Source organism: Lissotriton helveticus, chromosome 8, assembly GCF_964261635.1.
Source record: "Lissotriton helveticus chromosome 8, aLisHel1.1, whole genome shotgun sequence".
Taxonomy (NCBI): domain Eukaryota; kingdom Metazoa; phylum Chordata; class Amphibia; order Caudata; family Salamandridae; genus Lissotriton; species Lissotriton helveticus.
In genome coordinates, this window is record NC_136069.1 from 513,488,296 (window position 1) to 513,776,653 (window position 288,358).

The window sequence follows — 288,358 nt, forward strand, 5'->3', positions numbered from 1 at the left end:
TTTCCTCATAAATGCAGGTTTATGCTTGTCACTTAAGCTTTTCAATGTTTGCATTACAAACGCCTTGGTGAAATTTAAGCAAAACTATAATATACATTTGATGAAGGTCATTACACACTGAAGAACAATGTCTACTTAAGATTACTTCAAAACTGCAACCAAAGGAAAAAGGCTGCTCCCAGTGGTAGAATAAGAGTTAATAGTAGGCCTCAAAATTCTATTCATACCAGGAAGATTGGAGAAGGAGCAGAGTATATTTTTCTGTAACAGAAGTATGTGGGTTTATGTACAGCAGTTTACCTAGCTGAGTACATGACGATCCCTCTGTCCATCCTCCTCTAAAAGCAAAGCAGAATATATGACATTGCACTGCATGTGTTTACAACGCATACCTTTACAATGCGGTCAGTACAACAACCGCATTGTTACCACGCTTACCATTACAACGCAAGTCATTACAACACATTGATGTAGGGGCACTGGAGTTTGGAATAGTAATAGTAATAGTAATAATTTTATTTTGCATAGTTACTTAAAACCATTGCAATGCATAAATAGGTTAAGAACAGAGAATAATAAAAGTACAATTCTAATAGAAGAGAGTAAAACATTCACATTTCCTTAGTTTAAATGTGCACGCTGCAACTTCGTAAGCAATAAAGTTTTTTTTAAAGTTCAGCTTTATGATTGTAACATATTTCTACTTTCCCGATGTCCTCATAGGCTCTTTGAGTCAGTAATGTTGTTCGACAAAGCAATATTAGATCAATAGTACAGGGACCATTATGGATTAATTTCAGAAATCTTTTTTTCCACTGCCTTCATGAATTTTACGAAGCTACAGCTCAAGCGTGGATCATGGGTAGAAAAGCAAGCCAGAACTACCTTCCTTCGTGTGCGAATTCCTTGCCGGTTGAAGTGGTCTTTCAACAAGTGTTTCCGTTCGTCGAGTAATTTCTCGCAAGAGCATATCAAATGCAGCATGTCCTCTTGCCCCAAGCCACATAGCCGACAAAGGGGATCAGCTTTTATTTTAATCCAGCCTGGGAGATTTTGAGTACAGGGTAGCAGGCCCAGCCTGTGCTTTAAAAAGCAAATTTTTATATTTGGAGTATCCCTCGCCAAAGTAGTTCTGTGGTGCCTTAGTAGTTAACGAGTTTAGGGTCATCCAACCATGGGTTCTTTTGGAAAGGGCTGCCTTATCTTGGACCCATGATAGCTGTTTGATCGATTTCTTGACCAATTTTTTGAAAGTTATATGATAAAGCCCTATGAAGACTAAACCTTGTGTGGACACTCCTTGACTTACAACACTGGGGTATTCCAGAGCTGCTCTAGTCCCGTGTTTGTCCAGCTGTCCAGTAGGAACTTGGATGCTGCTGAGGACGGATGTTGTACTAACTCTCTCCACAGATATTCATTTAATGTACCCTGTTTTGATTTCCTCACTTTGTCCCAGGCTATCATGAAGGCTCCCTGCCTTGCTAGGAGCTGTTGATCGATGCCAAATTCTAGCCTGATTTGAGCTGGTGAGGTTTGTTTGGGCAGGCTGAAGATGATTCTGTAAGCAGCTGTTACTGTTTTATCAAGGATCTGGGCATCCCTTCCTCTAAGTGCCTCAATCCCATAGGTAATTGTTGGGAGAAGTTTAGCGCGGATTACTTGTTTCAAGGGCAGAAGAGAGGGGCCAGAAAGTTTACGGTTTAGAGACTTCAGCGAAATTGCCAAAGATAGTCCTTTCCCTCGTATACTCGTTCTCTGGGCGTAGAACTGCCCACCGTTGTCAATCTTCACTCCTAAGTATTTATATATTGGGGTATCTCCAATTCTTGTCTCGTTCCAGTACCATGATGTTAGTTTCCTTTTTTTCCTGCTGATGGTCATTGTCTGGGTTTTCTCAAGATTTATTGGAAGCTCATTTTTATCTGAGTAGCATTGTGTTGCAGTCCGGAGGTGTTGAAGTCCTACCTTGGTGTGACTTATAAGGACGATATCATCAGCATATAGTAGACAAGGTAGCTGCAGTCCTCCTAGCTTCGGAGCGTGGGAGTTACAACCATTTAAAATGGGGACAAGGTCGCTTAAGAACAAGTTAAATAGGGCAGGGGCCAGGACGCAGCCTTGTTTCAGGCCCTTGTTGGTCTGTATGCGCCTGGACAAAACGGATCCATCCCCCACCTTTATCTGTACCCAGGTCTCTGTGTGGAGGTTGATTAGCAGGTCCAAAAGGGGTCTCGATATCCCCCAGTTATTCAGTTTAGACCATAAGAGGTTCCGGTTTATGTGGTCGAACGCGGCCTTATAGTCAATGAAGCAGAAATGAATGGCCATTTTGTTAAATTCTGCCTTATCTATGAGCATGCCCATGCTCAGAATATTAGTCATTGTGCCTACTGATTTAGAAAAGCCTGTCTGGTTGGCCGGGATTAAGGATCTCTCTGTTGCCCAGGCCATCAGCTCTTCTAGAAGGATGCCTGCAAAATATTTTGCCTCGTTGTCGATTAAAGCCACCAATCGATAGTTTTGAGGGGAAGCCTTATCTCCTGCCTTATAAATTGGGGAGATAATTGAGCCCTTCCAGGAGCTTGGCAGGATGTTGGAATGTCTTATCTCTAAAAAAGGGGTTCCAGGGCTGCTGCCCAGCCTGCCACATCTTGTTTGTAGAGAATTGGCGGGATTCCATTCAGCCCTGGTGCTCCCTCTCTGCTTCCCTTCTTGATATGGTGCTTAATGTTGTTTTGTAAGTTCGGCAAAATCCCTATTTCGCTCGGAATGTGCCTTTCTGTGGAGCTTATGTCATTGCTTGTTGGAAGTTTTTTGTAAATAGCAAGCTGATGGTCCCGGTTGTTTCCCTCGGCCTGGTTAAAATGGGTGCCAAGATAGTTTGCCCATGTGTCCTCCGAGATGTTGGATGAGATCCCATGGTGCGTTGGTCTTATAAATGAGTTTATTGATTTCCAGAACCTTGCCCCATCATTCCGTTTAATGTCAGAGTGAAGTCTCGCCCATAAATTGTCCTCAGCAGATTTGTTTGCTTCCCATTTAGATTTTTTCAGTGTTGATTTTAATTTCTGTAATTGGTCCTGCTTTGCTGAGTCCGTAGGTTTCTGTTGAAGCTCCCTCATTGTGTGATAGATTGAGGTTTTTATGCCTCTAATTTTTCCTTTATCTTCTTGAAAGAATTTGCCCGGTCTTTCGTTGCCTGTTTGTAACTGTGGCTTAGATCTTGTGGCATATGTAGACATAATATTTGTAAATTGTTCCCATTTTGTGGTTTCGCTGGATCCAGAGCAACTCCCAAGATGCTGTTTTGCCCTTTCCACCAGAGTTTCCTCTATTGCTGCTGAATATTTAATTTTTTTTAAATTGACGGTTTGGATTGACTCTTTTGGTTCTTTAGATAGCTCAAAGTAGGACTTTTCGATCTCAAAGATGGTTTCTTGGGGGCAGTGATCGCTATCTCCGCTGCGGCCTATCTGGTATGATTTTAAGAGCTGAAATAGTAGTAATGAGATAAAGGTATAGTCTAGGATGCTGCTTGTTCTTGTAGAATGAAAAGTTGCGGCAGAGGGGTTGTCTCCAGAGGTCCTTCCATTTAGAGCCCTGATGTTGAAGTATTCCAGATCTTTAAAAATCTTATTACCTAGCTTTGTTTGCTTGGAGATTTGTGGAGTCACTTGTGATGGAATGTCCCAAATTGCATTTTGGATTAGTGGCTCGTCTTCTTGCGTGGTACCCATGAGGTTAAGGTTGAAGTCCCCGGTAAGGACGACATTTGTTATGGGTCTTTCCCTTATGCAAGTCTCCATAAAGCTGCAAAGGTCATTGGCTGCTTTTCTTTTCCTTCTAGGGTGAATGTAGACGTTGATTAAGGTAAAGTCGGTGTCAACGGTACCTGTTTTAAGTTGCGACAGGTAAATATTAACAGCCAGCGAGGCTGTAGAAGTTGGGCCGACTTCTTTAGCCGGCAAGGCACTTGTGGCCGATATATAAGTTGCTAGGCCACCTTGAGGGTGCCCATATTTAGCTGTCCTTTTTGCAGCAGAGTAAAAGCGTAAGTAGCCGTGAAAGTGTGGGGGATCTGCAAGCCATGTTTCTTGAAATACCACAACATCAAAGTTTCTAATATAGGTCATAAACTCTGGGTCAGTTATTTTAGGCGCCAAGCCATTAATGTTCCAAGAACATATTCTCAGTAAGTCATGAGCACCCTCCTTTGGCTTGAGGCTAATCGGTCATTCAATATTATTTAAAGTTCTGGCTGCCCATCTTGAGTCGGGCAGTCCTGGTGGTTGTATGTATTCATCTGCAATACGTCGGGCGCTCTCGTTATATTGCTCCACGTTATTGCCCCCTGGCCCTATCGCTCCTCTAAGGACCGAGTTTCTGAGACTTTTGTACTGCCTCATTTTCCGCCGGGACAAGAATATCAGGATATTTTGGCTTTGTATATGGTTTTATTGTGATCCCCCAGTTTTTAAAGGTTTCAGCTTCGGCATATATTTTTTGTGAAATTGCCAAGGATGTCCAAGTTGTTTTTGTTTTTTCTCTGCCTGTGACCTCGTCGGCTATAAATTCAATGGATACTAATTCCGAGCTTTTTACTTCTGCCAAAGAGGGAATATGGGATAGCAGCCGTAAGATGTTGCCTCTGTTCAGTGTGTCATGTCTTCCTTGCGAGGTGTAGTCCGGGTTGAACCAAACGAAGCCTGTTGCGTTACTTTGTTCACTTGTCAGCCCATTCTCTATTTTCGGTTGGCTAGATCGCATTTCCTCTACTAGTCTTGTAGCAGTTGTTTTCGTTTGGTTAAAATTAGGTGCGGTGACTCTTAACTCTCGGCCTGGTATTTGCTGATTACGTGCGGACGACTCAGTGTTTCTTTGTTCGTTTGACCGCCCTCCCTCTATTTTGGGAAGGCTGGGTCGCATATCCTCTAATAGACGTGTAACAGTTGTTTTAACCTGGTTTCTATTGAGTGCAGTTACTCTTAGCTCTCGGCCGATGGTGTGCTGATTCCATGCTGGCTGCCCGGCCGGGTGATAATTATCTCCAGGCCTGGAGATAAAGCATATATGATCCGCTGTCGCTGTAGTGGATGATTCTTCTTCTCTCTTTATGGGCGGTGTTCCTTGGGTAATTATAGGTAAATCGCTTTCTGGGAGCCCTTTACCTGTCTCTGCGTTATCTGGTTCTGGATTGTTCCCAGGCTTCGCACCCTGAGTGGGCTGCCTGCTGCTTTTTTGTGCCTGTTCTGCGCTTGGTTCAAGGGTTATATTGCTGGCTTCACCGATTTGGGGGAATAGATTTTGTGTTCCTGTTTCGGGCGCTTTTTGTATACAGATCTCATATGTTTCCAAGGTTTTTGTTTTAGTTTTACTGTTGCACCCCAACCCATTAATGGGTGTTACCTCGGTAAGAGTCTCACGTATATTGATGACTTCCTCGCATTCCGATAGACACGTGGCACCCTCGAGTTGAGCTACGCTTTGTTCCATAGTAGGGATATTCCCAAAGAGGTGCAAAAAGCCTTTGCGTTGAGAGTCAATTTTGTATTTCCTGCCTTTGCGTTTCTTTGCTCGTCTTTGCTTGGCATTCATTTTAAAGTTTGCTTTTAATTCTTCCGCATTTACAAAGAGTGGAGGTTCTGTTGTTCTGGTTTCGCTCACCCCTTTGCTTGTTGGTGTTATAGGTGGAGGGGCCCTTGATTTAGAGTTGCCTTGTCTATTACTCACCGGTGCTTCTTTGGTCCTCGAGTTGTCTATGGCCGCCTTGAAGGAGCTATCGCAGGGATTGCTTTGTTTGCACTTGGATGGCCCTCTGAGCTGTATGCACAGGTTGCTCAGTATTGTTGGTAACGTTGCCAGTTTATCGATGATTGGGCCGCATCCGCATTCTTCTCTATAATTCCCAAATCTTTGGTTCGGTTGAGTCAGTTTGTTTTGAAGAAGCGTATTTAGCGTGCCCAACTTCCCATCAATGGCAACTACAAATACAGCCAGTGTGTCAAGTAGCGTCAATTGGGTGTCCATTTTATCCGACTGATAGTTGAGGGCTTCTACCAGGAGTTGTGTTGTTTTGAGTAAACTGCACCAGGCGCTTTCATACTTTGTGTGCTTTGGGGTTTTGTCGTGATTTTCTGCGGTTATGGGGCTTTTTGGCCCACCTCTGAAGCCCCCATATCCTTCATTGGATATTCATGAGAGGCGTCGCTTATTGTAATGGGCGTATTCGGCACTTTCCCAAAATTGAGTCGTTCTTTTCCCAGCGCTCCTTTTCAGTATTTACATTTACTTCATTATAGTCGCTGAGATGCTTTGTTTGTTCTTGGCTTATTGCAATACAGTTCATAGATCCGTCGGCTTCGCCTCCCTTACCGAGTGTGTTGCCCTCACAAGATTTTTCATTAGCAATAGAGCCAGGGCCTATGAGGCTTTTGTGGAGTATGTTTGTAGGCTGGCTTTCTATATTGTTTTTTGCCCTGTGCACTTGAATAAGGTTTGCTTCTAAGGCAAATTTCATTCCTGGCCTTATCTCATCGTTTATGACTGTCCTTGTGATGCAGCTTTTGTTGTGCTGAGGGGTTGATGTCACTTGTAGTGATCCCCTAGCCGTAGGGCTCGGGCTTCCCTTGCTGTTGATTGCTGGCAGTAAGCCAGTGTACTGCACAGGCTGAGAAAGCTGAGATGGTTCAATGGGTTGCTGTAAGCATAAAGACTCATTGATGTTTGAGAGTAATGTGTCCCCTGCATTTCTTAAAAAATGAAACTTTGTATACATTTTTGGTTGAAGTATTGCGAGGCTGGTTTTTGTTTTGCTGCTCTTTTCTGCTTTTGTCGGTTGCTCACTACTCAGGCAATTGTGGTCGGATTTGTCGCTTGTTATGTCGGTTGTGTAATACAGCTGGATACCGTGCGTTTTCATCCAGGAATAAAGGGCCATGAACATTTAAAAAAGATTCGGTTGATAGAACTTGTGCGTTACTGAAATGTCTTACGAAATGAGATAACAATTATTTTATATTCGAGAATATATAAGGTTGAAAGCTCTTTTGGTGCTCCATAAATGCATTTCTATCTTGCGACATTCAAGCATGTAATTCTGTTGACAGAGATGGATTATATGACTGCTGGTCCAAAAGGTGTGTAAACTGTGGGTGAAAAATGTCTGTTTATAGTTTAAGTTAACAGATCGCGCTGTATCTTTATAGCCCTAAAACAATTCAAGTGAAAGCCAGTAGGGATTAGTTAGAGATAAAGTGGCAATCGAGCGTGAAAAGAACACTACAGATTCAGTCACGTTTTTCTTTCTTTTTAAAGAATTGTAGAAGATTACGCCGCACTGCATATGTGAGATAGGAAAAATAGCAAATCTATGCGGTGAGGGAATTGGACGAGTGTGCCTCGTGACACTGTGGTTTGTACAGATTATTAGTGGCGAGTAGTTTCATACACCGGATGCCATAATTAAGAGTGCACCTCAGAAACCCATATTTGAAATCAGGCCCTCTGCTGACTCCCCATGTCTGTACTTGACAAGGTTGAGAATAGATATATGTGCAACACGTGTTCACACTCCAAAAACATTCCAGTTGCATACGAGCTGCTGCATTCTGCACTACACACATATCCTTCATAAATTCAAATGTGGATATATGCACAGTGAATGCCTTATATCTGCCATTCTGTAGGGTTACTAAATGGCTAAATTTGATGAGAACACGTGGTTTCCAGGCCTAGGTTTTCATTTATACTCCCCCTTCCTTAAGAAACTCTCAGCAGACCAAAAGCCACTGGCTGACTACCGCCCAATCCTATCTGTTATTGTTTGCAGATCATTGCCATGAAAATTTTGTGGACAGTCCTGCTTGTATGATGGGTTAGATGTGTTTAAGCTATGTTGTGCTCGTGTTTCACAGCGTCACTGGTGATGGAAAATGTATGCTGTGGTGTAATAGATTGCTTGGCCTGTTTACTCACTGTAATCTAAAGTCAGGCACTGTCATGAAAAGTATGTTCACGCTTGGTTTTGTAATGGGTGTGGTAAGGTGGGATAACAGTAATGACTGGAATAAGGAAAATTCATGTATCGGTAATTACCGTCGGGCTCGCTCGCTCGCATACGTTGATTCATTCTGCACATGCCACGCCAGTTTCAAATTCCGCCAGCCGTCACTGATTTATGTATTCTTCTACATATGTAGATTATGTTGTGCTCACAAGCGTGAGACCTAGTTCAAGCAGATAATGTCTTGCATGAATTGTGAAACTGATATGTGGATTGGCTGCAAGTGGTGTTTTGGCAATAGTTGCCATAGGACTGTAGAAACTGCATGATCAATACATGGAGTCTTTATCTTGAATACATATTTAACACAAGGGTATTCCTTGCAAGTTTGTCCACTCTCAGTTCTCATCAACACAAATTGATATATAAAGACTTCCAATTACTGATGTTGGAATCTTCAGCTCTGGTTTCTCAATGAATTGCACAAATGCATCATATCTGTACAGCACCAAACAAAATGCAGCAATAAGCTCCCCCATAAATTAGCAGACATAGTGTTTCTAATTGTCAAAACTGGCTGGTTTATGCGTGCCAACCCCAATAATATCTAGTGAGGTCACACTATTTGTTTTACAGCTTGTCATGGCTTCAAATCTGGAGCAGATTAAGTGACACTACAAGATTGCACCAGGGATGACCTCTCCAATGAAAATGTTTTTTTAGAGAATAATTCTAAGCAAGATGACTCTATTGGCTGTCATTGCATATTACTGGGATCAATAAAGCTTTGCCTAGGGAGTAGAACTTAGGGCCATATGTATCAAGGCTAAATGGGTTCGCAAACGCCGAAATTCGGCGTTTGCGAACCCATTTTCGGTAAATGGTATGTATGAAACCATTTGGGAGCAAAATAAGGAATCGCAAAATTTGCCATTCCTTATTTTGCGATTGCATTTAAGGAATCGCAGTTTGCGATTCCTTAAATGCAATGTATCAAGGAAAAATAAATTCCAAAATGCCCATAAGGATTCGCAAATTACCACCAACTTCTAGTTGGTGGTAAGTTGCGAATTCTTTTAAAAAAGCATTTTTTTAAAAATCCAAAGGTGCCATGTGGCGCTTAGGGCATGTATGTGCGCCATATGCCCACACATGTCGTTTTCTGTGGTGCAGCAGGGTGTTCTTGAGACACCCCTGCACCCTTGAACATATCCTCAATTTGCGATTCGCAAATTGCGAATCGCAAATTGAAAATCATTTCACATTCATTTCTATGGGCCTCCTGGCCCATAGAAATGAATGGCAAATTATTCCTTAATTGCAATTAGCAATTTGCTAATCGCAATTAAGGAATTTTAAGGAATCGCTAAAAAATAGCGTATTTCTTCATACATACCAGTTTGTGATTTCTAAATAGCGATTCCTCAAAATTCACTATTTAGGAATCGCAAAAGGGTATGTTGATACATATGGCCCTAAGTTACCTATGTGCTAGTTTTTTGTATGTCAAAGGAAAGATCAAACCTTCATACTTTCTCAAAGGTGTTCCAGCCAGGCCTCATCAGTGATTTAAAGACCACTTACCCCACTCTATCCCCATTTAAAGGGCAAGTGCATGTCATTGAGGGAGTACAACAGCAGCTTTGTCAAATGTGGTTGGCCACGTTTCACAAAGGAGTTAGCCTAACGGCTAGGGCGCTCAACCTCGGACCTCGGGACCTGGGTTCGAGTCTCGGTAATAACACTAAAACATCCTGTGATTCTGGGCAAATCACTTAATCTCCCCGTGCCTAACAAAAATGAATGTGTGTCCTCATGTAACGTTACTGGTGCTATGTAAAGCGCTCTGATAACCGATACGGGTTCGCGCTATATAAAACTCTGCAAAAAAAAAATACATATCTGGGAGCTGTTTGATAAAATATACCATACACTTTATCGAGAACATTTCTCAATCATTTTCAACTTTAACTAGAGGAAGAAGTTTCAATCTAATAGTTCCTTTAAGTAAATGCCTGTACACATGAAATACCAACTTTTGTAGATTTCAAAATAAATGTGTATCTATGAATGGGACTCTTGGGTACCAGAACCAACAACTTATATCTATACAGGAGCCTTGGCCTGTCACACGTACATTCTGCAACACATGCTACATGTACCAACGCTTAAAGTGAGTAAAGTGGTGAGATGAAAAAAATAGCTCCAACAAGTTAGCTCTTTGTACCTCTTTCCTCATAAATGTAGGTTTATGCTTGTCACTTAAGCTTTTCAATATTTGCATTATAAACGCCTTGGTGAAATTTCAGCAAAACTATAATATACATTTGATGAAGGTCATTACACAGTGAAGAACAATGTCTACTTAAGATTACTTCAAAACTGCATCCAAAGGAAAAAGGCTGCTCCCAGTGGTAGAATGAGAGTTAATAGTAGGCCTCAAAATTCTATTCATACCAGGAAGATTGGAGAAGGACCAGAGTATATTTTTCTGTAACAGAAGTGTGTGGGTTTATGTACAGCAGTTTACCTAGCTGAGTACATGACGATCCCTCTGTCCATCCTCCTCTAAAAGCAAAGCAGAATATATGACATTGCACTGAATGTGTTTACGACGCATGCCTTTACAATGCGGTCAGTACAACAACCGCATTGTTACCACGCTTACCATTACAACGCAAGTCATTACAACACATTGATGTAGGGGCACTGGAGTTTGGAATAGTATAATTTACTATTCAAACTCCAGTCTGTGCAACAGTAGAGAACGTGTTGGATTGCAAATCCAACACCTAAAGTGCACTACAGCAAGTTGTTGTAATGACTTGCATTGTAATGGTATGCGTGGTAATAACGCGATCATTATACTGACCGCGTTGTAATGGCATGCATTATACCAACAGCGTTGTAAATGCTGTTTCCCCTAAAAGCCTCACCGTAGTGGTCAGCCTACTGGAGCATTTCAGCCCTACTGCTTTCTAGTTAGATGCAATGAATATGGAACTTACGTAATTTTTTCCTGAAACATTGCAAAACTTTTCAGTCCTTCATACAACTCTACAGAGAGCCCTTATACGCTTGACAGTAACATATATTCTCCGCGAAAAATATATTAACCTTATACACTGTTTTTTTTGTATGAAAAGTGACAGAAATCTGTGCAAAATATTTAATTTGAATTTACTTTCCAGTCAAAGCGTATTTTGTGTTGGAAAGTTTTCCATGGGTGGTGCATGGGCATTCCCATGCAACTACTTATGTTTTTTATGCAAAACTCAATTTTTTAGCAACAGTAGACAAGGTTTACAGCAGAAAATAAGGCCTCTTTGAGGGTGGAATAAAAAGGAGAAATTGTTTTTATTTCCCTCAACTTTTCTGACTTTGTACATGTTGCACTGTACAGCACACATCCAGAATGGGAACAGCTTTGAAGCGTGTCTAAGCATAGTATTTTGTACTAGAATGTTACCCTTCAAGTACAAAACGGAAGCTTGAAATAATGCAGACACCTTTTCACTGTGTTGCAAATGTTTGTGTGTGGCTCTAGGCAGTCAAAATATGCACCCACACTAGGGAGAGAGCAGGACAGTGCTATAGTGTCATATCTTTGCCAAAATGAAAACTTTCCTGCTCAATCCCTCTCACACAATGGAGCACATTATCTTTGGGTGCTACACTGCCTTGTGTGAGGACTGTAAATCTGGGTCTCAGAGTCTTATATTCAGTGCCTGGATATATATGGCTCCATCAGGTTCTCCCTAAGCGTTTATGTTAAAACTCTACTATATCAACAGGGTAGGAGGTCTTAAATGCCCTACTAGAATTCAGGAGCTACTAAAACACAAATTCTATCCCAAAAATACAATCAAGGAAACACTGAGTGAAAATGAGATAAAGACAGTTCCTGTCGGAGAGGAATCTCAGATTTAAGGAAGATATGAAGGGATCCGGAGTTAAAACAGCTGTCATAGAAAACAGTAGTCAAGAAGTTGAGTGGACAGAATAGTAAAAAATTCACATCCTCCAGTATGTACTTTTGTGATATGTTAACCACAAAATGCAGTATTTTTATTCCAATTGTTTTCTGAAATGCACACGGTTATGCACCTATTTTTTTTTTAACTGCTTTAATGTTTTATACGATTTACGTGTTTTAAAAAAAACTGGGCATAGCTATTTGTACAACTGTTACGTTCACCAATATCGAATTACTTTTGATGCATGTTTGTACCATGTACCTTTTCTATGAAAATGACATTTTGGAAGTATGATATAAAATATTAAATAAAAATGAATTTTCTAAAAAGTAATAATTCTGGATTTCCCACAGGTCAACACGTTTGGATTCTATATATATATTTTACTTGCAGACTCGCAAAAGTCAGCTCAGTCAAGTAATGAATTTCACATGAATCTATAATTGGGAGGAGTATGGAGAAACGAGAGCTTGAGAAACGTAAGATTGCCTAATATTGCTAAGTATAAGGGAGAGGTCAAAAATACCTTTCCACACACCTTTATGGAACATGTTCATGAGAACAACCCACTCCCTTCCAACTACCCAACCACAAATGTAGTTTGTAAATAAAGTCTCTCAGTGCATAACCTGCACTGGATGAATCACAACCGTAGACGGACGTCTGCACAAAGCACTAACGGCCAGATGTAGATTGACTTGAGTTTACGATTCCCTAATAGCGAATTTTCCGAAATTACATACAGTTATGTACAAAAGTGTGTTTTACACTGTTTACTATTTCCAATGGGTCACAAGGAACCTCACCCATTTATATTCATGTGGCAGGTCACAATTTGCGACAATTTGGAATGGCTAGCAATCACATGGATGTTGGCCTGCTGGGGTCAGCAGACCACTATGCATGTGACTGCTATTTAAAAAGAGCTTTTTTTTTATTCTGAAATACACCACGTTTCCTTAAAGGAAGACAGAATGCATTTAAAAAAGAACAATGAAAAGCCTCCTTTTAATTTTTTAAGAGCAGGCAGTGGTCAATGGGGCCATTGCCTTCGCGTAACAAATGTTGGCATCCCCATTCACAAAGGGTAAGGGGTCCCTTGGGCCCCCCTTGCCGTTTGCTAATGGGTTACCACCTCCTTCACTTAGTCGGTAAACTATGAATGTTTTACGATCGCATTCCAGTCGCAAAACATTTATATATGCCCTGAGACTCAGTAGAAAAACCGAAGTACACACACACAGTACATGACTGAAGTACATGCTCAATATAATGATATTCTCTTTTAAAAATTGTAGTGTTAAAGGCTGCCTATTGGTAAAGAAGAATGTACTTCTACTGAACCGCTACATGTCTTTGCAGGGAATAAAGCACCTTTAGCACTACAATTCTGAAACAAGAAGATTATTATATTGAACGTTTACTTCAATCATGGACTGTGTGTGTGTGTGTGTGTGTGTGTGTGTGTGTGTGCTTCAGTTTTGCTACTGAACATTGCCAACCAGGATTCCTGTGTTCTAGTCAACACACCCCAGGGGGCGGGGTCTATTACTGAATAATATCCAAGTAAAGTAATGCTTCTGTGTTCTAACCAACAACACTGCCATTACATTACTGTGCTAGTATATGTGCTGGATTGGATGGCATAGCCACCGTTGTTTCTTTATGTCAATGCCCCTTCGGCTCATCATTAGGAAGGGATGCCATTGGCATGCCCCTTCCTAATAGCGACTCGCAAACCCAATTTGCGATTCAGTAATAGCTTACTGAATCGCAAATAGGGCTTTCTATATTTAAAAAAGATTTTTCAGGTCGCAAACGGTCTGTTTGCGAGCTGAAAAAAGAGTTGTACATCTGGCGCCAGGAGGCTAACTAATTTGGAAATGATGTGCTACATATATATCCAGAATCATAACATAACATTACATAACATACCATAACAAAACAACATAACTGCTGAAAGTTGACTACTACTACAGCTGTATGGTTGTAGCAAATTAATATCTTACTCGAAAGGATAGTTTCATCCCAAATACCACATACTGAATGTTCATGAAGCAACATTTGAAAGTCATACAGGCAACTTTGAAAATTGGACTTTTGTACATTTTTCAAAGTTTCATGTTGCGCACACACATGCTCTTGGTACATGTGTGTGTGCAACATATGTGCACAGATCAATTTCAGGGGTGGAACAGGGTGTCCTTTTGACACCCTGGCACCCATGAAATTGCATTCGCAATTGGCGATTCTCTAATTGAGAATCGCAAATTGATAATGTCTTCCCATTCATTCCTATGCGAGTCGCAGTTAAGGAATGTTTAGAAATTGCTATTTTTTAAGCGATTTCTACATACATAGGCTTTTGCGATTCCTTAATTGCGATTCCTTAAAAATCGCAACTAAGGAATTGCAAAAGCCAACATTGATGCATGTGCCTGTATGATCTTTACAGATTGCACAAGCAGTTAAGTGATCATGAATGATCACAAACATGTTTCTGCAATCGAGGGGGGCGAGCTAACAAATTGCCTCTAATAGCCCTTGCACAAGCCCAGTCTTGAAAATATTTGTAATGTAAATCATGCACCAAACATTATTGTAGAATATGGTGCCTTCCAAATTAAAGATAATGTATTTCTCTTACATGCAGAAGCAATTACTTTTAGTACATCAGATTAATTGAGAATTATTTGCTAAAAGAGAGTTTTTGAGTATGAACTGAAAAACATATCTGGCCCGCCCTGATGACAATGATATTATTAATCTAAGAGGCAGGTCAATTTTATCCTATAAGTGGTCAAGATTCTTATTACAAATGGAACAACATTATAGGCTATTAAATAAAACGTGAGTGGTACAGCACACGTACCTCATCGCAAGGTAATTTATCTCATGCATAATTATTTAAAACATTGAATGTGTATGTTTACAAATAAGCAATTTAAAAAAATGATACAGCCTAAAACCACAAAAATTGCATCTGAATAAAAAGATAGTAGAAGCAGATGAAACGCCATACGTAAAATCTGCATTTACCAAACAGACTGCATTGATTTTTTAAATAGAGCCATGTACTTGACAAAACAAATGTTAAAGAACAGACTTTTGGGTTTAAGGAGTCAATTGAAGCTTACCTTCATGACGGTATGCCAAGTTGATTAAACGAGTTACACAGCAGAGTTCTTCACTCTGTTAGAAGGCCAAGGCAGATACAAGTGATGTGGATTACAGTTCCTCTCTGCCACTGGTCTTGCTCATTTCAGAAGAAACTCAAATTCAGAGAGGGCTCCAGAGCAGTATGGTATGAATTTGGCTTATAAGATCTTGGAGTAACAAGATGGCTTGTATAATTGCATTCTTATATTGGAATAGGAGTTAATTACCAGCCATGCATAGGAGGTACAGACTAGAGTGCTTGTGTCTTCAAGTGTTTATATCTTACACATTGATTTGGGCAATTTTGTTCTGTATTTATCTGTATTCATGTGCAGTCACAAAATATTCACATGTCACCACCTACTTCAAGTAGGTAGTAAAACATTCACAAATCCCTTCGCCTTTGGGAATGGTAAAAAAAACATTTTTTCAGAGCAAGCAGTGGTCCCATGGACCACTGCCTGCTCTTAAAAAATACAAATAAAACTTTTCATTTTTCTTTTGTAAATGCAAGAAAACGAGCAGCATAAAAAAATTCTTTTGTCTAAAAGCAATCCTGGACATGGTGGTCTGCTGACCCCAGTAGGCCACCATCCACGTGATTTTACTGATTTGTAATGGGGCGGTAATTGCGACCTACCTTATTAATATTCATGAGGTAGTTCTATTTGCAACCTACTAGGAATCGCTAAATAAAACTCATGGAGTCAATTACTTTAGGAATAGCGATTACCTAATTGTAATTCGCAGAGAATCGCAATTAGGTCATTGCTATCTCTAATAATTATACATTTGGCCCTAAGCTCCTTAGCTGGCCTAATACTCGAAGACACATTATTAAATAAATAAATACATAATATTTAAAATGTTTCATAAAGTGTTTACTGAACAATTTTATCAGCGTATACGTTTCATATTCAAGGTTCCATTCATTGTTTTAATACAAATTTAAAATCTTGCAATTTATTAAAATATTGCAATCATGAATGCTTCCTACCACTGAAACACATCTAATATGTTAAAAACATTCTTATATACTTGAAACCAAGAATATGGCAGTGACACATCTCGTGATTCATCAGTCTCCAAAAATAAAAATAAAGAACATGCTAATAAATTCTCTAAACTTTATTTCACACCTAAATGTCAGCATGGTTTTGTTACTGTGCCTACAATAATTAAAACATGTTTACCTCCAAGCTTAGCAATTGTGTTTGAGAGAGAAGAAATTATGAAAAAAGAAAATCATGTAAGTGATGCAAAAATCCTTTTCATAAACTGCAGATCCATAAAATATAGGTGTGTATTTATCAAAGGTTCACACAATCCAGGGCAGCAAGCAAAGTTCCAGAATTGTACTGCGCCAATGGGAGGGAGATGAAAAGTGCCATATCAACCAAGATATTATTATTATTATTATTGAGTGTTTGTATAGCGCATGGCTAGCCAACAGGTTTTCCCATCACTTCGGGTGTGGGTAGGTCAGTCTGAGGGCTAGAAAAACAAGGGGCCATAATATCAAGAAAAGGCGATACATTATCACCGCATTTATCGGCAGGAAACTGCCGCTAAAGCGGCTCTAATGGGCTTGATAATATGCACTTGTAAATTCCCATAGAAGCCCAGGTTCTGGTGTTAACCGGGGCTTCTATGGGAATTTACAAGGGCATAATATCAAGCCCATTATCGCCGCTTTAGCGGCAGTTTCCTGCTGATAAAAGCGGCGATAATGTATAGACGTTTCTTGATAATATGGCCCTAGATCTTTAATGCTTTGTGAAAGCTAAAAAGGGAGGTGCAGCATCTCAAGGATTTAGGAAGAGAGTTCCATAGTTTAGAACCAAGGTAGGAGAAGGATAGTCCTCCCATTCAGGCTACTTCCACTCTTGGAACTACAAATAGTGATTGGTTGCTGGAGCGTAGAGTGTGAACATGATGATACATGCACACTAGGTTTTGCAAGTATTGCGGTGCTGAACAGGTGTGGATTTTGTACATATAGCAGAGAGCTTTGAAGTTTATTCCCTTATCCACTGGAAGCAAGTGTAGTTGGCAGAGGAGCTCAGATGCGGAGAAATGTTTAGGGAGGAGAAACAGAAGCCTTGTGGTGTAATTATGAACCACCCGTAGACATCTTAATGATGCATTATCACATCCTAGGTACAAGATGTTGCCATAGTCAAGTCTGGGTATGATCATGGACTGGATAACGGTTCTCTGGTCAGAAAAGGGGAGTATGCAAAAAATCTTCTTAAGCCATTTCATAATGGTAAAACATGTTGAGGCTACTCCTGCCACTTGTGATGTCATAGACAAGGTGGAAATGAGCCAGATGCCAAGGTTTTTAACTTGATAGTTGGGAGTAGGTGGCATACCCAGCATGGCAGGACAATGCTGAGGGCCCCAGAGCTGGGGGTTCCTACCTAATACCATAACCTCGGTCTTGTTGCCATTCAATTTCAAGGAGTGGTGTTAATCCAAGATGAGGTAGGAATTGAGAAACTCAGAGTAAACTTCCCACCCAGGTGACAGCGAGAAAATGGTCTGAGTATCATGTGTAAGAGTACAGGGCGCTTCCACTGGATTCGCTAAAGGGCTGACGTAGACGATGAAGAGCATCGGGCTGAGGTGGAGCCTTATGGAATTCCTGAAGTAAGTGGGAGGGATTCAGACACCATATTTGATGAAAAGACCTAAAATGTATGATCCATGAGGAAAGAAGAGTTCCAGTGTCATGCCTTGAAGGCCCAGCTGCATCACTGTGTCAGTGAGAGGATTGAGTAATACAGTGTCGAAAGCCACACTAGGATCCGAGTCTAGGAGTTGCCTTAGGTGCTCAGTCACTCCTAGCTGGGCATTTCAGTGCTAAGCCCAGTTCTGAAACCCTGCTGAAAAACGTGAAGGGCACCTTGTGATTCCACCAAGGAGGAGAGTTGGGCATTGACATGTTTTTCCAATATCTTGGAGAAAATGGGTAGTAAAGAAATCGGTCAAAAATTGGACAAAATATTATAGTCAAGATGAGTCTTTTTTAATAGGAGTAGGACTACTGCATGTTTCCAAGCTTTAGGAAGATGTCCCTTGTGCAGGGAGGAGTTCGGGAGCTCAAGCACCTGCTGCATATGCTGTGGGCTTAAGGTGCTCAATTTGGCAGAAGGAAGAAGGTCTAGGGTGGATCCTGACTTGTTTGAATGCAGTAGGTTCATCAGTTCAAAGGAGTCCAACAGAGGTAGACACTGTAATCAAGCTAACACCTTATGTGTCACAGAAGGGACTTCACTCCCGATAGTGCACTCTTCAGCTCCCTGTGCTGGTGCACTTGTGGCTGCCTGCTTTATAGGCAGGATTGTTTTTGTGCAGGAAGGTACGCCTTCCTGCTGAAAAACAATCCAAAGAGGCCTATTCCTTTTCTCTGTGTTATGTAGAATGCACACATTGAAAGGGGATGTAACTAGGAGAAATACACATATTTCCCTTTGTTACACCACTCTGTGGTAGTTGTGCCGATTTCATGCAATCCCTGCTTTACAAATCTTAGTAAATCTGGAATTGCATGAAATACATATGTGGATGTGCAGGAATGTCCATTATTCACCCATGGAGCACCTACCACTAAGAAATGCAACACAACGCAGTTCAAGCTGCTGCATTGCTTTATATTTCTTTACAAAGCCACACAAGGTCCAACAAATCAGGCTTTATGTGCCCTTGTAAACCTAAATACTACTTTGTGTTGCCCTGCATCACCCTGAGCAATGCAAAAGCTTAGTAAATCTGGGCTATAGTGTTTATTTTCAGTACAACATCTCTTTACAGAGATAATGTGCATCAACAACTCATCTTTAAATGAGAAATCACCAAAACAATCCAAAACAAATGAGCTCCGAAAGAGGTTGTGATCTACAGCAGAGTGCAATGGATATTGAAACCTCATTGAAAATGGGAGTTATGGACATAGATGGGGAGAAGGAGCACTTGATTAAAATAGGAGTTGCGAAGTGCAAGTGAGAGACAAAGTCAGGAGGCAGGGTCTTTAGAGCATCAATAGGGCAAGGGCATACATTTGGATAAGTGGTCTGACAGTCAATTGCCTACACTGCTGAAAATTCTACTTTAAGAAAACGGATGCAAGTGCAGGCCTTTGAGGCAGGGGGGGCATAGACTGGTGTCTCTTCTTCTATTTCCTGCATGGTTTCCTGCTTTGAGTTGTTGCTACTATGTCTCTTGTTTGTATGTCTTGAGGTCTTAGTCTTGGACGATAGCTATGGTGGGGTGCCTGAACTGAATAGATTGCCTAATTTGAGCAATTGATTGTCTGTGATGTGCAGTAGAACCTGATTCTGGACAGTGAAAACTTAAATCAACATGACAGTGTGCTAGGATTCAGCCAACAACATGGTGACATTGGCTTGATCTCTATATGTTAGTACAGCCACTAATTAGTTACTATTGGCACCGGCTTCCAAGTGGTCAACAGAACATGTGCAATAACTTGCAGAATGGCCAGAGACAGTGGCTTGAGAATCAGCACGTTGAGGGGAACATGACCATTCTGTCTCACAGGAGGAAGCTGTGTGCCAGTACATGCTCATGGAGCATGAAGCTGCCTAGCAGGAGCTGCTGAGGGACAACCTAGAGCACAACATTATGTTGCTGCAACTAAACAAGGAGAGAGGCAGTGTTTGCTGCTATTTACCGGGGGTTACAGGGTGGGGAGAAGGGGATAGGGTTCTACATGAAATGAAACCCACTTATCTTTAGGCCAGCCACCGCCTCTCGGTCCACTCGTTGCCACCTCTCGCTCCTGGAAGGAGGAACAGAAAGCACCAACACTCCTGACTCCCAGAGCCTGTGATTGGCATGATAACCGTGGATAGACACTCAGGCAGGGAATGGGAGCCTGGGGCATGTTCGGCACCCAGGCTGCAATGCAGCCTGGGTGCAGAACATTCAAGGTGCGCATGACAGTTTGGCAGGCCCGAGAGGGCAGGTCAAAATGTCATTGCGCACCTTGAAGTGGGCAAACCACTCCTCCCCTGCCCTACTCTGGCAGCCCAGCCCTGCGCTGCGCCGCCCCACACGAAAAGGGAAAGGAAAACTGAAATATTAATAATGCTAGGTATTAACATTTTAGTTTTCTTTAACTAATACTCCCAGAGCAGTGGGGTGACGCTTAGCAGAGGAGCCACCACTGGAGAGAGGCAGAGTGGGGCAGCAGCTTCAGCAACAGCCATGTCAGTGGTCTCACCAACTTCAACAGATGCTCCCAACTAGGGAAAGCAAACGCGCTCCATCAGAATCAGAAATATCATAGAGGAAGAAGCTATGTGTCATCTTGCTAAAAGAAATTTCAAGTGTATGTCCATAGTGGCTTTCACATTCAATTGGAATCTGTCTCTCGTATGCTGTATTCTTCTGTTCAGCAAGTTTCCTGACTTTGTTGGTCACAACAATGATGTGATAAAATTTAGCAATTGTAGCAATTGGCCTTGATCAATAAAACAAGCATGGTTTTAGGCATAAAAGCCCACTGTTTTGCAACTCTTCAGTCCACTGTTTCATGCAGCCGGGATTATTCAAGATTGACAAGGTTTAACATTCTTGGTACCAGGGTATTGTCATTTAGGTCAACCAATCATTCCCATAATATCTGAATCTTAATACAAATCTGTAAACAATAGTACTCTGGTGTAATTAAGCATCAATTCAAGATTCAAAACTACCATTTGCAAATATTTTAATTTAACAATGATTGGGCCAATGCAAAAAGGCATTTATGATTACATGAAATATTACTTCAAGTGTTATCATATTCATAGTTGCCTTTTTGAAGTGCCCATATCATAGTCAAATTAATATATATGACCTGAATCATCACCCTATTCACAGTAGGACCCCTAAAACAGACATCCTTATCAAATATGTATTCAGTTCAGGTGAGTGATATACAAATGCAGAATCTCAGAATGTCTGCATACCCCTTCTATGAGTTAAGAATCAACCTGACAGATAAGGTAAGGATCATTGAAAAAAAGGCAACTGCATAGCACAGATAACTAAAACACAACACAACAAATAGCCATTTTCCTTAAAAACAAACTACTTGGGAAATTGGATCTTAGTCCTTTTTTCTCATGAACTAAATATGATGAGATCAAATGCATTTTCTTAAAATAATAATAATAAGAACACATTTTATATAATGCTTCAAACAGCAACACATTTGGCACCTGTAAATAATTAAAACATATATTGGTCCAATTTCTTATTTTTTATGCAAACATTTGTATTTGTATTTCCATAACAAACAATCAACCAGTCGCTTGGTCTTAACACAAAATCAGCACTTTAGAGTTCACAAGACTCCCCCCCAAAACCCTTCTACACTTCCATAGCTATCAAAGCACTTGCTGTACTCCTACAACCTAGTGCATGGTAAGACCAGGAATTCTTCCAAACCTTCTCATATTTACGGGGACACCCTCTGGCCGTACACCAGTCAATGACACGTGTCCATTCTGTTATCAATGGAGCTACAGGAGACAACAATTGCTTAGCTATATCACGTTTAGCCACCAACATGCCCAATTCCACCAGTATCCTGTCCCCTTCAGGACCTCTAAGATCCCCTAAGATGTATATTTCAATATGCGTCCCCACTACCTGGGACAAAGGGGATATGACACTGTTCCAGTAGACCTGGTGACTGGACATGACCATACCATATGGAAGAAGTCATCTCTGGGTTTGTGACACATACCACAGTCTCGAAAGGCATGATCTTCCGCCATCCACAACCAACGGGGCATCAAGTAGGCCTGCAGAAGAACTTTATATTGAAGGAGTCGGAGCCTCTCCAAGATCACCTATATGCAGGGGCCATGCATGCATCCCTCCAATCGGCTTTGTCCAAGGCCCTCACCCACATCTCCCACTTCTCCAGGAGTGGGCCCCTCAAGTCCAGGGAGCGCAACACCAGGCATTTATAAATTATGGTGATGCCACCTTTCCCAACGGGCCCAAAAAAAGTTGGCCCTCGAGTGGACAATATTCGGTGACATCAGTCAGCTCTCATTTGTATTCCAAGAACAAATGTCAAAATTGTAGATAGCCAAAAAACTGTGAAGCGGGCATGTGGAAGTCCACTTGAAGGTCATGAAAGGACCTTCGGTGATCACGCTCTCAAACATCTCCCAGGCGAGAGATACCTATTTCGTCCCACCCTTGGAACCGCTCCAGAGATGCTACCTGTGCAAGTCAATGGCCCTTTCACAAGGGAGTCTCAGGTGTGGGGTTCTAAAGATGGTCCCACCCCATCCACTTCAGTGCAGCCCTCCATGCCCGGAAGACCACTAGAGTCATTTCTGGAATGGAAGTCAAGATGGGTGCTGCATAAGTTATCCTCACCACACATTTTAGGTCAAGGAGAGACAGTTCTGCCTGGTATGTGGAATCTCCCCACAAGGGTCGCAGAGTAATAGAGGTGGACATCAGCCATTGCCTACCAACCCTCTTAAACAGAGTGGATGTACCTCCCAAAAGTCACTCTCTGAGGTTTTATTGTCTAAATGAATATGCATATCATGGCTGCCAGGGATACAAACCAGTTCTGTGGAATCGGGAGGGGGTAATTCCCAAGGACATGGATCAACCTTGGGAGGATCATCATTTTAAAAAGGAGCTATTCTGCCATTATATTTTCCAGGAGTTTGTCCCAATGAGACATGTCATGCTGGGGCATATTACCAAGGGTGGCAATATGGAATTATCGCCACTTTAGCGGCCGTTTTCGGCCGCTAAGCGGCGATTATTCCATCGCCCTTTTACCAAGCTGTCGCTAACACCAGTTAGCGACAGCTTGTAGGCGATAGCGAGCGGTTTGGGGCCCGCTTTGCATGTCAGCGATATTTATCGCTAATGACATGCAAAGTGGGCGTACCCAACCGGTTAGCGACTGAAAGCAGCCGCTAACCTCGCTATCGCCTATTACCAAGAAAGGCGTTAGTCTGAGTGGATCAATTGGAATGTTAAAGCACACAAGATGATGGACAGAATGTTGCACATGGCAAAACATTCACCCCCAGTCACAGATCTGGGTTTAATCCATCATTATTTTGCTCACCAATCCAGCCCAGTTCAGTCATGACCATATGCAAATCAGTCTTGACCCTGTGCCTCATGGGAACAGTCCAGACCGAACTGCCAAGCCATGTCTTCCCTGGACCGGAATCAAGCATCCTAGGACCGGTTTCTGGCTATCAGCCGTCTTCAGTCAGGATAGCTTGACTCCAGTGGCTTAGTGAGCACAGGACCCACGTCTGGGCATACCCTTCCCACAAAGGGTGAACAGAAAAACACACAAGATGATGGACGAAATGTTGCACAATGGCAAAACATTCACCCCCAGTCACAGATCTGGGTTTAATCCATCGTTATTTTGCTCACCAAGCCACCCCAGTTCAGACATGGCCATATGCAAATCATTCTTGACCCTGTGCCTCATGGGAACAGTCCAGATCGAACTGCCAAGCCATGTCTTCCCTGGACCTGAATCAAGCATCCTAGGACCGGTTTCTGGCTATCCACCATCTTCAGCCAGGATAGCTTGACTCCAGTGGCTTAGTGAGCACGGGACCCACGTCTGGGCATACCCTTCCCACATAGGGTGAACAGCAAAACACACAAGATGATGGACGGAATGTTGCACAATGGCAAAACATCCACCCCCAGTCACAGATCTGGGTTTAATCCATCGTTATTTTGCTCACCTAGTCCCCCCAGTTCAGGTATGGCCATATGCAAATCAGTCTTGACCCTGTGCCTCATGGGAACAGTCCAGACCGAACTGCCAAGCTATGTCTTCCCTGGACTGGAATCAAGCATCCTAGGACCGGTTTCTGGCTATCAGCCATCTTCAGCCAGGATAGCTTGACTCCAGTGGCTTAGTGAGCACGGGACCCACGCCTGGGCATTCCCTTCCCACATAGGGTGAACAGTAAAACACACAAGATGATGGACGGAATGTTGCACAATGGCAAAACATTCACCCCCAGTCACAGATCTGGGTTTAATCCATCGATATTTTGCTTACCAAGCCACCCCAGTTCAGACAGAGCCATATGCAAATCTGTCTTGACCCAGTGCCTCATGGGAACAGTCCAGACCAAACTGCCAAGCCATGTCTTCCCTGGACCGGAATCAAGCATCCTAGGACCGGTTTCTGGCTATCAGCCATCTTCAGCCAGGATAGCTTGACTCCAGTGGCTTAGTGAGCACGGGACCCACGTCTGGGCATACCCTTCCTATATAGGGTGAACAGCAAAACACACAAGATGATGGACGGAATGTTGCACAATGGCAATGGTAATTGCATTTGGCCATGTCTGAACTGGGGTGGCTTGGTGAGCAAAATAACGATGGATTAAACCCAGATCTGTGACTGGAGGTGACTGTTTTGCCATTGTGCAACATTCTGTCCATCATCTTGTGTCAATTGGAGTAGTACTTGTAAGAGGTGGCTGGCAAGGTGTATTGCATACAGGCCACAGGAGGCACAGAAGGACTGTAGTCATTCCAGTTTTATTTAGTGACTTTAGTAGTTCACCCTGACAATAATTGTGATTATTATGTGAGGTGAATATTTACCCCCTCAACTAATACTCCTAAAATTTTACAGCTCATAATCACAATCATATACATATTCAAACTGAATTTGAATCTGAAAACGTATTACAATCCTTAATGTCTTCATACTAATCATTACTGAATTTGTTCCCTTATCATGAGTGGCTATACATTTTACACATGTAGCACATGGTCTTTACTGTAACTGTACTAATAAACATAAATTCACAAATTATTAGAGTAACTCAAAATAGACTTAATCAAAATCCTGTTTACGGTCTCACAGATTTGAAACACTAAATGCTTTATTCAAGGAAACACTTCTCTTTTGAGTTATAAGGACTCTCCAATATGATTTTTTCCTTGAATCCAGGTTTTGATAAAATAACTTATGTGAAAACAAACACAAATGAACAAATATCATGACAACCAAATATGGGCATATGCCAACTATAATGCGCTTTTTATTAGCATTATTCGGGAAAGGGTATTATAACCACACCAAAGCTTCACCCCTTGTGACTCAACAATGTTGATATACAGCATATTACAATCGGCGTATATACCATTTTGTGACTTCTACTTTATTCTCTTCTCCTCTTGTGTGGGTCTAAATGATGAAACTTGACATGTTGAAAAATATACATTAACGCTTTATTTAGAACTTTTTTTGCGGATTCGTTGAACAACACCAACCTATATAAGGAAAGTAAAAATTGGCTTTCTGTGGAGTGGCAAACTTAACATGTTTGGGGTATTTTATTGAACTAAGGGTCTCTTTGACTAAGCATGTTATGGGTCACAAATGCTCCCATTCAGTGTTTACATCGTATAAAATGTTTTTTCTTATGTACCAATTCTTTTTTAGGAGTTGGAAAAGTTTTGATGACTCCTGACATGGGACTGCAAATGGATAGGAATTCAATATTTGGTAGCAATAATTTATAGGTATCCCTTACAGATACAAATTGGTATCTAATGAGTCAATGTTTTGTGACCGAAATCCAATCACAATCCAATGATGTTTTGTTGACAGCTCAAAAGAAGAGTTAATATAATCGTAAAAGGGAAGGGGCCCATCTGGGACCCATTCCCATTTATTATTGTAAAAAGAACATGTTGTTGAAGTTCCAGGTTACAGCTAATAACTCTTGAATAAATAAAAAAAGAAAATTTTTAGTTACACAGTCCTAATTCTTTAAAGGAAAGCAGGCTGCATTTAAATAAAAATAGTTTACTTTATTGAAAGGTAATCACAGATATGGTGGTCTGCTGGCCCGAGCAGGCCACCATCCCTGTGATGGTGTCTGAACGCAGTAAGTTGCAATTCACGACATGTCTCATTATATACGAGACAGGTCAGATTGCAACCCACTACGATTTTGATTAATAATAACCCACTCATTAATTTTTTAAATACAAGCTAGAGGTGCGCCACAATCAATATTAACATGAATAAAGAAGTCTCAATTTGAAATCCAAATTACTGTCAATTCCTCTTTTTTTTCTTTCTTAAGCCTATCAACATTACAGCGAAGAAAGCCAACGTTTTTCGTCCATAGCAATGGACTTCTTCATGGCTGTAATGCATTAATACATACAATAGATACATACATAGTGACACAATGCATGCTGTTGCACACACTCAAATTCAGAAACAATGAATACAAAAGAACAAATAAATGACAAATAGTCAGCCTCAAATTAACAAGCATTTACAATGCAATGGTTTCGCCTTTGGAAAAGTTAGAGCTATTGGCATTGTAAATGACAAAATTTGTATTTATGTGTTGGTTTTGAAAATAGATAAATAAATGGCATTGTCATTTACATTGCCATTAGCTTAATCTCTGCAGTCACTCTGCACTCCCTAGCACTCTGCACTCCCTACTCTGCACTCCCTACTCTGCACTCCCTACTCTGCACTCCCTACTCTGCACTCCCTACTCTGCACTCCCTACTCTGCACACTCACTTTGCACTCTGCACTCACTAGTCTGCACTCACTAGTCTGCACACTCACTACTGTACACTCACTACTCTGCACACTCACTACTCTGCACACTCACTACTCTGCACTCTGCAGTCCCTACTCTGCACTCTGCAGTCCCTACTCTGCACTCTGCAGTCCCTACTCTGCACTCTGCACTCACTACTCTGCACTCTGCACTCACTACTCTGCACACTCACTCTACACACTCACTCTGCACTCTGCCTTGCATCGCCTTGTGCAACGTACAGACAACGCAACACCTTTTATAAATCCGGGCCTCGGTATTCAATTTTACACAGAAATCAACTCAGCAAACACATTCTGCAAAGTCTGCCTTCCATCCAACATAAACAGCTCCACGCCGACTGCTGCCCCACAGCATGCAAATTAAAAGGTCCACTGGATTGTGGAATAAGTGATTGACTCTGGACAGTCACCGAGGGCAAAGGAACTCAGCCACGCTGTCTTGTGACCAGCACAACACCGGGGATGCAAAATCAGCAGAGCAATACTTCCGCGAAAAGAAAGCCGTTCAATTCCTGCCCGATTGTAGGAAGGTGCCCGATTTCATACGCTATCCCTTTTCCCTGATGCGGCGGATATGTAAGAGTGCTATTTGCGTTATATTGAAAAACAAATATTAATAGCGTGTTCTTCACTGAGGGGTCTGGAGCTTCACTGTGCTCGACTCCAGAAGCCCCAAACTGATCCGCCGAATGCACAATCCTTATAATATTTCAACCACACAGTCGAAAACGCTCTCTGAAACTCACGACCGAGATAACACAACCTCAATAAAAACAAGAAAAGTGAAATGGCGCAGCCCACCCCTGCTCGGAGTAGGGAGCGGGTTGGGTCTGCGTCCTGACAGGGAGAGCGAGCAGGCTGGTGTGACGAAGGATGCCGGCCTGGAAAAAAAAAATTACATCCGCCCACCGCCGCATGACGTGGTGGAAAGTCTAAAAATCTCAGGAACGCCCATGAATCTGCTCGCAGAATGACGAGCAGATCTCTGTTCCAATGGCTAGCCTCCGTTTATGGAGCTAGCCAATGGAACAGAGGGGCGGGACTATACACACATACTATAGACAAAAGATTTCGCCTGCGCGAAACGCTGCTTGCGCAGCTTTCGACAGGCGAAACCTAAAAATAAGGGGTCACATCCAGAAAACTAGAATAAACCACGACTTCCCTGCTTAACTCGTGTGATCTTGGGCTACATGGCCAAAAGATATTAACATAACAAAGCCAATAGCTCTCCCATCAGTGAGACCTAGTATTGGCTTTGCCAATGCGCTTTAATTGTAAGAATAGCATATTGTTAATACTTGCTGCCATCCCTCCTCCCCCCCCCACACACACATTCAGCTGGTATTTTTCTAGGCAACACGAATACACGTCATCAACATAAAAAGACTGGGGAAAGGCTGAGTCAGCCTGCTGGGATTCGAACGCGTGCACTGCAGGTTGCACACTCATCTCGTGAAAGGCACAAACACCTGAATGCTGTATCTCGCTAGCAATGAAAGAAGCACAGAAGAGCAGAGGAATACATCACTTTTTCAGATCCAGGCTTTCTGGAGCGGTGGATGTAGGTCAGCGGTGCCATTTGAAGCCCTGGTTTCAGGGCGGATAATGCTCTCCACGCCCACATAATCCCGTGGAAGGAGCTGGTCCGATTAAAGACATTATTCCACTTGGGCCTGAGCGAGGGTACACGCAGCAGAGACGGGGTGGGGGGGTTGTAAAGAACGCCTGAGAGTGCGTCACAGAGCCAGGCTCGTGCCACGGAAACTGACGCTTGCTGGGCGCTAGCACAGTCGCACAACACCTTCCGGTTAATCAGATCTGTCTGTACCTGGCATCATCCTCGATTCTAAGTATTCGATGCAATAAATTGTATATTTTATGCAACTACTAGAAAAAAATGCACTGTGACGGCATGCCAGGTTCTGGATAATCGTGCCTCTGCAAGGCTGATAGTTCTAGGACGAAGTCAGTCACATGCAGCGTTCGAGGGAGTGTGCAGGTTTCGAGACAGCTTGCAACTCCTGAAAGAGGGTACGATTGAGGCGCAGCCAGTCATGTGTCCGGCTGGAAATCTGGACATTACGCGACAGTTCCCTTCTGAATGGCTTCTAGGGCTGGGGCCGAGCCATTCATATGTCCAAGTCACGGAGCTCTGAAGATATTGAGTCAGCCACTACCTGTGAATGGCTGATGGTTGGTCGCCCGTGGTAGTCTGAAAATTGTGTAATAGGCAACTGCCTGTGCAGGACAGGGAGGGCCCGAGGACGTATCTATCACTCGTCCACCTTGGGAACGCTGGAGATTCTGTGACAGGCTGCCGGCTGGTAGGGCTGGGGTAGAGTCCTTCACATGGCAGGCTCACCAGGCTGTGGTGGTAACTCCTGCGCTCCCTATAGGTAAGCCAGGTATAGTGCACTGTCTGGCACCACCGTGAATGCAGGGACCTAATTCTGTGCAGGGAGCCCTACGTATGCAGCTCTGTATATGCAAGCGGAGGAAGGGTGGGGGAGGGCAGATTCTGGAGTACAGGGCTAATGGAGCAGCAGATGGCCCACTCTGTCAGCCTCCCATCCCCCGGCCACACCGCGGGCAGAGGCGGCCAACCTGCTTTAAAATGGGGGGTTTGTGACGACCTCAAGGGAGGGTCGGTGGTCATCTGCAATGCGATTGACCCCTCCGCTTCGAAGGGCAACCCCCCGGAGGAGGGGTACACGCGTCCAGTCCACGATGACTTATTCGAGAGACTTAATTGGTTACTATAGCGCCACATTCTGCGTTCCTGCAGCTTCCGAGCGCTTTGATGCAGCACAGTACATACACAGAGGCATCGTGCGTGTACCGGAAGGAAGATGAACAGACAAGGGGTAATTCGGGACAAAGCAGAATTGCATATACCAATAGCCCATGACAATATATACAACGCAAGAGCATTCAAGTGTCTCATGAAGGATGTGGTGTAGCTAGGCCTTAAGCCGCCCTTGGCACCCCTCCGCATTGCTGCGGTGGCCGGATCTAAAAGCGGGGGAGTTCTGGCGATTCCTGTGGTCACAGGTAGGAGTCGGGGGCGGTCTTAACCCCTTGCTACACTCCTGATCCGGCTCTTTTCACACTTCCTCAGCAGTTTACGTATGTGTGCATACCTATTACATACTTTGTCCTCTGATTCTTTTAGCTTGCTATGGGAAACCTCCACCTCTCTTACTAGCTTTGAAGATTGAATATTCATCGTGTTTACATCATTCTCAATCCACAACAATCTCCTCTTTAACTTACCAAGCCCAACCCCTCCCTTACTACTTTCAGATTGTTAGGAAAGTTGTTATTTGTCCCCAAATTATTTCAAACATTCTAGGTCCACCAAGGTATCAGCAACAGCCCTAGGTTCAATGCAGCTTCTGCCATAGCCTGAGACTCCTCATTCTAAAGGCCACAAACCACTTGCCTCCCCTTTGCAACGCTGTCCATAATAGTGTCTGCCGATTTGGGGGGACATTAAAGCAGGCTGTGGGTCTCACCCCTTGCCAGCACAAGTGGTCATAACTTAAGGTACAGTCAATCTAGATGCCTCGTAAGGGCTGACATGTTACATCCACAGATCACTAGAAATATCTTCTTAGAAATTGCACTTACACACATGCCAACGATTTTGATAAGTTAGGGTGGTGCACTGGCTCTTCCCTTCCCAAACCAGACATTTATTATCTGGCTTGCCCGTCTCTCTAGCAGAAAGCAATGATGTGAAAGACTGCAAACTTTTTCTCCGACCAGAGCTGCAGTTCCTTCTGTCCCCATTAGGATATTTGACACGAGTTGAAGTCCAAGTAGGCGCGCGAAAAAGGTAAAACCGTGTTCTTTCTCTTCCGGACGGTGATGGAATTTTCTTTCTGACATAGTGCACTCTTTACGGATCTTTAAATAAGAAATAATTTAAATAAAAAAAGCCCCTCGTAATATGACCTGTAGAGCACCAATCACAATAGCCTCGCTTCCCCATTGGCTCCTCTTCCGGTGCATCACTGACCCACGAGACTGCAGCCCTCCCTGATAAAATACAATGCATACAATGCAGTGGCAGCGCAGCTATGTGACCTCAGGGTTGACCATCCATCACTGACAGTAGAAGCACCCTTCCTAGACGGCCCCTCCCCCACTACCTATTTTATTTTAGGAGTTTTATATAGCGCTAGCTGGACCCGAGGGTATCAGAGCGCTTTATATCAAGTAAATTATGTCCAAATAGGCAGTACATAATATATTCAAACACGGGGGTCGCTACTAAACCAGAGGGTCGTGTCCCCCTCTCTACAGCTACAAACCTGTTGAAAACAGACGTTTTTTATTCAGGCTGAGACCCTAACTCTCAGCTGGCTATTCCTGAGTAAGTTTACACCGGATGGAAGCCACACTGGAGGCTCGCACCGCTCACCACGCGCCCCTGGAAGTGGAAAGACAGACACTGCCATGCACAAGTAGCGCCCACGGGCCGGTGCACGCACAAAAGTTGCGCGAACAGCTGCGAGCGCCTTACCATCTTGTTAATATCCATGGTGGGAAAATGCGCCGGAGTGAAGCGCGGTGACTGAAGCTGCACAGATGTGCTGTCCCAGCAGAGCGGCTCCTTCTCCCCAGCAGCCTGGTCTTTATCCCATCTGTTGAGCCCAGAGGCCCCGGAGCGCGCCTCGAAGCATCAGATGCGGGACGAGGGCGCGGGATGCCTGTCCCCTCCTCGCGTGGGTACCGACAAGCGGCACCGACTCCCAGAGACACTGGGGTGTATTCAAGCGCCTCCTGCGAGGGGCTGCAGCTCTAGCCACTCGGGCCCTCTTCTTTCCTCTGTGTGGGTCGGTCCCTATGCCATCTGTGGAGAGGGCAGACCCCAGCGACGGCCAGCAGGCTGCTCCGTGCCAGCCTCAGATGCGGTGCCCCTCAGCACCGCGGCTCTCCTCTCCTCTCTGCCCACCGAGGGGGGCCCAGTTGGCATCTCACCCGCTGAACCGAAGGAGGCCGCCGAGGGTCCAAGCGTGGCCCCCTTGCACTGCCCCCGAGAGGGACCCGCTCACACGCCCATTGTCATGAACTAGCGGATGAGCCCCGACAGATCCCAAGATGCGGAGCATGCAACGATCCCTCCGCTCCTCAGGGCGCCACGGATGACTGGCGCCTAGAAACCGCTCCCGGCGCTGCCGAGGAGCACACTGCGTGTCTGTGCGATGAGCCACAAGTGTCAGTCGCCTGGCTACCCGAGCCCTGTCTGAGCGGTTCATAATTTAAAACTGTTCACTTTTTGCTTGAAGTCAGAAGACTTTGATCCACTAAATAGCTAAACATTGTTGCTATGCAAACAGAACGTTTAACATCTGCAAGATGTATAGGCACTTTTATTTACATTTAAATTAAAACTGAAATGCATTTGTATTATGTTTCTGAAAGGTGTGCGCTACATCTGCGGAGGGCTATTGTTTATTCATGCTGCAAAGCCTTTGAAATGTGCTAAAATGCTTCACACTCATTATAAAGATCCGCCACCCATGGATTAGGACTTTGATGTCACCAATCCTGCTTCAAAGGCTTCTTTCACTGCTATTAATCACAGGACAATTGTGTTGCAATTTGCACCATCGCTCGCACGGAAGTTAAAATTAATAGTAAGTACTACATGCTGTTGGAAAGCCTCTCACAAGGAGCCTTCTACATTTTTTGGGGGTGAGTGGATTCAGAAAAAAACCCTAACTATTCACACGTTCTTGTGTTTTCAAAAAGCTATTAGGTTTAAGAAGTTTGGGAGAAAGTTTTGTGAGCATATACAAACAAGTCAGGTCCCGGGCCGGCCAGCCAATCACAGCGCGGCCCGGGAATGACGTCACGGGGGTGTCCCGGGCCGGCAGCCAATCGCAGCGCGGCCCGGGACAAAGGGGCGGGGCTTAAAAAAAGCACCAGAAACGCCCCCGAATCGCGTTTTCGAGAGAAAGCGCGATTGACAGCCTCTGCCTCCCAATGGCTAGCCTCCATTTATGGAGCTAGCCAATGATAGGCAGAGGCGGGTCATCACCCCAGATAGAAATCAAGAGGTTTTGCTAGCGCATGCGTACTTCGTACGCATGGCTAAGGCAAAACCTAAAAACAAAAATATAAATACCATAATTTTCCAAGAACAGAAACCCCCTAATAACATTGAATAATGACCAAGAATAAGACAAACATTACATGCAACATCTATTAAAAACGAAGTGAACATCAGAAAATGCGTTAATCTTCATTGTAACTAAGTATGGGCGGATCTAGCGGATCTCGGGTACGCGAATTTGCGTATTTACGGATTCGCAATACGCAAGATCCGCGAACTCTCGCGGATTTGCGGATTTTTACGTTTTTTGTGTTGGCGAGCGTTTGCGAGGATTTGTGGACCATTTCGCAATTGCGAACTTACTTTTCGGCTCGCAACGGCCGCGACTATGTTGTTTCTACGTCTGGTTTATGATCACAGGTTCACAGCACCCTCTGTTTCACCACTGCCAAACTCTGGTACACCCATGCCACCCTCTGGTACATCCTCACTGCCACCCATTAGGTTTGTTTATCACTGTAGATTATGGGGGTGAAAAAAAGCAAGCACACCTGCCCTGCTTCAACTGCCATGAATTAATTTGGGGTTGATTAATGTGTCAGTGATTTTGAAAATTCCAGTCTGGCTGGCACCTGCTTCCTTCCTTATCTGTAATTTGCTTTCTGTTGCAGTGAAAGCAAGCACACCTGCCCTTCTTCAACTGCCATGAATTAATTTGGGGGTGATTAATGTGTCAGTAATTTTGAAACTTCCAGTCTGGCTGGCACCTGCTTCCTTCCTTATCTGTAATTTGCTTTCTGTTGCAGTGCAATTTTTTTTCACAGGACCTTTATGGTCTACTTGTAGCTATTCTATGAGCCTGCTGTTTGGGTCATAGCAGGGTCATGGAATAGTTGCAAATAGGCAACTGAACTCTGGAGGGGCCCCTCAGGAAGCACTAGAGTGAATGGTTACTAATGTTAAGTTTGAACTTTTGCACCTGCTGATTGCTTTCAGTTTAGCAAAAATCGTTTTTCTGCAATTTCGCGCGATTTGTGGGGCGCGAATCCGTGCGAGATCGATTTCGGAAGCCGCGAATGCGTGCGAATACAATTTTTTTTTTGCGGCGTGTATGTTTGCGTGATTTTTTGCGTGTTCGCAAGGCGCTTGTAGCTATACGTTGCGAAGATACCCTAGCGGTCGTACACGGGCACGGCCATCTTGTTTGCGTGACGTAATTCCGTTTCCGGCCGCTATGTGTAATCTCGCAAAGTGTGCTGCTCGCTAGTACAATTTCGCGCGTGATCGCGAGGAAAATCTCGCGCGAACTTACCCACGCGGTCGTGAATGGGGGTGGCCATTTAGTTTCTCATTCATTGCTATGGTTCTGGCATGCTTTCTGTAGCCTCTCTGAATCTCTGCCATCCTTTGCTTTTTTTGAACTTTATTTGATCTATTTTACTTATTATCTATCCCTCTATTTTTCTAGCTCTATATTTTTGTGTTTTCTGCTACTTTTTGTTAATTTTAAACTACTTTTTTAAACTTCTTTCTTTTCTTCTTCCCTATTCTATTTCTTCTTTATTATTTAACTCATTTCTGCCCAGACCATGGTAAAGGGAGCCGGGAAGCACCCTGAGAAGGGGAAGGGTCCCGCACCCCGTGCCCGGCTCCCGTGCGGGCGTTTGAGGGGGGAGCAAGTGATGCCACGGGAGATCTTTAGCGCAGAGGAGGTGGCCGCACTCATCTTCCACGTCCAGCGCCGCCTCCCCAAGACGATCCTGGGAGGCGGCAAGATCGCAACCGGCTATGGAAGCGGTGGGAAAAGGTGTGCCGGGCCATGTTTAAGCTCTCCGGGGTCCGGCGCACCTATAACCAGGCCACCCACCGCTGGACGGATGTCATGGACCGGGAACGGGACTTGCTGGATGTGCTCGGCGTAGAGGTCCCCGGGCTTGGTGAGTAGTAGTAGCCATTTCTAGCTATTTCATCACTAATCTGTTTTATCCGGCTCTGTTATTTGCAAATCTTTTTTCTTTACCAAGAGCAATAATGCTGCCGATTACATTAGGTAAATTATATTTCAAAATCATCTATGCATTTCAGGTGCACTGCTCTCCTTCTCAGTAGCCTTGCTTGCTACTATGCCTATTTGTTTTGTATTTTGTGTTCATTTCATTGGCCTGAGAAATTATGTATGAGTGTAGTGTAAAGAACTGCGTAATGCTAGACACTAAGGGTCATATTTTCAATTACCGGCGCATCCCTGCAAAGTAGCAGGGATGCGGCAGTAATTGTGCGCCATGCCACCACCACCCATTGGCCCAAAACGTCACAGAAGCCTTACGCATCTGTGGCGTAAAGGCGGCGCATTGCTGGAGTTGCGTGTCAATGATGGCGCAACTCCAGCAATGCTCTGGGGTGCCCTATCTCCCCAATGCTGCATCAAGCCGTACGTCGGCTTCAAGCAGGCGCAGGGTTTGAGTCACGGATCATTGTCCTAAAAGTGACTGATTGACATCTTGTAGATTTCTCTCACCCACTTTTAGGATTCGTTCCTGCGCAGGAACGCCCTCCCTTGCGCCGGAACGCCCCCTGATGGTGCAGGGCTTTACAACGTGATGCATCTCCCATATGCGTTTTTTTTAATATATACGTCGCACCATGGCGACTCTTTTGTTCTGTCGCTGCGTCACAAAAGTCACTCAACAATGGAGGAAAATGAGCCGCAAGGGACTTCTAAATCAGCCCCAACAGACTGAAGTCCAGTCCTTCCTTTAGACACATGGCTATAAGAAGAAATAGTGGTGGTGGTCGGTGGATTGATTGTTTGAGTATTCACTGATCTGCAAGCAGGATGGACTTTGTCTGTCACTTTGCGTGCTGCGGACTGCTGCCTGCCAGGCCTAGGCAAACCTTTTTAGTAGTCTGTTTATTGAGTTACATAGGAACTTTGAAAGTCAACGGTCCGCAAATCAGGCAATACGAATAACGTAGTATACCACATGAGATAGGTCAATATATCCCGTGGAATAGTTGTCTATCTATTTGCTATTTCTCAAAAATATTTTGTTATAGTTCTTTTGAAATGTTTAATTTTTGTTGACAAATCTCATCCATGTTTTCTGGTCTTTCTTTCTTTCATGTTGTACATCAGCTCCCCCCAAGGGCAAGAGGACACAGGAGGAGGGTGCTGTTCAGGACGATGCAGGCCAGGATCGGGCAGGCGAAAGATCCTTTGCTGGCCCCAGTAAGTTTTAATTTTAATAAAGAGTACCTATTTTTTCCTAGCGTTCCTCATTCGATTTTTTCTAAATCGTCTTTGATCTTCTTGTAGACTGGATCTAAATTCTTATCCTGCCTCGACTATGACTCCCTGTGGTATTACTAGATTATTCTTATTAGTCTGTGTGTGTAGCTAACTAAGATTGCACATTTGGCAATTCCATTGGACTCCCATTCTAGTCAGCAATAGCTCTATGCACTGAGTGCAGTCCTCTGGGATTGTCCATAATGTCTTTTCAAGTCTTCTAAATGTTTATGCTTTGACAATTGCCAACAATAAAAAGGTGAATGACCACCAAGAAAGAGTAAGATACTACTTTACTTTTGTTTTGGATAGGAGGACAATCCATGCTACTACTGTTGCAGGGACAAATCTGCACAAACCGAACTATGAACACTAAATAGTGCATTGTTTATCAATTATAATAGGCACAGGTAGACTTTCTTTCCACATACCTCAGTGATATCAGACTTTGGAGAACCCCCAATCTCCTTACTGACTAGATAGTGTGGCAGAGTCATTTAGCTCCCTAAGTCACCGATGATTGATCCCCAATGATCATTATATTATCCTACGCAGGGCAAGAGTACGGAGTCACAGTCAAGAAGTGTCAGAGGCACTCATGCTTGCAAAAATTCCAAAACCTTTAGCTCATCCACTCTAGTCTGGAGGACCAAAAACCACAGAGTCTATTTAAGTTTAAAAGCTTTATTAAAACTAAACACATTTATTAAAATCAACTTTGTCATAAAAGTAACCGTTTAACTGAAAATGGAAAAGTGCTTAGTGCTAACGATTAATTGGACACATTTCTTGTGGTCGAGCTGAGCTCTCACCTGGTTTGAACTTGAGTTTGACCCTGATCGTGTTCTTAGAAGTCAAGCTTCTGTTAGGAGAAAAAGTGTTGTGTGTTAAAAATAAAAAGCAAGCATTCATCAGTTGTGCCAAAAAGTGCAGCAAGACAACAGCCTTCCCTGGAAAAAGGGACATTTTTACTGTAGAGTATACAGTTACAAATTATTACATTGTATTTCGTTTTTTTTAACTTTCTTTATTCCTCCTAGACCAAATATTATATAGTAGTGAGTGGTGTATTCTAACATTCTTAAATGTACTTTGTAGGTGGAACATCTGGTGGCGGGGCCAGCGCGGAGGTGGTGGATGAGGAGGACAACACTTCTGGGGAGGAGGCGGTGCGAGTGCCGGACGACACCAATGTGCCTGTGAGGGTTGACACGGTGGTGGCGGGCACAGGTAAGCTATATATTCAAAAAGCGAAAGAAGGGTGTAAGTAAGTGTGGAAGGACGAGAAATGTTATGATGGCTGGCAAAGAAGAATGATATGTGTTTGCTTGGCCCCCGAGGTGGCTGGGAAGGAAAGAATATGGTAATGGTGCATGGCTGGGTCAATGATGAAGCAAGGATGGGTGGAAGGACAACAGCCTGGGTGGATGAAACATAAACTGTATGTGTGCATATACTTTGAATGGATGGATGCCTGGAGCATGGTATTATCTGACTCTTAGATAGCACATGTGTATCTAGAGAGAGTAGATGGTCACTGGATGAACTAAGTGTTACATTGAAGAGCATGTAACACCGCACCCGCACGTCCGTTCCAGTGTAGGGAAGGCAAGGAAAAGAAATTGTAAATTTGTCCAATACTACCATGAATAGTAGCAATAGTAGCAATAGTTTGTATTGCAACTGCAAGCACAGCATATATCCGGTTATTACGGTGGACACTCCGTACCTCTCTTAATAACTTTAGTTTAGTAGTAGTACGTCATTCATGTGTGGGTGTATCACTGTTCACTCAATAATAAGCAAAGCACCTAAAGTCATCCCATATGTCATCAAATACATCCCATGTGAAGTGATAGATAATCTAATTATTTAGCTTCTTCATTTTCCTTTTCTAGTACTCATTTGCACTGTAGGGTGAAAGGTAAATTAATTAAGCAGTAGCCCTTGTAACAGAGTATTCTCAGTGCCACCCGTAATAGAAAAGTAATAGCTTCACCACCTGCATGTACAGTAACGCAAGTCTGTCTCACTCATCATGGTGTGCGTCTGTTTTTCTCGGGTGCAAGTTCACTGCGCTGGCATTCTGCCGGCTTGCATAAGATAACGTACCAATTTTCCGAAACAAGAGAGAAGAAGAAGAATAAGACTGGTGTACTGTCATAGTCGACTGTAATGGAAGTCCATAGTGGTCGTAGAATTTGTTCATTAAACTACCACTAATGTTAGAGCAAGGATGCAGAAGTGGGAGGTTAGATAGATACTGTCCTCAATAGTTATGTACTGTGCTTTCAATTTGCTACTTGTACTGTGACACAACTTTCGGCTCAATCACTTTGTGTTATTAATGTTAAGGAGCATAGGTTACAGACTATGTCTTTCTTTCTTCATATAGTTGCTCTTTCCAAATCGACATCACGGAGGGAGCAGGCTCGAATGGCCCGGCAACGGAGGCTGGATGCCACTGTCGCGGAATATCGGCGGCTGGTGGCCCTGGAGGAGTCGGAGGACACGCAGTCGACCGGTGCAACCACAACATCCTCGACTGGGACAGCTGCATCCTCCTCCGTGACCCCACGGGCTGCCAGCCAGCGCAGTGCTCCAGCGGTACGGAGCCGGGCTAACAAAGCCAACCGCCACCGCCAAGCAGCAAAAAGACCAGCTGCCCCCCACAGGAGCTGCAAGGCACGCCAGCGCCGCCTAGGAGTGAGAATGTCCTACCTGGAGCAGGAGGTCCATAGGTACAAGAACTTGGTGGAGGGCCTCCGCTTCGAGCATGCCACCCTCCGCAAGGAGTATGATGCCCTGGCCGCAAAATTCACCAGCACCCTCCAGTAGTGGAGTGTCCCTTGCCCTTTTATTAGAGACTTTTGGGGGGTGGGATTTGGGAGTTGGGTGCTTTTTGGGACTTTTCAAAGACAATCGTTGGGGTTAGGGAGGGTCTTGAGGGAGATTATTTTGTTAGGGCTACATATATATACTTTTTTAAACTTTATCTGACCATAACTGTTTTTTACTGCTTTTCAGTCTGGTGGGTGGGGGTGTAACAGTAAGTTTGTTTTCCTGAAGAATCCTAGGACTTTAGTAGTACTACCGTCAATCTCTCGTCTAGTCCTAATACTCCATTATACTACCTCCCACCAAACGCTTATCTTACCTGTAATTTGTGTTAGAAATTAGGGCTAGGCCCAGGGCTGGCTCCACGTGAAATGGGGATTAAGGTTGGCAATCCTGGGCGGATGAAATTTCCTCATTGCGGTGGTACTAGTGGTGTGACACAGTGGCAGTTGCATGCCTATGGAAAAAAAGAAAACGAAACCTGGTTTGTCCTTACTGTAGCATTACAACGGTTACGGTACGCTCGAGAATATAGCAGGTGACAGTACACTAGAACAGTGCCACAATGTAGCCTAACAAATGGTAAAGTATTGCAAGTATAACTAGTACTTGCGTTGAATTTATTTGACATTGGCTCCTACTACTACAAGAAATAGTACTGAAGCTGAGTAAGTCTAGAATATATCCTCGTATTCCTTCACCAGCCTGTTGCTATGACCTTATCCTCCCCAGCAAGTGTGTGGAATTATTGATGTCAGACATCTAGCAAAACCACACAGCCTGGGGGAAGAGGGTTAGGGTTTGGAAAATGGATGGGAATGGGGGTTTCTTTTTGGGTAGGTTTTGTTGAGAGAAGAAAAAAAAAGCACAGCATGGACAAACAATAATTGAAGATAAAGAAATCTTTGGGTACAAACTAAAGCTAACCACATGCAGTCACACTCATAGAAGAAAACAATGGATACTGTATCTGTATTCTGTATGTTGTTGGAGTTGTCCTGTTGAATTTGGTAAGTAAGTTGCATGCAGCAAACAATTCCTCTTATTAGCGGCACTCCTCCATTCCAGCTGACGCTTCATCCATCAATGTTGGTGACCACTGACAGAAGACACCCTGTCCACTGCCTGCCTGGCGGATGTTGACTGAAACCCGGCCTGTAATTATTGAATGGAAAACAGGAAGTGCTATTACAATACCACTGATAAATAAATATAAGGTATGTACGCTGTGTGGTGCAAAAAGTCACACTTTGATTTCCCTAATAGACAGTACAATATTTTTGAAATTGCGTACTCTGTCTGAGTCACCTTTTTAAGGATAAATAAGTATGGCCAAAATTTTATAGCGGATCTTTCCCCTCAAGGTAGGTGTACTGTAAACTGTGTTTTAAAACAAAATTTGACCTTCCCAGCAATGCTCCCACCAAGACCCTTACTAAAGCCAGTCGCAAATGTAGAAGACCCCCAATCAGATCTCAAAAAACGAGGCCTAGCAGAAAAATGGTGACAAAACGTACTTTAAAAGTAAAAGTAGGCCCAAATACACCCTTACCCACCGTGGATTGTATTCAAACCACTTGCAAGCAAGCAAAAGTATCCATAGCCAGCATCGCTCCAAGAGTGCTCTAAAACCCCAGAACTGAGTTGCAATAGAACACCCCGAAACACATGCAATCCTGCTGCTAGGGCTAACCCTAACGAACCCTAAGTTACAAAAAGTGCCAAAAGGTTTTGCCTTATGGATTTTGTCCAAAACACTTCTATCCGGTATTAGACCTTCCCAGGAATGCCCCAAGACCCGCCAACCCACCCGTAAAAAAGCACGCGACAACACCCCCAAACAGCAAAAAAGCAAAATCTCATACTTACAATATCTCTCGGCCTTCGGTCCAAATGCGCTGTGCAGCTAGGTCATCATCATAACTCCTGTTTTCCACCACGGATTTCCTGAAAAGCAAATGCAATCAAGATTAGACTGTCGCAGCAGTGCTTCGACAGAGACCCCGCAACCCACCCACAAACACCAGGAAGCCCCCCAAAACGCTACATTGAGCAAGATGTCAGAAGAAATAGCAAAAAAAAGGCTTTTCCTTATGGATTTTGTCCAAAACACTTCTATCCGGTATTAGACCTTTCCAGGAATGCCCCAAGACCCGCTAACCCACCCGCAAAAAAGCACGCGACAACACCCCCAAACAGCAAAAAAGCAAAATCTCATACTTACAATATCTCTCGGCCTTCGGTCCAAACGCGCTGTGCAGCTAGGTCATCATCATAACTCCTGTTTTCCACCACGGATTTCCTGAAAAGCAAATGCAATCAAGATTAGACTGTCGCAGCAGTGCTTCGACAGAGACCCCGCAACCCACCCACAAACACCAGGAAGCCCCCCAAAATGCTACATTGAGCAAGATGTCAGAAGAAATAGAAAAAAAAGGCTTTTCCTTATGGATTTTGTCCAAAACACTTCTATCCGGTATTAGACCTTCCCAGGAATGCCCCAAGACCCGCCAACCCACCCGCAAAAAAGCACGCGACAACACCCCCAAACAGCAAAAAAGCAAAATCTCATACTTACAATATCTCTCGGCCTTCGGTCCAAACGCGCTGTGCAGCTAGGTCATCATCATAACTCCTGTTTTCCACCACGGATTTCCTGAAAAGCAAATGCAATCAAGATTAGACTGTCGCAGCAGTGCTTCGACAGAGACCCCGCAACCCACCCACACACACCAGGAAGCCCCCCAAAACGCTACATTGAGCAAGATGTCAGAAGAAATAGCAAAAAAAAGGCTTTTCCTTATGGATTTTGTCCAAAACACTTCTATCCGGTATTAGACCTTCCCAGGAATGCCCCAAGACCCGCCAACCCACCCGCAAAAAAGCACGCGACAACACCCCCAAACAGCAAAAAAGCAAAATCTCATACTTACAATATCTCTCGGCCTTCGGTCCAAACGCGCTGTGCAGCTAGGTCATCATCATAACTCCTGTTTTCCACCATGGATTTCCTGAAAAGCAAATGCAATCAACATTAGACTGTTGCAGCAGTGCTCCCAGACCCCAAAACTCACCCACAAACACCCGGAACCCCGCCAAAGAGCACCTCAAAGGCAAGCAAGTCAGCAAAAACGGCAAGAAATTTCCGCCTCATATTTGGTCCAAAACACTTTTATCCGTTATTAGAGCTTCACAGCAATGGGCCCAGAGCCGTCAACTCACCCGCAAAGAAGTAGAACACCCCCACAAGTGCTGAGTTTTTCTTCATTGGGCGTACACCAGCCCTCTGCTTTGAGGGAAATCGGAGTCTGGAGGAGGAGGATAGAGGAGCATGTTCTTGTGAACATGAGGAATGTAGACTGCGGCACCTTCAAATCAATAAGCAAACAAGTGAAGACAGTTCTGCTGATGGGCTTGTTTTTGGGATTAGGTGATTAAAGTTTGAATTAAATTAACTGTGCAAAACAAAGAAAGACAGACACACAGGAATAAAAGTGAATAAGGACGAAAAAGAAAGTTATTGATTCATTGTCTCATTTTCAGGGCTCGGTGTCAGGGAATAAGAAGAAGATTTCGTCATCATACTCTGCAAATTCAGGCAGGATGAGGTCAGTGTCACCGAACAGAGAACAAATCCCCTCATCTACGTTGTTGTCCTCCTCGTCTTCTTGCGGCGTGCTTTCTCGTACTTTGTAATCTGGTGGTATGAGGTGCTGATTCATCTTGATCATTGTCAGCCGCTCCACATTTTTGGGCGAGAGGCGGCTCCGTTTGGGAGTTACAATGCCACCAGCAGCACTGAAAACACGTTCAGAAGACACACTTGCGAGTGGGCAAGACAAATAGTTTATAGCCAGGTTGGAGAGCTGTGGCCACAATTGTTTTTTCCCATGCCAATACTGCAATGGCTCATCATTAAGAAAGACCTCTGTTGAGTCATTCAGATAGTCCTGCACCATCGACTCAAGGTCCTCAACGGTTCCTCCACTTTGCTTACTTTTTGCTGTGCCTGTGACATTTTTTCGAGAACCATACCCAAGCAAAGTTAGCCAATCCTCTACAGCAGCCACTGTTACTGTTGTGTGTGGTGCAGATGATCCGGTTGCCGGGGTCTTTAACGGCTGAGAGGTCACTTGTGCCACAGCCACAGGTGCAGAAGTGGATTTTTTTGACTGGGGATGGCCTGCTGATGCTGATGCTGATGTACTGCCTTCTCCTTCAATATCCTGCCGTTCTTTTTCAAACCTCTTGGCTGACCAGGCTAGCCAATGTTTGTACTTTTTAACATCTTCATCAGCAAAAGGAAAGAATGCTTGGCCTGCCAGCGCCTTTTTGTAGCGTGGATCCAGAATAGTAGCACAAATGTAATGCTGTTCTGAGTTGATCTTTTTAAGACGTTCATCACCACGTAGGCGCTCTAATAATTTCTAAGACAAAATAAAAGGGTCTTTTTTTTCTCATCTTTTTCAAACTCAGAAGACACCGCCTTCAGTTGGTGCTCCAGCATGCACAACAATGGGATAGCTTTTCCCAAATTACAGTCCTCCTGGCTGACTGCACGCGTGAAGAACTCAAAAGGATGAAGCATGTCTGTCAGGCTTTTAACTATGTCCCATTGCGCCGCACCCATCCGCAGGTCCTTCTGAGCTGTACCCTCTGTTAAGAAATAGTGATCGAGTACCGTATACTGCTCATACAGACGCTCAAGCATGTAGAAGGTTGAGTTCCAACGTGTTGCCACCTCCTGGATGAGTGCTTTCACTGGCATTCGACGTTCAAGTAGCAGGCTCCTCAGATGCTTCCGGGCCTTAACCACTTGGATGCTAAGGCTGATGCTGCTCCTCAATGTATTTTCCATTGAAATCAATGGAAACTCCATGTCATGAGCGTCGAAGGGGTTAAAAGAATGGCTGAAATGGTTGCACATTTTGCAGCAGGTGGCCATTACCTCGAACGCTGTACTGTCTCTATCACTCAAGAATTTTTGAACTACCAGGTTGATACAGTGCGCCAAACACGGCACTCTGAACTATGCACCCAGCGCCATGGCCTTAACTACATTGGCGCCATTATCCGTGGAAACATAACCAATCTGGCGTTTTTTGGGGACAGCCAGTGAAAGACCTTTTTGTTAAACTCGTCCAAAATGTTTTCTGCTGTGTGACTTTTCTCCAAGCCAAACATGGCTAGTGTTGCATGTTTCCGAGCAGCTTTAAAAACTTGGTCCGGGTCAACACCTGCGTTTAGCTTTGCTTTAACATCTGAAAAAGAGACCCAGTGTGCAGTGATGCACATGTAATCAGCGCCTGCGCCACTGGTCCACATGTCTGTTGTCAGATGTATAGTGTGAACAGCACTCTTCTGCAAAGCTGCCCAAATCGCCTCCAGCACATCTTCATGTAGTGCTGGAACCGCAACTCGGGCAAAATAGAACCGGCTAGGAACCTTCCATTTAGGGCAGAGCGCTGCCACTAATTCTAGAAAACCTACCGCTTCTACAAAAGAAAAAGGGAGAAGGTCCACAGCTAGCATTTTAGCCAGCTTAGTGTTATACAGACGCGTCAGTGGGTGGTTGCGTTCATATGGCGCGTCTGAAGAAAACATGGTTCTAATGTTGCCCTGGACCAAGCATTTACGGGATGATAATGACTTCGTTGACCCAATTATGCTCGCTGGTGAACTTTTTCGCGTTGGTGTCTCACTCGCTCCAACACTCTTAGTGTGCCTCACATGGGGTGTGCTGCTGACAGGGGTACTGGGTGTAAGTGAAGTGTTTGACACGTCTTCTTCCTCCTCATCATCCTCAGATGAAACATCAACGTTTTCTTGACTTCCAATTCGGGCTTCCTTGATCGCCTTTAGGTGCGCAAACCATTGGACAGTGTGCTGTCTCCTAAGATGACCTCTCTGGCCTCCGGTACCATAGTTGGTACCAAACTTACCACGACTAACTGCTTGCTTACAAATGGTACAAACGGCGAACTTTTCCCTTTGTGGGCAAACAGTAAAGAAGTCGCAAACTGGGGACTTGAAGTGTCTGTGGGGGCCGGAGGAGGCGGCGATACTGGTGGTGGTGGTCATGCTGCTAATGCCAGATGAAGTGGAGGATCTGGATTGCCCAACTTTTGTACGTTGTGCACTTTCACCGCCACTAATTAAGGTCGAGGTGGATGGAGGTCCCTTCTTGTGAGAAAGAAATATGGAAGCGGTACGAGTTGGTGTACTACTTAACTCCAATGATTGTGGTGTTTCCACTGCCTCCTCGTCGACAACATCATCATCATCACGCTCAGCAGCTTTTCGGGCTAGGGTCAAAATGTCTGTTTGCTGCATGCCCGCTGGGGCTGCAGTGACCTTTATGATGACTGGGTCGTCGTTGTCAGAGTCTTCATCAGCAGCAGTATCCGCCACTTCTTGCTGAGCCTCATCATCACACTCCATAAGTCTGAGACTTTGGACGAGCTTCCTTTTACGCTTAACTACCTTTGTCAGATCATGGTGTGCCTCACTCTCAGACGGCAGTGGTGCTGGTTCCCAATTTTGATCCGTATCATCAGAAGGAGGTGTGCTTGAAGAAGATGTAGACACCACCCTTGATCTCTTCCTTGCTAGGGGTGTGGAAGACAATGAATGATCATCAGGAGGAGTGTCTTCCTCAAATGATACCTCGCCTTGATTGTCGATTTCCTGATGTGCCCCTACTTCGGGAGGAACAACTATTGTGGGCACTTGTGACCCTCCATGCACCTCTGCTTGCGCATCTCCTTGCGCTGCCTCTCCTTCCACATGTACTTGGGCTTGTACTTGCACATGTGATAGTTGTTGCGGCTGTGGTTGTTCAACACTCGTCAGATGAGCTACAACAACCTGTGTTGATTGAGGGACATTGCTGCTGCTTTCTTGCGATGAGCCAACATCACTGGTCGATGGTGATTGAACAACTATACTGGCTGCCTCTGCAGCACTCATGGGCTTGGACTTAAGTTGGCGTGGTGGTGGTGGTGGCACTGAGCCCAATGGAGCGGGGGTGCTGCTCCCAGCTTGGTCCCCAGCAGATCCCGCTGCTGCTGCAGGCATACTTTTTTTTTACTCCCAAAAAAAGGGGCGGCCGGCACACCAGTCTCCTTGGTAACTTGCTTCTTCTGCTCCTTACTGGCACCTTTCTTGCTAGAGGAGCTACGGGTAACTTTTTTTGGGGCCATCTTCTTCAGAGCAGGTCAGAACAGCAGGCAGCAGTTGCACGAGTTGCAGAGTCGTCTGTGTCCAGACGTGACGTCGCGTGACGTTATGCTGCACACACACACCGCTGCAGGACTTCTTCCTGGCACTGGTGGTTCTCTTGAGTCTTGTGCACCTAAAAGCAATGGAAGACAGAGGAACATCAGTTCAGTTATACACCCCAAAAAATCGACAAAACACAGAAAAATCAGCACAATCCCATGCCATCCATGATGTTTACATTGAAGACACCCCACAGAAAGACTAGGGCCATGCAAGTATGCAAGACTCACTACCCCTGGGCATAATGGATGAAAAGTAGGCAAAATAAGTGCAGGCCTCAGACACTGCCTCTCTTCAAAAGGGCCCCTTACACCCCAAGCCAGTCCACATCAACAGTACACCCCAAAAAAACTGAAAAACAGCCAAAAATCACCACAATCCAATGCCATCCAGGATGTTTACATTAAAGAGAGTGAGACCACACTACAGGCACACTCAGTCCATGCACCACTACCCCTAGGCAAAAGGCCACACCAGCAGCCCCAAAACAACGACAAAAACAACAAAAAACAGCACAATCCCAGCCCATCCATGGCCTCAATGGTGTTTAAATTCAAGAGGACACCCCACAGAAAGACTAGGCCCATGCAACACTCACCACCCCTGGGCAAAGGGCCCCACCAGCAGCCCCAAAAAACCGACAAAAAACAATAAAATCAGCACAATCCCAGCCCATCCATGGCCTCAATGGTGTTTAAATTCAAGAAGACACCCCTCAGAAACACTAGGCTCATGCAACACTCACTACCCCTGGGCATAATGGATGAAAAGTAGGCAAAATAAGTGCAGGCCTCAGACACTGCCTCTCTTCAAAATGGCCCCTTGCACCCCAAGGACATGTTGCCTGTACCAGCCAGCACTCAAGATGGCCACCACCACCACCCACATGGCCAGTCCACATCAACAGTACACCCCCAAAAAACAGAAAAACAGCCAGAAATCACCACAATCCAATGCCATCCATGATGTTTACATTAAAGAGAGTGAGACCACACCACAGGCACACTCAGTCCATGCACCACCACCCCTGGGCAAAAGGCCACACCAGCAGCCCACAAAAAACAATAAAATAAGCACAATCCCAGCCCATCCATGGCCTCAATGATGTTTAAATTCAAGAAGACACCCCACAGAAAGACTAGGCCCATGCAACACTCACCACCCCTGTGCAAAGGGCCCCACCAGCAGCCCCAAAAAAACGACAAAAACAACAAAAATCAGCACAATCCCAGCCCATCTATGGCCTCAATGGTGTTTAAATTCAACTAAACAGTTGTATCATGCACCCATAACCAACCCTGGTCCTACTGGATACTGTGGCTACCCACAATGTAATTTATTTAATGTTCTGAAAAAGTTCCAAAATTGTAGTTGCAGCAACTGTAATGCCCCAAACAAACTTACTTGTGAAAGTTGATTTCTAATCCAAAAGTGATCCAAAGAAAGTTAAAAAGGCCTCAAATCCAAATATCCAGCAGCACCCACAAAAAGTAATCCTTCCAGCTCCAGATCCAAATGAAAGTGACCAGGAGATGGACAAAGCACTGGGAGGAGCCTGCTGGACAGGAACAGGAAGTTTTAGACTGTGGGGCACTTCCTTCCCTCCCCCCCCAAAAAATGGACTCCTTGCAAAAAAAAGGCCATGCAAATGTCAACCTGAGGAGTGATTCTGATAAAAATCATCATTTTCTGAAGGTTTATCCTGTTTGCTGGTGGATTTCTTGTGCAGAATTGCAAAATCTCTATTTCGCGAGTGCGAGATTGTTCCTTTCCGCCGCAACTACGTGTTCGCAATTGCGAACTCTCGCGAGGTGTGCTGTGCAAGGTGGCAAGCTGCGATTACGTATTCGCGGGCGCCAAACTCCCGCGGGATCACGCAGCAAGATCCACAATGGCGCGGCACTCGCAAAATATGATCGAGAAAAACAACTCGGCAAATGCTTAATGGCGGAAAGTGAACGCCGTGCACCACGCCGCGCGCCGCAACCAAGCAAAAAATCCGCCGCGAGCGGATTCACGGATTTTCGACAAATTCGCGAGAGTTCACGGATTGCGAATTTGCCGAAAATCCGAAAAATACGCGAGCGGAGCGGATTTTACGCCCATGCCTAATTGTAACCTCATACTTGGCAAATGGCCTTATGAACATGGAGAGTTATGAAACACATTGCGCAAACGTTATAAATCACCAAATATTACATGAGTCATAAAACATGAACATTATTCCTTTCCTTTATTGTTAAAACACAATAATCGTATACAGTAAAAAGAGGAAGTAAACCAGATTACATCCACTTAATTTCTAGTTCATTGTAGCTTATGTAATTAGTATGCAGTACCCAAATTGTATTAATAATCTAAATCAATATTGTGACAAGATAACAGAGAAGAAGAGAGAAAGGAGGGGAACACCTTGAAACAATGAAACCAAATGGAAACAATTGAAAAAAGCCGCAAATACATTCTCTTCATGTATCCTTCATAATGTTTGGATCCATAGCAGTAGTGTGTTGATAACCTAGAGTGGACAATCCTGGCGGAACAACCCCACTGCCCTCAACCGGGACCAACTCAAAGCAGCTCGCAAAACCTACCTTAATCAAATCAAGAACAAAAAGTCATCCTTATTCTGCTTTGCTCTAGACGAAGCTAAAAACCGCCCCAAAGAACTCTTCAATATCATCAGGAACCAAACCTCCATACCTATGACAGACAGCTTAACAGCGTCCAAATCCCAGTGCGACGAGTTTTCTAACTTCTTCAACGAAAAAATTGCCTCAATGGACCGATCTTGCAGTGATCTTTCCGCCCTCACAGAGTTGCGCCCCACTGCTTCTACCCACTCAAGACCAACAACTGCAGCCACTTGCTGGTCCTCCTTCCAACCCATCCAAACTGAAGCGATAAGCGATCTCATTGCCATCGCTAATCCCTCGTCTCACTCCCTTGATCAGCTACCCTCGAGACTGACCAAAGACCTGTAACTTACTCTAGCGCCTATCTGGGCCAAGATCATCAACAGCTCTTTGAGCGATGGCTCCATTCCTGACTGCCTTAAACTAGGTCAAGTCACGCCACTCCTAAAAAAACCTGGCCTCGACCCTACGGTCTTGAACAACTTCAGACCAGTGTCGAACCTTCCGCTGCTATCGAAATTTTTTGAAAAATGTGTGCTGTCTCAGCTAACCCATCACCTAGAGATCTTGAATCTTCTTGACCCACACCAATCTGGGTTCAGAAAGGGCTCCAGCACAGAAACCGCAATCCTCAAACTGATGGATGACCTACACATGTCTCTCGACTCCAACCAATGTAGCCTCCTCATCCTCTTAGACCTCTCGGCAGCGTTCGACACGGTGGATCACAACCTACTACTCAATGTCCTACAGAAGAGAGCGGGTCTGGAAAAAACAGTTCTCAAATGGTTCGCCTCCTTTCTCAACAACCGCGCACAAATTATCAAAATTAAAAGCTTCAAATCGGACCCCCTCCTGATTACTAGAGGAGTCCCACAGGGGTCAGTACTCTCTCCACAGCTTTTAAACATCTATATGGAGCCCCTCACTACAATTCTAAGGTACTCCAACATCCCTTTTCACCTCTATGCGGACGACACACAACTCTACCTGGAACCACTTTGATCGCAGACATCCACAGACTAAATGACACACTCACAGAGGTCCAACACTGGCTCTCATCCAACCACCTCAAACTTATTGAAGAAAAGACAGAAGTGCTCCTCATCTCAAACAAAAGTAAAAATCCCCAAATACTCGAATGGCTCAAAGCCTTAAACGCCCTCAATGTTCCTCTTGTTCCTACAACCTCCATCAAATCACTGGGGATCACTCTGGACCCAAAACTGGACATGAAAGAACACATCTCTAAAACTGCCAAAAGTGCTTTCCTTAACTTGAAACTTCTCTACAAACTAAAACCCTTCTCCCCTTGAAAGACCTGAAACAGGCCACTCAGGCACTGGTACTCTCCAGGGTGAACTATGGCATTGCTACTCTGACTGGAACAGCCAAATCTCATCTAGGTCCTTTGACTGCTACCCTTAATGCAGCAGCTAGAATGGTCATGGGAACTAAGAAATATGAGCACATCACCCCGGCTCTCAAGGACCTGAAATGGGTTTCTATTAACCTACGAGCCAACTTCCGCACAGCTTGCCTCACACACAAAGCCCTGCATACAGGAAAACCGGAATATCTGGCCAATAAACTCAATAGAGCCGGTCAGTCTAGGAACCTCAGAAGCTCCAACACGCTACTACTCATACCTCTGAAATCACAGAAACTTAAAAGATCTAACAGGTCCTTTGTGGGAAAGGATATGGAACTCCACCCCCCCCACATCAGGATGACCGCCTCCTTCCTGAAATTCAAGATACTACTCAAAGCCTTCTTTCTTGAGCGGGCTGGATCGTAACGAGAATCCCTCGTCTGACTTTGATAGTTCACTATCTTTATGGTCCTAGAGAGAACCTGATGACTTTCCCTTGATCTCCGCCATGTCACCCTCATGCTGATATTGTATAGACTTTTACTTGCTACCATGTTTACCCATACTCTCCCTATCTTGCTTCGACCTACCTGTTTTGTTGATGCGTATTTGTATCCGATGTGAAGCGCACTGATACCTTCGGTTCTAGCTAGCGTTATACAAAACTTAAATAAATAAACAAACAAGCCAAGACCTCAATGCCACATGGGGTCATATGGTCATATCAATGCCACATGGGGCACATGGTCAAATTAATGTCACATGGGGCACATGCGCATTCATTAAAGTTTCCATGCCCCAGTGCTAGCCAAAGCAGACCCACATGCTAATGGGCTAAATATACATTTCAGCATGCTTAGAAGTGAAGTAAATTAATTCTAAAAACCAATACATAACACATTAGTTTGAATTGTCACAACATTCCACTAACAGCATATCCTTCATTCCCAACTCTCATCAGTATTAAATTTGCTATACAGGCTAGTTCGGCCAATCTGCACTGTATTGTGTATCTAGTGACACAAAATAATAACATTTGCCATAAAGATCAACCAATGGATTTAAACCTGGATCTGAAGGGACATTGATGCAGATCCTGCTGGAAACTGAAACATCTGGGAGGACAGTGATGAACACAAAAAACCTATACATACACAATTCTATTATATTTTTCAATCTTCCAAAAAAGGGTGGATCACTCACCACCTGTAGACCACCATGTGAAGTTTACTTTAAAGGTGGTTTGGGCTGAATTGTCCTGAGATGGCACATAATGACACAGAGTAATAGTGACCATAAGAAAACAAAATTAGATATTTGTATAGTACTTATTGTATAACATGACCCTTCACTGAATCAAATGATACTGTGGAAAGGGTGTAAAGAGAATCGGATAGTAATGCAATAGGAGCAAAAGGTGTGACACATACTAAGTTACTGAAATGTACAGGGTTAACTGTGTCACTCTCCAGTGGTCATCTTGCATCCAAAGGTAGGATCACGCAATAACACCCTTCCCCAAGGTATATAAACATATGGTGAAAGCAACAAATCCCTGACAGATGCAGGTACATAAAAAACAGGCATTTTAATATGCCTTTCGAAACAGTGGTTTTAAAGCGTCTCTTTCTAGTGTAAATACTGAACCCATGACTGACAAGGCATTCTAATCCAGGGCCCACACGTAAGAGCCCCAAAAAAATAATCAATAAAGGACCTCTCCAAGATGAGCAGCCCTTGACCACCTTGTCTTATTCACCTCTCCCTGCTGCAGTCCCCGTAGCACAGAGGCACTGTCCCGGCACTCCAGCTACCCAGTACCACAATTCGAGCACTGCCCCCCCTTAGCTTTTGCCCTTAAAAAGTTGTGATTTCATTGTTTTTGTATGTGCTGCTGTATTGCAGATTATATTGTTTTTCATTGTTTTGCTGCATTGTTTGCCTGACTGTACACTGTATTTTTCTCCATTTTGCCTGTTATTCTCTTCTCTTTTTCTGATCTGTTTCTTATCTGGTTTACTCCAGTTTCACACCCACACCTCCACAGTCTTTTACCACCACTCAAGCACCCATGCCCTCCTGCCTCCCCAACAGCGCCTCCCAGCTCCCAGTGCTACTTAATGGAGGCTGCTGTGTGGCTCCAGTGAGTAGCCCTCTACCTTCTGGCTTTGCTCACCACTCCCCGCTGTAGTTATCGTAGCACATAGGCAAAATCCCAGCCCTCCAGCTACCCAGCTATCCAGTACCACAGTTCCTGTCCTGGTCCCCCTCTTGTTTTTTCCCCATAAAAATCTGTGATTGCATTGTTTTACACTGTGCTGCTGTATTGCTGATTATATTGTTTTTCATTGTTTTGCTGTTCTGTTTGCCTGACTGTACGCACTGCTTTCCCCATTTTTGCCTGGAATTGTTTTCTTTTTCTCTGGTCTATTTCTTATCTGGTTTCTCCCCAAGCCATCTTTTACTGCCACCCAAGTCCCCTGTCCTTCCGCCTCCCCAACAGCCCCTCCTACCTCCCCGGGCTACTTAATGGAGGCCACAGCACAGCCGCACAGCGGAGGTGCCTAGACGCACAGCAGATGTGCCCAGATGGTGCGCTGCCAGTGCACACCAAAGGCAAGCACCAGGAACCCTGACCCACCGCACTCCCACAGGTACTCAGCCAGAGAGGTTCACATCCTACACCTCACACACAATAATAACTGCTGCCTCACATCACCACTCTCCACTGCAGAAGCCTTCACCTGAATCCACTGCTGAGTCAGCACCACCCCATCAGACATCACCACCTAATCGAACAATGCCATGCAAACCACAGATGCCGACACCCCACTGGAACAACACACCTGCCTCTTGATCAATAAGACATCCCTCTGCATACACGCCACTGAAATCTGGGATATCATCAACCCCATCACCCCTGATGTGACCTTCATCATGGAGACCTGGATCACCCCCACATCAGCCCGAGACATCGCTACTGCAACTCCCAGCAGCTACACAGTTAAACAAAAGACGGTGCCAACAGAAATTATGGGGGCATCAGCATCAAACACAAGGAATCAATCACTTGTACCATCACCAACAACGACACCATGCAGACCATGGAACACATTATTTTCAGCTCCATGTTGATTCTAGGACTACCATCAGAGGCACCCTCACATACAGACCACCAGGATCCTGAAACTGCCTCAGAGACGTCATCACCAAATTCATCACACCGCTCACCTTTGAATTCGAACACTACTTCTTCCAGGGCGACCACAACTTCCACCTGGACAACACCGCCACCATGAACGCAACTGACCTCTTGGAAAGGCTACACAACATCGGCCTCAAGCACATTTTCACTGACCCCACACACAAAGCAGGACACACGCTAGACCCAATTTTCACGTCTAGCAACAGAATCTTATACAGCCACACCACAGAACTTACTTGGACTGACAAATCCATCATACACTTCGCCCTCACCCGTCTGCAGCACAACCCCCATAAAACACAGTGCTCCCTTTCTAAAGCTGGAAGAAGGTAACTCAGCAGCAACGGATCGACCCCCTCAAAACCTCTCAGCCCAACATCACCACCAACCGGAATGAGACAGTAAAGAATTTCAGCGCCTGGATCACCAGCACTGCCAACCAAGTTTCCCCAATCAAATTAACCAAAACATGCAGACCCAGCAAATGAGCCAGCTGGTGCACGCCAGAACTCAGCACATCAAAACGCAGCTGTAAACAACTGGAAAGAAGATGGTAAATCAGCAAAATGACACCCATGACCCTTGAGAGCTCAGCTCCAGACTTGCCTCTTAGGGGGTGGCGGCAAAGGGGCTGCCTCATAGGAGGGGTGTAAGGAGGACAGGTGAGAGGTCACTCCACCGTAAGTGGTGATCAAGTGCCGGCACCTCCCAGTTTATTTATAGACTGTAAAACCCCCACACAGTCTGCTTCAGGCGGGAGCACAGGAAGAGTGGGTGGCTTAAGTGTCCTCCAACATGGACGGGCATGTGACATGCAGGAGATGTGTGCTAAAGTGTGTTACTGAACGCAGTTTGTGCACTTTACATGTACAGGCGGCGGGGGGCAGTCTCTACTGGCATGGGACTCTGGTGACACTAAACACCCCTCAAGCCCGCAAGGGAAGTGCCCAGCTCCCCTAGGCTCCCCATCCCCTCCCGCCCTGCACTCCTGTCCCAGGGCAGGGATAATTCAATCAGTGGCATGGATTATCGCTGCAGAGGTATGATCGACTCTTAAATGAACTGAAGGCGTCCGGTGCCATGCTGCAAAAAGAGACCACAATCGTCAGCCATTCACATAGAATTCATGATGATTACTAACCTGATGTTGATTTTAATAGAACATTAATAATCAATTAACCTTTAGCTACGAGGCTGAGCCTGCAAGTTATGTATAACAGTGGACTGGAAGGAGTTGAGCTGACTGTACTGTCAGTACCTGGAAAACCTTGTAATTATAATGTGTATGGTTACTCTCGGCCTCCAGAACCCGTTTTTCATTGCATGAGTAATCAATTTGTTGCTAAGCAACACTCGTTTTGGAGCGCTTTTTAAAATAACATTGTTAACTAGGTGGAAATCGGTGGTCAAACAGTTACTGGCCCACCGTTGGATTTCCTTCAATTGTAACAGACTGAGTAGACCATACCCGCTGGACACTAAATATTCAGGGGTTATGGTTGTCTGCTATAAAATAAGTGATGTTTGAGTTTGTGTGTTTAAGATTCCTTTATTTTTTATTTATTTTTTAATAGCTGAGGGTCTCTCCCCTAACTATCGCCTTGAAAGCATCCCAAACTATCTTATTTGTTGCCGTTTTATTATTAAATTTAAAAAACTCCTGAATTACTTTAGTCATGTGCTGGCAATACTCTTCCTCCAGTAATAAATTTCGTTCAAAAGACCATGTCCAATTCTTCTCAGCTGTATATGGATCCAAAGTCAACTCAAGTATTAAAGGATTATGGTCAGATATAGGTTTAGGAAGAATCTTTAAATTAAGCTTTCCTGTCAATTGCTGCGAGGCGAAAAAATAATCTAAGCGAACATATTTTTTGTGTGGTGCTGAAAAAAACGTATACCCAGGATCTTCTACATAAAGCAGATTCCACACATCATTAAGCCCATGTTCTACAAATAAAACCCGTAGAGCCTTAAAAGTGTGAGGTTTCCTACCAATATACTTCAAATTTTTCCTAATATCAAAATTAGCCTCCAAATGTATGATCAAGTCACCATAGACGATCACTAGTTGAGGCCATTGAGCTAATTCGGTATTAATAAAGTTCATAAGCTCAGAATCATCCAAATTTGGGCCATATAACGTGCAAACGTAAATCTGTTCTGATTAATCTTAAATTTCCCAATTACCCACCGCCCCATTTGTCTTCCAAAATCTTAGAGCACATCCCCAAGCCCCTTTTTATAAGAATAGCGACCCCCCTCTTAATCCCAGTTTGCTTTGAGCATGCCACTAATTCTAATCCTAAATTCTTCAAACATGTCCTTATTGCCCAAGCAATATGTGTTTCTTGTAAACATAATATATCCATTTGTGATAATTGAACAATTTTAGCCAGAACGTCTCTTTTCTTTGGGTCATTAAGCCCACTAATATTAAGCATACAAATCCTTAATTTCCTATCCATTTCCAAAAGAAAACAGGAGCACAAGGTATTTTGCATGACATAAACATATCTGATTACACCTTTTATATAAGACGTTTCCCCAAAAATATAAATTCAAAAAAACAAATCTGTTTCACCAAAGACCATAGCTGCTGCTGACTTTTCACCCCCCTCCACCACCCCGCCTCCACCTTCACCACACCCCCCTCCCACTCCTCCACACACCCCACCCTACCCACCCATCCCACGATATGAGGCACAAGGACCATCGGTCCCTGAAAATGTGGAGTGCCGCCCCCCACCCCCTTTGCTAGGTTGGAATAGAGACTATCTTTAATTATTACCCATGACTTGAAATTCCTTAAGCATGAAACTCGCACAGAACAATGACAACTCCATTATTGGGACTAACCACATCATATAGACAATAGATATTCTTTAGCCTCGATTTCAGAAAAAAAGAACTTAGTTTGTCCCTTTACAATAGTCTTTAACTTGGCAGCATTTTGGAGAAAGACCGTCGCTCCTTTTTCCTGGAACCCCGGAATAAGCTGCCTCAAATGCCAACGTTTAGCTACTGTAGCCTGACAGAAATCAGGACGAACAAAAAAATTACAACCATTTCCCAGTCTTTTTCTGTCAGGCCTAGCTAACCCAAAAACCACTTCTCGTGCTAAAAAGTTACTAATTCGAACAAGAATGGCTCTAGGGCGATCTTCCTACCCTTGCCTTCCTTTTTTGATGGTAAACGGAAACCTGTGCGCCCTTTGTATCTCCATGGACCAGTCCCACGAGGTCAGCTCTGGAAATGCCTCAGCAAATAGTTCGCAGACAAATTTACGAACATCTGATTCCTCTTTTTTCTCTGGAATACCTAAAATTCATAAATTATTCCTACGGGCTTGGTTCTCCAACTCAGAAAGCTTAAAACTAATATCATCCTGTTGAGCTCTGATAGAGTTAATTTCAGCTTTCTGTACTACCAACTCGTCTTCCAGAGTTGAAATTCTTGTTTCTGCTTCTGTTACTCTGAGCGAAGTATATGAACATATTTTAATCACACGCCGTACTGCATTCTGAACTTTACAGCATGTTGCCTGGGTGCGAGTTTTCTCCGACTTTATTTCCGCTCGATGTTCCATCATAGTGTGATAAATCGTCAACAGAGTAATCTCCTGAACAGGGCTCTGCTCCACTGCCCTAAATGCTTCATCACACACCGGAGATTCTTCTAAAAGGGGTCCCGATGTCAAATTCTCTGAAAGGGCCTCATCCATTTCAAGAGATTTGTTCTTAGAATTCGCATTCCGAGTTTTTCTAGTTTTTAGATTTTTTACTGTAGTAATTGCTGAACTTGGAGAGGTCTCATTTGATTTAAGCTCGTCATCCATACTGCTACTCTCTTCCTGGTAATCCGCCCAATCTTTGCTTACGTTTGTGCTTTCATCTGAAGAATGATCGGACATCGAGTAGAAATTGTTGAGAATATCTTGTGACCCAGTCAGATCCTGTGCAGAAACACCCTCATTTAATGCCAGCGAGTCTACCTCCGAAACAAGGATAACCAAGCTGTCAGGAATGCCTGCCGAGAGAGAATTCTCAGGGACTCCATCTTCCAGAATGCCCCCCCGGGATTGTTTCCTTACAGATTTCTTTCTCTTTCTCATTACCAGAAAATGATACATTTGTTACAACAACTGAGGGAACCATTGTTTCAATGTCCCGAACAGCACAAAAAGTATCTACAACTTTAGCCTCGCTACTTTGTAATTGTAATTGGGCATTCTTCGATATTTGCTTTTCAAATAAAACTGGAAGAGTTTGTGTCCCTTGCTTTGTGGAGCACGCAGCAACGCTAGACTTCAAGGACCTCTCTCCTCCTTTCTTTTGGTTTTTACCTGAGGGGGTCTGCGCTGCTGTCTTCTCTCCCTCACCCGGCTCTATGGGCTCTCCGACATTGCCGTTTTCAATGCCTTCCTTTGAAGCAATCTGTACTTTCGTTTTCACGCTTCGCGTATTAACTTTCGAAGCCATTCTGTTTCGCGCTCCTCCACGTCCATAAACCACTCGCCGGTGTAATCCTGGAAACAGCCAAACCGGAGCTCCACTCAGTCGAAAAAGCAAAAGCCTGGAAACCATCCGGAACGCCGTAATAGGACTGCAGTTTACTGGCGCTTACCAAAAATGGCAACTCCTCCCCAGATACCGGTAAGTCAGGCACAAACGCTGATTTTTTAAATCCGAGGGTAATACAGAGGGTCTTTTTTTTTTAAATCCCACTAGAATCGAACAGCATCAGAAATAAATCCCTTTCTTTTGCAGAGCTGTACGAGTGAGATGCTTCATATTCTTCCTCCTTTCCAACCCAGAGCGGGGACCGAGCTGCTCACACAGCCTTCCCAGCGGCCACCATCTTGCCTCGACTCCTCTGACATGTGTTTAAGATTTCCTGATGCCAAAAGTAGGAAGTACAGAAACACGCCTTTGCTCCAAACTGTCTGCTTTGCGTGCAATAGACAGCAAGCATTTTTGTCATTAGGGGCCAGATGTAGGTAATTTTCATTTACCGATTCTTAAATACTGATTCAGAATCGGAAAATGAGATGTAGATAAAAATTCGGTAAAATTTACCGAATCGGAATCACTCGGTAACTGAAATCGGTATTTACTAAGCATGGGCGGCAAATCCATTACGTCCGCGGATTTTTCGGATTTTTGGTGAATACGCAATCCGTGTATTTTACGTATTTTCCACAAAATCCGAAAAAATCCGCGGATGTAACGGGTTCATAAGTTGAACCCCCACCCACTCATGTAATGGCGCCAGCAAGCTGCCAGCGCCGTTATAAAATAGTTACAAAGTTAGCTTGCACAGGAACCACTAGATAAAACGAAGCAGGTGCTGCTTTATTTTATCTAAGTGCTACCTGTGCAAGCTAACTTTGTAACTATTTTACAACGGCGCTGGCAGCTTGCTGGCGCCAATGTAAACACACACATGGTCACTGGAACTAGTTGAAGCTCAAAGGCAGTGACTCATTCATCAGCCCAGAAACAATCGAGAGCGTCGTCGAGGCTGGGCAATGTGCCTTCTTTATCGAAAGTCAGCTGTGATGCTGGATAGAGGCCTTTGCATCCTTGACTTTCACGAGCACAATCCCTGTGCTGTTCCTGTGACCTGGAGTCTCTGTATCTTCATCTGCTGCTCTGAGCGGCCTCTGACCTTTTATACACACAAGAGGCATGTGCAGCACAATCCCTGTGCTGTTCCTGTGACCAGGAGTCTCTGTATCTTCATCTGCTGCTCTGATCGGCCTCTGACCCTTTATACACACAAGAGGCATGTGCAGCACAATCCCTGTGCTGTTCCTGTGACCAGGAGTCTCTGTATCTTCATCTGCTGCTCTGATCGGCCTCTGACCTTTTATACACACAAGAGGCATGTGCACTCGCATGGAAGCCCCGTCCGTTTGGCCATGAGTAGGCACATTGTGTTCGCACGGGTTTCTGCACGTTCGCGAGCGTTTTGTACAATAAAACCCTCGCGAACTTGCGGAAACCCGTGCGAACACGCAAAAAAAAAAAATACGCTAGGATCCGCGGATTTTGCGTATTGTCGCAATCCGCAAATACGCAAATCCGCAGATCCGCGGATTGCCAATACGCAAAATCCGCTCATGCTTAGTATTTACCGAATCGGTACATACCGACTCGGTAAAATCCGATTCGGTAAAACCCATACATTCCAACGGGCCCATGGCCCATAGGAATGAATGGGTATTACCGAATCGGTAAATACCGATTCGGTAAATACAGATTCGGTAAATACCGAGTCGGATATTTGAAACTGACAAACATGTGAGCCTGTGAACCAATCAGCAACTCCAACCACACCCAATCCCAAAGGTACTGGGGAATCAACCAATCAGAATCAAGCACCCCTCCCCAGTACCTGGGACTGGCCACGCCCATGCAGGTGCAGAACCCAACAGTCAGGAGAGCAGGAGGACAGACTGAGGAGCAGGCTTCCCTGAGCTAACCTGTACAGCAGCATGGAGAGTCAGGATGCACAGAGGGATGCTGCTGAGCGCAAAAGGAAGCTAAAGTTCAGCCCTGAAGAACTGCAGGTGCTTGTTGCAGAGGTCGTCAGACATTACAGCAAGATCTTTGGGAAACAATCCCTGCATGTAGCTGAGTCCATCAAGCGCACCACCTGGATTGACATACAAGGCAAGGTAAATGCCATTGGTGTCACCCACCGCGAAATTGACGATTTGAAAAAACGGTGGTATGATCTCCGCATCATCACCAAGAGGAAACTAGCTGCCCACCACAAGGAATGTGCTGCAACAGGGCGAGGAAGCAACCGAGCCCCACGACTCACCGACATAGAGGAGCTGGTGGAATCCACCCTTGAGCCCGAATCCATCCACGGCATCGGGGACGCTGACAGCTCTGCAAGAGCTGCAAAGAAACAAGGTAAGATGCAAGTACATTGTCATTAACCCATTTACCTATTCCCCCCACACACTCTGTGTGCCTACATCATACTCCAGAACAGGTTTTACCAATGTCCTGCAATGCATATTGGGAAATGTAGTCATGGGTAGATACCTTTAATCAGTCAGCATGCATGCAGCAAGGGAAGCAACAGACTACTAGCATTGGCTAATGAGAGACAGGCAAATGTGCTATAGTAGTGTGTTTAATCAGGAGACACAGATGAACCACTCCACTGACACAATGTCCATATCTGTCCCCAGGGGAGTCATCGCGCAGCGCAGCAAAGGATAGGGAGAAGAGGAGGGAAGAAGCTGGACCCAGCACAGGACACGGAGGGAAGGACAAAGAGCAGGCAGCCAAGTCACCTGAGGCGCCAAAACCACCACAGCCACAGTCCCCTCTGTTATTTGGGAGTCAGGAGTCTGGAGCGGCTGCACAGTCCCCCACCCCCACAACTCCATCCCCAGTGCTGGGAAGGGCAAGGCGCCTTGATGTGCCCCCTCCCCGCATACTGGAAACATCCGAGGAGGAAGAGGATGAGGGTGACATGGCCATCAACCCACAGGAATCAGCCGACGCAGAGCAGCTGCCCACTCCCAGAGCTGTGCGGGCCAGTGTCCGAGGACGAAGGCCACGGGAGGCTGATGATGTGCGTGTCGATCAGGGGGTCTTCTGTGGACTGGAGGCCACCATGGTCAAAGTACAGTGCCTGCAGGCGAGAGCAATGATGGGGGTTCAGAGGCAGGCATGCACAACCAACAACAAGCTTGATGAAATAGGCAAGGGCATTGGAGACATTTCCGAGAGCATACAGTCAATGGCATCTAGCATTTCAGACATCACACAGTGCATGACTGTCCTGTGCGACAAGTTGCACAGGGACCATTTGGAGAGACGCAAGGCTCGTGTCGATGTGCGGCAGCAGACAAAAGCCCTGAACAGATTTGCTACTGCAACCACCGTGCTGTGCAGACGGTCAGTGGCAATGCAGGATGCCATTGTGCAGTGCTGCACCAATTTATCAGTGGGAATGGCCAGAGTGACCTCTGCAATGGAGCTCATGCTCGCACAACAGACTGCCACTCAAGGCGACACATGTGTGGGGGAAAGTGAGGGGTCCACCAGCAGGAGTGGCGCAAGCACTCCTGTACAAGAGGTACGTAGGAGCGGCAGGCGTCATGCAACTGAGACAGGCCACACCGAGAACACTGACACACAGCCACAGCAGTCCCACCCTGTGGTCCGTGGCCGTAAACATTGACTATGCCCTCCACCCAAGGAACAGGTCACGGTGGTGTTAACCGTGACAACACAGTAATGGACATTTATATATCTTCTAACCAATGTGTGGTATCATTGCACTTGCGTAGTGAAAATTAAACTACGTACGTCATGAACTTTGCCTGTCTGTGTCTCATTACTCACTCATAAATATTGCTGTGCGACCTCTGCCCGTCTCAGTCTCCCATCTGTAGCCGCTGCTGCTACTGTACCATGGGGCTCTGCCAGTTCTGTGTCATCATCAATGTCCTCATGATGTGTGATCTCCACCTCTGTGCCTTCCTTGGTGGCGAGATTGTGTAACATTGCACAGGTCGCAATGATTTTGCAGCACAGGATTGGGGTGTACTGGCGTGCCCCTCCACTCTTGTGGAGGCAGCGAAACCTGCTCTTTAGGAGTCCAAATGTGCGCTCCACAACGTTGCGTGTAGATCTGTGAGCCACATTGTACCGCCTTTCGCTCCTGGTGGATGGGTTGAGGTAGGGGGTGAGCACAAAGGACCGCAGGGCATATGCACTGTCGCACAGGGGGGAGAAAGAATGACATTAATTGCATGTACATGAGGCATTGTTCTGCTGTGAGTGTCATGGTGTGTCAATGTCATTTACCTAGCAGGTATCCGTTTCCAAATTCTCCATCAAGTAGGCGTGTGTATATTCCACTATTCTGGAATATGTACGAATCATGGGTACTTCGCTACGATGTCTGTGATGATGTTCCCAGCGTTGCATATGACCTGTACGTTGATGGAGTGCGTTGACTTGCGGTTTCTGTATATGTGTTCTGTGGCTGCAGGTGGACAGAGTGGTACGTGGGTGCCATCAATGCAGCCTATCATGTGAGGGAAGTGTGCCAGTTGATCGAAATCGGTCTTGGTTTTTTCTAGTTCCGCTGGTGTATTAGGGAATGAAATGTAATGCTCCATCCTCTGCCTCATGGCGTCAAGGAACCTCCTGAAGAAGCGGGACAGGCAGCTTTGGGACACACCACCCACTGCAGCTATCACACTATGGTAGCTCCTGGAGGCAAGCAGGTGTAAGCTACACAGCACCTGCACATGGGGTGGGATGGCGTGGGCCCTGGGTGTTGGGTGCTCCAGGAGTGGGTGTAGGTCCCTGATCAAGTCCTGGATGGTTTGGGGATGTAGCCTGTACCTCTGGAGTATTTCAGGCTCTGTCAGTTGGAAAAGTGTTATTCTCTGCCTGTACACTTGTTCCTCCCTTTGCCATTCTCTCTCTTCTGCTGCCTGTAGTCTTTGCCGCCTTGCAATGACGTAGAAAGCCGCCATTATGGTTCCACAGGTGCATTTTGGGACTCTTTTTATGGCCTTCACCTGGTTACCACCTGCATTCAATCCATGGAAAATACCGACTCACAAATACAGAATTTCCGGGAATTCTGTATTTTTGAGCTTTCCTACATCTCCATGGCCATTTATTACCGTTTCTTATTTACCGATTCGGAAAATAAGAAATCGGTAAATATGAATTCGGTATATTCCGCCTCGGTAAAAATACCGACTCATATTTACCGAGTCGGAATTTTACCGACTCATATTTACCGAGTCGGAATTTTACCGACTCATATTTTCCGAATCGGTAAATAATATGCTCCTACATCTCATTTCATGGATACCGGTCAGTAACGGCCGAAATTACCGATTTTCGGCCGTTACCGACCGGTATTTGGCGACCTACATCTGGCCCTAGGTGTTTAAGATTTCCTAATGCCAAAAATGCTTGCTATTGCACGCAAAGCAGACAGTTTGGAGCAAAGGCGTGTTTCTGTACTTCCTCAGCTTGACATCACGAACAGCTGTGTCTCTTGTAAGAATGTTCATCATTCATGCACTCTGAAGTTCATCTTATTCTTTGCAACATGTGCTTAAACCCATTAGGCCACCAATTCCCAGACCCAAGGCAAGCCAGGTAACAAACCCATTAAAGTCCCAAGTTCTGGGAATAACTCCCAGCGGAAAGCAGACCAGGAGCCCTTCCAGGCCCTGTATATTAATGCAAGATCTATACATAAGCATTTTGCGGAATTATGGGATTTATTTGAGGATCTGAAGCCAAATATATGTCTCATATCAGAGACCTGGAGTCACACTACACCAGTGCTAGCCTTTGCGTTCTCTGAGGAATACATCATTACACGACTAGACAGGGTAAACAAGAGGGGGGGCTGGCTATAGCCTCACGGGCCCCCATCACATCAAAATACTTGACACAGTGCTGACCGACAGTATGGAACTGATGGTGTTTCGGTTACACTCATGGGGAGGTGTGAGCGCGATGGGGCGGTAGTGTATCACCCTCCAAGAGAAAGTAATAAAGCTTTCTGCACCTCACTACTGAAGTCCCTCACACCATACATTCTAGAATAGGAACTCTTTTTTCTGGTTGGCGACTTTAATCATCACCTAGACGACCTCGCAAACACAGACTCGAAATGCTTGGTTTCGCCCATGGAGTCATTAGGGCTGAACCTACTCACAAAGCAGGGCATACCCTGGACAATATTTTTACTAACACAGGCCTATCAGCAGAACACCCACGGGCATTGACCTGGACTGATCATTTTGCACTCAAGTTCACCGCTAATGTGATAGGCAAAGGCAGCAAGCCCCAATGCAGAGTGCTTCCTCAGAGAGACTGGAGGAAAGTCACCCTAGGGTCATTCAGTCCAGCTTTTAGACCCCCCTCCTTTGATAAAAAAGAGGCAAGTGACAAGACCTTAGATACATGGGAGTCCTCTATTATAGACACTCTAAACATTATTGCACCATTAAGAGCAATTCGGACGCGGGATAGGGTCCGTTCAGCCCCCTGGTACTCCAAGACTCTTAAAAATGAAAAGGCACAGTGTAGAGGCAGAGAAAGAAAATGGAGGAAAACTAAGCAGCCAGAGGATAAATAGGCCTTTTCAGTGTCACATATAGTTTACTTAAAAAACTGTAATACAGCAAGAAGAGACCACCTAGGCTCGCGAATACTGGAGGCAAAGAACTCCTCCAAGGAGCTTTTCAAAATAGTAAAGTAAATACACCATCCATTACCCCGGCACAAACGCTATGTAACGATTTAGCAAACCATTTCAAGGACCAGATTGACTAGATATACCCTTCCCTTGTGGTAGGAAAAGTTTCTAACGGGATACCCCTTTCTAGGAGAGACCCCTCACTACCCAGACTAGACTCCTTCACAATCATTACCGCAGAGCAAGTGAAAACCTTGCTGGTGCAAACTAAATCCTGCGCACCCACAGACCCTGTGATGCAAATTTATAACGGGCGAACTAGCCCCAATTCTAGCTCTCTCACTAACCAAGGTCTGCAATATTGCCTTGGCTACTTCCACCTTCCAAAGGAATTAGAAAAAGGCTCATATAAAACCTCTGCCTAAAAAGGCGCTGGCAGAACCAAAAGAGTTGCAAAGTTATAGACAAATCTACCTCCTTCCATGTAGCTCGAAGGTCATGGAGAAACTGGTAAACAAGCAACTGATGGGATATCTAGAACAGCATAGTCTACTCGACCCCTCACAATCAGGATTCCGTGCAGCCCACAGCAGGGAGGCAGCATTGGTGGAGGTCACTGATACCATCAGGATGTCACTGGATAGAGGGACCCCCACTATGCTGGTGTTCCTGGATCTGTCGGCAGACTTCATCACCATCTCCCACCGTGTTATGTTGGACAGGAGGCAAGAGATTGGTGTCGGAGGATGAGCCTGGTCATAGCTGCAGAGCTTCCTTAACAACAGAACTCAATGTGTCCAATTAGACACATTTGTCTCCCAGACCACGGCAGTAGACAAGGGGGTCCCGCAGGGCTCAGTCTTAAGTCCCACCTTATTCAACATCTATGTGACTCTGCTGGCCACCATCATTATATCCTGTGGCTTTGAGACTATCTCGTATGCTGATGACACGCAGGTGATAGTCCCAATCGAATTGAGAGCTCATTTTAAGGCCTGTATGTTGCAAATCGCCACCTGGATGAGCTAGAATTTCTTGCAGTTCAACTCCAATAATACGGAGATCCTCCTAATCGGAAAGGCCTCGGAAATATGGTCCTCAGACTGGTGGCCATCGGAACTGTGGGAGGCACCTAACCCAACAATACAGGCACTGAACCTGGGTATACTGGTTGACAACAAGCTCTTGCTGGAGGAGCATGTGAAATCAGTATCAGGTACCTGCTTTGGTATCATGCGGATTTTGAGGCAAATCTTACCATGGATCCCTGTGAAGGACAGAAAGACCTTAGTTTAGGTTTTACTAGTCAGTAGACTAGATTATGGCAATGTGCTTCTAGTTTAAATCAAGTAGGACCTTGCAGCAAGACTACAAGTAATCCATACTAATATTATAAAGAGAGAGCCCAAACCTTTGAGGCGGGTAATCTCAGTAACCACAGCACCAATCACAACACCCAATACAGTGTTGGAAAGGGCAGTTGCAGCAGAAGGACATAGGCTATGCAGACGGCCACCATATACATTTATTTTTAAATTGTTTAAATTACCTTTTCAAGAAACAGTGGTGTTCATCACAATCATACAGTGCAAGACATACAATTGTACCATAGGACACCATATACATTTAAAAGGTAAAAGAACCGTGCCAGCAAAGTAGTCCCTTGTGGGCGTATCTGGGTTGTGCTGTGGGTGTGGGCGTGACTAACGCTGGGGGCGTGTGGTACGGCCATCACATCGTGGGCTGTGGGGGTGTGCTGGGGGCGTGACAAACGCTGGGGGCGTGTGTCCGTCCTTCATGCCATGTGAGTCGTACACACAAGCGTCAATTACGTTGCTGCACAGCATCAAGTGGGACGCTGGGGGCGTGAGAAACGCTGGGGGCGTGTGTCCAGCCTTAATGCCATGTGAACGCAATTGCGCCACATCAAGGGAAACGCTGGGGCATGAGAAACGCTGGGGGCGTGTGCTACGTTCCGCCCTTCATGCCATGTGGGTCGTACATTAATCAGAAGATCGTCTGCTGTGGCCGTGTGCTGGGGCATGACAAACGCGCTCAGCTGGAGGCCTGGTAAGTAACATTACTGCAGCCTCTCCCGCGCGCTGTTACTGAACTCTCTCGTTCAACAAAATTAGACGCACCTGCTACCATCAACCAGGGCTCTAGCCGGGCTCAGGCGGCGGATCAGTACACTAATTACACACACCGGATAACATCAACCAGGGCTGCAGCTGGGCCTCAAGCGGGGGAACACGCGCCTGCTAACATCAAACAGGCCTGCATCTGGGCCTCAAGCGGGGGAACACGCAAATGAGCGTGTCTGCGGGGACAATTACTGCAGCCTCTCCTACTCGCTGTCACTGAACTCTCTCATTAAACAGATTTACCCGCGGCTGATAACTCTCTCATTCAATAACATTACACGCGCCTGCTAACATCAACCAGGGCTGTAGCCGGGCTCAGGTGGCGGATCACTACACCAATTACACGCGCCTGCTAACATCAACCAGGGCTGCAGCTGGCCCTTCTCCGCCCCTATTCTAATGAAACAAAAAATGTTGTCTACCGTGAGATTTTAAAATAAATTGCCCTTGCCAAATACTCACATTACACACATTCTATTTCATACCCGGACAACGTCGGGACGGGCTGCTAGTGCAAAATACAGCGACACGACTGGTCCTTAATAAACCAAGGTGTACCCCCACCGGCCCTCTTTTGCAACAGCTGCACTGGCTGCATGTGAGGAAGAGAGCAGTGTTTAAGCTACTGGTGATGGTGTTCAGAGCACGGCAGGGAACAGGCCCGCTATATTTAAGGATGAAAATAATAGCCTATACACCTGCTCGCTCACTAATATCTAGCAACCGGAATCTGCATCTCCCATGTAAAATCAGGAAAACCAAAATGGGAGGACGTGCTTTTTCGCATCTAGCCCCTCTCCACTGGAATCAGTTGCCGGATGAGCTGCGCGCCTGCCCCAGTCTGGTACAATTCAAGAAGCTCTTAAAAACTTGACTTTTCTAAAGCCATGATCCCTGTCTTAGCTGCTAGGACTGTGCCACCAAAAGCGCTGAGAGAAACCTGCTGGGATGATGATTCTTTGCGCGATACAAGTCCCAATAATAATAATAATAATAAGAAGAAGAATAACGCTCATCATTCATGCACACTAAGTCTACACTGAAGTTCAACTTATTGAACTTATTCTTTGCAACATGTGCTTAAACCCATTAGGCCAGTCACAGTTAATGAGACATGCTTTTCTTAATTTACATTTCAAACTGAGACCGGGACTTTTTTCATGCAGAACACGAACCATGCATATTTGCAAAACTGTATTTTATGAGGATTAGTTGTGAGCTATGTCTTTTTACTAGGTTAGTGCCCTTCCATTTCTGGTGCTTTTTAGCAGTTTTAAGATATTATAATAGTTTCTAGTGCAATTCTTTTTATATATATGTGTTTACCTCATACTCATTACTTGATTTGCTCTCCAGAAAGTGTCACTCAGAGTCCTTGAATGTCACTCATAAATACACTCAAATTATGAATATGTCACACATAAGCAATCTGAGAAATTGATAGCTATGAAAAGGCATGCAACGAGCATAACAGCACCAAACAGCACAACGTGAGCTTTAACAATCACTAATATGTATTAGTGATTGTGAAAGCACGCATGGTGCTGTTGGAATTGCTGCGTGCTTTTTCTTAACAGAGTGCATCAATTTGCGTACCTTTTTTTAAAAGTTTGCATGTTAAATGCAGCCTCAAGTGTAAGCATGTCGGGAGCTGCAATTAATGTGAACACTCTCAAAAAGGCATGCAATCTGCTGTGCTCTATTAACAAAAGACATGCAACAAGCCTAACAGCACGACATGTGCTTTTACAATCCAGAATATATATTAGGGATTGCGAAAGCACACGTCATGCTGTTAGGCTTGCTACATGCCTTTTGTTGAGAGATAGGGTGACCAGAATTTTAAAGCCAAAAACTGGGACATTTCATACAAACAGAAAAGGGACAGCACATAGCTGCCAAGGTTTTAGATTGCTATGTGTGATATTTAAATAATGTCAATGCAATTATGAGTGACATTTCAACAACTCGGAGTGACACTTACTTGAGAGCAAAATCAGCCGGATTCTACCCAAGTACACTAGAACGCTGTTCCCAATATGAATCAACCTGCCCCACCCTGTGCATTCAAATACCACACAGCCATTAGAACTAACTCCATTCATATTTATTTATTTATTTAAACACTTATTAAGCGCAACGAAGGCCCGTGGGCATCTCGGCGCTAAGTATTTGCTGAAATCTGCCTTAGAGGAGGATGTAATTATTGGTCAAATAGCCACGTTTTAAGATGCTTTCGGAAAGACCACAGAGAAGGGCTGCTCTTTATAGATAGTGGCAAAGTATTCCAGAGCTTGGGTGCTGAAACGAGAAATCTTCTGTCGCCCCATGAAACCAGTTTGGTACGGGGTATTTCCAGCTGGAGGAGGTCAGAAGACCGCAGGGATCTAGTGGGCCGATAGGGAACAAGTTGTTGCGTAAGAAAGGCTGGTCCCTGGTTATGCAACGCCTTATAGACAATGCACAAAGCTTTGAATTTAGATCTGTTCCTGATGGAAAGCCAGTGAAGTTCTCTGATGGTTCCTGAGACTGATTGAAACTTGGGGATATCACCCAGCAGTCTGGCAGCCGCATTTTGAATGGTTTGCAGCTTATTGAGAACTTTTTCTTGGGAATTCAAAAATAGGGCATTACAATAGTCCAAGGTGGACAGGACCAAGGACGTGATCAGGGTTTTACCAGCTGACGCAGGAAGGAAGGGGAGAATTTTTTTAATGATTCGTAGCTTATAAAAAGCAGAGGAGGCAATCTGATTTGCATGGGGGAAAAACGTGAGACGGTCGTCAAACATGACACCTAGATTCCTCACTTTGCTGACAGGAGTGGGGGGAGGACCCATAGACTGTGGCCACCAGCGGGAGGACCATTCTGGGGTTAAGCTTCCAAAGATGACCACCTCGGACTTATCCGAATTCAATTTAAGGCAATTGGATGCCATCCAATTCCCTATGGCCTGCATGCCCAGATTGAAATTATCGGCGATTTTTTGGCCGTCATTTCTGATGGCCAAAACCAACTGAGTGTCGTCGGCGTAAGATGTAAGGCTCATCCCATGAGCACGAATGGTTGTGGCAAGGTCCGACACATATATGTTAAAGAGTGTCGGACTCAGGGATGAGCCTTGAGGTACACCGCACGGCAAGGACAGGGTGGTGGACTGAAAAGGCCCTATGGTGACCACCTGAGTTCTCTCGGCAAGGAAGGAAGCCAGGAGAGTCCTAGCCCTGTGTCTAATCCCCAGTGCTTCGACACGGTCAATCAAGATGGCATGATCGACCGTGTCGAATGCCGCTGACAGGTCCAGCAGTATCAAGACTGCTGTACCACCCGCGTCGCGAATGGTTCTGATGTCCTCTGTAGCCTTGATCAGGGCCGTCTCTGTCCCATGATTTAGGCGGAAACCAAACTGGGAGTCATCCAGTAGATTATGGGTTTCTATAAAGGCTGATAGTTGAGTGTTTAGGGCCTTCTCGACAACTTTAGCCAAAATAGGCAGATTGGCAATCGGTCGATAATTTTTAAGCTCGTTCCTATCTAGGTTATGTTTTTTCAGCAGCGGCTTTCGTAGCGTCTTTTTTAAATCGGAGGGGTAAACACCTGTGTTAATCATGGTGTTACAGATGGTAGTGATGGCTGGAAGCAGTACTTCTGAGACAGGGAGCAGTACTTTAAAAGGGCAGGGATCAAGGGCAGAGCCTGATTTGATGGATGACAAAATGTCCCTGACCTGATTAATAGAGACCTCTTTAAACTGGGAAAGAGATGGGCCAGCCATGGAGGAGCTCACCATCTCAGGAGCAGTGTTTTGTTGTGTTTCTACACAGTTGGCAAAGACAGCATAAATATCATTGACTTTGTTGTAAAAATAGTTAGCCAATGCATCACAAAATGATTGGGAAGAGGGGGGTTGTAGGTTAGGTAAGCATCCGGCCAGCTGTTTAGTGGTCTCAAACAAAGCCTTGTTTGAGTTTTTAGAGAGTTCAATTTTCTCTGAAAAGAACTTCTTCTTAGCATCTAAGATCATATTTTTATATATAATGACCGAGTGCTTGTGTGTTGTTTTAACCTCTTCGGAATAGTGTCTGCGCCAGTTCCTTTCATTCCTCCGGCACAGCTGCTTTTGTGTCCTTAAAGTTTCAGAGTACCAGGGGGCAGAGGGGGATGATCTGTTTCGGGAGCTTTGTTTTGACTGAACCAATAGAGTGGTCGCGGAAGCAACCCACTCATTGTATTGGGTAATTGCAGTTTTAGCATCATATGACAGAGATGGACTAGTTTTAATCAAAAGTGATTGTAAGCTATTGCTGTCAATATTTTTCCAATCCAGGAAGGTCTGACGATGGTTGCCATTTTCCATAGCTGTTCCTGGGGCATAATTGATTAGGGTGGCCATTATAACAAAATGATCTGACCAAATGATGGGGAAGATGGCTGAGATCTGTAAGTCATTTAGATTAGTAAAGATGCCATCCAATGTGTGGCCTCCTTCATGGGTAGGGGCTTTCACTAGCTGGGAGAATCCGAATGTTGTTAGACATGCCTGAAGGGCGGCTGTATCATTGTCTTCAATTTTGTCAAAATTAAAATTAAAATCGCCTAATATAGTAAATGAACCATCCAGGGCAGCTGTTTCCAGAATATGACCAATATCGGAGATAAATGCTGACCTTTGCCCTGGAGGACGGTAAAGAAGGATGCCTTTGAAATTTACCGAGGGAGTGAGTCTGATGGAGAATTGGAGAGCCTCACAAGAGAGAAGCGGTATCTCGTTAGTTCTGACTGCATAGTTCTCCCGAGCAATTATGGCTATCCCTCCCCCTCTCTTGCGTTGTCTATCCAGTCTATGGATTGAAAACCCATGTGGAACAGCAATAACTAGATCCGGATCGGAAGCATTGTCCAACCAGGTCTCTTTAAAAACAATAAATCTAGTTGTTTATCTTCCATAAGCTCTGCTATTTCATGACGATGCTTACCTAATGAGCGAACATTAATGAGGGCCATAGAGCAGGTACAGGGAGCTTTAATTGGTTTCCTGCGAGGGGGGTCATGGCCATTAGATATTATGGCGGCACAGTTCGGACAACATTGGCGGGCATTTCCCTCAAGGTGAAGTTGATCAAATATGGAACATAGAGGGTCTCGTGGGGGACGGCAGTTCCTGAGTTGGCTGGAAGAGTACGTCCCTCGTGGAGGTAGTGGAAAAAGGCCAGGGATCATGGCCCTGGGCCCGGTTCCGGCGCGGACGGGCGCAGACGGGCTTGCCTTTGGCGCGCCTTTGGCGCGCCGCCGGCGCGCCCGCTGCGCCCGCCCGCTGCGCGGACGGGAAGGTAGCTTATTTATATCCATCCAAACGGGTGGGAGGAGGGTGGAGGGGCGGAGATCTGTCCCGCGATCCTTCCCCAGGCCAAGATGGCGCCTGAAGATTCTCGAATAGTGCCTGGCGCCTGGCAACAGTGGCGCTGCCGGACACGAGAGGGGGCCCTGGGGCGATGTGAGTCTCGCTCCAGGTGGGGTCTACTAAAAAAGCTCCTATTTAAAATATTTACAATTTTTAAGATGCGAGTGTATTTCGTTGTCAAATAGCACCCAATCACCATACAAAATAAACAGCGCGCAAGGGAGCGCAAAGAACCCCCGGCTTCCGCCTCAAGGGTGAGTAAGCAAGCAAATACCACGAGCACTGAAGGAATCAGCCCTTAAGTCTCCTCGGAGGGCGGAGGGGCGGAGATCTGTCCTGCGATCCTTCCCCAGGCCAAGATGGCGCCTGAAGATTCTCGAATAGTGCCTGGCGCCTGGCAACAGTGGCGCTGCCGGACACGAGAGGGGGCCCTGGGGCGATGTGAGTCTCGCTCCAGGTGGGGGCTACTAAAAAAGCTCCTATTTAAAATATTTAAAATTTTTAAGATGCGAGTGTATTTCGTTGTCAAATAGCACCCAATCACCATACAAAATAAACAGCGCGCAAGGGAGCGCAAAGAACCCCCGGCTTCCGCCTCAAGGGTGAGTAGGCAAGCAAATACCACGAGCACTGAAGGAATCAGCCCTCCACCAGAACCAACCTGCTCCTTCACAGTCCATCTTTACCCCATTCACATTCCCATTGTTCATCTCACCTGTTCCAATCAAGACTTGGGCCAGGTTGAGATGAGGCGATGGGACATTGGCATTGCTTTGCTGACTATTGCAGGAGAGAGGCCGACTCTCAGGACTGGCTCAGATTATACATTGCTCCGTTATGGGTATTACATGCAGCCTTTGGTCTGTGTCAACAGCGAGGGGCTGCTTTCTATGTGTCCTAGGGGCTGCACTGAATCAGAGTCCTAAAGTAAACTGCAGGGGGTAGCTCTAAGTCTCAGCTCGCTGTCAACCAGGCTGTGATGGTGACCCTGGTGCCAGTACACCGTAACTGTGTCACGCAATTGAAAAAGGGCATGTGGTGAACGGTTGTTCAGTCAACAACTGAACAACATTCAGCAAAATTAACTTGTCTGTCAGGCTGCAGGGGACTGAGGAAATGAGCAGGTAAGATTTTCATTAAATTATTTCATATCACCATCCTGGGCTGCACCGCACTTTCACAGTTTACAGCAAAGTCTACCAAGGGCCTGCAAGTCACTGGCATGGCAGGCTGTACAGGGTGTAGCATTCATAAGTGTGTTTTATTTATTTAAATGCCACAGTGCTGGAATTGTTTAAGCACGGTCCTCAGTGTGCACAGCCTGCGTTACGGCCCTCGTCCTTAAGCGGCTTCAACACCATGTCTGGTATGTGCATGGGTTGGCAGGGTTTACTATCAACATATGTGACTCTAAGCTAGTTGCACCCACGGGGTTTCACCTGAGACATTTGAAGATGCCCGCAGACCGCTGCGACAACTCCCCCTGCACAGGTCAGTCTGCGGGCAGATGCCACAGTCAGGATGCAACAAATCGTGCAGGCTATCTTCTAAACATGAAGTAGCACTACTCCTGTGGCAGCTGCAGTCGGAGTCGGGTCACAGGTGGCCATAGGCACTTTAGGGCCGTCCGGGCCAACACAACAATGCGCGGTGCCCACTGCCAAATGTAAACTGACTGTCAGGCTGCATGCTCACGCCGCATGTGAGGAGTTGGCCTAAAGGCAAGGGTGGTCGACAACAAATCTGTGGAACAAAGTTCAAGTCTCGGCAAGGTCGCGCAAAATCCTGTGATTCTGGGTAGATCACTTAATCTCCCCGTGCCTAACAAAAAATTAATGTGTCGCTCAGATACCGGATACTTTTGGGTCAAGTTTGCGCTATAGAAAACTCTGTAAAAGAACAAAAAAGAAAAGGCGGTAGGGCACCTGTAGCCAGCACTGTAGTCAGACTCAGTATATCGGACATTGGGCCAAGGGTAAATCATGCAGACAATGATTTGCTCGCTTTGTCACATGAGGTTTGTGAAGCTGAATGTGGTGCCAGCCTACTACGGGTGAAGTTGTTACAATGTAGCCCCTGAAGCCAACCCAAAGATAGCTGAGCCAATCCCCAAGTCTGCGCAAGCAGGGCTGACCGGGTTCTGCCAGCTTTCTGTAAGTGGTTCTAATTACCAGCTGGCACTTGGCTTGGTAATTGCAGGAGTACATGTGTGGTGCCTAGATGATTTTATAAGTGCATGGGTATTGCTTGGGTGATTTTGTAAGTGCATGGGTAATTCCTCGGTAATTACATTAGTTTATAGGTAATGCCTGGATGACTGCATGAGTACATGGTTATTGTCTGGGTGATTGCATGAGTACATGGGTACTACCTGGGTGATTGGAGGAGTGCAAGGATAGTGTATGGTGATTTTATAAGTGCATGGGTAGTAACTGGGTGACGGCTGGAGTGCATAGGTAGTGCCTGGGTAATTGAAGGAGTCAACGAGTAGTGTCTATGTGAGTAGAGGAGTGCATGGGTAGTGCCTGGGTTATTGTATGAGTGGATGAGTAGTGCCTGCTTGATTGCAGAAGTGCATCAGTACTGTTTGGATGATTTTGTAAGTGCATAGGTAAATGCCTAGGTGATTGCATGGGGGCATGGTTACTGCCTGCGTGATTTCATCAGTGAAAGAGTAATGTGTGGATGATTGAAGGAGTGCATAGGTAATACTTGTGTGATTGCAAGACTGTAGAAGTAATGTCTGGGTGATTGCATGAGTGCATGGGTACTACCTGGGTGAATGGAGGAGTGCAAGGATAGTGTATGGTGATTTTATAAGTGCATGGGTAGTGACTGGGTGATGGTTGGAGTGCATAGGTAGTGCCTGGGTAATTGAATTGAAGGAGTCAACGAGCAGTGCCTAGGTGAGTAGAGAAGTGCATGGGTAGTGCCTGGGTTATTGTATGAGTGGATGAGTAGTGCCTGTGTGATTGCAGAAGTGCATCAGTACTGTCTGGGCGATTTTGTAAGTGGATAGGTAATGTTTGGATGATTTTGTAAGTGGATAGGTATTGTTTGGATGATTTTGTAAGTGCATAGGTAATGCCTAGGTGATTGCATGAGTGCATGGTTACTGCTTGCGTGATTTCATCAGTGGAAGAGTAATGTGTGGATGATTGAAGGAGTACATAGGTAATACTTGGGTGATTGCAAGATTGTAGAAGTAATGTCTGGGTGATTGCAGGAGTGTATGGGTACTGCCAGAATGATTAAAGGTGTGGATTAGTGGTGCCTGGGTGATTTTGTAGGTACATAGGTTATGCTTCAGTGATTGAAAAAATGAATGACTGCATTAAAAGTGATTGTAAACATTAATTCATATTATTATGCTTATTACATTATTTCACTTTACCTTCTGTATTGAAGTAGATATCAAACTTTACAGTAGTTTCATTGTAAAGTAAATTACATTATTTTCAAACTTTTGTTTTACTTTCTGTAAAAGAGTAGAAAAAATACTATTATTGCAAATATTATTATAGGTTTAAGAACACAACATAATTTTAGAATTACATAACATATTCAGGTTCTCTTTTTTGCTGTTTTCAGATTCTATTGAATTTCACCATACACAGTGATTTCATTGTTGATCTTCATATAACAGCGGGCAAAAAAAAAACAATTAATAAGATTGTAAAAAAACCAACAAATCTGTGTTCAAAATGTTTACAACAAGTTCAACTATATGTTTATATTTACAAACATAAACACTCTCATTTACATTGCATATAATACAAAGATCAAATATATGAACTACTTCTTTCAAACACAATTTTCCAAATGCAATATCAAAGAACAGAAATGATAATTCGAACACTAATTGTTCACATCTTCCCAATATGCTGAATGATGTTTCTGAAATCATTTACATTGAAAATATCCAAAATAAATTTGTTAATTTATGTTGACATCTTCCCAAAAGGCCGAATGATGTTTTCAAAACTTTAGCATCAAAAATATCAGATTTGAATTCCAAATAGGCATCATTCAATGTATCCATCCTTTATTGCATCTTAAATACACAGTACAGTGTCCAGATGTTCTACTAGGTCCATCATGGGAAAAAATAGCCACTGCTTTAAAAGTTCTTCCTGAAATTGACACTTGACTTGCCACAAAAAAAATTATTTTGGTTTCCAATTTTCTTCCATCTGCTTTACAGCGTTGTAGCATTAAAATAACATATTGTCCAAATCTTTCTATAAATAATGTTGACAATATTTCTGATTTGCAGTGAGTACATTTCATATCTTGATTAACCCTGGGTAATTAACTGCACTCCGCTAGCGGAGTTTGCAGAGATTTGTTAACTACGCATTCCATTAAAAACACTGAATTCAGGTAAAAACTCTGTTCCTCCACATAGCGGAGTCAGCTACTAAACTACACCCACACATGCTTTGATAAAGCGTCTTTACATGCTAAAAAGCATATAACCAATTCACGAAAGTGAACGTTGAAAATGAAAAACATCAGGCAATGAGAGAGGTGATGATTTTGGGGTTCCTCCTAACCTAGGGGGAGGACTAAGCAGATGCCTTGAACACAAAGAGCATATCAAGCTGAACGATTCAGTGGTGGTGCAAATCCTTTTAGGACTACCCCAAACACAGTTATGGGCAAAAATATAATCCCAACAAAAGGCCCTGCCTAGCATTATGGGACGAAATTAGCAGTGGGCAGTGGGCATCTGCTTGGTTCTCTCCCTAGGTTAGGGAGGATCCCAAAATCATCACCTCTCTCACTGCTCACTAAATTTTCATTTTCACTTTTGTGAAATGGCTATATGCATTTTAGCCTGTAAAAACAGATATATTTGTTATTTTACCAAAATTATATGAGGTCTCTGTTTTCATAATTGGGAGTCAGATGGAGTGAAGTTGCGGAATTCACTGAGTTTTTGTTCAACTTCATGGAATTCCGCGAAGTAGTACTCCGCCAACTATGCCCACCCTTAATCTTCATTAGCTGATTTTACTAATTTGTTAAAATACACTGTTTTGCAATCTGCTATTGTCAAATATATGAATCGGTCAGTGTCTAATTCAGTGGTAGAAGAAAATAATCAGTCTTCACATTTCAGATACCATCTTCAACGTAGTCCAAACAGATTTCAATTTGTATTCCTTCATCTTCCAATACTGCAAACATAAACATAAGACATTTTTGAGCATCTTGTTGTACATTAAGTGTACATTGTGAAGAACTAGTACATATATCCAAAAGATCCAATATGCAGGAAGCAGTATGGATTTTTGTTTTATCAGTTTTCAACTTTTCAAAAATATAAATGTCATAAAGAACAGAATTTTGAAGAATTTCTAGAAAAAACATGACATTCACAATTACATTAGAATAGCAGTTGATACCTAAACTATTTTCTAACTGGTATCCTACAATATCATTAACAGTGTCCATTTCATTTTCTTTGCAGCCTCAACATTCTCTTGAATTGTTTTCTTCTTTCCAACCTCACTGGAATGTTTCTCATATTTTCATTTTGGACATACTACACGTTTTTGATATATATGGGATAGTCACCTAAGTTAGATACATACGGTCTTCTTAACCGATTATACTTTCTTTTTGAATCTGCACTAAACTTTTTCTTATCAAAATCAATCAAATACAATCCAGATAATGTTCTTACTCGAGACAATGCAACATATGCCATACCCTCTTTAAAAACTGTACTTCCAATATTTACCAAAGCACTGTCTACACTTAAAACTTGAGACTTCTGAATGGTCATTGCATATGCTAAAGAAATAAGAAACTGTTTTCTACGAACATATAAATCTTTAACAAGCAAAAAACTAACAACACATTGTCTAATCTGTTTTAACTCTTCAATCTGATCAAATTTAATGTTAAAAAATTCAATTCCATCTCTGTTCTGAAAATGTACATAATCAACAAGTTTTCCCATTGCGCCATTCACTAAACCTTTTTCAACATCTAAAGTATGATGTAATATTACCCGACAGTTTGGACATACATATAAAGCCTTCTCCAAACCAGCAGTCTTAGATACAGACTTTTCCAGAAAATCTAATTTTGACTGTAATTTCTCTGACAGAAGAATAGTAAATCCTTTGTGTTCCATTTTATCAATGGCTTTCATTTTCACTATTGGTTGCTTCTCCAGTTTCAAAAGCTCTTGATTGAATGTAGAGTACTCTTGCAGTGTTAGCATAAGACAAACTGTAGACTTTGTTTCTCCAATTTTTTTGTACATTATTTCAGGTGTAAAATTTTCATTTGGAAACAGGTTTGTTAGTAGTCGACTTTTTTTTTTTTTTTAAAGATCTTTATTAGGGCGTCAGACAAAGATACAAAATGACACAAAAAAGAAAAGAGCATACGATAAGTCACTATGCTTTAGGTCCTATTTTTCATTATACCCCACTCTACCCCAGTGGATCCCCTCAGGGAACGGAGGAAAGCATAAGATCCAAAAAGAAAAACAGATACATACATAAACCAATCAACCTTAACATTGTTCCTGATTCAACCAATTAGTAAGAGATCCCCGGATCTGTTCTCCCTCCCTCCAAGCCCTATTTCCTCATCTCCTGTATACAGAAATTTCCCAGTGGTACACAAATAAATATGTACTAAACCATACATGTATCGTCGTGGGCATCGGATCCAGCCATACTGTGCTAGACAAAACCGTAATACAGCCATTGCTAAGAAAAGCATCTTGCGCTCTGGTTCAGCCATACTTTGGTTAGAAACCCCTAACATAATAACCTGAGAAGTCAATAATACTGAATATCCCAGAACTTGTTCTAAGCGCTGTTCAACTTTGCTAAGCAATTGAAACAAACTGGGGCAGGTGGCAAACATATGTGTGCTTTCTGCAGCGAGCTGCCCACATCGTGAGCAATTTATCCCAGAGGTCCCCCCCATTTATAAATTCGAGCAGGAGTTATGTACAAATTCAACCAGTTCTTAAAACATTGCACATGTAAGTTCGCAGATATAGAGGCTGTTTGGCTATACATAAGAGAATCTTCACACTTGCCTTGTCCAGCTTGTAGAACTGATTGCCACCTGTTAAAATGCTTAGTTAGATCATCGCTTCTTTTCTCGTTTATTATTTTATATAAAGAAGATATTGCCGATTGGGTCCCATTAATCAAATCAACTATCGGGATATGTGTCCAGGTAGCAGTTCTTTTACTGAGAAAATTCCTGATCTGTAAATATTTAAAGAATTGTTTGCTCTCAATCTCATATTTCTGTTTTATAGCCTCAAAGGTCATAATACTAGTATCAGGTATAATATCCCCTATACACTTAACCCATTTGTCTAGCCACTCTTTAAAATAAACATCACAGAACATTTCTGGAAATAAAATATTCCTTGCAAAGAGAGAGTATATATGAAACTGTCCAATTTCAAACATTTTGCGGACCGCCGTTCAAACTCTAAAGGTGCTAAGCAAGACCTTAAGCCTCACCCTTTTAAAGTACGCAAAATCTATATGGCGAAAAAAAAAGTCCCCTAGCCTCTGCCCCATAAATTAAAATTATATATTGACTTATCCGGACAGTCCGCGATTCCTCCATCCAATAAATCCCCTATTTGTTTCAATGTGATAGACCAGTAATACATTTGAAAATTGGGTACAGCCCACCCTCCCCTATCTCTAGGCAGAGTCATGAATTTGAGAGCCCTTCTTGGGCGTTTCCCAGCCCATAAAAACCATGAAACAATCCGATAAAGTTTTTAAACCAAGCTTTATCTATCAACAACGGAATAGCTTTAAAGCAATATAGAATTTTGGGGAGGAATATAATTTTGACAACATTACATCTGCCCATCAGTGTCAGCTGCAAATTGTTCATTTGACGGGCATCTAGATCTAATTTATGTATAAGTGGCTTGAGATTAATCTCCACGATTTCCTCAGGTTTCGAACTAATTTCTATGCCTAGATATTTGGCATTTTCTACTATCCGATGATCCACTAAACTAGCTCTGTCATTACAAATTATTAGAGTTTTACCCTCATTTAGATGATAGCCAGAGATCTTACCAAACTGTGATGTTAACATTTTTATTTCTTGTAGAGCCAACTGTGGGGAGCAAGTCAAAATTGCTAAATCAACAGCGTAGCCTAGAATTTTTATGTCCCCTCCCTTAGCCTGCACAGGTTGAATTATTGGGTCATTCAATATCTTCCTGATTAAGGGATCAATATGTATGGCGAATAACAGGGGGGAACAGGGACACCCCTGCCTTGTTCTTCGCAATATATTTATTATTCCCGATTGAGCCCCCATCACCGCTACTTTAGCAATTGGTTGTTCATACATGCTCTGGATAGCTCGGATATATTTATTTCCTAAACCATAATGCTTCAGAGTGGCCCATAAAAAAGGCCAGGAGACCCGATCAAAAGTTTTTTCCGCATCTAACAGAATTAAAGCCATAGGGTCTCATGTAACCTTGGTATAATCAAACAATGTGATAGTTTGACGTAAGTGATCAATAGTTTCTCGCCCTGGGACAAAGCCGTGTTGTTGAGGAGAGACCATTTTTTCAATAACCGCTGCCAGCCGGTCAGCAAAAATCTTAGAATAGATTTTAATATCACTATTGATCAACGTAATTGGCCTATAAGAGCCTGTATCTATCGCTATCGTTCCTTTCTTTAAAAACGCTACTATCCTAGCCATTCGTCAGTAGTCGACTTTGTAACGATTATTTACCATCTTTTGTCAAGACACCATTTCTAATAACTTGAAGAATGTTTCCATACAGTTCATCACTTGCATTTTACAAATTCTTAATACGTTCTTTATATTCAAAAAGACACCAAATGTTTACATTTCCAATAATTCCCAAAGATTTCCTAGTGTCTTCAAGGACAAGTGTTTTAAAAACTGGTTGCCCTTTTTCAGGAGTAAGTTGTAATAGATTGCTAAATACAATTACATGTTTTCCTCCAAATAAAACATCATAAACTGTTTTTAAAATCTTTTGCATTCTTAAATGTACAAAGGCAAGCATTAAGTTTGAGACCATGCTGACCTCATCAATTATCAGAAGTTTCATTTTCTTTAGTACTCTTGCAACTGTAGTGAAGGCAGGGCCTTAGTTGCGCACATTGCTATGTTAGCATTGGCTTATTAGAAGTTTAAACACCATTTTACCTTTTTGCTGCTTTTTTGCACACAACACTATATGTAACTGTTGTTGTAAGTTAGGCTGCTTGAATTACTTCACATGGGAATGACTTGTTTTCAACGTCCCTAACAAGGTTAGGTGTTGTTCGGGCTGACCGGCTCATGCACTAGACATAACATGCACGCAGCTGCAGCTAGCTAAAATTCTGGCGTCTTTAATATCACACTGCATGCATGATTTAGACACTCTGAAGAAAACCAGTTTCCAGAGAGACAGAGAGTTTGCAGATCCTGATGTGATTTACTTCTGCTGAACTTGGAGGTATGGGGTTCCCCATTCAAGCCTAAGAGACCTTCTATCTATATATATATATATATATAAACAAATGTATGTCTGTCTGTCTGTCTGTCTTTCTGTCTGCTTTTCCTTTATGCATCACTACACCATTCATCTGATTGCCATGAAACTTTGGGAAGTTGTTGAGTACACTCCAGCGAAGGTTTCTGGCATAATTTTTTAAAAAAATATCGTCCCCCCAGGGCCCTCATAATCTTTCGAATACTGATGTACGCACCAGAAGGAAAAACAACAAATCGTGTATCCACAAGCACTCGAATAAATAAATAGAAATAAAACACTATTTTAAATATCGGCCCCCCAGGGCCCTCATAATCTTTCGAATACTGATGAATGCACAAGACCGAAAAAAAGAATCGCCATGAAACTTTGGGAAGTTGTTGAGTACACTCCCGCAAAGGTTTCTGGCATACATTTGTTTCAAATATCGGCCCCCCAGGGCCCTCATAATCTTTTGAATACTGATATACGCACCAAACGGAAAAACAAAAAATCTTGTATCCACAAGCACTCAAATAAATAAATAGAATTAAAACGGGAAACATCGTTTACAACGCGGCGTTTACACCGCACTACCTTAACAATGCTGCCATTACAACGCAAGTCGTTACTACGACTTGCACTGGATGGCGCTGTTGGTTAATGAATATTGTAATTTTATATTCCAACACCTTCCATACTGTTACGTGGACTGGTGTTGGAATATAAAATTATAATATTCCACAATCCGCGCCCTCCAACGCAAATCGTTGTAACAACTTGCGTTGTAATGGCAGCGTTGTAAAGTACCGCGATCTAAAAGATCGCGTTGTACTGACATACATCCATTTAAAACAACACTTTGAAATGTTTTCCATATTAAAATTAATACGTTTCAATAAAAATGACACAATGTAAATTGAATGTTATCATAACGAGTTTCCTTGAATTTCCTTTCTTCGGAGATCTCAGCAATGCGCGACGGGAAAGCTAGTATTTTATAAAACATAGTTCCTACCTAGGGAGGGTGGAATACAAGGCGCTATAGAACCTGTTCCCACCATCATTATAATTAAGGCTCCCGGTTTTCCGTTTAAACTGATTTTTACATATAAATACAGACGGAAAACGTTTTGGTTTTTGTCTGTATTTATATATAAAAACGGGAAAATACTAACAAAGCAAATGCTCCTCCTGCCTCTGTGCTCCTCTGTAAAATCAGAGTCAGAGGTGCCAAAAGAAATGGGAACTGCTGCCCTGAAACTGCTCCCGATACGGGGGAACTGGCAGCGCTGTCTGCAGAGACACTCACAGCGGTAGTTCACAAGATAATTGATGGAGCAGTTCAAGCAGCCTATGCCCTTCCTTAGCCCTGCACTGCCTCCTTTCATATGCAAGCGCCTGTCCACAATGGAAACCCCCCACACCTCCAGCTAAACCTGATGGCAGCAAAGCAATTACCAACACAGTCTATTTCCTACTCTTTCCACAAGCAGCAAGAACAGAGCTGCTTCTGTGCACTGAACTTCAGAGTGTGCAAGGAACGTTTTGTGTCTGTTACAGCTGTGCCCAGAATTCCTGCGTACATGCAAACAATATAAATAGAAGATGAAAGTTGGGGATTTAAAAAAAAATAACATTGGGTGAATGCTTTCACTTTCGTGCATAACTTAGACAGAAAGGCCCATGGATGTCAGAGTTTCTGCAATAGCAATGCAAGCAGCCTATTTCAAAGGGTCTTCCATATTAAACGAGGCTTCACAATATTACGTTGGCGCTTTACAGCTTGTGTGTACTAATGACGCACTTCAATGAAAAGCTTGGCAGCTGCTTGGCGTGCACACACATAGCACCGAGAAAGCTGACATTGCGCCAGAGGTGTGTGTGCTTGCCTGCTATCAATACGTTTCGTTACCTGGGGGCGGAGTTTTTTCAAGGGTGTTCATTTCCTCGCTCAGGAAGGATCAATTTTAAAAGAATGCTGATTTTCAAAAGGCAATAGATTCTATCCTCGGCCCGCACTGCCTCCTTTCATATGCAAGCGCCTGTCCACAATGGAAAACCCCACACCTCCAGCAATAAGTAAAGTGCACTTAGCATAGGCTCCAATTTAAAAAAAAACAGCTATAACAACCTAGTGCAAGTGTGCATGTCAACTTAAATAAATGTTGAAAAATACTAGCTTTAGCGTTTTTTTATTCTTGTGTCAAAAATAAATGTGGATAAATACAGGTAAAATGACCAAAAAATAAATATGGATAAATACAGACGGAAATGTGAAAAAAATAAATACCATAAAACCGGGAGCCCTAATTATAATATGATTTCTCCTTTCGTGTTTTATGAAATTGTAACAATGCTGATCGTATTATTTTTAATGATATGTCTGCTTATGCTCGCAAAAATACTGCATGTTAGAGCACGTCGTTAAAATACATATTTTAAACTTTATCGTGTCTCTTTTTAACCCATGTTGTGGACTGGTATGAGAATATAATGAAAGAGTGTTCTTGATTCCCACCATTCCTGAGAGTAACCTAAGTCGCATGTTCTGGGTTGTCAAATCATTGGTACCTTTGCTATAGGACGAAGCGCTAATGTGCTAGTCGGTTAGGGGTTGTAGGTACTGAGGTGAGTTTTTTGGTCCACCACAATTCACTGATGTCCTGGGTCTCTGTGCACAGTTCTGTGTATGAGCAGAATTCCTGCAACAAAACTTCATAACAAGCTTCTCCAGATAGCTTGTGATATTCCAACTTATTTTCATGTTCAACTGGTAGCATCAGTAAACGATGTAATGCAATCCCGTTAATATTGTGTGCTGCTAACTCAGTTGGAGCAGTTACACACAAGATAAATGTTATTCAGTGGTTTTCTGTAGAGAACTGGTCAAAACTGTAATTAAGAAAAGGTTTAAATGATGTGCAGTGCATTCTTTTTTTCATGATGTAAATCATGCTCTATCTGTTGTGTAACTTGCTGATATATTTCTTTCTGTTCAATATTTAGTTGTTCTACCAAGTTTCCCAACTCCTTAATATTCTGTTGTGCTTGTTGCATTGCCATTTCTACTTTACTCATGGCTTTTGCTGCTTCATTTGCAAGAATTGGTTGTCCTAGTTGATCTTGACTTAGTGGAGCAGAACGTTGACTATCTTGAGAACTGTCTCTCTTTCAGCTGCAATACTAGTTTCTTGTTCAATCTCTTCATTCAACATTTGTGGATAATTTGAAAAAAACTGTGCATTCAATGCTATCTTTACATGCATTAAAAGAATCTTGATAGCTCTCCAAATCTCTAAGTAATTCCATTTCAGTACACCAATTCTAGGAGAGTTGTAGAAGTGCTAAGTAGAAAAAATCCCTTTTATCTGCAGTATCACAGCAGAGTTTCCTATGATTATTAAGATTTCCTTTGGTATGTTTAACCAAACAACCATCATATCTAATTACTGCATATTTTTCTTCATTTATATGTTCTTTAACATTTCTCTTAAAGCTGAAATATTGCAGTACTTCATAGAGACATATATTTTCCAGATGTGGACATCTTTTAGGATAGTATGTATCCAACATGTTTAATTTAATGCTAAGAATTAAGTTTCTTATACAGATTTAAATTCTCAATCTCGTGTTGCAGCAAGACCTAGACTTACTCAAATGATTCCTCTTGACCTTGAATATATAACTTGCAGATTTCAACGATCCAAACATTTGCACGATCCAATCTCTTGATGGGAAAGCATCTTCAAACTAAAGCTGTACAATTTGTTACCAACAGTCTTCTCTTGTGAAATTTCTTTCCACGTTTCTTTCAACTTTTCAGATTTTATTATATATGATGTAACATAGCGAGCAACAGCAATTCAATTATCTGCAACATACTGGATATCCGTAATTGCATTCCACATTGTCAAAGCCACTGGGTTGTAATCAATAATATACTTTGAATCTTTTCTTGAATATTTTTGAGTTACAGTATGCCTCACTGCTGACATGAAGCTGTTGACTCTTCCTTTGGAAATTACTGGACGTGGGAATCCAAACCAACATTTTGTATAAAATGTTTTCTTTTCGACTTGTATTTCCGTCGACAATATTTCCCACATCGATGACTTTGAAACTGTAAAACTTGTTGTCTTAAGGTATTTTCTCCTCCTGTTTTTGAAATAGCACAGGTAACATAGTCTTCAATGAAAGATCAAACAGTCTCATCAGAATCAGTTCCAAATGTAGGTGCAGCCTTGATCCATAATAGCATGTGTATATGAGGGGCACCTCTGGCTTGGTACTTCTTTGTTCAAAAGAAATCAATGACTTCTCCAAGAGGTGGGTTATTTTTATTGCAGATAAAATACATAATAGCTTGAAACCTATGATTAAAATATCTGCACACATTTACAGGATCCAAGGAACACAGTTCTCAAGCTCTCTTCAATTCAACGTTTTTAATATTTGAATTTGCTTCTGGTAGAAATTAAAGTAAATAGTCCCATGCATATTCAGCACAGCTTAGCGTAACAAACCATGTAGGGGTTCCTAAGTTCCTTAAAATATATTTAGGTTCTCCTTGATGATGATACCAATAGTCATTAGTACCACGTTGACACGCCATCAAATTAGTCAACTGAGATTCTAAATGATCGTCTCTTTGTTGTACTTTGTCCACAAATTCCTTTGTAGAAACATGTGTAAGATGAAGTCATGTTATTAATATGTGGTTCACTGCATATGAAAGTCCAGACAAGTAAATTTCAAACAGAAGATGAAATATACATATGGAATACATTGTCGAAATCTTGGATCTTCTGAGTACAATCTTGTTGTACTATATTCTGAAGATGGAATCTGCACGCTTCGCTCATCATATCGTCCACCTTTTCCAGTGGGGAAGAGCTGTGGAAAACAACGTGCTACTAAACTTCTTTCCCAAACACTCAGATGAGTTCTATTTGCTTTCTTGATTTGGAATAATTCAACAGTATTTCCAATCACTTCTTTTGAATGTAAAGGATGTATACAATAATGTTCATACATTTCTTCAGTTCTAGATATGTCCACTTTTTCAATGTGACCAGTTGAAATTTCTCTATCATCGCCTAAAATATTTCTTATTCTTCCAGATATACATTTTATAATAAATATTGTTGTATATGAGATATAAATTAGCCTTTTGAAATTTGGTGACATCTACTAACACTTGCCATATTTTCTGACTCATTGTTGGAACACCATTAACTAGAACAACTACACGTTCAGTTTCTCTCTCTGTTCACCAATAGTTTCAATATTTTTCTTTAAATCTAAAGGTAAATAAACAACTTTTCCTTTTAATCGTCTTTGTAAATGTGAGGGAGGCAGCTTACTGGTTTTAAGCTCTATACAAACTATAGACTGAAATGGGCGTAACAATTGAATAAGAATAGATTCATATGAATTTAAATCCACCAGTTCCGGAGGGATAGCTAATAACTCTAGGTTATTATGTAAAGCTTTAGCTGGCATTTTGTTCTCTTCTAATTAGCTGTAACAATATTTACCAATACGATGATCACTACCTAACTCAAAAAGACCTTTCACCAACAAATAAGCACCAAATTGTTCACAATAATCATTGTTTTCTGTTTCACTTTCAAATACACATCAACATTCCTGGTTTGACTTCTATAGTGAGTACGTCAACAACAAAAACAAACATAGGGGCCGATTATGATGGCGGTTTTCCCGCATCCTCCGGGCCGCAGTGGACTGAAAAAGACCCCCCGCCAGATTAGGATGGCTGGGGGATCGTTTTTCAGTCTGCAGCTTTTCCGCAGCGGTCGCCTCCCGTCCGCGGTGGAAAAGCACTAACATGGCTGGCGGTGTCTATCAGACACCGCCAGCCATATTAGGATGTCTGGAGATACATGCCTTTACACGGCGGCATTTCTGCCGTGCAAAGGCATACAGATTTTTGTTTGGGGGCCCGTTGCGGGCCCCCAGGGGTGATGGGGGGGGTGAGGGGATGCACATGGGGGGTACCTATGGTACCCCACTGCATTTGCCTGCACAAAGCGGCAGGCACCGCGCGGTGCCTGCCGCTTTGTGCATGCAAATGCACAACTTACATTTTTAACATTGCGGCGGGTGCTGCTTCAAGCAGCACCCGCCGCAATGTTAAAAATACAGGATGTGACCGCCAGGGTGGCGTCACATCCTAATTTGCACGGAGGGACCGCCGCTGCCCCTGCGGACGGTCCCTCCTACTCTATGGTGGTGGACGGACTCAGGTCCGTCCGCCATCATAATCGGCCCCATAGTTTATTTTTTCACAATAAATTACCTTAAACTTTGTAATTTCTTCTACAAACTTCTCAGTACTACTATCTTCGACCTCTTCTTCAACACATACACTTATCAAACTCTCACTTTCTCACCACTCCTCTTGAGGACCAAAGAAACAAAACTCTTTATCATCACAAACTTTTTTTTACATTAGATACTGAACCATGTAAAAGAGCAGTGTTTATTTCACTTAAAAATAATGCTGGACTTTTTACATAGTACAATTTTCTTACTAACTTCCGCATTGCAGAGTGATGTAATGTTAACATTCTCAAATGATGAAAAATACTTTGACACACTTTTCTAGAAAGGCAAGCCAGAGAATGACCCTGCAAGCCAGTATTTTTACTCACTTTACAAGGATCTAGTCCTTGCAACATCGTAATCTTTTGTTTAACACTTTTTTGTGTATACTGTCGTAGGAAATTTTATAAAATATCAATAGATTCCTGACGAATACTACAAATGCTACTACATTCTCAAGTATACACCGGCACTTGTGAACGTCTCCTTTGAACTTCTTTAGCTATTACTTCTTCCACATTTCTAGCAACCATCTTTTCTTTTTCAATTGGACAACCATTCTTAACCTCAAAAGAATGACCACTAGTATCAACTGCATGAACTAATGTAGTTTGTTGAAAATAGCTTTCTGAACAAGAAGTGTGCTTCCATTCACCCAAAATATTTTTGCAAAAGTTAGTTCTATGAACCAGTCTTTTTCTTTTACTTTTCTCCTTCATAAACTCCATTGTTTTATTCAAGGTCTTCATTTTTTTAATACTAATATAGACAATCTTCTTTTCAATTCAAAGGCCTTTTAGACTATACTTTCAATCTGTTGTTTTTTCTTGTAAAATGCAGATATTCTTTTATATTTCTTGCAATCTTTCAATACATTTTGTAACACTCTATTTTCATACATTACTTTCCTAATATCCCTATATTGTTTCATCCTTCTGTCAACATAGATTGTTTTCTCATAACCTGATTTTTTTCCAATATTGTGTCCCTTTTTCATTTCTTTCCATTTTCTGCATTTTCAAAATTCTTTCTAGCCCTTAAAAGTCTTTTAACAAATTCTTCAGTTGTCTCACCAGAAGACTTTTTCTTCGATGTCACATGTTGTACTTCATCTAACTTCTGTTTTTCTCTCTCCTTTAAATAGTACATTTTTTGTTCTCCTTTCTTTTGCGCTTTTCTTGTCATACTGAATCTTTCTTAGTAGTAATTGAGAATATCTGAAGAAGAAAACACTAAAGAAACACCTTCTATTTAAAACCAAATACTCGGAATATGGTGAGACTTACACCTGAGACATGTTATAGGCTTTTTTTTATAATTAACAAGGCCCAACACGTTCAGCAATAGAGGTGCAGAAACAGGCAGGAGAGGTGCAGAAAGAGGGAACAGGGCTACAGAAAGAGGCAAGAGAGGTATAGAAAGACAGAAGAGGGGTGAAGAAAGAGGGACAAGGGTGCAAAAATAAGCACGTGAGGTACATAAAGATGCAAGAGAAGTAAGCAAACAACCAAGAAAAGTGCACAAAGAGCCAACATAATTGCAACAGAACTGTACAAAGAAGCATAACAAGTCTAGAATAAGGTAAGTGAGGTGCAGAAAAAGGAAAGCGAGGTGTAAAAAAGTGAAAAGAGAACTGCACAAAGAGTCAAAAGGGATGCAAAAAAGTAAAGAATAGTGCAGAAAGAAACAAAAGAAATGCAAAGAGAAGGAGCACAGCAGCAAAATAAGGGGAAAAGGGTGCAGACAAATAGAAGAGGAGTGTACAAAGAAGTAAAAGATGTACACAAAGAAAAGACAAGTACACAAAAAAGGAACAGAGTGCAGGAATAGGCAATAGGATGCAGAAATGTAGAACAGAGGAGCAGGAAGAAGCCAGAACAGTACAGAAAGAACCAACAGAGGTGCACAAAGAAGGAAAAGGTGAGCAGATTGAGGTAACTACTGGCTGAGTGATTAAATAAGTACAAGGGTAGTGCCTATGTGATGGAAGTTGTGCAACAATAGTGCCTACATTGATTATATAAGTTCATGAGTAGCGGCTACATGATTGAAAGAGTGTAAGTGCATGAGTGCAGCAATAATGCCTGAGTAATTACAGCAGTGCATATATACTACCTGAATCATTGGAATACTGCATCGGTAGTAGGTGAGGGCTTTTATAACTACATGAGTGTTGGCCCTAGCAAAATTAAAATCAGCAGACTAATACAGACTAATACAAGACTCAACTATAACTGTTCCTATATTGTTAAAGGCTTGCAGACATAAGTCTGTACGTTTTCAAATCATCATAATATCTAAAACAAATATGTATTCAATATTTCTGGAATATAGTGATACTTAGAAACTAAGACATGTAATAGATCTTGTTGAGTCATTGCATAAGTCCATGGGTGATGCTTGATCGATTACAGCAGTGCAAAGGTAGTGACTGGGTGATTTTAAAAGTACATGAGTACTGGCTGAGTAATTACATAAGTACAAGAAAGGTGTGTGCATGATTAAAAGAGTGCAAGGATAGTGTTTGGGTGATTGAAGCACTGTATAGCTAATGCATTGGTGATTGCATGAGTACAGGGGTAGCATCTGGCGGATTGAAGGAGTACATAGGTAACACCTGGGTGATTGCATGACTACAGGGGTAATATCTGGTATATTACGTGACTACATTAGAAGGGAGTAGGTGATTTTATAACTGCATGGGTACTTTTTTAATGATTGCAGGACTGCTCAGGTACTGCCTGGGTGAATAAAGGAGTACAAAGGTAGTGTCTGGGTGATTTTATAACACCATAACTACTAGCTGAGTGATGACATGAAGATAAGAGTAGTGCCTCCATGATTGAAGGACTTCTACAGTAGTGGCTGGATCATTATATTGTCATGTAGATAGGCTTTGCCTTCACACTTAGTTAAGTTCGCATGAGCTTATTAGAAGTTTAAACTCCATTTTTCCGTTCTGTTGCTTCTGCGCCAGGCACATATTTTATCAGCTTTGCTTGGTAACCTATGTCTGAACAGTGAGTGCCGAGGCCTTCAAGGTTATTTCAACCCAGTGGTTGTTGTTCGGTCTGATCAGCGCACGTCTTAGACATAACACATATGCAGCTGTGGCCAACTCTGGCTCTTGGCGCGTTTAATAATGCACTGCGCAGAGCATGCTCACACTTGATGAATATTCGCATAGAGAGAGCTGGTGTAGCAGATGATGTGATCCCTTTCTACTAAGACCAGAGGTATGGGGCCGCCCTTCTAAAACCCAAAGAGACCTTCTTTAGATATAATATAATATATTAGCAAGGGAGGGTAAGACTGAGGTGTCATTTAGCCTTCTTCCCTTTAGCATTTTAACATGCTTTCTCCCTTTGTATTTTATGGAATAGTAATTATGCTGATAACCTTGTTGCTTATAATATGTTTGCTTGTATTAGCTAAGATACTGCGCCTGAGAACACGGCATTAGAAATAAATATTTCAAACTTACACATGTCTTCATTTACTCCTCGTTCTGCACTGGTATGTTAGTATAACGAAAGAGTGTTCATGAGTTCCACGTTACCTGAGGTGTTCTAAGTCCATGTTCTCATGTCTAATCATTGAGGGTATGGAAGAACCAATGAGACACCGATTGCTAGTCTAGTAGGGGATTTTGGATACTAAGGTGAGTTTTGGTACACCCTAATTCACTGAGGTTCTAAGTCTCTATGCACAGTTCTGTGTATGAGCAGAATCCCTGCGACAAAATAAGTGCATCAGTAGTGGCTACATGATTAAAAGAGGGCATGGGTAAAACCTTGGTGATTGCATGAGTACATAGAGAGTGCCTAGATAATTGCATCAGTGCAGCTGTAAGGTCTGAGTGATTACAGCACTGCATATGCAGTGTCAGAATCATTGGAAGACTACATGGCAAGTACTTGGGTGTTTTTATAACTGCACTAGCAGCCCGTCCCGACGTTGTCCGGGTGTGAAATAGAATGTGTGTAATGTGTGTATTTGGCAAGGGCAATTTTTAAAAAATCTCGCGGTAGACAACATTTTTTGTTTCATTAGATAATGATGGAGAAGGGCCAGCTGCAGCCCTGGTTGATGTTAGCAGGCGCGTGTAATTGGTGTAGTGATGCGCCGCCTGAGCCCGGCTACAGCCCTGGTTGATGTTAGCAGGCGCGTGTAATGTCGTTGAATGAGAGAGTTATCAGCCGCAGGGAAATCCGTTTAATGAGAGAGTTCAGTGACAGCGAGTAGGAGAGGCTGCAGTAATTGTCCCCGCAGACACGCTCATTTGCGTGCTCCCCCGCTTGAGGCCCACATGCAGGCCTGTTTGATGTTAGCAGGCGCGTGTTCCCCCGATTGAGGCCCAGCTGCAGCCCTGGTTGATGTTATCAGGCGCGTGTAATTAGTGTACTGATCCGTCGCCTGAGCCCGGCTAGAGCCCTGGTTGATGGTAGCAGGCGTGTCTAATTTTGTTGAATGAGAGAGTTCAGTGACAGCACGCAGGAGAGGCTGCAGTAATGTTACTTACCAGGCCTCCAGCTGAACGCGTTTGTCATGCCCCCAGCACACGGCCACAGCAGACGATCTTCTGATTAATGTACGACCCACATGGCATGAAGGGCGGAACGTAGCACACGCCCCCAGCATTTCTCATGCCCCCAGCGTGCCACTTGATGCTGCGCAGCAACGTAATTGACGCTTGTATGTACGACTCACATGGCATGAAGGGCAGACACACACCCCCAGTGTTTGTCACGCCCCCAGCATTTGTCACGCCCCCATTGTTAGTCACGCCCCAGCCCACGCCCACAGCACAACGCAGACACGCCCACAAGGTACTACTTTGCTGGCACGGTGCTTTTACCTTTTAAATGTATATGGTGTCCTACGGTACAATTGTATGTCTTGCACTGTATGATTGTGATGAACACCACTGTTTCTTGAAAAATTAATAAAAACAATTAAAAAAAATGTATATGGTGGCCGTCTGCATAGCCTATGTCCTTCTGCTGCAACTGCCCTTTCCAACGCTGTATTGGGTGTTGTGATTGGTGCTGTGGTTACTGAGATTACCCGCCTCAAAGGTTTGGGCTCTCTCTTTATAATATTAGTATGGATGACTGAAGGGCTTAGCCAAATATAGTAAGTAGCAGACTATTACATGACTCAACTATTCAACTCTTCATATTGTTACAAGCACACATACATATGTCTTTACATTTTTAAAACATCATAATATCTAAAACAAATATGAATACAATATTTATGGAATATAGTGATACCTATAAACTGAGACATGTAATAGATCTGCTTGAGTGATTGCATAAGTCCATGGATAGTGCTTCAGTGATTACAGGAGTGCAAAGGTAGTAACTGGGTGATTTTAAAAGTACATGAGTACTGGCTGAGTAATTACGTAAGTACAAGAAAAGTGTGTGCATGATTGAAAGAGTATAAGGATAGTGTCTGGATGACTGAAGCACTGAATAGGTAATGGATTGGTGATTGCATGAGTACAGGGATAACGTCTAGGCGATTAAAGGAGTACATAGGTAATGCCTGGTTGATTACATGACTACAGAGGTAATATCTGGGAATTTACATGACTACATAGGAAGTGAGTGGGTGATTTTATAAGTGCATGGATACTTCTTCGCTGATTGCAGGACAACTCAGGTACTTCCTGAGTGAATTAAGAAGTGCAAAGGTAGTGTCTGGATGATTTTATAACACCATAACTACTAGCTGAGTGATTACATGACTACAAGGGGAGTACCTCCATGTTTGAAGGACTGTAACGGTAATGCCTGGGTCATTATATAAGTCCATCAGTAGTGGCTACATGATTGAAAGAGTGCATGGGTAAAACCTTGGTGATTGCATGAGTGCATAGATAGTGCCTAGCTGATTGAATCAGTGCAGCTTGAATGTCTGAGTAATTACAGCACAGGATATGTAGTGTCTGCATCATTGGAAGACTGCATGGTGAGTACTTGGGTGTTTTTATAAGTGGCTGAGTGTTGAGCCTAGCCAAATATGAAGCAGCAGACTATTACATAACTCAACTATAAGTCTATCCATATTATTAAAAGCACACATACATACTTCTCTACATTTCCAAATCATCATGATATTCTAAAACAAATATGTATGCAATATTTCTGGAATATAGTGAAACCTAGAAACAGAGGCATGTAATAGATCTGCTTGAGTGATTGCATAACTCCATGAGTGGTGCTTGGGTGATTATATAAGTTGAAGGGTAGTCACTGGGTAATTGCAGTAGAAAATGAAAAGTGACTGGCTAATTTCATGAGTGCAAACATTGATGTCGAGAGCATGTATAACTGTATAAATACCACCTGAAGGCATAGATGAGTTATTAAGTAGTGCCTCGGGGAATAGATGAGTGCAACAGTAGTGCCTATGTGATTCTATGAGTGCAATAGTAGTGTGAGAGTTATTACATGAGTGTATATATACAGCCTGCCTAATTGCATGACATGCAGTGGTAGTGCATAACTAGTATTTGGGTGATTGCATGACTACAGGCATAATATCTAGTGCATTACTGGAGTACATAGGAAGTGCGTGAATGATTTTATAACTTCATGAGTACCGCTGGGTGATTACTGAACTACTAAGATAATACCTGAGTGGTTACAGGAGTGCAAAGGTAGTGACTGGCTGATTTAAAAAGTACATGAGCTCTAGCTGAGTTATTACATAGGTACAAGAAAGGTGTGTGCATGATTGATAGAGTGCAAGGATAGTGCCTGGGTGATTGAAGCACTGTATAGCTAATGCATTGGTGATTTCATAAGTACAGGGGTAGCGTCTGGTGGTGAATTAAAGGAGTACACAGGTAACACCTGGGGGATTGAATTAGTACAGGGGTAATATCTGGTAATTTACATGACTACATTGAAAGTGAGTGGGTGATTTTATAACTGCATGGGTACTTCTTCAATGATTGCAGGCCTGCTCAGGTACTGCTTGGGTGAATAAAGGAGTGCTGCAAAGGTAGTGTCTGGGTGATTCTGTAACACCATAACTACAAGCTGAGTGGTTACATGAGTATAAGGGTAGTGCTTCCGTGATTGAAGGACTGCAACGGAAGTGGCTGGATCATTATATAATTGCATCAGTAGCGGCTACTTGATTGAAACTGTGTATGGGTAAATCCTTGGTGATTGCATGAGTACATAGAAAGTGCCTAGATGATTGCATCAGTGCAGCTTTAATGTCTGAGTGATCACAGCACTGCATATGTAGTGTCTGAATCATTGGAAGACTGCATGGCAAGTACTTGGGTATTTTTATAACTGCATGACTGTTGGGCCTAGCCAAATATAAAGTAGCAGACTATTACATGACTCAACTATTCAACTCTTCATATTGTTACAAGCACACATACATATGTCTCTACGTTTTCAAAACATCATTATATCTAAAACAAATACGTATAAAATATTTCTGGAATATAGTGATACCTAGAAAGTAAGACATGTAAAAGATCTGCTTGAGTGATTGCATAAGTCCATGGGTAGTGCTTGAGTGATTACAGGATTGCAAAAGCAGTATTCATGTAATTTTAAAATTACATGAATACCGGCTGAGTAATTATGTAATTATGTAAGTACAAGAAAAGTGCGGGCATGATTGAAAGAGTGCAAGGTTAGTGTCTGGATGATTGAAGCACTGCATAGGTAATGGATTCGTGATTGCACAAATACAGGGATAACGTCTAGGCAATTAAAGGAGTACATAGGAGTACATAGGTAATGCCTGGGTGATTACCTGACTACAGGGGTTATAATCGATGAATTTACATGACTACATAGAAAGTAAGTGGGTGATTTTATAAGTGCATGGGTACTTCTTCGCTGATTTCAGGACAACTCAGGTACTGCCTGAGTGAATAAAGCAGTGCAAAGTTAGTGCCTGGGTGATTTTATAACACCATAAGTATTACCTGAGTGATTACATGAGTTCAAGGGTAGTACCCCGTGTTTGAAGGACTGTAACGGTAGTGCCTGTGTCACTATACAAGTGCATCAGTAGCGGCTACATGATTGAAAGAGTGCATGGGTTAAACCTTGGTGATTGCATGAGTGCATAGATAGTGCCTAGATGATTGCATCAGTGCAGCTGTAATGTCTGAGTGATTACAGCACAGCATATGTAGTGTCTGCATCATTCGAAAACTGCATGGTTCGTACTTGGGTGTTTTTATAACTGCACACGTGTTGGACCTAGGCACATATGAAGCAGCAGACCATTACATTACTCAACCATAAGTCTCTTCATATTATTAAAAGCACGCATACATACAACTCTACATTTTCAAATCATCATGATATTCTAAAACAAATATGTATACAATATTTCTGGAATATAGTGAAACTTAGAAACTGAGACATGTAATAGATCTGCTTGAGTGATTGCATAACTCCATGAGTAGTGCTTGGGTGATTATATAAGTTGAAGGGTAGTCACTGGGTAATTGCAGTAGAAGATTAAAAGTGACTGGCTAATTTCATGAGTGCAGACATTGACGTTAAGTGCATGTATAACTGTATAAATACCACCTGAAGGCATAGATAAGTTATTAAGTAGTGCCTAGGTGGATAGATGAGTGCAACAGTAGTAACTTCATAAGTACCGCTGGGTGATTACTGAACTACTAAGATAATACCTGAGTGGTTACAGGAGTGCAAAGGTAGTGACTGGCTGATTTTAAAAGTACATGAGCTCTAGCTGAGTGATTACATAAGTACAAGAAAGGTGTTTGCATGATTGAAAGAGTGCAAGGATAGTGTCTGGGTGATTGAAGCACTGTATAGCTAATGCATTGGTGACTGCATGAGTACAGGGGTAGTGTCTGGTGGATTAAAGGAGTACATAGGTAACACCTGGGTGATTGCATGACTACAGGGGTAATATCTGGCAATTTACATGACTACGTTGGAAGTGAGTGGGTGATTTTATAACTGCATGGGTACTTCTTCAATGATTGCAGGACTTCTCAGGTACTGCCTGGGTGAATAAAGGAGTGCAAAGGTAGTGTCTGGGTGATTTTGAGGGCAACATGACAAATCTTTTGTCATGTTGCCCTCACACACCCCGAGAGGACCAAAATGGAGGCATTGCCAGCGGTAGTGCCAATAGTGACTGGACTACCATTATCATCATGAAAGCGCCAGCTAATGAAAATCATCATGCATTATGCCATAATGACTGAATACCTGAGTGCTAACATAGCCCCCAATGTCCTGATAGTCACCAACTCACCCAGGATCTTCCTTGAAGATAAACAATTCAAGGAAGAATGGTCACTGGTCTCCTGGAAATGTACCCGTGACCTTCTGGTTTTAATTAGCAGGACAGCCAAACGTCTAGCAGAAGAACTGATTACGAAGATTACAATAGCAGATGGACCCCTAAAAGCTACCATTGCTATTGCTGCATTTAAAGCCAGACTTGCAGAGATTACAAAGTAGATTAATGATAGCAAGGATTATCTGATGCAACAGAAAGTTAATTAACTACAAAAAGACATTGTCCGGTTTAGCAAAGACAAGGTATACCCTTATCTCAAGGACGACTACATTCCCTCAAGGGATGATTATTCATCAGTCGACAGTGCTAGCTCCCGCAGACGCACGTACTCATCAGGTAGCAACTCCAGTGCTGACTCACGTGGCAACAATCAACAACGACGCAACCAGACGTTAGGCTATGGACCACCGGCCTACCAATCAGCACCAGCATATCAAGGACCTCCATCCTATCAGGGCCAACAGATGTGGCACTATCCACAATACCCGCAGGGTCCCGAACCACTCTTGGCCCCCTTCCAACCCCATCCTTTTTTAGACAGAGGCTGGGGCAGAGGACGTGGCAGAAGAAGAAGAGGGAACCAACAACAACCAAAACAAGTACAATGGCAAGACCAAACCCCCTCGACAACCCATGAACTGCGTAAGGTACCAGTAGAAGAAAAACTAATTGTGAATCTCTCTGCAAAAGTGCTCACCGATACAGAAGCTACCGTACTCAAACGGGAACTGGGGTTTGTCCCCTCACCCACCATTGATGACTTTCGCACCAATTGCGAGCTTCAAAACTTCTTCCGCAAAATACGTTTGAAGTCATACTTCAAGGATGAGTCCACCAGGGCCAACAATGACACAGGACTCCGTAACCCATCGACCTTCACTCCCCACTCAAGTATGGTACCACCAGAAATCTTAACCTTTGAAAAAGCTGTTCTGAACGATATTACATCTACCCGTCCAAGATCTAGCTACCAGAACACATCAAGGAAAGAAACCGAGGCCATAAGAAACCTGGCAAATGACCCTACGATCACCATAAAGGAGGCAGAAAAAAGGGGGAGCAATCGTAATCATGTCATCCACTGACTATAGAAATGAATGCCTCCGACAACTACACAACGGACGATACTATACGCCCATTACAGAAGACCCTACCAGGCGCCTGACCACCGTGATTAACTCTACAGTCTTAGGAGCCCTCAATTAAGGCTGGATAACTAAACATGAGTTAGACTTCCTCATTCATAAAAAAAAAAAAATCCCCTACTTCTACACCCTCCCCAAAACACACAAAGGGGTCAGCCCAAGCCGGGGGAGGCCAATCATATCAGGGATTGGGTCCATTCTTGAACCCCTCTCCAAATTTTGTGACTACTTTATACAACCCTTAGTTCACACGATGCCTTCTTTTCTTCAGGACACAAGAGATGTCCTTAAATTAATTGAATCCACCAACGAACAGTGCCTCCTACCAGATGTACTACTTACACTGGATGTGGAGGTCCTCTATACTAACATACTCCAACTCAACACACTGGAGGTGGTGGAGTCCATTCCGCACAATTGCATATGGACGTCCCCCACACCAATCAGTTTCATAATGGAATGTGCCCATATTGCCCTGACGAAAAACTTTTTCTAATTTGAGAACAGCGTCTTCCATCAAACACAGGCTACCTCAATGGGGAGCACATTTGCCCCGAGCCTGGCATGTCTCTACAGGGCAAACACATCCTCACTGAAACTAACCCCTACGGAAATAACATCCAATTGTGGCGTCGCTATATCGAGAATATTGTGGTGTTTTGGAAAGGTTCAAGTGAGACCATCACACTTTTCTTAGATTGTATCAATGGCCTCAATCTTCAACTTTACAGCCCACAGCTCCTCCAGTGAAGTGCCCTTCCTGGACCTCCTGATCAAGAAACATCCCAATAAACTCACCACTACCACTTACAAAAAGCCCACTGACAGCCATTGTCCCCTTCAATACCAGAGCTTCCTTCCAAAGGCCCTTAAGGAAAATCTCCCCTATGTGCAATTCCTAAGACTGAGGCAAAATTGCACCGAGCTAGAGGATTTCAAAAGTCAGGCTTCCGAACTTAGCGCCAACCTGACCAAATGTCAGTACTCCGCCAGACAGATAAACAATTCCCAGAATACTAACAGACTTGCGCTCCTGAAGAAACAAGACAAACCCTCACCTGTGTCACCACCTTCACCCCAGAATCAAATCTACTGAAAAAGGTGATCACAAACACTGGAGGATCCTACAGGTGGGAGACAAAACATTTGAGAAACCCAGGTTCGCATATAAACGAACGGCCAACATTAAGGACATGTTCATAAGCATAAGATCCAGGTGTCATACCACACAGACCAACACCCTTTGGGGGTTATCACCTGTCACAGGTCATTTTCCCTGTGGACAGTGCGTGGCATGCCCTCTAACTAAAGCAACAAAAATGATTGCATTAACTGACACATGGGTATGGACACAAACAAAACATACCAACTGCAACACCAACAACTGTGTGTATCTGCTCACATGTCCCTGTAATCACCAATACGTTGGCATGACGATGCGCACCATCAAAACCAGAATTGCGGAACACAGGAGTAATATCCGATGTGGAAAAATGTCAACAAAGTTGTACACACACTTTCCGGAGGCACGACACTCCCCCAATGATCTCCAATGGACCATCCTAGAACATTCAAAATACATTTTCAAAGAATCTCTGTTCAAAAAGGAACAGCGCTGGGTCTTTAAGCTGTCCGTCCACACACAAGGACTAAATGATGACATTCCTTGGGCAGCCCTTAGCCATTAACCCCTGTGCACCTAAGCCAGTTACCCAGATTTCCACCTTTCCGGTAACTCCCGGGCGCAGGTCACCACTGACTACACCTTGACCAGCGTCACCACTCACTCCTACATAGCCCACCTGCTACCTTAATAACACTATAACCCTGAGTTACTCCTATCTAGGATGATTCCCCCTTTTCTACCGATGGCAGCAACCCCTAGGGTTAACCACTACCTAGATACTGTAGGGCTTTCTGTCATGAATGGGATCGGACACGCGATTTTAACAACTCCCTCAAGGCTTTGCTTAATACAGCTATCCCTTACATTGTAACGCCCACTTTTTTACACTTTCCAGTTTAAGCACTTTACCAAATAACATACCTTTATGACTCCATAACCCTATGTTACTCCTATCTAAGATGGTTCCCTTATTTACCGATGACAGCGACCCCAAGGGTTAACTACCCAGATACTGTATGGCTTCCTCTTATGCATAGGAGCAGGCACGCGATCTTAACAAACTCCCTCAAGGCTCCACTGACTACAGCTATGCACGCACACAATATTACATCTTCCAGATTCAACGAAGTACGTGCACTGTGACCTTACTATCTGCAGATAGGTACACATTCGCCAGCATCACCACAATATACACTTTGTGCAAACCATTGGGTCTCAAACAGTGGTCCAGGTACTAACAAATCTACCTATGAGCAGCATTGGTGAATGTCCTAATAACTTTTTTTTCTCAGTTTTTCAATTTCCAACCCCAGGATGGTGGCATAGGATGCCGCTCTAGGCCTCCAAGTGCATTTCCTCCTAAATATGCCGCTTCCGGGTTCACACATTACGGGGAACTAGAGCGAGGGTAGGTTCAGAAGCAAGTTGCCGCCACCCTTTTGTGAGTATGAAACCATTCCCAGGCTCAATGGTAAGCCTTGATTTCTTTTTCTACCAATACCAGCTATGTTAACTCAGCTCTCTCTTGCCTTTAAGGAGTGGAGCATCTTCATGCTCCCAAATATCGCCGTTGGGCTGTAGCTCCTGTACATCTGGTAAGTTGATAAGCAGCAGAATCAACCCCCTTGTTGTCCTTCCCTATTTGATTTAAATGATATGTTTTGTCAATGTGCCGGGGGTATTACTCTGTGTTTTACTTAACTACAACGATAAGCCTTTTACAAAGTTTTCACGCATATTTGTGTGCTGCCATGCTTACGCCTGTCAACGACGGGTGCAATTGTCTACATTGTGCATATTATAATGTGGCTCACTTTCGGGCATGTTCATGAACGTGCTGACTCGCTCCCACGGCGTACGGACACAACTGCTTAGCCGTTACTGCCACTGGGGGTCATTAACATACAGCCCTCCTCCTATTCCGGTTAGGGTATACAGTCTGCACGATAAACACGGGCTAAGTTAATTTTCAAATGTATTTCTTGCTCTATTGCTTGGCCACACGAGTAAAGTGTCAAGTCATTAGTGGTCTATTTTACGGCTACCTTTACTATGGTTAAAGAGGGTTCCACGCTTTCAGAGCCTGAACTAACCATCAGCCACGTCTTAAGACACAGTTCTCAACCTTTTGTACCACCTTTCTCCATCAACAGCACTGAATGTTTTCCTCATTGAAGGGCCCCCAGCTCCCCATGAGTAGCTAACATACTCATTGTAGATTGTGTCACTTTCCCCTTTTTCCTTAACTGCTCCTTCTTATTTTGGAATACACCTGACCTTTGTAACACTTATTTTTCCTTTGTTCCCCTTCCCCCGCCCTTAACATACCCATTGTTTTTGGTTTATTCCACAGGTCTTCAACACGCCCACACCAGGCTACCTTCAGAATTCTTGGAGCAAGTCATTAGTTGTGCACTACATTTCACATAGGTCCTGAAGAAGTGCCACCCGATTCCTTTGGAACAACTAGGCATGAAACATGTCGACCCCACCTTAGAGACTGTCCGCTAGGAACATCACATTCCCACAGGGCATCCATTTCATTTTTATTTAGGCAGAATCTACCTTAACCATTAAAATTCATTGAGAATAGGACTGACCCTGACCTATTTTAGATCACACCTCACGTGCACAAAATCCTCCACTGTCCCCTCACCCACACGCACCCAACGGCTTCTTTTAAAAAGATCTCCAACAAAGAGCCCTGGAAACGCTGAGCCCGTCGAGCATTGCAGCGCCGGCCCGACAAGGAGCAAGGCCCAATGATGAAGCATGACACCGCTCTGGTATGAAAGGGCAACATGACAAAACATTTGTCTTTTCCCCTTCCCCTTCCATCCCCACTCTAGGAACTGCACTCCCCTTGTTAACACGTTCTCCTTGGAGCCACGTGTGCAGGATCTGTTTAAATATTGGCTCCCGGTCCCACCCCTCTCTGTCTATAGGGTAGTGCCTCCATAATTGAAGGACTGCAACGGTAGTGGCTGGATCATTATATAAGTGCATCAGTAGTGGATACTTGATTGAAAGAGTGCATGGGTAAAACCTTGGTGATTGCATGAGTACATAGAGAGTGCCTAGATGATTGCATCAGTGCAGCTGTAATGTGATTACAGCACTGCATATGTAGTGTCTGAATCATTGGAAGACTGCATGGCAAGTACTTGGGTGTTTTTATAACTGCATGACTGTTGGGCCTAGCCAAATATAAATACATGACTCAACTATAAAACTCTTCACATTGTTACAAGCACACATACATATGTCTCTACGTTTTCCAATCATCTTCATAGCAAAAACTAAATATGTATACAATATTTCTGGAATATAGTGAAACCTAGAAACTGAGACATGTAATAGATCTGTTTGAGTGATTGCATAACTCCATGGGTAGTGCTTGGGTGATTGAATGAGTAAAAAGGAAGTCACTGAGTAATTGCAGTAGAAGATGAAAAGTGACAGGCTAATTTCATGAGTGCAGACATAGACATTGAGTGCACTGATAAGTGTATAAATACCACTTGAAAGCATAGATGAGTTATTAAGTATTGCCTAGGTGAATGGATGAGTGCAATAGTAGGGCCTATTTGATTCTTTGAGTGCAAGAGTAGTGTGTCAGTTTTTACATGAGTGCATAGATACAGACTGCATGATTGCATATCTGCAGTGGTAGTACATAACTACTGCCTGGGAGATTGCTTGACTACAGGGGTACTATCTGGTGGATTACTGCACTACATAGCAAGTGAGTGGTTGATTTTATGAGCTCATGAGTACCTCCTGGGTTATTACTAAACTACCAATATAGTGCCTGAGTGATTACAGGAGTACAAATGTAGTGACTGGGTGATTTTAAAAGTACATGAGTACTGGCTGAGTGACTACATAAGCACAAGAAAAGTGCATGTGTGATTGAAAGAGTGCAAGGATAGTGTCTGGGTGATTGAAGTACTGTATAGCTAATGCATTGGTGATTGCATGCGTACAGGGATAACATCTGGGGGATTAAAGGAGTACATAGGTAACACCTGGGTGATTGCATGACTACCGGGGTAATATCTGGGAATTTACATGAGTACCTAGGAAGTGACTGGGTGTTTTTATATTTGCATGGGTACTTCTTTGCTGATTGAAAGACTACTCAAGCACTGCCTGAGTGAATAAAGGAGTGCAAAGGTAGTGCCTGGGTGATTATATAACGCCATAACTACTAACTGAGTGATTACATGAGTTCAAGGGTAGTGTCTCCGTGATTGAAGGACTGCAACGGTAGTGCCTGGGTGATTATATAAGTGCATGAGTAGTGGCTACATGATTGAAAGAGTGCATGGGTAATACCTTGGTGATTGCATGAGTGCACATATAGTACCTAGATGATTGCATCAGTGCAGCGGTAATGTCTGAGTGATTACAGCCGTGCCCAATGACTTATGCAATCACTCAAGCAGATCTATTACATGTGTCAGTTTCTATGTATCACTATATTCCAGAAATATTGTATTCATAATTGTTTTATATATTATGATGTTTTGAAAACGTAGAGACATATGTATGTGTGCTTGTAACAATATGAAGAGTTGTATAGTTGAGTCATGTAATAGTCTGCTACTTTATATTTGGCTAAGCCCAACAGTCATGCAGTTATAAAAACACCAAGTACTTGCCATGCAGTCTTCCAACGATTCAGACTCTACATTTTCAGTGCTGTGATCACTCAGACCTTACAGCTGCACTGATGCAATCATCTAGGCACTCTCTATGTACTCATGCAATCACCAAGGTTTTACCCATGCACTCTTTCAATCATGTAGCCACGACTGATGCACTTATATAATGATCTAGCCACTACTATTGCAGTCTTTCAATCATGTAGTCACTACCCTTATACTCATGTAATCACTCAGCTAGTAGTTATGGTGTTATAAAATCACCATGACACTACCTTTGCACTCCTTTATTCGCCTAGGCAGTACCTGAGCAGTCCTGCAATCTTTGAAGAAGTACCCATGCAGTTATAAAATCACCCTCTCACTTCCAATGTAGTATTGTAAATTACCAGATATTACCCCTGTAGTCATGCAATCACCCAGGTGTTACCTATGTAGTTCTTTAATCCATCAGGCGCTACCCCTGTACTCATGCAATCACCAATGCATTAGCGTTACAGTGCTTCCATCACCCAGACACTATCCTTGCACTCTTTCAATCATGCACACACCTTTCTTGTACTTATGTAATAACTCAGCTAGAGGTCATGTACTTTTAAAATCACACAGTCACTACCTTTGCACTCCTGTAACCACTCAGGTATCATCTTAGTAGTTCATTAATCACCCAGCGGTACTTATGAAGCTATAATACCAGTCACTCACTTCCTATGTACTTCAGTAATGCACCAGATTTTATGCCTGTAGTAATGCAATCACCCAGGTACTAGTTATCTACTACCACTGCAGTCATGCAATCATGCAGGCTGTATATATAAACTCATGTAATAACTCACACACTACTATTGCACTCATAGAATCACATAGGCACTACTGTTGCACTCATCTATTCACCTAGGCACTACTTAATATCTCATCTATGCCTTCAGTTGGTATTCATACAGTTATACATGCACTCAATGTCAATGTTTGCACTCATGAAATTATCCAGTCACTTTTCATCTTCTACTGCAATTACCAAGTGACTACCCTTCAACTTATATAATCACCCAAGCTCTACTCATGGAGTTATGCAATCACGCAAGCAATTCTATTACATTTCTCAGTTTCTAGGTTTCACTATATTTCAGAACTATTGTGTACATATTTGTTTTAGAGTATCATGATGATTTAAAAATGTAGGGAAGTATGTATGCGTGCTTTTAATAATATGGATAGACTTATAGTTGAGTTATGTAATAATCTGCTGCTTCATATTTGGCTAGGCTCAACACTCAGGCACTTATAAAAACACCCAAGTACTCACCATGAATTTGAATTTAAAATATTTGTATAGCGCTACATTCACCATGCGGTTTCTTGGCGCTTGTGGAAACTAATTTAGCAGTAGGAACGAGAAAACCAGTGAAGGGAAAATTAAAATCAAAGTACATTAGGAAAAGCCTGGGTGAACAAAAAAGTCTTGAGATCTTTTCGAAAAAGAGAATAATGTCTAGCCAAACGTAGGTGATCGGGTAGGGATTTCCAAAAGGATGGTGCCAAAAATGAGAAATTGGTTCCGCCCCATTTCTTACGTCGGTAGCCGGGTACATGGAGAAGAGATTGGGTGGATGAGCGGAGCTCACGGGCAGGGGTATACTCTTTTAACAAAGAAGAGATGAAGGCAGGAGCCGTGCCCTGGCGCGCCTGGAAAACCATGCAGCCAGTTTTAAACAGGGATCGCTCCCTAACCGGTAGCCAGTGTAATGCCTTCAGTAAGGGGGTGGAGTGATGGGAACGAGAGAGACCATACACCAATCTGGCGGCCTGGTTTTGAACCAGCTGGAGCTTCCGCAAACTATACGCCGGTATACCGTTGTATAGAGCGTTGGCGTAGTCCAGCCGGGAGATAACCAGAGCGGACATGATTAGTTTAAGTGCAAGGGGAGAAAAGAAACGAGAGACAGAGCGAATAGTTCGAAGAGCGAGAAAACAAGAAGAAACAACAGAATTAATTTGTGAATGAAGATTGAGTTGGTTATTGATTTTAATGCCCAAGGTTTTAACTGAGGGAGAAGGAGTGGGAGGGGATCCTAGGGAAGAAGGCCAGAATAAAGAGTTCCAGGGACTGGAGGGACCACCCGTAAGGACCAGTTCTGTTTTATCAGGGTTCAACTTCAGATGGTTGTGGTGCATCCAGTCCTTGATGAAAATCATAATAGTCTGAAAGTTGGAAATAGAGTGGGAAGACGGGGAAAGAGAAAAGATAAGCTGGAGGTCATCCGCATAATTATACACGGTGACCTCCAGTTGTTGAAGTGCAAAGATCAGAGGATAGATATAGAGGTTGAACAAGAGCGGGGATAAAGAAGAACCCTGGGGAACACCACAAGTGACCTTGAGTTGGGTGGCTGAAAAGTCCCCCAACCGGACCGCCTGGGTGCGGTCCCTCATGAAAGATGATAGCCAAACCAGGGCTGAGCCCCCGACCCCCGCCGCTCCGACACGGGAAAGTAAGATGGAGTGATCCACCGTGTCGAAGGCGGCGGAGAGATCGAGGAGCACCAGGGCCTGGTAGTTGTTTTGGTCCATACCCTCTCTGAGGTTGTTCAGGACCGACACCACGACGGACTCGGTGGAGTGCCTAGGTCGAAAGCCTGCCTGGCGAGATGCTAGACCTCCATTGGTTTCTACATGGGCACTGAGGACCGAGGTTACATGTCGCTCCAACACCTTGCCCAAATAGGGCAAGAGGGAGATGGGGCGATAATTAACTGGCGCAGAAGGATCCGCGCCAGGCTCCTTCAAGATGGGCACTATGGTGGCAGATTTGAGAGCTGGGATTACCACACCCTGAGCCAGCGAGCTATTGAGGAAGGAAATTGGCGGTTTGGGGCAAATAGTATAAATTTGTTGCAGGATGTGAGCTGGGCAGATGTCTGCCGGGGATCCAGACTTTACTTTTGGAAGTATTGCGAGGAACACTTCTTCGGTAAGCAGAGGAATGGAAGAGAGACAACCGTGGGTAACCGGGGGGTGGGGCTCAACAAAAGTAGGGGAGGGAAGTGGGATGTTGTCTTTGATGTTGTTAATTTTTTTCCAGAAAGTAAGCATTTAAAGAATCACAGAGGGACTGGGTAGGGGGGGGCTTAAGAGTGGCCCTATCAGAATAGGCCAAGTCATGAATGATGGAGAAAATCTCCCTTGGTTTGTTTTCTGCCACCAGAATTTTGGCTGAAAAGTATGCAGTTTTGGCACCTAATATGGCCCTTTTATAGTCACTCAGTAGAGTCATATAGTGAGTTTTTAATAGGGGGCAGTAATCCTTTCTCCATTGCCTCTCGGCCCGCCTGAGAATCAGCTTTTTTATCTTTAAGTCGTCGCCAAACCACCGATTGGACTCCTTGGGTCTTCGGATTGAGATCCGGCGTAATGGGGCTACCGTATCGCAGCCTCCAGCAAGCCAAGTATCGATGGCAGCGGCTTGAGAAACGGAAGGTAGTCCCTCTAGGTTAGGTGCAGAGTTCAAGAGGGAAGAAGACAGTGCAGGGAGGTCTACCCTGTTCCAGTTCCGCACCCAGGTGTTTTTGGCAAGCGGAATCTTTGCTGCCGGCTTAAGGCGAAGGGAGAAGGAGATCAAAGCATGATCTGACCCGGGGCATGGGGACACGGACATGGAAGAGACCGAGATATTAAGAGACCAGACCTGGTTTAGTACATGGGCGTGAATGTGTGTAGGAGTCTGCAAGTGAGAGACAAAGTTCAGGGATACAAGAGAATCGGAAAATTGCTTAGAAGCAGAGCATTCGTGGGGGTCTAGGGGCCAATAATTAAAATCGCCTAATACAAGAACTGAGGTGTGATTAATCGCTAAAGTGGCCAATAAGTCCTGAAATGCTGGTAAAAACAAGTGGGATGGCTGGGGAGGGCGATACATTAATAAGCAGGTAAGTGGGGGAGAAAAAGCAAGGGAGCGAGCCACAAGGTGCTCGGTGGGGGTAATGGGAGAGGAGGAAAGGAGTTGAAAATTGTGCTCAGTTCGAGCTATAAGGGCCACGCCACCCCCTGCCTTACCTGAAGACCGATCAGCACGGAGGGCCACATAAGATGAAGGAAGAGCGGCCAAAAGGGAAGGCAGGGAGGACTCACAGAACCATGTTTCTGTTAAAAGTAACATGTCAGGCTGGTGGGTATCAAGCAGCACAAATAACTCCTGGTGATGCTTTACAGCCGACCTGGTGTTAAGTAAAATAACAGACAGGGCGGGGGAAAGGGATGATGAATCTGGGTCGGGAGCAGAGGACAGTGGAGGAGTTGTATGGGAAGGGATGGTGTGATAAAGGGTGGAATTAAGGCCGAGAGCAGAAATGTGCCGAATAACAGGCACAGGCAAAGACCAATCGCCCTGAAGAGAGCGTAATACCTCAGATGAGTAAAAAAGGGCATTAGGACGCGCCCCTAGCCCCATCCGGCCGCGGACGGGCGCAGACGGGCTTGACTTAGGCGCCACTTCGGCGCGCCTTCGTCGCGCCCGCTGCGCTCGTCCGCTGCGCTTCCTCATTGGGTACGTTTAAGTAGGGGCGGAGCGCGGTGGGTGTGGCGCCGAGCTGGGTCGCCTGACGAGCCCAAAGGAAGATGGCGCCCACACCTCACCGAGCCCTGACAAGGTAAGTTAAAAGTTCAACTCCTGTTGACTGGGAGATGTTTTAAAAACACAATGATGCAGTCCAGCACCACAGCTCACATTCAGCTGGGCGTAGCGATCTGTTCCGCCAAACATAGTCTCGTTCCTGACTGCAGGCGCGAACCCTCTGCCACCGGGGTCGCCTGCTTCCAATGACGAGTGAAGGGTGAGGCCACTCCTAAGTAGGGCCGGAGCGCGGTGGGTGTGGCGCCGAGCTGGGTCGCCTGACGAGCCCAACGGAAGATGGCGCCCACACTCCACCGAGCCCTGACAAGGTAAGTTAAAAGTTCAACTCCTGTTGACTGGGAGATGTTTTAAAAACACAATGATGCAGTCCAGCGCCACAGCTCACATTCAGCTGGGCGTAGCGATCTGTTCCGCCAAACACAGTCTCGTTCCTGACTGCAGGCGCGAACCCTCTGCCACCGGGGTCGCCTGCTTCCAATGACGAGTGAAGGGGGAGGCCACTCCTAAGTAGGGGCGGAGCGCGGTGGGTGTGGCGCCGAGCTGGGTCGCCTGACGAGCCCAAAGTAAGATGGCGCACACACTCCACCGAGCCCTGACAAGGTAAGCTAAAAGTTCAACTCCTGTTGACTGGGAGATGTTTTAAAAACACAATGATGCAGTCCAGCGCCACAGCTCACATTCAGCTGGGCGTAGCGATCTGTTCCGCCAAACACAGTCTCGTTCCTGACTGCAGGCGCGAACCCTCTGCCACCGGGGTCGCCTGCTTCCAATCGGGGTCGCCTGCTACCATGCAGTCTTCCAATGATGCAGAGACTACATATGATGTGCTGTAATTACTCAGACATTATAGCTGCACTGATTCAATCAGCTAGGCACTATCTATGCACTCATGCAATCACCAAGGTTTTACCCATGCACTCTTTCAATCATGTAGCCACTACTGATGCACTTATACAATGACCCAGGCACTACTGTTACATTCCTTCAAACACGGAGGTGCTACCCTTGTACTCATGTAATCACTCAAATAGTATTTATGGTGTTATAAAATCACCCATGCTCTACCTTTGCACTGATTTATTCACTCAGGCAGTACCTGAGTTGTCCTTCAATTAGTGAAGAAGTACCCATGCACTTATAAAATCACCCACTCACTTTCTATGTAGTCATGTAAATTCACCGATTATACCCCCTGTAGTCATGTAATCACCCAGGCATTACCTATGTACACCTTTAATCACCTAGACATTAACCCTGTACTCATGCAATCACCAATCCATTACCTGTGCAGTGCTTCAATCATCAAGGCACTATCCTTGCACTCTTTCAATCATGCACGCACTTTTCTTGTACTTACGTAATTACTCAGCCAGTACTCATGTACTTTTAAAATCACCCAGTCAGTACCTTTCGTAGTGCATAATGGTATTGCACTGGCTAATTGCTGAGTGCACACATAGAGTTTGATTGCATTGATAAGTGTATAAGTAGCACTTGAAGGCATAGATGAGTCATGGAGTAGGGCCTAAGTGAATACATGACTGCAACAGTAGTGCCTGGGTAATTCCATGACAGTAAAGGTAGTGTGTGGGTTATTACATGACTGCATTGGTACAGCCTGCATGTCTGCCTGACTGCACAGGTTGTACATACCTAGTGCCTCTGTGATTGCATGACTGCAGAGGTAATATCTGGTAGATTACTGGAATACGTAAAAAGTGAAAGGGTGATCTTATAAGTCCATGAGTACTGCCTGGGTGATTACAGAAGTCCTAAGGAATTACCTGAGTGATTACATGACTGCAAAGATAGTGCCTGTGCGATTTAATAAGTACATGAGTACTTGCTGAGTGAGTACAAGAGTATTGTGTGCCTGATTAAAAGAGTGCAAGGATAGTGCCTGGGTGATTGAAGTACTGGATAGCTCATGCAATGGTGATTGCATGAGTACAGCAGTAACATCTGGAGGATTAAAGGAGTACATAGGTAACACCTGGGTGATGGTATGACTACAGGGATAATATCTGGGGATTTACATGACTGCATAAGAAGTGACTGGGTGATTTTATAAGTGCATCAGTACTTCTTGGGTGATTACAGGACTGCGGAGGCAGACCCTAAATGAATAAAGTAGTGCAAAGGTAGTGTCTGGGTGATTTTATAACAGCATGACTACTGGCTGAGTGATTACATAAGTACAAAGGTAGTGCCTCAGTGATTGAAGAAGTGCAACAGTAGTGCCTGGGTGATTATATAAGTGCATGAGTAGTGGCTGGTTGATTGTAGTTCATGAGTAATACCTGGGTGATTGCATGAGTGCATAGACAGTGCCTGGGCGAATATATAAGTGCATGAGTAGTGACTACATGAAAGAGTGCATGAATAATACCTTGCTTAGTGGTTGCATGAGTGCATAGGTAGTGCCTAGATGATTGCATGAGTGCATCAGTAATGCCTGAGTGATTACAGCACTGCATATGGAAGTGGTAAAATCAATTATGTCCACAGATTGAGAAAGTTAGAAAGAATGTCAATAAAGCTGTTTCTGCTCACCTCAGAGACCATAGGATGGTCTCCTTATATAACAACAATCTACGTTTTGATATTGATCAGATCTACAGAAATGATGGAGTACACTTCACAGATCAAGGAAACAGTCTTTCTCAACAACTTAAAGCTCTGCATCGGCACATACATGTAGCTACAACAAGCTCACAATGAAAACAAGGACTCTTTTTAGAACCATCCTATAACATAATACTGCTTATAATTTTTTATTTACACATACATTTATTTTCTGGATTTGCGCACCCAACGGGAATCCACAAAACAAAAGCATAAGTTCAATTTACTACAACACAACACACTTTTCAAGTATAACTAGTCATTTTTAATTTTATATATTTTTAAGAACTCTATCAATTTTAATCTTGTCATTAACTTCAATCACACTAACTTTTTAAAACAACTTCTCAAATACAACACTACCTTCTACCTTTCGCCCATACTTACCTGGGGGGTGGGGGTCCCCAGGGCCAAGGAGGACTCCAGGAGGGGGGCTGTATTTCAAATCCCCAGGGGTGGTGGTCCTCAGGGCCTGGGGGTCTGCAATGGACCCCTGCATACTAATCAGTGCATGCCCTGTAGAGGTGGTGGTCCCAGGGGAGTGTGGGGGGAACTCAAGCCCTCCCACACGTTTTTCTTTTAATAAAACAGAGCCTGGGGCGTTGCCAGTCCTGGAGCTGTGGGGGACCACGTGACCCCGGCCTACAATTTTCAAAGCCCCAGGGAGGTGGCGGTCTCCAGGGCATTTGGGGGGCTCCTGCCCCCCACACACATTTAAATCAGAGCCCCAGGGAGGTGGTGGTCCCCAGGGCTGCAGGAGGGCTGCGTGCCCCCGCATAAACTTGTCAAAGCCCTGGGGAGTGGTGGTCCCCGGGACATGTGGGGGGCTCAAGCCCCATTACACACATTTAAATCAGAGCCCTAAATCAGAGCCCAGGGAGGTGGCGGTCCCCGGGGCTGTGGACTCTGCTACATAATTTACCTCCGGGATCTGGCGCACCTGGGGGCTTAAGTACAACACAGCGCTTTATTTCTTTTTTATTTTTGTCGCCCGGATTTGTGCACCTTGTGCAAATTCAGTCAATTTAAAAGAAAATGATTTCTTTGGTCCTTGGGATCCTTGTGGGACCGCCTGAGTAGGCCTAGGGGTCAGGGTGTTTGTACCCTGCTCCCTTTTCTTGTTTTTCATCTTTGTTTACTCTTTTCTTGTGACTCGGTTACCGAGTCACAAGATGGCTGCCAACACTTCCTGGTTTGGAGTGTTGGCAGCCAATTAGAAGTCAGCTCACACTCGGGAGTCGTGACTCCTCCTCAGTGCTCAGGAAATGATATTTTTATTTTTTGAATTTCTCAGCAACTACTGAACAGATTTACACCATTTAAAACAAAGGTTGCTTTCTGGACCAAGAGCTACCTTTTTGCCAAATTTGGTGTAATTTCGTTCAGCAGTTGGGGCTGTAGCTGTGTCTAAAGTTTCCTATGGAAATTTACATGGGGAAAACACATTTTGGGCCCCCCCTTTTTTCTCGGCCCCTGCTTGACGAATCATCTCAAAACTTCACGGACAGGAGTTGACAAGAGCCAACCATTAGTTTTGAAAATTTTGCAAAGATTCACCAAACAGCATCAAAGATATTGGCAAAAGAAAAAGCGCTTTTGAATAGAAACAAGTTCCGAACTATAATTACCTACTGGCGAACGCTATCGGTTTGAAAAGCGTATTTCTGATGAATGGTACTGTACCAGAATGCTACAACTCTGGATAGGTTTAAGGTTGATATTGATTGGGCAATTGGAAAAAGGAGGGAAGTATACCTTTAAATAGACACTCTAGACAATGAAAACTTGATGGCCCGGTAGAAGGCTTTTTGCTGAAATGCCTCTGCCTGATGTTATCAGCACGGAGCACTTTTTCGTGGACATGGAAAAATAAAAAATATTGTGGAACATGCCAGATTAGTGCCGTCTTTTACTTTAAGTTGGAGGTGAATGTAAATGGTTGAAGGAAGATGGGAACTGAATTCATTTTAATATATACATAGGTAGCAGGTACCTCCAGTAAGCGTCACAGAGCTGTGCTACAGAGAGGTGTAAACAAGGGCATGGCCTCTGACAACCTCTCTGCAACGTAACTCTGTGGCACTTACTGGAGGCACCTGGTGGGCTGTTGGCCCCCAGGGACCCTCAGAATTCAAGGGGACTTAATACCCTAATTGACAACGCACCAGGGTGTGTGTTTGCACACTTGTAAAATCAGGCCCGCCCCCTCCCTGCACCACTGTGCAAATGCTCCTCCTGGCACGTTGTAAATTGGGAGATTAAGTCCCCTTTGTCCAGAAGGTCCCTGAGGGCCAACTAGCCCACCATATACCTCCAGTCGGTGCCACGGAGCTGCATTGCAGCGTGGTGTAAAAAGGGGGCATGGCCTTGGACCACCTCTCTGCAACAAAGCACCCTGGCACATACTGGAGGATTCTGGTGGGACAGTTGGCTCACAGGGACTCTCAATATTCAAGATGGAATTAATTCCCCAACTTACAACGTGCCAGGGGGTGCATTTGCAGAGTGCTGCAGGGAGGGGGTGGGGCCTCAGCGCAATGCCAGCTTTTATTTTATTTTTCATAAGGGGGCTGTGTGGCCCTCCTTCTTTTCCATTGTTGGGCCCTGGGGACCCCATGCCCCAGGGCCTAATCCCTATTTAAAAATAAAAAATAAAAAATAAACGGGAACCAGCATTGCCTTTCCACAAGGCGAGCTGCTGACATGCAGCTCCCCTTGTGGAAAAGCAATTCTGCTTTGCTTCATTGAGGCAAGAGCAGGTTTCCCGGCTCTCGCTTCAATGAAGCAAAGCAGAGTTTGCTATGGCAGGGCGGGAGCCTCCCCGTGGGTTACGGACTGCATCTTCAGCATTGCCTGTCTGTCCTTGGATTGAGGGGGTCTGGAAACTGGCCAATCCCTTGGAGTTAATTACACGAGTTGCCCATGTTGTTTCTGGCGCTTTGGTGGGCGGGTTCCCAGAGCATGCCACGGGCTAGCATGAAAAATATCACAGGAAAGATTTCTTCAGTAGAAGGAACCGGAGGGACACACCGGGGTTCACAGGGAGTTTCTGGATTCAAGCTGTTGGCATGACACGTATTGGCGTGTGTCTTTATCAAATGCCATTTTACAACAAAGGGTCTATTCCCAAAGGCTTCTGTACTTGTTCATTCGCTCCTGCATTAATCGCCGTAGTCCAGCTGCGCCGAGTTTAATTGGAAGAGACTAAGGGCCAGATGTAGGTAGGGTTTTACCGGTCGGTAACGGCCGAATTCGGCCGTTACCGACCGGTATTTGGCATTTGATATGTAGGGGCAGGTAAACAGGGAAAATCGGTAATTTTACCGATTCGGTAAATATACCGGTCGGTAAATTTACCGACCGGTATATTTACCGAATCGGTAAAATTGATATGTAGGTGGGACTCTTCTGAGTCCCACAAGGCCTACAAAATCGGTATTTTACCATCAAATTGTATTTGATGTTAAAATACCGATTCAGGTGTGCATGCACATGTGTGCATGCACACCTGTGCCATATGACAGGCAGACCTGCCCTTAGGGCAGGTATGCCTGCCATATGGCCCCCGAACCTTTTGTGGGGGTGCTAGAGGGTGTCAAAGTGACACCCCCTGCACCCTTGTCAAAATCGGTATTTACCGAATCGGTAAATACCGACCGGTAATGCCCCATTCATTCCTATGGGCTTCAAAGCCCATAGGAATGAATGGAGCATTACCGGTCGGTATTTACCGAATCGGTAAATACCGATTCTTAACTATTCGGTAACTGGAACATCTGGATGTTCCTACATACCCCCACTTCTTATTTACCGATTCTTAATTACCGAATCGGTAAAATTCGGTAATTAAGAATCGGTAAATAAGTTTTACCTACATCTGGCCCTAACTTGTGCCTGCATCAGCGGACCACCGGTCCCAGGAAGCCCCATTCCTGCTTGCCGGGTGAGTATCTTCCGTCGGTTTTACTTCTCGTACTGAAGGCTGGAAGATGGAAGAACAGAGTGTTTCAAAAGCTCAAGTAGGTGTGAACCCAATGCTGCCGCTGGAACAACAAAATCCTCCTTTGTCCCCAACGCCCAAGCCGCATGTCCCAATTCCTGGAATATATTCCGTAGAGGTCCCTCCATGAGAAAATTGGTGTCCAATCCCTTTCCTGAATTACCTGCAAGCACCTCTTGGTTTAAACCCCGGATGGGGTTTTTCAAATGCTCAAGCTGTAGAGCCTGCAAATTTGGGATAAATACCACCCACTACAGTACTCCCTTTAGTGCGGTTCCGTTGTCCATCAAAGGTAAATACAACTGCAAAACGGAGTATGCTGTATATGTCCTGGGGTGCACCTGTGGCCTGAGATATGTTGGCAGCACCAGGCTACAGGTGCATGCCAGGATATTGCAGCATCTTCGCGCGATAGTCAACAATGACAGTTCCTATCCTGTCGCGAGACACTTTAAAAGTACACACAACAACAATTGCAGTGTCTTACGTATTTTGTACTTACTTCTGTACCAAAATCCCGAAGGGGGGGCGACAGGGATAAATTGCTCCTACAACTAGAATCTAAGATGATACTGGAACTGGATAGCAAGGTTCCCAATGGACTTAACACGACTGAGGACCTTTACCATTTTCTATAGGGCTCTATGGAAGATGAGGGGATGGCTTAATATGAAGGATTGCTTGGGGTGGATGCTTTATATGCACTGTTCCCTGTGTTTGAGCCTCCCTTGCTCGTTTTACCTGTGTTCTGCAACATTATGTATTTTCATGAATCATGACATTCATCTTATTCTTTAAGAAAGTATATATATATATTTTTTTTCTTTACACTACATGGGGTGATACAGCTTTGGTTTATTAAATCCAGCTGTATAGGTATTTTAGATTTTTCCATGGTATTCCTTGTGGGTTTTCCCAAATTTATTATGATTTCCACTATTTTCATCCAATTTTTTAGATACGGGTTGTCCAGGCTTTACACTATTATGGGGCTGCCATCTAATCTAGATGTCCCCAGTAGTTATATAATTAACTGACTGTCTATTATAATTTTTTAACAGCACTTGATTCTATCAGATAAACATTGTGTGAATTAACCTGTTTACATTGCGATATTTTGCACATTCCATTTATGGAAATAACTGATCCCAGGAATTATTGTATTTATACAGATATGCGATAGTTTGCACATTAATATTATGCTGCTATATATTCGTACTATGTTTTTAGGATTTTCAAATACTGCACTCAGTTAGTCTGTTAGTACCTGTATTCATTTAAGGCATTTATGCAGTTACATACATTTTTTCTTGAAAGAATATAATTAGAGACAACTTTGTTTAAATAGTGGAACCAAGTTATATATTTATTTATATATTTTCTTTATATGTATATGGGATCCCTCTACTTTCATGGCACCATGTTCACTTCTGTAGTGTGTTGTTTATGTTCATTAGTCACATGGTGTACCTCACAGCATATAAGAATAAGGCATTTGCATTTGTATTTTATTGTGATCAAGGGCATCCTCCCGAAACGCACAGCTGTTTGCCGTTTGAAACTGGTGCAATAAATCATCTTGCCTTACTTTTGGGATTCGCTGGTCTTTGTTCGCGACTGGTTAGAAGTTCAAGATTGTGTGCTTGGATCTATATATATATATATATATATATATATATATATATATATATATATATATATATATATTACCTACTGGCGGTCGCCAGTAGGTATATATAGTTAGGATTTTTTCTCTATGGGATTTTTGAAAATTCTATGTCTAATAACTTTGGCGTTTGTGGACGGAATTGGCTGAAATTTTCAGGAAAATGGAACATTTTGTTTCTGAGCAGCCCCTGAAAATTTGGGGGGGGTTGGTGAAGGGGGGGCCGAGAAAAAAGGGGGGTCCCAAAACGCGTTTTTCCCATGTTAATTTCCATAGGGCGGTTGGCCTCACTTTTAGCCCGAACGGCTGAATGGATTTGCACGAAACTTGGCAAAATTGTAGGGACTGGTAGCCCGATGTGCCTTTGCTAGGTCTCAATATATGTGCTCCAGTGGATTTTGAGAAATTAACGTTCAAAAAAAGATATATATCTGTGACAGCGTCCCGGGTAGCGCTCCGTTTCGCGTACTTTTCGCGTTACGGAGCTTTGCGAAGCGAAGCTGATTGGCTCTCTGGTTTCTGTAAACATTCCAAACAGTCCGTAGCGGCCGCCATCTTGTCTCTCGGTAGGATCGAGAGACAAGAGGAGGCCAAAGCGAAGGGGCAAATGACCATAAGGGGGCATAGTAGATCCTCCCTGACCCCCTAGGTTTGATGTGGAGGTTTTAAAAGGGCCCCGCGGGGCAAAAAAAAATAAAAAAAAAAAATCGAACGGCTGAATGGATTTGCATGAAACTTGGCAAAATTGTAGGGACCGGTAGCCCGATGTGCCTTTGCTGGGTCTCAATATATGTGCTCCAGTGGATTTTGAGAAATTAACGTTTAAAAAAAGATATATATCTGTGACAGCGTCCCGGGTAGCGCTCCGTTTCGCGTACTTTTCGCGTTACGGAGCTTTGCGAAGCGAAGCTGATTGGCTCTCCGGTGTCTGTAAACATTCCAAACAGTACGGAGCGGCCGCCATCTTGTCTCTCGGTAGGATCGAGAGACAAGAGGAGGCCAAAGCGAAGGGGCAAATGATCATAAGGGGGCATAGTAGATCCTCCCTGACCCCCTAGGTTTGATGTGGAGGCTTTAAAAGGGCTCCGCGGGGCAAAAAAAAAAAAAAAATCGTTTTTTTTTTCGTGGGGTGCGCCCGGTTCGCGTAACGGGAAGTGGACTGGGGAGCGTACTACAAGGAAACAAGAATGATTGACTTTTAACTTATTGTATGTTTATAGACTTTTTTTTTCTTTTTTTTCTGCTGAGTGACGTCTCGGCCTATCTCCACGGGATGCAGTCCCTACCATCTCGGCGTTTAAGCCGAGGGGGACCGGTAGTGTGGGAGAGATAACGTCTGTTAACGTTCAATTCGAAGGAAATCAGGAAGTGTTGATAAACATTGTCTGCGCCATCTTGCCTTTTTTCAAATGCCACACTTTTGTCGTGCACGGCAGCCATTTTAGATGCCTTGACCAGACCCACTCTCTGCACGCTGTCGATCCTTAGCATGGCTCCCCACCCTCGCAAGCATCTCCCCCAGGCACTGGTCACCCCCGCTCTCTGTCTTATGCATGGGCAATAAACCTCCCCCCATCTGCGCTGCTCTTCCCTGAGAATCACACCCTGTGCCCGCCCGACACCTCCCTTTCGCCCTATTCACTACCGCACCCTCTGAAACTCCTCTTCCTCTGTGTCCGATTGTCCAGGCCGGTCCCAGGCTATCACCTAGCCCTGCAGATGTAGTTTATGGCCCCAGCTGTAAAGAATCACCCCTCTTCAAAGGAGTTACAGTAGATCAAGGCCCCCACCCGATGAGATCCGTCACACCACACGCGTTCCTACTATCTGAAAACCATCCTGTATTGTGATTGGGGAGGGGACTGAGCCTGAAGCGGAAGATTCGAGGGATGCCTCTTTGTACATCAAAGTTTTTACAATTATGTGTCACATTAAAAATATATAGCACTCCAACAAAGTAGTAGGATTATAAAACTTTAATAACTTATAAATATATACAACGCAACAAAAACAGTAAAAACATTTAAACATTTTTAGGAAAAAAGAAGCAACAATGGTCAGTAGCTGTGTTTTGTGCGAATAGTCCCAAGGCAGCACAACGTGCTGAGTTCTGGACGGCACCCAGGTGATGTTGCCTGGGTGCCGCACTGGTTTTGGGTATCCTACAATGCAGCTCCGAAAAACGGCGTGGGGCGTCCCGGGGGGTGGCCTCGTCAGTAGCGGTCTGTTGTGCGAATAGTCCCAAGGCAGCAGAACGCGCTGAGATGTGGATGGCACCCAGGTGATGTCCAGTAAGTTGCCGCACTGGTTTTGGTATCCTACAATGCTGCTCCGAAGAGCGGCGTGGGGCGTCCCGGGGGTTGGCTCGTCAGTAGCGGTCTGTTGTGCGAATAGTCCCAAGGCAGCAGAACGCGCTGAGATGTGGATGGCACCCAGGTGATGTCAAGTAAGTTTCCGCACTGGTTTTGGTATCCTACAATGCTGCTCCGAATAACGGCGTGGGGCGCCCCGGGGGGGGGGGGGTGAGGCGGCGTGAACGGGCCTCCCCAGGTGGAGGCTCGTCTGCTGTAGTGGGGCGCCCCTTACCGTTTCAGTTGCCATTCCGCCCGCTTTTGGTACACTGTGCCAAAATCCACCATTCAGCTGAGTTGCGCCCACTCTTGCGGTGCAGCGATAGGCGGCTGCCACAGGACTCTCAAAATGGCGGCAGGCTCTTTCCTTTTTGGGCCTGGTCCACTGAAATGGCCCTGGGACACCTTGGAAATCGGACGCTTGTCTGCTAGGTCTTGGACCCCATTCTCGAAAGCGTCCCCTCAGCCTTGAAGATTCTACAAAAGTCTTGGGGGCCCCCGACTCCTGCAGGCTTCCGGTGGGGAGCGGCTGCCATGATTGCTCGCGGAATGACCACGACGGAGCCACGAGATGGTGGTGCTTTCATGCTGACGCCAGCTTCAGTCTGAAACATCCAGAAACAAGGTGGGGCTTTCATCGTTTGGGAAAAAAAAAGTTTTCATCCAATGAAAAGTGTTATTTTTAGGTCATATGATCAAGCCTTCCATCATTAGGAAACCAAAAGTAAAATGAACCAATGAAAAGTTTTATAAACAAGTCACATGACCTGTTATGTGGCATAGGGTATAAAAAGCGTAGAAAATCCGTTGGCACGTGAGGCGGCGTCAGTAGCGGACCGATGTGCGAATAGGCCGAAGGCAGCACAACGCGCCAAGATCCGGATGGCACCGAGGTGGTATCCACCAAGTTGCCGCACTGGTGTGGCCATCCTACAATGCTGCGCCGAAAGTCGGCGTGGGGTGCCCCGTTGGCCTGTGAGGCGGCGTCAGTAGCGGACCGATGTGCAAATAGACCGAAGGCAGCACAACGCGCCAAGATCCGGATGGCACCGAGGTGGGGTCCAGCAAGTTGCCGCACTGGTGTGGCCATCCTACAATGCTGCGCCGAAAGTCGGCGTGGGGCACCCCGTTGGCCTGTGAGTTCGCGTCAGTAGCGGACCGATGTGCGAATAGGCCGAAGGCAGCACAACGCGCCAAGATCCGGATGGCACCGAGGTGGGGTCCAGCAAGTTGCCGCACTGGTTTGGCCATCCTACAATGCTGCGCCGAAAGTCGGCGTGGGGCGCCCCGTTGGCCTGTGAGGCGGCGTCAGTAGCGGACCGATGTGCGAATAGGCCGAAGGCAGCACAACGCGCCAAGATCCGGATGGCACCGAGGTGGGGTCCAGCAAGTTGCCGCACTGGTGTGGCCATCCTACAATGCTGCGCCGAAAGTCGGCGTGGGGTGCCCCGTTGGCCTGTGAGGCGGCGTCAGTAGCGGACCGATGTGCGAATAGGCCGAAGGCAGCACAACGCGCCAAGATCCGGATGGCACCGAGGTGGTGTCCAGCAAGTTGCCGCACTGGTGTGGCCATCCTACAATGCTGCGTCGAAAGTCGGCGTGGGGCGCCCCGTTGGCCTGTGAGGTGGCGTCAGTAGCGGACCGATGTGCGAATAGGGCCAAAGGCAGCGCAACGCGCCAAGATCCGGATGGCACCGAGGTGGGGTCCAGCAAGTTGCCGCACTGGTGTGGCCATCCTACAATGCTGCGCCGAAAGTCGGCGTGGGGCGCCCCGTTGGCCTGTGAGGCGGCGTCAGTCAGTGGGGGCTGTTTGAGGATCTGACTGCATTGGAAAGCAATGTGATGCTGTGCGTCGCCCCCAAGATGAAGGTTCCTCGGCTGCAGTGGGGCGCCCCTTGGTGTTTCACTCGCTATGCAGCTGAGTTGCGTGCGCACTTGCGGCGAATAGGCCGAAGGCAGCACAACAATATTTTCGGAATGGAAGACACCACAAGGCGCTGAGATTCCGTTGGCACCGAGGTGGTGTCTAGCAAGTTGCCGCACTGGTGTGGCCATCCTACAATGCTGCTCCGAATAACGGCGTGGGGTGCCCGAAGGGGGGGGAGGCGGCGTGAACGGGCCTCCCCAGGTGGAGGCTCGTCTGCTGTAGTGGGGTGCCCCTTTACCGTTTCAGTTGCCATTCAGCTGAGTTTCGGCCGCTCTTGATGCTACAGCGACAGGCGGCTGCAACAGGACTCTCAAAATGGCGGCCCGTTCTTTGGATTTGGGCCTGGTCCACTAAAATGGCCCTGGGACACCTTAGAACTCGGACGCTCGAATTTTTTTTCCTTTCCTCTACATGCAAAAAAGGTAAATGCCCGGTACGTTACCTGCCTCATCTGCCACGATGTACTCTCCAGAGGAACCGAAAAAAAATATAGTTATGGTAATTATACCATGCATCGTCATATGGAGAGGTGGCACCGATTAATTATAGTGCTGCACAAAAGAGAGATTTGGAGGAGAACCCCCGATCTGCCAGTACATTCACCAAAGAAGTGGCACTGACAGCATCAGAGGCAAGGGAAACGGTCCCAAATATTTAGAAGAACTTTGGAAAGATTAAAATGACATGTTTAGATTGAGGCAAATTAATTTCATGTAGACAGATGAGTGTTACTCTAATAAATACAATAAGCCGAGGTCAGCGCTGACGCGGGAGAGGGATTCCCGGTGTAGGCACAGTTCCCGCCCGCCGTGGAGCCACGCCCCTTGAGCTAAGCCACGCCCCTTTTCAGTATTTAGACGCGCTGAATACGAGCCGCGCCATAATACCTGGTAGACTCCTGAGGCACAGCCGGGAGGTTTTTAACTTTAGAACTTTCTGCTTTTACTTGTGTATACTGTGTTTTTAATCTTGCTTACTTGAAAAACGCTGCTACACTTAGGCACTTTATCAGACCTGACCCCCCCCGCCCAGCCGAGGTCAGCGCTGACGCGGGAGAGGGATTCCCGGTGTAGGCACAGTTCCCGCCCGCCGTGGAGCCACGCCCCTTGAGCTAAGCCACGCCCCTTTTCAGTATTTAGACGCGCTGAATACGAGCCGCGCCATAATACCTGGTAGACTCCTGAGGCACAGCCGGGAGGTTTTTAACTTTAGAACTTTCTGCTTTTACTTGTGTATACTGTGTTTTTAATCTTGCTTACTTGAAAAACGCTGCTACACTTAGGCACTTTATCAGACCTGACCCCCCCGCCCAGCCGAGGTCAGCGCTGACGCGGGAGAGGGATTCCCGGTGTAGGCACAGTTCCCGCCCGCCGTGGAGCCACGCCCCTTGAGCTAAGCCACGCCCCTTTTCAGTATTTAGACGCGCTGAATACGAGCCGCGCCATAATACCTGGTAGACTCCTGAGGCACAGCCGGGAGGTTTTTAACTTTAGAACTTTCTGCTTTTACTTGTGTATACTGTGTTTTTAATCTTGCTTACTTGAAAAACGCTGCTACACTTAGGCACTTTATCAGACCTGACCCCCCCGCCCAGCCGAGGTCAGCGCTGACGCGGGAGAGGGATTTCCGGTGTAGGACACGCCTCTTTTTCTGAGGCCACTCCCTCCGAAATCCCCATAAACACATGTGCCTCCACCGGACGCGCAGCGGACGGGCGCAGCGGGCGCGCCGTCTGCGCGCCGAAGGCGCGCCTAAGGCACGCCCGTCTGGGCCCGTCCGGGCCCAGACGGCCCTAGGCCCAGACACTATGCCCGATTCCCAAGGCCGTATATCTTACTCGCAGGATAGGCTCCGTGCTTTGAACCCGAGCAAACACCCCAATTGCGCACATATCCTCAGGGAAGATATCCCATTTTTGGGCTGCACCTTATGCAACCCACCGGAGGATCTGGCACACCAACAAACCCTCCGGCTAGGACTTCTTAATTGCAGGTCCCTAGCTAGACATGCCCACGAAATAAACCTCCTCGCTCAAAATCTTCTGCTGGATATATTGTTTCTTACAGAAACATGGCTAACGCCGCACAGCGACTTTGACATAGTCAACGCCGTTCCCCCTGGATACCAAATACGTCTCGCAAATAGACCGGTCGGTAGAGGCGGAGGCTTAGCCATCCTATACAAGGACCATCTCACCTGTAGGATTCACTCTGGCAATATCAAAGACTGTGAGAGTTGTGACTTCACCCTACAAATTTCGCCTACAGTCTCCCTTCCCGGACTGCTAGTTTACCGACCGCCAGGCCCACTCGGGGAATTTCCCAGTTCTCTGATGGACCACGTGACACTAAAGGCATCCATTGCCTCCAACTTCCTTCTCCTTGGAGATCTCAATATCCATTTCCTTGACCCCACGGATCACCCTGCAGCTAACATATTGACAGACCTCTCCTCAGTTGACCTGCATCTTATGAATACACAAGCTACACACGAAAAAGGCCAGCTTCTGGATCCGATCTTCACGAATCTCAATAACTTTAAAACTGAGACACCCATTTCTTACCCATGGACTGATCACTTTTTGATCCCCATGCACTGGCGGCTCAAATCCACTCCGACGCAAACACCTAAAGCCAGGACACTTGCGCGCCGCTGGCACAAGCTGGTACCCGAGATATGGGAAGCTAAGCTGAGAGAATCCACCCCCCTCCCCTCCCTGGACCCCAAAACAGCGGATAGAGAATTTAACGACTGGCTCACCCATTCCTTAGAAGATCTCATCCCCCAAACGAGCACGCTCAAACATGCCAAGAGGATCAACCCCGCCCCTTGGTATACCCCTGCACTAAATGCCCTACGAAAGGAATGCAAAAAGTCAGAACGGTTATGGAGGAAGGACAAGTCCGCAAATAAAAAAGAATTATTCCAGACAGCCATGAGAACATACAAAATGGCACTCCGCAGAGCCAAAAGCGTTTTCTATGATGAAAAAATAAAAAATTCTTGCTGCTCCGCCAGGGAGACTTTCCTTATTCTTAAAGAGCTCCTTCAAGTCCCTGACCCCCCTGAGAAACATCTGAGCCCCAAAGAAGCGGAGGACAAATGCATCAACTTAGCCTCATTCTTTGATGAGAAAATCAAAAAGATTCTCGCCTCCCTCCCTGCTACCGCTGCCGTTTTTAATGAAGGGGAAAACGGCTTCTTCCCCCCGAACCCCCGGAAACCATCCCCCCCTCACCTGCCTTCATTCGGACCGGTTACCAGGGAGGAAGTAGCCACCACTCTTGCTTCCATCAAGAGTGGCGCCCCTAGCGACCCGGTGCCTATACGGTTCCTAAAAAAAATCATCCAGACCATAGTGCCCCCGCTGACCGCATTGATAAATACCTCCTTACTTCAAGGAGAAGTACCGCCGAGCTGGAAAGCGGCGGTAGTCAAGGGTCTCCTCAAGAAACCTTCCCTAGATCCAGCAGATCTATCTAATTATAGGCCCATCTCCCTCCTCCCATGGGCGGGCAAGGTCGCGGAGAAACTGGTCAACAAAAAACTGTCTGAGTTCTTGGAAACCAACCATCTGCTCAAGAGCTCTCAAACCGGTTTCAGACCAGGCCAAGGCACTGACACCGCACTCCTGGCAGCAGTGGAGAAGGCCAGAGACATTCTGGACACGGGAGGATCAGTGGCAGTGATCCTCCTAGACCTCAGTGCGGCTTTCGACACTGTCAGCCACCAGGTCCTTATCCAACGCCTGGGGAATGTCGGAGTGAAGGACAAAGCCCTGGAGTGGCTGGCGTCATTTCTCGACCAACGTTCCTTCCAAGTCTGGGAAAGTGACAGCCGCTCTCCTACCATCCCTCTCCGGTGTGGCGTGCCCCAGGGCTCGTCACTCAGCTCCACGTTATTTAACGTGTACATGGCCACACTGGAGGAAGTGGTTACTCCATTTGGAGTAACCATCATCAGTTATGCTGATGACACACAGCTGGTGGTAACGCTCTCCCACCCCAAGCAAGACCCCTCGGACCTCCATGGCTGCCTCTCCAAAATTCATCAGTGGATGAATGACTCTGCCCTGAAGCTCAATGGGTCAAAAACGGAGATCCTACTCTTGGGGCACAGAGAGATCTCCCTTCCCCCAAACACCTGGCCTGCCTGCCTTGGTGAACCACCTTCCCCCAAAACTGAGGTGAAGAGCCTAGGGGTATGGCTGGAGAAAGATCTCACCTTTAGGACACAGGCAAAGAAGACGGCCGGCGTCTGCTTTGGCCTTCTCAGGTCATGCAGGAAAGTCCTCCCCCTGCTACCTTTTAACTCCCGGAAACTGTTGATCCAGGGCCTGATTGTGGCCAGGCTGGACTACTGTAATGCCATTTACTTGGGAGCCCCGGAAGCAACCTTTTACACTCTGCAGAAAATTCAGAACGCTGCTGCCCGGATGCTCACGGGCACTCCAGCCAGAACATCCGCGAAACCCGCCTTGATGAAGCTGCACTGGCTGCCGGTCAGGGAGAGGGTGGTGTTCAAGGCTCTCTGCCTGGCCCACAAAACGCTTCACGAAGAAGGTCCTCCAATCCTCAAAAACTGCATCACCCCCTATAGACCGGCCAGAGCGCTCAGATCGGAACACGAAAACCTCTTAGTGGTGCCGAGAGTGAAGAAAGCCCGGGCTGGAGGACGCCGATTCTCGGTGCACACAGCCAAGCAGTGGAATGTGCTGCCTCTGAAACTTAGAATGGAACCTAACCATCTTCGGTTCAGAAAGTCACTTAAAACCCTTCTCTTTCCCAAATCCTCCTAATCTCTTGCTCTGTGCCCCCGTCTGACTACTAGGTATAGCGCTGAGATACTCCCGGGTGATTACGCGCTCTATAAAAACCTTAAATAAATAATAAATAAATAAATACAGCATATGAACATCATCATAGTCAATGGTTGGTGGAGACATTTTGACTATATCCTGGACCTGCCCGTCCTCGCCCAAAATGGCGCCGGAATAAATGGGACTCGTAACTCCTTGTTGTGTACTGGTTGCACAACCTTGATATCACGAGATACGTATGCAGTTTTGAAGCACATGGCGGGCGGGGACGAGAATTGATTGAATATTTCGACATCCCTATTGATATTAAGTTCTGATGTGTTATTGATTACTGTACTATTGAAAGTTCGAATTAACGTCACCCGTGGTACTTGCCCGCAAATGTATATCTAGATAATTTTATTGTAACTGGCCCTGTCGTATTTTAATTATAAAATGTACGTCCACCGATTCCGCAACTGTTAGACACCTTAGTTCTTGCAACCTAATGGCCCGCCCGTTACGTTCCTCTACAGTGTAAATGTCTACTCATCATATACGATTACAGTTTGCTCCGTGGCCGGCCCACGTGGTTATAGGCCCGTATTTGTATACTGACATTTTCACAATAAAGGTTTTTAAAAGAAAACATGGTAGTAGTATTTACATTGGTAAAGTTTTTAATAATAGTCACTGTTTTAGAATCAGTAAAAGGCAAGTGAAATAAAGCAGTCCAATTACATGAAGGGTAAAAGGTATAATACACAGGAACACAGTAAAGATAAATGGTCAAGGGCTGTTGTGTTTTCTACTCCTGCAACATAAAGTGATCGATAAGAATCTGATATTCAGGCGTATCGGCGACTAAGACAGCAGGCCGAGCCTCTTTTGCTCAACGGCTCCGTCATGGGACGAAGAAACGCCCTTTTTCTCGAAAAAGGAATATATTTTACTTGCAGAACAGTTGTAAATTTTCCGGGAAAGTACATTAGCCTGGAACATTATAACATATGTTTAAGAAAAAATAATGTTCGAAAGTAATAAAAAGCGTAATTTTTAGGTCATATGACCAAGCCTTTCATCATTAGAATAAGAAAAGTAAATGAACCAGTGAAAAGTTTTATTAACAAGTCACATGACCTGTTATGCTTACGTTACGCGCTGCGCGCCGCGCCCCGGATCGCTTCCGGGAAGCTGCGCTTCGCGCACCGGAGCACTTCCGGATGCGCTAACGCGGCGCGTCATATGACGCATTACGCGACAACGCAGGTCCAGAATATAGTCAAAATGTCTACACCAACCAGCGGTTGGAACACAACCCCTTTCAGCAGGCTAAATAGTTCTGTTAAATGACAACAGAAGGGACAGGCAACAAGAACCATCAGTCAAAGAGGGGAGGGCAAGTTCTTCTCTACTGGGTCACGTTGGGGCGCTACCGGAACTGATCGAATTGGTAGTCTACAGTGTTTCTGGATGTTTCAGACTGAAGCTGGCGTCAGCATGAGAGCACCACCATCTCGTAGCTCCGTCGTGGCCATTCCACGAGCAATCATGGCAGCCGCTCCCCACCAGAAGCCTGCGGGAGTCGGGGGCCCCCAAGACTTTTGTAGAATCTTCAAGGCTGAGGGGACGCTTTCGAGAATGGAGCCCAAGCCCTAGCAGACAAGCGTCCGAGTTCCAAGGTGTCGCAGGGCCATTTTAGTGGACCACGCCCAAATCTGAAGAGCCGGCCGCCATTTTGAGAGTCCTGTGGCAGCCGCCTATTGCTGCACCGCAAGAGCGGGAGCAACTCAACTACATGGTGAGCGAGACGCTGTAGTCGAAAGAGCGGGCGGTAAACAGCTGAATAGCGGAAGAGGCACAGTGTAGCAAAAGCGGGCGGAATGTCAACTGAAACGGTAAAGGGGCGCCCCACTACAGCGTGTCTTTAGGTGAAACGGATTGTGGGACAAGGTCAAGAATGGAAGAGTCACCAAAAGGCAAAAAGTTCCACTTGACCCCGGGAGCTGGCCACCTATGTCGGGGGCGATCTCAGGCCACACCAGGGCAACACGACTTGGGGAGGGGGCCTGAGCCAAGCGCCCCCTCCGAGCCCGCGCCATCACACCGTCCCTCGGGGGCCTCCGTCAAGCGGTTCAGGGTGGCACCGCATCACATTGTTTTCAAATGCAGTCACGTCCTCAAACAGCCCCCACTTACATTGAGAATAGTGAAGCTGTAGCAAGTGCAAATAAGCTTCAGACAGTGTTACAAGCACTCCTCAAAACTTTGAACTATCAGAGTGCATGAGTTTCATGCTCGATCGATTGAGCTAGCCGGATCGGGCACCAAAAAGTATAAAATAGTTATGTAAATAGTTATTTAATAAAATGTTTTACCCTGTTACTTTGCTGGTGTGTTGTATATATTTGTAATATTTGCATAGAGTTTATCGTTATTTTGGGCGGGGTGGGTGGCGGAGCCGAGCTGTCTTGCAGCCATCATGGTGTGGAGCTCAGTTCATCTCACTAGTTTCGTATTTCTCATGAGGGGTTGTTCCTAATGTTTCTATTTTAGCGAGGTCAAAAAGAGATCCCATTAGTGGCCTACTGATTTTGCTCGATTCCTTTAGTTTTTTTACACGATTTTTCACTATCTGCAAAGACTAAACAGAGTATTGCGACTCTGTGCTTGTTTGTAAATAGAGAATGAACCAAAGAGAACCAATTCTAAAACAGTAAATGCTTGGATAACAATCAATCAAATGGAGAGAGAAGCAGGCACGACGGATTACAACGGGGGCAAAGGCCTGCGTTAACTACCCTTCACTATCTGCAAAGAGAGAGTACTCCTAATAGAAATGAGGGGGAGGGGGGGGCAGCATTCAAAGCAGATCAGTGTGCATAAACACGAAAATGTTTTTACTTACCATGTACTTGACATTCGACAGCTTATGATATTTGCTATTAAAAAACCATTGAAATTCACTGAAAAAACCATAGGTTACAGACCATATATAGTTAGGAATTAGCATTTAAAAAACCTTGAAAATTCACTGAAAAAACCATAGGTTATAGACCATATATAGTTAGGAATTAGCATTTAAAAAACCTTATTTTACTCACACAAAACCATTGAAATTCCATATATAGTTAGTTGCACTAACTATATATCGCGCACCCGCAATTCACTGCTGATGATGTCACATATTACATCATTCATGACATGGTCAGTGACATCACTGATGACATCACTGATGACATCTCAAATGACATCACTGATGACATCACTGATGACATCTCAAATGACATCACTGATTACATCACTGATGACATCTCAAATGACATCACTGATAACATCTCAAATGACATCACTGATGACATCTCAAATGACATCACTGATGACATCACTGATGACATCTCATTTGACATCATTGGTCACATCACTGATGATATCATTCATGTGACAATACAATGCATCTCCTCACACTTTCATATAACCTCTGTTACACCCAGTGTTAAATACAGAGTATAATTTTTTAAACCATTGACACACCAATGCTAGTTACTACATACGCACTCACTGATTCCTATGTTTACACAAACACTCACTCATTCACCCATACAATCATTCATACATACAATCACTCATCTTTACAACACTATCATATGCACTCATACACCTATACAGACACTCACACTCTGCCACTCATCCATGGAGTTACTCACACACCTAGTCAGTCCTGTAAAGAATCAATCACACTTCCATTTTCTAATCTATACAGTTAAACATAGAGCACCTTACATTTTCAAACATATACTAACACATACTTACTCTCTTATACAATCATTGATACAAGTACACATTGATCTGCACAGAGTCACACACCTCCCAGCCAGCCACACACACACTCAGTCTCCCATACAAATACTTGGGCAATCAATCAATAACCCATATAGTTACTCATATAGCTACTGATCAACACATGCAGCAGTTTACAGAACAAAAGACATAATGATGCACAAATTAAGACAGTTTAGTCACTAACCCATGCACTCAGTGAGACACATTTAATCACTCACTCATACATTCAGTCATGCACCTACTAAATCCTTCGTCCAGACACTTATACATCTACTCATTCTTCAATATGTAAGACATATTTTAACTTTACAGAAACATACAGTCACTGGATGTTGTCATCAGTGATGTCATCAGTGATGTAATTTGAGATGTCATCAGTGATGTCATCAGTGATGTCACTGACCATGTCATGAATGATGTAATATGTGACATCATCAGCAGTGAATTGCGGGTGCGCGATATATAGTTAGTGCAACTAACTATATATGGAATTTCAATGGTTTTGTGTGAGTAAAATAAGGTTTTTTAAATGCTAATTCCTAACTATATATGGTCTATAACCTATGTTTTTTTCAGTGAATATATATATATATATATACATACATATATATATATATATATATAAATTTAACAGATCCCACCAGTGACTGCAGAACTCACAGTGGGTGCTTCTGTAGGTTGGCGGGGTAGGACCTACTTGTGTTCCAGAACAACTTGTTTCATGGTTGAAGCATTCACAGAGTGTAATGAGTTTTTTTAAATCACAGATGTGTTTTGGCGTTTATTTTATGCTTTCTTCCCTGTGTTGATGTAATTCACTATACTGCACAGGTATTGGTGCCTTTAAGAACATACAACATCTGTTTTTATTCCTGGAAATATGAACAATGGAATATATATATACTTTTTGTGCATAGAAGGTTTCGGGCGATTCGTCAAGCAGGGCAGAGAAAAAGGAGGGGGGTTGCAAAAATTGAAATTTTTCTTTGTTAATTTCTATTGGGATTTTGAACATAACTAAAACCTACACTGCTGGACATACGGAAATACACCGAATTAGTCAGAAAGCTAGCTCTTGATCCAAAAAGAGTGTGCTTTTTGTTCAATTCAATTCAAAGTCTTTATTTCGATATTTTTCAATCATAAAAGACAATACATAAAACATTTTGAAAAATTTTACAGTTCTATAGGAAAAAAGTAGGGAAAATACATCATTTATGACTAGAAGAATCCACAATTCGTCCCTATGCAATTGGTATTGGCCAGCTAAGGATCATAAAAAATCCATACATTACAATCAGTAAAAAAAGTTTACAGTAAAAAATGTAATGCATCATTGGTTATAAAAAACTTTTCAAAAGTGAAGGTAAATTCATCACCAGGAACATCAATCGCTAAATGCGTTTAACAATTTCAAATTTTGTTTTAAACAAAATTACTGGAGGCTCATTTTACGGGCCCGAATTATCCACATCCAATGAAGAAATTTTGCTATGGCTATCACTACGGCTTGGGAATTGTCAGAACATAGAATCCTGACTGCCTCAGTACCCGTTTTGAGTCCTAGCTGGAGACAGGTAGGTTTTAACCAGGATCTCCTGGGAACCTTGTACTCAGGACAGGCAAAGAGGACATGCCCAATACCTTCCCGTTGCTCAGGGCAAAAGAGACAGGCAGATCCCTGACCTCCTCGCCATTTGCAGTAAAGGCATTTAAAGGCAATGTCCCCACCCTAAACTGATGGTACTTCTTCCTATCCCCAGGGATAGTAATCCAACTAGGAAATCAGCCGTAAGTGACGGTTCAATCCAACGGCCAAATCTCGATGATTCAAGCATACTCCAGTACAGATCTTGAAAAGTTTTTTTTCGTGGGAAAGGATTGCCTACAGGGTCATCCCACAATGGAGATAACCCCGTGGCCTTGTAGGTAGCCTTAGCCTCCCTCAACCATGTTATTTTCCGAGCTTTATCAAGGTCTCTTACCTCGATGAAGGCCTGCTCGTACTGGGAGAGTTCTGGTGTGACCCATAATCTCCTCCAGTAGGCAGCCGATCTGTATCTGGCCATATCCTTGAGGCTATGAGACCCTAAATCATAACGGAGAGGGATTAGTGGAGTGGAGGGCGGTAGGCCTGTGATATTACGAATACATTTATTTTTCGCCCCCGCCAATTTTCTTAAATTGCTAAATCCCCAGAGTTCTGCCCCATAGAGAACTGATGCTCCTACTTTAGCGTCATATATCTTTAGGACCGGGGTAATTGGCCTAGTATGAGATAAGTAAAATTCCTTGGTGAGAGCTCCTGTCAATTGTGAGAAGCTGATTGGTATGCTGTTTCCAGTCTAGTTTAGATGATAGGGTTATGCCCAGGTAGTTAAATACCTGGGTCTGCTCCAATTGGACCCCATCCATAACCATCTTTCCTCTGACGATTTTGTTTTTGTGTAGGATCATGAACTTAGTCTTAGATGTATTAATGACAAGGCCATGATCCCTACAAAAAACCTCAAAGACACCAACAGGTTTTTGGAGTCCCTGCTGTGTTCTTGAAATCAATAGCGTATCGTCAGCAAACATCAACAGGGGGATCAGCTTACCATCCAGTTTGGGAGCATCAGTTGGTTGCCGCTCAAAGTAGCCGATCACCCTGTTGATGTATAACGAAAAGAGGGTAAGTGCAAGTACGCACCCTTGGCGTACCCCCCTATCAATTGGGAATGTATCTGTTACACTTCCCTGCTGGTTCCAGCGTACCCGGGCATAATTATTTCCATGCAGTCTAATTAGGAGTGACAAAATGTCAGGTGGGATACCCTGCTCTTGAAGGGCTGCCCACAACTTGGTGCGAGGCACCAAGTCAAACGCTGATTTAAGATCAACGAAGACTGCAAAAAGCATGCCCCCCCCCAATAACACTACATGCCAATATATTAAAACAAATCTAAAAACTTGGTCAATGGTACTTGTATGGCTACGAAAGCCTGCCTGTAGAGGCGACAGAATGTCCATTTCCTCTATCCAGCCCTGAATACGCTGCAATAAAAGCCTTGCGACTACCTTTTGTATACAGGCAATCAAACTGATTGGCCTGTAGTTTCCTGGGTCCGAGCATTCCCCCTTTTTAAAGATAGGAATGATCTCGGCTCCCTTCCAGGAGTCGGGTATTGGCGAACCCATCGCAATGCCGTTAGCAACCAAATGAATATAAGTAGCCCAGAGATCCTTGTCATGCATAAAAAGATCTGCTGGGACAGAGTCCATGCCTGGTGCCCTAGCTTTAGGGATTATATCCAGAATTTTGATAGTATCCGCTTTGGTAAAGGATAGGTTGGTGTACTGGTGGTACCCTCTTTTACTTTTAAAGGAGCCTCACTCACTGCTCCTGCTGGATCAAGAGCGGTAAACTGGGACGCAAAATAAGCGACCCAAGCGTTTGGTGATACATAGTTAGTAGGATCGCCCCTTTAAGCCCCCCTACCCCATTTGACCATATCCCAAAAGGAGCACATAGATCTTTCTTTACTGACGCTCAGGAGCTTCTTCCAATATTCGTTGTCCCAATCACTTTTAGCCTTAAATTGTACTTTTTTATACATGACTCGGGCAGACTTAATCTTGGCTATCTCTTTGGTCTTTACTGCATCTGATAGGGCCCTATATGCCACCCTACAGGATTTTCCATACCATTGATCCTCCTTCCTAGCTGGTCTACACTGTTTTTTTGGCACCATTTTTACAAAAAAGGATCCCAATTGAGTAAAGAGAGAATCATGAATCCTACTAGTATTTAACACCATCGCCTCATCAGTGGAGTTATTCCTTAAGTCTTTTATGGCCTGAACTGTTAAATCCCTTATGGCAGCTAAACCCTCATCGTTTGTAACACAGTTTGCCCATCTAATCCGTCTCAGGTTGTTTGAGAGGGCTATTTCCACACAGTCACAGGGCCCTCAGATTTTGGTAAGTCAAACAACCTGAATATAAGGACCAATGGGTTATGTAAATGTAAATGTAAATGTAAATGTAAATGTATTTCAATTTATATAGCGCACTAATCACCCAGGGGTCTCAAGGCGCTTGCTTAGGGAACCCGTCCTGGTATTCCCCTGTGAGATACCCCGGCAGGGTATTCACAAGGTGAAAGCCAGGCATCCCGCCGCGAGGGGCCGTAGTGGAGATTAAGCAAGCTATTGCCCAGAGTCGCAGAGTGTAAACCCGGGAGTCGAGTAGGCACCGGAGCGAGAATTGTCGAGTCCGTGGAATTTTTGAGCCCGAGACCCGCCGAGGCGGGGAATCGAACCCTGGTCCACGGCTGATTTCAGCTTCCGGGTCTGCCGCCTCTAACCACTGAGCCACGCTTCTCCACTCTGATCGCTCTCTACCCGTTCTTCTATCCGCATATCAACCATATTAGACCAATTTTCCCTATTCGTCAGGATATAATCCATACGACTATGTGATATGCCATTGTTAAAGGTAGCGGCGCCCTGCTTATCAGAACCCATTCTTCCATTCGTGGCACGTAGCCCATGCTCCACGTTGAGGACCTTAAGCTGTAATGCTGCCTCTGACCATTTCTTAGTAGGTGATATTGCCAGCTGAGGGATATTCCAGATGAAATCCTCTTCCACTGTGAGATCCACATCATGGTTATCTAGTGGTTCAAAACAGCAGTTGAAATCTCCTGCGACAATAATATTATGATCTGTTGAGCAGTACTGCTCAAGGAGATTATCTAACTGATCAATTACTTCTGTTGGTTTACCACCAGGGAGTCCCCTTGAATAAACATTACAAATAAGTAGATCCTTATAATTTAAACATTTAAGTTTAACTAACAAAATGTCTGGGCTGTTTGTGTTCAGCTGAGTGACAGAATATCTACTGTCCTGCTTGACCCATGTCAGCAAACCACCCTTCGATCTTCCCCTTAAACTGGGGATGGCAGAGGTATAAAAATGTAGGTATCCTTGCTTGTATTCCAGATTAACCTGCCATGTTTTCTTGAAGGAGTATTATATCTTTATTATCCAAAAAGGCTTGCCAATCCAGAGATGTTACCTTACTCCTCAGCCCGGCCACATTCCATGACACCAATGTAGGTAATGCTGGTAAACCCATACCATCAGATCTGGAATTAGGGGCATTACTACCCCTACCTTGATAAGGTAATGCTAGGCCCCCATCTAAACTGGTGACCAATGCCTCCTGTGTATGAACGTAATTGTTTTGCGCTGTATTTATTAACATACAATCATTTGGTGGGTTTAAACCCTTAGTCCCTTCAGAGTCCTCTACGATATTACATATGCCCTCTATGATGATCCGGGGCACACAAGTGTCACTGGTGTGGTTGGGACTAAGAGCTAAAGGATCTTCATTTGCATTTGCCTGAGATAATTTGATACATGCAGTGTTAGAATCCCCCTTAAGTCAGTCGCACTCATTTAGGCCTGACAAAATACCAAACCTATTTCCCAAACTAATCCCCCATTCGTTAGTTTGGGCACCTGCTCCCCACCTGTTCCACGGGGTATCCCACCTCAACCCTGGAGTCTTGGGGTATGTCACATTTTGCCACTCGCCGTAGAAAAATTTTAGGGTAAGGGGAACAATAGTGCCATTCCTACGTTGGGGGGGGAGAATATTTGACAAGACATTGGGGAGAACTGCCGAATGGGAAAAGTTCACTACCACACAATCCCCTTTAAACTTTTTCGGTTTACTCCCTATCCAGGCTGCTCTTCTGGCCGACGCAATCTCCGTTGCCAATTGCTGTTCTCCTCCAGGGGCCAACTGCATATTGCCTGACAGCCAGTGCAACGCCTTACTAGAAAGGGATGTTGGAGATTCTGGCTGCCCAGGTGCCAGAGGTGGAACATTTGCCAGCACCAATACCAAGGGGGACGCTTCTACCATAAATTGGGGGCAGTCAGTTTCATGGCTAGAAGCAGGTTGAGCAGTGGATGATGGCAGCGCCTCTTCTCTAACTAGTGTGTGAATATCTCCATTTGCTGGTGCCTGACCGGGTAGAATGGTTGCTGTCAGACTTCTCTCTACCTCCACCATAGTAGAACCATTCGCCCCAGGTAAAGCTGTTAGATTTGAGACCAAAGTCGCTATATTGCCAACCTCCCCATGTACATTATTCTGAATCCCACCAAGTTTTTTCACCTCTGCTGTAAGTTTGTCAATTTTTGCCACCATTGGTTTTAAAATGGCTTTTATTTTGTTATCCTAAGTAAAAGTTCATCGTCCATGTTATGCTTAGCAATAACCTCCACAGAATCCATATTCTTATCGTTAATTTTCCGCGGAGGTGAAACCCTTTTCTTCTTTATCCCTGAGCGTAACCCATCCCTCTTTGGTAGAGTCTGTTTGCATTTTCTGTCTACCCTAGTATCTTGTTCTACAGAGGAAAGGTCACCTTCCGGAACCTGGACATGTACCTCTATATCGAGATCATCATCACTTTCCAAATTAACCTCTGTGTCATTTTTTAGATCGACCACTTGGGGTATGCTTTGATCATGTATCCCACTGACGTAAAGATCAACGTCGGGGACGTTACTACCGGTGGCCTCTAGGGATGTATCAAGCACAGTAGGTTGCTGGTACGGACTTGTAGGAAGGAGAATTGGGATTGACTTAGTCCTAGGGACTGACGTCTTTCATTATTTATTTTAGATACTACTTGGACCATATAGTTATCAATCGTGTTTGACGCAATTGGAGCTAGTTTTTTCGGAATGTTAAACAGTTACTAGTTCGCGCCTCACCCTAGGATGTAAGGAGTATTGTATCCCCGGGTTGAAGGACAAAAGGTACTTAAGTGGGATGGGAGAGAGACAAACAAATCAACACTCAGCAGCAATCCTCTTATTTAAGCTTACAAAAAAAGATAGGAGGAATAATAAAAGTCTTACGACAGGAAGGGCATGTGTCAAACTTGACAGGGGCAGAGTGGACGGCCCAGTCCAGTCTCGTTCTGTCTCGGACTGTCTAAGACTGTCCGCCCTTTGTCCGGGCTTCGTCCGGCGTCCCGCTCGCGTCCCAGTAAGCGTTGTGGGCGGGACTAAATAGGAGGAGCAGTGGGCGGGAAGAGACATCAGGTGCACTGTGTTTGTCCGTGCGCGGAACCCTGGGTCTCGCAGTCCCGGCCCCTAAGTGGCCAACAGCAGTTAATCCCGATAGACGTCCTTTTCCTCTGGAAAGCTGTCTCCCAAAGCAAAGTAACAGGACCAGGTACGTGGGTCAGAGTAACAGGACCAAGATCACAAGTTCAGCAGCAGCTGCGAGCGGCTCCCGCGAAGCGGGGGCCGCGAGCTGTATGTAGGCGGTGGTGCAGGGAGGAGCAGGGGGCGGGAAGAGAAACCAGGTGCGCTGCGTTTGTCCGTGCGCGGAACCCTGGGTCTCGCAGTCCCGGCCCCTAAGTGGCCAACAGCAGTTAATCCCGATAGACGTTCTTTTCCTCTGGAAAGCTGTCTCCCAAAGCACAAGTAACAGGACCAGGTACGTGGGTCAGAGTAACAGGACCAAGATCACAAGTTCAGCAGCAGCTGCTCGTGGCTCCCGCGAAGCGGGGGCCGCGAGCTGTATGTAGGCGGTGGTGCAGGGAGGAGTAGGGGGCGGGAAGAGAAACCAGGTGCGCTGCGTTTGTCCGTGCGCGGAACCCTGGGTCTCGCAGTCCCGGCCCCTGAGTGGCCAACAGCAGTTAATCCCGATAGACGTCCTTTTCCTCTGGAAAGCTGGCTCCCAAAGCACAAGTAACAGGACCAGGTACGTGGGTCAAAGTAACAGGACCAAGATCACAAGTTCAGCAGCAGCTGCTTTTTGTTATTTTTTATAAATCCGTTCAGCAGTTTTTGAGGTAATAAAAAAAATTGTATGTACATGGATGCGTATATTCCCAGGATCCAACATGCTGAAATCTGATTTCCTACTAACACTAGAGGCCTGAAGACTTGGCAGTCATCTTGGGACTTGACTTCAGCTGAGTCACACAAAAAACATTTAAAGAAAGGAAAAGGGGCAGGGTATGAAAATACCCTTACCCCCTAAGTGTGATCTTGGGGTCACACTGTGACCTGACATGGCCAAAAAGCACTTTATAAATTAAAATTGCTGAGGAAACACAACAAAGCAGCAAATCTGCAGCAGTATTAACAAAAATAAGCACAAGCTCCTTATCTTTTTTTGATTAGAGCCAATCGGTGGGCCAGGTCCTAGGGCAATTTTATTTTCAAATGGAGGGGTGCACTGGACCCCCCTCCTAAGACTCATTGAGTCCTGGGGACCACCATGTCCCTGGGGCCTTATTGATAAAAAATTGAGGTGGCAACACGAGCCCCGCCTCAATGGGCTCTATAAACGCTGGTGACCACCAACTCCAAGGGGCTAAAGAAACATTGATGGGGCCACACAGATCCCCCCAAGTTTCAGGTACCAACATTTCCTCAGTGCTAAATAACGCATAATGGGGGACCACACAACCAGCCCACGGTCCCAGGGCCCACCACCTCCCCGGGGCTAGATATATTTTCAAAAATGGGAGAGGGGCCGTGTGGCGCCTCAACCAGGCCCGGACCCAAAAAAGTAAAGGAGGGGCTCCTGGGGCCACACCTGACCCAGGGTACAGTCACTATTCAGTGCCTGCTCTGGCTATGTCCCGGGGTGCTTACCTCTGGGACATAGCTGTTTGCTTTTGCTTGATGGGAGCTGACAGCTTCCCCCAAGCTAAAGCGAACACTCCAGTTCCAGCGGGCTGGAGCTGTCAAAGTGCTAGCTGGAAGCAGAGTTTTCATTTCGTTCTCTGCCCGCAGACATGCGGGTAGGGAAAGTGATGAAGGTGTTCGATATTCCTGATTTATGCCCTTATGTGGTATAATAGATAATATCCTTATAAAGGCATAAGAATCATATCCATATTAAGTCATAGCCGATGCAGTCCAAATTAAGCAAGGCTACTTCCCCCGGCTCCTAGAAAGTACAACGAGTTCTGTAAACAAACCAAACCTCCAGCAACCTGGGAATTCCCCATGGCTTTTGTTTTGATTTGTCCTAGAACTCCTGTGAGCACTCTAAGAACGGCCAGTTCTTAGTGACATCTTTATTGACGTCTTATGTCCAACCTTACGTCAACCAATATAAAACAACAACAATTCCCTTGAGCAAGGTCATGTACATAAACACTATAAATGAAAAAAAGCAATAGCTATAACAAGAAAAATAAAAGTAATTTTTTTTATTGTATACAGTAACATTAAAAAAGCAGAAAACCAAGTGATCTGCTTAGCACAGGATAAAATGAATATAACAATAAAATAACAATCCCACATTCAATATTGACCAGCAATATTGCTAAGAAAGACAGAAAAACAGTAAGACATACAGTTTGTGCAATACAAGGTGTGTGTTCTGATATTCTTTTTTAAGGCACCGGTGTTATGCACTCTAAGATTATACTGTGTCAGCCTCAGTGTCTGAACCATGAATCACACTGTACTAGGGCGTCGACGCGTTTCGGTGGTTTGTTGAAATTCTATCCACCTTTATCAAGACAAAGAATCGGTTTCTGTCGTAGTATACATATGTTCCTCTTGAGTGTGAAGGATCGGGCTCTAGTGGTTATGCGGTCGTCCTCTGTGATAATGTTATTACTCAAACCGCATGAACTCGTGATCAGTTTTCGAGCTTGGCCTGTATTAATATTCCTTATACGTAAAATGTTTAAGAATTTTCAGCTGAATGAGTCGAGTTTGGTATCACATATGGTTACTTCTGTCCCTTCTGGCGTGGCTTCTGATTTTGCCTTGCCGATAAAACTACCTGTTTATATAATGCCGAACTTTCTGAGTCCACAGCGCTTTACTTTCAATCGCGTTTTGTGGGACTAGAGGCGCCTAAGTCGTGCCCCAGAGGCGTGAGTATTCGTTCTCTCTACGTCTACTGGCGGCTGCACACTTCTCTGGTCGCTACCTTACGTCAAACCCGGCACCTTTCAGGTATAAATATACCAACGTTTCCTTAAGCAAACACACGGTGGTTTGGAGCAGAGCGGCTATCTACTTGCCCGAGAGCCCAGCTGATGCGGAGAGCCCACGGACGCCGCCCCTCCCTTTTGACGCACTGAGAGAGACGCTGTCTTTTCTCCTACCGAGAAATCCAGCTCCGTTGTTCTCAGCCGCCCTTGCGGGTTGCTGGGATATCGAGTCCTGAGAATGAGATACCAGACCTCCTGCTTTCTATTACCCAGGTACGGAGCTGACTAAACCCTTAAAGAGAATTCTTGATTCAGATTCTTGGCAAAACCAACTTAACTTAAACTGCTACTTACTTACTCCTTCCCACGTATTAGGCTTAGGTCAGGTACACCGGGGTAGGCGTATTTAGAAGCACCAGTTGAGTACGTTAGTCAATGTATATTTGTATGTATATATTTTATCTATTTTAAAGTATCATATGGCTAAGAAACCATAATGAAATGAAATGAAAAATTGCATTTGTATAGCGCATAAATGCCCTGAGGCCTCGCAGCGCTTGAAGATAAAATGGTTTAGCGCAGGCTCAGGGCAGATCAGCAGGATTTAGCAAACAAATGCGTTTTCAAGGCCTTTCTGAACGAGAGGAGGTTGCTATTTCCTCTGATGGCAAAGGGGAGGGCGTTCCAAAGTCTGGTCGCCGAATGGGAAAAGGAACGGCCACCCCAACGGGCTTTATTAATTTTAGAGGAGGTGGCCAACTGCAGAGTACCAGACCGAAGGGGGCGTGTTGGAACATAAGGCGTGACCAGAGGGTGCAGAATCGCTGGGCCTACACGATGAAAGGATTTGTGCATAATGCACAGAGCTTTAAACTGCACTCTGGCAGTCATTGGGAGCCAATGGAGGTCCCTCAGAGCCTTCCTCGCCGACTGCCGACGGGACAGATTGAACAGTAGGCGGGCCGCACTGTTTTGTGTGACCTGGAGCCTCTGAAGAACCGAAGCCGGTGCTCCCAGGTAGAGAGCGTTCCCATAATCCAGGCGGGAGAGAATCAGGGCCTGGACCATGATCCTCCTCGCCTGGAAAGGGAGCAAAGGGAGCACCCGCCGGAGCATCCTCATAAGTCCGAAGCAAGTGGCGCAGTCTTAGTAGCCTGGACCGAGAAATCAAGGGCGGTGTCAAGCCAGATCCCGAGGCTCTTTATCTGGGACTTGGGAACAGGAGGAGCGCCAAGACATGGTGGCCAGACGGGTGCAAGAGCAGAAGGGGAGGGATTTCCGAGGAGAATGATGTCTGTCTTCTCCCGTTAAGCTTGAGACAGGAGTCTTGCATCCAACTGGCAACAGCCTCTAGACAGGGGCCTAAGGTGTTTGATGATCCATCAGCGTGGTCTAACGAGACCACCAGCTGCGTATCATCCACGTAGGTGACTATACGCACACCAAAGGGATGGACTATCCTGTCCAGAGGCTCCATGTAGGCGTTAAAGAGGGTCGGGCTCAGGGAGGAGCCCTGAGGGACCCCACACCTGAGAGGATGTTTAGGAGAGACTATCTCACCCTCGAAGACCCGGAAAAAGCGCTCACTCAGAAAGGAGGTGAGCCAGTCCAGAGCCGCGCCCGACACGCCCATGCCCGCCAGTCGGTGTACTAGCGTGGCATGGTTCACCGTGTCGAACGCGGCGCTAAGGTCTAACAAGATGATGGCCACCTTTCCTCCCCGATCCAAAGTCATTCTTGCTTCCTCTGTGACCGCCAACATGGCGGTTTCTGTGCCATGTTGAGGGCGAAAACCTGTCTGGGAGGCACGCAACAGACAGTTGGACTCCAAATAGTCTGTTAAGATATTGTTGGCGTGCCTCTCCAGCAATTTACTCAGCCAGGGAAGCAACGAAATGGGACGGTAGTTGGACAAGTTGTTTTGGTCCAAGGAGGGTTTCTTGAGAAGCGCCCTCACCATGGCACACTTCCAAGCAAGCGGGACCGACCTGGACACAATAGAGGTGTTTAAAGCTTCCAGGATAACAGGACGAATAACGTCCAGTGCCTTGACAAGGATCCGGGGGGGTGCTGGATCATTAGGAGAGCCGGAAGAAACTTTGGAGATTAATCCATCCAGGCTGCCGGCATCAAGAAGCGGAATTGTATCCAGCTTGCAGAGAGCCGGAGAGTCAGCTGGCTTAGAAGGGACGGAGGGGGTGTTGACCGTAGGATTACTAAATGAGGAGTATATGGTCGAGATTTTCTTGGAAAAAAAGGCAGCTAGCTCATTACAGCGGTCTTGTGCCCCTTCAGCAGTAGGACGCTCAGCTGAAGGTGAAATAAGGGATTTGGCTATCCTAAAGATTTCCCTAGGCACGTTGGCTGCAGCACTAATTTTCCCTTCATAGAAGGAAGTTTGCGCCATTTTAATCTCTGATTTATAAAGCCTCATTGCGGACCTATAATCATCTTTCCTAGACAGAGAATGGTCCTTCCTCCACGCTCTCTCTAGTCTACGGCAGTCAAGCTTTAATAACCTCAGAGCAGGAGTGTACCAGGGTGCAACTTTAGGTCTTCTGATGAGTTTACAGGGGCGTTTGGGAAGAACTTTGTCTAAGGTGCTGGAAATCCAGTGATCAAAGTTGCTAGAAGCAGATGCAGGGGTCGAGGCCCTTCTCGGGGGATCTTGAGTGAGAGCCATTGTCCAGTCGGTGAGGGGAAGTGAGGACCATTTCCGGCCCATGTACTTGGTAGAGGCTTCACAGGGGGAACAAGAGTTAGAAGGCCAGGTGAACGGTATCAAAAAATGATCCGTCCAAGGCAAAGGAACAGGGGACTCTACATTAAGATTGATATTACTGTATATGTGATCAAGGAGATGTCCCATCTTATGGGTCGCCTGATAGCCTCTCTGGCAAAGGTCTAACGCTTGCATGTTGACCCGCAAGCTATTAGCTGCCATATCCTGGGGGTCATCTGAATGGATATTAAAATCCCCAAGCAGAGTGAGGTTAGATGAGGTCACGACTGCGTTGGCTGTGAGATCAGTAATTTGAGTGATAAAATTATTCAAGGAACCTGGTGGTCGGTAGAGTAAAATACCAGAAAAAGTGGTGGTGGGGGAAAGATCAAGTGCAAAGTGTAAGCTCTCACAAGTCAGCAAGGAATTAGGAGTGACCCGACACTTAAAGGTGTCCCTGTATATAATTGCTAGGCCCCCGCCTCTCCCCGATTGGGATCAGTGCTTTTACAGTATTATTTTATAATACTCCTTTTACTGTACGCATTTTACTTTATACTCGTTATTGCAATTGTGGCAATTCATTTCTCTTGCATGAGAAAGAAGACTGCTCAATAAATAACACCTTTTATTGAAAACGCCCGTCTCTCTATTCTCTGCACTCTGGTGAAACTAAGTATGCATGATTGACTGAGTAAAATAGCTGTCTATTGTTTTCACACGACTCTAGAGATACACTCTTACTCTGAGGGAATGGAATGAGTATTTATAAAGCGCGATAGTTACCCGGAGGCGTCCTAGCGCTGTGAACAGATGCGTGGAAGGTGCGGGGAGCAAGTGCTAGATTTTGAAAAGCTCGGTTTTCAGGCCTTTCCTGAAGGACAATAAATTGGGTTCCCTGCGCAGTTGTAAAGGCAGGGCGTTCCAGAGTTTTGCTGCATTGTATCCGAAGGAGCGTCCACCACAACTTGCCCTCTTGATTCGGGGCACTGTGAGTAGGTGTGAGAGAGTAGATCTGAGTTGTCTGTTGGGTAGGTAGGGGGTGACTAGTGAGTGATTAATGGGGGCACCGGTTGTCATGCTTTATGGTTGTCAGAAGCTAATCCCTTCTTGTCTATCCAGGGAAGTTAAACTCCTCCTTGTTTACTCGAGACAGTTTCTAGTGACCTCTGAGTTAGCTGGCAAAACTAATTAAGTCTAATATAGTCAGTAGAGACCTAGTCGACCTCAGTCCTACGTCTACACTGCTGTTTATATCATTCCAATGCGCAGAGCCTATTGGGAATATTGGAACTACAATACATGGCGCCCAACGTTTGGTAAGGCGATAATCTAACGCAAGACACTAGAGTAACTCAGTCGTGCTTTTTCACACAGAACCCTTTTTCCCTTAAATACTCCAAAAGACATCTGGAGTGGGTAAAAGGTTAAAATCCGCCGGAACTTAGTAGGATGAAAATCCTATGTATAGTTTTTGGTTTAGTCAACGTTGAAGGATACAGTGTTCCAAAATATTGTGCACCTAATCTTTGTTTCCCTTGAAACTTGATCTGCAACAAAAAGCTTTCTGTTAGTAAAAATGACGGAAAGTGAAGACCAAAGGGAGGCAGCTTCAATAGCAGCTCGACTCCTAGCGGATGACACAAGTCTCCAAGAAAATGACCCGAATGCTATATTCATTCCGGTCAACATAAGAAAAACTATAACTATTAAACTTATAGAAAACGGACTGACATCACGAGGTGGTACAGTCATATTCGTGGTAGAGGCCCATGAATATCGGCAGACAGAGGTATTCTATTCATGGATACACTTTCCAGCAGCAAACGCTGTAACACACGAATTCCACTATTATAAAATAGAGGAACCTTCGGATGAATACACTCCTTTCGAGGAGGTTGAAATCCCACTAAATTACCAAGAGCACCTGCTCTGGTTTAAAGGCGCCCTAAAACATCAAAATCACCTGGCTCGGTCCACTAGGTAGACCAGGAGCAACGTGGCCGGTTCTAGCCAGCTACACACCACACCCGGACATTGATAAAATGTCAAACCAGGAACTTTTAGCTCAGCTAAAACAACTAATTAAAATACATAGACAATTGGTCCAATATGTAATGCGGACTTCAACAGTCCAACCAGCAATTAACATTCCACAGCTGACCCCTCATCAGGGGAACACAAACAAAATTACACCACAGAACATACAATCATGTCTTGGTAAAACACCCACAAAACGGGAACAAATTCCATTCTGGTTAGCACAAAAAATCACTCAAATAGAGGCAGTATTTCCTGATACTACACCTACTGAGAAACACAGAATTCTGACTATCTGTCTTCCAATGGGGATCGCACCACATGTGGAGGACTGTGACACCTGGGGCACAGTCTTTGCTTCCATTTACACAAAAACACATGGTTTTCCGTCCATGGCGGTAATACCAGATGTGCTAAGACAGATTCAAAATGAATATGGTCCAGAACCTGCTTTAACTCTGGGTATGAAATTACTGAAAGACTTCAAGCAGGTCTCGGCTATATTGTTAGCCAGCATAAAGGGAGAAGCAGCATCTGTGGCGATCCGCCAGAAATTGAAAGAAACAGATGTAGCAGAACAACCATTTGAACTGGCCAGAATCATAGAAAAATCCTATGAAGAACTAGATAGAGATAGTTTGGGTGGGAAACCAGTAAAACCCCAACTAACTGAAAATCCTGAAAAAATGTTATCAAAAATAATTTAAACACTCCAAAAAAGAGCTGGGATGGAAATAAACAATCCACTCCCAAAGAAAAACGTTTCCAGTCCAGAGGAAGGTCTCCTCAATGGAGAGAAAGATCTCCTGAACGAGGTGACAAGTCTCCCCAAAGGGAGCCCTCTGAGAAAAGATACAACCTTAGAGATAGTAATAAATTAAGAAAGCCTGATAGATATCAAGATATTGATACACGTCCCTCTCGATCTTTTCAGACTTCCTCACAGAAATCGGAAAGAAGAGGACGGTCAGAACACAAGGAAGAGCACGTCAAGTCCAAAGACAAGGAGCCTGCTCATCAAACTAAAAAATTACAATTTCCAAGAAAGAAGGTAGCCAGTATTAAAATAATAAAACATGCCAAGGATACTGAGGACACAACTGAAAAACGGAGAGTGGGCCGAGACAATGCTAGACAGCGCAGCAGAAGTCACAATAGCTCGCATGAATCTTCTGGAGACAGTGGACACGAATGAATACATTCAGGTGGAAACTGCAGATACCAGAGTTAGCAAACCTCATAAAAAATACGAGATAACATTGCGTAAAGAGGGGGACAAGACCAGGAAAATAAGGGGTCTCTTTTGGGATAACCTTTCGAAAGGCTATGACATCCTTTTAGCTAAGAAAGACTGGCAACCAGAGTTTGTCAGGGAATGCCCTCAAGACGAAGAAATGATTATGCCTGCCTTCTCAAATAATATTTCAATACATAGAAAATATACATATGCAAGAAAATGGGCAGTAGCTCAAGCTCCTGCATTATATAAAAATCATGTAGGATGGGATGAGGACTCTCCTCCTCACAAAATCCAGTTAAAATGTCAACCTACTGCACAAAGGCAGTACCCAATTAAACAAGAAGCTAAAAAGCAAGTCAGGGAGATCTTAGATCAACTTGAATATCAGGGGGTGATTGAAACATGCACCTCACAAATGAACAATCACCTCACAAATGAACAATCCTTTGTTTCCTGTCTCCAAGCCAGACGATTCATATCGTCTAGTTTTGGACTACAGACACCTTAACACATGTTGCAAAACATTTGCAGTACAAAACTCACACAGTGCAGCACTAATGAATAACATCGTGCACAAAAAATACAAAACGACATTAGACATCTCTAATGGATTCTTTTGTCAAAACGTTGCACCTGAGAGCAGGTATTTGACCGCGTTCTCAATAATGGGGTCGTAAAAACACTTCTGTCGACTCCCACAGGCATTCAAGAATAGCCCAGGATTATTCTCAGCAAGAGTAACAGAGTTACTACAAATATATGATGATGAGGCATTATCCTATGTCGATGACAACTATCTCACAGATGATGACCTGGATACTCACTTAAAAAGAGTGAACACCATAATACTTGGGTTCGCAGCTGAGGGTTACAAATTCAACTTTAAAAAGTCACGAATTGCCCATCTAACTGTCCTATTTTTAGGATATGAATTATCAAGTGAAGGCAAAAGCCTAGCAGACAACTTCTTAGAGAAGTGTGCTGTACTCCAAGCACCTAAAACGCTGAAGAACTTACAATCAATACTAGGTTTCCTGAATTTTGGAAGAACATACATTCTAAATTATGCAGAGAGGGTTAAACCTTTCTATGAATTAATAAAACCTGATTTCAAACCAATAAATTGGACTCAGAAACACACAGAAATTTTAAGTTAATTACAAACAGACATGTTAGCTAAAACAAAATTGCAAACACGCGAAAACATACGCAACCTTGTAATCCGAGTCATCCCAGGAAGATGCGGATTCACGTACCTGACCTCTAATGAGGGAGAAACGGTACCAATAGCTTACAAATCACACTTGTACACACAAGCTGAAATGAAATTCAGTCATACTAAAAAAATTCTAATAGCGGTTCAAACTGCTGTAGCAAAAGAAAGAGCCCAAGGCAGAAGAATAACTGTTTTAACAGCAGAATCAGCCCTTGAGGCATTAACAAGCCCACGCAATTTGACTGCCGTGGCATTAGATCCAAAATGGATACAATGGGAAAATTCTCTTGCTGCAGAAGACGTGAAATACTATTTTGACCCGGAAATGAAAACATTTAAAAATCTAAAATATGAATTAGAATCTCCTCTGCCAATCGAGATTCTGCCTCTACAACATTACGCCTGTATAATATATACAGATGGATCAGCACAACCCACGGTTGGGGGTAAGCAAGCTTACAGTGCTGCGTGCGCGGTTGTTAAATGCCGGTGGCACGAAGGAAAATTGAGACCACTGGTAACCATGACTCAATCTGTAAAAGATAGTTCGGATCAACGAACTAAAATACTAGCTTTAAAGATGGCGCTCGATATTGCCGATCGCAAATTCCCCTCACTAATAGTGTGCGATTCGCATTACTGCGTCAAATCTTACAATACTGACTTGCAGAACTGGGTTCAAAACGATTACAAAGATGACACAGGTGCCACAATAAAGCATAAAAAGCTTTGGGAGCAGGTAGTTCTTTTGCAGAAAGAACTACAAAAGACTCACGTGATACATACACTGAGTCATCAACGTGATGGCGTTCACGTTGCAGGGAATTCATTGGCTCACAGAGCCACAGTGGAAGCAGCTGAACCGGCTTCCGTAGCCACAAAAAAGCGTTCAGAAAAATACATAGACGGGGAAACAATGCTGGCGGTAAAAACGTCTTTGCAAGGCGACTGTGGAGCATTACATGTGAACTATCCATTCAATTATACATACATAATCGATGCAAACTCCGTTTTGCTCGAATCCCTGGAGTGGGGGATAGAGTAATTCCAAACATGAACAGGAGAGTCTTCTTGATTCAAGAAGCACATATGGGATTAGGTCTAAGGTACCAAGAGATCTTGAAATCTCTGAAAGAATTACAATCAGAATACTGGTGGCCGGGGATGAGCCTGCAAAACTACAAATTTGCAATTGGCTGTCCAAACTGCAACAGAGATCGCAGTCGCGAACCGACCAGAGTAATGCCAGGACCCTTCTTTTAGAAAGCATAAGGCTATCTATACGCAGAAATCCAATAGGAGAAATGCGTCCCATTTATATTTAAGACTAGATTCACTTAAAATGTAGACACCAGCGCTCGGCTGACGCCAGAACTGTTATAAAAGATTTGCGAGTCTTTATCGGCACATACACAATTGGCATGCTACATTCTGACCAGGGTCCTGCTTTTAGCTCTCGAGCTTATAAGGAGGCCATGACCAGCATGGGCATTGCATTGCGGTACTCTTGTCCATTCCATCCTGAGGGAAATGCGGTAATGGAAAGAAAAAACCGGGACATAAAGCAATCTATAACGATGAGGGTATTAGGTTCGGGTGATGGGTGGGTCCAACATTTAACAAGTGTCCAACGGAGTCTTAATAATCTGCCAAGAAATTCTCTAAAAGGTCTCAGTCCGTACGAACTATTGTTCGGTACTAGAATGCATATTCAGGACCTTGATAGTCAGACTTCAGTGGTAGAAGAAAATGCTTTGATATCAAAGACCGTTTAGCTGTTTTACAGGACTTAAATGAAACAAGACAAAACCTGAGCAACGTAAAGTTAAAGCAACAGCCAACAGCCACTGAAGAAAAACCACCTGTCCCAGCAAGACCTGTCTGGATTCCAAAGATTGGGGATCTGGTCAGATTGAAGATAGCGGTGAAGAAGGAAGTTGGGCCTTCTTACAGAAAAGCAGTACCTGTCTTAGCTGTCAGCGGAACAAGATCAGTTGTACTACCGCCCCTTGCTGGTAAAAAGGAGAACCGAGTTGTAACCTTCAACCTGGTAAAACCACAATCATGTGGCCAATAATAAGTAGTAGGCCCAGTGGACTCCAAAGAAATAGCAGAACACCAAAATTTGCTAAAATACAAGAGGTTCAAACTGAGAGACTAATCACATTTGATAAACCTGCAGTGAATAAAAAAGGACTATGCAACAATGCCATGGAACTTGTGCCTCTTGAAACCCAAATTGCAACAGTTCGTCAAGAAACACCAGTCTACAACGATGTAGCCTCAGACTATGCTAGTGAAACAAAGAAAAATCCAAAAGCAAATGAAAATCCTGAAGCAATTCCAACAATTGACAGAACTGCATCTGGTTACTTCATCAATTTCGATTACTTTTCTGAAGATCCAAGTGAACCTGAAGAAACGCCAGCAACAAAAACGTTCAAAGACAAAGTAACTGAACTCTTTCATCATCTCAAAGAAACCTATCTGATTTCTCCATGGATTGAATTTTGGATTGTGTTAGGTGTACTTTTCCTCCTGCTTTGTAACACCAAGTACTTTCTCTGATGATTGGGACTTTGAAAATATTACCAATATGATGTCAGATTTAGTAATGTCAGCAAAATTCACAGAACATGATTATTTACAGGGTTCATCAAATTATGAAGAAATGTACTGTTATACTCACTTTGGTCATCACTATTTGCATAAATCTGCACAGCCTAGAAATGTTTTTAGTTATACTCAATGGGAACACTCCACCTAAAAGCAGCTCAAAAAAGTTTTATGAGAAATTCCCATACTTCTCAGGGTTTAACACAAGTGATGCAGAAACGTTTTATTTTAAAATGTTAAATAAGACAGGAATGAAAACAATGCTGGCAAATACTAAATTGATTTATTCTGAAACATTTTTATGAAAAAATGATTACATTCGGTTTTGATTTTTGGAAAAACAACATTGAAACAAAAACCATCTGGGGTACGAAAGAATGGCAGGTCCAAGGTCTAGAAGCATTGTTTAGAGCCTGCATGATCCCAGAACAAATAATATTCTTGAAGGGCACCATTCAACAGACGTCCTTTCTTGGCCTAGCCAAGATTAAAGACTTAAACAAACCGTCTATTCCAAAGCCAATACCTGATAGTAATAGCACTACTGATATGGAGATAGACGTATCCCATATTTTATACCAAAACAGAACATATCCTGATTGGAAAAAATGGTTGATCTGGCCCACAGACACACATAACTGTCAAGATAGATTCCTGAATAAATTACAGGGGTTAAAACTGAACAGGCCAGACCCAAGATACTCCCAGAGACAACATCCAGGGATAGTTACAACATACAGTGTAGGGAAACTATGCCTCGAATGGCTACAGAAATCCACACTGGCTGAAATTAAGCAATACTTGACTTTACTTAAAGACGGTGCTGACTTGCGTGATTTCATTCTGGGACCACGCAAACAGCGTCAAAAACGTTTCATAGCGGCCGGTATATACGCTGCGTACAACGAAGCTTGGAAAGTAATGCAAATTGAAACAGCAGAAAAAATATGAGAAATGGATCGTATTAATTTGGAAAAATCACTTTCTGTTGTGGACAATGGGTTAACGACTCTGTCCTCCAGAATATATTAACTGGACAGTATTGTATCATCTGCTATTGATATAATAGAGCAAGACTTACTAATGTTACAACATGGTCAGTCCCAATTACGTTCTATTGTACAGCTTGGCTGGACGTTGCAAAATCTGCGTTTAGGCTACGTGCCATGGCGTTTAATCAACGTAACGTCATTATTTTCTATCTTTAACCTTACTGATAAACAAATCAGTTTGGCACAAAAAGGAGCAGACTATACAATTCTGAGCATTGAAAAACTTGAGAGATTACCATTGACAATGTCAGAAAGACCTGTCATTGAATGGATAATACACGGAATAATCACAATTCCGATAACAACTTTCCAATTTAAATACTGCCAAGAATATATACCAGCGGGCCAGTATGAAAGGTTGGGTAAAGGGTACATCAAGTCAACATGGAAATTACCTTATACACACACATGTTACAGTGAAAAGAAAAAGAATGTATTTCTTAGTGGTAAAAATTGTAAAAGATCGCTAAGCGGTACACTCCTGTGTCAAGCCATTAACCTGCATGGGGCCTGCGAGGGGTCTTCGAATAACCTTTCATGTTACCAGCACGGCACACCTGCAACACAGATAGAGCCATTCTTTAGACAGCTTTCTAACGGGAGCTATATTCTAATCGTGGACCACAGCTGTTGTGGCATGGTGCCAGGGAAAGCCTATCTCGTAAGCGTTAGTTCCATGGTCACTTGCTGTATGCAAGTATTGTATCCAAACAGCAATCCAGATATGGAGGCGGCAATATGGCCTCGTTTGAATATCTCTTCTATTCGAATTCATACTTTAAGCAGAATGAAGTCTATTTTTTTACAGACGACTGTGCCTTTGACCTCGTCCAGAGAAACGTATGATCTGCAAGTCGCAAGGACAACGGCAGAGATACATACCCTTTTATAAACAAATTGCCCCGCGCATTGCGTAGAAATGATGAGCCAAATCCTAAATATATCAGATACCAGTGGCATCGCACATGTATTTAAGACAATTTTTTCGGGACTGTTAACACCCTTTGAAACAGTTCTGGGCATCTTCCCCAATTTTGTCCATTCTGTCTTTGGTGGCCTACCTCTAATTTTGGGACTCGTAGCAGGAATTTTATTTTTGATTCTTCTGCTCTGATATGGCAAGCCAAGTCGCAGACAAGACTACAGCAACGATGGAAGAAACGATCCTAGCAGTACGCTACCGGGACCGCATAACTAAAGTCCTCAGATTAGCCCGGCTAAGAGATCTGAATATGACCTGGTTTCTTTCATTCAGACCAATCTGGCAAAATTGCATCTTACCTGTGCTTCGATGTATGCTATGCGGAGAAGAATGCGTGTTGGGCATCTGTCTGGCGCTACCATCAGCAGTACCAATGGATACAGATACCTTGCTAGGTCCGGTAACGACTCATGCATCGTGTTGTCCCCAACGGCTACCTATTATGATGACGGCATTCGTTGAGACTTCACCACTACGAGTATGTGGGAGTGGAGTACGAGATGAGAGCAGCATCACCCAGGTACAACCTTCAGTGAGCATTGCTGATCCTGACATCGATGATAGCAATCATTCTCACGACTGCACTGTTGCAGCATTTTCAAACTTGGTCGAACTTTCACCTGATGTCGTAGACCAATTTTTTGCGAGTCTGTCTGAAATGATGTTCTCCCCTGAACAGAAAGAATAACCTTCTAAAAACAAACGAGCACACAGCGTTCCCTGAACTCTGAATTCGGCCTTCAGCTTTGATAAACAAAAGCTATTGAAAACAATTGGAACTATTTTTCCCCTTGAGAGCGAAATTATTTTTTTCCACTTCCAAAATATTTACCTTTTTCAGGCACATGTACTCTGCTTAAAGTAGAACTATTCTTAGAGAACAGAGCTTCTATTTTAGGAACTCTAGAGACAATATTTTACCTCAGCCTCTAGCACATGTACAGAATTTGTATTATTATGTGATGGAATGGTCTCGACCTTCTCTTCTGTATTCAGAGCCATTTCATGTGTAATTTTTGCAATTCATTCAGCTGATATATATATGCATTTGTTAACTGAATGATACCACTGCTTGAAAAGCGTACAGTACCAATACTCATTTTCGTGTATTTACCATTACCATTTCAAATACGAATTATGTATTTTGGGGTGGGTTGGAAAACACATGCACCATTATATGTTTACTATTGCTTAGTTTTAAGTAATGAGGGACATTAGATCGTGGAGTGGGTGTTGTAATTCTATCTAGGACCCTAATTTGATATTCCTGATGTATGCCTTTATGTGGTTATAATAGATAATATCCTGTAAAGGCATAAGAATCATATCCATATTAAGTCATAGCCCATGCAGTCCAAATTAAGCAAGGCTACTTGCCCCGGCTCCTAGAAAGTACAACGAGTTCTGTAAACAAACCAAACCTCCAGCAACCTGGGAATTCCCCATGGCTTTTGTTTTGATTTGTCCTAGAACTCCTGTGAGCACTCTAAGAATGGCCAGTTCTTAGTGACATCTTTATTGACGTCTTATGTCCAACCTTACGTCAAACCCGGCACCTTTCAGGTATAAATATACCAACGTTGCCTTAAGCAAACACACGGTGGTTTGGAGCAGAGCGGCTATCTACTTGCCCGAGAGCCTAGCTGATGCGGAGAGCTGACGGACGCCACGCCTCCCTTTTGACGCACTGAGAGAGATGCTGTCTTTTCTCCTGCCGAGAAATCCAGCTCCGGTGTTCTCAGCCACCCTTGCGGGTTGCAGGGATATCGAGTCCTGAGAACGAGATACCAGACCTCCTGCTTTCTATTACCCAGGTACGGAGCAGACTAAACCCTTAAAGAGAATTCTTGATTCAGATTCTTGGCAAAACCAACTTAACTTAAACTGCTACTTACTTACTCCTTCCCATGTATTAGGCTTATGTCAGGTACACCGGGGTAGGCGTATTTAGAAGCACCAGTTGAGTACGTTAGTCAATGTATATTTGTATGTATATATTTTATCTATTTTAAAGTATCATATGGCTAAGAAACCATATCAATGCTTTTACAGTATTATTTTATAATACTCCTTTTACTGTACGCACTTTACTTTATACTAAGTATTCCAATTGTGGCAATTTATTTCTCTTGCATGAGAAAGAAGACTGCTCAATAAATAACACCTTTTATTGAAAACGCGCGTCTCTCTTTTCTCTGCACTCTGGTGAAACTAAGTATGCACGATTGACTGAGTAAAATAGCTGTCTATTGTTTTCACACGACTCTAGAGATACACTCTTATTCTGAGGGAGCAAAGTTGTCATGTTTTATCGTTGTCAGAAGCTAATCCCTTCTTGTCTATCCAGGGAAGTTAAACTCATCCTTGTTTACTCAAGAAAGTTTCTACTGACCTCTGAGCTAGCTGGCAAAACTAATTAAGTCTAATATAGTCAGTAGAGACCTAGTCGACCTCAGTCCTACGTCTACACTGCTGTTTATATTATTCCAATGCACAGAGCCTATTGGGAATATAGGAACTACACTACAAAGGTATTGCTCTTGCATGAAGGGACCTGCATTTCCAGCAGTTCCCTGTGTGCAGTAGCAGTGCTGGCTCCCACGGGAGGCAGGGAGCCGGCTGGGACTGCAGAGACCTTGATGCAAGAAAAGGTCAGAAACAAGCAGAAAGAGGCAGATTAAAGGTCAGAAATGAGCCGAAGAAGGCAAATAGATACCAGAAATGAGCAGTCAGAGGCAAAATAAATCTCATGTACAAGCAGAAAGAGGCAGAATAATGAGCAGTTACTGAAGCAGAAAGAGACAAGATAAAGCTCAGAAACAAGCAGAAAAAGACAAAATAATGGTCAGAAACAAGCAGAAAGAGGCAGAATAAAGATTAGAAACAAGTTGAAATAGGCAGAATAAATGTGACAAATGACTTGAAAGAGGCAAAATTAAGGTCAGAAGAGAGAAGAAAGAGGCAAAAGAAAGGTCATAAATGAGCACAAAGAGGCAGAATAAATGTCAGAAATGAGCAGAAGTATGTAAAATAAAGGTCATAAACGAGTAAAAATAGGAAGAATAAAGATCAGAGGTGAGCAGAAAAAGGCAGAATAAATGTTAGAAACCAGCAGAAAGAGGCAAAATAAAGGTGAGAAACAAGCAGGAAGAGGCAAAATAAAGGTTAGCTGCGAGCTAAAACAGGCAAATTAAAGGTGGTGAGAAATTAGCTAGAAGAGGAAGAATAATGGTTAGAAATGAGCAGAAAGAGGCAACATAAAGTTTGGGGAGTGAGAAGAAAGAGGCAAAATAACAAGCAAAATTAGCAGAAATAGCCAAAATGAAGGTGAGAAATGAGCCGCAAGAGGCAAAATAGAGGTAAAAAACCAGCAGCAAGAGTCAGAATAAAGGTCAGGAGTGAGCAAAAAGAGGGTTGATAACAGGCAGAACAAGCAGTAAAAGGCAATATAGAGGGCAGGAACGAGCAGAGAAGAGGCAGAAAATCAAGGAGGAAACAAGCAGAGGAGGCACAAAACCGTAGGCAGCAGGGAGTAAAGGACTGCAGGCTAGCTGGACAGGAGGACTGCCACTGGGGGAGCTGGCACAAAGACCTGCTGCCATGTGCCCCCTACTTTTCTTACTGTGCACCACTGACAGACCAACTCATATACTCATGCCCCACCCGCAGCCCCACTTACACACTCAAGCACCAACTGACAGACCCACTGAGAGATTCTTGCACCAACTGACAGACATATTTAGACACTCACTTACCCTCTCATAGATCCATTCAACCACAATTTTTCCCACTCACAGGCCCACAGAGAGACACACACACTCACAGACCCACTCAGAGACTTACACACACCCTCAAGCACTCATGCACTTACTCACAGGCCTACTGAGAGGCTCACACACCAACTCACAGACCCACTCAGATACTCATTCTCCCACTCACAGATCCATTCAGACACTTATGTTCCCATTCACAGACCCACTCAGAAACTCATGTACCCACTCACAGACATTTATGGACCCACTCACAGACCAACTGTAATATTCACAGAACCACTCACAGACCCACTCAGACACACACACACTCACTCACTCATAGACTAACACACACTCACCTACCTATATAGCCACTCACACACCATAATAACCTGTGACTCAGCAAATCTAAAATCCTCCCTCCATGGTAAAAGTGAGAAAACAATTCCGCTCATCTGGTGGAGTTTGCAGGGGTTTGCCCACTCCAAGCAGAGTTCTGCAAAACTCAGTGAAGTGACGCAGGGTAGAGTTTTTTCTCTTGCCCGGTTCACCAACACCAACCAACATAGTTGTGCGAGCTAGAAAAATAGCATGCTAGACCTCCTCTCTGCAAGATTACTCAAAACGGGCGGTCGTGGCAGGTCGCAACCGCTCACATTGAGAAATCTGCTGCTTGCGTTCAGGAAGCTGCCGCTCAAGTAGAATATCTACTCAAGTGGCAGAAAGAAACAGTGCCCTCTGGAGCAGTGCATTGTGCCAATTTCACTGATTTTACAGCACAAAACTAGCTCCTGGTGCTAAAAATCAGTGCGTGCTGCATGACTTACCACACTTCGTCCTTCGTGGAACTTCGTGGAATACAGCAGAGTTTTTTCGTCTCTCCACGGAGTTCCGCGGAGCAGAATGCTACAAACTCTGTCCAGGCCTACTCCATGGTAGGGATCACACTGCACCACAGACATCAGATAGATTTCTTTATTTTAAATATTTACCGGCAGTGCATCACAACAGGGAGAGATGACATGCTTCGGTGCTTGCCTTCCAGAGGCCCAAAGAGTCACGCCGTCTATATAGTCAATTTAAAGGTGTCCTTAATCATATTCCATCATCACATTTTCCTAACAAAACAACTAGACTGCGTGTATCATTCTACAATATTGTCAAATGTCAGCCGCCATTAAAAATAATTAATGTCTTTTCATTTTTTTGATGTAAAGTACATTTTACAATTTTATAATATTTATATGCAGTTGACTGTTGGAGCCCAATCTTTTTTTGGGTCATGGCAGAAATTGCATAGTTTTTTTTTTATTTTGTATCAACTTTTTCATTTTTGCTCATACTTTCATTGACCAGTTACTCGATGATGTTCTTCATAAAAGTTAAAGTAAATATAAGATGCGGTATAAAATGCAAATTCAGCGCTAGCCCATACAATCATATTTTGGTTTCTTCTTTTCGTAAATATCATTGGCTGTTGTCTGTACTTTGAACACACCATGTCGGGTATGATACTTTCACTGTCATCTTCCCTATTTAAGCTGTTAAAATGGTAAAGCGCGCCGATTTCTCAACTACCACCATCAAGATTAACCATGCAAGAGCTAATGGATACACACTGGTCTAACCTGACCTTTTATCTATCAGCGTATGCTCACTTCTTAACAGCTGTATTGACAACTCCGACATTAAAGTCCATACAAGAAGACAGTTTGATCGTTTGCATCAGCTAGCATCATGCTTTATGCCAAATCTATCTCTGAACAGTTTCCTTATCGTTTTTTCAACAAGTTAAGTCAGTAATATATCTTTTGGAAGGGGCACAGCTGTCAATATGCCAAAATTCCCAAATAAGTGCTCTATCGAGTTAGCATCATTAAAAAGGAAAAAACGATGTGACCATATTTTATGCATTTCCACGTATTTTCTTCTTTTAGTCCGTTTAATTACATGAATACGTGACTCAATGTAAAATATAACACAGAGATGTTTCTAATTATGCTTTAACTTTATTATGAGGGTATAGTATGCATTTGTATCACGGGGAACCTACTAATGTTTTTTTCCTATCTGTGCATTTATGATGCTTACAAAGCTAATACATCACATAGCTGCGGTACTGCTATTTCATTAACTCCTGTTATTTTGGTGAAATGATATATATATATATATATATATATATATCAACTGTGAAGTAAAAGTAAAAGAAAATACAGAATAATATTGCATCTGATACGTTTTAAAGCGTCAATTCTCATCATATTTTTTATCATGCTTTTTCTCTTCATATAGTAAGATAAGGAATATTTAATGTATATAATATCTCCAGAATAAAAAAGTTATTTTATTCTTGGCTTCCAAAGAACATTTGGAAGTTGATACTTTGTAAGAAAAGGCCTCTTTTGCTTTGTCCTCTCCATTTTTTGATGCCTGATAGTGCTGGTTTTTACTATGTGCACTGCAACACTGATAACCCAAGCCAGAATGTAATTGGTTATACTTCTTATTAGTATATTTAATTTACTGGTACGTCACTAGTGTATGGTAAACAGTTTACCCAGGGTCTACATGTTAAATGTGAGTAGCAGACTGCAGCATTTATTGTGCTATTGACGTAGGACATGTAGGAATTTACTTTAGCTGAAAAACATAGATGTAACATTAAACATGCTGTACAGTGGCTATCTGGCCTGTGGTTTTTGTGTGTTTATTTTGGTTCTCAGTTTAAACATATCATCGCATTGTTAGCATCTGTATCGCATGAGCCGCAAGTTAAGTCCACGTTATAATACAATCAATAGGTGGCAACAGCTCCCAGGTAGGGTGTGGGCTCTGAGTAGAGACGCTAAAGCGTTTGTGTGTGCGGTGCCATCTTGTCGTGGGCAGGTGTTCAATAGTATAGCTCACTATTACAAGGTAGTAGACACTTATGGTCGACGACATCAGATTGCGACCGTTACAGCGGGGTCCAGGCGATTGTTGGCCCAGTGCGGGTTGAGCCCTCTAGTGTTCACTGTCCATATATGGATGTCAGAGGTGGGAGCTCGTATGAGTAGAAATCACTCGGCGTCAGTCGGCAGGTTCTCCGAGCATGGTCCGCATCCTACTTGTGTGGTGCGCTGTGGCCTGCCGTGGCTGCTAAGGTGTAATGTGTCTACAGGTATCTAGCATTCTGCGGCTTGTCACGGCACGTAGGCCAGTTCTGTGATCAACAATATCGGACTTGGTCAGAAAACGTGACCGGTTAATAAACAATAACAAGCATCAACGTGATAATGAAGGAAGTAGGGAGGGGAGGGGAAAGAATGCGTATGTCTAGTGGCATGGTAGGTAAGGGGGTGGTAGCAGTTCTGGCGAAGGGTCATCGACCCTGGGGCGGGGCATGGCGGAGTAATTTCTGGAGATCGTGGGAGGTCTGGATGGAGGGGTATGTGTTACATCCCCAGATTATAGTTATCTGAGGGATTTTTCACTAAGAAAAGACATCGTTTAGAGCTGTCATGTGGGAGATATAGTGTGGAACGTCAGACATGTCAGTCTGTCGACTGCAGTGGGTCGTGTACCGCCAAGATTAGACTCGTTCTTGGCTAATTTTGAACAGGAACGTTCCGATATGCCCCCAAAAACGGCCTCAGCGGTTTCTTCGGCTGCTGCCCGTGCAAGGCTCGCTAAGGCAGCCCCGACAGTCAGGGAAGAATCGGAACGGATTCGAAAAGAAGGAGCTGGATCTGAATGTGCCTCTGCTTCAACTGGGCGGCGCAAGGGCAAAACAAAGAATCCTTTACCTTCGGAGGGATCCCCAAGACACGAGGCTCTTGCTGCCAGAAGGAAACTGACCCCCCTAACTCAGCCTTCTCCAGGTCGATCAGTAATTGAATTATTGAGGCGCAAAAAAGGAACTTGTAACATGAATCAATCAACTACAATTACACCCAGCGGGAATGAGCTTTTGAATGACATTTTGCCTCCTCAACAGTTAACGACAGCTCAGCTTTCCATCTTACCACCACAACCGATCACACAAACTGTGAGTACTGGCTCTGCTTCTGTGACTGTGACGAGTGTGGCTAATACTGCTAGGAATGAATCGGGGGGTTCCTCTAACTCTCTAGGCTTAGAACCGATAGAGCAAAATGAACAAAACGTTGTGGAGCTCTGTATGTCTTTTTCAGGTGAAAGTGCCAACATCTTGGGGGGTGAGCTTTTAGATGAGCCAGTCACACAAGATAAGGGCCATGTCTTGACTCGCCCGGAGGATATCAATGACTCTATGCCAATCCTAACCTCAATGAATTCCAACATGAGCACTGTACTAATTAATCCCAGCTTGCTAAATGTAGCTCTAGAACCCTCCCTACCCCCTGCTATCCCTGAATTTGAGACACCAGTTACCGTAGTACAAGAAGCACGCATAACTACAGACGGGGATAAAGAACCTTCTGAATTTTACTCATTTTCTGACGAAGCAGGGGTGGAGATTGAAACGGATGGCTCTCTAGAACCTGATTCTGAATCAGACCCCGAGCTTTCTTCTGATTTAGAGGAGGGACAGGAATCAGAATATATCTGAAGTTCTTCTGAAGGCACCAATGAAGATCACTCTAAAACTAATACTGTCCTCACAAAACCAGGGGCAAGTTCCAGACCGTTACTTAGACGCACAGAGGGTGACCATCCTCCACCGAAGCTGTCTCTCTCCCCTGCTCATGACTCTCATCATCCTGATTCTTACGAGTTCTCTTCGACGGCAGCAGTGGAGACTATTTTGCAAGCGATTGCAGCCCATAGAGAAGAGACCACCCTTGAAAGTAAAAAATCTAGAGCTGCACTACGTAAGGTCCAGGGGGTCGTCAGAAAGCTTACTAAGACCTGCACTGCATTTGGAGAGAGAGTAACTGTGATTGAGTCAAGAGTGCTCTCTAACGAGAACGAGGTGATGGTTAACACTGAAAAAATCAAACTACAAGACGCTGAACTATTAGATATGAAATGGAAGCTCGAGGATTTCGAGAATCGACAACGCCGTAGCAATATCCGTATTTTGGGAGTTCCCGAAAAAATCGAGGGCGAGAACATCCGGGCATTTGTAGTGCAGTTGTTTAGAGACACAATGCCGGAACTTAAGGATTGGAACTTAGACTTGGAGATACAACGCGCACATCGAGTCCCTTTTAAAATACCTTCTAAACCTGGTGTCTACCCGCGTGCCATCTTAGTTTACTTTGGGATTTTTTTGTTGTGGCAGATTATTGCAGAGAAAGCTAGACCTGATCGCAAACTGAAGTTTAAAGATTGCTATTTTTTCACTAGGCCTGATTTCTGTCACGCAACTGTAGAGCGAAGATGGCGTTTACGCTCATTGATCAAGCTATTTCAAGATAAAGGAGTTCAAGCCTATCTGAACAATCCTGCTAAATTAAAAGTTGTACATGCTGGACAGACTGTCTTTTTTACCTCGGAGATTAAGGCAAAGCTTACCTAGATGGGATTCAGTAAATAGACTAATGCATTGCAACTGTAAGGCCTCCATCTCTTTTGAGCTGCTAGTCTCTTATGTCATAATATGCTTGCTTCCTTTCTAGTTGATCCTGTCTGGATTCTACATATTATGTTAATTTTAAGTGGTAGCTCAGGTATCGCTCTGCTCTTCATCACCCAGACTCTGGCTGAGTCTGAATGCCTCTTGTTTTGGGGGGGTCGTGGTGGTAGGGTTGGGTAAGGGGGGTAGGGAAGGGGGGGGTTCAGAGGGGGGGTGCATTAAAACATTAAAAACAAAAAAAATGAACCAGGCCAGATAAAAGGATGCACAGTTTCTATGAACTATTGTAAAATAAATTCTAAACAGAAGAAGAAGATGCCGAGATATGGTTTCTATAATCAAATATGCACAGGTATTACACGTCATCAAACACACAGTCTTGACAATGGGTAAGCTTACGGTCCAAACATTGAATGTAGGGGGGCTATTGACTACCAATAAACGCTTTCTTTTGGCTGAACTAGTCCGCTTAAACCCTGTCGATGTCTTATGTCTCCAGGAGACGCATATACCCTGGGACAAAAGATCTTTGTTGAGATTAAGAGGTTATAATGTATTAACAAACTCAACACAAACTTCGAATATAAGGGGTGTAGCGATTCTGGCAAAAACTCATCTTGGGATAGCAGTTCGGCATATGTCAGATCCGCATGGCAGGTGGGCGGTGGCTAAACTGGCCTCTGGAATTTCAATTTGCACTATCTACGGTTCTAATCAAGACGACCCAGCTGCTCTTGACTTTCTAGAAACAGAGCTCCCAACTTGGCAAGGCCCACTTATCATCGTTGGGGATCTCAACATATCTCTTAAAGTACAACCTGATGTAACTCTATTTCAGCAGAGATATACAGGTCGTAAACCCAAGGTTTTTAAAGCACTTGTCAGACTGACCAGTAGTTTAGGGCTAGTTGATTTTTGGAATTAATCTAATAAAGACGATCCTGGGTATAATTATTTTTCGCACCCCCATCAAAAACACGTCAGGATTGATTATTTCTTCGTATCACATGAATTTCTAGCATACTCTTCAATTAGCAAATACCCAAAGATCATTTCGGATCATAATTCCCTTATTTTTCTAACAAATATACCCGATCCCACCAGTCAACGCAGATCCTGGACATTTGACCGTAAGCTGCTGGCTAATATCCAATATATCTCTCATATAAAACTTTGGACTACGCAATTTTTCGAGGCCAATCGATTTAGCGCATCGAGGAATGCAGTATGGGATAGCTTTAATGCCTCCCTTAGAGGTGAAACCATTAGTTTTCAGAATCATGCCAGAAAGCTGCTACTTAAAGATCTTAATTTTAAGATGCAAGCTCTAGAGATTGCTGAGCAACAACACATCGTACAAATATCAAGAGGTTATGATGCAAAACAGGAAATGTATCAGGTCATAGCCCTAAAAACAGACCTTAACCACAATCTTAGTCAGAATGCGGCCCAAACGTATAGAGTACACAGAAAGGACGTTTATGAGAGCGGAGAAAAAGTTGGCAGACAATTAGCACTTCGTACTCGACAGAAGACCACTTCTAAAAATATTACTTCTATTCAGGACAGCGGACAGGTATATACCCAAACTGATGATATTGCCAAACAATTCCAATTATATTATCTGAAGCTATATTCTGAAGATGCTATTTATACTGAAAGTGACTCCGCTACTTATCTACATAACTTACTTAATTTCCCAAATGCTGAAAAACGTCTTGATGATGTTTCTCGTGGAGACCTTGAAAAAGAAATCACAATAGAAGAGGTGTTCACTGCCCTATCGCTTATGGCTTCCGGCAAGGCCGCAGGCCCTGATAAAATTCCTATGGATTTATATAAAATACTGTCTCACCAGCTAGGGCCGTTTCTCCATGATCTATTTTTAGGTATTCAATACAACGGGATACCTCCCGAATCCTGGAACGAAGCTAATATTGTCGTCTTTCCAAAGAAAGGCAAACCTCCGAAACTAGTTACTTCTTACCGTCCAATTTCATTAATTAATTCGGACTCCAAATTATACGATAAGGTGATGGCTGTCAGGCTGAGCAGGGTCGTTGAACATCTGGTCTCCCCGTGGCAACATGGTTTCATCCCAGGGAAAGGAACCACCAACCATATTAAGAGAGTTATTACTTTGTTTGATTCCATGTCTGCTGTGGGCGGCCGGATGTCAATGATCCTGCTAGATGCCGAAAAGGCCTTTGACCGCGTTTCTTGGTCCTTTTTATGGGCAGTTATGTCTCACCTTAATTTTGGCCCCAAATTTATAAAATCAATTAAAAGCATGTACTACTCCCCTAAAGCTAAGGTTCAACTACCCGGATCAGTTTCTGGTCAGATTAGCATATCCAGGGGCACTAGACAGGGGTGTCCTTGCTCCCCTATATTATTTGCATTATATATCAATCCTTTAATTTTAAAATTCTTAGAGACTCATTTAATTAATCCCGTGGTCTGCGGTCAATACCAAACAAAAGAATTGGCTTACGCAGACGACATAGCTATTGTTACTCCTGATCCTTCTGAGTCTATTATCACCATTAAAAATCTTACCATTGAATATGGTAAATTCTCAGGGTATTCCCTTAATAAAGGGAAAACTTTAATTATAGGCACCAACAACATAGTCTGAGTTATGATCAGCCCAGATGTTAAAACTATTGTTAAAACTAATCTCGACCCTCTTCTAGACAGAATTAAAAAGGATCTTGATCGTGTGAACAGCTTATATCTTACTATTATAGGGAGAGCTAACTTCTTAAAAATGAATGTCCTACCAAGATTTCTTTATTTTTTCCGGGCTATCCCCTTAGCCATTGACGATAAAATTTTGAAAACAATAAACTCACTTATGTCCAAGTTCATCTGGCAAAACGGCAAGATCAGGAGGTCGCATAAATTATTGTCCTTACCCTTAGATAGAGGAAGCTTAGCTATCCCTAACACAATTCTGTATCATTGGTTCGCCTTTATGCAGATCTTTGCCCCTCTGATTAAAACTAAAAGCGTGACTGGCCACAGCGTAATTGATTATATTCCTTCTATTTACGAGCTAATTCTGGGGAGTAATGCTGATGGCTTGTTTCTTCGCTACACAGACACCTCCTATTATAGACAATTTCGACAATTTACAACTATCACTAATGCTTTTAAAGTTTGGAAGAAAATCCACAAACACATGCAAATTAGTAAGATCACCAGATATACACCTTTGTGGCATTCTTCTATCACCTCCAACATTGGGTTCGATTCTATAGCTAGAAAATGGAAACTCCTGGGTATTGTAACGGTTTACGATTTTTTGATCAATGGCATTGAAACTTCCTTTTCTGACTTAAAAGTGAAATATAATCTGCCCAATGGAGATTTTCTTAAGTATGCTCAATTATTTACTAAACTCAAATCCAATGTTGAACCTCTAGATCTCTCCAATATTCAATTCATTGACCTCCTGAATAGATCCAATACAAGAATCGGCACCCTTTATGATAACGTTATGTGCGAAACTCGAGATGATCTAGAGAAAACAGAAGTAAACTGGGTTGTGAAGCTTGAAAATCCTGATGTTGATCTGTATAAATGTATAGAACTATCTAATCGCCTGCTCATGTCCAGTAATCTTAAAGCCCAGTTATATAAAACTATGTTTAGTTTGTATTATACCCCGGTTAAACTATTTACCTGGGGGAAAAGAGAAAATGATCTTTGTCCAAGATGTGCAACAGGTCCGGCAGATAATATTCACATGTCTAGTAGCTGTGGTAAGCTTGATTTAGTAAAAAGTATGATCGCAGACTATTGGTCGGTTATATTCGGGCATAGATTACCCGAATCTGACTGCTTATACTTAATGGGTTTTGATGGGTCCTTAACATTTACCAGAAGCGAAAAAAGACTCGTTTTTATTGGTACGGCTATATTAAGAATAATTATCTCAGCTTGTTGGAAAGACTCTGCCCCCCCACCTACTTTCCAAATGAAATGTGGCTAGCTCGCTTCCTAGCGGTTTGTAATTATGAGACATCGATTTATGCTACCAGAGGATTGAAAGCTTGGAAATTGGGAGAGGCTATTTGGGATCCTATATTGCGATGGCGGGAAGGTATAAATCCTAGTTAAAAATGTTTTTCTTTTTTCTTTTTGCTGTTAACTTCTTATTTATGCTTCACTGAACTGATACCACTTGTTCTTGCTGTTGTAATTCTTTTTTTTTTATGTTGGTAGAAATATACCTATAGATTTGTTTTTCTTTTTCTTTATTTTCTTTTGGTTCCTTCTTTTTTTATGAAATGATGTGTATCCAATGTACTGTCCTGGTTCTAAATTAAAAAAAAAAAAAAAAAAAAAAGGGTCGTGTACCGCAAACGGGTGGGGACGTATGCATAAAAGCAGTGTGGCGTTATGTGGGATTGCTTAAGTTATTCCTTGCTCCTGACATGCTTGTTGGAAGGATGCAAGGAGATCGCCCCAGAGTTGCGCGATGGGAAATTTCGAGGTCCAGCTATTTCCTCCCGGAGGAGCACTGTGCCTTCCGCCCGTGCCCAATGAATGAAGGATGTGTGCCAGTGTCGGGTGTGGGGGGGGCACTGGACTTCTAATGTTTGGTGAGTGAGCATTTAGCTGTGATGAGGCCCATGTCCCAGAATCTTGTTTGTACTTTGTTGAGCTTCGTGCGCTTATAAAGCCCCAAAATACAGGCTTCCCATGTTTTCAGTATTAGCAACAGACGTGAAGGAGAATGCTTCCAAAGCGTAAGGCAATATAATGGGGGTAGAGAGGTCCGCTGCCGGGTACACGGTCGGTCCACACAGACAAGCCAATCCGCTTGCCGTCGTTCGTAGGCTTTTTGCCGTTTCGAATGGATGGGTTGTATTCCCTGGGTTCTCCGAGTTTGTCAGTGTTTGATTGGTTCAGATGCTCCGTCCATCACCACCCCCTTATGTACCGCTTTTGGCCGCCATAGGTGTGGCGGGGTATGCTCAGACGTGAGTCCCTTGCTCACTTTGCCACTTGATTCAAGCAAGCCGGGCTGAAGACGGCTGTAATGCCAGAAACCGGTCCTCGGAAGCTTGTTCCCGGTCCAGGGAAGGCATGGCTTGGCAGTTCGGGCTGGACTGTTCCCATGAGGCACAGGGTCAGACTGATTTGCATATAGCCATGTCTGAACTGGGGTGGCAGAGTGGGCTAAAGAACGGTGATGGATTAAACCCAGATCTTTTGACTGGGTGTGAGTGTTTGATTGGTTCGGATGCTCAGTCCATCACCACCCCCTTTTGTACCGCTTTGGCCGCCAAAGGTGTGGCAGGGTATGCTCAGACATGAGTCCCTTGCTCACTTTGCCACTGGATTCAAGCAAGCCGGGCTGAAGAAGGCTGTAATGCCAGAAACCGGTCCTCGGAAGCTTGTTTCCGGTCCAGGAAAGGCATGGCTTGGCAGTTCGGGCTGGATTGTTCCCATGAGGCACAGGGTCAGACTGATTTGCATATAGCCATATCTGAACTGGGGTGGCAGAGTGGGCTAAAGAATGGTGATGGATTAAACCCAGATCTTTTGACTGGCTGTGAGTGTTTGATTGGTTCGGATGCTCCGTCCATCACCACCCCCTTTTGTATCGTAGCATGAGGGAGCAAGCTTTTCCCAGGTTCCGTCAGCCAAGAAGGTCCACCGTTTGCGGTGTAACATCAGGGCTGCCTGCAGAGCGCTGGGAGTCCGGCAGGCCGTAGATTGCTTCATCGTCGCTTGGAAGAGCAGTCGGGCTGGAATTCGCAGTGGAGGACGGGGCCGGAGAGCTGCCGATCTTGGCAACCCTGCGGAGTGCATCTTGTTGTTCCTGCAGAATCAGATCTGCGGGCGGGGAGCGGTGCGGCGTGTCCTGGGCACGGGTGGGTGTGGGTGTTCTGCGCCTGCGGCGTCGTCTCTGTCCGCGCATGCGCGAGGACGTCGTGGTTCCATGTGCTTTTCTAGGTGTCTCAGACACTCCTCCATCCAGCCAGGCCTCCACCTCTTCAGGGCTGGTGAAAAAATGTGTTTTGTCCTGTGCCACCACCCTCAGTCTTGCAGGGAAGAGTAGTGAGTATTTAAGACTCGCCTGCCGCAGCCTCTTCTTCACTTCCAGGAAAGAATGACGCTGTCTCTGCACTTGTATAGTGTAATCTGGGAAAAACATCACTGTGGCATTATCTATTTGAAGGTCACCGAGCTTCCTGGCTTCTCGTAGGATCGTGTCTCAGTCTCTGTAGTTCAGAACATGGAAGATGAGAGGTCTGGGGTTAGAGCCAGGGGGGAGGGGCCTTGTGGGCACCCGGTGAGCACGTTCTACCACAAAGTGAGGCGACAGTGTGTCTTCAGGCAGTAGTTCGCGCAACCACTCTTCCACTCGCCGAGTATGGTCCGTCCCTTCCCATTTCTCCGGGATGCCTACAAGTCGAATGTTGTTTCTCCGTGCCCTCCCTTCCGCATCCTCCGCGCGTTCTTCTACAAATTCCACTCGATTAAGCAGGTCTCAGATGTGCTTGTCCGCTTGGGTCACTGTGGGTTCCAGCGTCGCCACCGCCCCCTCCAGGGCCGTAGTGTGATCTTGAACTTTCTTGTGATCGGCTTTAAGGTGTGTCAGGTCGATCGCTACGCTGTCTATCTTTGTCTCAAGGGAGGTGCGTGTCTGCTGCATTGATCCCTCCAGTCGCTCCATAACAGCTAGCACATGATCGAGCTTGGAGGTCACCAGCTCCGCATCCATCTTGGATGCCGTTTTGGAGAGCTTCCCCTTCGGTATCGTGCCTCCGGTTCCGGTCCGTGTCTTCACTCCTCCAGACATGAGCCAGGTGTGGCAATTGTGTTCGGCCGGCATGCCAGTGGGATTGTCCCGGGTCACTCTTCGTCAGGTAATTGTGCAGTGTGTCTGAATGCCAGCGGTCCTCAACAGTCCCGGCCGGGAGGGGGGACAGCCGCAGTCACCACCAAGATGGTGTGGTGGTGCGGTAACGCCGCCCTCCCAGGTCTCAGCAGGCATCCGCAGATGGGTCGGCGAGTGGGGCCAGCGGCGTGAGTGTCTCGGTGTAGTCACAAGAGGGTCCAAGCAGGAGGGTCAACAGCAGCCGATAGCAATAGGGCGCTTAGCTAGGCAGGGCAATCATTGATGGGCACCCACCTGGCACAGACAGTGGTGGGTGGATGTTCTAGCGTGTGGCAGCCGGTATCGTCGCACCAACTCGCAGGGCTGCAGGCAGCGCCAGGGCTCCAGATCGCAGAGCAGTGCCTACCCTTTGGGGGGAGTCCACACGCCGCCTCCTGCTGCTTCCACTATTCCACCGCTATATCCGCTCCTCCGGGCGTCTATTGGCGCAGTATCTTCGTAAGGGTGGGGGCAGCAGGGGTGTCGGTTCCTCACAGCTTCATCCCGTGATGACGGGAGTGGAGCAAGCATCTCCTGGATGGCTTTAACTCCTCTCATGCGCTGCGCCACCGAATCAAATACTGTCTGCTTTGGCCCGGTTCTGGTGTTGAAGATGAGGGTACACAGTAGCGCCTTGTATGAATTGCGTGGTGCGAGCAGTCCCCCGATTTCAGGGCACACCGGAAGTCACCGTTGCAGCCTCGTGGTGGTCACGGTTAAGGCCTAGCACCTCCTCCGCGCCTCGGGAGGGAAGCACTGCAGCAAATGTGGTTTAGTAGAGGTGGAGAGGGGGGTATCACTCACTGTCCCGGTTTTTCAGGTTGCGTGGGCCCTGTCAGGGCCTGCCCGGTCGTGTCTCTAGGTGCCCCAAGCGATCGCTCCTAGGCAAGAGTAGCTGTGCGGGCGCTGTTCACATGCGGATCTCGCCCCCTCTCCTTCACTCACCGGTAGTGTCTCAATACCGCCCCGGTGTGGCCAAGCTCTATCCCCAGGGGGGCTGTGTTGCTCTGTGCCCGTTGCGGCGCCTCCGTGTTCAGCTTCTTGGGCGACGGCCTCGCCCGGGTCTTCAGTCTCCCCCGGCTCCCCACCACAGCCATCGGTGGAGGCTCAGGCAGGGGAGCTCAGCAATATGGTGGTGCCCAGGCCGCTGCACTGGCGGTCTTACTGCCTCCGCTCGCGGCTTCCGCCAGGTCCGGTCCGATCGTTTACAGGCCTCGAGGTCGGGCCCAGTTCCGGCGCCAGAGCCCCGGTCCCGCGTGGTGAGGGAACCCAGGGAAGGCCGCATCAGCGCTGGCCACTGCCGATCGGTGTGTCCCGCCGTGGGCCCCGGCCTCCGACCCGCCCCGCAGCCGGTCCGTGGGCGGGTGAGGGTCCCGTGCAGGTCCGCCAGGAGTCTGCAGTCGCTGAGGATAATTATTCCAGAGAAGCGGCCCGGGAGAGGGGAGCTCAGGCAGGAGCTCTACCCGCGCACGTCCTCTCTCATCGCGCTTCAAGCCACGCCCCCATGCGCTATTACATTTCATAATGCTATTTGCTGTCAGGGAACACCTACAGATTCCATTCATGGAGTCTTTTCAATATTTATTAAAAGTCAAATTCACTGGTAAAGTTTGATTTTTAACACCTTCGCTGCGGCGGCTATTCCGCCGCAGCGCTAAGGGGGCAGGGGGCCGCGCGGCGCGCCCATGCTGGTGACAGAACCGCTCCGTCACCAGCGTCGGTTGAGCTGTGCTCATGACGGAGCGGTTCCGTCAAGGCCCCGCCCGCTCAATGGAACGCGCCGCGCAGGCGTGAAATCAGCACCCCGCAGGCGCGTCTGGCGGGCCATGACGGAACCCACCGTCATCAGCACAGCTCCACCGAGGCTGGTGAAGGAGCGGTTACGTCACCAGCACGGAAAAGGTTAATAAATATTGAGGAAAATGTAATATTTTACAGTTACTTGCTGTCTGCCTATAGCTTCTGGAGACTATTTTGCATTCGCTCTGAATGAGGTGCCAGAATTGCTCCTAGAGCAGAGACAAAGGCCTGGTGGTGGCTGGTGTTTCTGTTCCTCTGGCTGGATAACCATTTGGACGGTACCCAGGAACTTGATTAACTTCAAAGGGGTCTCCCCTGTCACTGGAAATTGTCAGATGACACCTAAACAAACACCTTCCTTGTTCCTGCACTCAGACAAGTTCCAATCTCAGTTTGGAGAGAGCTATCGTCAGAACTGGTCTGGAGTGACCAAGGAGGAAGGGACTGTTTATAGCGGTTGCCGTAACTCCAAGTTGCAACAGAGGCTGAGAACACGGGGAAAAGGGCTTCACCATCTTGGATTATGCACAAAGGTGAGCTGTGTGATTGTTTGGAATTGGGCTGCTGGAAATGATGAATGGTCTTCTCCTGGTTAGGGAGGAGTCAACACTTATTCACAAGCCAGTGCCAGACATAAATGTGACACCCCCTGGCAAACTCTTCAAAATACTTGGATGTATGACGTTACAACGCATACTTTTACAACGCATTCCTTTACAACGCATTTTTTACAACGCAACATCCATTACAACGTATTCCATTACAACGCATGCCATTACAACGATTCTGTAAAAACTACCTTTACAACGCATTCAACTACAACGCATACTACCTTTACAACACATATCATTACAACGCATACCATTACATTGCATATATGGTAAGTATTGGATAGTGTAGGGGTATTCTAACTCCAGGGTGTGCAACAGTAGGGTAAGTGTTGGATAGTGTAGGGGTAAAAATTACTATTCTAACTCCAGGGGGTGCAACAGTAGGGTAAATGTTGGATAGTGTAAGGGTACTATGCGTTGTGATGGTATGCGTTGTAATGGTATGCGTGGTAATGACTGCATTGTAATGACATGCGTTGTAGTGGTATGCGTTGTAAAAGTTTTGTAGTAATGGTAGTGCATTGTAAAAGTTGCGTTGTAAAGGTTGTTTCCCAAATACTTTGGATCTAAGGAAAAATAGAAGAAGGACTGCACCTGGCATTTGAGAGCTGGAGAGCTGGTCCTGTTCCTACTTGTACCTAGGACAAAGAAGTGTACTCCAACCATCTAGAGCCTGGCCCTTGTTTAAGCTACAGGGCCAAGCCAAGCTACTAGAATTATTTTCCTGAATTGCCCAGATGACCAATTACAATGGGATCTGTTCTTGCCCCTGCTGGTGGATTTGGCTAGCGTGAGTCTTGACGCCCAAGTGCTGTTCCTGAGACACTTTGCTCTGTCTAAGCATATACCGCCTAGAAGCCTGAAAATCTTGGGACTAAAAACATTTTGACTCCAAGGCCCATGGCTGCTGAGATGAAGGTTCAGGTTTCTTGTGCCTTGAGCTTTTTTGAAGCAGCAATTACTTTTCAGCTGAACTTTGAAGAGTGAAGGCATTGCAGAGCCCTGTGCAGCGATAGCCTTCAGTCATTGCAACATTCACAGGAACCTTGTCCAAAGCCTATTTGACATTGTGTAACCCTTCTCTGGTGTTTCCTTGCCCAGCTGAAGAACTTTGACATCCCTTTGCACCTGCCTAATCTATTTGACCAATGGCCTATTGCGATCAGCCTCAAATAACACCTGGTACCTAGTTCATTCAGCCAGTTGACATGTAGTGACTCGTAATGCTTTTTGACTCTATTTTAATTTAAACTGTTACAAATTCATTTCTCCGGTTTCCTTACTGGATTTTTGTTGTTTTGGTGTCATTTTGTTCATTAAAATAATCTCTATTTTTATAAATGGAGTGGGATTTTGTTTTGTTTTGTGTAGTCCACTTGTAAAAGCCAGAAGAGGGTCAGATGTGTCTCTACACCAAGTTTGGATGCACCAGGACCTCCTGGAATCAGACCATATTAATACCTGGGGTACTGGACCCCCTTTAGCAAACAGCGAGATGAAGAGTCCATTCCAGACTCCAACTACTCCAGAAGCAAGCACCCGTCGAGAGACATTGAGACCCCTGAGACCCATCTCATGAGTGGCAGGCCTCCAAGTTGCCTGCTCCCAACCGCAAGGACCTATCGACCCATGGCACATGGCTGACCTATTTGCTCTGCACCTGGCCCGACCAGCCCTGGTAACCATGATCCAGCTGTACTCCCATCATCATGAGACACTTGCAACCTCATTTTTGAGTGGCGCCCCCAGATGTACCTCTAAGTTCTTCTGTACAGTGTATTTTCACGTTGCCTCCTTTGTCGTAGGAGACCAACAACCTCAGCATACTGCTCCCAGACAAATCTGGGACAATCCCTATCTTCAGCTGCTGGCATATTAGACCTGATTCTGCTATCAACACAAAATGATAATGTGAACTTTGTGAAAGTATTGCCTGATTTTATATGCATTATTCTGCTTTTCTCCATTGACTCTAATGGTGCGTAACTGCGCTCAAAAGTGATATATTTTGCGAACTCTGAAAAAACTTAACTTTGAAAGTACTAACTGTAAATCAAAGTTCATGGTCTTAATAATTACATAAAAATCAATACTATTTTTATAAATTTGTGTATAATTTATTCTTGAGTGTGTGTCTCATTTATTGCCTCTGTGAGTACAACAAATGCTTAAGACTACCATTTCATAAGACGAACTGCTCAGCCAGACTACTACAAATCGAGCACTAGTATTATATACTTTTGCCTCTGTGGACCAATAAGGGACTCCCTACACTCTCTGCACAGTCTACTTCATTTTAGAACTCTATATAGAGAGACCGTTTCTTACACTGGGTTACCCAAAAGCAGATGAACTGCTCCATTTGAAGATCTCTTGATGACTAGTCAATCACTGGATGACTCCAATGCCCCTAAACTACATCATGCATGGATCGTTTGACAACCAATCAGTCCTTCAAATGAGTAAAAGGCACCAATTTAATTTTGCTCTACTTGATTTCAGATAGAACATATTTATTTAGAGAGCACTCTTCTTATTGGGAACACACAATCAGGCCAACAACATACCAAATCAGAAACAATGGTTCTTTAAGCCTAACTGTGCATCAGTTGGAGCATGGTCCAGGGAATATAATTCCCAGAACTGTGAGATGTTGCTTTAAAGTGTGTGATGTGTAAGAAATGTTATTGGAATAGTCAAGTTTTTTTTTGTTAAAAGTTGAGATTCGCTTTTCATATCTAGGGGGGGTAGTGAATTTCTAATATTTCAATAGAGAAATCCCTTGAAGTGAGAATGCCCTGCCTTCCAACACTTGATTTTGGTAGTATAAAGTTGAGGTGATTGCAAGATCTGAGATTTTAGGATGGAGGCACATTTGAGAATTTGATCTTGTAATTACTTATATTTGGTCTATGCCTGTCTAGTAGGCATATGCATTCACCCATTGTGAGCACTGCAAGGCCAATTCTACTGCAGGCTGAGGAGAAATACTGAGCAAGCACCTTGTTGTGTTTGCCTTAGTCAGTAAAGATTTTGAAACAAAGAATAACTGACTTTGCGGTACTGGATGTTTTCTCCTGCAAGCTGGTTTAATAGTTGGTTTGTCTGCTTAATACTGTCATGCTTTGCATCTTGATCTCAGTCAGTCAGTGAAAACAAATGATATTTGTGTCTCTCTAAATATGGTAAGGAGACTGTTACTATGACCTGGCAACCAAGTAGGATAAACAAGGCAAAACATGATTGAACTGTAAAAATAAAAAATAGTTCTTCTCATGAACACCATAGCAGGAGCCATTCGCTTCTTCAATTAGAAAAATAAGAAAAGGGCCTCATAAGATCAAAAGAGGCAGTGTGAAGATGTCACATAACTACATACTTGCATGTGTGCTGTATCACATTACTGATACTCAAGCATTTTTTAATTCTTTGTTTAACACTTTTTTTGTATAAAAAAGGAGGGTTTAGTTTTAGAAATATTAAGTAGCAATCAGATACCAAAGGAAGAAAGAAAGAAAAAAAGTTACCTTCAAAATATTGGTTTTGAAGTGAAGAAAAAGGGGCCTATTTTAACAGTTTGAACCCCAAAAATGAAGGTAGCAACACATAGGTATGTTCCTTTAATTGCAACAAATTGTCTGAGATACAGAAAAATCATTTGATGCTCTGCCATATTGAATACACATGAAAGATTCAGCGGTGTATGCCTTCAATATTTGCCTCATGTGCCATCCGTAAGGGGTTGACAGGATCATGCATATGGCACAGTCGCCTCCTGACTGGGCCAAATCCACATTTGCGAGTAATTGTTAAGTATCTCTGTAATTTTGCACTCTATCTGCAAAACTTTTCACCAGAATCTTACTGATAATGAGTCCGTAGCTACTGAATGAAAGAAAGTGCAAGGAGTGCTTTTAAGATTAAAACAATCACCTCCATATTGCAGGACAGATGAAGCTAAATGGTCAATATTTTCATTTGTAATCACCCTATCACTGCATCATTATATAAATTTACTACTTTCACATTTCTCCTTTGAAGTGTTATTTTGATCAGTATTGAGAAGACTAAGCGGAATGGACAACAGAAAAAGTGTCTACGGTCTCAATTCTGAGGGGAATACATTAAGCATAACTGACTCTACACATTGATCGTGACCTTCTGATTCAAGTGAATATCAATAAAAGGTATAGGAACACCAGCAGGACTAGTAGGATTTTAGTATAAACAGGTCTAGTTTATTTATTGGACATTACTTGGTCTGAGGAACCACTAGAATACCGAGCGGTCATATGAATGATGCAGTTTCATGAAGATTGTCTCAAGGAATATTCTCTCCTTTACAAAAACTAGAAATCGGTCTGCTATTGGAGGTTTTTGTCATCTTAAGATATGAGGCACTGATACATTTCGAATGATCTATGAGTCCATTCAAAGGGACTTCTGGAATTCATTTCAACTTAAGGAATGCCATCAGTTGTAATAAGGGAAACGAAATAGCTTCAGCTACTAGATCATTACACCGATATATATATATATCTATATTACCTACTGGCGGTCGCTAGTAGGTATATATAGTTAGGATTTTTTCTCTATGGGATTTTTGAAAATTCTATGTCGAATAACTTTGGTGTTTGAGGACGGAATTTGCTGAAATTTTCAGGAAAATGGAACATTTTGTTTCTGAGCAGCCCCTGAAAATTTGGGGGGGGTTTCGTCAAGGGGGGACCGAGAGAAAAGGGGGGTCCCAAAACGCGTTTTTCCCATGCAATTTTCCATAGGGCGGTTGGACTTAGCTTGAACGGCTCAATGGATTTCCACGAAACTTGGCAAAATTGTAGGGACTGGTAGCCCGATGTGCCTTTGCTAGGTTTCAATATATGTGCTCCAGTGGATTTTGAGAAATTAACGTTCAAAAAAATATATATATCTGTAAGCGCGCTCCGGACAGCGCCCCGGTTCGCGTACCTGACGCGTAACGGAACTTCGCGAAGCGAAGCTGATTGGCTCTCCGGTGTCTGTCAACATTCTAAACAGTCCGGAGCGGCCACCATCTTGTCTCTCGGTAGGATCGAGAGACAAGAGGAGGCCAAAACAAAGGGGTAAATGACCATAAGGGGGCATAGCAGATCCTCCCTGACCCCCTAGGTTTGATGTGGAGGCTTTAAAAGGGCCCCGCGGGGGAAAAAAAAATTGTTTTTTTTGCGTGGGGAGCGCCCGGTACGCGCACCGGGAAGCGGTCTGGGGAGCGTACTATAAGGAAATAAGAATGATAGACTTTTTAAATATTGTATGTTTATTGATTGTTCATTTTGTTTGTTTTTTTTTGTTTTTTTTTATTAAATATAAATTTATTTTTGTGATTCTTTTTCCAAATTTAACAGAACATTTAACAACACATTTTCGGAAATGTCCTCATTTTCAATCAGCGAATCTACTGCATCTACACATTGAACTAATTCATGGTCCCGTGATTCATCCATGAAATCTGAGTCATCATTGTCCTCAATATCTTTTTCTGTGTTGTTCTCCAGAGCAATTTTGAAGGAAATATTCTGCTCTCCTTCCATTTTCTTGCTGTAATTTGCATAAAAAATAAATATATCAGTAGAGATAGGGCACTGTTGGGTTTAAGTTCAGACAGGTACTTGTGAGTTTATAACAGAGAAGTAATCTATGGGCACTGTATGGTTTCAGGCGTGAAGTAGTACTATTAAAAAGTGCCTGTGAAGAAGCCTAAGTAAATTCATAATTATACCACAGAAACCTAAACCAATCCATAATTATAATAAACAAGCCTTTCTCAATGTCTAACTCTTACAGAGGGACAGTATATAACTATCTAAAAATGTTTTCCCAAATTAATTTAACGTGCATGACATAGTTCTCCTTTCAAATTTACACAATAACATCTTACCTTTTAAAAACAAGTTTAAGTTGTCAGTGAAAATGCTCTTGCAATGTACTTCAGGAAGTAGTAGTCAAAATGGCTGTGTTTCTCTCTCTTTCTTTATATATATTCAGGTACATAACCAATCAAATGTCAGGTAAAAAAAGTAGAAAATGAAAGTAACATTTTAATTGGTTGTCAATTCCAACAATTCAGATGTGTTTTGTGAAGTAATTTACCTCAGGGTATTTAGAGAGGTCTACAGGCTAAATGGCTAAATGGAATTCCAACCGAATTTGTGAAAATGGTAGGGATTGGTATGTAGTATGAGCTAATCTATATTTGGTGAAAGTGTCTCCAGTGGTTTTTCTGTAAATTACTTCCCACCTTTTTTGAGCGAGCGCTTACCGGTGCGCGCCCCGGTACGCGAACCGGCAGCGTTACAGGAGTCCTCCATTTTGTGTTTCGGTAGAATTGAGATACAAGATGGAGGGCAAATAATGTTGAGAATGGGTAGAAGGGGGCACGGTAGACGTATCCTGACCCCCTAGGTTTTCTGAGGGTGGCTGAGGAGGCCCATATGTGCGAAAAAAACCATTTTTTTTCAAATTTTCGCACGGTTAGCGTCCGGTGCGCGTACCGGGTAGCGCTCCGGGGAGCGTACTTTGGTGAAAATTAGTGAAAAAAGTTAGAGTAAAATAATAATTGTGAGTGATCAGATGTAGGGTAGCTCTGAAAAGAGCTTTTGGATCCTGTGGCTGATTTAGGTACCTACAAGTAGATACCAATGCACAGTCTTAAATTCAGGATGAAAATTCTGTTCCCTTCATCTGAGAAGTGAACTCCATCTGCTCTGTAGATATCTTGCATGTAGTAACGCAAGTTATTGTTGTAGATGGAGCCCATTCCATGGTCTCTCATGTAAGCTGAAACAGACTTATTTACATGCTTCCTCGATTTCTCAATTTGTGGACAAAATTGGTTGGACCACCTCCATTTCTGTCTTTGGCATATATTTGAATATACCAAGGCAATTTGAGGAAAAAGTGCCATCAATTGGTCAAAGGTGTCTTTTAAAAGCATTTCCAGACCTACCCCAGTCAAAGTGCCCAAGTCATTTCCTCCACAGTGCACAATTAACAGGTCAGGTTTTGGCAAATGCAAAAAGGTGTTCATCAATGGTATCAATTGGTGACATCTTAATACTCTGTGGCCAATCCAGTTGATTTCCACATTTTGTAAATTGAGGTTGTGTAAATTTCTGTTATCAGCATACCTTTGAGCCCAGTGGATGTAACTATGTCCAATAATCCAGACAGAAAACATGGTGAGAGGAGGTTCTGCTGCAGTCAGATGAAGTGTGGGAATGAAATGGCAGTTGGAACAGTAGGAGTATGTAATGAAAAAAACTGTGGAGTTTCTGTGGTAATTAATCAGTAGCAGTGATTGGTGGATTTTGATTGCTGAAAACAGAAAGTTAGGGTGCATGGATGAGTTCTTTGAAAGATGTAATTTGAATGGTCAAGAAAAAATCATTTTATGAAAGATTGCACTGGAAGGTGTACTGAGAGTTCAGAGTTCAATTGAAACATTGTTGTGTGAACTTGCAAACATGAGAGGTCTTTCAGGAGGTGGTTGCTATGGAAAAAAGGCAGAAAGGGCAGAAGGGGGAAGGGTGTTGATTTAAAAAAAGTGAGGGAAGAGTTTTGATTGGGTGACATGAGAGATATGTGTGATGAATTACAGCATTTCTGTGCCATTGTTGGCTGCAGCCTCTGGAGTGCATACCTTTTGCTCTGCTGAAGACAAATTGGTGTGTGTCTGAGACTGTTTTGAAACTCAAAAAGTATTTGCTAAGGTGAGAAAAGATTCATTTAATTTAGATAGAGAATAGTATGCTTTAGGGAGAAAATTATGAAGAATGTTGTGTATTTAAAATGTTGCTTTGTTTCATAGGTTGCTTGGGGCATATTTACAAGGCCTTTGAGTCCCTTTGATGTTATTTTCCCCATTTTAATTTAAGTCATTTCCCCGTGGTGCAAGGTCCTTGTAAATACGCCCCCATGTGTGCTTGGCAAATTTAGATTTTGTTTCTTTGAGTTACATAGCCATGTTAAAAGTGATGGAAAAATGGTGCAAGGGCCTTCAAAATACGCTTTCATGTGTGTTAGGGCATTTTAAGTCACTTTCCCTTGAATGTAGTTGAATAACTGCTTTAGTTGATGTGTTTAAAAACATTTATTGAAGTCATTTAAGTTTCTTGATATGTACTGCTAAAGTTTCATAGGCTGCTTGGGGCATATTTACAAGGCCTCTGAGTCCCTTTGATGTTATTTTCCCCATTTTAATTTAAGTCATTTCCCCGTGGTGCAAGGACCTTGTAAATACGCCCCCATGTGTGCTTGGCAAATTTAGATTTTGTTTCTTTGAGTTACATAGCCATGTTAAAAGTGATGAAAAATGGTGCAAGGGCCTTCAAAATACGCTTTCATGTGTGTTAGGGCATTTTAAGTCACTTCCCCTTGAATGTAGTTGAATAACTGCTTTACTTGATGTGTTTAAAAATGTTTATTGAAGTCATTTAAGTTTCTTGATATGTACTGCTAGAGTTTCATAGGCTGCTTGGGGCATATTTAAAAGGCCTTTGAGTCCCTTTGATGTTATTTTCCCCATTTTAATTTAAGTTATTTCCCCGTGGTGCAAGGTCCTTGTAAATACGCCCCCATGTGTGCTTGGCTAATTTAAGTACTGATAGGGTGTGCTTCTACATAGGACCTGTGTTGTGTTTTCAAATTATGACCAGAAAATCGTTTTGTTTTTTAAAAAAACGCTTTTCACATTTATGAGAAGGTCATATTGGTGTCTGCTTCTTTAAATAAATATTGAACTGAGAAATATTAAACTGAGGCTTCTGTAAGTGTCAAAGGAGGTGAGTAATGTACATTGCTCTGTTGCATACAGTCCTCATCCTCTGCGTACTCTTGGATATGCTAGACTAAATCTGCTCAATGAGATAACTAAGCTGAGGAAACACAGGTGATGTGATTGTGAATTGAGCATAAATATTTGCACGTTTTTCAATTACATCACCTGTGTTTCCTAACATTACGAATCACATTGTGCAGATGAGGTTTAGGCCTATCCAGGGAGATAGAGGAGGTCTGGCCTTTGTTCAAGAGTGCAGTGGACATGACTCACTTCATTGGTAGGCCTGCACATGTATTATCTCCTCTGTACTCTTCAACAAGCCTAAATTTCATCAGCAACCCTGAGTAGGCCTCACCTCAAACAAACCTCTGGATAGTCCACACCTTATCGTCATCCTGAATCAATCATTTAAAATGTTAGGGGCAGATTTATGATGGCCGTGCGCCTCTTTTGCGCCGCTGTTGCGTCACTTTTGTGATGCAGCAGTGATGCAAAAGATGCACCATGTTGCAAGATAGGCCTCACTTCATCTCCAACAAGATACCGTCAGTTTAAACTGTAAACATTTAGGACTGTGTAGGGGGCATGGAGAAGCTGAATCTTCTGTAAATGTCAAAATTGTTGCATACAGTGCTCAACTTCTGCGTACTCTTTGATATGCTAGACTCCATCTGCACAATGAGATACCTAAGCAAAGGAAACACAGGTGATGTGATTGTGAAATGAGGAAAAGAAATTCCGCATTTTTCAATTACATCACCTGTGTTTCCTAACATTACGAATCACATTGTGCAGATGAGGTTTAGGCCTGTTCACGGACACAGAAGAGGTCTGACCTTTGTTCAAGAGTGCAGTGGACATGATTTACTTCATTGGTAGGCCTGCACATGTATTATCTCCTCTGTACTCTTCAACAAGCCTAAATTTCATCTGCAACCCTGAGTAGGCCTCACCTCAAACAAACCTCTGGATAGGCCACACCTTATCGTCATCCCGAATCAATCATTTAAAATGTTAGGGACAGATTTATGATAGCCGTGTGCCTCTTTTGCGCCGCTGTGCGTCACTTTTGTGACGCAGTGGCGGTGCAAAACATTTGGTATGTTGCGACATATTTACAACTTGATGCATCTAGGCAGATGTGTCATGCTGTAAAGTCCTGTGCCACATGAAACCTGCGTCAGATTTGTTGTAGGGTGGGCAGTCATTTGCATGAAAGCCCTGTAAAACTAACACAGTAAAATTAAGAAGATTTCACTGAGTCACATTTATGGCATTGCTGAATCAAATCCTTACGCCTGTTTGAAACAGGCATAAGGAGTGATTCACCATGCAATGTGTGGCTTGCCCCTGTGCATTGCAGTAGATATGTCGCGCTTACGACGTGATTCCTGCAATGCGCCGTTTTTGTGGAACAGATGCGTGACGCATCTGTGCTGTTTTTGCTCAATGGTGCTCTGCATTGTACATGCGGCACATCATGGGTGGCAGAGCAGTGGCGCACGTTAACTGGTGCATCCCTGGGGACGCGCCAGTTAACATAAATCTGCTCCTTTAAATTTAAGTATTAGCAGGGGACACAGTGTTGGTGAGGCTTATCCAAGGTTAAGAAGAGATGAGTCCTGTTCACTGAAAAATTGGACATAGGCCTCACCTCCTCAGCATCGCTGGACATGGTTAAATAATATCTGCAAAATGTTACTCTTGTTAACCAATTTTACAATTATAGTCTCTGAGATTTGTCTCTTACTCTGCAACATCTCATTGTTGTTCTCTTTCTTTAAAGATAACGACAACATCAAGCATGAGTGATAATGAGCAATCTGTTGATCTCGATATTATCATTAAAATTGTGATTGAAACATCAGTGGAAGTAGATCCCTTGGATGATTTAAATCCTGAGGATGATGAAGAACATGATGAGGATGCCGATTTGTCAGAATTGTATGACATAGGGTGGGAAGCTGACCTGCTCGAGCCTATGGAACTATAAACATTTATTTTTAAAAGTTACTGGAAATGAAAAGTAACCATGTTAACCGTTTCATTTAAAATTAAACACATCTTCAAAAACAGCTTGTGTGAAGTGTCTTTAATAAAATAGGGAAATATGCTGATAAAAATTAGTTCAGATTCACATATAAAAGAGCAAAGTCAAATGTAGAAGCATTCTATTTCTTTGCTACTATTTGTGAGTACTAAATTTGCCAATGCACTAAAAATTATTGTATGTAAAATTGACAAGTAGTGTGTTAATTATTTGACGACTGTTATTGATTTACTGTTTGGTAATAGTGGTTAATAACATTTTTTATTATATTTTACCACAGATTCAACTGCAGATCATTTCAAAACTACATTATGCCATCTAAAGAAAGAAGCCGAAAGGCTACAAAACGTCAAAGACAGCAGATTACTAAATGCTTGCAGCAGTCCTCTACAATAAAAACTCGTCAAGTCACCAAGAAAGCTCCGGGTAAGACAACAAAATCATTCCTAAGAAACATTTGTAGAAAAAAAAGTATTACTACAGAACATGTTTTAGTCCAGAAAAAGAGAGCCAATTTAAACGGAAAGGAAAGGCCAATCAAAAATGTTACTGCTAGAGCAGGAGATAACTCTGTGCATGGTAGTAGAAGGAAAAATCAGTTTAGGGACATTCGTAGACGAATGTTCCGCAACAGGATAATTGGCAATTTGTTAAAAAATATTAAGAAAGGTCAACAGAAAGTGGTTTTTTATAAGAGAAAAAAAAAAGTTGAGAAAATTATTGATCAGGCATTCGAAATTAAGCGAAAGTTATTTATTTTGATAATCAATAGAATTAGGAAACTAAACAAGGCAATTTATGATTTCAAAACAAATAGTAGATGGAAGAGAACAGTTAATCGTAGTAATTTTTGTGAAGTTTTTTCAGGAGAATGGATGCATAGTTCAAGTTGTAAGGCATTTTTTAATGAGGAGAGTTATTTCCAGGATAATGATTTGGTGCATGCAGTTGACACCAGTGGTCGAACTTATGAGGTGAAAGATGGTTGTCCAGTTGAAAAAGAAAAACTTGTGACAACAGAGGCAGAAGAGGTGTTAGGTAATGAGGTTTTAGGAAGACGTCCTAAGGGACCAGTGTATACCTGGAAGTGTAGTAGTATTTGCAGTGTGCGACAGGATTCCATCAATTTGCTTTGTGATTTTGTACGGACATTTAATAAGAAAAGTTTAAAACAGAAAATGAAGTTGTTGCAAGAATTAGATCCTTGCAGAGTGAGAGAAGTGATGCATGGTCATTCACTGGCTTGTCTTTCCAGGAGAGTATGCCAGAGTGTTTTTCATCATTTCAGGATGCTAGCAGTGCATCATAATAAAGTGAGGAAATTAGTTAGAATGTTGTATTATGCTAAGAGTCCAGCAAATATGCTTAAACAATTATGCACTGCTCTTTTGCATGGTTCTGAAGTAGATGTGAAGAATATTTGTGAAGAAATTGAGTTTTGTTACTTTGCAAGTAAAGAGGAGAATGTTGAAATTGACCCAGAAGAAGAAGGTAATGTGGAAGATAGTGTACAGGTTTCCAGTACAGATAATTTTCAGAAAGAAATTGCCACGTTTCAGGTGAAATCAAGTGAGAGGCCTACTTTCACTTGTGTGTGTTGTCGACGCACTTATTATAAGAATCAGACTACGTTAGTGGATTTATATGCGAAAAGTGAAAGAGAAAATAATAGAGAATGGAAGGATTTTGCAACATACTTGATGGTAGAAAATTGTTTTGATTTGGGATCGGATCAACGTGTGTGTACTTATTGTTGTAAAAAATTAAATCAAAACCGGATGCCTGCTAGAGCGGTTCATAATAATCTGGAATTGGTTGAGATTCCTTCTGAATTGAAGGATTTAAATACTTATGAATCTATTTTGATTCAAAGTATCCATCCCTTTCAGGCTATTGTACGAATGGAGCCAAAGACAGGGAAATTGCCTCCATCAGATTTACAGAGAGGATTAAAGGGAAGAGTTGTTCATTTGCCTCTAGATTTGAAGAAAAACATTAATACAATTGGAGTAGAGAAAGTGGAAGAGGAACCTCTGGTTATCTTAGTTAATGGGGTTCCGACAAAGAGTAAGAAAATCTGGCAAGATTTAGTGGATGTTAGGAAAGTCAAAAAGGCAACATTGTATTTGAAGAAAAACAATAAGTACTACAAGAATGTATATGTTGCAGAAGAGGAAGTAAGTGAAGAAGAGGATAGCGATTTGTGTGCTGGTCAAATTGAGAAAGTAGAAGCCTCTTAAAATGAAGAAATATATGAACATTATAGTGTTCATCCTTTGCATTCCAAGGAAGTCCTGGGGAATGCTATTGAGTTGTTTCAAATGAAACAAGCCAAAGGAAGTCCCATTAGTGTTTGGGAGGAAAGTTTGGAAGCTCGGTGTTTCCCACAGCTATTTCCAACAGGTCAAGGAGGAAGATATGATGAGCGACCTGATCAAATTCCTGCTTCTGAATACCGGACTTTACGATTGTATGCAGAAGATCCTAGGTTTCGTCAATGCATTCCCTATTTGTTTCATCTACTGTTTGAAAGCAATCTGTCTGGACTGTCATATGCAGTGAAACACATCTTGAAAAGTGGTGTACACATGCAAAATATCTCGGCAAGGGACTTTATGGATAAAGTCAATGTGCAAGACAGTATTTTGGATTCTCACCTGATTAATCTCATGGCGTGATTTAAAATGTATGCTGAGGAACTTAGGAACTCCCACATGGTTCCTCACTCTCAGCTGTGCCGAGTATGGCTGGGAAGACTTACTTGAATTTCTACGAGAGGCAAATGCAAACATTGAAAATATCGAATTCAAGACACCCGGAGAACTGTGCTCTTTGGATCCAGTGAATGTATGCAGGTACTTCAATAATAGATTTGAAGCTATGATGTCTTTCATCATGAACAAGAAAAATCCACCTCTTGGAGAGGTGTTGGATTTCTTCTGGAGAAAGGAGTACCAAGCAAGAGGTGCTCCTCATATACAAATGCTGCTGTGGATCAAAGATGCACCCAAATTTGGAACAGATCCGGATGATTTAGTGATGAGTTTCATAGAACAGTAGTCTACATGTGCTGTTCCAAAGGCAAAGGAAGACAAAAGCCTAAGAGAACAAGTTTTACGCTTCCAAAGCCATCGTTGTGGAAAGTACTGTCGTCGTAAATTCAGAAACAAGGACAAGTTCTACACAAAATGTCATTTCGCCTTTCCACGACCGGTGATTTCTAAAGGAAGAGTGAACAGTTTGATGTCTTCGCTGCGACATAATTTGATGAAGAAATCACCCAAAAATACCTACAATTTGAAAAGGAACGAATAGTCCAAGTACATCAATGACTACAACCCAGTGATTTTGTCCATGTGGAATGCTAACATGGATATACACTTTGTGGCTGATAACTGTATGGCTGTGGCTCGGTATGTGACATCTTACATCACCAAAAAAGAAAAGACAGAATTGAAGGATATGTGGGAGGACATTTCCCATGAAAAGAGCCTCAGTAAGAAGTTGTACAGTTTCAGTCTGAAGATGTTGTCGCATCGAGAAATCGGAGCTTACGAATGTTCTGACCGGTTGTCTTCAGCAAGTCTCTATGCCAAATCCAGGAGTATCATTTGGGCGAGTCTTGGTCTTGCTGCAACGCGTAATCGAGTTCTGAAACCTGTACGGGAAATTGAGTATTTGGCGGAAAAGGAGCCAAACAGTACAGATATTTTGAAGACCAACATGTTGGATACATATTATCCAAATAGAAGCAGTCACCTCGAGAATGTTTGTCTGTATGAGGTTCTACAAAATTACATATTCAAGAGGAACATCAAAGAAGATATTGATAAAGGAGTGTATGCTGTAATTGGAAGTGAGGGATGTCTGGTCAAGCAAAGAAAATGCCACTTGGTAAACCATTGAAAATTGAGTGGCGAATCTCCTGAAAGAAAATAGTTTTTCTATTTAGCACTTTTGCAACTTTTCAAGCCTTGGCATGCAGAAGAGGAACTGCTTGGAGATTTCCTCTGTTACGAAGACTCTTTCAATGCCGCCAAGGAGACCATAGAATGTCCTGTTTTTCCCAAATATCTAGAAATGTTGAATGCGGAAATCGAGCAGGAAGCAACGATTGCAGCCGAGATTGCTAGAGACAGTTCTCAGGACAGTCAGAGTTCTGTTTCATTGAGTCAGGATCCACTAGGAGGACCAGTTATCGAAAATGAAGCTGCCACTGCCATGATTGAAGTGGAAAGAGCCATGGCACATGCTCAGGAGGATGCGGTTAACTTAGAAGACTTGGAAAGACAACTCAACGTTGAGCAGAGGAAAATATATGACAAAGTTACCAACCAAATAGGTCATGGATTAAGTCATGAGAAGAAAGAGTGCTCATGTACGTCGTTGAAGCCTGTCCGACTGTACGTGAGTGGAGAAGCGGGAACTGGAAAAAGTTTCCTCATTAAAGCAATTTCATGTTATTTGCAGAAAAGGACTGAGTCATCGCTGTCTTGTGTTGTCACCGCTCCAACTGGACTGGCAGCACATAACATTAAAGGTATTACTTTGCATCGTCTACTGATGCTGCCAGTGGAGCATGATAACAAATTACAATACCACAAGTTATCTGGAGATGCTTGTTGTGAAGTTTCAGGAGTCTTGAGGAAAATGAAACTGTCATTGACGAAGTAAGCATGGTTTCCAATGTCATGCTTGCCTTTGTGCATTTGAGAATGCAAGAAGTTCTCAAAACAGAGTATGATGTGTTATTTGGTGGCAAACACATCATTGTTTTCGGTGATCTTCTGCAGCTGACATCAGTGAAAGGACAACCTGTGTTCAAAATGCTCACGCATGAAGATACCAGGAAGTGCCTAGGGAGCATTGGCAACGTCAATATATGGTTAAACTTCAATTATGCTGAACTGCGTGAAAATATGCGTCAAGCGAAGGATGAAGATTATAAGAATATTCTACAAGATGTTACAATCGGAAAAGTGACCGAGCATGGGAAAGAAGCTTTACATGCACGATTACTGTCAAATTTGTATCCAGAAGAAGACGTTGTGCCTGAGAATATTTTTCGGAAAATTACTGAGAAGAAATCTGGAATATGTTTGATGCCAACTCTTGCAGAATGTGCCATCTTCAACAACAAAATGTTGAATTTAGAAAACCAAGAGATTGTGAAACTGGAAGCTATTGACAGAATAGAGCATGTGGGAGCAACAATTATTTTGTCTGAGAATTTGAAATCAAAATTGGATTCATTAGAGAAGACTACATCTAAAACTGCTGGTTTTGAAAAGACTCTGAATGTGTGCTTAAATTGCCGGATAATTTTAAGAAGAAATTTACATGTTGAAAGAGGTCTGGTAAATGGATCAATGGGTAATGTTGTTGATTTTGAGAAATACAGAAATAGAGATGGAATTGAATTTTTAAAAATTAAATTTGATGGCATTGAGGAAGTACAGCTAATTGGTCGTTGCTCTGCTAGGTTTTTGCTTGTAAAAGACTTATATGTTCGCCGTAAGCAGTTTCCTGTTTGCTTGGCATATGCGGTGACAATTCATAAATCGCAAGGTTTAAGTGTAGACAGTGCATTGGTGAATATTGGCAGTTCTGTGTTCAAGGAAGGTATGGCATGGCATTGTCACAAGTCAGAACTTTATCGGGATTGTACTTGATTGAGTGTGATGTCACAAACATTTGTGCGGATCTAGATTGTATTAAGGAATACAATAGGTTAAGAAGAGAGTATGCGCCACATTTGCCTCAATATCCTTTGTTTGAGAAACGTGTGGTAGGTCGGAAACGAAGAAATGTGACCAATAGTAGGGAGGTTGTAGCAAAAAGACGAAAAGTAGATGAACCCAAAATTATAAGCAGAAAAAAATGGATTCTGTTGAAGATGTTGTTGGTTTTCAATTTGACAATAGTTCTCGTGTCAATTGCTATGCTAATGTAGTGGTTAATGTTGTCTTTTCTCTAGAAACTTTAAAAGAAGAGATTGTGCTCAATTTGGATCAAAGATTTTGCAGTTTGTTGAATTCTGTGTTAGAGAAATGTAGCACTGATAGAATAAAAATAGAAAGTGTGTCTGAAATTCGAAATCTGTTAGACAAATGTTCAGGTCAAACGCAATTCTCTCAAAATATTCAGCAAGATTGTCAGGAGTTTTTAATGTATATGCTTGATGTATTGCAAGATGAAGGTGTAGATGTAGATCATCTGTTTGGCCTTTCTTATCAATGGCAGCATGACTGCGAGAACTGTAGGTTATCAAGTACTACTAGTGTAGACTCAGAAAGATTTATATATTTAACTTTGCCAGACAGTAAATCAGTGTCCTATAATAAGCTAGTAAAAGCAGCTGATCACAACATGGAGTGTAGCCAATGTAAGTCTGCAATGATGTCAACATTATTTATACGAACATATGGCCAGTATGTCATTTTAATGTTCCAACGATGTAGGCCTGATGGAACAAAATTGACAACTTTAATTAAAAATTTTGTGGCTTCGCAGTTGTCAATATCAGGAAGGACTTTCGTAACTGCAGCAATTATATATCATGACGGTCCTTCAACAACATCAGGACATTACACAGCTTATTTGAAGTCTAGAAACGGCTGGTCATTCTGCAATGATTCTGTTTTAACTTTAAAAAAAAAATTGCCTTTTGACCTTAAAAATTCTTACCTGGTGTTTTTACAACCAAAATTTTAGGGAAAGAATCTCGGGATTTGCTCTGAGGAATTTCAAGAGGTTCTAATGGTTCCTACACTATTTGGCCTTGAGGATAAGTGTAGTACAGAGTAAAAAGTTATTTTTGAGTTTTAAGTAGTTCCTGAAAAAAAAGAAGGTTTTCTTACAGAAAGTGTTGGGCACGGATTAGTTAAAGGACAACAGAGTATTCTCCAAAGCAAACGGTGTTCTTACCATAACACTTCACGTCATGGAAAAATAACAGCACTTTGAATGAGTTCAGAAAAACTGTTTCTTTTAATAAGCTAATTCAAGCAGCCAATCAAAACATGGAGTAGAGGTAATGTAAGTCTGCAATGGTGTACACATTTTTTGAACAAACTTTTGGTTATAATGTCATTTTAAAATTCCAACTATATAAACCTGATGAAAGTAAGTTTTCAACTTTAATTACAAATGTTGTGGCTACACAGTTGTTGATTTTAGGAAGAACATTTCTAACTGGAGCTATTATATGACATGATGGTCCTTTGACAACATCCGCTTATTACACAGCTTATTGAAAATGTAAAAAAAGCTGATGTTTCGGAAATGATTCACATTTGTCTATGAAACAATGTTGCCTTTTGACTTAAAAATATTCTTACTTTCTGTTTTCAGAAGAAAGAATTTAGGGTAGGTAACTGGCCTATAATGATTCTAGGAGTTGATATAATTTTATGTACTGTTTTAAATTGCTTTGTGATTAAAAGTGATGTAGAGAATTAAATAATTGTAGTACTCATAGAGGTAGTGTAAGTCTGCTTCATAGTAAGCAGTATCAGTGTCATAGGAAATGTGGAACATGAGTGAGCAAGAAGGGTGAGATATTACTAGTACAGGATTGTGAAAGTGATTTTGAACGTTTTCTTTCTGAAAGTTGCGGAAAAAGAAAATTACGGGATTTGCTTAGAAGAATTCCAAGAGTTATAAATGGCTCTTACACGATTTGGCCTTGAGGAGAAGTGCGGTAGAGAGCGAGAAGTCATTTATTGTATGTAACATATTTGTCAAAACAATGGAGTTTTTCTTTCAGAAAGTGGCGGGCTGAAAATAATAACAGCACAACAGAGTATAAGCTGTTCATAGGATATCCTTCGACGTCATGGAAAGTAAGTTACTTTTGAGGAGTTCTGATTTCTGATTGGTTATGTTATATGGGTTTTTTAAACACAATCATTTTGATTGTGTTTTTTTTCCCCCGCTGTTATATGATGAATACCTTCAAGTCACTGTTTTTAGTGAAATTTGATATATTCTGAGAACAGGAAAAATAAACCATTTAACATGTATAATTAATTCTGTACTTTTTGTATTTATGATATACATTTAGAACTGTGTAGGAGGCATGGAGAAACTGAGGCTTCTGTAAGTGTCAAGGGAGGTGAGTAATGTACATTTCTCTGTTGCATACAGTCCTCACCTTCTGCGTACTCTTGGATATGCTAGACTACATCTGTACAATGAGATACCTAAGCTGAGGAAATACAGGTGATGTGATTGTTAAATGAGCAAAAATATTTGCACGTTTTTCAATTATATCACCTGTGTTTCCTAACATTACGAATCACATTGTGCAGATGAGGTTTAGGCCTGTCCAGGGAGACAAAGGAGGTCTGGCCTTTGTTCAAGAGTGCAGTGGACTTGACTCACTTCGTTGGTAGGCCTGCACATGTATTATCTCCTCTGTACTCTTCAACAAGCCTAAATTTAATCTGTAACTCTGAGTAGGCCTCACCTCAAACAAATCTCTGGATAGGCCACCCTTATCGGCATCCTGAAACAATCATTTAAAATGTTAGGGGCAGTTTTATGATGGCCGTGCGCCTCTTTTGTGCCGCCGTTGCGTCACTTTTGTGACACAGCAGCAGTGCAAAAGATGCAACATGTTGCAAGATAGGCCTCACTTCATCTGCAACAAGATACCGTCAGTTTAAAATGTATATATTTAGGACTGTGTAGGGGGCATGGAGAAGCAGAGGCTTCTGTAAGTGTCAAAGTTGTTGCATACAGTGCTCACCTTCTGCGTAGTCTTTCATATGCTAGACTACATCTGCACAATGAGATACCTAAGCAAAGGAAACACAGGTGATGTGATTGTGGAATGAGCAAAACAAATTGAACGTTTTTCAATTACATTACCTGTGTTTCCTAACAATATGAATCACATTGTGTAGATGCCTCACTCAGTCTGTATCTGACACTCTTTCCTTCACTTCCTCTGTCTCCTCTCTCCCTCACTCTCTTTTCCTTATTCACCCTTTCCTTATATAGTTTACCTTACTCACTTTCTTTTAGTAGATTACACAACTTCAATTTAGTTTTCTCTTCTATCCTTCTTTTCTGTCACTGAAAGTATCTTCTTTTTTTTCTCTTAGTAATTTACTCTATTTCAATTTCTTTTTGTCTCTTTTTGTCTATCACCGTTTCTTTCTCTTTTTTTTCTGCATGTTTATCTCTAACTTTATTTCTTTGTAAAATTGCATGATTGTCAATCTTTTCCCTTGTCTTTTCTAATTTTTAAATACATGTTTTAATATTTTTCAAATTTTTGTTCTTTCTTTCACAGATTGAAAGTATAAAAATAACAAGTGACTAAGTTAACGACAATTATAAGGTAAATGTTTTGTACTCTTTTCGTTAAATTTCTATCACATTTAACTTCTATTAGTTCCACTGCTTCATTTCTTTAACCCTCAGTTTCCTGCCTTTGCTACTTCCCTCATTCCTTTCTCTATTACATACTTACTCTACTTTTTCCACTCCTTTTCTCAGTCCCTCTGTTCTCATAGTTCCTCACTCCTGTTCACTCACTCCGTCTCTATTACTCTCACTGTCTCTGACTGATCACTCTTTCACTACTTGTTCATTATGCTTTCTCCCTGTAGTTCAAGCACACTAAGGGGCATATTATCAACACAGGCGATAAAATTATCGCTGCTTTTATCGGCAGAAAACTGCCGCAAAAGCGGCTTTACCGGCAGTTTTCTGCCGCAAAAGCGGCTTTAGCGGCAGTTTTCTGCCGATAAAAGCAGCGATAATTTTATCGCCTGTGTTGATAATATGCCCCTATGTTATTTACATTTCTTTGCTGTTTCAATCATTCCTTTTCTGTCACTTCTTCTTTTCTGCTTTCTGTTTTTTCTCTCTGTTATTCCACATGTTTTAACCTTAGTCACTATCATACATCTTGTTTTATTCCTATTTACTTTTGCTCACTGTTTTCTTAACACTTTCCCTCAGGATTGTTCTGTTAGTCCGGTTCTATCCCTACCTCTTATTCCACATCCTTTACTATTTTTCTTCTTATTTTGAACATTCACCCACATTCTCTAAGAAACTCTTGTTTATTATTCTTCTACGCTCTTTTTTTCTTTCACTTCCTTATCTATTTTGTTTTTCACAATTATACCCTCTTCCATCTTTTCTTCGGTAAATAGATCTATTAAACAGTATCTCTGTGTTACTCCCTCTAGCTGTCTTTCTTTTAACATTACTCTCTGTTTCCTTCCCTTATACTTACTCTTCTTTTTTTTTTTTCTTTTTTTTTCTGGTTCGCTTCCGGTTCGCGTACCGGCGCGGGAACCGGGAAGCGAATCAAAAGAAATAGAGGTTGCCAGAGTGCTAAACATTCTAGCAATTTTTTATAAAGGGGAGGTAGTTCTGAAAAGAACTTTTTTTTTTTATTATTTTTGTTGTTTTATATTTTTTTATTATTTTTTTGAACATTTTTTTACTTTTTTTGTATTTTTTGAACGATTTAAAAAAAATGTTGTTTTTTTTGAGGGGGAACAATGAAAAACAGGCATTAGAAAGGGCTCAACAGGAGCAAAAAATTGTTTTTATTTTTTGGGACGTTTTGAGCACTTGTGGTTTTCAAATGCTCTGTTTATCAAATTGATACTCATATTTGCACATGAGAGTAGGTCACCACAATAAAGGCACACTATCTTCATGTGCACAAAATTCTGTTGGATGTTTGGGACCGTTTCCCTCGCCTCTGGTCCCGACAGAGTTACCTGTGCCGATGTACTGGCCACAGGAGTTGGTGGGTTGTCTTGGAGGTGACGCATCTCTGCAACGCTGTAATTCAGTGGATGCCACCTCTGCATATGACGGTGCATAGTATAGTTACCATAAATATACGTTTTGCCTGTACCTCTAGATAAAACATCTTTACAAATGAGGCATGTCACATGTTGGGCATTCACTTTTTTTTGGCCTCGAGGAAAAGAATAAAACTGCCAAATAAAACTGTCTTTGTGGTGGAATTTCCGGGGCTCTTCATGTAAGAACTGCCTCCTCTCTACTTCCTCTTCCTCTTCTTCTTCCACTTCCTCCTCTGGGTCGGGAAGGAACTGTGGAGGTGGTCCTTCCTTCCTAGGTGGTTGTGGTGGTGGTGGGGGTCCACCAGCTGCAGCTACTACAGATGCCATTATTTTAATAAGCAAAAACAGGTCTTCCTCTCACAAAGATGAAAGTCAGAGTGAGGAAAGAAGGTGGGGGCTTTCATCATTTGGGAAAAATAAATGTTCTAAACCAATGAAAAGTGTTATTTTTAGGTCACATGACCTAGCCTTACATCATTAGGAAACCAAAAGTGAAATGAACCAATAGAAAGTTTTATTAACAAGTCACATGACCTGTTACGCTTACGTTCCGCGCTCCGCGCCGCGCCCCAGATCGATTCCGGGGAGCAGCGCTTCGCGCCTCCGTTCGCGCTCCGGAGCACTTCCGGGTGCGCTAACGCGGCGCGTCATAAGACTCATTACGCGGCAAAGCGATACGTCGCGCTTACGCAACGCGTCACGATGTTGTTTTCTAACGCGGCAGTTGCGCAAATGGAACGTTTACCGGTTCGCGGACCGGGTCGCGGCACCAAATTAAGCTAACGGGAAGCTACCCGGTGCGCGGACCGGTAGCGAAACAAAAAAAAATATATATATATACATACAAAAATTATATTAAAAACATATAAAATATATTTTTGGATTTAAAGAAGAATACATTTTAAAGCTTTTGATATTTGCTATTAAAAAACCATTGAAATTCACTGAAAAAACCATAGGTTATAGACCATATATAGTTAGGAATTAGCATTTACAAAACCTTGAAAATTCACTGAAAAAACCATAGGTTATAGACCATATATAGTTAGGAATTAGCATTTACAAAACCTTATTTTACTCACACAAAACCATTGAAATTCGCATATATAGTTAGTTGCACTAACTATATATCGCGCACCCGCAATCCACTGCTGATCATGTCACATATTACATCATTCATGACATGGTCAGTGACATCACTGATGACATCACTGATGACATCTCAAATGACATCACTGATGACATCACTGATGATCTGTGGACAACGTTGATTGGACCAATTCCATTTTTGTCTTTGGCATATATTTGAATACACCAAGACAGTTCGAGGAAAAAGTGACATCAATTGACGAAAGGTGTCTTTTAGAAGCATTTCCAAACCTACCCCTGTTAATGTGCCTAGATCATTCCCACCACAGTGCACTATTATCAGGTTAGGTTCAGGGAGTTGCATAAAAGTTTTCACCAATGGTATCAATTGGTGACATCTTAATCCTCTTTGGCCAATCCACGTAATTTGCACATTTGGTAAGTCAAGGTTAGAAATTCCTCTGTTTGCAGCATATTTTTCACTCCAGTGAATATAACTGTGTCCTACAAGCCAAACCTTCATTTTCAAGGTAGATGCAGTAGAACTCCGATGGGTTCTGGAAGTGGAATGGCAAGTAGATGGTGAAAGTCACGATAAAAAAGTGTGTGAGGTTTGGTGTTGATAAAAAAATGAACATGATTGGTTGATTGTTATACCTCAAGATTGAAGACTACGTTGTATGTTACTGTTTTTTTAAAACCAAATCTTCTATTGGTCGTGGAAAAAAAAGAAATGTAAAACAACAGTGGATAGGCAGGTGTGTTTGGAGGGAAATGAGCCTTGATTTAGAACGTTGAGATATGAGCCAGGTGCAGAATGGGCTGTTACCATGGTAACAGCCAGAGAAGGCAGAGGGTGAAGGGTGACCTTTATGTGACTTTGAAAAAATTGAAAGGGATAACCAACTAAAATGTTAATTTGATTATGAAATTGTGCGGGAACAAATATGATTGGTTGAAGAGACATATATGAGTGTGTATTGACAGAAAATCTATGCCATTATTCTTTGGTTGCAGTGATAGAAGTATTATTGAGAGCTCCGTCAAACAGCTATCGTTTTGCTACTATCATTGTTCTACATCTTATAAAGCATTGGTAAAGGTGAGTGTCTAACTAATTCTTTTATGATGTACCTTTAAATGTGGATGGATTACTATTTTTGATTATTTGACTTACAGTCTCTAAGCAACCAAATTTTTAACTTTGTCACGGTTTTATTTGTTTTCAACTACTGTTCCATTTCATTACATCACTCTTTTTAAACATTGTTTCTTTGTAATTATTAGTTTTAAATTACGATTAATAAATTTGATTAAGGTCAGTTTTTTGCTAGGGGGACATGAACGTTTAATAAGTAGGAAGAGTGAAACTGGAGGGGCTGTTAGAATGGGCAAAACAAGTGCAAGGCCTAATTAACATTCAAATGGTTCTTTATAGAGATGTGAAACGTTCAGGTGTATCTGGGATGTATGTTATCTCGGGCTTCCACAGCAGACGTGAGTGAGGGGGCTGAAGTTGTGTGAAGTTAATGAGGGTTGTGTGCCGTTTCTTCACTTTCTTTCCAGTGTGGATTATAGTTTTGGATTTATTTGTGGTATACTGAATAATTGAAATATAAAATATGATAAAATAGACAGAAATTAATTGAGAGATTTGGGAGCATTTCCACATAATCTGAAAAGTTGGTTACAGATCAAAAAAAGAATTAGCAGAGACACACATAATGCAGGAAGAGAGAGAAATGGTAGATTATATGTCATATCGTCGATAAAAAGAGCGAATGCTTTAGGTATTATAAACTTTCAGTTTGAGGAAAAAATTACAGTGTGGTTTGTGGTCGAGGGATGAACTGGTGGGGGTGGGGTGAGAAGGAGAGGTGTCCCAGTACAATCAAAAGAAAACTTGTGACCATGAGGTTGTATACAGGTTCGTGGAGTATATGCCTTCATAAATTGACGTAGAAGACCGAATATACATAGAGGCTTCTGTGTTGCGCCGTGTGACTCTATTTTCATCTCACTCCTGCTTTCTGTATCAGTTGCTTTGTGTTATCTTAGTGTGTGTGTGTGTGTGTGTGTGTGTGTGTGTGCGTTCAGTCTGGGCTGAGGAAGTTTGTTCTGCAGGGAGACACAGATAGTCGCATCAGAGTACTTGGCAGGTTTCGAAAATACTATTTATATAATTGGGATGGTTTTTGGAAGCGTTAGTCAGTGTATGTCGAGTTTCAGAATTACCGCTCGGTCGGCTCCACAGAGCAGAGGGTTTGTCGTAATTCACTTCTTGGTTCCTTTCATTTTTCACTTTGTTCTCCGATGGCTGGCAAAGAAGTGTTTGTTATAGTGGAGATGAAAGGGTGATAAGTAGTGAAATACGACATAGCGCGTGCTCTGTAGAAGCGGGGGAGCAGTGATTATCAGTCTGAGTGAAGCACAAGTGGGGCGCTGCTTGGTTACAGTAATAAATTATTTTTTTCCCAGAGGTACGATTGTTGGCATGGTTCACAACCCGCAAAGAAAGGCTTGACGGGCCGTCGCAGTCCAGCGGGTTGCACCATGAATAATTGAGGTTGACAAAAGAAAACATGAACTGAGTACAGCTGAGATTACGTCAAACACATGAATACAGTTTTAGTATACAATAATTTCAGTTGTGAATATGGATTAAAAGAGGGAACGTATATATTTGAAATATTTATTCACTGATGCAGTGCTTTGAAGCGAAGATTATTATCTAATACGAGTAAAGATATTATAAAGAAAGTAATGGGCATAGTTACTAGTCCATACAACACAAATGATGGAAATGTAGTATGAAGCAAAATGAATAACGTTTGAAAAAACATATTGTACAGACTCGTAATCAAATACATTAAATTATATTGCATGTAAGAAGGTGTCTTTTGATTTTAAGTTCAGTAATCATATATGAAAATGCTAGTGGTTAAACATCACCTCATTAACAATTACTTCCCTGCATACGAAGCACTATCAAGCTTGTTGTATGGTATTGTGTAAGGAGATAAAAACGCGCCAAAAGCGAGAACTTGTCTGGAGGAGCAAGTATGTTATCTGCAGGGACGTTCGAAAATCAGTGTTCAAAAGAAGTACTGTATTGAGATAATTTTTTGAAAGGTTTCAGTACTCGATGTGACATACAGGTTGATAAGCAAGGGTAATATCAGTGTAATAATATACTTTTCAGTTATGAATCAAAAATATTTCACTAGGCAGAAAACAAAAGCAGCACATATGTGTGTAAGGCGGAAATAGGAGTAGAAAGGGAAAATGGCTATAAACGATATAAAAAGTCATTGTAACTATACACATTTATCAGGGCACATTTAACCATATTTTAACCAGCCTTGCTTCGAGAATATTTCAAATGAGATAAGATAACATAAGCTAGTGATTTGTTGAAATTAGAGCATCATGAAATGTTTTGAACAAAATCGAGTAGGTGAGGAAAAAAAATTAACTCCACATAAAACACAAAAATCTCACCAGCACGAAATTGCAATGTCCACTGTTAGTAAAGCCAATAGGTCTGTTTATATAAAAAATAAAAATAAAAAATACAAGAAAAATAGGGAGGGAAAAAATAATTAAGACGTCAATGGCTTGCATAAGAGTCAACCTACCATTGAGTAGGCAAAGTAAGTAGCAACCGCTTCTAAAAGGAAGTCATTGTTATCGTCCGAAAACAAGTCAGCCATCCAATTGAAAAAAGGAAATGAACATACATGCTCTTTAATTACCGGAGCCTCTAGTACCATCAGAGGACAATTCAGTAAATTTTCAATGTAGCTGTGTGCCAAGAAATCTTGTGCCGCTGCGAATATATTCCAATGACCCAGAACTCCATGTATCGCTGCAAAGGCCATAATCCCTCCGTCGGAACAAAGCTGTTCGTGATCAATTAACGGATTCATGAGATGATTGTAATTCACTTCAGGAGATACCGAGTTGCAGAGACATAGGTCCAGGGCCCACATGAAATCACAGCTCAGGCAATGAAATACAGGTTGCACACAGGTGAAATAGGAAAATCGAAATGATAATCCATATGATGCACTCAAAGTCGCGAGTGGTAGGATGCCATAGTACTCAAGCATCTTGTGGCGAAACAGTTCGAAGTGCTCCAGCTCGTTTGCGAAGACAGGACGGACATCCATTTTGTAATAAAGAAAATAGGAACAGAAAAGTAGCAGCTGCTGGTAGTAGATCAGGAAGTTCAGAAACATAGGTCAGAGAATATGGAGTGAAGAGTAGCAGAATGCCTTTAAATAATTTGGTGGAAAAAAATCAGTAGTTGCAAAAAAAATCGGCCAGCTGCAAGTGGAGGAGCGTTAAAGATTATGAGAGTCACCTCAGGAAATTGTAAAGGAAGGTCACTATTTAATAAGGTATGCAGTTTTCTGTGAGTGTTAGCTAAGTGAATGAGATATGTTTGTGAACAGATGCTCGGGTAGCTTGATTTTGTGACAATAAGGCTGTTGTTCAAGTCTGGGGATGGAACTTTGAGTTCAAGGCCGGATTTCGCGGCCAGATGGAAACATCAAGGTTCCCATGCGGGGGTGGATAAACTATATTTTTACAGCGGGGTATATGCAGAGTGACTATTACAGAGTAAGGCTTGTCGTTTAAAAAATCATAGTAATTGACATTGCTTGAAAATAAATAATCACTGCTGAGTGTTAAGGTAAAATTCGGCATTATAGGAGGTACCGGTGTACCTTTGAAAACACATGCAACATTACAGCGCTTCCTGTTAAATAAGTCATGCAATTGGTAGTGCCTGGATGTGAACGACTAATTCCATGTTTCAGTACGCTGATATCTATACAAATATATTTTTGGGGCGTCTCTAAGGGATTAGTAAGTAAAAGGGAGCGACTTGGTTTCATGTTACTAAGAGTTACTGAGCCGGTAGTATGTATTTTTGTGAAAAAAATCTGTGGAATTTAAACATTGAAAAAGCGCAAAAGATAGAGTAATTAATTCAAGGATTAGGCATGTTGGAGGTGTAGCTTCTGACTAAAAAGGGTAAAGTGTCTAGGCGTTGAATGTGGAAACCGAAAAAGAATCGTGTGTGATGGAAAGGAAACGTGGTTTGAAAATAAAATTTAAAGGTGGAAAGGGAGAGGAGACATGAAGATAGTTTCAGGGTTTTAAGTTTGCCAGGTCTTTTCGGGTGTCAGTAGAGGCAGTTTCTTAAAGCTAGGCTGGGTGTGTATCGGGGTGCACTTTTGAGCTCTGCCATAGGTAGATTGTTTTTTTTGCTGGCCTATCGTGACAGCATGGTGTTGCAGTACTTTAAGAAAAACTGGCAGAGCAAAAACATAGGGTGCAGTACAGACACGTTCAGAAAGTACATGTAGATTATGTGCGGTATTGATATTTTTATGATATGCACTGCTACACAATCTTACTTAGTATATTTGTTACCCAATACATGTAGATTATGTGCCGGGTCTTTTCTAACAAAATGGCGGTCAACAATTCTTGATTTCGTCCGATTCGAATGTTGACAGGCGTTAAAGAGCAAATCACAATTCCGCAAACTGAAAATTTTTGCAGTTTTGAAAAATAGCTAAAATTACAAAACTTAAAGCCCTGAAACTATCTTCATGTCTCCTCTCCCTTTCCACCTTTAAATTTTATTTACAAACCACGTTTCCTTTTCATCACACACGATCGTTTCTCGGTTTTCCACATTCAACGCGTAGACACTTTACCCTTTTTAGTCACTTATGCGGCTGTGCGCGAGCGGCATTGTGATTTGCTGTTTTAATGTCTGTCAACATTCGATTTGGAGGAAATCAGGAAGTGTTGACCGCCATTTTGTTAGAAAAGACCCGGCACATAATCTACATGTATTTGGGTAAGAAATATACTAAGTAAGGTTGTGTAGCAGTGCATATCATAAATATTGCATGTAGTATCCTGGCAATAATTAAACTTAGTTAGGCTTTAGGATATAAAATGGATAGAAAATTAGGGAATGTATCTGTTAGGCATGATATTTGGCACAATGGGTGTATGTTGTCTAATAAATATGTCTGTAATATGTTAACTAAAATTCAGTTGTTTATTTTTTTTAAGAGTGTTTGGTGCTGAAAAGCAACAACCTGAAGTCAACGTGACAGAGTTTACAACGATCAAATTCGTTTTTACAGGTGAGTTGAATTTTTTTTAATGACAATTCATTTTTGTGCAGATTACCATAATAAGGAAGATTTTTTAGAATATTTGCACTGCTTCTCTTTTGCAGGAGGATTTTATTTTCTAATTTAAACATGTCTGTACCTGCTTGCACTACATATGTATTTTGAGATAGGGTTCCACTGTTTGTTGGTACTATCTTTTTATGGGCCGGGTACATGTGTTATTTTCTATGCAGTTCGGGTTCATCTATTCTTTGAGTGTAAGAGTTTGCTCTTTACGTGGATTAATTCTTGCTAAGTCATCATTATCTCTCTAAATTATGCTGTATCATTTGTGAACAGTCGTTTTTCTTGATTTATAGAGGTGTATTAAGATATGGCTGTTGGCGTGATGGGCATTTCTGGTGCATTTCTGTGACTGTACTATCTATTTGCACCCTATTATATGCATTTTCACAGGTGTATTATGATGTGGTCAGTCGGAGGCCGTGGAGGGACTTACGGTGGGGCAGGGAGGTGGGGAGGGGGAGATGTAGGGTGGAGAGATCTAAAATTTGGCATATGGATAATTGCAGGTAAGTATACAATTCAATTAATAAAACAAATTTTGTAGCGTACACAGCATCTCATTTTGCGATGCAGTGCGCACTACAAAATTTGTTTCAATAATTAAATTATGTATTTACCTGAAATTATCTATATACTGATTTTTAGGTCCCTCCACCCTACACCTCCCCCTCCCCGTCTCCCTGCCCCACCGTAACTCCCTCCATGAGCCACGGCTGAATGTGGTTTCATATGGTTATGATGAAATGTTGCACATTCGATGAAATTTACATGTTCAGTATGCTGTTTAAAGGTACAAGCAACTGCCTCTGTGGGAAGTAGCAATCTGTTTAGTGAATGTTTTAATTGGAATATTGTGAGTCACCCCTTCAGTTTGCATACAGTTTGAATCACAGTTTGTAGTGGTGAACTCAGAAAATAGATCCCTACAAATAAATTAGAAAGTGTATAAATAGTTCTACAGCACACAAATCCTAAAAACAAATTTCACACTAAAATGTGTTTTTACAGCACAATTTCAATTAAAAAAAGTTAAAAGGGATAGTGTTAATGTCCAGGATCATAGTGTCAGTTTCTTTCTAAAATCAAGAGGAAGGTGCTATCTTAATCTATGTAGTTAATGTCTTAAAAAGTATGAAAATGTATGTAGTTTAAAGATTAGTCAAGGTAATTTTTGGTTATCTAATCATGAAAAAGATATAATTTAGTCTTTATATTTTCATAAAAGGACACAGAAGACAGAAAAGAAGTACTAAAATGGAACATTATTCTGAAAATATAAATGTACATTTTGAAATTGCAAATGAACTTATAAAAGATTTATTAGAAGGAATATTTGAAGAGGAAACTGGCACAGAAAATGTGGAGTTTATGGACTGCACTTTTGATAGTGCATACTTAGAAATGTTGGAAGAGGAAGAAGAAGAGAAGTTGGAAGAAGAAAATAATATTAATGAAGTATCTGATGAAATGATGCTACAAGTGCTTTTAGAATACGAATTATTAAATGAATAAAATTATTTTTGTTTAAAAAAATAATCTTGAAAACATTATTGTTGTACTATTCGTCGGTATTCTCCTTTTTGAGAATGAGAATAAAAGTTTTCATGAAGTGTATAATAGATTAAAGGTAAAAAAATTAAAATCATTAGGAACACCTACAATGCTTGAAAATTAGTATAGTATTTATATGCCTGAAAAATTAGATTAATAAAATACGTCTATAATGATGACACAGGTATGGACTGTCCTATATTTAGAACCAATATTCACTATAGGATTTGCTACTCTGTTCAGAGACTGTTTCTTTGTGTTTATTCTAGTTATAAAATCAAGCAGTGGTTATAATTTGTATGTTATATGGTAGTAGGGGTCTTTAATATTTTTTAACTTTTTTCCAAATAGATTGTCATTTATATCACAAACATCAATCACTATGCCGACCAGAAATGAAAAAAGAAAGCTGTATAAAAAGACATACCATTTGAAGAGGAAAGAAGGACAAGATTTACATAATCAACAAAGGACGGAGAGCAGCAAGGATTTTTAAAAAAAGTTGTGTCAAAAGATAAGGTAATTGGATAATGTTCAAAAGGAAAAACAGTTTTCAGTATCTACAAGGAGAAATAGAAGGAAAAAGAAAAATGTGTCTGAAATCAGTGGTGAGGAAAATATGCACAGTAAAAGACATGCTAATCAGTTTGCGGAAATAAGGAAACGTATGTTTCATAAGAGAGTAGTTTTGAATTTATTACAAAAGGAAAAAGTTTCTAAAAGGAAATCTGCTTTTTATAAGTAGAAAAAATATATAGAGGAAGTTGTGGATCATGCGTTTGAGACAAAAAAATGTTATTTATTTTAGTACTTAATAGAATAAATACACTAAATAAGGCAATCAGAGTTTTAAAAGCTAAGAGTAAATGGAAGAGACACATAAATAGAACTAATTTTTGTAAAGTCTTTTCTGGGAAATGGATGCATACTTCAAATTCTGAGCCATTTTTTAATGAAGAGAGTTACTTTCAAAGTAACGATTTGTTGCATGCAGTTGACACCAGTGGTCGAGCGTATGAAGTGAAGGATGGCTGTCCTATTGAGAAAGAGAAAATTGAGGTTAGAAATCCAGAAGAGGAAATAGGTGGAGAAGTTTTACAGGGACGTGCTCATGCTCCTGTTTATAGTTGGAATTGCAGCAGTATTTGCAGTGTACGACAGGATTCAATTGATTTCTTTCGCCATTTCTTACGTAAGTACACTAAGGAAAGTCTAAAAAAAAAATTTGTAATGTTGCAAGAATTAGATCGTTGCAGAGTGCGAGAAAAAACAGGTTTGGAAGGCCATTCTCTGGCTTGTCTTTCTAAAAAAATATGCCAGAGTGTTTTTCATCACTTCAGGATGTTAGCAGTGCATCATACCAAAATGAGAAAATTAGTGAGAAAGTTGTATTATGCAAAAAGTCCAGCACTTAACCTAAAGAGTTAAATAGTGCTCTTTTGCATGGATGTGCATTAGATGTGAAGAATATTTGTGCAGACATTGAGGTAAGTTATTTTGGTCGAGATGTAGACAATGCAGAAACTGATATAGTTATAGAAGGAAATGTGTTGGACATTTTAATACTGAAGATTTTGAACAGGAAATAACAAAGTTTAAGGTCATTGCAGGTGAAAAACCAAATTTAACTTGTGTGTGTTGTCGACGCATTCATTACAAAAGTCAAACTAGGTTAGTAGATTTATATTTAAAAAGTGAAGATGAAGATAATACTCAGTGGAAAGAGTTTGCGACTTATTTGCTGGTGGAAAACTATTTTGATTTGGGTTTTGAGCAACTTATTTGTAAATATTGTTATAATAAATTAAATGAGAATAGAATGCCTGCTAGAGCTGTATATAATAATCTTGAGTTGATAAATATTCCATTGGAACTGAAGGATTTAAATACTTATGAGACTATTCTGATTCAATGTGTACATCCTTTTCAGGCTATTGTTCGTATGGAGCCTAAGACTGGGAAATAAAATCCTTCAGATTTACAAAGAGGATTAAAGGGTAGAGTTGTATATTTGCCACTTGATTTAAAAAAAATATGGAGACAATTGGTATTGAAAATGTAGAAGAGGAACCTCTAGTTATTCTAGTTAATGGTGTACCTACAAAGAGTAGGAAAATCTGGCAAGATTTAGTGGATATTAGGAAAGTCAAAAAGGCAACGTTTTATTTAGTAAAAAATAATAAATACTATAAAAATGTGTATGTAGAAGAAGAGGATGTAAGTGAAGAAGAGGATAATGATTTGTCTATTGGACAAATTGAAAAAGTTGACTTGTCCAGAAGTGAAGAAATTTTGAACATTACAGTGTTCATTCACTGCATTCGAAAGAAGCAATGGGGAATGCTATTGAGTTATTTCAGATGAAAAAAGCAGAAGGAAGTCCTATTAGTGTATGGGAAGAAAGTTTGGAAGATCGTTGTTTCCCACAGTTATTCCCAACAGGTGAAGGTGCGCGTTATGATGATCGACCTATGCAGATTCCTGCATCTGAGTACCGGACAACAAGATTATATGCAGAAGATCCCAGATTTCGTCAATGTATTCCATATTTGTTTCATCTTTTGTTTGAGAGTGACTTATCTGGTCTTCCTTATGCAGTAAACCATATCTTAAAAAGTGGAGTGCATCTGCAAAATGTTTCAGCAAAGGAATTTATGGATAAAGTGCAACAGAAAGATAGTGTTTTGGATTCACACCTAATTAATTTAATGGCATGTCAGCGTGGTACTAATGAGTATTGGTACCTTCGTCATGGAGATTTAAAATGCATGCTAAGAAACTTAGGAGCACCAACATGGTTTTTAACTCTAAGCTGTGCAGAGTATGCCTGGGAAGATTTACTTGAATTTCTTCGAGAGGCGAATGCAAATATTGAAAATATAAACTACAAGACACCAGGAGAATTGTGTTTGTTGGATCTGGTTAATGTTTGCAGATATTTTAATCATAGATTTGAAGCTATGATGTCTTTTATTACAAACAAGAAAAATCCACCGCTTGGTGAAGTTCTGGATTTCTTCTGGAGAAAAGAGTATCAAGCAAGAGGTGCTCCTCATATTCATATGCTACTATGGATCAAGGATGCTCCCAAATTTGGAAAAGACTCCGATGACACTGTACTGTCTTTTATTGAACAATATGCCACTTGTGACATACCTAACAGTACAACTGATAAGGACTTAAGAGGAAAAGTGTTACGGTTTCAAAGACATCGTTGTGGAAAATATTGTCTGCGGAAATTCAAATCAAAGGATAAATTCTATACTAAATGTCGTTTTGGATTAGCACGACCGGTGCTTTCAAAAGGAAGAGTCAACAATTTGATGTCATCTTTGCGACATAATATCACAAGAGGATCACCCAAAAATACCTACAATTTAGGAAGAGGTGAAGAGTCCAAATATATAAATGATTACAACCCTGTCATTTTGACCATGTGGAATGCTAACATGGATATACAATATGTTGCGGACAACTCTATTGCTGTGGCTCGATATGTAACGTCTTACATCACGAAATCTGAAAAGACGGAACTGAAGGAGATGTGGGAAGATATTTCTCATGAAAAGAGCCTAAGCAAGAAATTGTATACGTACAGTTTGAAGATGTTATCTCATCGAGAAATTGGAGCATATGAATGTTGTGATCGATTACCATCAGCAAGTCTTTATGCGAAATCTCGAAGTATCCTGTGGGTGAGTTTAGGTCTTGCAGGAACACGAAACCGTGTTTTGAAAACTGTGCAAGAAATTGAATATTTAGTACTGAAAGAACCAAACAGTAAAGACATTCTGAAAACAAATATGTTGGATACATACTATCCAAATAGAAGTACTCTGCTTGAAAACATTTGTCTGTATGAAGTACTTGAAAAATACACTTTTAAAAAGAATATTAGAGAGAATGTTGAAAAAGGTATATACGCTGTAATTGGACAAGAAGGATGTCTTGTGAAACAAAGAAAAGGACACTTGATTAATCACCGAAAACTGAGTTGCGAAAATCCAGACAAAAGAGAATTTTACTATTTAGCTCTTTTGCAACTCTTTAAACCATGGCGTACTGAAGAGGAACTACTTGGAGACTTTGTTAGTTATGAAGATTCCTTTAACGCATCTAAAAGTAGTATAGAATGTCCTGTTTTTAGTAAATATCTCAAAATGTTGAATGACGAAATAGAGCAAGAAGCAACAATTGCAGCGGAGATTGCTAGAGAAAGTTCACAAGACACTCAAAGTTCTGCATCGTTGAGTCAGGATCCACTGGGAGAACCAATTATCCGAAATGAAGCAGCCACTGCCATGGATGAGGTGGAAAGAGCAATGTAGCAAACTCAAGAGGATATAATAAACTTAGAAGAATTGGAGAAGGAACTTAATCTTGAGCAAAGACAGATATATGACGAAGTGACAGAGCACATTGAGCAAGGTTTTCGTCATGACAAAAAAGAATGCTCATGTATGTCATTTGAACCTATTCGACTATATGTAAGTGGAGAAGCTGGAACAGGGAAAAGTTTTCTTATAAAAGGAATTACTACATATCTACAGCAAAGAACTCAGTCACCACTGTCTTGTGTTGTTACTGCTCCAACTGGATTGGCAGCACATAATATTAAAGGTATTACTTTACATCGTTTACTGATGCTGCCAGTTGAACATGAAAATAAATTACAATATCACAAGCTATCTGGAGATGCTTGTTATGAAGTTTCTAGAGTCCTTAAAGAAATGAAACTTCTCATTATTGATGAGGTAAGCATGGTATCCAATTTAATGCTTGCTTTTGTACATTTAAGAATGCAACAGATACTTAAAACTGACTAGGATGTGTTATTTGGAGGGAAACATGTCATAGTTTTTGGAGATCTACTGCAACTACCTCCTGTGAAATGACAACCTGTATTTGAAACTGTTACATATGAAGACACCAGAAAGTGCCTCGGCAGTATTGGAAATGTTAATATATGGTCACATTTCAAATATACTGAACTGATTCAAAATATGCGACAGGCAAAGGATACTAAATATGGAAATGTTCTTCAAGATATAAGGATTGGAAAACTAACTGAAGATGCGAAAGAAAGTCTACGAACACGATTACTTTGTAAGTTGTTTCCCAATGAAGATAATGTACCTGAGAAAATATATAGTAAAGAGGAAGAAGATAAGTCAGTCATATTCTTGATGCCAACTCTAAAAGAATGCTCAGTTTTCAATGACAAAATGTTGAAGTTGGAAAATCAAGAAATTAAGAAACTGGAAGCTAAAGATAAAATAGAGCATGAAGGAAGTACTATTGTTTTGTCTGAAAAATTAAAGTTAAAAGTGGATACTCTTCAGAAATCTATATCTAAAACTGCTGGCTTGGAGAAGAATCTGTATGTATGTTTAAATTGTCGGATTATTTTACGGTGAAATTTACTTGTAGAAAGAGGTTTGGTGAATGGAGCAATGGGTAATATTGTTGGTTTTGTAAATTATCCAAATAGAGATGAGATTGAATTTTTACGAATAAAATTTGATGGAATTGAGGAAGTTCAACAATTCAGTCGCTGTTCAAGTCGTTTTTTACTTGTGAAAGACTTGTATGTCCGTCGGAAACAACTTCCAATTTGTTTGGCATATGCAGTGACTATTCACAAATCTCAAGGTTTAAGTGTAGATTGTGCTTTGGTAAATATTGGAAACAGTGTATTCAAAGAGGGTATGGCATATGTTGCTTTATCTCGAGTTAGAACTTTATCTGGACTTTATCTAGTTGATTTTGATGAGACAAAGATTAGTGCAGATTTAAAATGTGTGAAGGAGTATAATAGGTTAAGAAGAGAATATGCTCCAAGTTTACCTCAGTATCCTTTAATTAAAAAGAGTATGGTTGGTCAGAAAAGGAGAAATGAGGAACAATGTAGTAACGTAGTAGAGAAACGAAGAAAAAAAGATGAGGCTGTCATTGGTAGATGTAAGAAAAAGGTTAGTACTACAGAGATTGTTGGATTTAAATTTGAAAACAGGTCTGGTGTCAACTGCTATGCAAATGTAGTGGTTAATGTGGTTTTTTTTCTAAAAAGTTACAGGAACAGATTAGAGAAAATCAGGAGCAAACATTTTAATGTTCTTTAAATTCTGTGTTTGAAAAATGTAGCAGTGGTAATAGTGAAGTAGCAAGTGTTTCAGAAGTAAGGAATGTTTTAGACATATGTGCAGGACTAAATCAATTTTCCCAGAATATTCAGCAAGATTGTCAGGAATTTATTATGTATATGCTTACAGTTTTGGAAGAAGAAGGTGTAGGTATTGATAGTCTTTTTGGCCTTTCTTATAAATGGGAACATATTTGCGATAATTGTTCATTTTCAAGTAGTACTGACATACACACAGAAAGATTTATATATTTAACATTAACAGATTGTAAAACAGTGTCCTTTAATAAACTAGTTAAAGATGCGTATCAGAACATGGTCTGCTCTCAATGTAACTCAGAGATGTTATCAACATTATTTATCCACAGATATGGACAGTATGTAATTTTAATGCTTCAACGATGCAGAGCTGATGGAAGTAAATTGTCAACTTCAATTAAAAATGTTGTGGCTTCTCAACTATCTATTTCTAGAAGAACATTTGTAACTGTAGCAATTATTTTTCATGAAGGGCCTTCAATATCATCAGGACATTACATAGCTTATTTGAAATCTCCAACAGGCTGGACGCTCTGCAATGACAGTCAATTAAGTTTTAAGAAACGTTTGCCTTGTGAGTTAACAAATTCTTATCTGATATTTTTGCAACCAAAATTTCAGTAAAATTACTTGGTCTAGTCAGATTAATATTGTAAAGATATGAAACTGTGTTGTTTAGAAATATCATGTGATTGAGGGTGTTCAGACCTAGAAATTAAACTTTTATGTGGCAAAGTCATAGTATCAGGTAAGGTTTCCTTAATGTTTATGGTACAGGACATGTTGGAATTAACTCATACTATTTGGCCTCGCGGAAAAGAATGAGATATCAAAATGTGGACTTGAGATAAATGTTTTTAGAACATACTTACTCAGAAGTTTGTTGAGAGGTACTCAAAAAAAACTAATTAACTCAGACTATTTGGCCATGCGGAAAAGATGAGATATCAAAATGTGGACTTGAGATAAATGTTTTAGAACATACTTACTCGCAAGTTTGTTGAGAGGTACTCAAAAAATAATGAATTAACTCATACTATTTGGCCACGCGGAAAAGAATGAGATATCAAAATGTTGACTTGAGATAAATGTTTTAAGAACATAGTTGCACGGTTATTTGTTGAGAGGTATTTAAAAGTAACTGGTATACTTTAATTAGTTTGTAACTATGGAGTATGTGCTGTGCTTACTCAAGAAATTGCGAATTAGAGAAAAACATTTAAGACATGTTTTTTTCTAGGTATTTATATTATGTATAGAGATCTTGTACGGGTTTTTTAAACACATTCATTTTGATTGTGTTTTTTTTCCCCGCTGTTACATGATGATTACTATTGAAATCACTGTTTATAGTGAAAATCAATTTATCTGAGGACAGCAAAAATAAACCATTTAATATGTTATCTAAATTAATTTTGTAACATTGGATTTTGAAATATGTATTATAACAGATTTTTTTATTGTCTTCCACAGATATTACATTTATAAGGCAAGTACAACTAATCATATGTGAGAGTTTCGTGTACCTCTTTCTTATTCTTATTTCTTTCATCCTCTTCCTTTGTAAGTGGTGTTTAGTCATGGTTATTCCCTTTAACTGCATTTTTTAATTTTCGAAACCTGTTTCTCTTACATCTTTTCTGTTAGTATTCTATCCAGTCTATCTAACTGTTCAGTTTGTTATTTACGTTGTTTTATGCTGACTCACCTTTATTGACCCTGTATCACCTTTCTTTCTTGATTCTTAATTTCTTTGTCTTACTGTATCTTATAATGTGTTCCTTTACTCTGTTTTAATTAATTTTGCTTTATTTCCAAACTAAAATCTATAGTTTAGTTCTCTTACCCTACTTCATTTCTCTGTATGTCTTTCTCTTACACTCCTTGTCTGTTTCTATTCCATTCATCTTCTGTCATTCATCCTTTTTCACTCTGTTACTCTTAGTCTTTTTCCTTTATTGTAACTATCTCTTTAAGACATTCCGGTACTCTTAGTCTGTTTATTTTACAGACTGTTTGTTTTGTGTATTATCACTGATCATACTCTCATTTTCTCTCTCACTTTACTTTCCTTTAAACAGTCATTATTTCAGTGCTAATATTTCTTTCAATTACATTTTTTTATTTATTGATTAATATACTACATATCCAGTCTCGGTCTCTTTATGCCCCTCAGTCTTCTTTTCTTCACTTTTTGTTTCATTCACTTCTACTTTGTTTTCTTTTATAAAATGACATTATAACCTTATTTTTACTTTTGTTCCACAGATACCATGTTTTTAAAAGATTTTAAGTTTTCTTTATTACTATTTCCTAGGTAAGTATACAAAATAAAAATACTTTTTCATCACTGTGTCATTTCTTTGAGTATCCTGGTCATACCAGTGTCGTGTTTTATGTGACCACTTCCACGGAGGATTGGCTGCACTGTCACAAGGAGCCTCTTAAAAATTAATTTAAGAAATCAGCCACATTTCTTGGAGTCACTTCACTAATGCTCATGTGTCAAAACATTGCAGGTAAATGATGTGTGTTAAAGAACTTTGGGGCACATTATCAATGGGGTTTTAGTCTGCTTTTTTGGCTTTAAAAGCCAAGAAAGCGGAGATAAAATAATCTCTTTAGTACGTACCTGATGCTAACAGCAGTTTGCAACAACTTTTAGCAGATAACGACTATCTTGTGACCCACATTGTTTGTCTGTGATATTTATTACTATTGACATGCAAAGTTAGTGTTGCAAGATGTTAGTGACTGGAAACAGTTCCTAACATTGCTATCTCATTTTACCTACTTTTGAACATATTGGTGCAAAGGTTGAAAATGTCCAAAACCTAATAGCTGCCCCTGAGCAGTTCTTAGCTATGTCATGTAATGGGCGGTAGATAACATGACTCAGAGCAATAGCTCGGTAATGCATGAATATTGCTGACTTTACAACAATATTTATGTGTTTGGATCGATTTCTATCACTTCGGACAGTGGTTTACAAAGTTTGATGATCTGTGCTTTCCTTAACCTATTCAGCAGTTTACAGTGCCTCCCCACCATTTTTATAACGGTGGGTAGGTGGTATGTATGTCCTATTATTTTTCCTAAAGTAATTGGGACATATTCATTAACACATGGAATCATCCGTTCACTGTTCCAGCCATCTGGTCTCTTGTCCATCCACCCTTTTAGTTTACTGATGTATCCATGGTTTTGTACATCTACCCCCTAATTAATCTTTACAATCATCCTTCCACTTATCCTTTCATGTACCATTTCAGTTATCAATTTATCCATCCACGCATTCACTTGCCCATCATGTACATTTTATTCATTACTCTATCTATCCTTTTACACATCCATCCACTAAATCATTGATCCATCAGGTGTTTTTTGCTCATGCATCCATCCTTTACCACATCTATCCTTCCTTTTAGCCATTTATGCACTCTTCTAGCCATATATCCATCAATTTATCTTTTCTCTCATTTATAGTTTCCCTCATTCATTTATTCATTCATTTTTTCTTTGATTATCTAACCTATCTCTTTTCATTCATCCATTCATCCTTTTAGTAATCGATCCAGTCATTTAGACATTCCATACTTATTTACTCACCCAGCTTTGTACTTTATAATGTGAGCTTTTGTCTGCAAAGTTGTAGGGAAAAGAGGCCTATGAAGAACAAAGTACAGCAAGGGGTGGGGTGCGGTGTGGGAGAGTTCACATTGTTTCCGTACATAGGCAGACTGAAAACGTTGAAGTTATCAGTCATACATGATGTCCAGTAACAGGATGTGAGGTTACTATAAAATGGTGTTGTTTCCATGGCTTTAAGCACTGTTAAAAAAATGGAGGGGTCTTTTCAAAGGAGGTGTTGGATGTAATTCCGAGGGCAGTTTAAAACACCTAAGCTACAAATATGCGTTTAGCATAGTGTTGTGCTCGACTGGTGTTATGTTGTATGTGTCATTGCATGCAGATATGTAGAACAGCAACTATCTTTACACCAACAACAAGTAAAGACTATTGGCTTTGACAACGGGTGCTAGTTCCTTTAAGTACAAAAGCAGTAACCATGGCATTGTTGAATATATTAATAAAAATACTGCTGTTCAAAAATGATGAGAGAATGAAAGAACGTTAATCTGTTTTTTAAATTTTCTTTCATAGCCTTCTTTAAAGGAAGTGTTTTCTAATATTGCATGGTGGTGGTTTTACTTTTTTCATCTAAGAGAATGCCTTCTGTTCGTTGAGGCAGGAAGAGCGCTATCTGCTTTAAAAACCTTGACTGCCATATTCTCATTCAGTAAGTGCCAATGAGTTCCATAGATAATTTCAAAGGGCAGGAGGGGCTGCTCCAGGTGCAGTGAAATTCAAGGCCGTTCCAGCAGCGGCTGTCAGCCTTCTCACAGGGGAGGAGCGCGCAGCTCTCTGAGATGGATACAGTTACACATAACAGGGTAGTGACGTCCGTGGAATTTACGGACGGTTGGTCACCCTAGTCTGCGCCGTGCCCTTGGCACCTCATTACGGCGCACTGGGGAGCCGCGGTGCACAGTTTGGGAATCACAGGTTTTGGAAGTAAACCTTGATAATTGCAAGACTCGTAAGCGATAAAAATTGCCGCAGGTCGACGAAAAAAATATTGGAACTAAGGCAACATAGTGATAATTATCGCTAGTTGTTTAGGGAAACCAGATTTCTAAAGGCAAAAACCGGGACATTTCAGAAAAATAGAAGAAGGACTATGATTTTACTTCTAGTGATGAGAGTGCTCGTTAGCAGAGAATTACAGAAGAGGCAGTAAGAACATAAATAAAATGTAATTTTTAATCTGTGTACGTTGCCTGTCAATTACATTGCATTGTGGAAACAACACGTAATTTTAACTGCTTTGTAAAACATAAAAAATATTTCTTTCCACTTTCAGTCAACTCTCTCTAAAAACGGGGAGATGAGCAATATGTAATGAAATTTGCTGGGATAGCTGGTTAAAAGAAGGGAAACCATCCTGGCAAAACGGGGACGCCTGGTGAATCTATACTTGTTGTTAATATGCCCTGAACATCGTATATTTGACTTTCGCCGACTATCGCCAGAGTTTTCCGCAGTGTAACTACGTAATTATTATTTTGAATATATATGTGATAGTACTCCTGTAACAGCCAGCGGCAGTTAACATTACCGCGTGAAAACAAGCGTTGTTTTTACGCACTAATGTGTGCCTTGTAATTAGGAGACGGGGTTGATTTAGTTTTATTTTCCACAACTCCATGTTAACGCTGCCAAATGCTTCATCAAAGCAGGCCGTGGCAGTCGTACGATAAACAAGTTTATTTAAACTGTTTTTCTAACAATAGCCGTGTTCGTGATAGTATTTTCGACTGCAAACACATTTTGCTTGTGATTTAACGTACGCCTACTATGCAGGTCATTAACTGTCTGTGCGGCACACATGCAAAGTGCTCTTACGGCAGGCGCTGTTATGACGTTGTCACAAAGGTGTTGAGGAATATTTACAAGGATACGGAAGACATTATCGCCGCCCTTAACGGCAGGAAGTTGCCGATATAGGGGCGAAAACGGCGTTCATAATATGCTCTATGAATTGCAATCGAATGTAATGTTAGATATAAAGACATATAACATACGTTTCGATTGGAATTTGTAGAACATAGGGGCATATTAGCAAGGACGGACGATACATTTTCGCCGCTTTTATCGACAGGAAATTGCCGATAAAGCGGCGATAATGGGTTTAATAATATGCCCTATGGAAATCCTATTGAAGCCCATGTTAGATGTGAAGACATCTAACATGGGCTTCGATAGGAATTCCATAGAGCATATTATCAAGCCCATTATCGCCGCTTTATCGGCAGTTTGCTGCCGATAAAGCGGCGATAGTGTATCGCCCGTCCTTGATAATTTGGCCCATATTATGAAGACGATTATCGTCGCTTTTTTAGCAGTGTTCTGCCGATAAAAGCGACGATAAATTATCACGTCTTCTTCATAATATGCCCCAAGTATTGCCGCATTCTTCAATAATTATTCTGAAAATGCGGCGATACTTCAGCTTATGATTAGAGCTCTTTTTGGTACAATGAGGTAGTTCTGAAAAGAACTTATTTTTTTGGGTTTTGTAGTTTTTTTACTTTTTTTTATTTTTTGACAAGTTTTTTATTGTTTATGATTTGTTAAACTGGAGCCGAATTTTTGAACTGTAATACAGGAACATAAGAAGTTGTTAAAAAATTAACTGCATTCGAACCTTTCATGGTCATTAATTCTTCTTTCTACAAGAGTGAGGCTCTGCTCCCCGTACACAATCATTCCATCACACTTGTTGCATTTCATATGCACTTTCGACAAAAATGGTTTCAACTCCAACTGTGCAGTAGATGGAGAAGCAGGTCGTCTTCTCGATGAAGTACTGGCCACAGCTGGTGGTAGTTCTGTTGCCAGAGCTCTTGTCGCTGCCTGTGCATATTGCACAGGATGGACTTGGCTCACATGTCTCTTCATGGTATGAATCGAAAAGGAATACTTTTTGGAAGGATTACCTCTTGAAAGTATTGTGTGACAAATTGTGCAAGTTACTTTCGGAGCATTTACTTTTTTTTGATCCTGAGGATAGGTAAAAAAATTGCCAGATGAAAGATTCTTTTTTTTTTTTTTAAAGGTACACGAACATTTTCTTCAGATTCCGAAGATGAATTGCGTGCAGCAGCCATTTCAGCAAACTCTGCGGAAAGATGAAAAAGGTTCTTCTTCCTTGATCGCCAAAAAGATAGTGAGGGAAGTTGGTGGTTTCTGGAAAATTGCAGAATAGAAACTACTATGAACCAATAGAAAGTGTTCTTTTCAAGTCACATGACTTGACATGCATGTATTAGGACGTATACGCGGTGACGAAATCCGGACACGTACGTCATTTGGAAGTATCGGTCTAATTTAATGAAGTTTTAAAACGTGAAAAGGAGGAAAGGTAGACTTTCTCTGATGTTGTATACCTTCATATGGGGTCCCAAGAACAATACCGATAAAGTATAAATCCTTTTTTTAATCTGTAAAAATACTGGGGTACGCGCACCCGGTCGCACACGACAGTACAAAACTACGTTTTCCAACATTTAGTGACAAGTCTGAAAACGTTAAAAAGAAGGTAAGGTAAAGACTTCGTAAACCTCTAGCGATTTATAAGGAGTCACAAAACAGTTCTGACAGTAAAGAAAACTTTGTAATCCGATAAAAACATTTCTCGAAATTCGATGATAAAAATATAGAATACATTGAAAATATAGTTAATAATTCGCATTTAAAAAACCTTTGACATTCACTGAAAAAACTATAGGTTTTAAACACTTTATAGTTAGGAAGTAGCCTTTAAAAAACCTATGAAATTCACTGAAAAAACCATAGGTTTTACACACGTTATAGTTAGGAAGTAGCATTTAAAAAACCTATGAAATTCACTGAAAAAACCATAGGTTTTACACACGTTATAGTTAGGAAGTAGCATTTAAAAAAACCTATGAAATTCACTGAAAAAACCATAGGTTTTACACCAGTTATAGTTAGCTCGAAGTTTTACTCGCATAAAACCATTGAAATTCCCACGTTATAGTTAGTTGAACTCACTATAACTTGCGCGTGCAATGCACTGTTGATGACGTCACATATTACATCACTCATGACATGGTCAGTGACATCACTCATGACATCACTGATGACACCATCCTTGTGACAGAGTGACAGACCTCCTTTCACTGTAATGTAACCCTTGAAACACATATTCAAAGATAGAAACTTAAATTTAAAAAAAATGGAGATACCCATACCAGTTACAACAACCAATTCAATAATTCCTCCATCTATACACAGATCCACTCATTCTCCAATAGTTCTATATAGTCACTCATACATATAGTCAATCATCATATGTAGTGATACACCTATACATCCTGTTACACACCGACAGTCATCCAAAAGATACTCTCACACATAGTCACACATGCAAATAAACTATTGAACATCCATTTATTTGTGTATACAGCTATACACACACTATTACTTTACTTCTAAGGAAACTTACACATATGTACTCTCTTAAATAATCACTTATAGAAGCACATACTTATTTAAACAGGAACTCTTACAATCTCTTACTCTCACATATACTCACTTATATACAGCAATATTCACATATACTAGATTAAAACATATGTAGTTACTGATAAAGACACTAGTGAACAGTCATTCACTCACTAACTCACCCATACAGTCCTGCACATATGCTGTCTTCAAAACAGATACAAACAGTGAGTGAGTGATTCACTGTATCTACCACCAAACCATACAGACACTCATACTGATACTAAAAAAAAATCTAATAACCCATATACATACACATGTAGGTACTCACCAACCCATGCAGCCACTTATATACAAAGTGAAACACTAATCCATATATTTAAATATTTAAACATTACTCTCTAATATATGTATTCACGAAGATATTCAATAACATATACATATATAACACATATTTATTTTTCACAAAGACATACATTCACTAGATGGTGTCATCAGTGATGTCATGAGTGATGTCACTGACCATGTCATGAGTGATGTAATATGTGACGTCATCAGCAGTGCATTGCACACGCAAGTTATAGTGAGTCCAACTAACTATAACATGGGAATATATATATATATATATATATATTACCTACTGGCGGTCGCCAGTAGGTATATATAGTTAGGATTTTTTCTCTATGGGTTTTTTGAAAATTCTATGTCTAATAACTTTGGCGTTTGTGGACGGAATCGGCTGAAATTTTCAGGAAAATGGCACATTTTGTTTCTGAGCAGCCCTTGAAAATTTGGGGGGGGTTCGTCCAGTGGGGGCCGAGAAAAAAGGGGGGTCCCAAAACGTGTTTTTAACATTGAGTTTTCCATAGGGCGGTTGGCCTCACTTTTAGCCCGAACGGCTGAATGGATTTGCACGAAACTTGGCAAAATTGTAGGGACTGGTAGCCCGATGTGCCTTTTGTAGGTCTCAATATATGTGCTCCAGTGGATTTTGAGAAATTAACGTTTAAAAAAAGATATATATCTGTAACAGCGGACCGGTTAGCGCTCTGGTTCGCGGACTTTTCGCGCAACGGAGCTTTGTGAAGCGAAGCTGATTGGTTCTCCGGCGTCTGTCAACATTCCAAACAGTCCGTAGCGGCCGCCATCTTGTCTCTCGGTAGGATCGAGAGACAAGAGGAGGTCAAAACAAAGGGGGAAATAACTATAAGGGGGCATAGTAGATCCTCGCTGACCCCCTAGGTTTGATGTGGAGGTTTTAAAAGGGCCCCGCGGGGCAAAAAAAAATAATAAAAATAATAATCGAACGGCTGAATGGATTTGCACGAAACTTGGCAAAATATTAGGGACTGGTAGCCCGATGTGCCTTTGCTAGGTCTCAATATATGTGCTCCAGTGGATTTTGAGAAATTAACGTTCAAAAAAAGATATATATCTGTAACAGCGCTCCGCTTCGCGTAACGGAGGTTTGCGAAGCTGATTGGTCATTCTGTCACTGGGCTATAGTTGGGCTACATCTGGCTGATATTTGGGCTACATTTGTTTTTTTGTGTGTCTGGCGGCCATCTTTGGGCTACATTGGGCTACATTGGGCTTCATTGGGCTACATTCGGCTAATTAGCAAATAGCTCATCGCAAACTAGGAATGGTAAAGAATCGCTATTTATTCCTTAAAGTTCGCTATTTAGGAAATGCAAATAACTTTGATGATACATATGGCGGTTCATCTCTAACAAGATAAGAAGCATAGGGATACATTTATGATGACTGGCGCATCACCAGGGATGTGTTAGTCATTCTGTGCCGCTGTTCCGTCACCTATGGTGTGCTGCATTTACAATGCGGCGCATCACGGGGCAAAAACAGCACAGATGCGTGATGTATCTGTGCCGTAAAGGTGGCGCATTGCTGGAGTTGTATCGCAAGTGTGATGAAGCTCCAGCAAGGGTCGGGGGTGCCCCTGTCGCAGGGTTTCTGTTCTCACACAGAACTGTGGACAGAGGATTGGAACCTCGGCGAATTAGGGTGTCCCAAAACTCACGTTAGTAATCAAAAACTATTTAGCAAGCTAGGTACAGTGTCACATTGGATATAACAAACTCTCAATGTTTAGACAATCCAGAATATGAACTTATAGTACCTCAGGATACGTGGAACTCATGAACAGTCGGTCGTTATATATTTCTTAGAAACCAGAACATGGAGTTAAGAAGAACACATGTGTATTTGAAATGTTTATTTACTAATGCCGTCTTCTCAGGCGTAGTACCTTAGATAATAAAAGTACACATATTATCAGTAGCAAAATTACCAGCATAGTTACTAGTACATAAAAAGTGAATGGTGATAGTATGTTAACATGCTGTAAATGAATAAGAGTTAGCAACACTTATAAGCAGCCGCGGGCCGTGGAGGGAGTTACGGTGAGGCAGGGAGGCGGGGAGGGGGAGAAGCAGGGTGGAGAATACAAGTACACATATTATCAGTAGCAAAATTACCAGCATAGTTACTAGTACATAAAAAGCGAATGGTGACAGTATGTTAACATGCTGTAAATGAATAAGAGTTAGCAACACTTATAAGCAGCCGCGGGCCGTGGAGGGAGTTACGGTGGGGCAGGGAGGCGGGGAGGGGGAGGGGCAAGGTAGAGAGGGCTCCACCCTGCTTCTCCCCCTCCCCGCCTCCCTGCCTCACCGTAACTCCCTCCACGGCCCGCGGCTGCTTATATCTCACCCTCCCTAATACACATATTATATTATTTGCTAAGAAGGTCTCTTTGTGTTGGTTTAGGGCGTGCCCATACTTTAGTGTCTTAGATTTGAAGGAATCACATCAGCATACACCAGCTCTCTCTTCATGTGAACCGCATCAACTGTTGTGTATGTGTGTTCGGCAAAGCAATATAAAACCCGCCTCATGCCCAGAATTGGCAGAAGTTGCACTTATGTTATGAGTATGAAGTCGTGGAGATCAGACCTCATAACAATTCTGTATCGTGTTGTTCTTGAAACTTTAGCACTCGCTGTACAGATATAGTTTAACAAGTAAAGCAGATAGTAGACCAATAACATATTATTCTCATGTAAACCACGATGAACTACTAGGTGGAAAGCTAAAGCAACAACTAAATGTCGTGTGCAGAAGTTGCAAAAAAGGAAAAATGGCGTTTAAACCGGTAATGAGCCCATGCTAACTTAACACGGTGTAAAGATATCCAGGACCTAGATGACACCTCCCCATGATCCGGAAACGAACTGAATAAGATAATAGAAGTGCCATCTCATGAGAGCAGATTGCAAGTTTATATGTGGACGGTCCGCAAGGTAAAGCATTAAAAACTAGGAAAATTCAATGCTAAAGAAAAATAAAACAGCCAAGTACTTTATCGAGTCTTAAGCCAATAGGCAAGGTAAATAATAAAAACTTGACAATTAAGTCAATGAATTGTCAATGAAATGCTAGTACTCAGCATATGAAACATGAAAAAGGTCTATGACATAACTGTGTATGCAAAATAAGCTGCAACAGCCTCCAACAGGAAGTCACCGTCTTCATCCGAAAACAGTTCAGCCATCCAATTTAAAAGCGGAAAAGAACATACGTGCTCTCCCAGCACCGGATCCTCTATCACCATCAGAGGACAGCTCGGTGGGTTTTCAAGAAAGCTGTGTTCCAAGAAAGACTGTGCTGCCGCCAGTAAATTCCAGGGACCAAGTAGTCCATGCATCAATGCCACAGCCATAATCCTTTCGCCAGGACAAACCAACTCGTGAGTAATGATAGGAGTCATCAGCTGATTAAAGTCGACGTCAGGAGAAACCGGTCCGCAGAGACACAAATCAATGGCCCAATCGAAATCACAGGTCAGGCAGTGAAATACAGGCTGGACACAGGTGAAGTAGGAGAACCGAAAAGATAATCCATATGCCGTGCTTAATATCGCCAACGGCATTGTGCCATAATATTCTAGCATGCGATTGCGGAACAGTGTCAGCAGCTGCAGGGTCGGAGGTTGCATAGGAGGGACATCCATATTTAAAAATGTAAAAAAGCACAAGAGCGTCCGCTGGTAATGCAAGTAAAAATGCAATCCACGAACCAGAGTGGAGAAAATGGAATGAAAGGGAGCAGGGATGACTCCAAAGATTTTCTCAAATGAAGTCACGAGACCACTGGTAACAACTTTAAAAAAGTGTGCCAGGGATTTTGTGGAGGATGCGTTAAAGATAGTCGGAAACATGTTGCTGAAATTGAAAGGCAAACCTGTGTACGGGTGTTCGCTATGTGAAGTACGAAAGTTTCACGGGCCGAACTCAAGGCCACCTCTCTCTGAGACAAAAGAGCTCTTATTCTTGTCATGCCGTTGAAACGTGTCCCAAGGTTGGTATTTGTGGCCAGATTGAAAACTCCCTATGTTCATGTGTGGGAGGAAATAGAACATTTCTGCAGCAAATAACCCGTTCACTTACTGTTACGATAAAAGGAATACTTTTAATTAACTCAGAACAATCTTCATTATTGAGCATCAAATAACTACCATTTTCCAACAACTTGAACGTGGGGATGATAGCAGGAACTGGCGTGCCTTGCAACACGCAAGCCATATTTGGTCGGTGTTTGTTGCATGAATCGTGTAACTGTATGTGCCTACACATTAGTGAATGATCTGGCGTCTCAGTGCATTCCTCTCCATTCAGATAAACTTCTTGATCATCTTTGAAACATCTGTATGTGTATGGAAGCGACCAGACCTCATGAACAAAAGCACTACCTAAAGGTTCATAAAGACCTATTGGTATATATTTCATACAATTTGAAAACTTATATAAAGCAAAAGGCAGCGTTATTAAACCGTGGATAAGGCATGTTGCCAAAAAACCCGCAATCCTCTGCTGATGATGTCACTGAGCATGTCATGAATGATGTAATATGTGACATCATCAGTAGTGGATTATGGGTAATAGTATCTCTAGTTTACTCCCCTATAGCTGTCTTTCTTTTAACATAAGTGTGTGTTTCCTTCCCTTATACTTACTGTTTTTGGTTCGCTTCCAGTTCGCGTACCAGCGAGCGAACTAGGAAGCGAACTAAGAGAAATAGAGGTTGGCACAGTTCCAAATATTGTACCAATTTTTTAATAACGGGGAGGTAGTTCTGAAAAGAACTTTTTTTTTTATTTTTCTGAACATTTTTTTAATGTTTTTGAATTTTTCGGAACAGTTTTATATTTTTTTGGGTTTTTCTTGGAGGGGGCAATGAAAACGATTCATTGTAAAGGGCTCAACAGGAGCAACAAAACAAAAAAAAGAAGTATTTATTATTTTGGGCGTTTCGGACAAACTTGCATATGATAGTCAATAGCTCTGTTGATCAGAGTGATGCTTCTTTCTCCGTAGGAAATGAATCCATCGCAAAATACGCAGGTGTGTTTTACTTCACCAAATCTCATTTGTATATTTGGCACCATCTCCCTGCCCTCTGGTCCCGTTACTTCCGGTACAACAGATCTTCTGGCCATAATAGGGAGATTATCTAGGTCGTTCCGAAACTGTGCAGCACTGTAGTTGTTAGGATGCCACCTAGTCATATGGCGATGCATTGTGTAGTTTCCGAAACTGTATTTTTTGTCGGTCCCTCTGGACAGTCTATCTTGACATATAAGGCAAGTTACGTATCTTGCATTTACTTTTTTCTGACCTTTGGGAATTTTAAAAAATTGCCAAATGAAGTTTTCTTTCCGGTGAGACGTCTTGGGCTGCTCAGGCAAAAACTGCCTCTCTTCGTGCTCGTCCTCCTGTTCCTCTTCTTCTTCTTCTTGTTGAATTACAACTTGAGCAGGTGGTCCTCTCTTCCTTGGAGGTGGTGGAGGTGGTGGGGAAGCACCAGCTGAAGCTACTAAAGAAGCCATTGCTCAGTGATCACAAAGGGTCTTTCTCTCACAATGATGAAAGTCAGAGTGAGGAAAGAAGGAGGGATTTTCATCATTTGGGAAAAACAAGAGTTCTCAACCAATCAAAAGTGTTCATTTTAGATTATATGACCTAGTCTTACATCATTAGGAAACCAAAAGTGAAATGAACCAATGAAAAGTGTTATTACCAAGTCACATGACTTGCTGTGTTTACGTTAAGCGCTTTGCAGGGCCTCCCGGTTTGCTTCCAGAAACCTGCGCTTTGGCACTCGCTTCGCGTACCAGTTCGCTAACGTAGCACGTCATATGACGTATCACGCGACAACGTGGAACGTCATGCGGACGGGAGGCGTCACGATGTTGTTTTCTAACGCGGCACTTGCGGTAAAGAAACGTTTACCGGCTCGCGGTCTATTTCGCGGCATCAAGGTCAGCTAACGGGAAGCTTCCCGATTCGCGAAGCGGGAACGAAGAAAAAAAAATATTTAAAAAAAAAATTATTCATAAACATATAAAATATATTTTTGGATTTAAAGAAGAATACATTTTACAGCTACAGATATTAGCTGTTAAAAAACCAATGAAATTCACAGAAAAAACCATAGGTTATAGACCATATATAGTTAGGAATTAGCATTTACAAAACCTTGAAAATTCACTGAAAAAACCATAGGTTATAGACCATATATAGTTAGGAATTAGCATTTAGAAAACCTTATTTTACTCACACAAAACCATTGAAATTCCATATATAGTTAGTTGCACTAACTATATATCGCGCACCCGCAATCCACTGCTGATGATGTCACATATTACATCATTCATGACATGGTCAGTGACATCACTGATGACATCACTGATGACATCTCAAATGACATCACTGATGACAACATCCAGTGACTGTATGTTTCTGTAAAGTTAAAATATGTCTTAGATATTGAAGAATGAGTGGATGTATAAGTGTCTGGATGAAGGATTTAGTAGGTGCGTGACTGACTGTATGAGTGAGTGATTAAATGTGTCTCACTGAATGCATGGGTTAGTGACTAAACTGTCTTAATTTGTGCATCATTATGTCTGTTGTGATGTAAACTGCTGCATGTGTTGATCATTAGCTATACGAGAGGCTATATGTGTTATTAATTGGTTGCCCAAGTATTTCTATGGGAGATTGAGTTTGTGTGGGGGTGGCTGGGAGGTGTGTGACTCTGTGCATAGATGTGTGAGCAGTTGATTCACTAGGTGTATGAGTTCAAGAGTGCATGTGGAAAAAGCTACATGGGCGGTTGACTGTGTGCATGAGTGTATTGATGAGTGAATGGATATCTCAATGCTACATGTCATAGTAAGTACATATGTAAAACACAGTACATGTGAGAGTTGGCATATATAAATAACTGTGCATGAGAGCCACTGAATGTGTGAGTGGCTGTATGGATCATTGTGAACTTGTATCAGGGATTGTATAAGAGAGTAAATATGTGTTAGTATATGTTTGAATAAGTAAGGTGTGTATAACTGTATAGTTGAGGAAATGGAGGTGAGATTGTTTCTTTGCATGACTGACTAGGTGTGTGAGTAACTCCATGGATGAGTGACAGTGTGTGAGTGTCTGTATACACTGAGTGTATCTAAGGTTATATTAGAGTCTGAAGAGGTTTATCGTATTAGCACAAGAATGATGTCAAATGAGATGTCATCAGTGATGTCATCAGTGATGTCATTTGAGATGTCATCAGTGATGTCATCAGTGATGTCACTGACCATGTCATGAATGATGTAATATGTGACATCATCAGCAGTGGATTGCGGGTGCGCGATATATAGTTAGTGCAACTAACTATATATGGAATTTCAATGGTTTTGTGTGAGTAAAATAAGGTTTTCTAAATGCTAATTCCTAACTATATATGGTCTATAACCTATGGTTTTTTCAGTGAATATATATATATATATATATATATATATATATATATATATATATTATAGTTATAGTTAGGATTGTTTTCCATAGGAAATCCGCAACATTCTATTGGGAATAACTTTGGCGCAGATTGAGGGATCTGCCTTTAATTTTCCTCAAATTTGCCTCGCTGCGCTCCGCTCCTTTCTTGAAAGTTTGGAGGGGATTCGTCAAGCGGGGGCCGAGATAAAAGGGGGGTCCCAAAACATGTTTTCCCCATGTTAATTTCCATAGGGTGGTTGGACTCACTTTTAGCCCGAACGGCTGAATGGATTTCCACAAAACTTGGCAAAATTGTAGGGACTGGTAGCCCGATGTGCCTTTGCTATGTCTCAAGATATGTGCTCCAGTGGATTTTGAGTAATTTAGGTTAAAAAAATATATATATCTGGGCGGAGCCTAACCACACATCTGATCTGATTGGCTGTCAGCACTTTATCCAAGAAGTGTTGGCAGCCATCTTGGGACCAATATACATGATAGCAGCTCATTAAAAAGCATTGTAGTTAATAGAGGGTTTTAGGACTTTAGTTACATTATAAATCATTTGTTGATGGTACCATACTCATTTTAGGAATTGTGGTGTGTTCTAAGGTGATTTTACCATGTGAAAAAGCCTTCTGCTGTGATATCATGAATCATGTTTGAAAGAAAACTAATATCTCATGATTTTCCCACAGTGGTTTGGAAGGGGATCTATAAGCTAAACTGAAAGCAAATTTTCTGTAAATTCACATTATCTTTCTCAGTCATGAGAATGAAGTCTGACATTCTCAGCAAAACATGTACATCCAACAAGGACAGAGACTGTCAGTTGATTCCTTTGTGTTCTACTGCAGCCTCCTAGAGTGTTCTAAAGAACAACTAGAGCGCTAACAGTCCTACTTATTACAAAGGTATAGCACACCTGAAGCCATCGTGATGGGAATAAAGTGGTAACTCTTAAAACATTTAATTTAAAAAGGAACAAAATGAGGAGGTATATTATGCCATAGAAAGTATTATTAGTGCTGCAAAAAGAAAAATTAGGGCACATTTTGAGTGACTTCTCAAATCCTCTTCTATTTCATAAAAAAATTCTGACATGCAGTCTCCCAAGATGGCCACCAGAGACAAAAGAGCCCAAATGTAGCCCAAATATCACCCAGATGTAGCCCAAGTATAGCCCAATGACAGAATGTCCCAGAGTGTTCCAAAGAACAACTAGAGCACTAACACTCCTACTTATTACAAAGATATGTCACACCTGAAGCCATCTTGATTGGAATAAAGTGGTAACTCTTAAAACATTTAATTTAAAAAGGAACAAAATGAGGGGGTATATTTTGCCATAGAAAGTATGATTAGTGCTGCAGAAAGAAAAATTAGGGCACATTTTGAGTGACTTCTCAAATCCTCTTCAATTTCATTAAAACAATCTGACATACAGACTGAGACATGCACTTTGAATACCAGCAGCAGACTTCCCTGGTGAGCAGTAGCTTTACTACAGTGATCTAATGAGCAACTAGAGTGCTAACATTCAGAATTTATGGCAAATGTGTGACAAATATGAATGCCTTCTTGATGGAACCAAAGTAAACAAGCATTGAAAATGCAATAGATCTCGCCCTCGTATAAGTTAAAGCCATTCTGTTTGTAATGAGGTGGGTTTTTAGCTTTGCTTTTATTAGTGTTTTTTAAACTTTCATGTCAATTCAATTCAAAAGACTTTATTCGGTTATATTTCATAAATAACCGTAAAAGTACATCAAATCACATAGAAGAAAAAACAATACATCATCATAATTAGTCATTTTAAAAAGAACAGTATACACAGAATTGACATAGGCCATGAGTTTAGTATAACAAGGATTCATATGATCATTTTCTTACGTAAATAAAAGATACTTTTTGAAAATGCCGCAACAGAGGCCACTGAAAAAATGTCCTCCAAGAGTTGTATAGCAAGAAAAGCAGGACGACACTGTCTCATATACATATATTTTAAAATAGGCATGATCCATCTTTTCCTAGATGTAACATAAAATTTACAAAAAAAGAGGATATGTATATCCGATTGCGTAGAGATGTTATCACACGGACATTTACAAGTTACCTTGGACCAATCATTTGTAGCAGGAAAGCTCATCAGTCTATACAAGGTACCAAACCTAAATCTGGTCAACAGAAACCTTTCTTCTTCTTTCATTTGAAGGTTTAGATAAGGCTGGATAATTCTTGGTTTAACTATCATTTGATGAGCATTTACAGTTTCAAACTTTCATGTAAATAACATGCGTCTGTATGCATATATTTATATGTATGCATGCATTTATATTTGTATTTATATAGATATACAGATTATATATGTTTAGATATGTATGTATATTACCTACTGGCGGTCGCCAGTAGGTATATATAGTTAGGATTTTTTCCCTATGGGATTTTTGAAAATTCTATGTCTAATAACTTTGGCGTTTGTGGACGGAATTGGCTGAAATTTTCTGGAAAATGGAACATTTTGTTTCTGAGGAGCCCCTGAAAATTTGGGGGGGGTTTGTCAAGGGGGGGCCGAGAAAAAAGGGGGGTCCCAAAATGTGTTTTTAACATTGAGTTTTCCATAGGGCGGTTAGCCTTACTTTTAGCCCGAACGGCTGAATGGATTTGCACGAAACTTGGCAAAATTGTAGGGACTGGTAGCCCGATGTGCCTTTTGTAGGTCTCAATATATGTGCTGCAGTGGATTTTGAGAAATTAACGTTCAAAAAAAGATATATATCTGTAAGCGCGGACCAGGCAGCGCCCCGGTTCGCGTACTTTTCGCGTAACGGAACTTCGCGTAGCGAAGCTGATTGGCTCTCGGGTGTCTGTAAACATTCTAAACAGTCCGGAGCGGCCGCCATCTTGTCTCTCGGTAGGATCGAGAGACAAGAGGAGGCCAAAACAAAGGGGGAAATAACTATAAGGGGGCATAGTAGATCCTCGCTGACCCCCTAGGTTTAATGTGGAGGTTTTAAAGGGGCCCCGCGGGGCAAAAAAAAAAATTTTTTTTTTTTTTTTTTTTTTCGTGGTTAGCGCCCGGTACGCGAACCGGAAAGCGTTCTGGGGAGCGTACTACAATGAAAAATGAATGATAGTCTTTTCAAATGCTGTATGTTAATTAATTGTTGGATTTTTTTAATATTTTTTTTTTCCTTTATCTTCCCAGGGAGTGACCAGGTACGCGAACCGTTGAGCGCCTCGGTTCGCGGACCTTAAGCGTTCCGGGAGTCCACCATTTTGTGTTTCGGTCGAATTAAGATACAAGATGGAGGGCAATTAATGTTCGGAATGGGTAGAAGGGGGCACTGTAGAGTTATCTTGACCCCCTAGGTTTTCTGAGGGTGGCTGAGGAGGTTTATATGTGCGAAAAAAAAACATTTTTTTAAAAAATTTCGCGAGGTTAGCTCCCGGTACGCGTACCGGGTAGCGCCCCAGGGAGTGTACTTTGTTGAAAATTAGTGAAAAAAGTTAGAGTAAAATAATAATTGTGAGTGATTAGATGTAGGGTAGCTCTGAGAAGAGCTTTTGGGTTTATGGTACATTTAGGTACTTATAAGTAGGTACCAATGCACATTCTTAAATTCAGAGTGAAAACTCTGTTGCCCTCATCTGAGAAGTGAACTCCATCTCCTCTGTAGATATCTTGCATGTAGTAACGCAAGTTATTGTTGTACAGGGAGCCCATTCCATGGTCTCTCATGTAAGCTGAAACAGATTTGTTTACATGCTTCCTCGACTTCTCAATTTGTGGACAAAATTGGTTTGACCACCTCCATTTCTGTCTTTGGCATATATTTGAATATACCAAGGCAGTCTGAGGAAAATGTGCCATTAATTGCTCAAAGGTGTCCTTTAAAAGCATTTCCAGACCTACACCAGTCAAAGTGCCCAAGTCATTACCTCCACAGTGCACAATTAACAGGTCAGGTTTTGGCAAATGCATAAAGGTTTTCACCAATGGTATCAATTGGTGACATTTTAATCCTCTGTGGCCAAACCACTTAATTTCCACATCTTGTAAATTGAGGTTAGGTAAATTCCTGCTTTCAACGTACCTTTGAGCCCAGTGAATATAACTATGACCAACAATCCAGACAGAAAACATGGTGAGAGAAGGTTCTCCTGCAGTCAGATGAAGTGTGGCAATGAAATGGCAGTTGAAAAAATGAGAGTGTAAAATGAAAAAAAAACTGTGGAGTTTCTGTGTTCATGAAGCAGTAACAGTGATTGGTGGATTTTGATTGATGAAAACAGAAAGTTAGGGTGCACGGATGTGTTCTTTGAAAGATGTATTTTGAATGGTCAATAAAAAATCATTAAATGAAAGAAAGCACTGGATATGCAGGTGCACTGAGAGTTCAGAGTTCAATTGCAACATTGTTGTGTGAACTTGCAAACACCAGAGTTTCTCCAAGAGGTGGTTGCTATGGAAAATAGGCAGAAAGGGCAGAGGGGGAAGGGTTTTCATTTGAAAAAAAGTGAGGGAAGACTTTTGATTGGGTGACATGAGAAATATGTGTGAAGAATTACAGCATTTCTGTGCTTTTGATAGCTGCAGACTCTGGAGTGCATACCTTTTGCTCTGCTGAAGACAAATTGGTGTGTTTCTTAGACTGTTTTCAAACTCAAAGTATTTGCTAAGGTGAGAAAATATTTCTTTACTTTAGATAGAGAATAATATGCTTTAAGGAGAAAATTATGATTTATGTGGCGCAAATTGCTTGTATATATGCTCTCACATGTGCATGGAAAATTTTGATTTTGAATGTTTGTGTTACATAGCCATGTTAAAAGTGACCCAACCATGCTGGAAAGCCAATCAAAAAATGATTTCATGTGTTTTAATGACATTTTAAGTCATTTTCCCATGTGCAGTGTTTAGAAATTATGATTTGAAAATCGTTTTTGTGGAAAAGGAATTGTTTTTAAATTCATGACAAGGACATAATGGTGTATGGTTCTTTATAAGGCAATTGACTGTCCCTGATGTTATTTTTCTCATTTTAGTGTAAGACCTTTCTCTGTGGCGCAAATTGCTTGTAAATATGCTCTCACATGTGCATGGAAAATTTAGATTTTGAATGTTTGTGTTAAATAGCCATGTTAAAAGTGACCCAACCATGCTGGGAAGGCAATCAAAAAAACGCTTTCATGTGTTTTAATGACATTTTAAGTCATTTTCCCATGTGCAGTGTTTAGAAATTATGATTTGAAAATCGTTTTTGGGAAAAAGGAATGTTGTTAAAATTTATGTGCGCCATATGCCCCCAAATTTCTTTTTTAGGGTTGCAGCAGGGTGTTCTTGAGACACCCCTGCACCTTTGGAATAAATTCCTAATTTGTGATGAGCAAATTGTTAATCGCAAATTGCACCTTCATTTATATGAGCCTCCTAGCCCATGGAAATGAATGGGTAAAATAGCAATTAGCAATTTGCTCATTGCAAATTAGGAATGGTAAAGAATTGCTATTTATTCCTTAAAATTCACTATTTAGGAAATGCAAAATAGTTTGATGATACATATGGCGGTTGATCTCTAACAAGATAAGAAGCTTATGGATTCATTTATGGTGACTGGCGCAATGAAGTAGACATCACTTACTTCATTGGTAGAGCTTTACATATATTATCTCCTCTGTATTCTTCATCAAGCGTAAATTTAATCTGGAATCCTGAGTAGGCCTCACTTTAAACAAACCTCTGGATAGGCTACATCTTATTGTTATCCTGTATTAATCATTTAAAATGCTAGGGACAGATTTATGATAGGTGTATACCTCTTTTGTGCCACTTAGAAAACATTGTCCATGGGGAAATGACTTAAAATGTCCTTAAGACACATGAATGTGTTATTTTAAAACGTTTGCAATTTTTTTGGGTCACTTTCAACATGGCTATGTGACTGAAACAGTCAAAATCTAAATTTGCAATGCACAGGTGGGAGCATATTTACAAGGAATGTGCTTCATGGGGAAAGGTCTTATAATGTAATATGGGAAAAATGACATTAGAGACACTGAAATGCCTTATAGAGAAGCATACACCATTATGTCCTTGTCATAAATTTGCAAACCATTACTTTTCCCCAAAAACGATTTTCAAATTATATTTTGAAAACACTGCACATGTGGAAATGACTTAAAATGTCAATAATTCAAAATTTGCGATTCCTTAAATGCAATGTATCAAAAAATATGTAAAAAATGATATTAAGGATTTGAAAACTACCACCAACTTCTAGTTTGTGGTAATTTGCGAATTCTTTTCAAAAAGCATTTTTTTCAAAAAAAAAAAGGTCCCATATGATGCCCATACATGCCATTAGGGCATGTAGGTGTGCCATATGCTCCCAAATTTCTTTTTCAGGGGTGCAGTAGGGTGTTCTTGAGATACCCCTGCACGCTTGAAAAAAATCCTATTTTGTGATGAGCTAATTGCTAATCACAAATTGCAACCTTAATTCCTATGAGCCTCCTAGCCCATGGAAATGAATGGGTAATTTGCAATTAGCAATTTGCTCATTGCAAATTAGGAATAGTAAAGAATTGCTATTTATTCCTTAAAATTTGCTATTTAGGAAATGCAAAATAGTTTGATGGTACATATGGTGGTTCATCTGTAACAAGATAAGAAGCTTAGGGATACATTTATGATGACTGGCGCAATAAAGTGCACATTACTTACTTCATTGGTAGTCCTTTATATGTATTATCTCCTCTGTATTCTTCATCAAGCGTAACTTTAATCTGCAATCCTGAGTAGGCCTCACCTTAAACAAACCTCTGGATAGGACACACTTTATTGTCATCCTGGATTAATCATTTAAAATGCTAGGGATAGATTTATGATAGGTGTATGCCTTTTTTGTGCCACTGTGCGTCACTTTTATGATGCAGCGGTGGTGGAAAATATTTGCTATGAGGTGACAACATTAAAAATTGATGCATTTAGGCAGATATGTCATGGTGTAAAAAAAAAACGTACCACATAAAACCCAAGCAGCACTGGTGCAAAAGATGCACCATGTCGCAAGACAGGCCTCACTTGGGGCCATATGTATCAAGCTAATTAGCATTTGCAAAGATCAAACTTCTATGAATTTCGGCCTTTGCGAATGTTAATTAGACAAATGGTATGTATCAAACAACTTTGATGCAAAATAAGGAGTAGCAAAATTTGCTATTCCTTATTTTGCGATTGCACTGAAGCATTTGTAAATTTTGTGACTACTTAAATGCAATGTATCAAACAAAAACTATGTAAAAAATGACATTAAGGATTTGGAAACTATTGTGGTAAATTAGTGGTAATTTGTGAATTCTTTTTAAAAAGCTTTTTTTCAAAAAAACAAAAGGTGCCATATGACGCCAACACATGCCCTTAGGGCATGTATGTGTGCCATATGACCCCAAATTTGTTTTTCAGGGGTGCAGCAGGTGTTCTTGAGACACCCCTGCACCCTTGGAAAAATTCCTACTTTGTGATGAGCAAATTGCTAATCGCAAATTAAACCTTCATTCATATTAGCCTCCTAGGCCATGGAAATGAATGGGTAACTTGCAATTAGCAATTTGCTCATCGCAAATTAGGAATGGTAAAGAATCGCCAATGACTAAAAAATCTTCAAATTAAAATGTCAAGTAGTGTGTTATGTTTTTGATCACTATTACTGATTTACTGTTTGATAATAATGTTTATTAACATTTTTTATTATATTTTTCCTCAGATTCAACTGCAGATCATTTCAAGATTTCAATATGCCTACAATACAAAGACAGATAAAGGCTGTAAAACGTCACAGACAGCAGGAGAAAAAAAAAACGCAGCAGTCCTCTAACAAAAAGATTTCTCAAGCCACGAAGAAAGCACCGGGTAAGAGCTCTAAATATTTCATAAGAAATATTTGTAATAAAAAAAATATTACTACAGAAAATGTTTCAGTCCATAAAACGAGAAGTAAATCAAATGGAAAGAAAAGGACAATGAAAAATGTTACTGCTAGAGCAAGAGATAAATCTGTGCATGATAGTAGAAGGAAACAACAGTTTAGGGAGATTCGTAAACGAATGTTCCGCAACAGGATAATTGGCAATTTGTTAAAAAATATTAAGAAAGGTCAACAGAAACTAGTTTTTTATAAGAGAAAAAAAAAAGTTGAGAAAGTTATTGATCAGGCATTTGAAATTAAACGTAAGTTATTTATTTTGATAATCAATAGAATTAGGAAGCTAAACAAGGCAATTTTTGATTTCAAAAGAAATAGTAGATGGAAGAGAATAGTTAATCGTAGTAATTTTTGTGAAGTTTTTTCTGGAGAATGGATGCATAGTTCAAGCTGTGAGGCATTTTTTAATGAAGAGAGTTATTTTCAGGATAATGATTTGGTGCATGCAGTTGACACCAGTGGTCGTGCTTATGAAGTGAAAGATGGTTGTCCAGTTGAAAAAGAAAAACTTGTGACAACAGAGGCAGAAGAGTTGTTAGGTAATGAGGTTTTAGGAAGACGTGCTAAGGGTCCTGTGTACACCTGGAAGTGTAGTAGTATTAGCAGTGTGCGACAGGATTCCATCAATTTGCTTTGTGATTTTGTACGGTCATTTAACAAAAAAAGTTTGAAGCAGAAAATGAGGTTGTTGCAAGAATTAGATCCTTGCAGAGTAAGAGAAGTGACAGGTTTGCATGGTCATTCACTGGCTTGTCTTTCCAGGAGAGTATGCCAGAGTGTTTTTCATCATTTCAGGATGCTAGCAGTGCATCATAACAAAGTGAGGAAATTAGTTAGAATGTTGTATTATGCTAAGAGTCCAGCAATTATGCTGAAACAATTATGCGCTGCTCTTTTGCATGGTTCTGAAATAGATGTGAAGAATATATGTGAAGAAATTGAGTTTTGTTACTTTGGAAGTAAAGAGGAGAATGTTGAAATTGAGCAAGAAGTAGAGGGTCATTTGGAAGATAGTGTACATGTTTCCAGTACAGATAATTTCCAGAGGGAAATTGCGACGTTTGACGTGAAATCAAGTGAGAGGCCTAATTTCACTTGTGTGTGTTGTAGACGCACTTATTATAAGAATCAGACTAAGTTAGTGGATTTATATGCAAAAAGTGAAAGGGAAAATAATAGTGAATGGAAGGATTTTGCAACATACTTGATGGTAGAAAATTGTTTTGATTTGGGATTGGATCAACGTGTGTGTACTTATTGTTGTAACAAATTAAAACAAAACCAGATGCCTGCTAGAGCAGTTCATAATAATCTGGAATTGGTTGAGATTCCTTCTGAATTGAAGGACTTAAATACTTATGAATCTATTTTGATTCAAAGTATCCATCCCTTTCAGGCTATTGTAAGAATGGAGCCAAAGACAGGGAAATTGCCTCCATCAGATTTACAGAGAGGATTAAAGGGAAGAGTTGTTTATTTGCCTCTAGATTTCAAGAAAAACATTAACACAATTGGAGTAGAAAAAGTGGAAGAGGAACCTCTGGTTATCTTAGTTAATGGGGTTCCGACAAAGAATAAGAAAATATGGCAAGATTTAGTAGATGTTAGGAAAGTTAAAAAGGCAACATTGTATTTGAAAAAAAAATAATAAATACTATAAGAATGTATATGTTGCAGAAGAGGAAGTAAGTGAGGAAGAGGATAGCGATTTGTGTGCTGGTCAAATTGAGAAAGTAGAACCCTCTACTAGTGAGGAAATATATGAACATTATAGTGTTCATCCTTTGCATTCCAAGGAAGTCGTGGGGAATGCTATTGAGTTGTTTCAAATGAAACAAGCCAAAGGGAGTCCCCTTAGTGTTTGGGAGGAAAGTTTGGAAGCTCGGTGTTTCCCACAGCTTTTTCCAACAGGTCAGGGAGGAAGATATGATGAGCGACCTCATCAAATTCCTGCTTCTGAATACCGGACTTTGCGATTGTATGCAGGAGATGCTAGGTTTCGACAATGCATTCCTTATTTGTTTCATCTCCTGTTTGAAAGCGATCTGTCTGGACTGTCATATGCAGTGAACCACATCTTGAAAAGTGGTATACACATGCAAAACATCTCGGCAAGTGATTTTATGGATAAAGTGAATGTCCAAGATAGTATTTTGGATTCTCACCTGATTAATCTCATGGCGTGTCAGCGTGGTACTAATGAGTACTGGTACCGTCGTCATGGTGATTTAAAATGTATGCTGAGGAACTTAGGTACTCCCACATGGTTCCTCACTCTGAGTTGTGCCGAGTATGGCTGGGAAGACTTACTTCAATTTCTACGAGAGGCAAATGCTAACGTAGATAACATCGAATTCAAGACACCCGGAGAACTGTGCTCTTTGGATCCAGTCAATGTATGTAGGTACTTCAATCATAGATTTGAAGCTATGATGTCTTTCATCATGAATAAGAAGAATCCACCTCTTGGAGAGGTGTTGGATTTCTTCTGGAGAAAGGAGTACCAAGCAAGAGGTGTTCCTCATATACATATGTTGCTGTGGATCAAGGATGCACCTAAATTTGGAACGGATCCAGAAGACTCAGTGATGAGTTTCATCCAACAGTATTCTACGTGTGCTGTTCCAAACGCAAAGGAGAAGAAAAGCCTAAGAGAAAAAGTTCTGCGTTTCCAAAGCCATCGATGTGGAAAGTACTGCCGTCGTAAATTCCGAAACAAAGACAAGTTCTACACCAAATGTCGTTTCGGCTTTCCACGACCGGTGATTTCTAAAGGAAGAGTAAACAGTTTGATGTCTTCGCTGCGACATAATGTGATGAAGAAATCACCTAAAAACACATACAATTTGAAGAGGAACGAAGAGTCCAAGTACATCAACGACTACAACCCGGTGATTTTGTCCATGTGGAATGCTAACATGGATATACAGTTTGTGGCTGATAACTGTATGGCTGTGGCTCGGTATGTGACGTCTTACATCACCAAAAAAGAGAAGACAGAATTGAAGGATATGTGGGAGGACATTTCCCATGAAAAGAGCCTCAGCAAGAAGTTGTACAGTTTCAGTCTGAAGATGTTGTCGCATCGAGAAATCGGAGCGTACGAATGTTCTGACCGGTTGGCTTCAGCAAGTCTCTATGCCAAGTCCAGGAGTATCGTTTGGGCGAGTCTTGGTCTTGCTGCAACGCGTAATCGAGTTCTCAAACCTGTGCGGGAAATTGAGTATTTGGCGGAAAAGGAGCCAAACAGTACCGACATTTTGAAGACAAACATGTTGGATACATATTATCCAAATCGAAGCAGTCACCTAGAGAATGTTTGTCTGTATGAGGTTCTGCAAAATTACATATTCAAGAGGAACATCAAAGAAGATACTGAGAAAGGAGTGTATGCTGTAATAGGAAGTGAGGGATGTCTGGTCAAGCAAAGAAAATGCCACTTGATAAACCATCGAAAATTGAGTGGCGAATCTCCTGAAAAAAAGGAGTTTTTCTATTTAGCACTTTTGCAACTTTTCAAGCCTTGGCGTGCAGAAGAGGAACTGCTTGGAGATTTCCTCTGTTACGAAGACTCTTTCAATGCCGCCAAGAAGACCATAGAATGTCCTGCTTTTCCCAAATATGTAGAAATGTTGAATGCGGAAATTGAGCAGGAAGCAACGATTGCAGCCGAGATTGCCAGAGACAGTTCTCAGGACAGTCAGAGTTCTGCTTCATTGAGTCAGGATCCACTAGGAGGACCTCTTATTGAAAATGAAGCTGCCACTGCTATGAATGAAGTGGAAAGAGCCATGGCACATGCTCAAGAGGATGCGGTTAACTTAGAAGAGTTGGAAAGGCAACTCAACGTTGAGCAGAGGAAAATATATGACGAAGTTACCATGCAAATTGATCATGGATTAAGTCATGATAAGAAAGAGTGCTCATGTACGTCGTTGAAGCCTGTCCGACTGTACGTGAGTGGAGAAGCGGGAACTGGAAAAAGTTTCCTCATTAAAGCAATTTCATGCTATTTGCAGGAAAGGACAGAGTCATCGCTGTCTTGTGTTGTCACTGCTCCAACTGGACTGGCAGCACATAATATTAAAGGGATTACTTTACATCGTTTACTGATGCTGCCAGTGGAGCATGACAACAAATTAGAATATCACAAGCTATCTGGAGATGCTTGTTTTGAAGTTTCAAGAATCTTGAGGAAAATGAAACTTCTTATCATTGACGAAGTAAGCATGGTTTCCAATGTCATGCTTGCCTTTGTGCATTTGAGGATGCAAGAAGTTCTCAAAACAGAGTATGATGTGTTATTTGGTGGCAAACACATCATTGTTTTCGGAGATCTTCTGCAGCTGACACCAGTGAAAGGGCAACCTGTGTTCAAAATGCTCACGCATGAAGATACCAGGAAGTGCCTAGGCAGCATTGGCAACGTCAATATATGGTTAAACTTCAATTATGCTGAACTGCATGAAAATATGCGTCAGGCGAAGGATGAAGTTTACAAGACTATTCTACAAGATGTTAGAATTGGAAAAGTGACTGAGCATGGGAAAGAAGTTTTAAATGCACGATTACTGTCAAATTTATATCCAGAACAAGATGTTGTGCCTGAGAATATTTTTCAGAAAATTACTGAAAAGAAATCTGGAATATGTTTGATGCCAACTCTTGCAGAATGTGCCAAATTTAACAACAAAATGTTGCATTTAGAAAAGCAAGAGATTGTGAAACTGGAAGCTATTGATAGAGTAGAGCATATGGGATCAACAATTATTTTGTCTGAGAATCTGAAAACTAAATTGGATTCATTAGAGAAGAGTATATCTAAAACTGCAGGTTTTGAAAAGACTCTGAATGTGTGCTTGAACTGCCGTATAATTTTAAGAAGGAATTTACATGTTGAAAGAGGTCTGGTAAATGGATCAATGGGTAATGTTGTTGATTTTGTGAAATACAGAAATAGAGATGGAATTGAATTTTTAAAAATTAAATTTGATGGCATTGAGGAAGTACAGCTAATTGCTCGTTGTTCTGCTAGATTTTTGCTTGTAAAAGACTTATATGTTCGCCGTAAGCAGTTCCCTGTTTGCTTGGCATATGCGGTGACAATCCATAAATCGCAAGGTTTAAGTGTAGACAGTGCATTGGTGAATATTGGCAGTTCTGTGTTCAAGGAGGGTATGGCATATGTGGCATTGTCACGAGTTAGAACTTTATCGGGATTGTACTTGATTGAGTGTGATGTCACAAACATTTGTGCAGATCTAGATTGTGTTAAGGAATACAATAGGTTAAGAAGAGAGTATGCGCCACATTTGCCTCAGTTTCCTTTGTTTGAGAAACGTCTGGTAGGCCGGAAACGAAGAAATGAGAACAATACTGGGGAGGTTGTAGCAAAAAGACAAAAAGTGAATGAACCTAAAATTACAAGCAGAAACAAAGAGGATTCTGTTGAAGATATTGTTGGTTTTCAGTTTGAAAACAGTTCTGGTGTCAACTGCTATGCTAATGTAGTAATTAATGTTTTGTTTTCTCTAAAAAATGTAAAAGAAGAGATTGTGGTCAATTCTGATCAAAGATTTTGCAGTTTGTTAAATTCTGTGTTAGAGAAATGTACCACTGATAGAAGAAACATAGAAAGTGTGTCTGAAATTCGAAATCTGTTAGATAGATGTTCAGGCCAAACACAATTCTCTCAAAATATTCAGCAAGATTGTCAGGAGTTTTTAATGTATATGCTTGATGTATTACATGCTGAAGGTGTAGATGTAGATCAGCTCTTTGGGCTTTCTTATCAATGGCAGCATGACTGCGAGAACTGTATGGTATCAAGTACTACTAGTGTAGACTCAGAAAGATTTATATATTTAACTTTGCCAGACAGTAAATCAGTCTCCTTTAATAAGCTAGTAAAAGCTGCTAATCACAACATGGAGTGTAGCCAATGTAAATCTGAAATGATGTCCACATTATTTATACGAACATATGGCCAGTACGTCATTTTAATGTTCCAACGATGTAGGACTGATGGAACAAAATTGACAACTTTAATAAAAAAATGTGTAGCTTCGCAGTTGTCAATATCAGGAAGGACTTTTGTAACTACAGCAATTATATATCATGACGGCCCTTCAATAACATCAGGACATTACACAGCTTATTTAAAGTCTAGAAATGGCTGGTCATTCTGCAATGATTCTGTTTTAGTTTTCAAAAACAAATTGCCGTATGACCTTAAAAACTCTTACCTGGTGTTTTTAAAACCAAAATTTTAGGGAAATAATCTCGGGATGTGCTCTGTGGAATTTCAAGAAGTTCTAATGGCTCCTACACAATTTGGCCTTGAGGATAAGTGTAGTTCAGAGACATAACTTCTAATCATAGGACTGGACATCATGGAGATATATGTGCACTTTGAATGAGTTCAGAAAAACTGTTTCTTTTTATAAGCTAATTGAAGCAGCCAATCAAAACATGGAGTAGAGGGAATGTAAGTCTGCAATGCTGTCTACTGTTTTACATTGCTTTGTGATTAAAAGTGATGTAGAGAATTAAATAATTGTAGTACTCATAGAGGTAGTGTAAGTCTGCTTCATATTAAGCAGTATCAGTGTCATAGGAAATGTAGAACATGACTGAGCAAGAAGGAGAAGATATTACTATTCCAGGATTGTGAAAATGATCTTCAACGTTTTAATTGTGAAAGTTGCGGAAATGCCAAATGATGGGATTGGCTTACAAGAAATCCAAGAGTTATAAATAGCTCTGACTAGATTTGGCCTTGTGGAAAATAGTGGTAGAGAGCAAGAAGTCATTTATTGCATGTAACGTGTTTTTAAAAACGATGGAGGTTTTCTTTCAGAAAGTGGCGGGCTGAAAGTAATAACAGCACAAAAGAGTGTAAGCTGTTCATAGGACATCCTTGGACGTCATGGAAAGTAAGTTAACTTTAAGGAGTTCTGAATTTTGATTTCTGATGTTGTATGGGTTTTTTAAACACAATCATTTTGATTGTGTTTTTTTTTTCCCCGCTGTTACATGATGAATACCTTCAAGTCACTGTTTTTAGTGAATTTTGATACATTCTGAGAACAGCAAAAATAAACCATTTAACATGTATAATTAATTCTGTACTGTTTGCATTTATGATGTATATGTAGAACTGTGTAGGAGGCATGGAGAAGGTGAGTTTTCTGTAAGTGTTAAATTTATTGCATGCAGTGCTGCACTTCTACGTATTCTTTCATATGCTGGACTACATCTGCACAATGAGATACCTAAGCAAAGGAAACACAAGTGATGTGATTGTGAAATGAGCAAAATAAATTGCACATATTTCAATTACATCACCTGTGTTTCCTATCATTATGAATCACATTGTGCAGATCAAGTTTAGGTCTGTCCAGGGAAACATAGGAGGTTTCTACTTTGTTGAAGAGTGCAGTGGACATGACTCACTTCACTGGTAGACTTTCACAGATATTATCTCCTCTGTACACTTCAACAAGTGTAAATCTCATCTTGAACTCTGAGTAGGCCTCACCTCAAACAAATCTCTGGATAGGAGACATGTTATTGGCATCCTGAAGCGACACTTTTCTGAAACAAGAGCAATGCAAAAGATGCACCATGTTTTAAGATAGGCCTCACTTCATCTGCATCAAGATACTGTTAGTTTAAAATGTATATCTTTAGGATTGTGTAGGGGACCTGGAGAAGCAGAAGCTTCTGTCAGTGTCAAAGTTGTTGAAAAACTATTTGTCCTTCAATATTTTCCCTTGTCTTTTGTAATTTTTAAATACATGTTTTAATATTTTTCAAATGTTGGTTCTCTCTTTCACAGATTGAAAGTATAAAAATAAAAAATGAGGAATTTAACGACAATTATAAGGTAAATATTTTGTACTCTTTTCGTTACATTTCTATCACATTCACCTACTATTAGATCCACTGCTTCACTTCTTTAATCCTCAGTTTCCTGCCTTTGCTACTTTCCTCATTCCTTTCTCTATTACCTACTTACTCAACTCCTTCCACTCTTTTTCTCAGTCCCTCTGTTCTCATAGTTCCTCAGTCTTGTTCACTCACTCCATCTCTATTACTCTTAGTGTCTGTGAATTACTTTCCCACCTTTTTTTTTGGACCGCTTCCCGGGAAGTGGCCCGGTTCGCAAACCAGCAGCGTTATGGGAGTCCACCATTTTGTGTTTTGGTCGAATCAAGATACAAGATGGAGGGCAAATAATGTTCAGAATGGGTAGAAGGGGGCACGGTAGATGTATCTTGACCCACTTGGTTTTCTGAGGGTGGCTGAGGAGGACCATAGTTCTTCACTCTTGTTCACTCTCTCTGTTTCTATTAATGTCACTGTTTATGACTGATCCAAAAAAATTTTTTAAAAAAAAGAACAGTAACTATAAGGGAAGGAAACAGACAGTTATGTTAAAAGAAAGACAGCTATAGGGAGTAAACTAAGGATACTGTTACCTACAATCCACTGCTGATGATGTTACTGACCATGTCATGAATGATGTAATATGTGACATCATCAGCAGTGGATTGTAGGTAACAGTATCTCTTGTTTACTCCCTAACGCTGTCTTTCTTTTCACATAACTGTCTGTTTGCTTACCTTATACTTACTGTTCTTTTTTTTAAAAAATATTTTTTTTGGTTAGCTTCCGGTACGCGTACCGGGTAGCGCTCCGGGGAGCGAACTAAGAGAAATAGAGGTTGGCAGAGTTCTAAATATTCTACCAATTTTTTTATAATGGGGAGGTAGTTCTGAAAAGAACTTTTTTTTTAATGTTTTTGTTGTTTTATATTTTTTTTAGTATTTTTTGAACATTTTTTTACTTTTTTTGTATTTTCTGAACGTTTTTAAAAAAAAATTGGTTTTTTTTGGGGGGGGGGGAACCAAAAACGATCCATTATAAAGGGCTCAACAGGAGCAACAAAAAAAAAGAATTTATTTTTTGGGGCGTCTCCGACAAACATTAACATGATTTTGAATAGCTCGCAAAATCAAAGTGATGCTACTTTCCCTGTAGCAGATGAAATCGCCACATTCCACGCACACTTGCTTTACGTGCCCAAACAACATTTGGATGTTTGCGATCATCTCCCTCGCCTCTGGTCCCGACACCTCTGGAACAACCGATCTTCTTGCCATTGGGAGGGGATTTTGTTGCTCGTCACGTAGCTGGGCAGCACTATAATTATTTGGGTGCCACCTACTCATATGCCGATGCATAGTGTGATTGCCGTAACTGTATTTTTTATCAGTTCCCCTTGACAATCTATCACCGCATATACGGCAAAACACGTAGCGTGCATTCACTTTATTTTGCCCCTCAGGAATTCTATAGAATTGCCAGATGTAATTCTCCTTTCGATTGTACCTCCTGGGCTCCTCTGGCAAAAACCTTGGCTCTTCCTCTTCTTCCTCCTCTTCCTGTTCTTCCTCTTCTTGCAAAATTACTTCTGCAGGTGGTCCTCTCTTTCTTGGATTTGGTGGAGGTGGTGGGTTAGCACCAGCTGAAGCTACTAATGAAGCCATGTCAAACTCTAAATAAAGGGTCTTTCTCTCACCAAGATGAAAGTCAGAGTGAGGAAAGAAGGAGGGGTTTTCATCATTTGGGAAAAGCAAAAGTTCTAAACCAATGAAAAGTGTTCATTTTAGATCACATGACCTAGTATTACATCATTAGGAAACCAAAAGTGAAATGAACCAATGAAAAGTGTTATTACCGAGTCACATGACCTGCTGTGTTTACCTTACGCGGTCGGCGCCGCGCCGCGGATCGCTTCCGGTTCGCGTACCGCTGCGCTTCCGGGTACGCGAACGTAGCACGTAATATGACGTATTACGTGAGAATGCGAAACATCATGCTGACGCGACGCGTCACGATGTTGTTTTGTAACGCGAGAGGTGCGCAAAAGGAACGTTTACCAGTTCGCGGACCGGGTCGCGCCTCCGGATTGAGCTAACGGGAAGCTAACCGGTTCGCGTACCGGGAGCGAAACAAAAAAAATAATTAAAAAAAAATTGTATTAAAAAGATGTAAAAAATATTTTTCTATTTAAAGAATAATACATTGTAACGGTTTTGATATTAGCTATTAAAAAACCAATGAAATTCACTGAAAAAACCATAGGTTATAGACCATATATAGTTAGGAATTAGCATTTACAAAACCTTGAAAATTCACTGAAAAAACCATAGGTTATAGACCATATATAGTTAGGAATTAGCATTTACAAAACCTTGAAAATTCACTGAAAAAACCATAGGTTATAGACCATATATAGTTAGGAATTAGCATTTAAAAAACCTTATTTTACTCACACAAAACCATTGAAATTCCATATATAGTTAGTTGCACTAACTATATATCGCGCACCCGCAATCCACTGCTGATCATGTCACATATTACATCATTCATGACATGGTCAGTGACATCACTGATGACATCACTGATGACATCTCAAATGACATCACTGATGACATCACTGATGACATCTCATTTGACATCATTCTTGTGCTAATACGATAAACCTCTTCAGACTCTAATATAACCTTAGATACACTCAGTGTATACAGACACTCACACACTGCCACTCATCCATGGAGTTACTCACACACCCAGTCAGTCATGCAAAGAAACAATCTCACCTCCATTTCTTCAACTATACAGTTAAACACACCTTACTTATTGAAACATATACTAACACATATTTACTCTCTTATACAATCCCTGATACAAGTTCACAATGATCGATACAACCACTCACTCATTCAGTGGCTCTCATGCACAGTTATTTATATATGCCAACTCTCACATGTACTGTGTTTTACATATGTACTTACTATGACATGTAGCATTGAGATATCCATTCACTCATCAATACAATCATGCACACAGTCAACTGCCCATGTAGCTGTTTCCACATGCACTCTTGAACTCATACACCTAGTGAATAAACTGCTCACACATCTATGCATAGAGTCACACACCTTCCAGCCACCCCCACACAAACTCAATCTCCCATAGAAATACTTGGGCAACCAATTAATAACACATATAGCCTCTCGTATAGCTAATGATCAACACATGCAGCAGTTTACAGAACAACAGACATAATGATGCACAAATTAAGACAGTTTAGTCACTAACCCATGCATTCAGTGAGACACATTTAATCACTCACTCATACAGTCAGTCATGCACCTACTAAATCCTTCATCCAGACACTTATACATCCACTCAAGACATATTTTAACTTTACAGAAAAATACAGTCACTGGATGTTGTCATCAGTGATGTCATCAGTGATGTCATTTGAGATGTCATCAGTGATGTCATCAGTGATGTCACTGACCATGTCATGAATGATGTAATATGTGACATGATCAGCAGTGGATTGCGGGTGCGCGATATATAGTTAGTGCAACTAACTATATATGGAATTTCAATGGTTTTGTGTGAGTAAAATAAGGTTTTTTAAATGCTAATTCCTAACTATATATGGTCTATAACCTATGGTTTTTTCAGTGAATATATATATACATACACATACATATATATAAATGCATATGCATATATATGCATATATATATATGTGTATATGAGTGCGTGTAGAGAGAGGTGTAGAGGTGTAGAGGTAGAGAGGTAGAGAGGTAGCGGTAGAGAGGTAGAGACTAGTAGAGAGAGAAGTAGAGAGAGGTAGAGAGGTAGAGAGTAGAGAGTGAGTAATAGAGAGTAGAGAGTGAGTAGTAGAGAGTAGTAGAGAGCAGTAGAGAGAGTAGCAGAGAGTGAGTAGTAGAGAGTAGTAGAGTGAATAGTAAAGTGAGTAGTAGAGAGTAGTAGAGAGTGAGTAGTACAGAGTGAGTAGTAGAGAGTAGTAGAGAGTAAGTAGTAGAGTGAATAGTAGAATGCAGTAGAGAGTGAGTAGTAGAGAGTATTAAAGAGTGAGTAGTAGAGAGTAGTAGAGAGTGAGTAGTAGAGAGTGAGTAGTAGAGAGTAGTAGAGAGTGAGAGAGAATAGTAGAGAGTAGTAGAGTGAGTAGTAGAGTGAGTAGTAGAGACTAGTAGAGAGAGAGTAGTAGAGCGTGAGTAGTAGAGAGTGAGTAGTAGAGAGTGAGTAGTAGAGAGTGAGTAGTAGAGAGAGAGTAGTAGAGAGTGAGTAGTAGAGAGTAGTAGAGAGTGAGAAGTAGAGAGTGAGTAGTAGAGAGTAGTAGAGAGTGAGTAGTAAAGAGTGAGTAGTAGAGAGAGAGTAGTAGAGAGTGAGTAGTAGAGAGTAGTAGATAGTGAGTAGTAGGGAGTGAGTAGTAGAGAGAGAGTAGTAGAGAGTAGTAGAGTAGTAGAGAATGAGTAGTAGAGAGTGAGTATTTAAGAGTAGTGGAGTAGGAGAGAGTAAGTAGTAGAGAGTAGTGGAGAATATTCCAAAGTTTGGCACAGCACCACTTGCACAATAAGTCCAATCAAATCATATCACTTAGAGTCCTTATTGAAGCGCTGAATCTTGGTGTATATTCAAATGCTTTTATTTTCCTTAAGTTTATGTACCACAGCCAGCCGAAATGTTTCGTTGTGTACAACAGAAATTCTTCAGGGCGTTCTTATTTCCTTCAAGTTATGTCGGTATCCTGTTGTCATATAACTAGATATTTCTTCCAAATGTTAGACGAGACGTAAGTACATTCTTATTCAAAGTGACTAGGTATCAATTTTACCCACACAATTCGGGCAGACTTGAGTAATTTATAGCATCCTCAAAGTCAGTCTTTCAAAAATTCCAAAGTATAGGCCATGATAATCCGAATCCAAATGTTTCTCAAGAAAAGTCATTTTCAATCGTTCGGAATATCGGTGTTTGGGCAGATATGACCCAGGGACCCCCAGTATGCAAGGGGAATTAGTCCCCCCACTGCAAACGCGCCAGTGGCCTGCGTTGCAGAGAGGTGTAAAAAGGGGCATAGCCTCATTACACCTCTGTGCAATGCAGCCCCCTGGCGCATACTGGAGGTTCCAGGTGGGCTAGTTGGCCCCCAGGGACCCCTAGTATGCAAGGGGAATTAGTTCCCCCTCTTCAAACATGCACGGGGCTGCGTTGCAGAGAGGTGTAAAAAAGGGTGTGGCCTCATTACACCTCTATGCAATGCAGCCCCCTGGCGCATACTGGAGGCTCCTGGTGGGCTAGTTGGCCCCCAGGGACCCCCAGTATGCAAGGGGAATTAGTTCCCCCTCTGCAAATGCGGCAGGGGGCTGCGTTGCAGAGAGGTGTAACAAGGGGCATAGCCTCATTACACCTCTGCAGTGCAGCCCCCTGGCGCATACTGGAGGTTCCAGGTGGGCTAGTTGGCCCCCAGGGGCCCCCAATATGCAAGGGGAATTAGTTCCCCCTCTTCAAACATGCAAGGGGGCTGCATTGCAGGGAGGTGTAAAAAGGGGCGTGGCTTCATTACACCTCTCTGCAATGCAGTCCCCTGGCGCATACTGGAGATTCCTGGTGGGCTTTCAGGTCTTATATAGTTAGGAATTAGCATTAAAAAAAACTTTGAAATTCACTGAAAAAACATAGGTTTCGGTCCTTATATAGCTAGGAAATAGCATTTTATAAAACCTATTAAATTCACTGAAAAAACCATAGGTTTGACACCAGTTATAGTTAGCTGGAGATTTTACTGACATAAAACCATTGATGAGTGATGTCACTGACCATGTCATGAGTGATGTAATATGTGACATCATCAGCAGTGCATTGCAGGTGCGCAAGTTATAGTGAGTCCAACTGACTATAACGCGGGAATTTCAATGGTTTTATGTCAGTAACATTTCCAGCTAACTATAACTGGTGTCTAACCTATGGTTTTTTCAGTGAATTTAATAGGTTTTTTAAATGCTATTTCCTAACTATAACTGGTGTGAAACCTATGGTTTTTTCAGTGAATATATATATATATATATATATATATATATATATATGTATATATTTGGTAGTTATTGTTGTGACCTATTTTCCATAGGAAATCCGCAACATTCTATTCGCAATAACTTTAGCGCGGTTGACGAATCTTTGCGAAATTTTCACAATTCGTGGGGCGCTCCGGTCTGCTCCTATCCTGAAAGTTTGGGGGAGATTCGTCAAACGGGGGCCGAGAAAAAAGGGAGGGTCTCAAAACATGTTTTCCCAATGCAATTTTCCACAGGAACCTTTAGTCGCAGCTCCAGCCCGAACTGCTGAACGGAATTACACCAAATTTGGCAAAGAAATAGTCCTTGGTTCACACCTGTGCCTTTTGGTTAAATGGTGTACATCTGTTCAGTAGTTTTTTAGATATTAAAGGAAAAATATACATATATATCTGGGCGTAGCCTAACAACACATCTCATCGTGATATCTGATTGCCTGTCAGCACTTCTTTCAAGAAGTGTTGGCAGCCATCTTGGGACCAATATACATGATAGCACCTCATTAAAAAGCATTGCAGTTAATAGAAGGTTTTAAGACTTTAGTTACATTATAAATCATTTGTTTATGGTAACTTACTCATTTTAGGAACTGTGGTTTGTTCTAAGGTGATTTTACCATGTGAAAAAGCCTTCTGCTGGGATATCATGAATCATGTTTGAGAGAAAACTATTTTCTCATGCTTTTCCCACAGAGGTTTGGAAGGTGATCTATAAGCTAAACTGAGGGCATATTTTCTGTAAATTCACACTATCTTTCTCAGTCATGTGAGAATGAAGTCTGACATTCTCAGTAAAACATGTACATTCAACGAGGGCAGAGACTGACAGTTGATTCCTTTGTGTTCTACTGCAGCTTCCCAGAGTGTTCTAAAGAACAGCTGCAGTGCTAACAGCCTTATGACTTATGACAAAAGTATAGCACACCTGAAGACATCTTGAGTGGAATAAAGTAGTAACTCCTAAAACATTTAATTTAAAAAGGAATAACATTAGGTGGTTCATTTTGTCATAGAAAGTATGATTAGTGCTGCAGAAAGTATTTCCTACTGAGGAGAATGTAGTAAATGAGGAAATTAGGAAACTTCATAACAAATAAGTCTCCCAAGATGGCCGCCAGAGACAAAAGAGCCCAAATGTAGCACAAATGTCACACAGGTGTAGCCCAAGTATAGCCCAATGACAGAATGTCCCAGAGTGTTCTAAAGAACAACAAGAGCGCTAACAGTCTTACTTATGACAAAAATAGGGAACACCTGAAGGCATCTTGATTGTAATAAAGTGGTAACACTTAAAGCATTTAATTTGCAAAGGAACAAAATGAGGGGCTTCATTTTGCCATAGAAATTTTGATTTCTCTTCTATTTCATTAAAAAAATTCTAACATGCAGACTGAAACATGCACTTTGAATACCAGCAGCAGACTTCCCTGGTGAGCAGTAGCTTTACTACAGTGATCTAAAGAGCAACTAGTGTGATAATATTCAGAATTTATGGTAAATCTGTGACACATCTGAATGCCCTCTTGATGGAAACAAGCAGTGAAAATGCAATAGGTCTCGCCCTCGTATAAGTTAAAGCAATTCTGTTTGTAATTAGGTGGCTTTTTAGCTTTGCTTTATTAGTGTTTTTCAAACTTTCATGTACATAACATGCATATGTATGCATATATGTATCTGTATGCATGCATTTATATTTATATTCACTGAAAAAACCATAGGTTATAGACCATATATCGTTAGGAATTAGCATTTAAAAAACCTTATTTTACTCACACAAAACCATTGAAATTCCATATATAGTTAGTTGCACTAACTATATATCGCGCACCCGCAATCCACTGCTGATGATGTCACATATTACATCATTCATGACATGGTCAGTGACATCACTGATGACATCACTGATGACATCTCAAATGACATCACTGATGACATCACTGATGACATCTCATTTGACATCAATGACCACATCACTGATGATATCATTCATGTGACAATACAATGCATCTCCTCATACTTTAATATAACCTCTGTTACACCCAGTGTTAAATACAGAGTATAATTTTTGAAACCATTGACACACCAATACTAGTTACTACATACGCACTCACTGATTCCTACGTCTACACACACATTCACTCATTCACCCATACAATCATTCATACATACAATCACTCATCTTTACAACACTATCATATGCACTCATACACCTATACAGACACTCACACTCTGCCACTCATCCATGGAGTTACTCACACACCTAGTCAGTCCTGTAAAGAATCAATCACACTTCCATTTTCTATTTTTTCCATTTTCCATTTAAACATAGAGTACCTTACATTTTCAAACATATACTAACACATACTTACTCTCTTATACAATCATTGATACAAGTACACATTGATCTGCACAGTCACACATCTCCCAGCCAGCCACACACACACTCAGTCTCCCATACAAATACTTGGACAATCAATCAATAACCCATATAGTTACTCATATAGCTACTGATCAACACATGCAGCAGTTTACAGAACAACAGACATAATGATGCACAAATTAAGACAGTTTAGTCACTAACCCATGCACTCAGTGAGACACATTTAATCACTCACTCATACAGTCAGTCACGCACCTACTAAATCCTTCATCCAGACACTTCTACATCTACTCATTCTTCAATATGTAAAACATATTTAAACTTTACAGAAACACACAGTCACTGGATGATGTCATCAGTGATGTCATCAGTGATGTCATTTGAGATGTCATCAGTGATGTCATCAGTGATGTCATTTGAGATGTCATCAGTGATGTCATCAGTGATGTCACTGACCATGTCATGAATGATGTAATATGTGACATCATCAGCAGTGGATTGCGGGTGCGCGATATATAGTTAGTGCAACTAACTATATATGGAATTTCAATGGTTTTGTGTGAGTAAAATAAGGTTTTTTAAATGCTAATTCCTAACGATATATGGTCTATAACCTATGGTTTTTTCAGTGAATTTTCAAGGTTTTGTAAATGCTAATTCCTAACTATATATGGTCTATAACCTATGGTTTTTTCAGTGAATATATATATATTCACTGAAAAAACCATAGGTTATAGACCATATATAGTTAGGAATTAGCATTTAAAAAACCTTATTTTACTCACACAAAACCATTGAAATTCCATATATAGTTAGTTGCACTAACTATATATCGCGCACCCGCAATCCACTGCTGATCATGTCACATATTACATCATTCATGACATGGTCAGTGACATCACTGATGACATCACTGATGACATCTCAAATGACATCACTGATGACATCACTGATGACATCTCAAATGACATCACTGATGACATCACTGATGACATCTCATTTGACATCATTCTTGTGCTAATACGATAAACCTCTTCAGACTCTAATATAACCTTAGATACACTCAGTGTATACAGACACTCACACACTGCCACTCATCCATGGAGTTACTCACACACCCAGTCAGTCATGCAAAGAAACAATCTCACCTCCATTTCTTCAACTATACAGTTAAACACACCTTACTTATTGAAACATATACTAACACATATTTACTCTCTTATACAATCCCTGATACAAGTTCACAATGATCGATACAACCACTCACTCATTCAGTGGCTCTCATGCACAGTTATTTATATATGCCAACTCTCACATGTACTGTGTTTTACATATGTACTTACTATGACATGTAGCATTGAGATATCCATTCACTCATCAATACACTCATGCACACAGTCAACTGCCCATGTAGCTGTTTCCACATGCACTCTTGAACTCATACACCTAGTGAATAAACTGCTCACACATCTATGCATAGAGTCACACACCTTCCAGCCACCCCCACACAAACTCAATCTCCCATAGAAATACTTGGGCAACCAATTAATAACACATATAGCCTCTCGTATAGCTAATGATCAACACATGCAGCAGTTTACAGAACAACAGACATAATGATGCACAAATTAAGACAGTTTAGTCACTAACCCATGCATTCAGTGAGACACATTTAATCACTCACTCATACAGTCAGTCACGCACCTACTAAATCCTTCATCCAGACACTTATACATCCACTCATTCTTCAATATGTAAGACATATTTTAACTTTACAGAAACATACAGTCACTGGATGTTGTCATCAGTGATGTCATCAGTGATGTCATCTGAGATGTCATCAGTGATGTCATCAGTGATGTCACTGACCATGTCATGAATGATGTAATATGTGACATGATCAGCAGTGGATTGCGGGTGCGCGATATATAGTTAGTGCAACTAACTATATATGGAATTTCAATGGTTTTGTGTGAGTAAAATAAGGTTTTTTAAATGCTAATTCCTAACTATATATGGTCTATAACCTATGGTTTTTTCAGTGAATTTTCAAGGTTTTGTAAATGCTAATTCCTAACTATATATGGTCTATAACCTATGGTTTTTTCAGTGAATTTCATTGGTTTTTTAACAGCTAATATCTGTAGCTGTAAAATGTATTCTTCTTTAAATCCAAAAATATATTTTATATGTTTATTAATAACTTTTTTTTAAAATATTTTTTTTTCTTCGTTCCCGCTTCGCGAATCGGGAAGCTTCCCGTTAGCTGACCTTGATGCCGCGAAATAGACCACGAGCCGGTAAACGTTTCTTTACTGCAACTGCCGCGTTAGAAAACAACATCGTGACGCCTCCCGTCCGCATGACGTTTCGCGTTGTCGCGTGATACGTCATATGACGTGCTACGTTAGCGAACTCGTACGCTTACCGAGTCGCAAAGCACAGGTTTCTGGAAGCAAACCGGGAGGCCCTGCAAAGCGCGTAACATACACACAGCAGGTCATGTGACTTGGTAATAACACTTTTCATTGGTTCATTTCACTTTCGGTTTCCTAATGATGTAAGACTAGGTCATATGATCTAAAATGAACACTTTTCATTGGTTGAGAACTATTTTTTTTCCCAAATGGTGAAAATCCCTCCTTCTTTCCTCACTCTGACTTTCATCATTGTGAGAGAAAGACCCTTTGTTACCAGTGAGCAATGGCTTCTTTACTAGCTTCAGCTGGTGCTTCCCCACCACCTCCACCACATCCAAGGAAGAGTGGACCACCTGCTAAAGTTATAATTCAGCAAGAAGACGAAGAAGAGGAACAGGACGACCTAGATAATCTCCCTATTATGGCCAGAAGATCTGTTGTACCGGAAGTAACGGGACCAGAGGGCAGGGAGATGGTGCCAAATATACAAACGAGATTTCGTGAAGTAAAACAAGTCTGCCTACATTGCAGTGGATTCATTTGCTACGCAGAAAGTAGCATCACTCTGATCAACAGAGCTATTGACAATCATGCTCATGTTTGTCCGAAACTCCCCAAACAAAAAAATTATAAAACTGTTCAGAAAAATTCAAAAAAAGTAAAAAAATGTTCAGAAAAATAATAAAAAAAATATAAAACAACAAAAACAATTTAAAAAAAAGTTCTTTTCAGAACTACCTCCCCGTTATTAAAAAATTGGTACAATATTTGCAACTGTGCCAACCTCTATTTCTCTTAGTTCGCTTCCCAGTTCGCTCCCCGGTACGCGAACCGGAAGCGAACCCAAAAATTTTTTTTTAAAAAAAGAACAGTAAGTATAAGGGAAGGAAACAGACACTTATGTTAAAAGAAAGACAGCTATAAGGGAGTAAACTAGAGATACTATTACCCGTAATCCACTGCTGATGATGTCACATATTACATCATTCATGACATGCTCAGTGACATCATCAGCAGAGGATTGCGGGTAACAGTATCCCTAGTTTATTCCCTATAGCTGTGTTTCTTTTAACATAACTGTCTGTTTCCTTCCCTTATACTTACTGTTCTTTTTAAAAAAAAATGTTTAGATCAGTCAGAAACAGTGAAAGTAATGAAATATAAAAGACTACGTAGAATATGAGGACTGTATGCAACAACTTTGACACTTACAGAAGCCTCACCTTCTCCATGCCTCCTACACAGTTCTACATGTACATCATAAATGCAAACAGAACAGAATTAATTATACATGTTAAATGGTTTATTTTTGCTGTTCTCAGAATGTATCAAATTTCACTAAAAAAGTGACTTGAAGGTATTCATCATATAACAGCGGGGAAAAAAAAACACAATCAAAATGATTGTGTTTAAAAAACCCATACAACATTAAAAATCAGAATTCAGAACTCCTTAAAGTTAACTTACTTTCCATGACGGCCAAGGATGTCCTATGAACAGCTTACACTCTGTTGTGCTGTTATTACTTTCAACCCGCCACTTTCTGAAAGAAAACCTCCATCGTTTTCAAAAACATGTTACATACAATAAATGACTTCTTGCTCTCTACCACAAGATTCCACAAGGCCAAATCTTGTCAGAGCCATGTATAACTCTTGGATTTCTTGTTAGCCAATCCCGTCTTTTCGCATTTCCACAACTTTCAGAATTAAAATGTTGAAGATCATTTACACAATCCTGGACTAGTAATATCTTCCCCTTCTTCCTCAATCATGTTCTACATTTCCTATCACACTGATACTGCTTACTATGAAGCACACTTACACTACCTTTATGACTAGTACAATTATTTAATTCTCTACATCACTTTTAATCACAAAGCAATGTAAAACAGTAGACAGCATTGCAGACTTACATTCCCTCTACTCCATGTTTTGATTGGCTGCTTCAATTAGCTTATAAAAAGAAACAGTTTTTCTGAACTCATTCAAAGTGCACGTATTTCTCCATAAAGTCCAGTGTTATGGTAAGAAGTTATGTCTCTGTACTACACTTATCCTCAAGGCCAAATCGTGTAGGAGCCATGAGAACTTCTTGAAATTCCTCAGAGCACATCCCGAGATTCTTTCCCTAAAATTTTGGTTTTAAAAACACCAGGTAAGAGTTTTTAAGGTCAAACGGCAATTTTTTTTTGAAAATTAAAACAGAATCATTGCAGAATGACCAGCCATTTCTACACTTTAAATAAGCTGTATAATGTCCTGATGTTATTGAAGGACCATCATGATATATAATTGCTACAGTTACAAAAGTCCTTCCTGATATTGACAACTGTGAAGCCACAAAATTTTTAATTAAAGTTGTCAATTTTGTTCCATCAGGCCTACATCGTTGGAACATTAAAATGACATACTGGCCATATGTTCGTATAAATAATGTGGACATCATTTCAGATTTACATTGGCTACACTCCATGTTGTGATCAGCTGCTTTTACTAGCTTATTAAAAGAGACTGATTTACTGTCTGGCAAATTTAAATATATAAATCTTTCTGAGTCTACACTAGTAGTACTTGATACCCTACAGTTCTCGCAGTCATGCTGCCATTGATAAGAAAGCCCAAACAGGTGATCTACATCTACACCTTCATCATGCAATACATCAAGCATGTACATTAAAAACTCCTGACAATCTTGCTGACCATTTTGAGAGAATTGTGTTTGGCCTGAACATCTGTCTAACAGATTTCGAATTTCAGACACACTTTCTATGTTTGTTCTATCAGTGCTACATTTCTCTAACACAGAATTTAACAAACTGCAAAATCTTTGATCAGAATTGACCACAATCTCTTCTTTTACATTTTCTAGAGAAAACAAAACATTAACTACTACATTAGCATAGCAGTTGACACCAGAACTGTTTTCAAATTGAAAACCAACAACATCTTCAACAGAATCCTTTTTGTTTCTGCTTGTAATTTCAGGTTCATCGACTTTTCGTCTTTTTGCTACAACCTCCCCAGTATTGGTCACATTTCTTCGTTTCCGGCCTACCACACGTTTCTCAAACAAAGGATACTGAGGCAAATGTGGCGCATACTCTCTTCTCAACCTATTGTATTCCTTAACACAATCTAGATCCGCACAAATGTTTGTGACATCACACTCAATCAAGTACAATCCCGATAAAGTCCTAACTCGTGACAATGCCACATATGCCATACCCTCCTTGAACACAGAACTGCCAATATTCACCAATGCACAGTCTACACTTAAACCTTGCGATTTATGAATTGTCACCGCATATGCCAAGCAAACAGGAAACTGCTTACGACGAACATATAAGTCTTTTACAAGCAAAAATCTAGCAGAACAACGAGCAATTAGCTGTACTTCCTCAATGCCATCAAATTTAATTTTTAAAAATTCAATTCCATCTCTATTTCTGTATTTCACAAAATCAACAACATTACCCATTGATCCATTTACCAGACCTCTTTCAACATGTAAATTCCTTCTTAAAATTATACGGCAGTTCAAGCACACATTCAGAGTCTTTTCAAAACCCGCAGTTTTAGATATACTCTTCTCTAATGAATCCAATTTTGTTTTCAGATTCTCAGACAAAATAATTGTTGATCCCATATGCTCTACTCTGTCAATAGCTTCCAATTTTACAATCTCTTGCTTTTCTAAATGCAACATTTTGTTGTTGAATTTGGCACATTCTGCAAGAGTTGGCATCAAACATATTCCAGATTTTTTCTCAGTAACTTTCTGAAAAATATTCTCAGGCACAACATCTTCGTCTGGATATAAATTTGTCAGTAATCGTGCATGTAAAGCTTCTTTCCCATGCTCGGTCACTTTTCCAATTCTAACATCTTGTAGAATAGTCTTGTAAACTTCATCCTTTGCCTGACGCATATTTTCATGCAGTTCAGCATAATTGAAGTTTAACCATATATTGACGTTGCCAATACTCCCTAAGCACTTCCTGGTATCTTCATGCGTGAGCATTTTGAACACAGGTTGCCCTTTCACTGGTGTCAGCTGCAGAAGATCTCCGAAAACAATGATGTGTTTGCCACCAAATAACACATCATACTCTGTTTTGAGAACTTCTTGCATTCTCAAATGCACAAAGGCAAGCATGACATTGGAAACCATGCTTACTTCGTCAATGATAAGAAGTTTCATTTTCCTCAAGACTCTTGAAACTTCAAAACAAGCATCTCCAGATAGCTTGTGATATTCTAATTTGTTGTCATGCTCCACTGGCAGCATCAGTAAACGATGTAAAGTAATCCCTTTAATGTTATGTGCTGCCAGTCCAGTTGGAGCGGTGACAACACAAGACAGCGATGACTCTGTCCTTTCCTGCAAATAACATGAAATTGCTTTAATAAGGAAACTTTTTCCAGTTCCCGCTTCTCCACTCACGTACAGTCGGACAGGCTTCAACGACGTACATGAGCACTCTTTCTTGTCATGACTTAATCCATGATCAATTTGCATGGTAAGTTCGTCATATATTTTCCTCTGCTCAACGTTGAGTTGTCTTTCCAACTCTTCTAAGTTAACCGCATCCTCCTGAGCATGTGCCATGGCTCTTTCCACTTCATTCATAGCAGTGGCAGCTTCATTTTCGATAAGAGGTCCTCCTAGTGGATCCTGACTCAATGAAGCAGAACTCTGACTGTCCTGAGAACTGTCTCTGGCAATCTCGGCTGCAATCGTTGCTTCCTGCTCAATTTCCACATTCAACATTTCTACATATTTGGGAAAAGCAGGACATTCTATGGTCTCCTTGGCAGCATTGAATGAGTCTTCGTAACAAAGGAAATCTCCAAGCAGTTCCTCTTCTGCACGCCAAGGCTTAAAAAGTTGCAAAAGTGCTAAATAGAAAAACTCCTTTTTTTCAGGAGATTCGCCACTCAATTTTCGATGGTTTATCAAGTGGCATTTTCTTTGCTTGACCAGACATCCCTCACTTCCTATTACAGCATACACTCCTTTCTCAGTATCTTCTTTGATGTTCCTCTTGAATATGTAATTTTGCAGAACCTCATACAGACAAACATTCTCGAGGTGACTGCTTCGATTTGGATAATATGTATCCAACATGTTGCTCTTCAAAATGTCGGTACTGTTTGGCTCCTTTTCCGCCAAATACTCAATTTCCCGCACAGGTTTCAGAACTCGATTACGCGTTGCAGCAAGACCAACACTCGCCCAAACGATACTCCTGGACTTGGCATAGAGACTTGCTGAAGACAACCGGTCAGAACATTCGTAAGCTCCAATTTCTCGATGCGACAACATCTTCAGACTGAAACTGTACAACTTCTTGCTGAGGCTCTTTTCATGGGAAATGTCCTCCCACATATCCTTCAATTCTGTCTTCTCTTTTTTGGTGATGTAAGATGTCACATACCGAGCCACAGCCATACAGTTATCAGCCACAAACTGTATATCCATGTTAGCATTCCACATGGACAAAATCACCGGGTTGTAGTCGTTAATGTACTTAGACTCTTCGTTCCTCTTCAAATTGTATGTGTTTTTAGGTGATTTCTTCATCACATTATGTCGCAGCGAAGACATCAAACTGTTCACTCTTCCTTTAGAAATCACCGAACGTGGAAAGCCGAAACGACATTTGGTGTAGAACTTGTCTTTGTTCCGGAATTTACGACGACAGTACTTTCCACATCGATGGCTTTGGAAACGTAGAACTTTTTCTCGTAGGCTTTTTTTCTCCTTTGCGTTTGGAACAGCACACGTAGAATACTGTTCTATGAAACTCATCACTGAGTCTTCTGCATCCGTTCCAAATTTAGGTGCATCCTTGATCCACAGCAACATATGTATATGAGGAGCACCTCTTGCTTGGTACTCCTTCCTCCAGAAGAAATCCAACACCTCTCCAAGAGGTGGATTCTTCTTATTCATGATGAAAGACATCATACCTTCAAATCTATGATTGAAGTACCTACATACATTGACTGGATCCAAAGAGCACAGTTCTCCGGGTGTCTTGAATTTGATGTTTTCTACGTTAGCATTTGCCTCTCGTAGAAATTCAAGTAAGTCTTCCCAGCCATACTCAGCACAGCTCAAAGTGAGGAACCATGTGGGAGTTCCTAAGTTCCTTAGCATACATTTTAAATCACCATGACGACGGTACCAGTACTCATTAGTACCACGCTGACACGCCATGAGATTAATCAGGTGAGAATCCAAAATACTGTCTTGGACATTGACTTTATCCATAAAGTCACTTGCCGAGATGTTTTGCATGTGTATACCACTTTTCAAGATGTGGTTCACTGCATATGACAGTCCAGACAGATCGCTTTCAAACAGGAGATGAAACAAATAAGGAATGCATTGTCGAAACCTAGGATCTCCTGCATACAATCGCAAAGTCCGGTATTCAGAAGCAGGAATTTGATGAGGTCGCTCATCATATCTTCCTCCCAGACCTGTTGGAAAAAGCTGTGGGAAACACCGAGCTTCCAAACTTTCCTCCCAAACACTAATGGGACTCCCTTTCGCTTGTTTCATTTGAAACAACTCAATAGCATTCCCCATGACTTCCTTGGAATGCAAAGGATGAACACTATAATGTTCATATATTTCTTCACTAGTACAGGGTTCTACTTTCTCAATTTGACCAGCACACAAATCGTTATCCTCTTCCTCACTTACTTCCTCTTCTGCAACATATACATTTTTATAGTACTTATTATATTTTTTCAAATACAATGTTGCCCTTTTGACTTTCCTAACATCTACTAAATCTTGCCATATTTTCTTATTCTTTGTCGGAACCCCATTAACTAAGATAACAAGAGGTTCCTCTTCCACTTTTTCTACTCCAATTGTGTTAATGTTTTTCTTCAAATCTAGAGGCAAATAAACAACTCTTCCCTTTAATCCTCTCTGTAAATCTGATGGAGGCAATTTCCCTGTCTTTGGCTCCATTCTTACAATAGCCTGAAAGGGATGGATACTTTGAATCAAAATAGATTCATAAGTATTTAAATCCTTCAATTCAGAAGGAATCTCAACCAATTCCAGATTATTATGAACTGCTCTAGCAGGCATCTGGTTTTGATTTAATTTGTTACAACAATAAGTACACACACGTTGATCCAATCCCAAATCAAAACAATTTTCTACCATCAAGTATGTTGTAAAATCCTTCCATTCACTATTATTTTCCCTTTCACTTTTTCCATATAAATCCACTAACTTAGTCTGATTCTTATAATAAGTGCGTCGACAACACACACAAGTGAAATTTGGCCTCTCACTTGATTTCACCTCAAACGTCGCAATTTCCCTCTGGAAATTATCTGTACTGGAAACCTGTACACTATCTTCCACATTGCTCTCTTCTTCTTGGTCAATTTCAACATTCTCCTCTTTACTTCCAAAGTAACAAAACTCAATTTCTTCACATATATTCTTCACATCTATTTCAGAACCATGCAAAAGAGCAGCGCATAATTGTTTAAGCATAATTGCTGGACTCTTAGCATAATACAACATTCTAACTAATTTCCTCACTTTATTATGATGCACTGCTAGCATCCTGAAATGATGAAAAACACTCTGGCATACTCTCCTGGAAAGACAAGCCAGTGAATGACCATGCAAACCTATCACTTCTCTCACTCTGCAAGGATCTAATTCTTGCAACAACTTCATTTTCTGCTTCAAACTGTTCTTACTAAATGACCGTATAAAATCACAAAGCAAATTGATGGAATCCTGTCGTACACTGCAAATACTACTACACTTCCAGGTGTACACAGGACCCTTAGGACGTCTCCCTAAAACCTCATTACCTAACACCTCTTCTATCTCTGTTGTCACAAGTTTTTCTTTTTCAACTGGACAACCATCTTTCACTTCATAAGCTCGACCACTGGTGTCAACTGCATGCACCAAATCATTATCCTGGAAATAACTCTCCTCATTAAAAAATGCCTCAGAGCTTGAACTATGCATCCATTCTCCAGAAAAAACTTCACAAAAATTACTACGATTAACTATTCTCTTCCATCTACTATTTCTTTTGAAATCATAAATTACCTTGTTTAGCTTCCGAATTCTATTGATTGTCAAAATAAATAACTTACGTTTAATTTCAAATGCCTGATCAATAACTTTCTCAACAATTTTTTTTCTCTTATAAAAAACCACTTTCTGCTGACCTTTCTTAATATTTTTTAACAAATTCCCAATTATCCTGTTGCGGAACATTCGTTTACGAATATCCCTAAACTCTTGTTTCCTTCTACTTTCATGCATAGAGTTATCTCTTACTCTAGCAGTAACATTTCTCATTGGCCTTTCCTTACCATTTGATTTCTGTCTCCTTTTCTGGACTGAAACATTTTCTGTAGTAATATTTTTTTTACTACACATATTTCTTATGACTGTTTTTCGACTCTTACCCGGTGCTTTCTTGGTGACTTGACAAATCTTTTTGTTAGAGGACTGCTGCATTCTTCCATGGTCCTGCTGTCTTTGACGTTTTGCAGCCTTTCTTACTCTTTCTTTGCTAGGCATCCTAAAATCTTGAAATAATCTGCAGTTGAATCTGTGGTAAAATATAATAAAAAATGTTATTAACCACTATTACCCAACAGTAAATTAATAACAGTCATCAAAAACTTAACACACTACTTAAGTATATAATATACTGAAGCCTATCTCCAATTTTTCACTGAACAGGACTCATCTCTTCTTAACCTTGGATAAACCTCACCTACTCTGTGTCCCCTGCACATAATTAAATGTAAAGGGGCAGATTTATATTAACTAGCACATCCCCAGGGATGCACCAGTTAACGTGCACCGCTGCTCTGCCACCCACGGTGTGCCGCATTTACAATCAGATAGGACAAAGCTACATCAAAACCCTGCGCCTGCTTGAAGCAGGCATAGATCTTGACGCAGGTAGGCTGAAAGCTAAAGCAACAACTAAGTATCGTGTGCAGAAGTTACAAAAAAGGAAAAATGGCGTTTAAACCAGTAATGAGCCCATGCTAACGTAACACAGTGTAAAAATATCCAGGATCTACATCAGTTTGGGGTTCACGAACCTGGCAGGTACAAGGCACTGAGGCTTTCCACCGTGCATGTCTCATCCCAAATCATATGTTGTTTGTGAATGAAACAATTTCCCAGACCAAATGCTTTGGATTGGCTACTTCTAAAAAATTAAACACCCCTACTATCCCGGAGTTAGAGGAATATGATGGTTGGAGTAATTTTACTCGTTGTCCATTAAAGATTTACAGGCCCTACTCCGTAATTCTTCCTTTAACATTTCCAGTATAAATCCAAAAGGTTCACTGCTTTGGCAACGTGCCTTATCCACGGTTTAATAACGCTGCCTTTTGCTTTATATAAGTTTTCAAATTGTATGAAATATATACCAATAGGTCGTTATTAACCTTTAGGTAGTGGTTTTCTTCATGAGGTCTGGTCGCTTCCATACACATACAGATTTTCAAAGATGATCAAGACCTTTATCTGAATGGAGAGGAATGCACTGAGACGCCAGATCATTCACTAATGTGTAGGCACATACAGTTACACGGTTCATGCAACAAACACCGACCAAATATGGCTTGCGTGTTGCAAGGCACGCCAGTTCCTGCTAACATCCCCACGTTCAAGTTCTTGGAAAATGGTAGTTATTTGATGCTCAATAATGAAGATTGTTCTGGGTTAATTAAAAGTATTCATTTTATCGTAACAGTAAATGAACGGGTTATTTGCTGCAGAAATGTTCTATTTCCTCCCACACATGAACATAGGGAGTTTTCAATCTGGCCACAAATACCAACCTTGGGAGCACATTTCAACAGCATGGCAAGAATAAGAGCTATTTTGTCTCAGAGAGAGGTGGCCTTGAGTTCGGCCCGTGAAACTTTCGTGCTTCACATAGCGAACACCCGTACAGAGGTGCAGACCCTTTTAAATACAGATTCGACTTTGCATTTCAGCAAGATTACCCATTCATTTCCATGCAGCAGGAGGCCCATAGGAATGAAGGTGCAATTTGCGATTAGCAATTACCTCATCGCAAATTACGAATTTTTCCGACGGTGCAGGGGTGTCTCAAGAACACCCTGCTGCACCCCTGAAAAAAAAATTTGGGGTCATATGGCGCACATAAATTTTGAAAACATTCCTTTACCTCAAAAACGATTTTCAACTCATAATTTGAAAACACTGCACATGGGGAAATGACTTAAAATGTCCTTAAGACACATAAAAGCATTTTTTGATTGCCTTTGCAGCATGTTTCAGTCACCTTTAACATGCCTATGTAACGGAAACATTCAAAATCTAAATTTGCCATGCACAGGTGGGAGCATATTTACAAGCAATTTGCTCCACAGACAAACTTCTTACATTGAAATGGGAAAAATAACATCAGAGACTCTCAATTACCTTATAAAGAAGCAGACACCATTATGTCCTTCTCATCAATATTAAAACCATTGCTTTTTCTCAAAAACGATTTACAAGTCATAATTTGAAAACACTCCACAGCTCCTATGCACATAAAAGCCCTGTCAGTACTAATACTTCACATGTTCTCCAATTACAATTTCTCAAAGAAACAAAATCTATTTCTGAAACACTTGAGACAAAGCAACATTTGAAAAACACAACTTTCTTCATAATTTTCTCCTTAAAGCACACTATTTTCTATCTAAATTAAAGAAATTTTTTCTCACCTTAGCAAATACTTTGAGTTTCAAAACAGTCTCAGAAACACACCAATTTGTCTTCAGCAGAGCAAAAGGTATGCACTCCAGAGTCTGCAGCTATCAAAAGCACAGAAATGCTGTAATTCCTCACACAGATCTCTCATGTCACCCAATCAAAACTCTTCCCTCACTTTTTTTCAAAGCAAAACCCTTCCCCCCTCTGCCCCCTCTCTGCTTTTTCTGCATAGCAACCACCTCTTGCAAGACCTCTCACACAACAATGTTGCAATTGAACTCTGAACTCTCAGTGCACCTGCATATCCAAAGCATTCTTTCATTTAATGATTTTTTCTTCGCCACTCAAAATACATCTTTCAACGAACTCATCCATGCACACTAACTTTCTGTTTTCAGCAATCAAAATCCACCAATCACTCTTACTGCTTCATTAACACAGAAACTCCTCAGTTTTTTTCATTTTACACTCTAATTTTTTCAACTGCCATTTCATTGCCACACTTCATCTGACTGCAGGAGAACCTTCTCTCGCCATGTTTTCTGTCTGGATTGTTGGACATAGCTACATCTATTGGGATCAAAGGTACGCTGAAAACAGGAATTTACCTAACCTCAATTTACAAGATGTGGAAATTAAGTGGTTTGGCCACAGAGGATTAAAATGTCACCAATTGATACCATTGGTGAAAACCTTTATGCATTTGCCAAAACCTGACCTGTTAATTGTGCACTGTGGAGGTAATGATTTGGGCACTTTGACTGGGGTAGGTCTGGAAATGCTTTTAAAGGACACCTTTGAGCAATTGATGGCACTTTTTCCTCAGACTGCCTTGGTATATTCAAATATATGCCAAAGACAGAAATGGAGGTGGTCGAACCAATTTTGTCCACAAATTGAGAAATCGAGGAAGCATGTAAACAAATCTGTTTCAGCTTACATGAGAGACCATGGAATGGGCTCCCTGTACAACAATAACTTGCGTTACTACATGCAAGATATCTACAGAGCAGATGGAGTTCACTTCTCAGATGAGGGCAACAGAGTTTTCACTCTGAATTTAAGACTGTGCATTGGTACCTACTTATAAGTACCTAAATGTACCATAAACCCAAAAGCTCTTCTCAGAGCTACCCTACATCTGATCACTCACAATTATTATTTTACTCTAACTTTTTTCACTAATTTTCAAGAAAGTACGCTCCCCAGACCGCTTCCCGGTTCGCGAACCGGGCGCACTCCACGCAAAAAAACAAAAAAAACGGTATATTTTTTTTTTGCCCTGCGAGACCCTTTCAAAGCCTCCACATCAAACCTAGGGGGTCAGGGAGGATCTACTATGCCCCCTTATGGTCATTTGCCCCTTCGCTTTGGCCTCCTCTTGTCTCTCGATCCTACCGAGAGACAAGATGGCGGCCGCTACGGACTGTTTGGAATGTTTACAGACGCCGAAAAACCAATCAGCTTCGCAAACCTCCGTAACGCGAAAAGTACGAGAAGCGGAGCGCTGTTACAGATATATATCTTTTTTTGAACGTTAATTTCTCAAAATCCACTAGAGCACATATATTGAGACCTAGCAAAGGCACATCGGGCTACCAGTCCCTACAATTTTGCCAAGTTTCGTGCAAATCCATTCAGCCGTTCGATTATTATTATTATTATTTTTTTTGCCCCGCGGTGCCCTTTTAAAACCTCCACATCAAACGTAGGGGGTCACCGACGATCTACTATTCCCCCTTATGGTCATTTGCCCCTTCGCTTTGGCCTCCTCTTGTCTCTTGATCCTACCGAGAGACAAGATGGCGGCCGCTACGGACTGTTTGGAATGTTTACAGACGCCGGAGAGCCAATCAGCTTCGCTTCGCAAAGCTCCGTAACGCGAAAAGTACGCGAAGCGGTGCGCTGTTACAGATATATATCTTTTTTTGAACGTTAATTTCTCAAAATCCACTGGAGCACATATATTGAGATCTAGCAAAGGCACATCGGGCTACCAGTCCCTACAATTTTGCCAACTTTCGTGCAAATCCATTCAGCTGTTCGATTATTATTATTTTTATTTTTTTTTGCCCCGCGGGGCCCTTTTAAAACCTCCACATCAAACCTAGGGGGTGAGCGACAATGTACTATGCCCCCTTATGGTCATTTGCCCCTTCGCTTCGGCCTCCTCTTGTCTCTCGATCCTACCGAGAGACAAGATGGCGGCCGCTACGGACTGTTTGGAATGTTGACAGACGCCGGAGAACCAATCAGCTTCGCTTCACAAAGCTCCGTTGCGCGAAAAGTCCGCGAACCAGAGCGCTGCCCGGTCCGCTGTTACAGATATATATATTTTTTTAAACGTTAATTTCTCAAAATCCACTGGAGCACATATATTGAGACCTACAAAAGGCACATCGGGCTACCAGTCCCTACAATTTTGCCAAGTTTCGTGCAAATCCATTCAGCCGTTCGGGCTAAAAGTGAGGCCAACCGCCCTATGGAAAACTCAATGTTAAAAACACGTTTTGGGACCCCCCTTTTTTCTCGGCCCCCCCTTGACGAACCCCCCCAAAATTTTCAGGGGCTGCTCAGAAACAAAATGTGCCATTTTGCTGAAAATTTCAACCAATTCCGTCCACAAACGCCAAAGTTATTAGACATAGAATTTTCAAAAAACCCATAGAGAAAAAATCCTAACTATATATACCTACTGGCGACCGCCAGTAGGTAATTTGTATTTATATAGATATGCAGATTATATATATTATTATATATGTATGTATAAATAAACACATACATATCTATAAATGCATATATATGCATATATTTATGTGCATATGTGTGCGTGTAGAGAGGTAGAGAGAGGTAGAGAGGCTAGAGGTGTAGAGGTAGAGAGGTAGAGCGGTAGAGGTAGAGAGATAGAGAGGTAGAGAGTAGTAGGGAGAGAGGTAGAGAGAGGTAGAGATGTACAGAGTGAGTAATAGAGAGTGGAGAGTAGAGAGTGAGTAGTAGAGTGTAGTAGAGAGAGTAGCAGAGAGTGAGTAATAGAGAGTAGTAGAGTGAGTAGCAGAGAGTGAGTGGTAGAGAGTAATAGAGAGTGAGCAGTAGAGAGTGAGTAGTAGAGGGTAGTAGAGAGTAGTAGAGAGTGAGTAGTAGAGGGTGGTAGAGCGTGAGTAGTAGAGAGTGAGTAGTAGAGAGTGAGTAGTAGAGGGTAGTAGACAGAAAGTAGTAGAGAGTGAGAAGCAGAGAGAGTAGTGGAGAGTAGTAGAGAGTGAGTAGTAGAGTGAGTAGTAGAGAGTACTAGAGATAGAGTAGCAGAGAGTGAGTTGTAGAGAGTAGTAGAGAGTGAGTAGTGGAGAGTGAGTAGTAGAGTGAATAGTAGAGTAAGTAGTAGGGAGTGAGTAGTAGAGCATAGTAGAGAGTAGTAGGGAGAGAGTAGTAGAGAGTGAGTAGTAAAGAGTAATAGAGAGTGAGTAGTAGAGAGTGAGTAGTACAGAGAGAGTAGTAGAGAGTCAGTAGTAGAGAGTAGTAGAAAGTAAGTAGTAGAGAGTGAGTAGTAGAGAGTAGTGGAGTAGTAGAGAGTGAGTAGTAGAGAGTAATAGAGATGAGTAGTAGAGTGAGTAGTAGAGAGCAGTAGAAAGTGGGTAGTGGAGTGAGTAGTAGAGAGCGAGTAGTATAGAGCAAGTAGTAAAAAGTGTGTAGTAGAGAGTGAGTAATAGAGAGTAGTAGAGAGAGTAGTAGAGAGTGAGTAGTACAGAGAGTAGTAGAGAGTAGTAGAGTAGTAGAGTGTGAGTAGTAGAGTGAGTAGTAGAGAGTGAGTACTGGAGAGTGAGTAGTGGAGAGTAGTAGAGAGCGAGTAGTAGAGAGCGAGTAGTAGAGAGTGAGTAGTAGAGAGAGAGTAGTAGAGAGTGAGCAGTGGATACTAGTAGAGTGAGTAGTAGACAGTAAATAGTAGAGACAGAGAGTAGTAGGGAGTGAGTAGTAAAGTAGTAGAGAGTGAGTGGTAGAGAGAAGTAGAGTGGGTAGGAGAGTAGTAGAGCGAGAGTAGTAGAGAGAGTAGTATAGAGTAGTAGAGTAGTAGAGAGTGAGTAGTAGAGAGTGAGTAGTTGAGAGTGAGTACTAGAGAGAGTGGTAGAGAGTGAGTAGTAGAGAGTGAGTAGTAGAGAGTAGTAGAGAGCGAGTAGTAGAAAGTGAGTAGTGGAGAGTGAATAGTAGAGAGCGAGTAGTAGAGAGTGAGTAGTAGAGAGTGAGTAGTAGAGAGTGAATAGCAGAGAGTGAGTAGTAGCGAGAGAGTAGTAGAGGGTGAGTAGTAGAGAGTAGTAGCGTGAATAGTAGAGAGTGAGTAGTAGAGAGAGAGTAGTAGAGAGTGAGTCGTAGAGTAGTAGAGAGTGAGTGATAGAGAGTAGTAGAGTGAGTAGTAGAGAGTTGTAGAGCGTGAGCAGTAGAGAGTGAATACTAGAGAGTAGTAGTAGAGAGTAGTAGAGAGTGAGTAGTAGAGAATGAGTAGTAGAGAGTAGTAGTGAGTGAGTAGTAGGGAGTGAGTAGTAGAGAGAGAGTGATAGAGAGTGAGTAGTAGAGAGTGAAGAGTAGAGTAATAGAGAGTGAGTAGTAGAGAGATAGTAGTAGAGAGTAGTAGTAGAGAGTGAGTAGTAGAGAGTAGTAGAGAAGTAGACAGTGAGTAGTAAAGAGTGAGTAGTAGAGAGTAGTAGAGAGTGAGTAGTAGAGAAACAGTAGTAGAAAGTAGAAGAGAGTGAGTAGTAGAGTAGTAGAGAGTAGTCAGTCAGTGTCAGTCATTCAGTGTCAGTCAGTGTCTGTGTCAGTCAGTCAGTGTCAGTCAGTGTCAGTCAATCAGTGTCAGTCAGTGTCAGTCAATCAGTGTCAGTCAGTCAGTGTCAGTCAATCAGAGTTAGTCAGTGTCGGTCAGTCAGTGTCAGTCAGTGTCAGTTAGTCACTGTAAGTCAAACAGTGTCAGTCGGTGTCAATCAGTCAGTGCCAGTCAGTCAGTGTCAGTCAGTCAGTGTCATCTAGAGCAGCTCTGCTGACCTGGTTCTCTGGCTCTAAAGCAACTCTGCTGACCTGGTTTTCTGGCTCTAAAGTAGCTTTGCTGACCTGGTTTCTCTGGCTCTACAGCAGCTCTGCTGACCTGGTTCTCGGCCTCTAGAGCAGCTCTGCTGACCTGGTTTCTCTGGCGTTACAGCAGCTCAGATGACCTGGTTCTATGGCTCTAAAGCAGCTCTGCTGACCTGGTTCTCTGGCTCTACAGCAGCTCTGCTGCCCTGGGTCTCTGGCTCTACAACAGCTCTGCTGACCTTGTTCTCTGGCTCTAAAGCAGCTCTGCTGGCCTGTTGTATGGCTCTAAAGCAGCCCTGTCCACTCCTACAAGCATCCTGATAGAACCATGTCCTTATCTAATCACTCTGCTGAAACATAAGCGCTTAGAAGCTTATCTCGCTGTCAACTGCTAGCACTCTAGGAACCCAGTCACTGTCTATGCACTTGCAGAATGACTCAGGCATTGAGACAAGCAGTGGTACAGTCAAATGTGCACAATGTATGCGCTCCCTTAACCCCTTGCAGACTACTGAGTCAGTCCTGCAAACGTTCAGGTAATAGTCTTGCTTGTCTGAAATCACACTGTATGTCTGTGTCTACTCCTACAATCCTCCTGATAGAAGCATGTCCTTATCTAATCACTCTGCTGAAACATAAATGCGTATAAACTTATCCTGCTGTCAATTACTAGCACTCTAGTAACTCAGTCCCTGTCTATGCACTTGCAGAATGACTCAAGCATTGAGACAATACCTACACGTACAATATTCTGTGCACAATCCCTACAAACCTCTAAGCAGATACATACTATTGGTACACTCCATTAAATACTGAAGTAGTACTCATGCAGCCTAGGTTACCTCCTGTTAGTCTCATGCAGTACATCAATCAGCCATCCAGCACTATGTTCTTATTGTATTACTCTGCGATACCTAAGCACTTATGGTGCAGATTTACAAGCACCCTGTGCCACCAGTATGTCACTTTTTGTAACATAGTGATGGCGCTGGGGACTCCTCCATATGTACAAGGAGAGGAAATGCCACCCTGCGTGGCTTTTCCTCTCCTTGAAAATATGACCCATTCAAATGCAGCACTTTGCATTGAAGGGGCGTTCCATGGGTGTTGCTCTGTCTGTTCCCACAAAAACCCATGGAATAATACATCTCAAGACTTAAGAGAAAGTGTAAATCTGTAGATGTGTGTGAATGGTGCACCACCCTAGAGGTGGTGTAGTGAGGCACAACAAGGAGAAATGTTCTAATTTCTCCTTGTTGTTTCCTCTTTCAATGCATGCTGCATTCCACAGCACATATTGCAGGTAGAAAATGCCTTTAGTGATTGTTTTTGTGCAGGAAGTAGTCCCTTCCTGCACAAAAATAATATCCCCACGACACAGATATCCTTGCACAATGGTGCAAGGATGCCTGCATCACTACATGGCTGAAGTTTGTGTGCTACTACAGAGGGAGCACAGAATTGTGACATATTCATGTAAATATGTCACATCCCTGTGCTTCCGAAGTGCTGCAGCGCGGTGCAGCTAAAGGGCTTGCAGTGTCACGCTGCAGCACTTCCTAATAGAACTGCCCCTAAAAATTCACTATACAGTACTAATGCATACTTTTAGTCAATCATGCGCTACACATACATTCAACCAAACTTTCAGACATTGCCATGCAATTATAGTTCTTTTTTTAACCAGATAAGGTAGTTCTGAACTTTTTGTTCTTCTGTTTGTAGTTTTTTTTTAACAATTTTGTACTTTGTTTGGTGTTTTTTAAAAATTTAACAAAAAAGGAACTAAGTAAACAGTTAGCTTTTGGAATTCAACATCATTCCAAAAGCAAACCCCCCAAAATATATGCATTTGTGGTTCCGTTGAGCTGCACAAATAGCGTCCACGTTCTGTTCACTATAACAGATGATGGTTTTGCACTTAGTGCAGTGCTGCTGCAGAAAAGCAAATTCTGGGCAAATGTCTACTGGTGGTGCTGAAGTGGATGCTCCGGAGGTGCTAGCAATGCCTGGTGGTGGATTTTTTGCTGCACGCCTCATTTCTTCTCGTGCCAGATTCTTCAGGTGAGTGGTCCTCAGATGTTTATACATACTCGCTGTTCCACAGGAGTATTTCTTGTCACTGCCTTGCGACAGGGCCCTGTCACACAGCAAGTATGTGACTTTTCTTGCCTTGACCTTTTCTTCTCTGGCCGGAAAGGTACAAATTTCCAATCCACTGATTCAGGCCTCTGCATGGGTTGATCTTCCTCCAAGATATCTTCATCTGAAGAATGATGAGGCGCTTGTGAACCAGATGCCATTTCTCCAATGCAATTTTTCAAAAACACCAAAAAAAATCCAAAACCAGCTCCGGAAGAAGAAGAAATGTCTCTCATCAACTGCTCCAAAAAGAATAATTAAAATGGGTGGGGTCCTTTAATAGTTACAGTGGGAAATGTTATGAACCAATCAAATCTTTTTTTTTAGGTCACATGGGATCCGGGCACCGTGTGCTCACGAAGGCACACCCGACACGACTTCACGAAAATATATTTAAAAATAATATCATTTTATTACAAGTAGAAATGTATTATTTTTATGAATACCTTAGATAATCTTTTGCCCTAATATGTACATTAAAAACACGTAAATATCATTTTAGAACATAAAAAATGTCACGGGAGTCACGTACCCAGCGCGCCCCAGCACGTATATGACGTCACATCATGCCCGCCACCACGCAAGCATTGCGTACCGTAATACGCATGTGTCATGAATGCGCGGTACCAGGAGTAGTGGACTAGTCATATACCGGTCGCACACACCATGTAACATTGTACGTATATGACGTAACTCAAAAAAATATGCACTCGTTGCTCACCATACGCGGATCCTTCACAACTTTTCCAAAATGGCAGCTAGAATACGCGAACCCACTGCAGTAGGTACGCTATGGGTGCACAACTCCCAAAATAAATTGTTAAAAACATTTTTTAAAGAAAATTATATAAATATATTAAAATACAAAAAAAATAGTAACAAATATTTCAGTTTTAAATGTATTTTATTTATTTTTTTGCAATTTTCAGAAAAATATATAATGTTGTTTAATAAATACAATATTTATAAATAAACAGTTAAAAACTGTTGAAATTCAATACAAAAAATAGGTATAACTACTATTGCACTGAAAAATTACCATTTAAAAAACCTTTGAAATTCACTGAAAAAACCATAGGTTGCAGAGACGTTATAGTTAGAAATTAGCATTTAAAAAACCTTTGAGATTCACTGAAAAAAAACATAAGTTTCATAGATGTTATAGTTAGGAATTAGCATTCAAAAAACCTCTGAAATTCACTGAAAAAAACATAGGTTTCCTGAGTGTTATAGTTAGCTTCTGATAATGTCACATATTACATCATTCATGACATGGTCAGTGACATCACTGATGACATCTCAAATGACATCACTGATGACATCTCGGATGACATCATCCAGTGAATGTGGTTTTGTTTGAAATTTAAATATTTAAATATCTATTATATAAATAGTAATCTGCATTGAAGACTAAGTGAATGTATAAGTGTCTGGATGGAGAATTTGGTAGCACTATAATTGACTGTCTAAGTCAGTAATTTAAAGTGTCTCACTAAATATATGGAAGCAATTTAACTTTGTGAATATCTGTATCACTCCGTCTCTTGTTGTGTAAACTATGGCAGAAGTTAATTACTAGCTATGTGAAACTTTATATTATTTTTTAATTAGTTAAGTGACTATTAATATGAGGCAGTAAATGTGTGTGTAGTTGAGTGGGAAGTATGTGACTGTCCAAAGATGTGTAAATAGTTGATTTAGTAGGTATATGAGGTTAACACTGCATGTGGAAACAGTTGTTCGGGTGGGTGAATCTCTTTATTGGTGTGTTGATGAGTAAATATATTTCTCAATGATACATGTCCAAGAAAGTAGAAATATAAAATGCAGTGTATGTGACAGTTGTTCTACACAAATAACTATACATAACAGTCAGTCATTGTGTGAGTGACTGTATGGAAAACTGTATACTTATAATAGTGATTTTATAACACACTAAGGGGGTCATTAGGATGGCGGGGCTGACTTTGTCCGCCCGCCACCCTAACGGAGATCGGGATCGCCCGCCATAAGGGCAATTAGGATGTGCCCACCTACATGTTTATCATTGTGGCGGGCGATGCACTCAGCACCGCCCGCCACAATGATAAACATTTCAGCATGCATTTGAATATGCAAATGTGGGGAGGTATTATAGGTACCCCCCATGTGCACCCCAAACACTGACATCACCTGGGGGCCCTGCAGGGGGCCCCCGCAGCAATCACCGCCTGCCTTTCCGTGGCGCGGAAAGGCCTCTAAATTTAGCCATCGTAATATGGCTGGTGTCCATTGGACACCGCCATCATATTATTCTATCTGTCTTTCTGTCCGCCGCTATCCCCTCCGCCATCCTAATCTGGCGGGGGGAATCAGGACATGGATGTCGGGCGGAGGCAATCCGCCCGACATCATAATGACCCCCAAAGTATGAGTTACTATCTAAATAAATAAATAAAGTGGTGTTTGTAAGAGCATAAAGCTAAGAAAATTTAAGTATAATGAAATATTTGCATAAGTGAGTAGGATGAATATATAAATCAATAAAATGTGTGCTGTGGGTAATGTTAATATAAATCTATAAGTATATTTATTAGTGTTCTATTGATCTTTGTCAGCATGTATGAGTAAATGTATACGTAAATGTTTAGAAGTGTGATTAGATCTACAAAGCTGTGAGTGGGTTTTTAGAAAGTTGTGTTGGTGTGTCATCCTTTTAAAAATGGTATTTTTTATTTTTTAGTGAGTGATGAAAAGTTATACTAGTGTATGATCAGTTGTAGCAGATTGTCACGTGGATGATGTCATCAGTGATGGCATCAGTGATGTCATTTGAGATGTCATCACTGATGTCACAGACCATGTCAAGAATGATGTAATATGTGACATCATCAGCAGTGGATTGCAGGCGCAACTAACTATAAGGGAGGAATTTCAATGGTTTTGTATGAGTGAAATATCCAGATAACTATAACACCCCTGAAACCTATGTTTTTTTCTGAGAAATTCTAAGGTTTTTAGAATGCTAATTCCTAAATTTAACATACTTGAAACCTATGTTTTTTTCAGTGAATTTCAAAGGTTTTTTAAATGATAATTCCTAACTGTAACATATCTGAAACCTATGGTTTTTTCAGTTAATTTCAAAGGTTTTTTAAATGCTAATTTCTAATTATAATGTTCATTAAGCATATCTGTTTTTTTCTTTCTTTTTTAATTATCATCCCAATCTCAACCTAATAAAAACTGCAAATATCACCACTCTTCAATTGATTCCTTCTGCCAACAAAATCGCCACAAACCACTAAAAAAAACAGTGATAGCTCCACTTACCAGTAACAAATTAACATCAACATTTAACTGGTGTAAGGAGGTCAACTATCTACTGCGTGAATTACACCCAACTCACACCCATATTTAAAGACTAATATTCGTGAAAGAGGTACTAATCATGCACCTCCGACACCCAACAAAATCACAACACCCAGCGCCACCACCACCACAGCCAGCCCCCTGGACCACTCCCCCCTACTACCTCAGAGGCAGCGCAAAACTGGACAACCGACCTTCCCAAGATACCATATCCTCTCAACCGCACATTAGCTGAATGTTCAGAGATGTGTATAAGGGAGTACATTTGCACTTCAACAATAACTTACAGAGTCTCAAGTGTACCGGTGATATGCTATACACAACTCACTATAGAAACAAAAAACTTTTCCAAGTGGAGATATAGTATTGATACATGTAGTGTACTACACAGTGGATGCAACCAAATGGTCTCAGATACTGGGGAATATCTCGGTCATGTAGCTGTGTTGTCCTCTTCCCCTTGAAGCAGAAGTGGAGTGGGCTGGTCCAATGTACGAAACTCCCACGTAAGAGTATAAAGACATAGGCTACACCTTGGGCGTGGTTCACTTGTGCGAAGAGAAAAGACTCTGGCACAGCGAAGGTTCTCACCCTGCCACGTGGCTGCCACCATGACCACGTGCCTCTTCGATACAGGCCCATTCCGAACTCAACGCCACAGCACCGCAGACTTATGTCTGAATCGACTACTATCTTCGATCTACACTGCGGACAGCAGGGCTCACAACTTCAATTCAGTTTGCATCTACACTATGGACAGCATTGAATCAAGCCTTGCTTTATTTAAGGTAGAGACAATTGTAATCTATGTCTTCAGATTTTGTTAAAGGATGTGACAAAAACATTCCTCGATGTCTGTGCTGACTACTGCCTTCAATCTACACTGCGGACAGCAGGGTTCACAACTTGAGTTCATCTTTGGATCTACACTACGGACAGCATGAAATTTTGCATTTGAGACAATTGTACTAAATGTCCTCAAATTTTGTTAAAGGATGCGACAAAAAACATTCCTCAATGTCTGTACTGACTACTGCCTTCGATCTACATTGTGAGGGCTCATGATTCTGGTGGAATTGCGATTGCACATGACGCATTCCAGTAAGCAAGGGACATTGTACCAGTGCAAGCTGCCCGAAAAACGAATCATTGCAGGGTACGCACATGCTGAGTTCTTCAGGTACCACTAATTCTCTGCACCACAAGTCCTCTTCAAATGGCCTTATTAAGGCAGAATTCACAAGCCAAAAAATATTGCTACCAGTGTGGCCTGCCCGTACCACGCATCATCGCAGGCTGCACAAAAGCTTGCTTCAAGTGCCACTAACTCAGTGTTATCATCGCTGGCTGCACACACGCTAAATTACCAATACTGTGCACCTCTCCTCAATGCCATGTGGTTGTGGGCCCTTGCTATCCACTGCCTCCTGCCTACACTGCGGTCATCAGACCTCACAATTAAATAGACTCTTCATTCATTATTTGCAGAGTACAGTACCAAAGTATAACGTCCCTCAAACCTACACAATATCCCTTTAGTAGCCTTCCTTCAAAAACTTCTTTTATATCAGTTCTAGGATTAGTTGAATAACAAAATTCAGCCTACAAGTGCAAAGGAAGAGTGAATGGCAGTGTACACTGCGGATAGCACAGGTCACCATTTGAACTATAATGTCCCATTAACCTACATATTTCGACAACGTATTCCATATATGTTTTGTCTTTTATTTGAATCATGATTTTAGATGTTGCAGTCCAGTAGGCAACAGACAATGCTTCCAGTGCAGCCCGTTCAGACCATGCATCATCGCAGGTTGAGCACATGCTGAGCACCAGATGTACCACTAACTCAGTACACCATAATAATCGCCACTTGGCCTTTTTAAGGCAAAATTCAATAGTCAAAAGACATTGTTACCAGTGCGGTCTGCCTGGATCAGGCATCATCGCAGCCTCCACACAAACTGCCCCTATCTCAGTGCACCACAACTTATGAACCTTTCACGATAGAATCTTCTGTGTATTATTTCACATGTAGTGCTCCTACCTTTGTACAGCAGAGTCATAAACTGTTTATAATGGAATAATTGAGTACGATATGATGATTCCTATTGTACTTGTTACCAACAGCAACGTAATAAAATGGAGTCGAGTGAATGTGCCCGTGCTCACTTCATCTATCTATCTGTGTCTGTGTATTCATTATGTTTGTAAAATGCTGCCCCTGGGCCCTACCACATTATATTGTGCTGTAAACAGCTTGTGCAACCATCCTACCTCTGGCAGTGACAGAAAACTTTGGTTATATAACTTTCTCTTGCTCATTCTACAAATACGAACGTAGAAACTGGATCAATACAATACTGCAAGCAAAGTGTATAGTAAATTTATAAGTGTATGCTATTGCTTTGTAGCATACTTATATAGCGCGAAGTCGACCCAAAACTATATCAGCGATTTACATGAGCACCGTATTTACATTTTCAGGCACGCGTACATTACGTGATTTGTCTACAATAACAGGATGTGGACGCGACTCCGAAGCCTGAACACAGATTTCTAGCACCAAGTTCTACAGTATACCTGAATGACCACATACGTATATATATTAACTGCCCTTCATGTGCCAAAAACTGCAACCTAAAGCTTTAATAGACCTGTATTATTACAGCTACAACACTCCACTGAATGTACAACAAACATTCATATTCACAAAAAAGTGACCCTTGAGACAATTGTACTAAATGTCCTCAAATTTTGTTAAAGGATGCGACAAAAAACATTCCTCAATGTCTGTACTGACTACTGCCTTCGATCTACATTGTGAGGGCTCATGATTCTGGTGGAATTGCGATTGCACATGACGCATTCCAGTAAGCAAGGGACATTGTACCAGTGCAAGCTGCCCGAAAAACAAATCATTGCAGGGTACGCACATGCTGAGTTCTTCAGGTACCACTAATTCTCTGCACCACAAGTCCTCTTCACATGGCCTTATTAAGGCAGAATTCACAAGCCAAAAAATATTGCTACCAGTGTGGCCTGCCCGTACCACGCATCATCGCAGGCTGCAAAAAAGCTTGCTTCAAGTGCCACTAACTCAGTGTTATCATCGCTGGCTGCACACACACTAAATTACCAATACTGTGCACCTCTCCTCAATGCCATGTGGTTGTGGGCCCTTGCTATCCACTGCCTCCTGCCTACACTGCGGTCATCAGACCTCACAATTAAATAGACTCTTCATTCATTATTTGCAGAGTACAGTACCAAAGTATAACGTCCCTCAAACCTACACAATATCCCTTTAGTAGCCTTCCTTCAAAAACTTCTTTTATATCAGTTCTAGGATTAGTTGAATAACAAAATTCAGCCTACAAGTGCAAAGGAAGAGTGAATGGCAGTGTACACTGCGGATAGCACAGGTCACCATTTGAACTATAATGTCCCATTAACCTACATATTTCGACAACGTATTCTATATATGTTTTGTCTTTTATTTGAATCATGATTTTAGATGTTGCAGTCCAGTAGGCAACAGACAATGCTTCCAGTGCAGCCCGTTCAGACCATGCATCATCGCAGGTTGAGCACATGCTGAGCACCAGATGTACCACTAACTCAGTACACCATAATAATCGCCACTTGGCCTTTTTAAGGCAAAATTCAATAGTCAAAAGACATTGTTACCAGTGCGGTCTGCCTGGATCAGGCATCATCGCAGCCTCCACACAAACTGCCCCTATCTCAGTGCACCACAACTTATGAACCTTTTACGATAGAATCTTCTGTGTATTATTTCACATGTAGTGCTCCTACCTTTGTACAGCAGAGTCATAAACTGTTTATAATGGAATAATTGAGTACGATATGATGATTCCTATTGTACTTGTTACCAACAGCAACGTAATAAAATGGAGTCGAGTGAATGTGCCCGTGCTCACTTCATCTATCTATCTGTGTCTGTGTATTCATTATGTTTGTAAAATGCTGCCCCTGGGCCCTACCACATTATATTGTGCTGTAAACTGCTTGTGCAACCATCCTACCTCTGGCAGTGACAGAAAACTTTGGTTATATAACTTTCTCTTGCTCATTCTACAAATACGAACGTAGAAACTGGATCAATACAATACTGCAAGCAAAGTGTATAGTAAATTTATAAGTGTATGCTTTTGCTTTGTAGCATACTTATATAGCGTGAAGTCGACCCAAAACTATATCAGCGATTTACATGAGCACCATATTTACATTTTCAGGCACGCGTACATTACGTGATTTGTCTACAATAACAGGATGTGGACGCGACTCCGAAGCCTGAACACAGATTTCTAGCACCAAGTTCTACAGTATACCTGAATGACCACATACGTATATATATTAACTGCCCTTCATGTGCCAAAAACTGCAACCTAAAGCTTTAATAGACCTGTATTATTACAGCTACAACACTCCACTGAATGTACAACAAACATTCATATTCACAAAAAAGTGTCCTGTCCACCATCTTTTATGTGTGGATCTAAGGATGAATGTAGGGTCAGTGATTCCCCGTACCTTCCATGTTGGCCATGTTGTGGGACTTCACAGACATAATGACACATTTGCATTTAAGATCTGGGTGACGGCAGCACTACAACACAGACACCCAAATCAGTTGATTCTCATATAGCTCACGACGGCGCCACGCCCATAGCCCCGGAGTCATTGTTCACAGACTCACACAGCCCTGGCATACGTCAGGTCAGCGCACTCCGCTGACGCTTCCAGGAAAACACAACAACGATACATGGCCCAGATTTACATTGGAGTGATTTCTTAGTTCCAGGTCTGGTTATCAGAACAGCACACACACACTCCCTCATGGCTGGTATACACCCACACCACACCCATCCAGCACAGGCGTCACACCACACGTGACCCTACCAATAAAAAAGACCGGGCGCACATGCTCTACGCCATTTTAGAGTTGCTCCCATCGCAAGCGCTGTGATGGCCTGACCTGGTGGTTTAGACGCCTCATGTAGGCCCGAACTACCAAACAGGGGGGCCTACTACCACATGCGTGGCCTCTATGGTCACTGAGTTAGTAGTACCGCAAAGACTGAGCTGGTGAAAAACCTGCGATGATGATGGGTGCACGAGTACGTCCTTTGCCATATCAAGACTCTGCAACAAATGTGAGACTTCTTGGTGGCAGAGCGGTACTGCATGATGTAGAAGGTGCTCTGTCTGCAAAAGGGTGAGCAGTGAGGCCTGGGTGCGCACAGGAGTGAGTAAATGTGATACAGCAGACTGGATACAAAAAAGCGACGCAATCCTACAACCCCTATCTTATTGCATTTGTATTTTTTTTTCCTATAGCAGGAAAAATTTTATAGTCGGTCAAATGTCCATAGCTCCTACATGTGTAGCAAAGTAGATGAGTATTTATTTTTTTATACTATATACAAAGAAATGTATCATCTTATTTTGGCAACCTTTCCTTTCTCAATTCAATTAGCACTCACGCTTCCATTGCTGTGCGCAGTACAGCTCGTTGAAGTGCACAGCACTGCTCACGCAGCGCGAGACATTTTCAATAGAAAAAAGGAAGATATGAACCTAACCTAAGAATTGCACACGCTTGTGCGTGTCTGTTTCCTTCCGTGCTAAACCATTGGCCTTTGAGTGCAACTTATTCTAAAGACTGCATGCAATTGGCCAGAGACGGGCGGATTGACCGTCCATGACCTATTGGTATCTATTACGCGTTTGGTGCGCGTAATAAACTCCAATAGCACATGAGGTTTCAAATATTGTGCCTTGACACAGGCTTGATGATTGAAACCACGTGCATGACTGAGACCACTTGTTTTCTATAACCGGATGTAAAACATTACTACTCTATTAATTGTTCATAAATTGAAGTACATTAAACAAGTTGGAACTGTACTAGTGGGTGTATTTTTAATGTGGGAAGTAAGGTGTGTGAAAGAGCGATGTTATTCTACTCCACATTAAGATAGTGTCAATTAGCAATCATAACATCTTTCTTTTGCTATCTTTTAGATGTGGAGCTTCAGGGTTCACTATGTCCCGGCACGTGGTGGAAGACACACCGGTGGCACAAAGGTGAGTTACGAATATTCTTTGTAGTCACTCTCTCACTTCCTCTCTCCTTTGATGAACAAATGATGCACAATCTTATCTTCCTTTTTATCTAACAGGTTGTGTTTCACAAATTGGTGTCCCCCCCAACACCTCCAAAGCTTAAGGTATGAGGATTCTGCGATGATGCATGGCCATCATAATAATGCGTAGGAAGGTTGCTTCGACACGTGGTGGACCATCTTTGAAACACGCCAATGGCATAAGGTGAGAAAAGAAGCTTGTGTCGGAAGAAAGGAGAAGTCCCCTGTGGGCAGAGAGACTGGATAGTGTGCAGCAACTTGAGTGCGTAGGAATGTACAATCACCTCCGGGCAGTGGGAGTGGATAGGTTGCAACAGTCTGGGTCCACAGGAAAGGGCACTCACCTCCGGACACTGGGAGCCAATGGGGTACAGCATTTTAGGTGCACAGTAATGAGAAATCACCGCTATGCAGTGGGATTGCATGGGGTATAGCAACCTGGGAGGAAAAGTGTGCACAAACACCCCTTTACAGTGGGAGTTAATGTAATACAATACCCTGGGTGTGCAAAGGTGTAACACAGAAATATATGTGTGCAATTATATGTACTCTGCAATTATTAATTCTATACTATCTTTCAGATCACTAAACTTGAGGATGCACTATGAACCGGCACGTGGTTGCACACACACCGGAGGCAAAAAGGTGAGCTGCAAAGATTTTATCCAGTATCAACACTACCTCTCCTGCTCCCTCTATTACTTTCTCTCTCTCACACTTTCAATGTCTTTCTTTCTCTCACTTCCTCTCTCTCACACTGTTTCTCTTTATCTTTTCAAGTTATGAACGCTGCTGTCCACACTGCAGATCAATACATCAAGGCTGAATTTTACACTGTCTGCAGAATAGATCCAAAGCAGAATTCAGGTTATGAGCTCTGCTAAAAACAGTGTTTGCAAAAGGTAAGCAGAGCGGCCTAGATACACAATGACTCCAATTAAACATGCTGCGAACAAACGATATTGTCCTGCATAATGACGTGATCTCTCACCTCATTATCTTTCATCTCTCAATCATTGTAAATACCTGCTAGACCACACTGTAGATTTGAGCCATCAGGCACTTCCCTACAGACACCTCTTCAGCGCTGGCCTATGAGAGGGGTGGGATATATCAAGCACACTGCACGCGTGCGAATACGCAATATTGCCAAATGTTATGTTAATTTGTGATCTTTGACCCCATTCAGTCACATCTCTGTCTCATTTTAAATACCATCTATATCATAAGATAGGCCTAAGCCTACGAGCAGCACTGCTTTACAGACTCTTGTTGAGGGTGATTCTGCGGGAGGGGTGGGGTGCACTACCCTGAGTGTGCATGTGAGAAAAAGCGCTCTTGCCTTCCGTAATGATGTAATCTCTCACCTCATTCAATCACATTGATGTAATTTTAAGGACCTACTGGACTGTACTACAGACATCAGCCAGAAACAACCGCTGCTCTACAGGCATGTGACGTTAGCTTTTAGGACACTTTAGTTACTTCCTTACTGAGTGTACATGCACACAGGCTCCTGCCGCTGCATTACACACAAACATTAAGCTTCTAGAATACGCTCTATTGCTATGTATATTATCATTAACATGATATATTATCATCTAACCTTGTATTTTCTCGTGTATTCCAACTCCTCTTTGAACCACGATCATCACTAACGATTAATCGTACTTCAAAAATGAAGGATGCACTCAACTTCTATTTTCTACCAAGTATAAAATAAACATTCATTTACCTGCAAACGTTTCCACCTCTAAATTACTTCTCTCTTTACAAAGATAAATTAATTGTCTGAGAGGGGCTGAGCGGGAATTCTCACCTGCGATGATGCCCTGAGCATTCTAACACCTTCCACGGCAGTATCAAGACACCGTTCCATTGTGGATACCTGCTCGTGGGACACACCAGTGATAGCAGGTGCGCTGTGAAGCCTCAGTGTGTAAGACCTACAATTGAGGCACATTGCAGGGTAGGAAGTGGGGTGCAGCACTCTGGGTGCACAGGTGCATACACAAGCGATTTTCCAGTAAGTAATAATGTAGGGGTACAATATCAAACAACGGCGATCTCTGGCTTCATGTATTTAACTTTAAGGACTTCTTAACCCACACTATATCTCGCAGATCCCTGCGTCCTAGACAAACAAATGACGAACAGTAAACACTAAAGACTAAGTGCAATAAGCCGACGTTCTATCTCCTCCTCCCCTTCTCACTTCCACCCACCACCCTCCCTTCCATTTTCACTATGATCTTTTAATTCGAACTAGATATTTTTACCTCTTCGACATACCACACACACTTATATTTAATTTTTGTTTTGCAGGTTACCTACGCTGCTACCACTGGAGTCCATCTCACGTATTGTTCTATTAAAGTTACGTTTCAATTTATTTATTTTTGCTTTAAGAAAGGATAATAAAAAAATAACTGAGTGTATACGTCTTCTTCTTCTGATTACATTTGAGTAGCACAACCGAGGCTTCAGTGACTGCCGAGGCACACCCTGCATATTAAAATTAAGATCCTGAGTATGACAATTCCCAGACTTAAGTTGCCTCGAACTCCTCAAACAATTAGTAAATAATTCTCGTGAAGATGCCCATCTCCTAGAATACAAAACGTCTCTGTACCCTTCCGCGCACAATTCACATGTGACTTTAACACAATATTTGGGGGCATATTTACAAAGAAGCTGTTAAAATTACACCCCTTAATTTGTAAAAGAATAACTGACGGGGCTCAAAGTTTTACCAAGAAAAGAATGATGTTCATAACTAGAATGTAATACCGGGGCTCACTCTTTACCAGCTCCTTACCAGAGGCTGTAGCTACGATTAACGGTTCCCATGGAAATTTTTTAAAAGTCAAACACACTTGCTGTTTGGATTAGCAACATTGTATACTGAACTTGTGACCTATGTGCTCAATTAAGTGTTCCATGAACTGTTACTATGATAACATGCAGTAAGCAATTTGGGGGTAGGGTTCAAAGGTGTTGGCTGTACAGAAACCGTTATATTTACCCAAAGTACTCTACGTGACAGAGGAGAAAGCAAACCGTGACAACAGAACACTGTGTACATTAGGAGCAAAAGAAGTACACAACTCTTCGAATTAACCTCAAGAGAGGGCGCGAGCAATAGCCACTGGCGTTAAAAAAAACCATGTACAATTTGCCTACACTGTACTCAACAATGCGCAATTCTTTATCGATCCCAATCACACACTGCCTCTTCCTGTTTCACAGGGTGCACTTCACTAATTACTTTGTGGCTACTTAAATGGAACACCGGATTGTCGACATTCCAAAACTTTGGGGCATATTTACAAGGACGGCTTTAAAATTACAGCTGCTTTAGCGGCAGCAAACTGCCTCTAAAAGGCGATAATGGGCTTGCTAATATGCGTTATAGAATTCCAATAGAAGCCCAGGTTAGATGTGCAGGACATCTAACCTGGGCTTCTATTGCAATTCTATAACGCATATTAGCAAGTCTATTATTTGTGTTTTTGCGGCAGTTTCGTGCCGCTAAAACGGCAATAATTTTAACAAGGTTTTTACTATTATGCCCCTTGGTTTGGATTTTGAAAGAGAAAACAGGGAAACCTGCTCACTCTTTCAAAATGCAAAGCAGATTACTTTTCCCCACAGGGAGCTGCATATTAGAAGGTCCCCGTGTGGAAAAGTAATGGCGGCTTCACAAGGACGCAGTGAGCTGGCTAGGGCCATGGAATATTAGGGCTCAACCCATGGTCCCCAACCTTGAATATACGTCTAAACAGTAAACATGGCGATATCCTTTTCACCAAATTTTTGCCTTTTTAAAAAAAATCAGACGAAATAGCCCTTGTTAATATGCCCTCAAGTTTGCTATGACAAAGCGGGAACCTCTGATTTTCAGCAGGAGCACTTTTGTTGTTATATATATATATATATATATATATATATATTACCTACTGGCGGTCGCCAGTAGGTAGTTATAGTTAGGACCTAGTTTCCATAGGAAATCCGCAACATTCTATTGAGAATAACTTTGGCACCGGTGGACAAATCTTTGCGAATTTCTCAAAGAAGATGGCCGGCTCCTCTCCGCTCCTTCCCTGAAAGTTTGGGGGGGATTCGTCAGGTGGGGGCTGAGATAAAAGGGGGGTCCCAAAACATGTTTTCCCCATGTTATTTTCCATGGGACGTTTAGACACGGCTACAGCTCGAACGGCTGAATGGATTTATAAGAAATTTGGTAGAAAGGTAGAGTCCAGCTTGCAGATTACGCTTTTCTTTGAATGGTGTAAATCTGTTCCGTAGTTGCTGGGAAAATTAACTTTGAAAAATATATATTGGGCTACATTGGGCTATATATATGTTAGAGCCCAAATGTAGCCCAATGTAGCCCAATGTAGCCCAATGTAGCACAAAGATGGCCACCAGAGACAAAAAAACAAATGTAGCCCAAATATCAGCCAGATGTAGCCCAACTATAGCCCAATGACAGAATGTCCCAGAGTGTTCTAAAGAACAACTAGAGCGCTAACAGTCTTACTTATGACAAAAGTATGGCACACCTGAAGTCATCTTGATTGGAATAAAGTGTTAACACTTAAAACATTTAATTTGCAAAGGAACAAAATGAGGGGGTTCATTTTGCCATAGAAATTATGATTAGTGCTGAAGAAAGAAAAATTAGGGCACATTTTGAGTGACTTCTCAAATCCTCTTATATTTCATTAAAAAAATTATTATATGCAGTCTCCCAAGATGGCCACCAGAGACAAAAGAGCCCAAATGTAGCCCAAATATCAGCCAGATGTAGCCCAACTATAGCCCAATGACAGTAGTTAGGACCTAGTTTCCATAGGAAATCCGCAACATTCTATTGAGAATAACTTTGGCGCCGGTGGACGAATCTTTGCGAATTTCTCAAAGAAGATGGCCTGCTCCGCTCCGCTCCTTCCCTGAAAGTTTGGGGGGGATTCGTCAAGTGGGGGCTGAGATAAAAGGGGGGTCCCAAAACGTGTTTTCCCCATGTTATTTTCCATAGGACGTTTAGACACGGCTACAGCTCGAACGGCTGAATGGATTTATAAGAAATTTGGTAGAAAGGTAGAGTCCGGCTCGCAGATTACGCTTTTCTTTGAATGGTGTAAATATGTTCAGTAGTTGCTGAGAAAATTAACTTTGAAAAAATATATATTGGGCTACATTGGGCTATATATATGTTAGAGCCCAAATGTAGCCCAATGTAGCCCAATGTAGCCCAATGTAGCCCAAAGATGGCCACCAGAGACAAAAAAAAACCAAATGTAGCCCAAATATCAGCCAGATGTAGCCCAACTATAGCCCAATGACAGAATGTCCCAGAGTGTTCTAAAGAACAACTAGAGCGCTAACAGTCTTACTTATGACAAAAGTATGGCACACCTGAAGTCATCTTGATTGGAATAAAGTGTTAACACTTAAATCATTTAATTTGCAAAGGAACAAAATGAGGGGGTTCATTTTGCCATAGAAATTATGATTAGTGCTAAAGAAAGAAAAATTAGGGCACATTTTGAGTGACTTCTCAAATCCTCTTATATTTCATTAAAAAAATTCTGATATGCAGTCTCCCAAGATGGCCACCAGAGACAAAAGAGCCCAAATGTAGCCCAAATATCAGCCAGATGTAGCCCAACTATAGCCCAATGACAGAATGTCCCAGAGTGTTCTAAAGAACAACTAGAACGCTAACAGTCTTACTTATGACAAAAGTATGGCACACCTGAAGTCATCTTGATTGGAATAAAGTGGTAACACTTAATACATTTAATTTGAAAGGGAACAAAATGAGGGGTTTCATTTTGCAATAGAAATTTTATATATATATATATATATATATTCACTGAAAAAACCATAGGTTTTAAACACGTTATAGTTAGGAAGTAGCATTTAAAAAACCTATGAAATTCACAGAAAAAACCATAGGTTTTACACACGTTATAGTTAGGAAATAGCATTTACAAAACCTATGAAATTCACTGAAAAAACCATAGGTTTGACACCAGTTATAGTTAGCTGGAAATTTTACTCGCATAAAACCAATGAAATTCCCACGTTATAGTTAGTTGGACTCACTATAACTTGCGCGTGCAATGCACTGCTGATGACGTCACATATTACATAACTCATGACATGGTCAGTGACATCAGTCATGACATCACTGATAACACCATCCTTGTGACAGAGTGACAGACCTCTTTTCACTGTAATGTAACCATTGAAACACATATTCAAAAATAGAAACTAAAATTTTCAAAAAAATGGAGATACCCATACCAGTTACAACAACCAATTCAATAATTCCACCATCTATATACACATCCACTCATTGATCAACAGTTCTATATAGTCACTCGTACATATACTCACTCATGATATGTAGTGATACACCTATACATCCTGTTACACACCGACAGTCATCCAAAAGATACTCTCACACATATTCACACATGCAAATAAACTATTGAACATCCATTTATTTGCATATACAGCTATACACACACAACCACCTTACTTCTATGGAAACTTACACATACTTACTCTCTTAAACAATCACTAATAGAAACACATACTTATCTAAACAGGAACTCTTACAATCTCTTTCTCTCACATATACTCACTTATATACATCAATATTCACATATATTATATTAAAACATATGTAGTTACTGATAAAGACACTAGTGAGACAGTCATTCACTCACTAACACCCATATACACACTCTTCCACCCATACGGTCCTGCACATATGCTGTCTTCAAAACACATACAAAGAAAGAGTCAGTCATTCATGCATCTATGTGTTAAGTAATACCCCCACCAAACCATACAAACACTCATACTGATACTAACAAAAACATCTAATAACCCATATACATACACATGTAGCTACTCATCAACCCATGCAACCACTTATACACAAAGTGAAACACTAATACATATATTTAAATATTTAAACATTACTCTCTAGTATATGTATTCACTAAGATACACTTAATAAACCAGTTAACCAATCAATTTATTAAAAAAAAACATCCAAGTAATCACTTATTTAAACATGTATTCTTCCATCAACTTTTACATAGACATATATAACACATATTTATTTTTGCAAAAAGACACACATTCACTGGATAGTGTCATCAGTGATGTCATGACTGATGTCACTGACCATGTCATGAGTGATGTAATATGTGACGTCATCAGCAGTGCACTGCACGCGCAAGTTATAGTGAGTCCAACTAACTATAACGTGGGAATTTCATTGGTTTTATGCGAGTAAAATTTCCAGCTAACTATAACTGGTGTCAAACCTATGGTTTTTTTAGTGAATTTCATAGGTTTTGTAAATGCTATTTCCTAACTATAACGTGTGTAAAACCTATGGTTTTTTCAGTGAATATATATATATATATATATATATATATTTATATATACACATATAAATATATATATATATATATATAAATATATATTTATATATATATATATATTATATATATTTATTAAGCTACTGATCCTCTAGATCATACTGTTAGGGGTTGCACAAGTTACATACGATGTGCATTGTTAATGCACTGTATAGCCATGATGGAAAGTCAGGACCCCTAGTGTGGCATACCTCAAAAAAAGGTCTTAGGTCATGCAGCTACAGAGAAATTGGCAGACATTTACTGCATGCATTCCAAGAGGAATAAAACAGGACCTTGACGTACAAAAGAATTTTTAGGGAGGGATCAGTACATTTCATCATGATTACTGTGGATAGGAAAGAAATAAAGCTTATGGTGGGTTTTGAAGCAATAGCGTTATTTATACACTTTTCTTTTATGGGCTGGACATCAGATTCTGTAGAAATAGTCAGAATATTGAATGAATGTTAAAGGCCACCAAAGGGGACAAAGAAAGAGAATTGACTGGTATTAGGAGATACACTTAGGAAGAATTACTTGACAGACAGTATGAGGGTAAAGGAGAGAACTTTAGAGGTCTTCAAAGAATAGATGGCAATTTAAAAGACTAGTGCTGCAATTTATCACATATTTTCTCTGGTAAATTTGATTAAGTCTGACCTTCTGAAATTTTCAAGATGAAAGTTGTGGGGATGAGATAATTACTTGAATATTTAGACGCTACATTTCTCTCTAAACACCTATACGCCATGTGTCAAAACGTTGGAATTGGAAAAATGGGAAAAGAGACAAAAGCTGCTGATTTGAGGACATCTCAAAATGGGATCACTGAAAGAATATCGATGACACAGATATAGACTTAAAACATCGAGTAAAAAATATATAATGCAAAAATATCGAATCCCTATCTCCAAACAGGTAAGTACAAAAATATCGAATCAAAAATATAATTGTAAAAAATATAGTTAGTCAAAATATAGAATTTTTTAACTGTCTTAAAAGTAATTGCAAATTAATGAAATAATAAATATAATTGACTTAAAAATACTTAAAATACTTAAATGACCTTAAAATTAGTAAACAATTAATGTAACTAAAAATATATGTCATTTTTTAATACATATATATATCTAAACATAATATTAACCAAACATATACAATATTTTTACCGTAGGATAGCAGGAGGGTTACATTTACTATTACCACTCCAGTGAGTGCAACAGTATAGAAAACATTGGATAGCGTAGCAGTAAAAATTACTATTCCCACTCCAGTGAGTGCAACAGTAGGGAAAGCGTTGGATAGCGGGAGGGTAAAAATTACTATTCCTACTCCAGAGAGTGCAACAGTAGGGAAAGCGTTGGATAGTGTAGGGGTAAAAATTACTATTCTCACTCCAGTGAGTGCAACAGTAGGGAAAGCGTTGGATAGCGGGAGGGTGAAAATTACTATTCCCACTCCAGAGAGTGCAACAGTAGGGAAAGCGTTGAATAGCGAAGAGGTAAAAATTACTATTCCACTCCAGTGAGTGCAACAGTAGGGAAAGCGTTGGATAGCGTAGTGGTAACAATTACTATTCCCACTCCAGAGAGTGCAACAGAAGGGAAAGTGTTGGATAGTGTAGGCATACAATTTACTATTCCCACTCCAGTGAGTGCAACAGTAGGGAATGCATTGGATAGCGGAAGGGTAAAAACTACTATTCCCACTCCAGAGAGTGCAACAGTAGGGAAAGCGTTGGATAGCGTAGAGGTAAAAATTACTATTCCCACTCCAGTGAGTGCAACAGTAGGGAAAGCGTTGGATAGCGGGAGGGTAAAAATTACTATTCCCACTCCAGAGAGTGCAACAGTAGGGAAAGCGTTGGATAGCGTAGGCATAAAATTTACTATTCCCACTCCAATGAGTGCAACAGTAGGGAAAGCGTTGGACAGCGGGAGGGTAAAAATTACTACTCCCACTCCAGAGAGTACAACAGTAGGGAAAGCGTTGGATAGCGTAGTAGTAAAAATTACCATTCCCACTCCACAGAGTGCAACAGTAGGAAAAGTGTTGGATAGCGTAGGAGTAAAAATTACTATTCCCACTCCAGAGAGTACAACAGTAGGGAAAGCGTTGGATAGCGTGAGGGTAACATTAATATTTCCGACTCCAGAGAGTGCAACAGTAGGGAAAACGTTGGATAGCATAGGAGTAAAAATTACTATTCCCACTCCAGAGAATGCAACAGTAGGGAAAGTGTTGGATAGCGTAGGGGTAAATATTACTATTCCCACTGCAGAGAGTGCAATAGTAGGGAAAGTAAATACTTCATATATGAATAAAAATAAATTAAATATTAATACCAATTACAAATTAATTAAAAGTAATTAACAATTGTATATAATATAATAATTAATCAATTAAAAATACAAATAAAAATTAATTATTTAAAAGTATTACCTATTAACACAAATTAGTTACCAATTAACAATTAATTAATTAACAATTAAAAAATAATTAAAAATTACAACAAAAACCTATAAATAAATTAAAATATTTAATTATTTACAATTAAATTACTTCCCACCCTATTCCCCTATAAACACACAACCCGCAACAGAAAATAAATTAATAAAATTAACATAATTATCAATTAATAAATGAATTTAAATTAATTACCGATTATATTTTATTCAATTACCAATTAAAAATGTAAATAACAATTAATTCAAAATAAATACCAATAAATAAATTTAAAATTGTAATTATTTATAATTAAATTACTTCCCACCCTATTCCCCTATAAACCCACAACCCGCTACAGAAAATAAATAAATTAATAAAATTAACATAACTATCAATTAATCAATTAATTAAAAATAATCACCAATTATATTTTAATTAATTACCAATTATACCAATTAACAATTAATTAACAATTAATTCAAAATAAATACCAATAAATGAATTTAAAAAAATTAAGTAATCATAATTAAATGACTTCCCACCCTATTCCCCATAAACCCACAACCCGCTAGAGAAAATAAATGAATAAAATTAACATATTTATCAATTAATCAATTCATTAAAATGTATTACCAATTATATTTGAATTAATTACCAATTAACAATTAATTAACAATTAATTCAAAATAAATACCAATAAATACATTAACATATCCCATCGCATTGAGGCGCCATTTTGCGCATCGCAACTGGACCGCAAACCGAGAACCTAAGCATCATCCCCGGATCACGGAACTGACGCATCTCCCCGTTTTGTGAGCCTTTTGTTCATTTTGCGGTACGC